Source organism: Strix aluco, chromosome 11 (assembly GCF_031877795.1).
Source record: "Strix aluco isolate bStrAlu1 chromosome 11, bStrAlu1.hap1, whole genome shotgun sequence".
In the NCBI taxonomy this organism is placed as follows: domain Eukaryota; kingdom Metazoa; phylum Chordata; class Aves; order Strigiformes; family Strigidae; genus Strix; species Strix aluco.
The window spans coordinates 14144439-14432796 of record NC_133941.1 but is presented as its reverse complement, the minus strand read 5'-3'; the positions used below and the strand labels follow the sequence as shown (position 1 = coordinate 14432796).

Genomic DNA, 288358 nt, shown 5'->3' with positions numbered 1-288358 from the left:
GTTCATTCATAGAAGAAAAATAATTTTAAAAAAAAAATATCAAACTGCTACCAACCACTCTAACCTGCTATTTTTTTCCTTCAGTTCCTCAATATGTCAAAAACAGTGAAGGAAATTCTGATCCCACTGAAGTTATTTGCAAATAACTAGGGCCAGAATTCCATACTTTATACAAACCAGAGTAAAAAAATCACTCACTTTATACATCTGTAATATCTCAGTCCTTGCTGGGATTACCTGTCAACCAATTTAAGCACAACTTTATGGTAAACTTTCCTTTAAGTCAAATGTCATTGCCAATGTAATACAAAAGGAGGGGAAGCAGGGGTCATTTTATGAGTTTGTCCATTGTGGCAAGAGGATAATAAATGTTTTAGTTCATATTTGTTAAAATAACTGATTACCTTTAATTCTAAGTTTTTTACATGATTCCTGTGTATTAAACATATAAAACATTTCTACCCATTTTACACTAAATGTTAATCAGACCTGTTGCATGCAATCCAGTTCTGAGTATTCTTCAAACTCTGTCACAGCACGTGTCAGCTTGTCTAATTCCACCACCAGTTTCTCATGTTTATTGGTTCTTGCTCTCTTTTATGTTTAGACTGTTCAATGAGCTACAAAACAATGGATTTTTTTTTTAATGGTAAAAAAAGCAATAAAAAAAGTGGTTGTAAGTCCTTCCAATGATTAACATACATAGTATCACCTAAATTAAACATTTAGGACAATACAGATTAGTTATTATCCTTACAATAATTGAAATGTCTTCAGGAGTTGCTTTCTATATGTCTCAAGTGTGTGCAACCTCTGTATGTTAACATGGAACACTTATCTCAATAATCATAGCAGTTAGGATTGCCTTAAAGGCCTCCTTCAGTGATCAGACAAAAGATAGTAAAGTATTACAGGAAAAAAATACAGAGATTCTCATCTTTGGGATTCAGTAGTTTACTCCCAAAAGAGGACATCTACAGTTGTTGAAAGCCAATGCTATCTCACACGTATCTACTGCTGTAGAAGGCAGAAATTCTAAAACGTAAGACCACTCTAAAGCACTGGGTCTGCACAGAGAGGCGTTATTTTTAAGGTATCAAACAAGAAATCAACCAAGGCAGAGGAGATCTCCTAAAACAAGGACACCTACTGTCATGCAAAACTTTTGAAGCAGACAAACAGAACTTCTCCAAAGGAGGAACCAGTCTTTTCCTGCTGCAGTAGAGTAAGAATTGACTCATATCTGAGAGTATAAAATCCTAAAAACTTGTAAAATTATTCTTGTCCTCAAGCTCTATCACAATGCAAGTTGATAGACAGTCAGCTACAGAGATATAGCCCTGAGGGATTACTAAGTCAGATTCACTCTGTACTACCATTTTCATTAAAAAGAATTTGAACAAGCATCATAGACTCTCTGCGTACAAGTAGCAAATTAATTTCACTCATTTAGTTTTTGGGATTTAAAGAATGATAACATGCAAACAAAATGTTTTACAGACATAGCAGCCTCCCAGCTGGGTATGTTTTAAGTCAGATGTATATTTACTACCCCTGGACATCCTCTTTAATATCTAGATAAGACTTAGTGAAAGAGAAATCCTCAACTGTGATATTTAAAAGATATTGATATTTTTATTTTTTAAATGCTAGTTGTTAATTCTTAAACATTTTTAGAAGACATTATTAAATCTATGCCGAATTTCGACAGAGGCAAGAGAACACCAAAAGTCTTGATTTACTGTATCATAGCCAGAAAGAATGCTAGCAAGATGAATATAGACAAGTAGAAGAAAAAAAAGTAATCTACAGTCACACAGAGAAAATTAGATGTTACATATTTTTCTATTAATGACTGCTACCTAAACCCCACAATTCCCACTGTTCTTTCATTGACAGAACAAAATATAATTTTAATTAAATGACTTCCTGTCCAGAGCACTAACTCTTATTAAGGGCCTGGCAGTTATATTTTCAGTACTAGTCAACTGCAGTGTAGTGAATTTTCACCCTCCTATGAATTACCTAGTACTGACCACAAACAAATTAAGATAATAAGACTTGCTGAAGGTTTTAAGTTACAGTGACAATTTTTAAATTACTCCACAAAAAGCCCTCTGTTGATATAAAAATTTGGATATATGTTATTTATGCATGTCTAATTTAGTATGTGCAATTATATGTGTAGAAACATTTAGCCTGCTGAGAAAATAAATAGCTCCAGTAAAGTGAAAAGTCTGACAAGTCAAAATATAGTATAAACTAAGAAAACGCTCTTACATCATCATGTTCATCAAAAATAGGGTTAATCATCTTTGGCCATAACAGAACTGTTGCATTCAGTGCAATGTCTTCAGGAGCAAATAAAAAAAATCTAAGAAGTAATTCATTTGCCAACAGCACTCCTATAAAAAGATATTTCACAAAACTTTAGAACTGTTTAAAATATAAGTAGGACAATATTATCTACAATGATAAAATTGAAGTCTACATTTCATGGACTTGTCAAAATTCAGAGCTACTTCAGCCAACTGAATATTAATATTCAAAATACATATAAAAAGTTATTCAAATCCCTGCTCCATTTATGAGCTTATTTCTCTAAATATTACTTCTGTGGCCTGTAAATCTACAGGCAGAAATCTTATTATTAAAAATATAAAAAAACCAAATTCTGCAGAATAAATGTGTTATATTTACAGACCTGTTACCATAACAGAAAATCTGATACACATCATCATAACATATAGCAAAGAGCTTCCTATCCAGTAATGGTTTTGGCTGACCCACACCTTACACAATTTTTCAATTTTGTTCTCTGAGCACACACAAAGTACTACTGCTAATGTAACAACACCTATATTTTGCTCAGAGAATAAATTGCTTCTTTTGTGTTCAAAGTCATGACTGTTTTACACATAAAATTATCTTTACACTTGTGTGTTACATTTGCACGAATAGCTTTTAAGCAGCCCTGAAGTAAGTCTCTAGGTAGAAACAATAAACTGAATGTCTTACCATCTGCCATGATTTCTTAAAAGCTGCATTTTCTCACTGACATGCAGAACACATGGGAATGGGGAATAAGAAGGAAAGGCATATGGCAAAGAATGAGCTGGCTGGACTTCCCACTTCTGTCTGAAGTAACACTGAGGATACAGTTTATTCATACATGCAACATAATCAGACAAAAGTCTCTGCACTCCAGAATGAATTCTGTATTTGTATAGGACAGCATATTTGGTAAAAGATGAAGAAATAAAGGATCCTCATTTACATTGATTCTTAACAACAGGTCCTGAATACCTTTCATTTTGACCTTCTTTATGTAAGCTATTGTTTCCGCCATTTCTTCTGTTGTCTCGGGAACTTTTAATGCACATTCCTTAATTGCTTCAAATTCCCTGCATATCCTATACATTTATTTTACATAAAATATCAAGATTTTAAGATTTTAGTTTGACTGCCTTCAAGCTCAGCTTTAATGGAATTAAATGTTCAAATTACTTCTTTAAGTATTACCCCTGCACAAACTCCAGTACTTTATGAAACTAAATAGGGAATATGACCAAGTCAGTCTAGAAAAATACTGTTTATTAACTTGCAATAATTGATTTGTTTGGATTTTGGGGTATTCTTTTGCAATAAATGCTTCAATTACTTTTGGTAAGTACATGAACTTAAGTACAGTATTGTTAGCATACACACAAATACTATCGTAGTAAATACTTTGTCATTTTGGTAATGTTGAATCACTATAAAACTTGACTATAATTGTTCGTTTTAACCAAACAATTTAATATGACTTCACTCATGATTTAATCCATATCTGCAAATTAACCTCCTGTTTAACTAATTTGATATCCTTCTATGATGAGGTCACCCATTTAGTGGATGAAGGGAAGGCAGTGGACATAGTTTTTCTGGATTTTAGTAAGGCTTTTGATACTGTCCCTCACAGCATCCTTCTGGACAACTTGTCCAGCTGTGGGGTGAGCAGGTTTACAGTGCACTGGGTGAAGAACTGGCTAAAGTGCAGAGCTCAAGGGGTTGTAGTGAATGTGCTACATCTGGCTGGCGACTGGTCACCAGTGATGTTCCTCAGGGTTCAATTCTAGGGCCAGAGCTGTTCAGTATATTTATCAACAATCTGGATGCAGGAGTGGAATGCACCATTAGCAAGTTTGCTGATGATACCAAACTGGGAGGAGCTGTTGACTCTCTTGAGGGACTGGAGGCCTTGCAGAGGGATCTAGATAGATTGGAGCATTGGGCTATGATCAATGGGATGAAATTTAACAAGTCAAAATGCTGGATTCTGCACCTTGGATGGAGTAATGCAGGGCACAAGTATAAACTGGGAGAGGAGTGGCTGGGGAGGGGCCCTGCAGAAGGGATCTGGGGGCGCTGGTCGCCAGCAGGCTCACCACGAGCCAGCAGTGTGCCCTGGCAGCCAAGAGAGCAAATCGCATCCGGGGTGCCTCACACACAGCATAACCAGCCGGTCAAAAGAGGTGATTATCTCGCTGTATTCAGCGTTGGTGTGGCCTCACCTGGAGTGCTGCGTGCAGTTCTGGGCCCCACAATTTAAGAACGTGTTCAGGTACTGGAACGCATCCAGACGAGGACAACAAAGGTGGTGAAAGGGCTGGAAGGAATGTCCTGTGAGGAGCAGCTGAGGACTTTGGACTTGTCTAGTTTGGAGAAAAAGAGGTTGAGGGATGACCTCATTGCTGTCTACAGCTTCCTGAGGAGGGGAGGAGGCGAGGGAGGTGCTGAGCTCTTCACCCAGGTATCCAGTGATAGGATGCGTGGGAATGGTTCAAAGCTGCACCAGGGAAGGCTTAGACTGGACATTAGGGAACTTTTCCTTACTGAGAGGGTGGTCAAACACTGGAACAGGCTTGCTAGAGAGGTGGTTGATGCCCCAAGCCTGTCAGTGTTGAAGAGGCATTTGGGTAATGCCCTTAACAACATGCTTTACCTTTTGGTCAGCCCTGAACTGGTCAAGCAGTTTCTGGTGGTTTAGCCCCTGCCGGGGTCTGAGACCACGCGGCCGCTACCCCTCCCCCACAAAGGGAGTGAAATACAAAGCCCCAAGACTGAAATAAAGAAAGGTTTAATACAACAATGCAATAGCAACACAACAAACAACAACAATAACAGTAACAGTAATAGTGATAGCAATGAACAGAGCAAAATAGCTACCAAATACAGCAGTTTGAAGCACGATGAACAAAACCACGAGTGCACCGCGCTCCCGCGCCAGGAAAAATGTGACCTGCCAGGATGTGACTTCCCCATGGTATCTGAATAACCCGGCTAGAGCTCCCCCCCCACTGCTGGGGAAACTTAACCCTATCCTGGTTAAACCAGGACACAGTTGGAGGTCCCTTCCAACTGAAATGGTCTAGTCTATTCTATTTTGTTTGATCACTGTTATTATCTGCCATTATCCATGAGAACCTAGAGGTTATCTATCATGTAATAAGAGAATCTAGATAGCCTTTCCTTTGACAGTGCAGTAGTACTGTATTTCACACTTTAAAAGCCAGAATGGTAATGAAGCCCTTTGATCTTTTAGCTCATCTGCTATCCAAGTCTATTAGTAAGTTCCCCTACTAGTTTTTGAGTCTAAAATGGAGGAAAAAAATACATTAGCTGGTGCAACTTGCATGACATCATTAGTTAGCCAAGAGTCTTCATTAAACAGGAGTATGGTATATTTGCATTTCTTCTACATGTTTCTACTATGCATTTAACACACACAGCACTCGAGCAGAAAATTCTACTTACTTTTTATTTTCCTCTCTGTGACTTGCAACTATTCTGTCCATTAGCCTTTCTGCAAAGGTGTTTGCGTTACTAGCCAAACCTTGCTTTAAATCCTCACAATTCAAACAGATCATGGGGAAATGAACCACCTGTGGTAAACTCAAGATTTCCTTCTTGTGGGTGAAGAATTCATCTATGAACTTCAGAAAAACGTTAGATTTTACACTTCAGAGATGTTATTTAAATACTTAGCTACATGAATAAGTATTACACATTGAAGAAAATAAATATTTTTTCTATTTACCATAGAATTTAGGGGAAAAAAACACTTATGTTGTGGATTTGTAGGTAAACATAATTTTTAGCTCAAGGCTAAGCACCCCTTATCCTCTGTTCTCTTTTTATTATTGCTGTATATATAGTAAAAATTATATATAAAATGTAAAATTAAAACTTACAGCAGTATATTCATCAAAACTGTGTTCTTCTGCTTCAAATCTTTCTATCCGTGCCTGTGCAGTTCCATCTACAAGCCAGCCATACCTTTCAACTACAATTCAAACATATTGTATTAATATCCATATAATGCATACACTGTACAGTAAGTTACTTATTACAAAGAAGTAACACAGTTATTTAAAGACTCTTCTATCACTCACCATAGTTTTCAAAATACTCCTTTGGACCTTCTAAGTTGTCCCTGACAGATTTTTTCAGTGTCGATGTGGCCCATCCTATGACATGATTAGGAAGCTCTGTGTCCAGAGTTGTAGTGCCTCCCATTAGACAAGAATGTACCGTTTGGATGTTCTAATAGAAGTGCAAGTTCTGATTATTCAAATTTTAAAAAGCAATACAAGGATACAAATATGTAAAGTTGCAATCTGTAGAATACACTGTATCAGAAAAGTATGAGACCCTAATCCGTGACCAAAGCCAGGTGCTTCATACACACCTAAAATGACTCTTCCTGAAGTTTAGCAGGAAACATATAAAACAGACAAAAAATAATTACCCAATCTTACATAAAATTAAACTCTATGCTATGTGCAAACACACAAAATGAAACCCAAAACACTCCTCTGAAAGTACCGTCATATATGATTAAAGGCCAATACTCAGTCCACAGGGATATATCTAAAACCCCCAAAATGCTGTATTCCCTGGAGTTGCAGATTAGTTCCTAAGACATAAATCTTTAGATATTGTATATATTAGTTGTTAGGGATTTGACACTTTTCTTTTTCTTAGAAAGAAAAGGAATATAAACTCCAATTTTCCTTGCCTTTCTCTGGGGATCTTAATTATTAATGCAAGTTTACTGTAAATCATCACACATATGACTAAGGTGCTAATTATATTTCTATGCAAAATGTTAGTTCACAGAAAGTATACACTGCAAAACTACTTGATTTTCAATGTTAAACATAAATACATAAATAAATTAGAATACATGGTTGCTTATACTTGAAGCACTCTCAGGTTTTCTAAACATACCAAAGAAGAAAACAAAAAGCTTATCTTCTGTCTAGTTTTCTTTCCTGGGTATGTTATGTCTACAATTAATTTGTAGACATACACACAAATTTGCAGATTAAAACAGCAGACTAAAACAATCAGTAGCAGGTGTACCAATTTTTTTATGAACAAGGAATAATAAAATGAGTTTCAGAGCCTGGAGTTCTGCTGGGCATCAAGATCCATGAAGTGACCTGCAGAATGCTCATGGAAAATAAATACCTCAAGTTGCATTCTGCTTCCCATTACCATGGTAGTTAGAGTCCTAAATTACTAATATTTTCATGTACTGAGCAACTTCGCAGTTACATATCTAAATAAAGATAAAAGCACACCTGGAGAGTCTGTCCTATACGATTTACTATAAACAGAATTCCTTCTTCTAGGTCTTGGAAGCTTGGATAAAACTCCATTTTCTTTTCATCAAGAGTCAATTCCATCTTAAATAAAGGTACACAATTTCTGTCTTCAGGATCAAAAAGTTTCACAAAAACTTCAACCGTTCTTCTCAATAATTCTTTCAGCTAGGTAATAACATACATCACCTATTAGTTGAAAGAACAGAAAACCCCATTCCACTTTCCCTTCATTCAGTAAGCCAGGATTCCCATTCATTTTAGTACTTTTGGTCTGATTCATGTCTAACTGAAGTAGCGTGAATTTTTCTAATTACTTCAGTGGGTATTAGTTCCAACCCTTAAAGAATGTAACCTAATGAACAAGTAAACAAACATTTCAGTAAAGCCCAGGCATTTATTTTTGATACAAAAGTAAGTCTGTTACTAACACATGCTTTAATTACAAATGAAGTATCTGGAATGCATTTTCCTCTTACTTTCTTTTAATATGACAATGGTTTGATTAGACTATTGTTCCATTATTTTTCTACAAAGTAAATAAAGGTTTAATCCTAAAAATGACTGCCTTCTCAAACTGCTGAACATATATATTCTCACTGATTATTATATTCTTAAATGCTTTAAGTTAATTGAAAGTTAAAGGATTTTTAATTTTCAGTAAACTAAGAACTGTGAAAAACAACTGTCTGAGTCTGAAATCAGTGATTTGAATGCTACTGTTTAATTATTATTAGGAAATAAAACAATTGGAAATTCCTTTAAAAAAATAAATTTGAGAAACACTTCATATAATTTCCATCTTGATATAAATAATCAGGGAGAAAAAAAATTAACTCACAAAGCACTGTGGTATCATTTTCCACAGAAAAAAATTGTGTTTGGAAATTTTGCAGAACTATAGCCACTTGTATATACATTGGCAGAGCTGGACTTTCAGTCTGTTTGTGTACGCATGTTTACTTTCAAGGGAGAGAGACCAGGTTTTGTTCGTTTTACTAATATATAACATGTAATTGAAATACCAAGATCGGTGATAGGAAGGGTCCTGAGAACACCAAGATATTTCTTTCTTTAAGCTAATTACATTATAGTTGGTAGAACAAATAAATTTTCTGCAGCTAAAAAGCTAGAAGAAAAAGAAGTAGACAAGACTATGTATTTATTTTAAATGAGGGAAGTTACAAATGTTTAAGACTTTGAATACTTTACTGGATTATATGCTACAGATGGCTAACAATGATTAATTAAACAGGCCCCCTATCATATAATGTCCTGACTCATTAAAATTACCTAAATTTCACATTAAGTTTATCACAAAGAGGAAAAATTTTTACCTGATTAGACATAAGCGTAGCCACACAGTTATAAAAAGAGTCAACCCGATCCAACTTTACACCATTCAGTGCCTCCTTCTGAGTAAAGAGACTGATAACTTTCTGATACCACGTACTCAGTATCTTCTCTTCTGCTTTAGAACAGCTTAGAGAGACATCAGTCTTTAAAGACTGACAGTCAACTGGCTCTTTCAATCTAGAAAAGAAAGTTACAGGCAACTGTATACACAAAAATTAAAAACCCATGGAGTAAAGTAACATTAAGCTATGCTGTAATACAAATCCATTATTTTTTACTAGAAAGCACAGTGGGAACCTAAGCATCACTTCTGTCGATTTAAGTGAGGAAAAAAATACCCCAAACCTCAGGAAATAAAGAACAGTTACCAGAAAAAGTAATGAGGAAAAAGATATTGAAAATTATCTTTTTGAAAATGAAAAGTTCCAAGAATAAAAATTCAACTGATGAAAACCAGCAAGAAATCTGATCTTCAGGGTTAGCACAGAATTCCCTACAGATAGTTCATACTAAGAGAAGTCAATTTTTCAAATGCTACTTCAACCAGACTTCTATGGGGATCACGGCCTTAAGATCAAATGATGGGGGTACCTTTACAGAATTAAAGACAAAACATAAATCAAAAGGGCTGATATTACCAGCAATTTAAGCACCAATAAAATATTTATATGTAACAGACAGAAGAAAAGTTTAATGTGTCATAACACAAAGTAACCTACTCAAAGACCATTAAATGACACTTTGAAAAAATCTTTTTTATAAAAAAAATTTATGATAAATAATAGAACTGAACAAACTCTTCTTTACCAGTTTCAAAAACTTATATGGGTTAATAATTCACCAAAACAGACTTTACCTTAAACTTGAGAAATCCACTATAAGAAAGGTAGAGAATGCTGCATAACCCAAATCCAGTAGAGCTTTCATTGTGGGGTGAAGAATGTGCAAGTTGGAAAGGATTTTATTTTTTGCTTGGACAAAACTGTTATGCCATGGTCTAGAAAAATCCAGACCTCTGAAAAAACAAAACAAAACAAAACAATCCAACAACCAAAACAAACAGACCAACATATAAAAGTGAAGAGCTCAAGCAATACTTGAATAAAACCTTAAGTATAAAAAGTAGCATTAAAAAGCTTATTCCCTAACATGATTAGTTATTTAAGTGCCATACGCACATCCTCAATATGTTGCCGTGGAAGCCATAAAGCTACTGTCTGATGAATCATGTTTATACTCCAGAGTATTTTCAGATCACCTGCTCTTCCTGAAGTTCTTCCAGTGTAAACTTCTAACTTCACCAACTGCTAACAGGAGGTATTTATCATCAATATTCAGGTGGCACACATTCTGATGCTTCAGCAAATTGTGCAATTCAGATAATTAGATTCTGTCTACCCAAATTCCTCTTCTATTTTGGCAGAGCACAATAGCCTTTCCCTCGGTCTTAAGGTTTCACCTCATAACACCAAAGTCATATGAAACCTTGGCGTTAGATGCAGTTTTGGCATGTTGAAGTACTGTACAACACTGCTGCCTGCCAGTAAACTGCCCTGTACACACACACTTCATTCCAGAGGTGGCTGCAATACGACTTCAGTGTCTGGGCACTGAGAGCCACAAGTCTCATTCGCAGTCACTAGTGCTACTCTATGTAACTATAACAGTAAAGAAACACTGTCAGTGCTAAAACTTTGTAAAGCATTCAGATATATGGTGTTTAAATGTAAGATCCTCTACAGACAGAGAAAAAAATCTCATTAAGGGACTCCAGAATTAATATTGTGCCATAACTCTGTTCATGCAGCTCAACGAGAATTTCAGTTATGCAACTATGTGTGTTATTTGCTCACGTTGTGGTCTGAGCCCAGAGGGCAACTGTGCACTGCACAGCTCACGTTTGCTCACCCCTTCCCCTGCAGCGCTGGGAAGGAGAAAAATGAATCAAAAGGCTCAGGAATGGAGATAAGGACAGAGAGGGGTGGCTCACCCTCTATGGTCACAGGCAAAAGACAGGTTCATTAGGGGAAGAAAAAGGACATCACTTTAATTCAAACACTAACAAAAACAACCCTTAACAGACAGAATGGGACAGTGAGAAGCGTTACCATATCTTAAAAATACCTCCCCTCACCCCTCCCTTCTTCCCAGGCTCAGTTTGTTCCTAGTATCTCTACCTCCTCCCTCTGTGGCACAGGGGCAGATGATGGGGGGTGCAGTCAGTCCACCATCTCCTCCTCCAAGGTGGGGGGAAGCACTCTTCTGCATCTTTCCCCCTGCCCCACGTGGTGTCTTTCTCACGGGAGACAGTCCTGAGTCCTCCCCACAGGATGCATTGTTCTCAAGATGCTCCAGCGTGGGGCACCTCCCCGTGTTGCACCTCCCAGCACTGAACTACAACAGTGGGGGCTTCTTCCCACAGAGCCCTGGGGGTCCTCCACAGTCTGCAGGCAAATCTCTGCTCCTCCAGTGACCTCCATGATGGTGGGGGGGGTGGCCCTGCCCTCTCACCACGGGATACAGGGGGGTCTCTGCTCCAGAGCACCTCCCCCTCTTTCTCCTCCTTCCTTCCACTGAGCTTGGTGTTCACACAGGTGTCCTTCTAGTAACGCCTCCTCAAAGCCCCCCACCCCCTCTCCCATTCCCCTTCTTAAATAAGTTATCACAGAGGTGCAGCTGCTGTCACTAATTGGCTAGGCCTTGGCCAGAGGTGGGTGAGACTTGGAGCTGGGGGAGCTTCGAGAAGCTTCTTACAGGGGCCACTGCTGTAGCCCCATCCCTCGCTACCAAAACCCCACCACACCAACCCAGCACAACTAATTTAGTCCACTCACAGAGGTAATAAAGCCAAAGGTGCTTCCTCTTCATCTTCAAGTCCTTCTATGTCTGGTTTAATAAGAACACTTCGCACTAGAGGAAAAAAAAAAATAAAAATATGAACATCAGAAGAAAGTTATGCCTTATTCAATAGGCACTGTACTTCCTCAACATTTCTCCAGGTTGAATCAAGCACATAGTAGGATGGAAGAGTAACTGTATCATCCAAGTCTTCAAAACACATTCTTCCAAAGGCAACTCAAAATCATAGCTTCTGCTAAATACATATACAGATTCAGGTGGCTTAATTCCAGTTCTGTCCCCTATTCATGAAGGTTTTCAGATCGACTAGTATTTAAGTATTTTCTTAAGTAATTTCTTCACTGAGAGGATGGTCAGTCACTGGAACAGGCTCCCCAGGGAAGTGGTCATGGCACCAAGCCTGTCAGAGTCAAGGAGCATCTGGACAACACTCTTAGTCACATGGCTTAGTGTTAGGTAGTCCTGTGAGGAGCAGGGAGTTGGACTCTATGATCCATATGGGTCCCTTCCAACTTGAGATATTCTATGATTCTAAGTAGTCATGGCAATTTTATTTAATATAATTATAGTGGGATACTATAATTATCCCACTGATGATATTATGAAGAAGTTAGTTCCACGCTAAATTGTGTAATTTTTTTAATCCGCATTTTTAAAAAGATCAGCCATCCACCAAAATATTGACAAAATTTGGCTCAATTTCAGATTTCAGATACTATAAATGTAAATAAAAAGGACATTAATACATTATTTCAAGGGAATGCACTTTCAAAATTCCAGTTCATGACTCTCCTAAAAAAGTTTAAAAATCAAAGTGAGTTGTATGAGTGATATCTGAAAATAGCTAATTATCTTTGCAGATTTTTATTGCAAGCCTCCTCTTCCTCATGCATAGAAAGCAGGATCAGAAAACTTATGGATGTACTTGTGGATGAAGAACTTAAAGAAAAGCTGCTGTCCCTGAAGAGGCAAAAAGAAGAATGACTAGTACATAAAAAGTTTCTACATTCTTTAGTAGAAAGCAGCAATACATTCTTGCATCAAATTAAATAAACAGGTTAAAGACATAATGAAATATGGTCATCAGCAATCCACCTTTTTCTCATTAAGTCTACAGTTGCCTTTGTCTTTCCTTGAACTATACCTTCGACTGGTTAACTTTTTACTAGTCCAAATAAAATCATCAAGTTTTGCCTTAAACATTACAGCCAATACACATTTGGTGAGGCAGAAAAAGAGAAATCAGTGGTTAATTACAAAGATCATGCCTGGCTGAAAGAACAATTTAGAAAAATTATTTTCAGTGGGAGAACACGGAACAGCTTATTTTATACATATACTCATTAATATATTACTATTAGTACTGTGTAGTTTCTGGTACTTACCCATATATCTTCTCATGCTTGTTTCATAATCCATTATTATCTCCTGTAAAAGCTTTTCAGCTAACAGCTGCCTATCTTTGCCTTCCATAAGCGACTGTGGCACCAATTTAAGCATGGACATTAGCCACTGCTGCTGAATGGGAACCACCGGATTCCTTCGCACACACTTTTTCATAAAGAGATAGTTTGTCTGAAAGGACAGTATTGTCAGAGGTCTAATAATGGACTATGTGAATATTTTTGTGTTAGGCTTGACAATGAAGTCTCTTTGTATTCACCATTTCTTATACTTAAGGGCAGGCAACATAATCTAATCTTTTTAGTATTCACTGACTAGTACACCAAAAGCTACACTATGGTTGGTAAGATGGTCTCCCTATCTCAACGCTTAAATACAAAATATTGTACTTTTTAGTATGGCATTTTCCTTGGTTCTCTGCTGAAGTTTATGACTGACAATAAAACAGTTCAAGGTTCCTGTTATTGTTCTTTGGACATACATTTATCTGGCAAAAAGTATGCACGAATAGGGGTTTTTTTTGGCCAAAGAAATAGGTATTTATGCTTTTGAGTGATAGCTTTGTTATAAAACAAAAAAGGATCTGAATCTCTATAGTCTTCAGAATGAGTTTACCTAACATCAGCTAGGAAAAACAGATGCTACCTTAAGCTACTTAATATAAACATTTCAATGCTAATTTGAGTTTAAAGTGGGTCTCAGAGATAAAGTCTTATTTTGAATGCTATACACACATTCTAGGATTTGTATATGTTCTTCAAACCAGGTGAACAATGTCAAAGACTACTTTTTGTACAGACTAAAGTATGATCTCTGACCCCAACTGAAAAAAATCCTGAAGGCTGTTATAATTTTTTCTAAGTAATGATCTTTAAGTAAGGTTTAGATCAAAACTTAAATTACTGATGGACATATTTTCTGTAACAGAAAAATACTTTCTTTCTATTGAACCACAAGAAAAGATTTCTATTTTGCTTCCTACTCCATTTTTCCCCAACAAGACTACTGAAAAAGCTTTTCCTGTTTAACCACCATCAATTCCACATAACATACTCAACCTCTCGAACAGAGACCATTCATTCTTCTACTCTAAAAAAGCAGAAGAAAGAATTTAACTCACTCCTCGTTGTTTTTGCTCACTATTCATCTGTATAAAAAGGAACAGAAAATCATAATGTATTAAGAAAATATAAACAGAAAAAATCAGAAATATAAAATTTAACAAATATTATTCCTAAATAAAGACTTTATTCTGTACATACACAGGTATCAATTTCAATGGGACTATTTGAGCATATAAACACATTTATGAATTACTAAGGATTGAGATAAGTATCTTTAAGAAAATACTAGGAAGAGGCATAAATGCCCCAATAACAAAGAAGAAAACAGGCAACAGTCAAAATATTCAAGAAATACTTTCTCACAGTGGAAGGCAGTTCCGGGATAGGAGGTACAGGATCTCTGTGATATTTTTCTTCGATGGACACGTGATAGACTTTTAAAGCTCGATCAATTCTAAAGTAAAACATAGTGTCAGAAGTTCAGAGAATCTACAAATGATGTTTACCAACTCTTTGATCACTAAAAGGTAAGGCTGCCTTTGCATACTCTGCCTTCTCTTATATAAAGAGCCACATTTATCTTGACCAAAATCACAATATATACATGCCTTAATTCACCTCATCCAATTGCCCAGTGTTCCTGTTAGGATTATATCTCACTTCTCAAACAACAACAACAGATCTTCTCCAACTGTATTATGGAAATAAAAAAAAGGAAAAGAAAAAAAAAAAAAAGCAGAACTAAACTCCTAAAGTTATTTATTTTATGACCAGCTCTCTTTTACTGCCTGTGGTTATAAACTGCTAAATAACTATCAGAAAACTTCAAATGGTTAATGCTGGCATGTCCTGCTGACATTACACATGAAAACATTTCAGTCCATCCTTTTGGAACACACTCTGTATGTATCTTGCAAAGAGTAATTCAGCCTTATCTCAATATAACTCAGTTAAAAACTCAAAAGTGGAAGTTAGACTGCCAATTTCAACTATACACTCAAATCACTATTTCATGGGGCTTTATTTAAAAGACCGTTCACTTCTTACAACAATGTACGAATTGTTACACTTAATGTAACTGCTGTTCCAGCAGAATATCCACCTTTTGTCAGATGGCTGGTCAGCAGTCATCCTACTGCACACTAAGTTACCACTACAGCATAGTTGACACTTTCAGCATACTGGACACCTGCATTCTGAAAACTGCACTCTGCTACTGCAGGTATCATTGAAAGGTCAGGATTTACTTTCCAAGAGCTAAAATTAAGACTTCTTGTTTGTTAGATTTCTATTATAACAGCCTTTAAACTATTAAAAGAAAGGAAACATCTTTCTTTACTTTTAACTTCTATATAGATCAACTGCTTTCTGTAACTGATTGTTGCTACCATTATTTAAAAGAAAAAAACAAAAGCAACCCCCCTCACTATCTGGGATAAATCAGATTCCCCTCTGTGATCAATTCTTCTCCGACTTTGATCCTGCAACTTAGTTTTATACCACTGTGTAGCTCCAATTAAGCCAACAATTTGGGACACATACAATTATCTTTGAAGAAAAAAACCCCTGTAATACCTGGCCACTTAAAAATCTGGCCATTAAAGTGGAACATCAATTGCATAGGAATTAGTTAAGTAACTCATTATCATCACCAAATCTAGCCACAGCAAATGGAATCACTCAAAAGCCACACCCCAAAAATGCAATTATTGATATCAGTGACAATATTTAAAATGGGTTAAATTAAGACTGTATGTAGGTCTTTAATTTCCATTTCTTCTGAAGGCAAAATAATTTTTTTCTGTGCTTTTTAATCCTATCAAATACCATTAGATGTCCTTACCTTTTTAATCTTCTACATGAAAATGCAAGTTGCTATATATTTCATAATACTACTATAAACAATGCAACCTTAGCACACATAATCCTGCTGTATTTATGCCAAAATAATCAATGTGTCTAGGGATTCTCCAGTAAGTTCCTGAAAATAATGAAGGTATTTCAGGAATAAATTTCTATCAAAATAATAAATTTTTTAAAAAATAACTTAATTTTCTATTAGACATACAACAATTACATGAAAGCAGCCTTTTCCTATTGTCTTTCCTCCTTTGCAAATGAAAATCTTGAAAAACAATTTTATGTGAATGTACCAATCATCTTGGCAGCTGTGCTCCTCTGGCAGTGACACAGATCACTAAGCTCAGCAGCAAATGCATGATGATAGTGACAAAGAAGCCCATTAGAAGCAGACCCATGTTTGAATCATTCATACAAAAGCAAGCAAGTAATCCAGACTTGGATTCTCTTTCAAAAAGGCTTTCATAAAGAGAAAGAGGTTTTTTTCAGTCTATGAATCACAAACAACATTCAAAATGTGAAGGTCACTTTCTCCTCACAACTCACCAAACATAACTCAACCAGAGTTTGGGTGCTGTAAAAGAAAAAAACATCAGAGATTCCATCAAATGACCTTCTATTATTAATGATTTTAGATGGAAAGTGTTCAGCACTGCAATACTGACATCAAAAACCTCTAAAATTAAAAAGACCATTATTATTTCTCAGATGTCAAATGTGCAATGTTTCTCTCATTTGAATTTCAACATTTCTTGAATTACATGAAACTCACAGTAGCTGATGAAGCATCTTTTGCTGTTCATTGCATCTTCGGTATGTCAATAGTTTATTCTGTAATGGTGACATATCAGATATGACTGACGAAGGTAAAACACGGGGAAGAAACAAAGTTCTCAAAGTCTTTTTATTGGAAGGTGCTCCAGCTGAGTGTGGCATCTACAACCAAAACAAAACCAAGATTCTAGGATACAACTAATCCTGTGCAGAAAGCAGTTTAACAGATGCATGTATTAAGTTGAATGTATGTAAGATGTAAAATGAGGTAGCCTTGGGGATTTCCACAATGTAGGTATGAAAGTTTAGCTTTCAGAAAACAGAAAAATACTGTATATGCTAAAATGGCAAAGTTCAACGGGAAATGCGTACAAACAAAGTCTGCAACGGTAAAAAATGATGGTACAGTTCTATTAACTCAAGATTAGCACATTGCATAAAAGTAAAGTTCTATTACAGATCTCTTTAAGTGCTAATCTACCAGCTTACACAGCACAGAAGACGCCTATGAACCCCCAGCAGACTGCCCCAGACTGGCCCTGATGTAGGCACGTTTCCTGTTCTGATGGGGCCTGTGGCTTCCGTAGGTGACTAACTACTCCCTTCTTGTCTGGTCACTAAAAAAAAAGGTTACTGCCTCATTAAATCCACCCATGCTAGATAACACGGAACAAATTCAGACAAGGGTGGCATCTAAAGTTCTGAGGAAAAAAAATGCCCAAAAGCATCCTTGATGTTTGCTATTAATGTGAAGGTAAAGCTGCAGCAAATTTTCAAATACAGGATCCTAGAATTCTACTGAAGTGAGAGACAGTCTTTAAAGGAAAAGAAACAATCATAATCACATCAACGTAGACTTATAGCTTCACCACAATGTCAAACAAATGGGAGCAAAACTATGAGCAAGTTATTCTTTAGACACTGTATCACTGTTGAAGTGAAACAAAGTACAGGAAATTATCAAGAAACCATTTACATAAAACCAGCACCCTATTTTTCTTTTTTTCGAGGAAAAATATAACTAAGCTTATTTTCTATGTGCAAAGTAGTCATTAAAAGTTCTATTCCATACATGGAAAGGGTAAGAAACTGCATGATCAACTTGTAAAAAGCCATGTAAAACTGAAGACTATTCAGAAATAATTCTGTGATGCTGAAAATCTTGTGGTAGACTTAGCAGGATGCTTGAGAACGCTACCTTGCATATAAGTATATATTCCATCAACACACCCCAGTGACAGTGTTTCATGCATCTACCTAACGCAGAGCAGTGCACAATTTCATTTCAACTGCCTGTCTGGAAATGTTTATCTGCGCTACCAGAACAAGTGCCTCTGTAAATACCAAGCAGGTGCTTGACAGTACTTTACTCTTTTAAGCTGCAGCAATTCTGGGTTCTCTAGAAATTATTCGCTTAGAGTATACCAAGGTGCACATCTTCAGAAGCAAGGCTAAATTGAACAAAGACTAAACTGAGATTACTAAAATGAAAGAGGCAAGCAAGGTGTTAATGAGGGGATGTGGCTAAATCCTGGCCTGTGGATGCAGATTCCCTATGAAAAGAGGGTTTATAAATTGGTGGGGTGGATATGGGATTGAAGCTAAGCAGGTGGCAGTTTTGGTTTTGACCACAGTTGTGAGTAGCTGGACTGTGCAACAGGGAAGTGGAGACAGGTATGGGTTTGAAAGGAGAACCCTACTCCGGGGGCAGGATGAAGATGTGGAGCAGATAACTGGGTAACCACGGTTAAAGATACCTGACAACCAAAGTCTGATAATCGCCTCGTTTAAAGACAGAAAAATAGAAAAAAAACAAAATAAAGGAAAAAAACTGTTGTATGACTAGGCTCAGTTTCACTAAAAGACTATCCTACAGCAGCTTAAGTCTTGCTTTGCAGCAGAGTATGGCTACCCCAGAAGACTGACGGTGGGGTTTCCCTGGAAACAGTGTACACAAACACATCACAAGTGCATCTCAGCGGTTCTCACAGCGGAGCAGAAAGTCGAAGCTACCTCCTAGATTAGCGGTGTGTGCTAGAAATGAATGAAACCGGGTGGTGGTGGAGGCATCAAAGGAAATAAAGCTCAGCTGAAGAGAACCGAGACGGTATCACCTGTTCCCGGCGCCCCACCAGCCCCGGGGACACAGGCCCGTCGGTGCGGAGGGAAGAGCCCCGCCAAGTCCTGACTCCGCCCCACAGAGAGCCCCCCCGCCGCCCTCACCTCTCCCGGGGCCGCTGGCCAGGGCGGTGGCGGCTCACGACTACAGCGCGGTGGTTGCCATGGGGCCGAGGGCGGGCGGCCGGCGGCGGAAGGGGCGAGGCCCCCGGCCCCCCGCCGCCGTTGCGAACGCCTCGGCACCCGCGGGCATCAACCGCCGCCTTCCCCCAGGGCTTGGTACAACACGGCGGCCTCTGGCCGCCTCCCGTGGAAATGAAGCAGCACGCTGCGCTTAGAAGGGAGTGGTCCTGCCGGCATCGCGGCTGCTGACGAGGTTCAGCTGCCCGCAACAGAATGCGCCTTCAACGCCGGAAAGGGTGTTTATTGCACTTTGTACAATAGCAGACTACTAATATACTGTTGTAATAAGAAAAAAAAAAAGGGAAAAGAAGCAGAGACTTGGGAAAATCTTACCTTAAATTTCCTAGTCTGCCACAGGGCTTAATACCGCCTAAGCAAGTCAGTCTCTTCCTACCAGCATTCTGCCTGCACAAAGCGGATAAAAACTTGCTTGTTCCAGCTCGCAGCAAGAATGCTTAGGAAATTGTAATATCCTCACGCATCAGATAGCTGTTGCTAAGCTCCTACCTTTTGTAAAACTATAAATGGAAACGCTAAGAAATTCCAGAGATTTACTACCCACTTGCCCGCGTGTGACAGAGAGACTTTAAAACCCTAACTCTGTACCTGCGTGGGCAGAGCGCCGTGAGCAGAGACTGCAAGAGCAGCTGCAGAGAATTTTTGATGGGTTTTGGAACGCCCTGGGCAGCTCCCTAACACCTTTCCGCAGCCCAGGACCATTCAGTTTGAAGTTTCAACCCAGACGTGGAATGTTTCCTCACAAACACAAACCCTTGATTTGCCCACGAGCATTGTGCGCTCACCCGCACATCCCGCGGGACACCAACCCGCTCCCCCGCCAGGCGGGCCGGGAGCTCTCCCGAGGAGGCGGGGCCTGGCTGCCGAGGGACCCGGCCCCGCCGTTTCTCCGGGCGGTCTCACTTACACCGCGCGGGCGGTGAGTCCCCGAGAAGGGGTCGAGCGCCCGCCAGGGAGCGGGAACCCGCCATCGCCGCCCTGAGGCGCCGCCGCGCGCGCTCCCCTACCCCGCCCCGCCCAGCCCCCGCGCTGGGCGCGAGCAGTGGCTGCCGGCAGCGGCGCTGCCCGGGCTGCGCGCGCGCGGCCTGTCGCTTCCGGGCGCGCCCCTCGGAAGCGCGCGGGCTGGCGCGCGCGGCGGCGGCGGCGGCTCCATGTGGCGCGGACTGCGCTCCGCCCTCAGCAGGCTCTGCGGGCCGCCCGCCGCCCCCCGCGCCCGCGGCGGCATGGAGCGGGCCGTGGTGCGGTGCGTGCCGTCCGAGCCCAAGCTGAGCCTGCGGCTCGTGCTCCCCGACGGCAGCGCCAGGCACATGCAGCGGGACCAGGCGGAGCCGCTGGGCCGGGCGCTGGCCCGCATCGCCACCAACGCCGCCAAGGGCCGCGCCAAGGCGGCGAAGAAGAGCAAGAAGGCGCGGGCGGAGGGCGGCCCGGCGGGGGAAGCGGCAGCGGCGCCGGCCGTGCGGCTCTTCTCCCGGGACGGGGAGGCGGTGGCTGAGGAGGTGCCCAACGCGGCGGCCTGGCAGGACGGCGCCGTGCTGCAGATCGGGGAGGCGCAGTACCGCGTGGAGCGCAACCCGCCGGCCCTCACCGAGCTCCGCCTGCCGCGCTCGCTCCTGGCCGGCTTCCCCGTGTGCCCCAAGGTGAGCGCCGAGTTCGCCGCGCCGCAGCACTGCCTCTTCCGCTGGTACCGCGAGCGGCGGCCCGCGGCCGGCGGCGGGGAGGAGGCGGCGGAGGGCGACGGCGGCCCGGCCTGGGTGGAGGCGGCGGCCGCCGAGCGCGTCTTCACGCCCTCCAACGCGCTGGTGGGGCTGCGGCTGAAGCTGCGCTGCACGCCCGGGGACGGAGCGCAGCGCTATGGGCCGCCCCGCGAGGTGGAGAGCAGCGGGCCCGTGGAGGCCGGCCCCGGCGCCTGCACCTTCGACTCCCGGCACCTCTACACCAGGAAGGTCTGCGGCGAGGGCGCCGTTCGCGCTGTCTCCTACAACATCCTGGCCGACACCTACGCCCAGACGGAGTTCTCCCGCACCGTGCTCTACCCGTACTGCGCTCCCTACGCCCTGGAGCTCGACTACCGGCAGAACCTCCTCAAGAAGGAGCTGGCGGGCTACAGCGCCGACCTCGTCTGCCTACAAGAGGTGGATAAGTCCGTCTTCGTGGACAGCTTGGCTCCAGCCCTGGATGCTTTTGGACTCGAAGGGCTCTTCAAGATCAAGGAGAAGCAGCACGAAGGCCTGGCCACTTTCTACCGCAGGGACAAGTTCAGCCTCCTTAGCCAGCACGACATAGCTTTCAGCGAAGCCCTGCTCTCGGACCCGCTGCACAAGGAGCTGTGTGATAAACTGGCCAAGTACCCCTTGGTGCAGGAGAAGGTGCTGCAGAGGTCCTCAGTGCTGCAGGTACCCGCCTTTACGTGCCTTCTTCCTCTTTCCCCTCTCCTCCCGCTGTCTCCAGGCAGGTGCAGCCAAGCTAGGTTTGTTGAGGGTCAAACCACAGGAGAATGGAGGTGAGGGACTAACAGTCTGAAGTGGTATGTTCTCTGTCAGCTAGGGTAATGAGTAGAGCAGAAGAGCAACTTAGGAACAAGAACAAAACGCTGGGACTTCACCGAACTGGATAGATGGAATTACTAAAACTTGGCAAAAAAGGCAATATTATTTTCTTTAAGACAGCTGTTGACATTCTGGGCCAGGTATCAATTCCTGGTTGGTGATATTGGCAGACAGGTTTTTCACTACATACTCCGTATGTCAGAACATGTATTTTATAAAACTTAAATCTTGTAAATCAGTTCTAAATGAGATTAAGTTAATTTAGCTGGCTTTAATAATGCTGCTTTAGAAAGTGACAGTAGGGACAGAACAGGTTTGTGAACTTGTTGATGCCAGTGGCTCTGTCAGCAGAGCTATTGTGTAAGTACAAATGTGTAAGACAGAGGTCTGTGTCAGGAATTTCAGAAACACTCGGTAAAACTTTCCTACTTGTGATCTGAGTAGGACTAAGAAGTTTTCCCCGATAACTGATATCGCCTCTAAATTTATGTTCAATTTAACAACTGTGCAATGCTACAGTTTGCTTGCTAAAGGCAGAGATAGAGCTCCAATTTATTGCAGAGGTGGGAGAATAGAAAATAAAAGTAGTTAAGAATGGTACAGCATTAGCAACAGCTTATGAAAAAATATGGAATGAAGGAAAAAAACACAGCCAAACCAGACACGGACAAAAGAACATTTGTCAAATACCTGGATGTAGTGGTAATATATTGGCTGATACCCAGACCGTACCTGGAAGATAAATTAATAAATTATAAGCATCAGATTCTTTGAACTGGATTGCCCTAAAGGCATAAGGTAACTATTGCATTTTTAAAAATATATAACCTCTCTGTTTAAGACTCATCAGACTGCTTTTTTCTCTTGAAGGTTTCAGTTCTTCAGTCTACAAGTGATCCTTCCAGGAAGATTTGTGTAGCTAATACCCACCTCTACTGGCACCCAAAAGGTAATTTTGTCATGTTCATGTATGTAGGATGACTGGGTTTGTAAAGGTTTTTGTCCTTCTTAGGGAGAATAGATTTCCCCCCATTCTTTTGCAGCTGTAATCTTTTCTTGTGGAACTGAGGGTTTCCTGCCTTGCTTCTTACCTAGATGAATCAAACCACGCTGCTAGGGCTGTTTGTTTATTTTCCTCAGAATAAGATTGTTCTAGTCTGCCTGGGAGTCAGTAGAATACAGCTGAAGGTAAGTCATGTTACACACAATTCACCCAAAGAGCAGACCATAAATATAGCTAGATTTGTGTGTGCTCATGGCTTCCCAATCCTACGGTACCTGCACAAGCTCTATTGGGATACTGCCCCGAGGGCAACCAGATTGGGCTACAGAAGGTTTTAGAAGAGATCCTCCTCTTTGAAATTAGTTGTCTTTTGATTCTGTGCCTTTCAAGAACGTTGTTAGAATGGATGCTATGAAACAAAAAGCTGCTGTAATATATGGGTGTTTGTGGGTGAGAGTTCTTGCATGTGCGAGTTTAATTTAAAACATTGTCTGCCTCTCTAAAACTTTCATAGTCACAAACTTCAAAGGCTTCCTTTATTTATGAAAACTATTCTGAAATGTAGTGCACAGAAAATATAAAATGACGTTGCTGTTTCAGAGCTAGACATGATACATGCTTAAATGAGCATAATTCCTCCAATGCTACTGTGAAATATTGAAAGTAAAATGTTTTTATATTCCTAGGTGGGAACATTCGTCTCATCCAAATCGCTGTAGCCTTGTCCCACATCAAGCATGTAACATGTGACTTGTATCCTGGTATACCAGTCATATTCTGTGGAGATTTTAATAGTACACCGTCGTCAGGAACTTACAGTTTTATTAGCAGTGGTGGCATTGCTGAAGATCATGAAGACTGGGTCTCAAATGGTGAAGAAGAAAGGTGCAACATGCCTCTAAGCCATCCTTTCAAACTGCTAAGTGCTTGCGGAGAACCTGCTTATACAAACTACGTTGGTGGGTTTCATGGATGCCTGGACTATATTTTCATTGACAAAAATGCTTTAGAGGTTGAACAGGTCATTCCATTGCCAAGTCATGAAGAAGTAACAACCCATCAGGCTTTGCCAAGTGTTTCACATCCTTCTGATCATATAGCACTAGTATGTGACTTAAAGTGGAAATAGATCAGCTCTTGCATGGTGCTTTTGGGGGTTTTCAAACAAGAAATTTAATTTACTGCTGTGGAACTGAGGTTACACCCTGGCTTGTATGCTCTTAAAAGGAAAGTCAGAATGATTACTGAAAAGTTCATGTGTTTAATGGTTCTACTGAATATTATCACACTGTTCAGAATATTTGCATGACAACATTTCCCTTTTTATATGCTAATGGGGAAAATATATTTAAGACAGGGGTTTTTGAAAATTGGATTATCATACACCTTTTTATTGGTGTTTTTAAAGGATTAACAATTATTTTGTTAAAAAATACGGATTTAATCAGATTTATAAGACAGTGTGCAAACTGAACCATGCTTAATTCAGAATCAAACACAGAACCTGAAAACAAATGGATTTAGTTGATTCAACCTCATTGTAATTACTGTCATGACAAGACAATTCAAAAAAAGTTCAGAAATTGTCTTGTTCACTTAATCATTACTGTGTCCCAATTTTTTAGTGAGTGGCATGAACAATGTACTTGTACCTACTGCCTTCTGAAAATATGTTCTTTATCAGTGAATAGATGTTCTGTCAACAATCAACCATGTTAAATTCAAGGTTGTTGATTTGGAAGCATTTTGCTTGCCTACTTAGTAGGGGTAATGAGGGTAACTTTAGCACCTGGTAAAATTGGACTACATTTATAGGTAGCACCTACTTTGAACCTGTTTCTTCTATTGTTTATAGTCATTGGCAATAAACGAAATACTAAAGTTCAGGAGAGCCAACTCTGGATGGGGGGGAGCTTTTTAACAATATAATCTGGTTTTAGGCAGGGGGAGATACAGAATAGTTTATGTGCATTAGTTACCTGTGCCTAAATCTTTAAAGAGAAACACAAGTGATGTGCAGACGTTTATCACAATTGTTCTGTTTTGTTCCTCTATTGCATACAAAGACAACGTAAACTTTTAAGTGCTTTTACCTTCATTTTTTCCTTCCAGAAACAGTCTAGTCTTCCCTGTTTTATAGGAGGTAATTCAGATTTGGGGAAATGTATTTTCTTGGTACCTTCATTAAATGGAGGAGTTTGAATCCTTTAACAAGCTGCATCAGTAGTCCATATGAAACAAAAAGGATTTGAAAACTATTTCACTAGATCTCCCTCTTTCACCTAATAAAGTTCCCTTTTCAATTGTCTGTCACTATTGTCAATTGAGTGTTTTTCTAGTTACTGCTGTCTTTTGTGGCAAAACAAGTCCGCCCATGTTGGTCAAAGCAGCGTGCCCTATACTTGCACAACCACTCACCTCCACTGCAGCCGGGCAGAAGGTAGCCTATAGCTGAGACTCACTAAAATGTTTATATACTACTGCAAATAGGCAGCTGCTTTCAAGTAGCATATTGCTGAGGGTTGTTGGTCCTGTCTGTTGCCGTAGTACCTGCTATACTGTGAAGGGTGATGCTTTGCAGAAGCTTGTTTGTATCTGCTCTTTAGCCTTTTCTATGTTATTTCCAATAAAATTACTACTGTTTTTTTTTACTGTAGTATCTGAGCATCTAATAAGTTGATGCTGATGAACACTTGCACTAGTAAAGCCAGCAGGGAGGTTTAGCCTCAGAGGTCATACAAGGCTAAAACGATGCAGGCCCATAAGTCTCAGAACATGTTTCAAACAACATGACGTGAGAAGACAAAACTCTCCAGAATTTTGTTACCAACTTGGCACATAAAAACACAGGTTCATGGAGAGTGACAAAAGGACTGTTCCACTAATATGCAAGTTTGTAGAAGCTTGTATTACTAAAGAACTTGTGTAAGTGTCCTTTGCAAGCAGCTTTTTTCAGCAATATAAGCAGTTAACCTTCCATCTTCCTGTCATCCCAGCCTCTCTCACCTGATCCTGCCCTACTGCTTCTGAATTCTGGCTACTTGTCCCTGCTCATGCCATACCAAGCCAGAAGAGGGAAGTGATCCTACTAAAAATATGGAGCCTTTCATTTTCTTGACTATTATCATTGCAGTGGGTCATTATATCCTGAGCTGATTCACCATAAAGCCTCTTGTGCCCAAAGAGCAAGATACAGGCTTGGGGTGGGAATAAGTGATCGAGGTCTGGAGCAAGGCATTCACCTGCTTAAGCAGATCTGCCACAAAAACAACACGAGACTTCATTGAAAGAGCACTCCTTTAGCATAATGGGCTTTGGCAGGCTTATATGTAAACCTTCAGATCTCAGTTTTTGCTAAGTCAGCATTTTAGCTAAGCCAAAGGGTAGCTAAGGGCCTTTGGATAAAACATGGAAGCAAAACAGAATGCAGCGATAAAAGTGGCAACAAATTGTGTTAGATCATTGCAACAGTGATGGACAGTACTCACCCTGTAAAACTGGACCCTCAATACTTGGGGTGGGTCCTTGATCAGTTACTGTTCTGTTACAAGTCTAATTAAAGTCTAAAGTCTAATTAAAAAGTAAAGTGTAATTCAATCTTGCATATGAGTTGAAGGTGATGCCTGTACTCTTCTGGACTACAAAGCTGATAATTGCAGTATCAGGATTTGTAACTAAATGTCAAGATACAGGAGCGAGGAAAAAAATCTTGCAAACAGAATGGAGGCTCTACACCTCATATGTGGGCAAAGAATATTTATTAATTTAGTAGATGAGGGAGAACTTACACCTGAAGATGTTTGCAAGCATATGCCATCTTAGAGGGCAGAAAAAATAATTGGAAGATCTGTTCAGGAAGAAAATCTAAGTATTAACACCTTGGAAAAACACTGAAAATTACTACATTACAGCTGAGTCAGAGGCCTTCTACAATTTGCCAGCTCTGAAAAATTTGAGGGGAAAAAAAACCCAAAAACCAAACTCCCCTGAGTACTGCAGGCTTGTAGACTGGCAAGAGCAATGTCTCGGTGTCAGTCACTTAGAATATGAAGATTGCAATTGCTAAATTTGGAAGTGAAATTGTATTACCTTATTACCCTTATAACTTTAAAAAAATTCTTTTTCTCCTTTTTAATACCTATCCATCACAACTGGGTTACTTCATCTTATTTTCCAAAACCAAAACATTAAAAATCTTCTCCATAGTACCAGAAGATGGAGCTGCTCAGAGAACAGACTTGCCTGGTATTCTGCCTCCCTTCCAAGAAAGAGCAGGTCTCTCATTCCCTGTGCTGATACTTGGGGGGCTGCTTCTGGCTCCTTGCAGACCAAGGAGAGGGAGAGCACAGGAAAGCTGGCATCTGCAGGAAGCAAGAGGCAAGGGAAAAACACGGCACTGGAACAGGGCCAGTAAAATTAGATGGTCCTTGCACATGGCAGATAAATCCTTTATCTTCAGGAGGAAAAATCTGTCCCACAAGCTAGTGCTGGGGATTCTCCAGTCCAAGTATCCCTCATTTAATTAGTAAAATGCAGCAGCCTAGACTGACTGCCAATAGCAGTGATGTGTCAGGAACCAGTTAGACACTTCTGGAGTGCGAATGCAGCAGAAGGGTCTCGGTTAGGAAAAAGTCGCAATGCAAAAGGATTGCCATTTTGGGGGGAATGAAAGCAACCCTTAGATACACACCTTTGGCCCATACCCCTCATGCTCCCAACTATATTTACCTCTATGTGAGGTAATACATGGTGCTTCCAACTTCACATAAGGTGATTTTTAGCTCCCATTTTAGCTCCCCCTACACATCTGGACCTTACACAGCAATTAATTCTTCCTCTCTACACCTCTAGAACAGATTTGTAGAAGTCCCACTAAGCTTGTCTCCATTTTATTTCATAAACCCAAACTCACCTGTGTTCCTCCTTCAGCACGTGGAATGCTCCATATCCTTCACATCAAAAAATTTGGCAAGATTCTTTTTGCATCTTTTCAAATGCGTGGGTTTGTTGGGGGTTTGCTTTTTGTTCCTCTACCCTCTACTTTCTCAGACCAGCCATTAAGGCAAAACGGAAAAAGGAACATCTCACTTTGCTTTCTAATCAACTTTTCCACCTCTGATGCAGTGAACTCCAGAGACAGCACTGCTCCAGCACCTGCTGTGGACAAACTTGTCACCCACACGAACATTACTAGAACTAAGGGCACTGAAAGACTGTCCTTCTGGAGGTGATAAGATACTTGGCTAGTTTTTAGGTGGTTCTGGTTACTGTGAAATGTAGTTTACCTGCATATCTGATACATACAAAAACCAATCAAGTTTTGCCAGATCCTTCAGACTGGTCTGGCAACTTGGAACTCGTATTATTTTTTTCCATTCCAGACAAAGGGGTCTTAGCCACCTGTGACAGTTAGTACTTGAGTTCTTACACATTAGTATTTCTTGTATCACTGCTAATCTTGAAGGGACTAATTCAAGCCTTCAGTAAAATGCCTTTATGTACCATGCTAAAGCAAACAATAATGCAAAGTATGATTAAGATAAAGAAGAAAAAGGATGGAGAAAAATGGTACAAGAAAGGAAGCATGATAAGGAGTCAGATCTTTCAACATCTTAAATTCTTTGTGTAGTTAACCTGTTTCTCACATTCCCAGCATCAAAATAATTGTTCCAAAACTTTCAACTCCCACCCAAGTAAGAGGAAGTGCCTGGAACATATCACAGTTTTCCTAGAATTTACATCAGATCCTTTAATAGAACTTGATGCTTTTAAATTTTTTTCTGCGCAACACATTTGGTAGCTAAGCTTTATTCATAGGTCCAAGAGCAGCATATCAAATGTAATTTCTCACTCAAGTCCCCTGTCAATACCATTCTTGACAAGGGCAGGAAAGACATACTGGGACAAGGTGATGTGCAAAGTTTCATCAACCTTGCACTCAAATTGCCTTTGTCCAGACCTTAATATAAATATTACTCAGATGAGAAAGGGACTGAAAATTGGGCTCTGAATTCTCATTACTGACAAAACCCTAAACCACTTTTTACACACAAGCTAGGCCATTGCTGTAAGTGCCCTTGTGTTCCATTGTCTCCAGTCCACTGTTTTACTGGTGGTTACTAAAAACACTGAGAGCAAACCAAGCAAGTAGAAATGCTTATAGCATTTGTTGCTAACTCCTGATGTGCTTAGAGTTGATTTTTGTTCTGCTTGTGAACAGTCAAACCAAAGTCTGCAGATAACCTAGAACTTGTTCTGAAGCTGTTTTGTAGATTATGTTGTTCATGAAGACTTTTTTTTTTTAAATAAACAAACAGATATCCACTATTATTTATGTTCTAGGATTCAGTGATCCAGTTAGTTACATATGAGAAAAACAAAACAAGCCTTTTGCACTGATCTGTACGTAAATCTAAATATTCATGCAAAACTGTTCTCCAAATGTTGGAAACAAATGAAAGGCCAATCAATGCATGTACTGAAAATACAAGGAATAAATTGTGTCAGCATGGCCAAATAAAAGAAAAACCACTCATTCTTCAGTGTTTTGCTCTCTATAGTTAAGATGGCCAGCTGATACACTGAAATAAAAGCTCTTGTATACAAGAAGTATTACTAGACTGACTCCCCAGTGCAACAGAACTTGCCCACCAAATACAAGAGTTGATGCTACACAATGAAAAATTTCAACTACTGGAACTCAGGATTTCCTGTCATTACAGTATAATAAGGAACAGTCTTGTGCCTGTCCAAGATTTTGAACTTCTGGGACAACAGCTCAGTTCAGGTATTTGACTTCTGATAGGGAAGTGACAAACAAAGTTAGTATTGGATCTGCATGGGAATTTCATCTGTCTCTGGAGAGCAGAGCTGTATTATATGTTGTTATTGACATACAACATATAAAGGTCACTGTTATAATTGCTTTAGCCAGAAAATAACAATTTAAAAGAATGCCAAAAAGCAAAAAAAGTATTTTTACCTACCCACAATGTCTTAAATGAGTCAGTGCCTTCACAGTAGCAGAGTTGTACTGTGTTCAGGTAAGAAGACTAGCACACAAATTATCCTTTTGGTCAGTTTAAGAAAGCGTCACTGCCCCAGCTAATTAATTTACTGACAGATAGCCATATTAATGGAATATGATACCAATTTCAACACTGCATGGGATCCTGGTACTAAAAGAGATAAGACAGCATAATAAAAAAACCCTCATCAGGACTGTTTGTTCTTGTACTAACAGACAAGCACTAGCTACAAAAGTAGCACTCACTCCCAAGGGAAAAGCAAGCCACCAAGATTTCAGCTCACAGCAATAGCCAGTAAGAACACACATAACAAACTATTTCACATTTCTCATCTGAAGACAAGGCAGCTTTCTAAGCACACACACCAAGCCCAGTTGCTGCTTAGAATCTAGAGTGTACCTTGAAAACCTTGAGAGAATTGAGAACGGTCGATGAGAATATAACAACCTGAGGGAAAGTTTATTTACTTCTATCAATTGTGACATTACTCCACAGCCCATCAAGTGTCTCGTCCCTTCCACAGCTTAATAGTAGTATGAATAAACTGTAACACAGACCTTGCTTCCAAGAGTAAAACCTTACAGAGTATCAAGAGGCAAATATCATTTTAGTAACAGAGGTCAAGTGTGATCTTATGTATTTACAGGAAGATTGAAGTACTTGCTTCAGTTCCTCTCTACACTCTGATTAACACTACGGTGACTACTCAATTACACCCAAGAATTACAAGTGCCTTACACTTCAGTGAAAGCTGTAGCCTTAACCCCTCATGCAGACTCTATCACTCTTCAATGAGGTTCAAGATCTTTACTACTTTCTGTCTTTGACTTTTGGAAATTACTCATTTTATAGCAGAATTACAACTACTGGTACACAAAGCCAAGCATGGTGACTCTTTGAAATATGAGCTTCTATACACATACTATAACTCAAAAGCATAGTGGCTAAACAGAGCTCACCTAAACTTGAGCGTTTAATTATTTAAAAGCATTTGAAATAATTAAAACAATGAAATCTTCCTCTCTACCAAACAGAATGTTTCCTTCAAGGTAACAGGCCTCATCTGTTTCTAAGTGTCTGCTTTTTTGTTTGAAGCCTACCTCTAGCTTCTTCCTGGGAAGAGGAGATGGCATTTCATTTGTCACAATCATTGTTTCATTTTAACCTATTGGGACTACCAATGCAATCCGTATTATGGACAAGCTGCCTCTTCTGAACAAGGTGTTCCTTTTAAGGTTTATTTCAAGGAACTGCATTGCTAGAAACATGCATATTAACAGCTACTGATCCAATGCGTGGATATATCAACTTTGGGTAATACGTAATCAGCAATTCATTAACGGTGCCAGCAAAACCCTATTCACCTTACACTGTCCCCTGGGTCTCTGTTACATATTAAAGACAGTTAATGACCATAATCAAAAGCTCTGGAATTTTCTCAGTTAGTTGTGTTCACAGTAACAGCACTTCCTAGAAACTTAAACCTCAGTTACAGCAGAAGTGCCTTGGAAGTTGCTCTTAATCTCAACTAGCTTGAGTTTACTAGGCCTTGTCACTGGGATTTCTTGTAGCAAGGATAGCAAGACCTGGGCTAAAAATAAGAGAGGAGCTTAGCCTGAGACAGCAATGAAATCATGCTTTGGGTTCCTAAAGTCATAAACCAGCAGACAGGCAATAGAAAAAGAGATTTTAAAATACTCATTAGTAACAGCCTCAAAAAACATGTTAAGTCTTTTGAACTACAGAGGTATAAGATGGCAGAAATAGCCAGAGAGTAGCAGCTGCATAGAGGTGATTTTTTGGGGGTGACTATCACCATTAATATTGATTAAATCCCTATACAAGTGTTCCAGCTAGCTTCCCAGCTAGCCACCAACAGAATTTCTGATTCTCCTGCTAGAACTCATGCTGTTTTTTAAAATGTAGATACAACTACAAAACGGACATGCATGCTTTTCAGGCAGTTCACATTTGTTTTATTACAACTTTTGTAACTGTTAGTATTTTTGTATTTGGACATCTTAAAAGGAATTTTAGACTTACAACTTCAGAAGACACTTACAGAATTATCTAAGTCTTGACAACAGCTACTCTACTGCACTGTACACAACTTTGTTGCCCACCTTCCAGGTCCCGCTCTGCATAGCTCCAAATAAGTGAAAATCTGAGACTGATGTTCACATTCAAGCTGCAGGAAAGCTCAGTATATGGAAAAAGAGTAAGTGATAACTTGCAGTTAAACTATTGCAGGAATCAAGAAGAGCCTACACAGAATTATACATTTTATCATTTTATTAGGAATAATTCCAAGTGGGTTATGAAGAAACTAATCCATTGAGTTTGATGAATTTTCCAAAATTTCTTTATGAAGATATGTTCACCAACAAACAGTAAAACTTCAGCGGAACTATTATACACTGGGCAAAAATAGTCAGGCTGATACCAAAAAGCAACATGCAACATAAAAAAAAGATACAATATAAAGGAAGACAATCTGCTGAATATTAAAAACAACCTCAACATGAGCTCTTCGCAACCAGCACAGAACTATTCTACCCATCAAATCCAATTCACACAAAGGCAAGTTGGGCTGACAGAACCCAAGGACTAATAAAATGTTCCTCAGTGCAGTAGATCTGTATAGTGTTTTAGAGCATTTCCTTGGCTGGAACAAGCAGTATTAGGAATTCTTTTTGGCAAGGGAAAGAAATAAATACATACGGAATGCTACATTTTTAAATCAGCAGACTGTCTGAGGAATGAAACAGGGCATCAGTAAACTAAAAGTAGCAGGGAGAAAAAAAAATTAAAACATTAATTTATTGGGGCTCAAAAGAGTATTCAAAACAGATCTTTAAGATGTCACAATAACTATATTCAGGCATTTAGGCTAACAAGGGGAATAAAATCAGAAGATACACTTTTTCCAAGTTAAGGAGATTTTTACCCAAGCATACTGCTACCTTTGCAACATGTAGCTCGGTAAACAATAATTGGCAACAAAATAAGTTGAAACGATGTAATATCCTGCCCAAATATCAGTTCCAGATACTGTAATAACCAAGATGCAAACTAATTTTGTTGTAACAAGCCTAGACCACTTATATCAAACATGTCCCTGGTGAAAGAGTCATCCAGTTTGAGTTAGCGTTTTGAGAGTTCATTTGACAGCCAGTCAAGTCCCTCATACAGACCAGTTCCTTGTGTAGCACAGGTAGCCTGGACATACCACTGTTAATGTAAAACACAAACAAAAATAAATTTTAAATACCAACAAAATGCAAACTAAATTATCACAGTATGTGACACTCAGATACACACTCAAATAGTGTTTTTTAAATAGTGCCATAAGTAGAGTCAATATTGAAGAGATGGTATTTTTAAAAATGTTGAAAAGTATAAATAGATGGGGTTCAGACATTATCCAGAAACTCATTGTTGGCCTACCAAATGCTAGAACACCATTTAGGGCATCAGGAAACAAATACAGAACTTACATTTGGTTTATATGCTGAAAACTAGCTTGTTTTTGAAAGACTGCTCTTCAGGAAATAGACACGGAATTATCTAAACTAACAGACCTCCAAAACATCTTCTATGGATATGATCTTAGTGTCAACATACAGACATTACTTTCCTTTCCTTTAAAGGAAAACTTATGTTTATGATATATAACAAAGGAAGACAAGAGTTCATCAACCAGGAAGTTCAGCACTTACAGTTCTGTTACGCAGAGACTGAAGACCTAGTTTATCTGTCATTTCACTGATTGCCATGGCATTTGGCAGATCTTGTTTGTTTGCAAACAAAAGCAGCACTGCATCTCGCAGCTCATCCTCTTGAAGCTAACAGAAAAAACGGTTGTGTTATTAAATTAGCTCACTTAAGTACTTCAATTACTTCAACAAGCACTAAAAAAAAATCTTAAACACTGATTTAAGGGTTATAAACATTTTAATTCTCGCTCCTGAAGTAACTAATAAGCACAGAGTGAAATTTCACTAGTATTCAACAGAACTTCTCCTGTAAGTAAGGAAATACTCTTCAACAGGCAGTTTAAATTTACGAGCACCTTGATGCTGAAATTCTTATCACCAATTTGCTTTTCCAAAATTCTTTATCTGCTGTGTTTCTATTAAGGCTTTATGAAGGAAAAAAAGGTCCTGATACATTAGTAGTTCTTGAGCTAAAGCTCTCGACAGAGTTGTAGTTACAACTCAGTGCACTACGTGACCCAGAATTACCAGGTGAATACAATATGCACTCTACAAACTCCCTAAAATTTTAAAACCCTAAATCTCTTAGGGAAGCTGACAAACATCCAAAAATATAACAGAGTAAGTATAACAATCATATTTCAGAAGGTATCGATATTTACCATTTTCTGCAGCTCTTCTGCTGCTTCCTGGATTCTCTCTCTGTCGTTGCTGTCTACCACAAAAATGAGGCCCTGTAAGAAGTCAAGCAGTTTTGAAAAACCAATGTAAACATGCAGTACTATTTTAAAAACCAAAAAACCTCATATTGAGTATTGTATCATCCTCTCTCTTAGGTAAGCAAATTTGACAGAAATGTCTGTTTAAGCAATGCAAGACATATGTCTGAGCAACTACATAGTAAGTTTCAACTGCAAAATAAAGTTAGGCCTTCTAAATCAAAAGTTAAACCACACAAATATTGGTTTACAGATTAGTGTGGGATTCATGTGGGGTGGGGGGAGCAGGGAGACAACAGCAAAATTTCAGAAGCTACCTCTCCTCCCTCTGTTTTCACTCATTATTATCATGTTAAATGCAGGAGGAAAATCACAAATGCTTCACCATCTCATGTTTCACCGAAAAAACCCACATGCTTAAAGTAAGGCCTGAATTTGTTTAAAAAAAGCTTGTACTAAATAGTATTTCTAATGGCATCTCTGTTATTCAAGTGTCCTCCCTACACACATACATACACACTATTTACTTTCAGTATGAAAAACCTTAAATTTTGTCACTCTCCAAGAAAAGAGAAGCGCCTTTTAAAAATATTTAGTAACGGGGCTGAATAAAGAACTGAAATTAAGTATTACTCTATTCACAACAGTACTTTGCTGGCTCCTTTTTGCCAACCCAAACTTCTCCATTTTTCTGCACCAATCACACACGTTATGCTGCACAAAAGTTTCTTGGAAACAATTCTATATTCAACACAGAAAAAAACCCCAAACCAACCACCACTCCCAAAGTTTCCTGGTACTAATAAGCAACTTACCTTACTACTTGTAAACCAAAGGAAAGAATCACATTGATGACACCAAAAATGACAGATATGAAGCTGACATTTTATAATCAATTGGTAACAAGATCTTTTACTATATACACTGATATAACACAGTACAAGCTGTGTATTTTAAGGATGATTATTAAATTTTAAGGATGATTATTAAAAAAAGAGTGTGTAGAAGGGAGTTTAAGCAATAATGGGTTTTATGTATAAGCCAACACCAGTTCGAACAGATCAAAGCATGGATACAGCAAATTTGAAGAGTTCCTCACAAACCAACCTGCTGCTCTGGCACATGACAGAACACTGGTAGATCCTGAAGGACTTTACCCTTGCCAGGCTACACTCACCACTAGACTGGAAGCCTTCAAGGTAACAAACTAGCATCAACTAGAATAAAATCTGGATATCCCTCAGAACTTGCAGGAAGTAGTAACGAGCCTTTTTGAAAGGAAGGGACAGAAGACAACTTTCCATATATACTCTACAGAATGTGAGACTTCACAAAAACTATGGCCATCTCGGAACTCTTACCTGTGTATTTTGGAAATAATGCCTCCAAAGAGGTCTGATTTTATCTTGACCACCAACATCCCAAACTGTGAAACAAATGTTTTTATATTCTACCGTTTCCACATTAAAACCTAAAAATAAAAAAGTAATTAGGAAAAGTTAATGGTAGTGTTAAAATGTAATTCTAGGCATGTTAAAGATAGCTACTTCTTAAGTTATACTTCTCCCAAATATATATATATAAAAACATGGCTTATCAGAATGAATTGCTAGGTCAAGAAGAAAATTAACTGAAAGGGGAAAAAAAATTAATCACTTAAATCCAAGTGCATGACCTTTGGTTCAGCAAATCTTTCAGCCACAAACTGCTAGAGGCTCATACTGTTTGGGGGAAGTACTGCTCCTGTACTCCTGAGCATCTGCTACTGGCCACTGTCAAACACAGGATTCTGGTCTAGACGTATCTTTGGTCTGACACAGTTATGATACAGCGGTACCAGAAAGCCCATGTTTGTCTTGACTCTTATACTAACTGCAAAGATAGTAAATCCCTACACTCTTCAGAGGCCAGTCTCTACAACACAGATTTAGAGTAACCAGAGTGAAGACACGAGAATTGCTTATCTTACCAATAGTTGGAATTGTGGTGACAATTTCTCCTAGTTTCAGTTTATACAGAATAGTTGTCTTACCAGCAGCATCCAAACCAACTAGAATGAACAGAAAATTTAATTTAGTTCACAGTATGAACTGCAACCTGCTAGTGTAAAAATATGACTTTTACATGCAGAGTATTAGGGTTTTTTTCCTGAGAAGAAACACTTGTTAAACACTCTTAAGTCATTGTTGATATACTACTGTATGTTTCTCCCCATCTCCTTTACCCAGCATTGAGAGAGAGAACAAGCAATGAAAAACCCCATCTCAATAACACACTTCCATCCACAGCCTACGGGCTCACAAGTTTCTAGTCATCTTCTTACTTGTGTTTCTTAATTAAGGTTTGTCATTCACTTTGAAAGTTTCTTCTGTGTAAGTCAGGATAGTTTTAAATGCCTAGCAACAATCTACAAGCACCACATAGTTTCTAACCGATCACGTGTGCTACTTTGCACTCAAGCTGGGGAAGGTCTCACTCACTCAACCTTCAGTTAAGGCCAGTTTCACATGCACCTGAACCACCAGGAGTTGGCACTATCAGTGGAAGACACTTCAAGCTCCCTCATTACAGTGTTCTGTCCCTTTGCTAAAATATTTCTTTTGCATTGACAAAAAACACATACATTAGGAAGCTCCTGTCATCCCTCTGGATATACCCTAAGGCTGTAACGCTTCAGGATATCACTTCTATTCATTGAGATCCACTAGAACACTGTCGCTAGGAGTCTCCACTTCTGCTCCTTATAGGCGGCCTTCTGCACTGAAATTTACTCTTCTGTTTCTGCAACAAAACTTACCCTTGCTGTTTTTCAATGTAACCTATGCAGTAAATATGTGATCCTTAAAAAAAACCAAAACAAAACACAAAAACCCAACAAAACTGGAGCTTCAAAGACTTTTTTTGAGAAGCATCACCAACATTGCAGGCATACACCGTCTAAAACTGTCTGTGCAACCTTATTGTTAGCATTTCAGAACACACAAGAGCAACTCAAAATACAGTTCTTTACATTAGAATCCAATGCCTAGTACATAAGCACCTAAATAAACAGTAGGTACTAAACACCACAGCTACAGTTTGAATGTCTATTTGTGAAACTTAAAATAGTCAATAAAATCTTGCACGAACAAAAATAAACCCCCAAAAGAATTAATTAAATAATACTTGCACAAGAAACCAAATGTTATCTTTGACTGTTAACATTAAGTGTTCCAAGTTAATTTCCTACTTGGTGACTGCGATATATTAAGCTTTAAGTGGTTTGATGACTTGACTATTAATAATACAACCGTTTCCTTAGCATTGCAATAAAATGGAATTCAAAATTACCTACTTATTCAGAATGAAACCCAACTCTTTAAAAATCTCCTCCTTCTCAAGACACAAACTGCTGTTACAGCAAACTAATTAAAAAACCTATCTATAATTGTCCTATATTCTGATACTGAGAACAGGATTATATATGCCAACGCAGTTTCGCTGGTATTGTCATTGCATGTTAAAAAAAAAAGTTGTTCTAACTGGTAATGTCATGAAAGAAGAGGGGGGAAAAAAAGTCTACCATCAAAACCAAAGCTCCTTGAGGGGTAATTAACTCCCTAAATGCTCAAATTAAAAGTCAACAGTTTTAAGTTTGCCAGTGTCTAAGTGTTGGTCTCTTTTAGAATCACACACAAGCATGAATAAAGACCTGCTGCAGTATAAGTTTCACAAGAGCCTGCAAGTCATGAAACCTGTAAATGTTAGCATTTTCCCTACAGCCACAAAGTGTCAGGTAGCCTCAGAATACCCTTTCAGTGAACTCTGAAACCTTCAAATACTCAATCTATGCTAAGAAACAATGCTTTTAACAGCACAATGCTTGAAGCTCAACACTATTCTCATGCAACTCAGCTTCAAGTGAGCATTTGTAAGATGCCTAGATCTTTGCAAGAAAACATAATGCAAGCACATGATATATATGCAATAGTTTTCCAGTAAATTAACATTAAGATAGCTTAGTGAACCACCAATTATAGCTACACATACTCACAAACTCTTCTCCCACCTGCCAACTTCCCCCCTCAACAACCCCAAACAGTTATCAGCACAACAAACACTGACAAGATTTGTTAAAATTAGCAACAAAAGAATGATGGCATTATCTACAGAAATGGTTTGTGTATTTAGGGGTTATACTAAAGATACAGGTAAAGGCAAAGAAAAAAAGCTAATGTAATTTCAAAAAATGTATATACACAAGGTACCAAGAACCATTTGAAGATATGGCTCAGTTAAGAAATTAGGAACTAGTCAAGAATTTTAAACTATTTGCTAAATTTAAGAACTTCTTGCCCCAGTGATCCACTCTATTCTTGTCCAAGGACCCACCAACACCTCAATGGCGCTGGCAGAAGGCTACATTAGCTATGTAAGCACAAAGCCCAGAGACTTTACTTAAATCCACTCTTATCCACAATTCTAATTAAGCTGTTGGACTTTGCACTGAGGCAAGTCCTGAGTTATGGATATGTGTTTTGTTGTGACTCCACACTTGAGAGAGCAGCTTTTAATCAAGGGAAGGCAACCTCTGCAAATCACCATGACCTGATTTGCAAGACCTGCCTCTTTTAGCCAAATTGCAAATGTTATGAGGTCCAAACAAACAATAACCATCAAGAGCATAGCCTCCGTTCATATTTCTTACTCCAATTTGCCATTTACCACCCCTTTCTAGAACAAGACATTTCAGAGTTCTGAATCATGTTTAATCTTTTGAGCTGCTAGGAAGTGTAACGATTGCTTTTAGTAGTCCAAGAATAAACACATGTTTACATTTGCACTGGAACACTCCATGCACATCTATGAGCTATTGCCATATCAAATTCAACTATCAAGATTAAAACCTAAGTCTTACATCCCCAAATAATGTGAAGTAAATTTGTGATTCTACATTTTCACTCTGATTCCACCAGAGCCCAGGGTGCAAGAATCTCAATGTAGGGTATGATGTTCAGCAGTTGTACCACAAAGCCCTAAGATGACAATAAAGTACAAATGGGAAGCACAGACTTGCACTTGCAACCATTTATCTTTAAACTGAGTCAAACATCCTCTTCCTCTAGCTGGAGAAAAAATATCTACAATGCTTTCAGTTGCTGTTAAACACACTGTGGTTCTGAGCCCTTTACTCCTTTTTAAGAGTGTTTTATGCACAGCCTGTCAGTCGTGTTTCTAAATCTCAAGCTTGTAGTTCGCTTGTCCCTGGGAACACCACGCCTGTGACCACATCACATTCCTCATTTACCAACTCTCTACTTTGATCACTGGTGGCTGAATATCAAGCTGCCTCAGTTACCGCAGCACAGAACTTCATATAAACTATAGATGCAGAAAAAATGAGAATTGACTTTTTAAATGGAGCATCCATCAAGACCAACAGATCTCGGTTGACTGAGAATTCCAAAATTTACTGTAGAATACAGTGTGTTGCTGCTTTCAACATGAGCATTTCCTATAATTAGAGAAGGAAAAAGGAAAAGCTTCTGCTGTATTTAACTGATCCATGACATTCATGTTACAATCAAAAGCAGCTTAAAAAAATAAAATTAACGAAACCCAATCTACTACAGGTTTGTATTCTTTTTCTTTTACCTTTATACCAGTTCTCTCAAAACTTTTCTTATTTATCTTTTACATACTATTCCTCTTCCAGGTTTCATTTCAATTGGGTAAATCTTTGGGGGACATGAAGGGGCAATTCTCAATACAATTTTCTCAAGAAAACACACACACACGAAAAAAACCACAACAGCATGCAAACGAACAGTGGTTAAAAAAAAACCCCAACAAATAAAAAGCAGCTAAATGGTTCTGTGCTGTACGGTGACACAATCCCAAAGAATCTGACAATTTTTTTCCCCAATCTATTTAATAATTACCTTTGTATTTGAAGCTCCTGAGTAGCTATTATCTCAGTTATCACTTGCACAGCTACACCAAGACACAGAATACTAAATGATGATATGGAAAGGTGCACAAGGAATCAGTAACTTTTATTTTTTAAGCACAAGGAACTATCCATGAAGAGTCTTACAGACAGGTACGTGTAGGGTTAGGGCAGTTTTTCCACTCTAATGCCCCAGTTGCCTAGTCTAACTTTAAGTCACTCAATCCCATCCTACAGTTATTTCTCTTCTCTCATGTTACTTCCATCTATAAAGAAGATGCAGGAATTTTTTTACATGCTTTTCCTCAGAACGATAATCTAATTTTTCAAAAAAATACTTAATTATATGAGTGCATTTTTTTTAAAAACAAGATTTCAGTAACAGTATACCATTAAATGTCCACCTTTTATCACAGATGTAGTTTGAGAATATAAAAAGATGGTGTGTCATGCTTGCTGTTGATAATAGTACCTGATAAGAAATACTCAAATTCTGCAGAACTCAGTAACACAAAGTCTGTCTTAAGAGATTAATTCTACTTCAGCTTGAATTCTGCAGAGACAGAAGAAAGCTGTGAAAGGGAAGCTTGAATTATAAATGAATCATCTGTTCATTATCAACTCACCATATAGTATTTTCCCCCTAAATATCTCTCCATAGACACCTTACCCCATAAAGTTACTTCCTTGGTATACTACATGCAAAAAACTTAAAGGTCTAGCCTTGTACAGGTCATTTTCAAACCATAAACTGAAAATTATCACCTTGAGGAAAGTTTAATTCAGTCCCAGTATTCATTCAGACATCTCTCCTCAAAGTGCTGATACATAATGTAGAATGCTATGAAGAGCTGCTTTTCCATGTTACAGGTACAAACAAATTAGGTCACATCCAATATAACATATTCTGCTTGTAAACATACCATTTCAGTCCTATGATTCACTCTCATCACAACATCGCCAAAATTTTACCCTATGCTATCTAACAAATATGGTGCAGTCTCATGCTCTGACCCAGTCCTGTATTTGAATATAATGCCTTCAAATAAAACTTTTTTCTTAAAAAAAGATGCATTTAAACCTACTGCTAGAAAGTGCCGCTCCCTAACTCATATCTAACCTAAATTTGAACTGATTACCTACCAATAAAGCCTTCCAAGCTGTTTTGATCTGCAAGACATTGCTTTCCTGTTTTCATTATTTCGCAGAATGCAACAGAACTACAAATACCACAGACACTATCTCATCCTACAGCCAAGCTCATTTGAAGATTTTACTTCATTCATTTAGAGTTCTCATATGAAGAGTCTGGCTGCTAGGGAGACAGTCAAATCACTTCCTTGAAACCAACAGATGTACCTAAGTTGTCTCAAAGACAAAAATTACTCAGGTTATTTTGAAATGGATGAGAGTCTCTAATTTCAAACAGAGAAGATACAGTAAAAATTACTGTGCATGCAATAAAGAACTCTGTCATCACAAAACGTATGAAGAACATGGAAAATAACAATTAAAAAAAAAAAAAAACCTGCATCACTGGGTCTGCTGTGCATACCCAGGCAGCGTTAAGGATGGGTAGTGTGCCAAGAAGTCGCACAGTTAGGACCCAGTCCCACTGCTGGCTGTATTGAAATGAGCACTTCATATAATTTCTCAGGACAAGTTACTTCAGTCAATGGCCACGAACCAAGTTCCATTCACTTTGGTAACAGAATTTGAAAAAAATTAGGGGGTTAAGATCTGTTTGTATAGAAAGCTTGTGGGGGTGGTTAGGTGGGTGGAAGAAGTCAGGCAAGAGATGGAGGAGGAAATACCCAATTCAGTGTGTGCTTGCTTTGACCTTTTGAACCATAATCTTCAAGTGAGAATCTTCAAGAGCCACTGGCTTCAACTCTTACACAGTCTGTGTCAAGAGAACCACAATCTAATTCCAAGTAAACAGTTATGGGCAGACAGTAAAACTAAGTAAGTACTGGAAGAGCAACCTACAGGTTTTTATGGTTTTGTGCATGAGGTAGAGGAGAATTAAAGTGCAGACGCTATACCGAAACGTCCTTTCACGAGAGTCGGAGATACGAACACCACAGTTAGCGAAAACCGGCCATTATACGGCAATTTCTTCAGGTCTTGGTGTTAAACACACCAGGCTTTGTCAGACATCCTGCTCGAACAGCCACGCTGCTCGGGCGGGATCGGCGTCTCCAGGCCGAGAGCACCTCGGCCCCGGCAGCGCGGGGGGAGCAGGGCGCAAACGTCCCTCGCCTCCTCGGTAAAGGGGGTCCCCCCTCGGCCCAAGGACACCCCCGTCGGCCCGACGGCCTCCGCCGAGCAGGCGGGCACCGGCTTCACCGACTGCAATTCGATCTTTGTTCTACATTTCGCTCGGGCTCAACGCAAGCGGAAACGCAGGTGCAAGGCGCAGGGCTGAAGCCTCTCCCTGCCCCGCTGCCAGCCCCGGGGGAAGCGGGGCGCTGCCTCTCCCTGCCCCGCGCAGCCGCGACCGCCGACAGCGGGAGTGGGGCGGGGGGGGGAAAGAGAAAAGAGAACGTGAACACGGCGGAGGAGAAGGAAGGGCAGGCATAGCCCGATCCCCACCCCTTCCCCCACCGCTCCTTCACTTCCCAACGACCCCACAAGCCCCGAAGAAAGGCGATAGAGAAGCGTCCCGTCCCCCACACCCCGGGACGGGGCAAGACCCCCCCGCCCGGAGCCCGCAGCCCGCTCCACCGGCCTCCCCTCCCCCACCGCCAGCGGGACGCGTCCGTGAGGGAGGGAGGGAGCGGGCGGACGGGCCTGGCGTCGGCCGCGGCCCGGGTAGGGCGCAACGGCTGCGGCGGCGCGGCTCGACGGGGGGGGGGGGGCGTAGTCGGGCGCCTCTGTCGCCCCTTACCCATGAGAATGCGCATCTGCTTCTTGCCGAAGAGGCGGGAGAAGAGCGAGGAGATGGTGAGGCCCATGGCGGCTCCGGCGCAGGGCTGGGCGGCGGCGCAGGCAGCGGGAGGAGAGCGGCGAGGCGGGCGGGAGCAAGGGCGGGCGGAGGAGCGCGGCCCGGCGCCCGTCTGCGCTCACGGATCCCTCCGCGGGAGGGGAGGCGGCTGCGGAGCGGCGGGGCTCGCCCGGCGGCGCCGACTTATAAAGCGCAGGCGGCGGCGGCTGCTCTGTGACCGGGGGAACCTCGCTCGCTCGCTCTCTGCCACGTCACGGCCGCCCCGGCTCCAACGCGGACAAAATCACGTCACTATCGCCACATCCCCCGGCCGCGGGCCCGCCCCCCGCCTCACGGCCCCAGCGCCCAACGGCGGCGCGGACTGCGCCTCCCGGCAGGCGCTGCGCCCGCCCCGCGCCTCGCGCCCGCGGCCCGCGGCCGCCAGCGCATGCCGGGGGATGGAGTTGGGGTTCGTCCCCGCCGCGGGCGGGGCAGAGCGCGGCACGCCGGGAAATGGAGGCCGCCGGCGCCGAGCAGCTGCCCAGGCCCAGGCCGAGGCCCAGCTGCTCGCCGGGGCCAGAGCGCCCCTGGCTCACCCTCAGGCGCGGAGTTCGGCTCCCTGCAGCTCCTGCTCCCGCCGCGCTGAGGCTGAGGCGCGACAGCCCCCAGGCTGCCTCCTCCGGCGCCGAAGGACAGCGGGGAGCAAGAGAGAGGCGGAGGGGTTTAAGGGAAAAACAAACCCGCACAGAGCCCTCACATGCACCCTGGTAGCAACAGGGCTAGGTCATTTATATATATATATATATAAAAAAAAGCCAAACCACCAAACCCAACCCTCTGTCCCAGGAACACTGATTACCGCAGGATCTCCTTCTTACATCGTTTCTATGACCTGGACCCTCCACAGCGTCCCGGAGGCTGCAGAGCCAAGGCACGACACAGCATGATCTTGGCCCTACAACAGCCTACTGCTGCTTGGCTGGGAAGCAGCTGACGGATACAGGGAAGTAATACGGGAATAAAACTGAAACAAACTGTGGGTTATTAGAAACATGCCATTTTTTGAGAAGTATGTTTAATTTCATGACCAACTGTGACAGCTTCTTTCGCAGCTACTGTAAAAAGGCCATAGTATGGTGATAATTGAATTTGAGGCAATGTAAGATGAGCTGCATTTAATGCTTAAGTGACTGAGCTCCTTACCCCAAGGAATCACTGGTTCTATCAAAAGCCCTACAACTTTTCAAGGGAGTTCTAACATATTACCTATGCTAATTAGAAACTGTGTCAGTTCAAAAGAGCTAACATTTTTTTTTCAAACAGAAGCTATTTACTTACCCTCCATTAAAGAAAAACATCGTTAATGGCCTTCACAAAGAGACCATCCTGAACCAGATCCTAACAATAGGCTACTGTGAGTGAGACTCAACTTAGGCGGTTTCTTACTTCATATTGGAAGTCTTACTCATTTGAAATTATCTTCTTCTGAACCAAAAATCTGTTTTAAGATTGAAAGTTATATTTTTATAAAATTTAAGTTTCAAGTAAGTAATATTTTAACCTAGTTAGTGCCTAAGATGTTAATATGATCCTGATCAACTGTTAGATTTCAATTTCCTGGTAGTTTAAAGGAGTCCAGTTCCAGGCTTCCAATACTTACCTGTTTTCTATTCAGAGCACTCAGTATTTACACTTTTTTTTGGCCAGGAAAGTTAAGCTTCCCTGAACTTAGGCGATGGTAAGCATATCACAAAATATCTGAAGGACTCTTTCTGAAATAAGTTACCTTCTAGACCTCCAAGCTGGCACATTCTTACTATAGCTAGGTCCTTAATAGATCCCTTTCATTATTTCAGTTATTGGAGTACAATCTAAGAAACATCTGCTTTAGAAGTCATTGTCAATAATCAGTTTTTCAACATTAAGTGGTTGCTCCGTATAATCACATAACTATTATTCACAACATACTTTTGATTCATTCTCCTCTATTCAGATCATGGATGTTAACACTGTTAAAGGATTAGCTGCACCTTTACTATATTTGACTGCACTTTATCTCATGTTTTGGTTATTGGCATTGTTTTTACATTGTTTAAAAGAAATCTGAGAAGTCACAAAGCTTATGCATGTCCAGTTTATTCTCCTGTTACACTGAGGCAGTCTTAACTTCTTCTGATGACCCAACTGCGGCTCTTTCGCATTTCTTTACTCAACAGCTGCTACCTCTTTTCTAGGACCCTTTCTAATCACCCAGGTATTCCCTCCTTCACATAAGGACTTTTTCCCATTCTGGTCCCAACAACACGTGTGTGTACATATATATATAATTTTTAAAAAATGTATTTTTTTTAAGTCAGATGAAGACAAAGGCAAAGTTACTGAAACTTAAAATAGTTTTTTGCACTGTCCTTCAACTGTCAAGCCTCAGATGAATGAGGGTTAGTACAAGCTCTTTACCTAGGTTTTAAGCATATCAAGTTAAAAACAAAACAGAAACAAAAAACTGGGGTGGGAAAGTTCCAGCTCGCCAAGCTGGCAACTACTTTCTGCAGCTGATACAATTCCTCTGCTGCAACACTATGAATAGCTGAAGCATCCCTAGTCAAACTATGCATGCTCAGTGTAAAAGGACTGCAGGGAGACAAGACCAGAAACCTGCAATGAGGAAAGACTGCTCCTGTTTCAGTGACTACATTTTCCCTAGACTTATAGGGTAAGGGCCTCTTGGAACTGCCATTAAAAGCATTACAAGTCACTGATGGAGATCCCAGAACAAATAGTCTTTTTGCCTCTCTTTTGAACAAGATTCTAAATCTGTTTAAGTATCTGGTTATTCAGGGATTTAAACTAATACCAACTCCATTAAAGAAACCTGAATTGACCTTTGCTTGCAGTCTACTTCCCACTACCATGTTTCTCAAGGGCCTCTCAAACATGTACAGGAAATAGACTGAAGATTGAGTAAGTTTTGCTTGGAAGCCAGTCCCTGCTATTTGCTTTCTTGAGGATCCTGAAGCGCTATCATATTACAACCATGATGCATCATCAAACTACAACACCACTCCGTCACATCAGGTCTTTCTGGTCACCTACGGGGTACAGCTTCATCAAGTCAGACTAAGCAGCAGTCTCTACAAGCTGCTCAACCTCTTTGCTTACACAGGAGAGGGGAAAAGCAAACAAATAGACCACACCCATCATCCAAGTGACATAACTTCCAAAGAAAAAAAAATAATTAAAAACCCTTTATTTTCTTTTACAAAAATACATATTTGCAGTCATGTGATAGTTATCATAGTAGTTACCAGTTTACATGGTTTTAAGAAACTATACAGTGCTCCAGGTTAAATATTTAAGATGATTTAGTATAAGAACAGCCACTTACTAACTTCTGGATCAGAAATGCTATTCATCAGGGTGTGCAAAAAAAAAAAATAATCGCAAGTTAGAAATTAATGCTGAAGTGGTGTAGTTTAAGTAACATAATGAGACATTAAACTTCTGGTCATGAGTAATTGTATACAAACCATAACAGTATTAAAATACATTATTTTCATAAAAATACCATTGTGACACTTTATATCTAAATAAGACATTTTTAGAAAGATGGTATGAAATATTTATCATAAAAAGCATATTCTTATAACAGGATTATGTTGTAAGTTTTTACAAATTCTATCCAAGCACTTAAAAGCAGAAGTTTTTTTTATAACTGTGATTCACTTGTCATATAAAAGCATATGCCGTGTGTACACTGTAGCATTAAGTTTATTCTACTTGAAATTCAAAGTACAACACTGCATGTGGAGCAGCCGAGTTCTTATATACCACTGAAACTTGTTCAAGAAGATAAACATCACATTCTTGTTGCTTAATACGCAAGAGGAAATTACTCTTTATGCATGTCTGCTATATGCATATACTGAGAATAATTTCATGCTACAATCTTTTCTTGCCACAGTTTGACCTTTCCATAGGCTTTTTTCAGCTGAAGACAACATCATCTTCCTCCAGCCCCATCACCTCCTCAAACACCCTACTGGTATAAGTAAAAAAAATAAAGTAAAAAAAATAATTATAACCGGAGCTAACTGCCATCATCTCCAACTGAAACAGATTGGTATCAGCTAACTCTACTGAAATCACTGATTTTAAAATCCGTATTAGAACACCAATGTGTTTATTTCCTGTGATGAATACTGCATGCTTACATTTACAGTAGTGATCCACTTTAAATCCTGAATGTCAGTAGTTTAAAACCACCAATTAGTATACCATTACTTTATATTTAAGGCATGTGAGTAAGAGCACCCTAATTAACTGACATTGAATGGAAGAGACTTCTCTTCAGGAAATTTTTGTCAGCTGCCTTCTCTTCTTTAAAGATGCTAAATTTATATGGTTTTGGAAAGATGGTAAGAAGGACAAAGGAAGAAAGTTAGGAACTGATCTGATTATTTCAGCTGTCCCTGAAACACTTTTGAAAGCAATGATTTAACAGTAAAATGCCTCAATTATAATGTATTCTGACCATGTCACATAATGTCAGTTGGACTTATCACTAGAAAAAAACTAAAAGAAAAATAAGAAGAAAAGCAATCAGATACTACATCAACAGGACAGTACAGGATCAATATTGCTTACCCCTGAGTTAACAGGATTGGGTATAGCAGCACCAATTGGAAAACATTCTGCAATGCCAGCACTGCACTGTGGTCCCATACCGTGTTATAGTTTCATATGCCCACAGATTTATTTTTTTTAAGAGCACTTATTTCAAACATCATTAGACACTGGAATTCCTTTAGTTGCATTGGTATTTAAGTGGAAAAAACAGTGAAAATAGTATAGTGGGCTATACTATTAGTACAATCCATTTGTAGTGTTAATATACTGTTTAGAGCTGTGTTCCCAACTTGGTAAGCCACTGTCTTCTGTGAAACTACATTTGCCTTTTTGTTTTCTGCACAAAAAAAGCCCAGTAGAAATCATGTTGTGCCAGTTTTGAGCAATATGTCCTGTAAGTCATCTGGAAGTGCTAGTATAATATCATTGATGTGTGTTTCCAGCTTTTTCAGTGTGTCAGTTTTCACAGGAAGATGTTCTCTGTCAGCCTGCAACTGCAAAGGTACAATAAAATACGATTTCTACTAAAATATGCAAGTAAAAAATGCAACACATTATTGAATCTGGAAAATGAATTCCTCATTTGCCAATTGAATAGGAATTTGGACAATAGCAGGTTTCCTCAATAACCACACAACAGCATGAGCTAACACTGATCTGGACTTTCAGTAATTACAAGAGAGTTTGGTTTTCTTTTTCACTGAGGATTCAGCCTTTCTACCCCTCAGGTCAGTCACAAAGTTCCAACTAATTTTTAAAAAACCAAGATCAGTGCAATGCTTCCAACATAGCTGGACGATGCTGGGAAGCTAGCTAACTTTTCAGTCATAGCTGAAATGAACTGGTTTTGTTTTAAAAATCTGAATGATTGAAAGAATATTTTCATTTATGTACTTGTAAACACAACTATATAATACTTTCATCTAGTTAAGTCACGCAAATTTGAGCCATGTTCAATTCAGTTACTTACCAGTTTATTCTTTAACTTTAAGACAAGATCCACCGTCTCTACTTCAGTATGCTTCTGACTCCAGAAAACCAAGTTCTAAAAGAATAAGATTAAGCATTGAAATATTTAGGGCAACATATATCATTTTCAGAAGTAATATTAATTTAACACCTACTGTTTATAATGGGTCTTCTTTTCCTTACTCTCATGCCATTTACTAAACTCATTTTACTCATGTACTGTCTCTACTGTGAACCGCAAAATCTGCTTTATTTGCATGTTTGCCCAGGACTTAACATAACAGGAGACTAACACACAAACTCAATACAGACAAATACAAAAAAAATTTTTAAAAAAATGCCAAACAGACTTAGTTTCAAAAATAGCATCTACAATGCAAAATGGCAGTGAATGTTTACCAAATCAGACCTGCCAGCACAATGAAATATTAAAATAGTGCCAGGCAACACTTCTTGTTTCTAGGGCATTAAAGGAGATTGCATAGTTGATAACTAGTAAAATATACTCATTAAGTGCATTTTCTTATGGAGGTTGTGTTCCTCTACCCCTTTCCTATTCACTTAAAGACATTTGCTCATGTACAGAAAGATGTTAACACTTGGATCAAAAGAAAAAGCTAATAAGGAGCAGAATCAGTAATAAATTTGTGACACATTTCCTTTTCTTTGCAATAAGCTAGTGTCAGATATAGTTGGATAGATTCTAGGTGACGTAATGACCTAGCTATTGCCCTGCAAATTATCTGGGCTGCTCTATTTGAACAATTTATCTGGGTTGCTACAACATGCTGTTTGGGAATTGACAAGGCAAGGAATAAAAATCAATGGCTTTTTTAAAATAACTAGTGCAATTTTTTGTTTGGTTTAAACCTGTGGTGTTGACTTACTTTTTTTTGTTCTTCCTATTCCCTCTTTAGCTGTACCATCTCTTCTCCTCTTGTGATACCTTTATCAGTTGTTTGGACTCAAATTACACTGATACTCACTTCAGCTTACAACGCAAGATCATTTATGTGGCATTTTGTTATATAGCAATAAACAGATTTCACTTCTCAGCTTCCAATTACTATGGATCAGTTGTAGGCTTATTTCCTATCCATATCTAATCAGTTGTCGATTTTCTATGGTACTCCCTGAGTATACCTTCAAAGCTACAAACTATATCACAACTAAAACTGTGTTGTCAAATGAAATGCCAAGGAAGGAAGCTGAATGAAATAACGTTATCAAATAAGAGAAAAAAAATATTTTTTGGGGTGTGTCTTATTCAATTTCAAAATACACAACAAAAAAGTACTAAAGATACATTTTACCAACAACAGTTGTTATAACAAGTTCTCTTTTGCTATTAGTTCTAGCTTTTAATTGGTTAACAAAATCATGTTTTGCTAGATCAGACTTGACAAAATTGTCAACATTTTTATGTTCAACCAATGAAAACAGCAGGAATAAAACTGACTTGAGGAAGAATATGTTTTTATTACAAGATGATAAGTATAATCATAAGCACACATTTTTCTAACCTCATTACAGAGTGCTTCTAAATGAAGGGCCTCCAACTTCTGTGTCATTTCTTTCTGCCGGCTCCTAAACCAACCATCGAAGTTTGGTGATTTTAAAAAATGCCTGGTAAAACACCAAAGCAAAATACATTTTGTATTTTAATTACAATTTTGATAAAACTGTTTTCTATGTCATCAAATGTAAAGTAATTATGTTTGAGGTTGAAGAAGATATTAGGACCCTTTCTCTGTTTACTTTCAAAAAAATGTTATATTCTTAAGCGGAGTATAACAGGTGCTTCTATTAATCAAGACAAAGATTGAGAAAATGATGTAAAGAAAAGGTGTCTGAAATAAAGTAAAGATCAGTAATTTTGTCAGGAAAAGAGCAAACCTCAGTTCATAATATCCTCATTTTTATCTTTGTGTTTGATTGGAAGGAGAAATCAAGTTAGAACCAGAAATAAACCTACAAATACTGGTATACAGAGACCTGTACTGTTAGTAGCATCTTATGAAAACCATTAACAGGTTACAGAGAAACAGATTTAAGTGAGTAAACTATACTAAGCACTATCAATTCCTATTAAAGCATATATTTAAGAAGTAAGTCTTATTCAAATCAATACTGGTAAGTCTGCTCAGGAAAAGAGCATTCGTATTACTGATCTGTCTTCATTTATATAATTTAATTTTTTATGCTGATGAAAGAAATGACCTGTAAAGTCCTATCCAGTCTCCTTTTAAACCTGATGTGAGCTGTGGTCCTGCTTTTTCCAGTGTCTTCATGAAGTCATCTTGGCTAAACTGCCTAAGCTGTGGTGGACTCTATGGAAAGAAAAAATATCATTAGCATGCCATAACTGTTTTCTCTAATCACCAATTTCCAGCCCATTTGAATTGTATTTCCTTACCTTCCATGGTGATATGCACTTTTGCAAAGGCATTAGGCTTGCCACATAACGTTCCTAGGGAAAGGAAAAAGAAACGTTGTTTGTATAACCAGTATTAAAGATATACAGTCCACGTGTATGTTTACTTATCACTTGTGACCACAGCATTTTCTCTTCTAAGTATTGGTATAGGGTGGGGTCATGCATATTTACCACATGAGAGCATAAGGAGCTTATCTAATACCATTTGTATTTCCCAACTACAGAACTTTATGTCAGCAAGGTTCAAGAAGGACAGGAGGGAAAGGAGGAGAGGAAACAAACATATACATGGAATATATATATCCTGAACTCCAGCCACTAACAAATAATCTCTCTTTCTTTGGTGATAGACCACAGGTACATCCGTATCATCGGTGATTCCAAACAGTAATCCCCCTTTGTATCAAGTATTTGGAAGTGACTTTCAGAGTCCCTCATACAAATATTAAATATAGAACCTACAAAATGCTGTGTCAGCTGTGAGCATCTCTGCAGTAGCAATTCTTGGCAAAGGCATAGCTAGAGCCCCCGCAGGCTATCTACTGTATGAGTAGTGGAGACATTTCTCAGCAAGGCCACTGCTGAAGCTTAAGGTCTGATGACAGGACGCAGCTCCGCCTTGCCAATTCACACAAGCACATCGATAAAGCTGCTATACATTTTGAACGTGTTTGTACACGAATGGCCACACATTTTGATCTGCCAACATAATCAGCTTTGATAACATTATGAAAAGTCTAGTTCTATCTTTTGAAGAAACAGATGACCTCCCCATATACTTCTCTTGTGGCAGAGAACGTAAAGGGTTATGTTACCCTGTAAACTAAGATACGTGACAGAAAACATACTAAGTTTTTCATTTGAAGTGAAAGTTTGAGCAAAAGAGGGGAGGAATGCCAGGGAAGGGTTTTAGGTTCACCTTACATGTCCATCCTATCTCAAGAGAACAGGAGAGAAGGACAAGTTTTGAGGAAAAACTCCTCTAATCATTAACACTGAAAGACAAATGAGTTTCTAGGGATGTTCCAGTTCTTGCAGACAGAAATTGGACCTGATCATGCATGCTCTAAAATGATGAAAAGTTCAGGTCATCCACAAAAGTATTCAGGGAGCTCAGAATGGGACAGCTGATATGTAAACATCCTATGCCTGAGGTAGCACTTCCCAATTTTAACCACTTGCCCAGAAATGACTTAACTTTGCCCAGAACTTTTTGGGTTGGTGAAGTTCATCATTACTTGGACTTCATACCTCCAAATGCTAGGTAAGAGTGTATGAGAACTATTTATCATTATCCTCATGTACAAGTTAGAAAGCAAATCCAGTAGCCCCTGCTACATGGTATTGGCCATTAGCATTTCCTGACAGGAAATGAGGCAGAGGTAAAGCTGAGTTTCATATTAATCCTTTTGCCAGTTCTAGACACTCTGCATCTAACTATAGAGACATTGCCCTTTTCTCAAAATCTCTTGTAACTTTTGTTTATACTTGACATAGGTGTCAGATTTGAAAATCCTGCAAATACTACAGTAATCTGAGGAAACAGCTGCCTTGAGGCCATAAAACAACTGCCCAGGGAGGTCTGAATGCTGAAATTTGTCTACTGCAGGTAATCCAATGGCAAAAACCTTCCAAAATCCACAAACAAAGAAAACCAGAACAAAACCCAAACAGTCTACCTTTGGAGAAACACATTGTTCTCTGAAAATCAGATAGAATATAGGTAAAAATGGAGTTGCAAAGATAAGTGAGTCTGCAAAGAAGTAAGAGAAGTAAATTAATTGCCTGGAGGACAAGCACTGAAATGCTCTGCCTGGACAAGGCAGATGAAAGGAACCGAGATGTGCTAGATACAGTTTCTCATGCCATGCATAACAGCAGTGAGTGCATAAATATGACCAGAAAAGGGAAAACTTCTCTAAACTTTAATGATTTGCATGGAAAAGCACTACCACTAGAAGACAGAATAAATATTTAAGGAAAAAAAATAAGCCAGTATAATTTACCAGTTGAATTGGTTGATCTTTCACATAATAATCAAAAATTACCTTGTAGTATCCACTCAGCTATCACAGCAAATACTAATTTGTATACACTTACAGAGCTCTTCTCATTACAAAGCACCTCCTTCCAACTCTACCTTTGCAATACTGACATTTCTCAAGGTCAAGGGAAACACCCTGACACTTAAAAGGGAAAACCAAACAAACTTCAACAGTGGACAGGGGTTCCAAGTGTTGAGGAAGGATTAAAGAAATTTCCTTCTTATTCCATGTTAAAATATAGCACACAGAGTTTTGCTTTGCACAAATGCTACACAATAAATTGCAAGTAAACATCTGAAAATGCTGTCTAGCAACACATGCAAAGAAGCATTCCTTTTTGAGATGTGAACATTTTGTCTAGGTATGTGTTTCATTTCTGACATTAAGCTACGGCCTTCATAATTTTTATGCTAATTAAAGAATTGTAAGACTATAGTATTTTAGAAAAGTCAAGACATAGCTTAATGGCTAATTTCTGTAGCTCAAATATTATTCACAGAATCACAAAATGGTTCAGGTTGGAAGGGACATCTGGAGGTCATCTGGTCCAACTCCGCTCCTTTCCCCACTGTTCAGTCATACCTGCAGGCTCCCCAGGACTATGCCCAGACAGTTTTTCTAATATCTTCAAGGATGGAGACTCCACAATCTCTCTGGGCAACCTGTGTGCCAGTGCTCAGTCATCCTCACAGTAAAGAAGTGTTTCCTGACGGCTGACAGACTCTCCTGTGTTTCAATTTGTGCCCATTGCCTCTCATTCCATCACTGGGCACCACTGAAAGGAGCCTGGATCCATCTTCTTTATATCCTCCCTTCAGATTTACATACATTGATGAGATCCCCCCAAACCTTCTCTTCCCTAGGCCAAACAGTCCCAGCTCTGTCAGCCTTTCCTCATATATGAAAGATGCCCCAGTCCCTCAATCACTTTAGTGGCCCCTCACTGGTTTCTCCAGTACTTCCATCTCCCTCTGGCACCGGGGAGCCCAGAACTGGACATGATACTCCAGGAGTGGCCTCACCAGTGCTGAACAGAGGGGAAGGATCACTTCCCTCAACCTGCTGGCAACACCCCTCCTAATGCAGCCCAGAACACTGTTGGCCTTCTGTGCTTCAAGGGCACATCACTGGCTGATGTTCAACTTCATGTCTATTAGGACCCCCAGATCGTTTTCTGCACAGCTGCCTTCCAGCCTGGTGCCTCCCAGTACATACCGCTGCATCGGTTTATTCCTCCCCAGGTGCAGGACTGCACTTCTCTTTGCTGAGCTGCATGAGGTTCCTGTCAGCCCATTTCTCCAGCCTGCTGAGGTCCCTCTGAAGAGCAGCATGACCCCCTGGTATATCAGCTGCTCTTCCCAGTTTTGCACCATTAGCAAACTTGCTGAGGCTACACACTGCCCAATCATTCAGATCAGTAATGAAGATGCGGAACAGTACTGGACCCAGTGTTGACCCCAGGGGTACACTGCTAGTTACTGGACTTACTCAGTCAGGCTAATGCCAAAAAAGCTACTCCATATTACATATGTAAAAAACCCATTAGTCTAAGAACTCACTAATGGAATAATGAAACTTTCTGTCAATTCCAAAAAATATCGCCGAAGAATCACACTCTGTGCTTCTGTAGGTCGTTTCTGTTGCACACCCTTAAAAAAAGAAATAAAATACCACAATAAGTCTGTTACCTCAAAGTATGTAAGTAGCTATGGGGGTTTTTTAATGAATATTTATTCCAGTGTTTCTGTATTCATTTGCCATAAGCCTACACGTAGCACCCCCTTCCCTGAACCATGAAAGCCATACCGTCAAGTCCTTTTGCACAGATATTCATCCCTTCAATTGCTGATTTTTTATTTTCATGTAAAGAAATTAAAGGGGAAAAAAATTCTATAAACAAACTTGTGCAAATCAGTTAAAGTTTGGAAACTGATTCTTACACAGGAGATTTCTAGACCGAAGGGTCTAGACTGGGATGGCAGAGGGTAGAAAACCTGAAACAGATGAACGGATCATCACTTCAATTCTCTAGATTCTTGAGCTACATTCTTCAGTTCTACCATTCATGTTACTAACAAATCAGCAGCCCTTCTACAATGAAGATGTATATCTATCTATGCAGTTATGAACTGGGGCAAAGGAATCAGAGTTCAGCTTCACTTCAGTTACGTAGACAGAGCTCAGCCTTAAATGAAAACACTGTACGACAGTACACAAAACATTTTCCATTAAGAAGAGATTTGCAGTATTACCTTTTGTAACTGTTTAACGATTTCTTCATCTTTGTTCAAGTATGGCTTGTAAGAGGTATAAACACCTAAAGAAAAAAAGCAGCATATAGCCAAAGGAAAAATGGGGTATGATTTTTAAAATTAAAATACCGTTAACTGAACTGTGAAGCAACTTATTACCAGGTTTGGAGTCCAAAGTTTTTAGGTTCTTCAGTTTTTTCACTTTCACCTGCTTTGGAACTTCACCTGGCAAAACATTTAAAGGAACCTTACTTGAAATCTCCCTCTCTATTATTAGATACTACAGTTGATGTGCTATACATTTCACTGATTTTTAGAAACAGATACTTTCATTTAGAAGACGGTCTAATATTGTAAGAAGCATTCGAAACATCAACAAGCATCCAACTATGTCCAGAAACATCCAGTAAGCATGAACAACAGCATACAGGCTTTTCATTTTATAAGGGTTCCCTGTTGAAAAGAAAAAACCCAACAAAACCAAACCAAAACAATGAAAAGATGACCTTCTGAATCAAAGCAGCCAAAGAAAAAAACTGACTATAAAGCAGTGAATGACTGTTTCATTAACTTCAAATTTTGTTCCTTCTTCCTTTGTTCCCCTTAGGGTAAATGTTTTCAAGAAAAAATCTTTAGTACCTTGGCCAAAATAAAAACTGTACACAAGAAATTAAAACAGTAGTCGTGGATTAAGTGTCGTAAGAAAATTAATTTAAGTCTCCTTTTTCCTTAGGCCAAGCTAAGTTTTTTCGTTTTGTTTTTCAAATATACCCTTCTCCAGCCAGAAGACCCTAAGCCCTGTTAACAGTCTTGCAGCCCCAGCAGAACCTTCCTCTTGAATCTAGTTGGATGCTCGACTTCAGAAAATAGTATAAACTGCTATTGAAGCTGCAGAATGAGGAAACAAGGGGAAAAACACCCCAGCACCCCCAAAAAACACCCCAAACCACAAGCCCTCTCTTTGTCCCTAAAAAAATAAAATTTAATTTTTTAAAGGCAGGTCAGACAGATATATCTTCAGAACTTCCTGACAAAGCATTTCACATAGCTGCATCAAAACTTGTAGAATTTCATGCTTAAAACTGTGTATCAAATTTGAAGGCAACCTGTATATATGCCTTTGCAGATGTTTAATAGTTTAAATAAGATTCTATTTTCCAAACGTTAACAACGCAGCAGCTAGCTAACTCCTCCCCACAGCCCCGCAAACCCCCACAGGTATTCTGAAGCATAGACAGGCATGATATGTTAAGTAAAGCAAAACCTTGCCTAATTATATTGAACACAGTACACAATCCTTAATTAACTCGGTGTATTTAGAAATTGAATGTAACTTATTCTACAAAAATGAATTCCATGGTGTATTATCCTAACTGGATATTTATGCATTCCTGCTTTCAGAACAGAACAGTGAACCTGTCACAGCAAACAGCTACATTCAGGAATTTCATATAATAATTAGAGTACTGCTGTACTTTATTACAGGCTAGCACTGACATGTTATTCAAAGATTACATTAAAACTCTACTCAATCATGTAAGGAAATCATCCAACTTGAACAATTAATAGTTACTGGAATATTGCTAGATTAGAAATATATTATCAAAATACTGTCTACAAACAACTTGTTATATTATTCTAACATTCAAAGTTAGCTTTCACATAGGCCTTATTATCTGTGCACTTGCTGTGATTGATTTACTACATTCTACTCATCCTAAAATTAATATCAGTAATAAATAATGTTTCACATTTTAATAATTTATTGGTAGAAATACAAAAACAGGGTTATGTGAAAGGTAAAACATTATTACTAACGAGCATTACCACCTTTTGCATTTAATATACTAGATTTGGCAGTACAAGACATACAGTACTCAAGAGCCTAATTTCACTTGACAGATTTACATCCATGAGGATCTGGTTAGTATTAAACTAGATCACACATGTTTGTAAATAAATAAGCACACAGTTAGATCTTGTCACACAGGATTGTAGAAAATATTTGTACTTTACCTGGAAGTTTAATATCTCCAATTCGGATAATGTGAGGCCAGTGCTGAAGTGTTTTAGCAAAAAAAGGATTTGTCACCCCTAGAATGACAGATGGTCTAGAAAAATAATAAAAGTGTTTAAAATATGACAGTAAGAGGTTCTGTCTTTATGAATACAAAAGGTCAACTTTAATTGCTAACTTGAAATTATTTTCCTTTTGTATTTAAGAGTTACATTTTAAGTTGCATGTAAGAGCACAGTATGTTTATCAAAGTTTTTACGTTTTAGAAAATAGCAAGACAGATGTATCTTAGAATCCAAATGGTAGTGGAGAATAAAAGTGACATCACCTGCTTAGACTCTTGGCTAAATTCTGCCCGTTTGCAATGAGAACAGGCTATTATCTGAATTATTATATGATTATTTTTCTTTAATGAGCAGGAATCTGACCCATATTTGAAAAACAAATTGCTACTTTTCAAGGTTTGATTATAACAAACGCCCAGTTCTTGGACGTGCACATCAATGTGACTGCTATTTGCATAAGACTTCTCAGTAGAGCTACTGCTCAGATGACATGATTAAGACACACGTAATATCCTACTTCCTTTTCAACACTTTAACGTTCTTTGTCAAAAAGCAGTTATCAAGTACAAGCACATTAATAGCATTGTGCCCAAGCTCACTAACTATCAGATTTTTCTGTCTACTCTGTGCTTAGACTCTGCCTTCAAGGATGCATAGGGGCACCCAGAGAACAAGAGGCAGTAAGAGCACAGGGCTGTTGCTACAGCATAGGCCTGGACAATCTGGGATTTACAGCACTAATATGATGAAATATCAACGTATTTTTCAGTATAGTGCCTGCCATCCATTGTACAGCCAAACGTTAGCTAAGGAGAGAGTATAACTGCAAGTCTCATTGGAACTGCCATATTAAAAAGAGGTTATCATCACTTCTTCCCATTAAACATCCCAAATTTTAACCCTTCCCTTAAGTTTCCTGTATCTCAAGGCAAGGTGGGGAGCAAAAACAACAAGCAATCTTTCTTTAAATTTTTATTCAATTCTTCCAGCTATATCATGATGGCAACTGGGCATCAATTCCTGTGTGAACCTACAAACATTTCTGACTTTCATTCCTCCCTCCACTTGCTAATTATAACTATATATATATATATAAAACCTCATTAGGCATTCACAGACAGGACAAGTATCACACAGCTCTGTAGCCTAGTATAATGTCTGGGCTATGGAAATAGCAATTTTCATCTCTGCATTCCATCTTATAGAATGAGCAGCACCAATTTCTCAGAAGTCTTTGCTTGCTTGTCACTGACTCAACCTTCACCAGAAAAATCACTTCTTCCTAGTCGTACTGCTGTTCAGGTATGCTCGCCTGAAAACATTTTATTCCAGGTATTATATATTCTTCCCCACTCATTTGAATTCAGTTTCATTATTTTTTGCTCTTTCTATAATCCTGTTAAAATTCATTTGCATTATTGATTTAAATTCCTTGTGATTTACAAATATTGTTCATGATTTTTCAGTGTTATCATACATGATTTACAATCTCTCTTCCAAAATGGTAAAGACCAGTGTCCATAAAAAGGTCTCAACAGATTCCTTTGTTGGACTCTGAAAAATCAATTTATGACATTTTCTCTTATGTTCTTTCCATGGTCATGTAATAAGACTCAATCTAAGGAACAAACTGAGGCTCAAAAGAACCCAAACAGGCATTCTCCTTCTCCTTAGGAATGGAACAAGTCTAACCTAACTTCACTCAAGTATTAAATCTTCTCATGCCTATTTTGTGAGAACCAAAAAGCAAGTTTCACACAGAATTGGTCTGGACCAATGTACATAAATTGACATTCTTGTACTAACTGGAGAGTTAAAGAGTCAGGGTTAAAGTCAAGTAAGGCTTCATTTATACACACGCACAAAAATAATAATTCTCCAAGTCAAGATAAAGTGGTAGTAAATCATGAGGAATCTTGTTTCACTGCTACTGGTGACATAACAGCAAGACTTGGTAAGCTACTTGGTCACTTTTAGGAGCCTTGATCTATCATATCTACCAGAACCAATCCTGATTTCAAACCACTGAAGTAATTTCTGAAAAGGCAGGATAAATCAGAACATCAAGATGAAAAATGGCCCCTTGCTCCCCTCTCACTAAAGATAATAAAATACACAGAATCTGCATCATCTGGATTCCTCCCCTTCTTAGAGCCACTGCTTTAAAATCCTAATTTCAATCTTCCCAATTTTTTTGTTTTCTGTAAGAAAGCCAGAGCAATTCTAGCTCTATTTCAAATACTAACGCACATACTGAATAACCTTTCTATTTTGCTACAGAGGAACAGATGCAATTTTTAAACATGGGTTATTAAAGTTTAACTGAATTCTTCCTGGAATTATTTTTAGAAAGTAAATTACATACTGCATAACCATTCCCACGGAATACAATCTGAAACACAGTGCTTATGTTTGTATGTTTTCCCACTGCTGTATCTCTGGCAATACTTTCGTTGAGAGGAAAAATACAGTAAAAAAAACAATGAAACAAACAAAAAACCCAAACCAACAAACACTCCCTGTTCAGACATTAGAAAAAATTTATTTACAACATCGGTGAATCTAACACAGGCACTCCATTCCCAAATCAAACTGCATTTAAATAACATATAACAAGAAATATTGGAGGTGTATGCTTTCAAAATAAAATTAGGATTTAAAAAAAAATAAGGAGAAAAGTGTGAAACTGCTTTAAGGACAAACAGAATTGTTTTTGTAGACTCATGCTCTTAAAAAAAGAATCTTCATTTCTACTAAATTTGTTAGAAAAATGTTGTAAATAATTCAAAGAGATATTTACTTTTTAAATTGTCTCAACTAGGACACAGACTGGATTAACTTTACAAAACAGCTGTATGGATGTTGAACTCTAGAAGTCACTTTGTTTATTAATTGCTTAAAAATAAAAACAATTACAGAACAATTTCCCAAGACTCTACCATGGAGCTGGTGTTGCACAGACAAACCCTTATAGAAAAGCAAAACTTACCTTGCTTCTATATTTGCAGTTTTACTTTTTCTACACACAAGTATTCTATCAAGTTCAAATGTAGTTTAATTATGACATTGTTTCATAACTTCTTTATCTTATCTAACTGGAAAGAAAACTTAAAACTGCTAATTACTGCACTCCGTAAGATAAATCTTATAAATAAGGAGTCTAAAAGTAATTCTCTAGTGATAGAAATTCAGAATAGTTAAGCAGTATCTTAAAACAAATTTATGGTTATGAGTGGTTTTGAGCAACACCTTCACAGCAAAGTTTGATCTACTTACGGTGCTTGTGTGCGAGTTGTATATTCTTTGAATTCACTGTCATGTATAGTAAAGTACGGCCTGAAATCACTGCAGTACTTCAGCGGTGAAATACAGCTGGAAGGTAGAAAGAAGAGAAGCTGCTTGTATGTGTACAGTGCAAAATCTCATTAAAGAAACAAGCAAATCTAAAATTTGTAATGCTTTGTTATATTCAGATCAAATGAAGTTGCACTCAACTGCAATCTACAATGACTCAGGTACTAGTCAGGAAGCTCCACTACATTTACCTAACAAGTGCCAACACGGTTTCTGAAGATTCTGATGGTGATGGTGCCATCACGACAAGTGGTTCTCCTAGCAGTACTAGTTCCCAAAGCATCTGAATGTGAAAGAACACTGGACAGAAACACCTAAAACCAGATTGAGGTATTTTAATACACTTAATATAACCAGAAGAAATACGTATTTGATCATTAAATATTACTGCAAACTTCCTTTTTATCTAGTTCTTAATAATTTGACAAATATAAAATACTCTTGTAAAAACGCAACATTTAATGAACTTCCCCATTTATAGCAGTTTCAGCCTGAATGTTGTGTGAATTGCCTTTTAGCCAGCTTTACAGAGAAAGAATATTAAAAACAACACTGATAAATCTTAGCTTGCAAGCTATGAGATATGTGTCATGGAACCATCATAAATCTTTGACTTGTGGAAATTCACAACTAGGAATAAGTCAGTCCAAACTCCTACCTGAAAAGATCTACTTCATGAACAGTTGGTAAAGCCATGGAGATCTGAGCATCTGCCTAAAAGACATCGCAATGCTTGGTTTTTTAGTCATCAGAATACCTAGGTATTAAATGAAATAGTTTCCCTTAAATGCTTACAGACAGTAGATGGTATATACCCTAATTATTTACCACTACTGTACTACTGCAGTATGTACTACATTATCTCCACAAGTAACTATTTTTGTGTGCTAAAAGCAAGATTTCCCCCAACATACACACCACTTTCAGGCATGCAACTTTCATCCAGAAAAGATATAAAATACTGAAGCAGTTTTAAACAACAGTCTTGCAGTACAGGAAGGTACAGATTTGTTTTATATCCATGCTCTATGGCTAAAGATTTTTTTATTAGGTTTTCATCCTCAAAAAAACGCTAGTTTAGTACAGTTTCACTGATTAAAAGGATGTTCAAGTTCAGTAATTTTGTCAGCCAATGATCTTCTTCCAGAAGCTGGACAACCCTCTTCTAAAGTACTTGGAGTTAATTGGGTTAGAATACCTCTAAGAAAGGACTCTAGTCTCCTCCACTCAAAGTTTCAAACACTGTGGGGATTTTATTATCATCAAAGTATATGAGAATTTGCTACCAATCTTTTACAAACAAGGTTAAAGTAAAAGAATGAAAGCAGGTATTTATCTTGGGGTCATATACAATAGAAGTATCTAATCTCTACCTGATGCATATTCTGTACTACTGGTGTTGTTCCAGGCTTGTCACGATATGTTGGAATCCGCAACTTTGAAAGAAAAAGAAAGATTTTTTTTTTTCCTGGTATTGAATTCAGCAGAGACTTAAAATGCTGACTTAGAGACAAGATTAACATTTAAAGAGGGTATACTACAGTATGATGCTTAATTTCCTCTACAGAACATGCACATAACAATGAATACGTAGCTGAAGACTACAAATCATTACTACAGGAATGAATATGCAATACTATGTAGTACTACATAGCAAATGGAGTATTAAAATATGAAAATTATACTTCAGTTAAAAAAGACTATTGATAACATTAGTCACAACTATTACAACAATTTCAAGAAAAATACGTTTAAATGTTGGAGAGAATGATCTGAAATAAGGTTATGGGGTTTTAAGGTGGTACAGGATTACTCTTAGAAAAAACCCTCTCAAAAAACATCAGACATAATAGTGAGTATTAGGTAGAATTCAAATAGACTGAACAACATAAACATATTTTTCTGACCTCACAGTCTGCATCTCTAAGTCCTGAGTACTACAAATTTAGTCATACTGGAAGCTGGTGTGCACAAATGGATGTAACTTATACACAATTAAAACTGACTGCCCAAGCAGTGTAAAAAAACCAGGGATAATATCACAGACGACAGTAATTATGGCTTTACTCAGCTTAGGACCACAATTTCAACCCTCACGGATAAGAATTACTGATGAGATAAATGCAGGCAATACCCAAACAAGACATATCTGACACTCGTCATTATCATCCAGCATCCAGAACACCGTTTTATTAAATTTGTGCTTTCAGAACAGCTTCAGAAACTTCTTCCTCTCCCTGGTGATGTAGATGCATCTAGCCATAAACTTGAGAGTATCTGCTATGAATGTCTTCTGACTGCAACCCCTGGATCCATCAAATCCATTTAACTGCATTTCATATGGAGATGCTATGGCTCCCAGAGGACCAGTTCTTAGCCACCTTTTAATCTCCAAAGTTCCTCCCCCTGCACTAGATACTACTTCTTCAATAGCTTTCTTCAGAAGCATTTCACTTTCATTGAAAATTATCAACAGACCAAGAAATTAATTTCTGGTGCATAGGCCAAAAATGATTCTTACTTGTCAAACTTCAGGAACAAGAATTATTTTCATCAATATATTTAATTTGCTTGACTGGAACTTAATTCTCAGTATTTTGAAGTGTTACTTAATGTTTGATTTGACAAATATATTTAGCATTAAAGTCTCCTAGAATGCATATTCCAGAAGGATAATATAGACACTGCAATTTGTAGCTGTATTAAAACATTGCTTTTTTAATATCTACAAAAATTACATGTTAACCTATGCACCATAAACGATCCTCCCCTCCTCAACCCAATCAAGGAACCTAAGAAAAGATCTCCCAGACCTCCACTGAGTGGAGTATACATCTATTCCTGTTCTGAAGTACGAGACAATGAAAACAGGGCAGAGTACAGTGAGTGCCTATACAGTAAATGGAGGGGAAAACACCCTCAGAGAAAAATAAGTGCAGGAGTATTTACCTTCATTATAATACCCATAATAGGCAAATGCAGTATTTTCCCTGGAATTGGTGGTGGCCAACGATCGACATCGTTACAAACTTAAAGAAAAAAAAGGTATAATTTATAACTAGTTCATATATGCTCTAACCCATGATACTGTAATCACCTTTGTGCACATGGCAATTTGACATTAGTGCTGATAGCCCACAACAGTTCTACTTACGTCTTGATCACTCTAAACTCTAAAGAAGTTTCACAGCCTTTTTGACATTCATGTATTATTTCATCAGAACTATAAAGTTTTTCCTTTAAAGAAAACAGTATCCTCGTCTTCCATTTTTGTAGCAACTAGACATGCAATTAGTTGAAGAAATGTTTTATGAGAAGCCATGAAACTACATATCAAGAAACTTTGAAAAGAACACAGACATTGATGTACATTAGCTACTGCAGAACAGATAAACACAAGTAGTTAGGGAAAAATCTAGCTTTCTAGTTTGGCTAGAAAGTTTTTCAGCATTTTGTTGTAAACAATTATGAATATCATTACTAACTCTAGTAGTCTCTGCAGAGCTTATTTTGTTCGTAATACAACCTGTCAAAAAATCTGTTCATCAACAGGTGATTAAAAAAATACAATTCCTTCATCAAGAATGATTTCCACAAATTGCTGCTCAAAGACATAAATGTATAGTGCAGACACAGTACAAAGAACACAGCACTTCTAAGCAAAGACCAAGTAACTTTCCCATTTGGCCCTCTCTGGCTGCTAAAGTTCTACAGTAAGGCAGACGCACCTGATATCAATGCTTTTTCCCTTTGGTCACCAAAAAAACCCCAACCAAATTTAAAAAAACCCAAAACAAACAAACAAACAAAAAAACCCACACAAAAACCCATCACGCAAGATGACATTTCTACAGTTCCCTATCAGAATCCCCAAAGGACTCAATGTGTGAAGAGTGCAAAGTAAAGATTGGCATCAGCTCTTTGTGCTGAACAGCTGGTCCTGAAACGTACAAAACCCTAAATGTTTTTTAGAGGGGATCTGCGACTCCCCCATGGAGGATCCAAAATTAGATTAGCTCTGTTCAATGATCTAGAAATCAAGCAAACCTGCTAACATTTCAACCCTCTACCATGCAAGAAGACAGAAACATAAACTAGAATGTGACAGTGTTGTTATTTCTCCAAAAGAAGTTTGTGGTACTATAAGAGCTCTTCCAAGACATAATAGTAACACTACCTGCTTCCAAGAAAGCTTCACTTTTTTCAAAATATTCTGGTGCTATTTGCTTAAGCATGGTGCGGAAGAGATGGACATAAGGTAGCTTGCTGATGAGGACCAGTGACTGAAATAAAGAGTAACAAAACAAAAACATAATTTTAAGTTAGCCCTTTCCCTCGGTTCTACTGCAGTTCTTCTGTTATCCTCAGAGAATGTCAAGCATGAGTTTTCTCAGACATGCAAGCCAACCACACATTTGACTACAGGCAACTGCAAACAAACTCCTCCCAAAAGTTTCCAACTTTTTGTTTTTAAACACAAAAAAAAAATTCTGCTCTAACAGAGCAGCTGGAACATAGCATAGCTGATGTAAAATTAGACCAATTTACTATAAATCAACAATTAATTTAGTTGAGAGATACTCTTCCTGCTCCTCTGAGGTCACTGAAAAATTTTTAATTTCCAAATTAATATTTTCCTAAAAGAACAGAAATTACCTTCTGGAAATACCCTCTTTTTAATGATTTGTCTCGAACTTGTCTGAAATATACATAGCCATAGTAATATGCTGTATCTTTCTGCAAAAGAAAGGAAAGAATTCAATACAGCAACCTGATACTGTCCTTCTTTCTGAAGCACTTGATATGCACTTTAAAAGCTTATTTCCCTGCAAGCTCAAAAGTTGATTAGATACAATAAACTAGAAGGATTACTCTGTTTATTTGCATTATTTTTTTAATAAGCACTTCAAAGAGAAAACACCAGTATTTGGAAACAGCTGTGCTTTCTGGCTTTACTATTTTTATATCTACATTCTCCTGACACAACATGAAAGCAAAAAATAGAATGAACTTCCCGAGGAATAAATCAATGCTCATAATTTTGCAAAGTAGCACTAAAAAGATTTTAGCAGTTAAAAACCTTAAAGCCCTGACTTGAAAAAGATAAAAAATAGTCTTTCAATGTATTAGTTTTAGAAAACATTCTTGGAATATTAAGGAAGCATGTTCTCGCATTTCAAAGATAAAGCATCATCTTCATCCTTCCTACAGAGAGGAATTCAAGTATTTGACACAATCAGATCTAAACTGAGTTTGAGAGTCAGATTCCCACTAACATAGTTAAAGGCCTCAATATTCCATAAGGACATGCTGATAAGCTTTCTGGCCACTATCTCTTTTATGTAACTGCTCCATCTTCAAGAAATGAAGAGTGGAAACAGAAAGAGACACCTCAACTTTTTTTTTTCTTTTTTAAGTTATAAAGCACTTCAGATTTCCAAAAAAGTAATGGCTTTCACAACTTGATCTACAGGTTTCTAGTCAGTGACAAAATAGGTCTGGTCTTCCATTTAATTGCTTACAGGCTAGAACCCATAGTAATAAAACTTAAAGAACAGTTAACAGAACTAATTATTAGTTAATTATTACGATAATGACATGCTATAGAAAACATTTACTGAGCTTTGTCTTCTAGGACATCCAATTCAGATTTCGTTTTTCAAGCATTAAATTTAAGCGTGAAGACCCATAAATTAACATTACCCAGAAGAAATTAACTTCATTTTTTCTTATTTCCAACCTTTAAGTAAACTGGTAGATCTCTATCCAATTGGTCCAGAAAACAACACAATGAGACTTTCCTTCCAGGAGACCGTCGAAATCTAAAACAAAACTGTGTGTCCCCAAGACAACCTACATAGGGGGAAAAGATAAACAACAAATAGACAGTAGTCTGAGTTTGAGCCTTGGTTAACATGAGGACTTGTCTACAGCCAAAGAGGTGTAATAGTTTTGATTCATTTATCTTGCACTGCTATTGTGACCATTTTTGTATTTATATTTTTATAAGTGAACAATTTGGCATCTTTGGCAACAATAAATACCCTACCTTCAAGAAGGAAAAAAAAGTCACTGCCTCACAGTGAGTTTATCAGACTGTCATGTCCTTAAACAGCTCTACTAATAGCTGTCCTCCTACTGCTCTTACACATTTTATTGGTTGGCCTGTATAGTTCTGATCATCTTAACCACATGACATTTCTCTGTTGAATGACTGCACTTAGTCTTTTTTTACCACCAAACAGTTCATACATAAGTCACACCGTAGGAGTGTATTATGCTGATCTCTTACAACTCCATGTGCAGGCCTAGGACTTAGTATTTTTGAAAGTCGCAAAACCAACTGCAGAAACCTATGTGAAACTGAGTACTCTCAAGAAGTGAAGCTTCCCTTCATTTGCATCAAAATTGATTTCTGAAATAAAAACGTACCTAAGTATATCGACTATCTGCAGTCTGAAAAAAAATTTGGGCTAATTTTGTATCAGATATCAAAGAAGCTTTCTCCAGGTGGAACATGAGAACTGCAGTATCAGAACTTGTATCACTGATACTCTTGTGGCTGTGCTGTTGCCATTACAAACATCTGCTGTTAAAACAGAAGCAGCTCCAAAAAACCTTTAGTTCAAGTAGAAGCTATATAAACTGAACAGAATGTGCTGCTCACGGGAACAGTGGTAACGGGGACTGCTAGAACCTTAAGAACATGCAGGTACATTACTCGTTCTAGTAAACCTGTAAAAAAGAGTCCCTTTGGAATGCAGTCAATTGAAAGACAACCTCCTGAGCATTGCCAACCCGTGGTAAGCAGACTGTCTTGACGCTTACAATGTAAACGTTCATGTAGGTGACTATAAAGACCAATCTACTACTAAACTTACAGCTACTGTTATAGCAATAAGCTTCTGGCTGGCAGAGGACACTTGCTTCTTCATATTGGATCTAACTGCTTCATTAGCACTTTGCTCTTACAGCTCTTGGACATAACTTGCAAAGACCTCCAGAAAAAAAAACACGAAGTCACTACTGATCATCTGAACTTTTCACAGCCGTCCTGTCTTACATCAGCCAGTGCTGAGTGACTAAACAGTACTGCAGAGCTCCATTCTTCAGACTTAAAAGCTCAGGATCATTTTCTTCTCTTTCAGTCCCATACATATTGCTACAGCAACCACAGACAGCGCAAAGCCTCAGTCAAATTCACTGGCTGTGCAACTGGCAGTGTGGACTAATACCGGCATGTTCAGAGATGCAGGTCTGAGTCTTGGAACCCCTTGACATTGCAGCAGGAAACCCACAATGCACCAAGACAAAGCCAAAAGTAGTGAAACACTGTATGACGGGATAACCATCCAGTTCAAACAGGTAACTAAAGCAAGTACTTAGCAATATGGATCCAACCGTAACAAGAAAAAACACAGCACATGCCAATAACACAGCACTAAATATTTGCTCCAAGGTTTCATAGCTAGTTCCCTTCATCCAAAGCAAAAACCCAAACTAATATAAAAAAGCTATACACAGAAGACCTAAAAGCAAATTACCCCTAATCATTAACATGTTGAAATATCATTCAGTATATGATGGCTTCTTATTTAACAAGCTCTTCCGGCATGTAGAATTTGACAGGATTGGTAAACATCTATTCTTTCTTCAACTGTCCATGCAGAAAAGACAAAAGCATTATTTTACAGATGACTCTATGAGGGAACATAGCTTGAAAACCCCAAAAAGTGTCATCTAGTACCTTATTAAATCCATTTTCCCCCCTAAATTCATAGCCACTAGAATCCCTAGAATATCTATTTGTAGTTGCAAAAGAAAAAAAAAGCTGAATTAGTCTTTTGAAGCATGAAAACCTAGGAAAGACTGACCTCAAATTTAGCTGCAAGCGAAAAGCTTCCTTCACTGCTATATTACACAAAGCTTTTCTTTTTATGTTACAGTCTACAACAAGAAAAATAAATTCTAACAGATAGCATACACTCCCAGCTAATTTCTAAAACGCAGGTTCTACGTAGGTAATCCCTCTACATCATTTGAAACTTCAGCCTACCAAGAACAATCACGAACCTAAAGGTTCTTAATATGGACATTCTAAAAAGCAAAAAGATGGGATTTTTCTTCCTGCTGAAAGTAAACCCTCCTTACATATACCTATTCTGCCTAAAATAACTTTACTACCACTCTTATTTGAAAAAAAACAAAAAACCCAAAAAATCTGCTTTTGTTCCTGACGTGTTATTTTGTACCTTCAACACATCTGAAGGTTGGACAGATTTATAACATTAATGAGAGTAATAAGAAGATACAGTTAACTCATCTTCTCTTTCAATAATAGAAAGCAGCTCCTCCTCTATTTACATACAGGCCATCAAGAACAGAGAAAATACCTTAATTTTAATGACATTAAGACAAAGGGGAAAAATTAGCCAAGATATTTTGTAAAATTACGTAAGAAAGAGCTCTCACACATACTAAAAGCACACACCTGCATCACCCCATACCAGAGCTGTTATGCTGCAGAGCAACCAACAGCACAAAGTAAGAGCAGTTATAGGGACAAGTCTGTTACTAAAGGTTTTGACTTCTGTAAAGAAATAAACGTGAAAGGAAGTGTCTGTACTTCTGCCATATCTTTTTTCCAGGTGGTCCAAGTCATCAGCCACATGCTTTCAATTTCTCTTTGGCAGCAGAACAGAAGTTTAGATTAAAGAAGAATTTAGCAAGCAGGACCACACACAGCAACACAATCATCAAGAATAGAGAAGATATAAGATAGCCTTGGTTTTCCCTTCACAACTGTTCTTTCTAAATGCTTTTGAATTTAAGTCAGCTTCACTGTTATGAATTTAGAACACATACATTCATTCCTTTATGAGAAGAGGGTTCCATATCCCTTTCATTTGCTTTATCAAACTCTTCAAATCCTGTGCCTACGCTCCTCTTTACAATGACAGTATTATTTTGTTTAAAAGCAAGATTAGCAAAGTATTCTGTAATGTCTGCATGTGTGTCATCTAGAAGGTCTTCCACATTCACAATCCCAATATTTCACTTACATAAAATAAAAAAGAATTCTCAGACCTTACTGCAATACAATTACAGTTTTATATTTAACCTTATTTGCAATTTTTCTGTACTGTAATATTAAGATATTCATATAAGTATTTAATCTAAACCCATTAATATATACTGTCAAATTTTATCTTAGTCCAACAACTTAGTCCAACAACAGACAACTACAGAGTGAAGGAAGCACTTACCTGAATTAGAATCTGGAAAAGACAAATAGCAAATATTGGTTTTCTAAAGGGTGGGGAAAAGAAAAGAGAGCCGTTATAGTTCCTGAAATTACTAAACTTAAAACAAATTATATACTTATACAGCAACCATGACTTACCTCTTTATCTGTGAGTTTTGAATGTGGAGGATATATTACCTACAGGAAAAGAGTATTATTTTATTTGAAATAAACTGGGTATAAGCAGTAAGCTTCTATTAAATATTTTTATGATACAACCCTCAAATACCTGCCTAGCTTTAGGCTATTTTCAACATTAAGCTAGTAATATTATGTCTCTGCTCTTAATTTTCATATGCTTTTAAGCTAACTTGATCATCCATCTTTACAAGGTATTTTGGATGCCAGTTGGGAGACCATACAGATACATTAAAAAATTCAGAGTACTTGAGATTTTTGGTGCAACAAGTCTCAAAGGAGACCAAGATTATATCCTTTAGATTTAACTTGTACATATGAAATGCAGTAGATGATTCCATAGAAAGCCAACATGTTACTGTCTGAAATCTCTTGCAATGGATAGTTAGGTGGGAATAATCAAAATTCAGTCACTAAAGACCCTCTACATTAATACTGACTCTTGGAGGATGAACATTGGCCCCAAATGAGAGCTGAGAACTGTGAAAGCTCAAGTAATACACTCACAAAGTCACGGCTTTTGTACTGACAGAAAAAAAAGTAAATTTATTTAATATGTTTTTACAATGCAGAAATCAAAACCAATGCAACACAATGTAAGATATGGAAGCACCATCATTTAAGAAAACTGGGATGTACAAAATCAGTGATCATGCAAGTGAGAATAGAATGTACAGGAAAGAGAACAAACCTGAGATACTTAAGTTTCAACGAAAAAGTTCCTGAAAAAAAAACCCCAAAACTACTGAAATGGGTGGTGAGCTTGTAAGCAAAGGAAATTAAACAGAAATTCAAAGATTATGTTCCAAAGACGGTTTCATGGCTTCAGTAGATGGGAACTTCTCCAAGAACAGAAGTTCAACGCAAGAACACTAACTTAGTCTAGTATCCTCCTGTCACCATACTGCCAACATCCAGTTACCTAATTTAATCTTGTTCAACAAAATGTAAGTAAATGCATTTCCTGATAATGTAACCCTATCCCACTCTATAGAAAACAACAAATATAACCACTGGTTGGTCTCTGACTAAGCAGGTTTTCTGTCCCCTGGCAACAAAGTCTCCATTTCTCTTTCCCTCAGTCTTCTATCCAATGATACTAATAGTACATTGCACAGCTGGACATAACTAAAGCTAAAAGGAGACATACGAGTGGAATACCTGCACACTGCACTTGGTAAACCTATCATCATCTTTTTTTAATCTCTTAACATTTTCCTATGCTATTTTATGCGAAGCGATACACTCAAATAGAACTCAGCAGCTGAATGATCCACATCTTGTCAGATGACTGGAGTAGACCAAACTTGAGTTCATATTCCTGTTCCTCACTTGTCAGTGTATCTTCCCAGAATTCTAATCAAAACTAAAAGTTAATTACTCTTCCTGCAGCAACGTAACTGAAAAAACTCAATCCTTAGTTATGTAGACATTTTAAGTTTCATTTTACACATCCATTCAACTAAAATTGATGGGACTGTTAACAGGGTTGTTAGCATACTGGACAGAGGCTACTCTGTGCTTCCCTCAGCCACCGAGCACATTAGCTGCTTAAATCAACAGATTATGCAGAAATACTTGTCTTTGTTGTTAACAACACCTTACAACATCAAGCGAATACAACTTAGATAATTAGCACAGTATGATGGGTTTTTATTTGCATTTTTCTTGCAGCCAAGAAAGCATATCAATTATGTTTTAAATACTGTAATAGCTACCTTGGTTGAATTGTATATGCTAGCACCAATTTAACAACAACAACAAAAAAAGAAGACACTTTGCCCTACACACCACTGTTTGCTGCACAGTCATATGGTGAATATGGTAAACCAGGATGTGAAACTGATCCAAATGATAATTCTTCTTTTCAGTTTATTTTTCAGCCCCATCAGTTCCCCAGTGCAGTTCCATATGCAAGTTCATACATCTTTGCCTGTTGCTCAAAATGGCAAAGAGCAACGGGGAGTTAAAAAAACCCGCAGTTTATGGCAGCACCACTAACGCATCATCACAGTCTGACATTCCTTTAATGGTGCAAGGAAAATGCTTCAAACGTTTAGAGATTTGCACACCTCAGCGATCTGGAGAAAACCGTTAATTACGAAGACTACTTGCGTCCTCATTATTACTAAACTCCTTAACATCTAGATGCCATGGAAATTAGTGCTATTCGTACATAAAGAAAGATGATGCATTTAACACAAATCTTGGCACGAGATGAAAACCGTTCACGAAGGCACACTGACATGACAACCAGCATAATGAAAACAGTTGCTTGAAAATAATTAAACTCACCTCAGGCTCCGTGACAGCTGTCGCTGTTTTGCCCACAGAGCTCTCCCTCCCGCTCGCTCCGCCAGACTCGCTGCAGCGCGCTCCCTCCCGCAGCGGGATTTTGCACAATCACATTTCTCTCACAACGCCGCCGAGCTTCCCCCGCCGCCGGGCAACACCGGCACCAGAGGAAGTGCCCGATTCCGGCGGGGCCCCGCGGCGGAGCCGCCCGCCGCCGGAGGGAGCGGTGCCCACAAACCCACCGAGGCGCGCCCCGCCGAAGCCCGGCGGCCACCGCGCGCCCGCCGCCTCACGTACCTCCACGGCCTGGCCCAGCTCCAGGTCGAAGCCCACCACACACACGCAGTGCAGCCAGGCCGAGAAACGGTCCCAGGGCAGCAGCGACAGGCACCGCTCCGGCCCATCCGGCTCCGCCAGCGCTGCCGCCGCCACCGCGTCCTCCCCGGCCTCGACGGCGCCGCTCGGGCTCCGCTCCCGCAGCGACATGGCGGTGCCGGCCCCGCGCCGCCCGGCCCCCGCCGCGGGGAGTCACGTGACCGCGGGGCCCCGCCCCCTCCGCGCTCCCTCGGGGAGCGGAGCCGCCCGAAGTGGGAGAGTCCACGCGGGCCCCAGCGGAGAGGGGCCGGGCAGCGCCGACCATCGCTGCGGGGCCGGGGGGGGGGGTGGTGTATGCGCAGAGCTCCCCCCGCGGCCCGCAAGGGGCGGGGCGGGCGGATCCGCGGCCCTCGGCGCGCCCGCCCGCGGGGAAGCGCCGCTCGTCCCTCTGCCGCGCCCGCGCACTGCGCGCTCCGCGCAGGGACCGCCCGCGCCCGCTGCGGGCCCGAGCTGTGCAGGCAAGGGCCGGGGCGAGCGCTGAGGGAACACGCGACGCTCCTTTGCGGGGGCTTGGGACAGAGCTGCCTTGGCCTGGGGACCGGGTGAGCCCCTGCACCGGGGCTCCACGGGCCGCCAGCGCGGGGGCTGCAGCGGGCAGCACACCCCAGACAAGTCATCGCAGGTCTGTCCCCCTGCTCGGCCTCTCGGTGAGCAGCGTCTGCACAAGGGTATCGCTAAGGAATTAACTGGCATGTCCTACATCATGTCCTGCACAGCACCGAGCATCACCCAGGAGTCAAAGGGAAATATCCCACAGGCTGGGGGTTGGACAACTGGACCCTGCACGGGAAAGGGGAATAATAAAAGTGAAAGCATCCAAATCCCTTAAAACCTATTTTAGTGCCTTAGCCAAAAGCCAAGCTCTTTATTTAACAATGTAAGAGCTTTCAAATACTCTTTTAGCCCAGTCCATTTCCCATTTATGTCTCAGCAGGAAGCATTCTGTGGAGTTCAAAGTGCTAAATAGCTACTTTATTAAAAAAAAAAAAAACAAAAAAACACACCCTTCCCCCCTGACCAGAAACTCTTATTACTGAGTTATTCTCACTAGACTTTTGGCTGACTGCTACTAGAACAGCTTCACCGTAGTAGATGCAGACAGGCCGGCTGCCTGAATTACTACATGCTGTTTTTTCCCCAATAGAACTTGCTAGAATTAAAACCAAGATACCACAACTTACATAACAGAAAATTTACAACTCTTTAGATGCACTGTTTCCTTAAGACCCATTAACAACATTTGTTTATCTATCAAAACTAGAATGGCTAGAAATTATGAGTATGCTTTGATCATTGCAGTAATTTCCTAGACAAAGGAGGAACAAACATATAACTCAGTCAAAATTGCAATACACAAAATTATCTTTGTAATAATTTAAGATATAGCAGCCTTCAGTTATCATAAACCATTAGTGGCAAAGTGAATTTTAGATACAAACTAAGATAGGAACAGCGTTACGCAGCGTGCAACAGGAGCAGCTGTACAGGAAAGCTCCTGCTGTCTCTAGTCGCTTCAGGTATTTTACCACAATGCCATGCAAGACGTGCAAACTTTTCCAATACTTAACTCCCGAGTTCTGTAAAAGATTACTATGCAAACTAAGACATGATTAAGACTTAGCTTCATCAGGTTAAACTCAGAGCAATGATTGTGGTATTTCTTTTGCTGTTTCCATTTACATGCTGAAACAGGGCCTGGCCAAAAGCTTTCATCTCTTGGTTTAAGAAAAGGTATCACCTCGCGGCTTCTTACAAGCCTTCCCATGCTTTATATTTTTATACCTTCCCTTGTTTACATTCTTGCTATCATGGGCAGAACAAAATGTTAAGCTATTATCATGCACTCCCTTCCAGCTTTTGTTGGCCTCTATTTGTAAGTTTTCATGTGAATAAAACGTACGAATATATACAAGTAAAATAAGAAGAATAAAGTACTTAGTAAGACTGATACTCTCTGCTCATTTTGTTAAACAAACAATAACCAGTAACTTAATTCCACTTGAAGCTTAACAGAAATATTCTTTTGGCAGAAGAAAGTTGAGAGAATAGATACATGATCTTTGAGAGTCACCAAAAAAAAAAAAAAAAGAGAAGATTCCCACCTACCAGAGATATTCCTAATTACTAGGGAAACATTAGTTCAGGAAGATTTTCACCTAGCCATTTCAAATACATTTTAGTTTTGGTAAAATCTGATGACCTTCCTCGGTTGAGAAAGGATGTCAACTGTTTAAGAAAATGAATATTTCTGCATGCATTTTACATATTGTAACATTTTGCACAACTGAGACCAACTGCCTTCTCCTTCAAGAAGCCTATCAGTGCAGGACAAAATACAGACTTCAAAGTTGGGAATCTATTAACTGAGAATGCTCTGCTACAATCTGCAATACAGTCTCATGAAACAGTAGGGCTCTGCATACGGAATTTGCCCTTACAAAGCTCTATGAACTTTGTCTTATTTTGCAGAAAGACAGCAACCTGTTCATATAAATATTTGGCAGGGTTTGGACAAGAGTATCTTCTAGAAAAAGCACCCCCTGTGATGTCAGTTGCTGGAATAAAAATGAGTATAGGCTATGTGGGACAGCTGGCTTCTAAAGAGCCAAAACCATTCAGCATTTGAGCCTACCTTGCTTTCTTCCCCCCTCTATCTTTCTCCTACAGCTGCTATCTCTACCGTTCCATCCCACCTCTCTCAGCAGGATGCTTTCTATCAGGTAGCAGCAAATGTTGTGTTGGCTGCTGGCTGGCCAATTTCCATCAGCTTCAGCAGTGACTGTGCAGACTGCTCCTATCCACTGAGTAACACCAAAGAACAGGATAAACATCTGCACATCTCACTTTCCTCCCTTTACCCCCCACACTGAGATTTCAGTTTAAAGCAATACATTATTTACATTTGAAAATTAGATCTGGTCTAATATATACATTTATTTAAAACAAACAAAAATCAGAAATGTCATATTTCTTTTTAAACCACTTCTCATTATTTTTCAAACAGCCACAGAAAACATCAAACATTTCAAAACATCAACCTCATATTAACAGAAAAGCAACTAAGAGCTGGTTACATGCTGACTACGTTCTACTAAAATCATAAAGCAGTGAAAATGCCAGATATGCCATCTTAGCTAATTTAATTAGAAATGAAAAAACATTCTATGTAAAATTAGCATAATACTGTTGTCCAGGTTTCAGCTGCAATAACTTTCTTCCTAGTAGCTGGTACAGTGTTGTGTTTTGGATTTAGTATGGGAATGATGTTGATAACACACTGACGTTTCAGGCTGTTGCTAAGTTGTGTTTATACTAAGTCAAGGATTTTTCAGCTTCTCATGCTGCCCTGCCGGCAAGAATGCTGGAGGGGCACAAGAAGCTTGGAGGAGACACAACCAGGACAGCTGACCCAAACTGGCCAAGGGAATATTCCATACCATATGACGTCGTTCTCAGTATCTAAATGGGGGTTGGGGGGGAGTTGGCTGGGAGGGGCAGACTGATGCTCAGGGACTGGCTGAGTATCGATCAGCGGGTGGTGAGCAAGTGCATTGTGCATCACTTGTCCTTCTTGGGTTTTATTTCACTCTCTTTTTGTTATCTTCCTTTTCATTATTATTATATTTTTATTTCAATTATTAAACTGTTTTTATCTCAACCCATGAGTTTTACTTGTTTTCAGTCCTCTTCCCCATCTCACCGGGGACAGGGAGGGCGGCAGGGGAGAAGTGAGTGAGTGGCTGCATGGTGCTTAGCTGCCAGCTGGGGTTAAACCATGACAACTGTATTAATGGTTTACAGGTTACATTATACTTATTTATACCTATACATATATTATCAACATACTATACAAAGCATATTGAATATATAGATAGGATAGAGTATATTTATAAATAATATATTTTTTTATAATATTATAAATATAACATGCATATATTGAATATATAATGTAAATTAAATAGTATATTCAATATATGCTTACTATTTCTATTACATGAATATAATTGTTATGTTAGTAAGATACTAATTTGTATACTGGGTATGGGTATCTTTTAATAAGCTCAATGCAAACTAGACAAAGGAGCAGGGAAGGGTCTGAACAAAAACGAGATCAATGGAAAACCTACCTCACAAGACAGGATTAAACCAGCTGAGTTCCTTCTTCTTTCAAAATTAATGCTGAAAGATAATGCAATTATTCTTTATATAATCAGAGACTGAAAAGATCAGGAGCAGAAAATAAATCTGAAACTAAAGAACAATGATAATGCCACAATAAAAAAAGTGTAACCACCCTTCAATAAATCCAGGCTGGTAATTAGAAAAAATTTTCTAATCACTGGAGAAATAAGGTTTTGAACAAAGTTTTCAGTGTGAACAAAGAAGAGTAGGAAGTAAAGTCCTAGTAAATTTTAAGGAGGAGCTTGGTGAGCTTATAAAAAGGATTTGGTGTAATCACTGCCAGCGGAAGCAGAGGGACTCAGTGGTCAGACACACACATATCTGTGTCTGTATCTGTGCAGAATCTTTTACAAAGTGGTTTACATACAGTGGTTCTAACACTGAGTACCAAAGTTCATAGCTAAAACTGAAGTGGAAGTCAGCTCTTAGATGTGCTTACAGGCTTTGTGTTATTTGTGATCTTTATTAATCTAGGATAATTTGGCTCTTTTTCAATGTGATCGTGAAACCAGCAAATAACCTATTAGCAAATACCTGTTGTTTTCCAGTAGTGATCATCATTCTGAGGACATGATCTTGCTCCATTTACTTCTCATGATACACCAGCATGGACAGAAACACACTGCTAGAGAACACATTTGTAGAATGTTTATGTATTCAGCAGCTGCTAAAACGAACAGGCATCCAAAAATTCAAATGGGATTGTTGCTGTCTTGGCATACAGTGCAGCTACACCATTTACCATTTACTCCTGTGACTGTCCAGCGATATGCACTATCGTGCATGCACTGAATATTGTGAATTTTATCAAGAATTGCAACCACAATATTTCAACAAATTGTAGAATCACCACAATGTCACAATAATCTTGCCACCCCTTGTTTAACTTACTTTGTGGGACCACTTTCCCTACTTATGAAAAAAGTGATTACATTTTCAGTCACTGCATCTCAAAAGCAACTATAGATCAGCAAATACTGGTCTGAGCTAGTCACTCTGACACGCCATGCAGCTAGTCCTCCCCCCAGTCCTCTGGTGGACACGAGGCGATTGCTGTGAACTACCTTTTTGTAGTGTTAACATTCGAACTGACACATCTCTAGATCCCGGAAAATGAACCTATTGCTCTGAAACAGTTCCTTACTTTTTGACAGTTGAGCTTGATTCTGAATGTCTCAGAAGCTACTTCTGAGGCAAGTTTGTTTTGCGAAAGATACATTAGGATGTAAGTAACAATTTCAACTTTGCTATATGTTTCCACATTGCTCTATGTAGCAGTAAATGGCTCTATAGAATGTCATATTTTAAAAGTCAGTATGGCTTAAAAGAGTGCATAGAATTTGCTGTATTACTGAAAATCAATGAGAAACTGATCTAGTAAATTGCTGATGAATGAGTTTCAGGGATGAGAACTCTGTAGAAAACTCTGCATCTCCAACTTTCTCCTTATCTATTCTGCTTTCATCATCAGTTGGCATCTTAATTTTTTATACTACAGATTGAACCTCTGCTATACATCATGTCTCATTCATTCCAAATGTACCAATCTCTCTTGAATCAGGATCTCTCACTAAGCAACTGGTTCAGAACACCTCTCCACTGACAATCTTAATCTGATGTACATTAATATTTTGGTAGCCTTTTAGATCATCATTGCACAATACTCAGAAATCTGGCACCAAGTTGCCTATAATGATGCTCAGTGTTTTTCTTCTCTAGTCAGTTACAGTTAACTTAAAATTCACAACAGGCTTCCTTCAGCAAAAGATCTTAGTTTTCATCAAGTCATCAAGACCAAAGAATCTCTCCTGCACTTTGACACACTCAAGCCACAATCCAGATATTTGGCAGGTATGCACATAAACTACCTCTGCTGCATTTCATCATCCCGAAACAGACATCAGCTCTTTAGGGGAGAAATGTGACAGTCACCTCCCTCCATTTCCCTTATCCAAGATGGCTGTAGAGCAGGCTGTTTCTGCCCTCAGCTATGATGGCTATCATAAAATTTTTATCAACTTCCTGCCCAGAAAAAGGATGGCCACCTAAGTGGCATCTTGCTGCCCTTACCTAACATGGCTGCTAAAGCTCACTGCCTCTTTTGGTTGTGTGGCAAGCAGTGGTTCGCAGAAACGGTGCACGAGCTTACACGTCCTCCTGTCTCCTGCCGAGCACAGCACAGTGGCAGAGCATTTCATACTGAACTCTCTTCATCCACCTGTTGCTTTTCACAGTTCCAAGGTGGACACTTTCTGGTACGCATCAAATACCTCATAAAATATCCATACAATTATTGTATCCTCATTTCAGAATGCAACCACTTTCTGTATTTTTAACTTGGTCTATGAGTCTACCTAATGAGTTCAAAAGTTATTGGGGCAATTTGAAACAGGAGTAAAAAAGTCTGAGAGATAACTAAACCCATCCAACTTCTCTGCAAGCGGGTACTCATGCAGAAAAGGAAGGCTCAAATTAATGCCCTCGCTGAAAAGTAGGTAGAACTGTTGTTATATAAGCCACTTGGCAGCGCCAAAAAATATTAGAAAGGCAGCTGGCACGTACCATTGCTTCCCCTGAGGGACTGTCAAAATGGGATTTCTCCAGGGGATGGAGAAGGGTTCAGGATACCATAATACGGCAGTGTCCTACACTTCAAGGGCACAGATACTTAAGAGTATTAGTTCATTCTACTGGTAGCAGAAGGACTTGAGATACTTTACAGACAATACAGTATGAAATTTGTTTGAATCTCATTAACAATATCTAAAAATTATAAATACTTACAGAAAAAATCAGAAAAAGATATCCACTGGTCAGTTTATCTTTACTTGATTCTCTTAGGTCCTATAGATGGTAAAGGGTCTTCTTCAATTTTACTTTCAGACTCCTTTTTCCATTAAACATGCATACAAAAATATAAAGAATGCTCTCATAATCATTCTTTTCATTCCAACACCTATAGTACTCTTCGTTCCCACTTTTTATGCCTTTGCAACTCCAAAATGTTCTCAATTATTTCCACTTTTGCACGTCTTTCTCTCAAATCTAACTCCTGATGGACTTAAATTTATTAATTTCCCCAATCTTTTTATACCCCTTTCCTTCCCCCTTTGGATTACTTATGGCACCTTGTGTGCTATAAGCAATAGCCATACTGAATTTCCATTTATTTAAAAAATGAGTAAATTAGGAATATATTTATCACAATAAATATGAGTATAATCTCATAAACATATATATGTGTACATATTTTTTTATATGTATATATATAATCGTAAATATATAGAAGTATAATCTCATAAACAAGCTGATGAAAGCCATCAAGTGATGTGCCAGATATTTCTTTGTTTTTCTCCTGTCAGGAAAACTGAAAACTATAGACGTATGGTCCTAAAGCTTCTTGCCTTCAGAAAAATCAGACTTGTCTCTCATGTCGGATTTCATTTCTTTGCTTGAAACACAGATGTTACAGCCTGGTTTTGCTTCTTCTCATTGGATAAAGGCAGAAGAAAACTAGGCTGTAATGAATCCCCCCCAACTCAAATCACAGTGCAGTCAGAAAAGGGAAAAATAACGAAGACAGCTCTGAGATTTTACTGTGCTGTAACTAATAACACAGCAAGCATGCTTTCTCTCATACACTGCACTGCCTTACCTCAATCGTTGCTTATTTCCATCACATATCGTTGGCCCCTGTCATTAAGTGCCTGGCCCAGCTCCACTTCTCCCCTCCACGGCTGCCCGGCCTTTCTGGCATCAGAGAACCCTCCCATATCCCTAATCCTAACACCTTGTCACAGGGTAATTATAGTGCTGGCACATCTCCAACATCTATCTTGTATCAAACAACCTCCACTTGTTTGCTTTATAGGGAATGACTTAAAAATGAATTTGGGCCGGAAAGACCTGTTCAGCCCTAGCTTACCGTATGACCTTGAAAAAGTCCACTTTTCCTTGGTTTCTAGAAAACGGGGATAAATATGTGCATGGATCATGCTTCAAGACCTACTGAGGGAATAGCCTGCAGCAGTGACCCCAGCTCTGTCCTGCCCTGGCCCTTCCCTGTCAGCTGCCCTGTGCCTGCGGTTCCCACTTCAGGGGTTCCCCCGCTCCAGCTGCCAACCTATAACTAGAGATGGCGAACACGGCCAGCATTTCTGCCTCCGCAAGACACGCCAAATGACACTGCGGCTCCCAAAATGTTCAACCTGGGATCATAAAACGACAAGCAGAGCACGGGGAAAGCAGGAGGGCGTCGGGGAGACTCCTGCGCTCTCTCCTGAGAGCTCTGCTGCTAACGGCGTGAGCCCCGTTTCTCCTCAGGGCTCCCCTACAGAACAGCGGGCGAGCCCCGCTCGCTTCTTCCCTCCCTCCCCGCCCAGGGCAGAGCCGAGGAGAACGGGTGAGGGGAAGGAGATGGCCCCGGGCCCCGGGAGCTCACTCACCTCGGAGACCTGCCCCCGCTCCCACCTGCTAACACGTCCCAGCTGTGCCCTTCCGCAGCAGCCCCTCTCCCCCTCCTCCCGCTTCACAGGAGGCCGCTCGCCCCCGCCGCACGCCCGCCCGACCCCGCGCCCCTCACAGCTCAGACCCTCACGGCTCAGACCCTCATCGGTCCCTCACCAGTCCCCCCACGCCCCTCAGCGCCCCCGGAAGAGGGCGGCAGCGGCACCGGGGCGGGGCCTCAGCCGCTGCCGCAGCTTCACCGGGCGCAGCGCGCAAGCGCAGCCGCCCCTTCCCGCGCCGGCGCAGCCGCCCGCGCGGAGGCTGGAGGCGGCCGCCGCGCTTTCCCTTTGGTCAGGCCCCGCCGAGAACGGCTCCTCCCTCCGCCACCGCCTGCCCTCCCCCCCGACCCCCGCCCCTCCCCGGCAGCGCCGCGGCTGCTACACCGGGTAGGTTTCCAGTCACTATGGCGGCCGCTGCGCTGAAGGTAAGGGAGGGAGCGCAGCCCTGGGGCGGCCCGCGCCTCGCCGGGGGCCGGGCAGCCCTAGGCCGGGGGGTGGCGCGGGGCCGCGCTGGGCGAGGGACGCGTCTGACCCGGTTTGTTTTCGGCTCTGCAGGTCGGAGGAAAGTTTTCGTGGTCGGCGGCTGCCTGAGAGGCAGAGCTACCGAGCGGGAGGCGTCCGGGCCCGGCCGCCAGGCCTCTCTCGCCGTCGCCGCCGCAGGGCCGGCCGCCGCCGGGCCAGCGGAGCCGCGCTCGGCGGGCGGAGAGCGCGGGGGGCTGAGGAGCGGGGCCCTCCTCATGCGCAGCCACCTGCGGAGGGGCTGAGCGGAGGGGACGCCGCCTCTCCCGGCCCGCCGGTCCCCGCGCCGGGGGCTTCTGGCGGAGACTTCCTGAAGCAGCCCCCCGCTCGCCGCCCTTCTCCGCCGGCCCCTCGCGCCCCCGCCCGCCCGCCGCCAGCAGACCCCGCCGCAGAGGGACGCTCGCCCGCTGCTCCGGCCAGGGCCATCGCGGGCACCGCCTGGGAGCAACCTGTCAGTGAACCTCGTAGGCCGTCCCCGAAGGACCCTTCCCACGCGTTAGTTTGTCCCCGAGAGAAGGAGAGTTTGAAGCCCTCTCCATGCCTTATCAAGTTCCTTATCTGAGTGGCTGCCTGAAACTGTAGAGCAGTTCAGCTTCATCTGGTGTAGGGGAGGAAAGCGGTATAGCTCTCGTACCTCATCCTCAATCAAGGACCACGTATTCGGGTTTAATGTAAGAAGATGGTGAGATGCGGATTGCCGTGGGAAGCGACTAGATCCCTGTTGCGGAGTGAGGGCTTCATATTCACCTTCCAACTCCTGATCTGTGCGCTCTGAGAGAGAACGCTAACCCTTCTCCCTCATCCCCCTTCCCTAAACCTTTCCTTGCTTCCATGTTGCATTGGTCAGAATTTTGGTCAGTGTTGTTTACGGAAGGGGGGGGGAAAGAAGGCAGTTGAGGTCACAAACAAAAGTACTTGTATGACTCATCTACTTGGATTTAAGACATTCTATCCTTCTTTCAAGGAGCCTTTGCATCTCTTTGAAGGAATCAGATGCTTGTTCCTATTCTTCCAGAGGAGGATGGATTGAGAGTTGTACATTTCAGACTTTTTTTTGGCCACTGCTGATATTATTAAAAGACATAATGGGGCTTTTTCACTGGATTATTGCCAGAATTAGTTTACACACTGAAACAATGAGTTTTTAGGCCTCTCTTACGATAATGTTTGTCCTGCTTTAATATAAAGTTGCTGTGGAGGTTTGGGTTAAAAATTGTGGAGGACAGTCAGCATCAGAAGAGGCTCTCTTCATCTCTGGTTGGTGTGGCAACCCCAATCTGTCCTCGATGCCTTCAGCCTTGGCCATCTTCACTTGCCGCCCGAACTCTCATCCATTTCAGGAGCGCCATGTCTACCTGGATGAGCCCGTCAAGATCGGCCGCTCAGTGGCTCGCTGCCGGCCAGCTCAGAATAATGCAACTTTTGACTGTAAGGTGCTGTCCAGGAACCATGCTCTTGTCTGGTTTGATCACAAGACAGGCAAGGTAAGCTGTTTTCTTTATTTAAAACCAGTGAACTGAATATTTGTTTTATCAAGTCCCTGTAGATTGCAGATCACTTTGGTTTTCCTGTAATGTGGTTGCATGTGGAAGGAGTAAGATCTGTGTTACAGTTAAAATTAACACTTCTCAGGTAAGTTGGTAATTTCTTACTAGGCAGAAACTTTAAATGTTATTAAAAGCACATAAAGCTGAACAGTTGAAAATGGTGAGAAGTACTGAAAAGTTTGCATGTGTATTATTCATTGCTGGAAGTAGGTGATTTTGAGGTGAGTAATACAAACCTGAAAGCACAGGCTTATATGAATATAATGGTGTAATAGTATTTTTTTCAAATGCTGAGAAATTATTTTACCTGAGCATGTAAATAAATCTCATTGCAAGGAGAGTCAAAAAACGGATTTAAAAAAAAACCTGCTGGATTTGTTTGGCCCTCTTCCTACTTGCTTTTTTGAAATTTTGTAAAGAGTATTTTGTTGTTAGGGTCTGATAGAAGGTTCATTACTGGCAGCAGGAGTGTAACAAATGGCATACAGGATATTTTCTTGTTGATGGTGAAAATGGTTTTAGAATATATCCTGTGTTGTCTAACTGTTGCTCTCAAAAGGTTAACTATCTTGTGAAGTGAAATTTAGGGGTCTGTAGTGCATGTTTTGTCCACTAGGGATTGAACTGGGACAAGTAAAGTTATTTTACTTAATGACTGTCAAGTTAATTTTAAATATCCAGCAAGAAATGAACAAAGTGCACACTGCAGTTGCTCAGCACTGTATTTTTTTAAATATATTGTTAAGCCCTTGAAGTTCATATGCTCTAAATCAGCTCTCTGTTTTAGCTCCACACCATGCCCTTCTACGAAATGTGGTTAGCGTAGCTCTTGATTTTAAGAATAATATGGTCTGTAATTAACGCAGCATTTTTTAGTAGTATGACACAGCATGAGGAACAGTACAATGCAGTCAAAGTTCTTAAACCTTCCATTGTTAGCTATCCTATGTTATGCAATACCTGGGCATGATGGGACAAGACAAGCGTTTAATTTCTTAAGGCTGGGTTATGGCATGGCTTTCAAGTTACCTGCACGTAATTGTGCAAACTGCTATCTGTATTAGTGTTTCATTAAGCATGTTGTTTGGACTCTGTGTATGTGATGTGCATTCTTGGACACTTTAGAAGACTCAAGTGCGTGAAATATTTTCTATTTAAGTTTAGTTTTTAACCTTTCTTGTTTGACTCAACTAAGTAAAATGTTCAATCTTCTGTACTGTTTTTAAAGTGCTCTGCATATGGCTTTTTATCAATATTTCTCATGATTTATGAAGATTTTAAGACCCCCATGTGCTCTTTTATGCTTACAAATAGTCTAGCCATATTAAAGATGTTTAATTTGACAAAACATTGAGTGTTGAGCAAGTCTGCTAGGTAATAGATGAGCTTAAAAGACAGTCAGTTGTGGGGTTTTTTGTTCATTTTTTGAATTTCAACTAGCTTTGGCTTTTCTAATACAGGTTAAAAAATTACATGCTTATTTGTTTCATCTAGCTGATCTAAAATAGGAACTTAGTAGTAGTAAATAAGTGGATAGTATGTGATAGTTCTTGAGATACTGTCATGTGAGGATTTGATGGGGGTCTTGATGAAAATTGCCCAGGTGTGGGTATCTGGATCAGGAGCCATAGTGATCAACTAAAGAGGGGGTTTAAGATCATGCATAGAAATACATGACTCTGAATTCTGCATCATGCTTCTCTGAATCAGGTGTTGTGGTACTGTAAAAGGTTTAAAGCAGTGATACAGCAGTATGGAGAATTTTGGATTGTGTTTGTTTCTTGGCAGTATGGTCTGGTTTTTCAGCTGGTTCAGTATCTGAATGGTAAATTGTGAGATGGAGGAGAGAGAAAAATGCATCGTTAGAGGTAATAGATATAAAATACTGTTTTGAAAAGGCACGTAGATGATGTTGATAAATACAGTCTTAATACTGAATCCCAAAAACTACTTTAAAGAATTCTGTGGTGTTTTCAAAGTACAAACAAAAATGTAAAACTATGCCAGAACATTTGCATGCAGGAACATTTATTATCACTGTTTACAGAACTTCTAATAAGTACATCTTATTCCGGAATGTCATTATCCTATCAATGACCTATATTTAAACCTGCACAATTTTTTTTTGCCATGGTATTTGTAAACATTTCTTAAAAGCTTATATATAGGACTTCTATAAATTCTGGGGTTTATGAAAGATAAAAGACCTTGAAATGTTCAGTAACAGAAAGAAGCCTTCAAATAATTCAGAATAGTTCATGAATGATCTGGGGCCACAGTTTCCTAAGTTGTGGACTTTGGCAATACCAGTTTCTGGTGTTCCCAGTCATTCAGTCCAGTCTCTGTGCTGTCTCTTGAGCTGCCTTTGAGTTATACTCTAATAATTTTTTTTTGTTGAGATTTTGGTGTTTATTTGTTTTGTTTTAGTGAACCCTGTGAGTGATCCTGTTTACTACATAGTCTGTAAACAATTGTATCAGCATAATCTGTAAAGAAGGGCAGAAACCAAAGGGAAGGAGCATCAGTAAACAGTGGCAAGGAAACTGGTATATAACTTTTTCTTGAGGCACAGGTAGGCTTAAGCTGAAGTATGTCACATAAATAGATCAAGTTGAAGACGACCTGTTACTTGCAGTTGAAAGATGTGAATGTTTGCTTTTTATAATGGCACTTTAATTATGCATGGAAGAAGTTATGTGCCCAAAGGAGATAATGGCTATGTCCCACCAGCATTATTAAGGATAAAAGTAGGATGAGTCTTCAAGATCACCAGTAAATAGCAATTAAAAGCAGATATTTAAAGTCAGATTTGCTTTTTAAAATATTTTTAACATAATACATAAGCCCACAAATGGGTAAGATAAAGGTGGAAGGTGATGGGGTGGGGGAATATCTGCACTCAGACTTTTTCTGTTCTTAATAATACTTCTACAAACAACCAGTGCAGTGCTTCCTTTTGCTTGTATTTGTAGAAACAGTGTAATACCACCTTGTGGATTTTTTGTATAGCGATAGCATTAGAAGCTTATGCTTAGAATTGATTTTGATTTCTTTTATGAGTAATTGCAAGTTAATGAATCTTTTTAAGAGATGCCTGAAAAAGTGAGTCACTAGTTATGTAGGAAGTGGATGTTGTGCTGAGCATGGAGTGTTCCAAAAAGTGTGAATCAAAGCAAAACAAAAAGTGGGCTATAGTTCAGAAAATCTAAATAAGTTTGTTCAGCTCCTATCACTGCATATGGGCAAAAAACTCTGTAAAAACTGCTTAACTAAAATAGTCTTAAACTTATTTTTGGTGGGTTGGGTTTTCTTTTGGTTTTTTTTATTGTTTTTCAAAATAAGCAAGTTGAAAACCCTTGAGAATTTGTATGTGACTTCTCCCAGGCTGAAATGCTTCTGGCAGATGTGGTGGAAGCTTTTAGTAGAAACCTGAAGTTTCCGACAGATATCCAGGCTTTCAAAAATGGGAATTATTCAGTGCCCTAGGTTGTTGTGAGTGGCTATTGTAAGTACCTTTTATAGAGAATCCATTGCCACAGTTTAGTAAAGGTGCTGAGGAATTGTGTGGAGACTGTAAGGGCTCCAAATAACTGGTCATTTTTAACAACTGAAAAAAAATGTGTAGGCACAAGTTTCTGCGTTAGGGTAGTAGCTAATGCTATTGCTTTTATGTAATTCAAAGAGGGTATGGATCGAATTGAGCACATTCATAGTATCTTGGTCACAGAAATGCTAACTAGTAAATTGAAAGCCAAATAGTCCACATGATGGCAAACGTAATTTATTGAGGCTGTGCTTTATGGCTTCTAGGCTTAAAATAATGTGATATGAAAATGTTACAGAACGCTTCCTGCAGGGAGTGCCTCCTTTAAAGAAAACAAACAAACCCTGCCCCCCTCCCCCCCCAACAAGTAAACAAATCCTGCTTCCCCCCCCCCCTTCCCCCCCCCCCGCCCTCAACACAAACCATCAAACAAATCAAAAAACAGCACCTTAAAAGGTACAACCAGGGAATTACTGACTGGGTAGTTTTGAGTCCCTGGGAAAATTGTGGAACAAGTTTTGGAACAGTTTTCTGGGCACATGAAGAAGGTGATTTGGTAATGGTCAGAATGGATTTAGCAGGGATAAATCGTGTCTGGTGAGTATGATTGCCTTGTATGATTAAATGACTAGATTTGTGGGCAAGGGAGAGCAGTGTGTGCTGTTTACCTCGCCTTTAGGAGGGCTTCTGACTGTTTCCCATGGTGGTCTTCTGTTTAAGTTGGGGCACTGCAGTCTGGATGTATGAACAACTAGATGAGTAGAACAAAACTGGTTTGAGGATCAAGCTCAGTGGTAGTGCTTAATAGGTGGTGCTCTGCCTGGATGCTGGTAACAAGCAGAATACTGCAGGAGTCTGTATTATGACCTGTCCCGTTTAACATTTGTATCAGTGACCTGAAGGACATGGAGAAGTACAGTCTAGTCAAGTTTGAAGATGACACCAAATCTGGGAGTGATGGTGTGGTAGGGGATGAGCTGATATGCTCAAGGGCAGGGCTGCCATCCAGAGGGACCTGACCATGCTGAACGTGTGGGCAGACGGGAACCTTGGGAGTCTGAACAAGGAGTCCTGCACTTGGAAAGGAAGAACCCCTTGCAGCTTGTTAGACTGTGTAGAGGATACTGCATCTAATTTTGGACCACCAATGCAAGAAATGCATTGATACACAGGAGTTGAAAGATTAGATGCTCTCTTTTCTTGCTGTGTTGTACTAGGGATAAAGTATGTTGACTGTGAAAGAAAGAAGAGAAAGAAATTGTAGTAAGGAAATATGTTGTTCACTTAATGTTAACGTAGAATGTTTTGTGGAGATCAATAATTTGGCAAGATTCAAGAAGTATAGGACATCTCTGGACATCCTGTTTGTTCAGAAGTATTTTTTAGTAAATCTATCTTTAAAAGTTTGGTGGGATATGAAAAATGGTATTTGGGGTTGCAAGATTTTAATGGGAGATTTTTTTTTTCTGCTGCTTCCTATAGACATTCCTGTATGATACTCTGGGCTATTTGGTGCTGATCTTTGTAAGAGACATTAAATATCTTATGTATCAGTAGCATTTCTTTCAGTAGCTATCGTGTCTGTTACTTATTTTTCCTCTATTTTATCTTTTCAGCTTTCTGTTATGATTGTTGTCTTTGAGAGCTGAACAAATGTTTTATTTTTCAGTACTTCTGATGTTGCTGTATGCTTACAGTCTGCAGTGTCTGTAGAGGAGACACTTTATCTTCCAAACACTGAATGTTTATTCCAAGTGCCCTGGGAGACTGACCTGGGATCTGCTATAATGCACTAAGGTGAAATTTCAGTGCTTAGATGCTTTTGGTAAGAGGCTGATGTCAGCCAGCCCTTACATACACCTGTTAATATTTTTATGTAAGTGCTTTTCACCCTGAATGAACTATCCAATTTTATGCTGCTATGGTCATAAGAGCAGTATGAGGTAGGGAACATTTGGTTTCAGCAAACTTTACCACCATACATTTAGAACCCAGTGTAGGAGTGCTGGCGGCCGTTTATAGTAGAGGTAAGTTACTGCTGACAAGGATTTCCCTGCAGAGATACCATCTAGAGCCACTGCTGCAGAGCTAATACTGTAATTCTTGGAGCTGATCCATTGCAGTCATGATGCATCTATCCTGAGCCAGGAACACCAACACGTTGATTCGGTTTTAAAAACAAACAAAAATCCCTCTTGTATTTGCAATGAAGTTTTACAAACCTCAAATGAATCCGGTTACTTAGCAGTAATGAAGGCCAGTAAATGTGTGTTTTCCTTAGGTCTCTAATGGGATGGTTTGGGTTTACTCCTGGTCCTGTGCTTATAAATCTAAAAGCTTCCTTCCCCAGTACACTTCCATTATTTAAAATTCTTTTTGACTTTCACTTTCTTTCACGTTAGTTGTGGCAAGCCATTGATCATTTGCAGGTGAATTTATGTTACACTGGAGAAATACTTTTGATTTGGCTTTGCCCTCTCATTTTCCTACTGAATTTGAACAGTTTTGGTTGCTTATATATCTAATTAATGTAATTGAATTTATATATGCTATAAAGGGCCATGTGAGTTAGTAGTGTCTAACTGTCAGCTACTTAAGTTGTGTTGATTTTTATCTGATCTAGCTAAAATTCTGCAGAGTGTGTAGACAAATACTCAGCTGATTTGTTGCATTTTGGTTTTTGTAACTTCTTTTAGTAGATAATATAAAGTGAAAATTATTATTTGTGGAACCTGGCAAGTGGAAGGGAGGGAACAATGCTGTCTCCATCCCTAAAACTAGAAATTTTACAGGCTATTGCTACTAAATTATATGATAGTTTGTTGTCTCTGGATTTTCTGTAGAATCACATCAATAATTGCTTCCTGTTAATGTTGCTCCCTTGCTGAGAGTTTGGATTATCTGGGCTCTGAGTTTTGTTAAATCTTGCTGTGACAATGCATTAATGTTCCCAACTTGTCCGTCTTTCCAGAAACATTTCTGTTTGTAGCAGAACTGTCGAAAGAAGGCTTACAGTATTGTCACATTTTTGTTGAATATAGACAAGCATTTTTTCAGTCTGCTTTAGGAATGAGAACTTCAGGCAGAGAGATGGATTGGACTGTACCATCTTAAGCCCCTGCAAGAAGACATATCTGTCTGCCAGAGGCCCAGAACAGTTTCCTTTTTGCAAAGGAAAATAATTGTGCTGGAGCCAAACACTTAATCAGATACAATTTTTGTGTTATGTTGTACTGGACACACATGTATGTGATTGAGCAATGTCTTAGAGTTTATTTCAGTCTTGAGAAAGTGTAAATAAATGATGAACTTCCAGCAAGCTTATAACAGAAAGTCCAAAATCCTGTAGTAACACTGTAGTTGAGTGGAAAAACACAGAAAATGGTAGCAGCAGTTTGACTTTTTTTTTCCACTTTTGTAAAAATGTAAAAAGTAAATGTAAAGTACTGGGATTAGTCAAGGGTAGTTAAGGGCATGAGGCATTTATAATACCTTTGCAAAGCTAAGGAACATTTCAGTATCGATAGATGAACTATTGTGCATACTGGAGGAAAATATGTGCTATTCTTAGACCTTTTAAGTTGTAAAATAACAGTAACCAACCATTGAAAAGACTGAAGAATTTATGGTGAGATGTGACTAAATACAAAAATACTGACCATTATTGTGCTACCGTTAAAGTAAGTTTGTCCCTGGTTGCAACTTCTTGTTCAGTTTTGGTTTTCATATGATAATTCAAATGTGTTGAAAATATCTATTGTCAGAAATACTTCAATATAGGAAACATTCAATGTCTGAGATAGATACAAAAGCTATATAAGAACAGATAAGTGACCTTTTGTTCTTGTGTTAAGAGACTATTGAAAATAAGAACAAGTTATTAAATGCTGTATATTCTCATAATTACAGTTGTAATAGTTCTTCCATAAAAATAAAACAAATGTAAGAGCTTAAGATACAGGAGTTGTGGATGCTTGTAACTGTGTATTGAGTAATAACCTTTTTAAAGGAAGGAATGGAAATGCTTATGTTTCAAATCAAAGAAGAAAAGCTCTGTTATGGGCCACATAGATATTTGTACAGCAGGTTCTTTTGAAGACATTTGGTACTGGCTGCTACTATTTGCATATGCCATTAGTCATATCAGATATAGCAGTTCTTGCTCTTACCTGGCACTTTTTCAGAGTTGTTCCTTTTCTGGATGTTGAGCAAGATTAAGTTCAAACATAGATTTTCTAAAACTTTGATGTCTTTAATGCAGTGTTATTAATGTTCTACAAGAGTTTTTTTCTTTTTTTAACCTCTCCAGCAGATTTTGATGACTCTGCATTGCTTTCTATTTTTTTAATTGCTTTTCTTGAAGTGTAATAGTTAACTGTATAGGGTAGAAGCCAGATGTCTTGATTTTTCAAAGCTGGACTTTTAGCCTGCCTACCTGCTTGCCTTTTAAATTCCTGCTGACCTTTCCTGGTAATTCCTGGCACAATTAACTGTCTTCTCTTTTTTTGGTTGTTAGCTATAATAGTTGAATAGATTTATGCGCAACAGCATTGCAAATCAGTTTTGGTGGTGTTACTTGTGATTTTATTCTGGAATTGCTGTTCTCTGCCCTTACACTTATTCAGGTGCTTGAAGAATCTGAAAGCTTTTGGGAGGCATAATGAATTATCTGTAATTCTTCATATTTTTAATTTTGTTATTAAAAGCTGTGTTGTTTTATATCTGGTTGTGAAAGAATCCATTCTGCAGCCAAATTATTTTTTCAGGTCTTTGATCTCTGAAGGTAATTGCAACTCCTTGTTTGCTTGCTATCATTACAGGGATTCCTCTTGGTGAATGCCAGAGGATTTTAAGGCTATGTGGAGTCAATATAATCACATATTATTAAGGGACAAAGAGTAAGTTTGATGAAGGTTCTTTTGTTTCTGTGGATTCCAGAACTCTTAAGTCATTATGTATACTTAGGGTGGTAGCTACTTCATGGGAAGATACAATACTATGGACAAGGACAGCCAAATTCTGTGATGTGGATGTACTGTCAGAGGGTAAGTTAGGTTGGTATGGACCTCTGGAGGTCATCCAGTCCAATCCTCTGCTCTGTAGCAGGTCTAATTAGTTTAGGTTGCTTGGGGACTTGGGATGTAGTTTTGGGTACCAAATCAATCCCTACCAACAAATAAGCTTCTGAGCACAGGGTCTGGCATATTTGCTGTGTCAACTAGCTTGTGTTGCTATGGTCTTAAGTTATGTTCGGAACTTTCAGCGTGCGTGTATATATATATATATAATTTAGTATTATGAAATACCTGGAGTACTTCTTTTATACTCTAACTTAAAATTACCACCAAAATTGGATAGAAATTCTCTTAAAATTTACCTTGAGGAAAAGAAACACTAAATGAAAGCCCTAAGAATGTTCATAGTTCCACCCCTAATTCCATAAGGGTGGAAATAATACAACACTTTCACTTAGAGCTCTCAACCACTACTTCCTTTTTAAGAACTCAAAGGGGAAATTAATTTTTTTTTTTTTCAGTGTTCCTCTTTGAGGACTTTTCCTAGACTGCATATTCCAGCAGTTGTAAGAGAAAGCCAGGAATACAAATCATCATAAAAAGGGCATATTTGTTTTTGCTATCTGTGTAACTAGTTGACATTAGGTGAAGCTATCGGTTGTGCTGTTCAAGCAGGCTTTTGGTAGGTATATAAGTATTGTCTGTGTCATTGAAGGCCAGTGATTTGGTCTATGAACAGGGGCCTTCCTATGTAACTAAAGGAAGAACAGATAGACTGCTACTATATTAATAATACGTTACCTATAACATAGAAAAGCATGTGGGTATTCTAAGTCTATTTGAATGCTTTTTACTCATGGTATCTTCCTGATTTTTAGTTAAATTTATGAATATGTTAATTAGAAAGTTAAGAGTATGTATCCTGTGTTTGGATGACTTAACTTTCATGTAAACAGAAGGGAAGATGTTTTTGGTGGTTTCTGCACTTGAACAAATGTATTGCATTGACACACATGGACTACTTTCTCTCAAAACTTGCTTTTTGTTTTGGAATCTGTGTACACATGCTACCTCACCTACTGAAATCAGAACAGGTTATACATACATCCTATTGCAGAATATTGCCTCCTGATAAATTTAATGCAGATCTATGTTTTGGCTGCAGGTTGACTTGCTCTGACCCCATGTTCCAGAAATTGGCTTGTGAAGGATTAGTTTGGCAAAACACTGCACCACCACAGCTGTCCTGCTTTCTTTGAGCCACTCTGGGACATCCAGGTTGTATTCCTGTGGGCTCTCTAGGTCATCCCGTTCTGGGATTTTGCCTGCTTCACAGCCTGGTGTCTGCAGTTGAAAATTTTATATGCTGATATGTAGATAGGTGGGTTTCTTTGGTCTCCCCTGGTTGATCAAATTAAAATGTGCTTAGTTTTCTTCTTCCCTTTCCACATTGCTTTACGTTGAGTCTTTCCAGCATATGTGTCGCTGGATGAATTTTAGATGATGGCGTAAGTTTTATAAACTAATATTAAAGGATGTTGATGACTAGTCTTTCTTTTGAGATCTGTAACTTGTACTCTTTGATGTGTTTTATAGTTTAAACTTGCTGTATACATCTTCTTTTATAATTGACATTTTGTATTTCCAAAAGATTCACAAAAATAATTCCCTTGTAGTATCCTTTAAAAACCTTTAATGAAGATGTAGTTTTGAGTCTAATGTTAGGGTACCTGTAATCTCATAACATTTTTTTAGTGACTGGATCTGCTTGATGGTGTCGTGCCTCAAATTAAGTCTAGTTCTACTTTAAATATTGCTTTAGACAGTTTTTATGCAGGTGAGCAAAGCTGAGTGGAAACTGTGCAGTCCTATCCAGAGCAAAAGTTTTCAGACAATCGAAGGATTTAAGAAATAGTAAGTGTTCACTTATACTTGTGGACACCTGAGAAAGGTAATAATTTTATTTGACAGCTGCACTCATGCTGAGGTGACTCAAGTATTGTTTTTCATGGAACAGTTGTAGTTGTGGACCCAGTCCTAGTTGTGCTACATGAAAGTGCTGTTTAATCATTGGCAGTGCTCAGAGTTGTAACTTGTATAGTATTTTAGTGGTCTAAAATTGAGAGGTCTGTTATCTGCATCCAAAAGGGAGCTCTTGCCTGGTGATGTTTAATGAGACCATTGTTGTTAGTACTAAGGATACTTTTCTGATACTATCAGGAATAAAGCTGTTTGCTGAGACACGGTGCAACTGTGACTTCTCCATTTGTGCTAAAACTACAAGTTACTTTGCAATTATGGAAAAAATATCTGGTGATGTGAATCTCTTTTGCCTTTTCTTGAGCTGGAATAAAACCTGAGAAATTGTATCATGAACATCTGCTTAATGGCATATTAAAAAGAAAAAAGAGTAACAGAAAATCGAACAACTGACCTTCCAGAATTGAGTCATTTGCATCTGATGCTTTTTTTTGATGAAAAAACTGTTGAACTTTTTCATTTGAAATTTCTGTTCCTGGACTGTGCAGGAACTAAGCGTTCTTAGAGCTCGTAAGGATTCAGTGGCTTAACAAGTGACTTGGAGCAACAGTGGCTGCCTATGTCTGAATGTTCATGTCCATGGCAAACACCAAGTACTTTGGTTTAGTCTGTAACTGAAGTGAAGGATGCATGTACAAGTATCTGTTATGTATCTGAGTCCCAAGTTGTTGATTAGAATTAGTAATATGACAGGACAGCCCATTTGGGGGCTGTACTATTAGTATTTACCAACAAAACAGTAAATGCTGTTTTAGTGGGGAATTGTATCAGAGTAAGGTGCTTTTATGGCAGGATCTGTTTTAGAACTAATCCTTTATTATATACGGACAGAAAATGTTTTTTATCTTAAAACTTAATAATTGCTTTTACAGACACAGTCAACTTGCATTTTTATTTTAAAACTGGTTATATTTAATGGATGAAAGAGTGGAAATATGAGTAAGAAGCCAAAAAAAAAGAGGCAAATCAGTTTTCTAGGAATAGTCTCTTCAATCTGAAGAGAGGTTGCAACTTTTGGAAAGTTCTGATTGAAGCCTGAACGAACAAATAAAATGGTGAAAAGAACACACAAGCAAAACAAATGTTTTGAAACATAGGAAGGGGTCAGCTTTTTGCAGTTTTAATATTACCAGTGGCTGTGTAATTGCTATGACATTAAAAAGGATTTTAGTGAGTGTACTGAGTCAAATATGAAAAATGGGCCAATCCAGTCTTTGATCTTACGATTTGTGGCCCTTATAATTCATGCTCTGGGGTTTCCTTTCCATGAAGCTGGAGATGCAGCAGTGGATGGAGGGGACCAACCTGCTACTGGTCTTTCGGTTGTTTTTTGTTTCCCATCATTGTTCCTTTCATGGTCTTTTAACTTCATTGTGCTTGTTAAATACTAGAATAGTTATTAACAAAACTTCTCATTCCAGTAGAATTTCTCACTGTTAGTACTTCTTATAATTTTTGATGAAATGTCCCATTTCAGTGGAAGAAAAGAACACCAGTAATAAATTACCGCAAAATCAGATAGGTGTTAGATGCACTGCATTGGCTTATACAACTGGCCAGGAGTGCAGATTTTTTTAGTTGTGTCCAGAAGTAGGTCTGAGAGCCTTTTTAAAAACTTAACGAGGTTTATGCATATGCTGTGTGGATTTAGGCTGGTGGACATTAGCTCCTTATTTTCCTGATGCATTGTATTTTTGAGCAACTGAAAGAGTATGAGCTGTACTAGAGCTTACCTTTTTAATGCAGCCTTTGAAGTATGAGCTTTGTTTGCTGGCATCTTACAAGAGGGAGGAGAAAGTTTATCTGCTTTGATGAACAAGCTTTTAGAAAGAACTCCATGACCTCTCTTGAAGAATTGTGATGGGAGGAATGTCTTGTATATTTATTTTATATAATCAGAAGTGGTAAATTCAGTTAAATGCAGCTTGTTTAAAGTGTAAGGCACTTTGATACCTGCCTACACTTGAGGCATAGTAAGGGTATTATCATTTAAATGTATGAATTAAAATTATTAGCATGTTAGATATGTTAATTGTGTATTAAGCCAAAGTTACAAGTTTTGAAAACATTCTAATTTAAATACTTGAGTTTTTCTGAAGTATTACAGCTTCAAGTTCTGGAAAATAGACATGGATGACTGTTCTTTGTAAAATAAAGTGTTAACAATTTTTTTCAGATGTGTTGCTATTACACTGGGGTAAAACTGTTAAAATGTCTCATAGCAGGAAGCTTGTACATCTTGTGTCTTCCCACAATGCTGATGAGAAATTGCCTTATGAACACTGTGGTAGAATATGTAGTCTTTGTTACTTTCTGCCAAACTCAGTGCTGCAATTCAGAGAGCAATCATGCTTGTTAGTTTCCAGTTCTACTCTCCTACAGGATTTCATCCCAACTCAAAAGGTACTTTTTTAATATCGATTTTCATGTTCCTCTGTGCTTTCTAGCTCCCTTGACAAAACAAAGCAAATAGCATGAAACAAAATCTTGTCAACTTGTTCTGCATTGTCCAGTGAAAATGTCTTTTAGAAAATCCAAGGTCACTGAACCCACACATTTCTGAAAATGTGGGTTATAAGGCTTATTTAGAAAATGCTCTTGCCAGTGTTAGGGCAGTAATCTAGTAAGTTAACAGGAAGAGTGAAATGGAGTAGGCAGCAAAAAAGCACAATGAACCACAGCATGAGAGTAGAGTGTTCCTTGTTTCATTTATCTAATCCTCTTGAGACCTAATGCCTATGTAGCAGCTAGTGCCTCTCTGTGTTGTGTTTCTTTGTGGATTTTTGGGTAGGAACTTCCTTTTATTCGTAATGTGTATATATTACCATTAGAAAATATGGTATGTCAAGTTCTGGGTAAGTTACCGTATATTCTATCGAGAAGGTAAAAAACAAAATGTTCTGTAAAATACTGATTCTTAGCAAGGTATATGACAAAACTGAAGAAGTGAGAACAAATCTGTGGCAGAAAAGGTGAGTGTACAGAATTTTCCCAAACCAGTTCTTAAACGTCAGATGAGCCCTTCTGCATAACTGGTCTTTCATCCATCCTATCCTCCACATGCTAACTCTCACACTTGGGCCACTCTTAAAACAGCTAGACCTTAGACTTCAGCTCCCTTGTCTGTGCTTTATATTGTTGGTCCTGTCTTCTTTCCACTCACTGAGAGAAAAAGAATTCCAAGGTTTCATAAGGAGAGCTACCTTATTTACCCTCTCTGGTTTTGAGCGCTGCTTCCCCATTGGAGTCCATAAGGCTATCTTCCTGAAAGTCATTGTTATTCTAGCTGCCACCTTCCTCTTACTACTTTCTGCAAAGTAAGAAAGGTTCCCAACAATCTGTGGTAGCATCCCATCTCAGCTGCATCTTTGATTCCTCTCCTTTTTTGTCCAGGTGAGTTCAAGGTTAGTGTCACATAGGGGCTGGAGAGAAAACAGCACTGAGTGGTGAAGACACCAGGGAGTTTGATTGCACTGGAAATTCTACGAGGATGGGATAGAGACAAGATGATTGATCTTGCAAGTAGATAAAGTGATGCAAAAAGCAATATTGAAACTTAAGAACAATTGAAGTCATGATTACACACTTTAGATTGCAAGTTGCTCTTTTTTAAAAAAAAAGAAAAACCAACAGGAAGCATGTATTACCACTTCTCCTTTTTAAATTTACTTATACCATTAAGCATAGGTGCTTGAAGAGCAGAGTTCTGTGCTGTTGAAAAAAATCATCGTAAAGTTTAAAATTATCATTTAAGGTAACAAAAGTTTTTCTTGAACATTTCTATGTTAAGTCTGCTGTTTGAATGTTTCATTTTTGAAAACGTGTATTTTTCTCAGCTTAATTTCTTAAGTTCTATCAAAATATTCTTAACATGTTAAAAATAAATTATGTTTTTAAACATGTCTAAAAGTTGAGCAATGCAGAAATGGTGGTTGTGATGAACTTCACTTATAGCAAAATAAATACTCCTTGATCAGACAGATGTTTTTTTTCATTGAATTACTCATACTGTTGGAAGATAGGTCATCTTCCATGAAAGATTTCAGGGAAAATAGTTTAATCTCTTGATTTGCTAATGAGAGCATTGAATGTTAAGAGTTCACTTCAGTTGTTTTGGTTTGTTTTAAATAGCAGCATGGAACTACTTATGTTCATTTCCATGTTCTGACACATCTGAAATAGTTGGTTTTTTTCATACTTAATGTTGTTTTGAATGTGTTGCTTTATGAAAAAAAAATCTAGTAATTCAGTTTGTGTTGTAGTTGATACTAAGTAGAGATTAATGTTTGTATCCTTGAACTGACACAGTGGTTACTCTTCATATCTGCAGCATGTAAAAGTTCTAGCAGTTTTCTTTAAAAATCCATGGTAATTGTTTTTTTTTCTGAGACTATCACAGTAAATCATCATTTCTATCAGCTAACAATTTGAACTTCTCTATAATGCAGTATATTAAGTGAATGAAAAATTTCATGTGAAGTGTGAGGAGTAAAATACGGTCACTTAAGTGAAATGTCTTTATTTGCTCTGATAGTCATGTATTTGCAGAGTGATTCTTAACATAATGTAAGGAGGATTAAGTATTGCTTGAGAAGAAATTTTGTGTTTACCAAAATGAGCAGTCTTAGAAGGTCTTTATTGAATTCATTATTTGGTTGAATCAAGTTGGTGGGTTTATCTTTGTGGGTTTTTTATTGTTTGGGGCTTTTTTTGGTGTTTATTTCTGGGGGTTTTTTGTGTTGTTTTTTTTTCTCTTGGAATAGTTTAGGGACTGAATTCTTCTGATATGCATTGAATTTTCAATTGAAATTATGTCTGCACATAAATCTGAGAGAAGATAAACAGTAATCTATTGCAGTTTAAGTGGTATTGAGGTTCCAGCTGATTGGCTCACCGTGAGCACACTTCTTTCTGGGTTGCAGAGCAAGATGTTTGTAAATCATGCACAGTTGGTAAACCTTTAAGAGGGGAATGAAGGAATAAAAGGTGATACTTGTTGACTGAAGTTCTAGCATGATTATTGTCTAACTGGAAAAGTAAATGTGTTGCATTCTATCATAAAGCCCAGTGCAAGAATAATTCTATTGTAACTTACCATAGAATATTACTGTTGAGTGACTTGCTTTGTGTAGATGATTATAGTCTTCTCTTAAAGTCATAAGTGAAAACTGGATTAACAATTTGCGAATTGGTTATTGTATGTATCAATGACTGATAAAATCTGGAGGGACTTTCTGAAATGACAGCAATTTATGTATGTAAATTATTTTATACAAAATTGGTATTGGTAGGCTAGTTAGGGATAAAGGGTTAAGTTCAGCTGTTTTGAAATGCCTGCCATTTTTCTTTCAAAGTAATATCTGTCTGAGTTGTCTTGGGATTTTTCTCCTCTGTTACTCTGAACTATTGACATGGCTTACACATTTTTGTTTACTAGTTTACTGTTTCTGGTATTTAAGTTTTCAAGCTAAACCTTTCAAAGGGAAGTGAAGAAAACATCAACGTTCCTGATGTGCCTATTAAGAAACACTGAGGTTATAAAACTGTTGAGAAACAGAGAAGGCGAACGCTGCTGGGTGGTGCTTGCTTTGTGTCATGTGTCATGCTTTCAATTAGTTCTTGTTGGTGTTGCTTGAGTGGATGCTATTAGAAGTCTAGAGACATTCAGCTGCTGAGTCTGGAAGTTGTCAGGCCATCCATTTTGTGCAGTCAGTAGATAGATAAGCTGCTCAAGTTGTCCAGCTTTGAATTAAGTTTGAAAAGTGCAAATTAACAAGCTAAGTCAGGGACCTTGGTTAACAGAACATATTTATTGTATCTGACTTGAACCTAATTTTAAGAGACGGAAAAGCAAGCCATGGAATAAACAAATAATAGTAAAAATACAGTTTTTGTCCTATGAGAACTTACTAAGAATTAAGGATGTATTTGTGTTTCTCCAGAAGTGCAGCACCCCTTTGTTTTTAAGGTAACTTCTCTTGAATGTTGAAACTATAGTACAGGATATTCTGTGGTGTGCTTCTAGTCGCATATGTGCTTTGCACATGTTGCTGTTGCATGACAGGAGGGAACCAGTCTACAGTTAATTCCTCCACGTGGCCAGTTCTTTTTTCTTTTCCAAAGCTGGAGAAGTGCTTGGTGCAACTCTTAAAGCAGATGTTTGGAAGAGTAGAACATCTGTGTGTACTGCATAGTATGTCTTCCCTGCAGTTGGGTGTGCTGTGAAATGTTACTGCTCCACAGCACTGAGCTGGTGCAAAAGAAGGAACTTGCTAGGATAAAAAAATAGTTAAAATACATAGAGAAACAAGCAGGGAGCTGACTCCTGACACTTTCCTGAGAACTTAGATGGGACATACTGAGTGCTGTTGAGGAACGTGCTATCCAGTAAATCCAAGAGATATGTAAAGACTGAGGCTGTGTGTACATTACTTTGCAGGAACTGCCAGGGAGTCTCTTGTTTAAGAATATCTAAAATACAGCTAGTTCTTCAGCCCCTAGGAGCTACTGTCATGTGGCAACAGAGGAAGGAGGTAATTTTAAGATCAAGTAGGAGGACGTGCTTCCTTCTTTTGAAGTCCATGGTAGACAGACTAATTCCTGTCTACTAAGAGGAGCAGTGTGAAAAGGTGCTTTCATGTAAGAGGGTCTTACCTTTTACTTGTTACCTGTATCTGCTAGATTATGTAGCTTCAGTGGATATTCACATGGATCTGTGTATAAGCAATCAGGAGAACTGTTACTGATCTATATAAGTTCAAGGTCCTGCACAGGAGTTGGGGCAATCCCAAGCACAAATCCAGGCTGGGCGAAGAGTGAATTGAGAGCAGCCCTGTGGAGAAGGACTTGGGAGTAGTAGTGGATGGAAAACTGACTATGAGTCAGTAACGTGCAGAAAGTCAACTGTGTCCTGGGCTGCATCAAGAGAAGCGTGGCCAGCAGGTTGAGGGAGGGGATTCTCCCCCACTACTCTGCTCTCATGAGACCCCCCCTGCAGTGCTGTGGCGAGCTCTGGGGGCACCAACATCAGAAGGACACGGACCTGCTTGAGTGGGTCCAGAGGAGGCCACGAAGATGATGGGGGTGCTGGAGCACCTCCCCTGTGAGGACAGGCTGAGAGAGTTGGGGGTGTTCAGCCTGGAGAAGAAAAGGTTCCAGGGAGACCTTAGAGCAACCTCCCAGTACTTAAAGGGGCTACAGGAAAGGGAGGAGGGACTCTTTATCGGGAGGGTAGGGATAAGGAAAGGGGTAATGCTTTTAAAGTGAAAGAGGGTAAATTTAGATTAGATACAAGGAAGAAATTCTTCCCTGTGAGGGTGGTGAGACACTGGCACAGGTTGCCCAGAGAAGCTGTGGCTGCCCCCTCCCTGGAAGGGTTCAAGGCCAGGTTGGACGGGGCTTTGGGCAACCTGGGCTAGTGGAGGGTGTCCCTGCCTGTGGCAGGGGGCTGGGACTAGATGATCTTTAAGGTCCCTTCCAACCCAAACCATTCTCTGATTCTATGATACAAATTTTGTGTTCTGTTTTTATTGTATCAGTAACAACTTAATTAAGACTGGCTGGGCAGACTTTGAAGTGTTTTTCCTGGTTTTGAGTGGTCAACACTACTTTAAAATTGTTCTATAGCAAAAGACACAAACTTTGGGGTTTGTTTTCTTTTTTTTTTTTAATGACAGTGTTGAAATAATGCAAAGCTGTAATAATCAAATGAAACATTCTGTCAGCCTGTGTCATCCATAGGGCTTGATATGCCTGGTATTTGCATAGGACCTCAGTATACTATTTGGCTGCAGAAGAAACCTACTTTCCAAAGAAGGTTAGAAGAAAGAAGCAATGGGGACACACACATGTTTCTCTTGAATTTGTATGTAACCATGTTGTTCTTAATGCTGCCAATTCCCAGTGGCCCAACCTATTTTCCTTTGAAACAAGCTATGGATAGCATCTAATCCTAATTAAAGTTTATTAAAACTTCATACTAATACTAGACTAATTATAGGTAGTGTAAAAGTCTCACTGATTTTTCTTTAATCAAAGTATAGTCTTGTCTACAGCCATATTAAATTTAAGCTTGGATGACAAATCTCTTGGTATGTCAAAGCTTATTACTTAACAGCAAACATGTTTTTTGTGGGAAGGCTGTGTTTGTACTGGGAGTGCAGTTTGAATTTTATGTGAACTTAATTTGAGGGTTCATCTGTTTTGGTGACATACAGTACAGATTTTGTTCTCATACAGTAGATGGGCCAGTGTGGACGGGCCTGATTTGATGCACAGTACCAGTGCATTGCCACTCTTATTAAATGTCATTATAATTTTTAATGACTAGAGAAACCAAACTTGCTGAGCTTTCTTCTGTGTTTTATTGGGACCGTAGATTTTGAAATAATTCTTTAAATGTTTTTGTTTTGAGTTACCAGTGCATATCCTTCTGCCAGTTGTTTTTGTTCTTGTTCTTTTAGTAAATGACTCATTCTCCTGGTTTGCTTTAGTTTCTGGGCTTTCTCCTTTGCTCTTCTAAGAGCCTAGATAATGAATTGTAGCAGAACTTGGTATGTTAAATGTCAAGAATACATTTCAAGAAAATTCAACCTTTATAAAGAAAAAGCGTAACTGTTCTCAGAACAGAAATATTTTTGAACTTCTGATCAGACATGGAAGATGTTTGTATGTTAGTTCCAGTTCTTTTGCAGCATATGGCAAATTTCTAGCTAGATATTCTTTACCATTGATTAGGAAGTTCAATTTCTAGATTTAATGGGAAAATGCTTTGACAGCATTCTGATTTTTACACGTGCTTGCTTATTCTGGGTAGAATTTCAGTAACTTGCATAATTTCAGTAGCAGGAACACTGAAGTTGAGAAATCTAATTTTAAAATCTGAGAAGTAGGAGAATTGTTAATGTGGATATTGTAGCTTAAAAGTAGCTTGCGTTTGAGGGTCTAGACTGTAAACACAGAATTAATAGTTTAGACAACCCACAGTATATGTGCTATAATTAATGGAAACTTCAGTATTAAAAAAACCCCACCTTCATAACATAAACAATCTTCAACTTCAGTTACTCATAAGTACTTTTTTACCAAATCTGGGTGAGAGTGTGTATAATTACGTTGCCCTCTAGTGGTTGCAACTCAGGTTTAAATAGTGAAAAGAAAAGACATTTTCACGCTTAGGGAAGGATTCAGTGATTCTTGCTTGCAAATGATTAGATCTGTTGTGTTTTCTACAGTAGCAATGTGTTCACTTGTCTGTGGAACGGCATGCTACTTCCATGACAACTGAATAGCACCAGGATTGTACAAAGAAAACATAATACACTGTTATATAATTTGATAGCAGGGAATACCACCCATAATTATTATGATGGAAATTTTAAAAAATCTTGATGGATTTATTGTATAATTTGGCGTTTTTAATTTTATGAGATTACTATTAGTGCCAACTGCTGGTTGCAGTGTTTGGGGATGTGCCTTTTGCTACTGCATGGAAAAAGTATAGTGGCACTTGTAACCTTTTGAGGCTTTGGATTCAAATTTTAGGTGAGTGAATGTATTAAAGTCCTTCAGGCCACCTACATCAATTTGCTCTTTTGTGATTCTTGGTAGGCAGAATGATTTTTTTCTTCATATTTTCTCTGTAACTACCCATTTTTTTGTCTAGTTCAAAGCATCACAACTGAGTTAATGAGAAAAATCACTTGATGATCCTTCATTATTGGGTGAACAATATACCAGCTTTCTACTTGGAGTGGGACAAGTTCCCTGAATTGGTAGCTGCGTGGAAAAGCTTGGTAGTCAGAGGGAATAGTCATCTTTCTATGATTTCCATATGCTTTTCAGGATTGAAACTATCTTTACTTGGGTCATCTTTCCCTCTCATACTCCCTCCTTTTTGTTAATTAAATCAGCTTGGAATAAAAACTATCATGCTTATCCTAACTGCTTTGATTTTTTTTTAAAAAAAAAAAGGCGGGAGGAAATGGAAATAACTTTTCTGATGATGATACCGAAGTAGGAAGAATAACCTAATTAATTCAATGTACACAGTATCAGCAACTTAATATTGCTGCTTTTAGTAGGAAAACTCTGAAAAATTTCACTGTGTGTTTCTAGCCGTTAAAAATGCATATCATCTTGGTAAGAAGAATGTTATATTGTGTCTTGTCAGTTGGACAGTGTGATCTGAAATCTGCATATAGATAGTTGGAGGTGTCTCTGGCTTTCTTACCTGGAAGGATCTGCCATTTGGAAAATGACTTGATAGCTGTTTAAAGAATTAAAGCATTGATGGAGAATATTTATTCTTAGACTGACAATATAGAACTGCTGGTGCTAGAAAGAGATTCTTTTTGTACTTTAAAAAAATGTTTTCCATGTTTTAGAGGGAAATATGGCACATTTAGTCCAAAAAAATTGCAAGGCTTGATAATGTGTTTGAGAGGTGTGGATGACTACTCTCAGGCTTTACAGCTGAACGTCTGTGAGATTGCAAGCAGTATTTTGCAATTCCTTTGCCCCTGCTCCTCTTGGCCACTGGCAGATTGGTCATGGGCACTCATCATGTGTTTCAAGTACTTTTTTATCAACAAAGAGATTTTTAAAGGCATTCAGGTAGGTTTGGGTTTTTCTAGCTTGTATGACAACTAAAATTCATGGGCACAGTGTTATCAGCGTAATTCACCTGATGACTTAGTGGGTATGATGGAAAATAGCTAGAAAAAAGACATCAAAATACTTTTGTCTGTGTAGAAAGCTGTACTGGAAGAATTACCCTGGCAAGTTTTGCCATGTTAGCAAACCATTTAATCTGCAAATCCAAGGTACTGTGTAGGTGATTTTTGCCCTCGACTAAGACCGGTATGAATCATGAGTCATTGTGTTTGAAACTGTGATTACCATGTCCTTGAACATCTTATCTGTGCTCTGCCCATTCCTCTGTGTCTGCTGGGGTGGTTCTGATGTTCCAAACCTGTGAGAAGCCTGCAGCACCTGCCCCTTGTTCTGAAGCCAGTAGGACACAGGTAAAGAAACAGCTGACTAATACTCTCTGAGATTGCCTATCAAAAATCAGCTCATACAATCTCTTGCATTGCTGGCAGACTTGTCTCAGTATGTGGATGCATGCTATAGATATTTCTTTCCTTAAGTTTAAAAAAAAAAAATCTTTTTAAATTGTGAAGTAGTTGATCTCAGAGGAACACCAGAATAATCTGCCTTTGTTCACGAATACCAGCATTCAGTTATTGCTTGCTTTGAAAGTCTTGACCCAGGAATGAGTTGCAAATAAATACAGCCTCGTCCGAGACTATTTTCACTCTCACTTTGTTGGAGGTATGGTTCGGCAGTGCCTTGAGTACAAATATTAAATTCCCAATTGTCAAATTTCTCCTCTGTGCTGGAAAACGACTTTTCCATCTTTGGATGGAGCCGCACCCTTCTCTGGCTGTGTTTGGTTTCCAGTTAATTGCATTTGCTCTCTGTTTGGAATGCTGAAGTTCAAAACACAGAATGAAAATAAATAAAATGTAGTATTTTTTTTAAAAAAAAGCTTTGATCGTTACTTGATATAGAGAAGTCATCAGGAAAACATGGAGAACATATTGCTCTGGTGACCCCTTGTTTTCAGTATGAGGAAGTGTGCAGTGAACTCTCACTACACTATATTTTGGTAGTGTGTGGTTTGGACCTGTTACAAAAATATCTAGTTTGACATGATTAAAATTAGTACAGTGTCATTTGTACTTAGGGGAGATCTTTTGAGTTAGAACTTGTACTTCTGCATCTCTGTTGGCTGCATTGAATTTATGTGATCTCCTCAGTACGGTCATTTTTAGCTGTAGTTTAGGAATGTGATGTACATTATTCTCCTTGTGACACCTGTTTGTTAATAAATAGTTCAGGAGCAGATGATGTCAGAAAGCAAGAAATCTTTGCCTTGTGCAAAATAGAGATGAATTAACTAGGCCTGCTGCAGATGTTTGTTTTTTAAAAAAAATAAACACTGTAGTTGCATTAGAAAAGTCTGTTCAGATGAAATATCTTCCTTGTTAAAAAGGGAGACAATTTCTTAATAAAATTTTCAGAATATTTTTAGAGTTTTTATGTAGTGTTGTGACGATATCAAACCACTACTGCAATTTAAGGTGTTTGAAATCTGATTTTTTCTTTTTTCTTCATCTGAATGTGTGATCACTGGGGAGTTTTCTCTGTTGTAAAACAGCAGTAGTATGGAACTAATGATAGTAGGTAAACACAGAAATGAGGAAAGGTTGAAATAGTTTCAACAACTTGTCCCTTTAGTCTCTATACAGTTGAAGAGTGAACATGTGAGAAAAGATCCTTCTTTGAAAGGAGTAGAGGAGCTTTGATGTAATGATTAACTAATTGGAGAAACTTAGCAGTGTGTAACAAGATAGTTAAGCAGCTTTTGCACTATTGCACCTGCTTTGAAATGTCTGGGATTAAGGTTGAGAGTTGGAGTTTCCTGATAAATTAAGGAGCTGCCTCATACTTTTTGCTTTCATATAAATAGATCTTCTCTTCTGGCTCTTCATCTGGTGGAGTATCTGGTAATCTTGTCTTGAATTTGCTTGCAAATGAAAAATGTAATTGCTGATACAAGTTTAATAATGCAAACTTCTGAAGGAAAACTTCAATTTCAATTAACTTTTTGCTAATCACTTAGGTATCTCATTAATTCAAGGCTTTTGAGGAAACGGAAGCAATAGATAATGTTAGTATTGGATTTCTGTGCTAGATCCTGATAGTATTCAAAGATATCTTTTTTTAAAAAAACATTTTTCATTTGTCTTCTGCTTTTTCTGTCAATTCTGTCTATTCTCCAGTTTTTCCCACTAAAATGATTTAGTGTTTATTTTAGTAGGTGCTGTAGATCTTTGATTTTAATTTTTCTTTATGCAAGGTTTAAATAAGATCAGTCTCTTAAAATTTAAAGACCAGGAGAGATTTATTCCTTCCCTTTGGTCTTAAATTAGGACAAAGCTATGTCCAAACATGACAAATCTCCCTTTTTATGTCATACTTTTCATTGCAGTAGGCGGAGACAAGACCACAGCTTATTTTGATCTTGCACTTTATGAAGGTGGCCAAAGAATGTAACTGTCAAATTTAACCACTTCTTGATCATGAAGTTAATAAAAATTTTAGTGTTTTTCCCTAGTGCAGAGTATCAGTACAGGTGCTTTTGCCACTTGAAGGTAAGAGCAAATAGCAATGATAAATTGCAAACCTTTAGAAACATATATCTGAAAAGAAATTAAGAGTTATGTATGGAAACCTGCTCTTTGCAGAGCTCAATTCTTTATTTTATCTGGATACATGCACAAATACAGTCTTTGGGACTTTACACTTCAAAGTAATGGTTACTTCCATTATTGCAAAGTTTGAGTATGTCATGTTGCCAAACTCATTAAATTATAGTAAACAACAGTATTTAGCTTTCAGTCTAGTTTTGGAGGAAAGTATTCATGTAAGGGCATCAAGATTGAGTATTTCAGCAGTATTTTACAGTTATCTTAAATTATTATCCTGAAGAAGTCTGGATTTCTGGGTGATGGCCTATTAAGGCATTTTCTTTATTTTAAGGCCATATTAAGTTGCAGTATATTTCCATAATTGATTAATATAGAGAACACAGTAACATTAAGCAAAACCTCAGAAAGTCACCTTGTCCCTTTGTTTTCCCCAGGGTAAATGTTTGATGTGGTGATAGAAGTTGATGTAAATTATACAAAGTAATCACTGGTATCACAGTGATACATGATACATAGCTGTATAAATACCTTGTGTAACAAGAGGCTGAGCTTCCTTAATGAAATAGAGCAGGACAACTTTGCAACAAGTACAATATCCTTGTAGAAACCTGTTTTTTATCTAGTTTTATGAGTCCATTCCACTAGCCAGGTTTTTAATATGGAGCAGGAAAGGGTTTTTTTGAAGTCTCTGTATGTTGTGTAAGATAGTATCATCTATGACAGCAGTAATACAAAATAAGTATCTTCATTATATTACTTTTTGTATTCTAATGAGTCAGTTTGAGCATCTTAGGACCATATGTGAGTAATCATTTCTTAGGAATCTTTCCCTTGATTGCACTTCATTGTTAATATATTTTAGCTTAGCGCTTAAAGCAGCAATTTACCTTAAAAATCTCTCAGCATTTTCTGGATGAGAATTTCACATAGAATTAAAATTGTACTTGAGAATTTTCACATAGGCTGAAAATTCAAATAATTGTTTGTTTTCCTCAAGAAAATTGTATGTAATTAGTACTGAGTTGGGGAATATTTTGTAGGAAACTTTTCTGCTTTGTCTATATTCAGAATTAAGTTGTTTCTCCTTTTCTGAGGCTGTTAATGTCTGTAATGTATTTTGTGTTTTACTTACGAAAAGGAAGTTTTAAAGCATAGCATATGTGAAGGGGGACAGACTTTGAATCAGCTGTGAAGAGAATATATGTAAAATTTTTTTAGTTGTCCTGAAACCATTCAGTATTTGTAGCAGAAGGCTGATTTTCAGGAATTCTTGTGAACTGTGAGGACAAAAATTAAGTAAAAAAGGTGTTCTAAAGAGTAGTAATTAGTAACTATGGTGACAGATGTCTTGCTGTAGCAAGTCAGTCAGCTATATATAAACCAAATTACTTGTAAATTAGAACTCTTCTTCTAGATAGCCTTTTAAAAATAGCCTTTTGCATGAAAACTAGTGACATTGATGTGGAGAGAGATCTATTTTTATATAGTGCTGTCACATTTTGTGGTAAAACATTTTATCTTGAGATTTTTTTTGGTGAGTATCTTGTCATCCTGCTCCTTTTGACAGTGAATGCATTTCTGGATTATTTGAATAATCTGCGCATAGATCAGTGCTCATGAGTAATTTTTACCTTTTTTAACTACTCTGATCCACACCTGTTTACCACAAAAAAACTTTGTTCAGTAAGAGAAAGGAGTATTGCAGACCGTGCTAGGATTGCTTCAGGTCACATCCTTCAGCATGTATCTTCTACATGAATGTATTTATTACAGAGTTGAGGGATGAGGTGTTACATTCAAGTCAGGACTTGTTTTTCTATGACTAGGCATATTGCTGCATTTTGCAGTTACAGAATATGATTATTGGGAGGAGTTAACTCCACAAGTGTCAAGTTCTGTGCGAATTGTTGTTTCTAGAAAACAGAGTTTGAGGTTACTTGAATGCCACCAGATCTTCCAGAAGGAGGGATGGTGGGGACAAACAGGTTAGCAAGGGGAACCATCCTTTCTGATAATGTTAGTTGGTCCCAGGTTTGGTGGGTTTTTGTTTTAAAAAAGAGAGGTGTCTTGGGCACCTTTTGTGCAAATTTTTGGATGGGCGTACAATCATAAAAGTACTGTTTTCAGTATAAGCTATTACTTTAATATTGGTATCCTATGACGATTATCTCATATGAAAGAATTTTTTTAATAAAAATTACCATCACCATAATACTACTGCGTTTTTTCCAGAAGTTTTGCTGTTCTAGATGTTTGGAGTGTTGATAGTTCCTTTTAGAGCTAAAGTAAGTAAAAGAAATCTGAAAGTGAGTTAGTGATGTTCGTACAGTTCTGTACTGACCATTGGGATGTTGGGGGTTTCAGAAATTGCAATGCCGTTTATTTATATTTTATGAAAGCAAAGGTGATGCAGGTCATTGTGGTTTTCTTAATTTATTTCAACTTCAGACAGCTATCTCCTAACACAGAGGAGTCAGAATTCTGGTTTTGAAATGTACTTCAAGGTCTTAAGATTTTGACATATAGCAGTTGATAGAAATCAGGTGGTTGACATTGTAAATAAAACCTGTGCTCAGCTGTTCTCTCCCTGAATGCTGCTGCTGCTGTGGGAGGTGTGAGTATATGGTTTAGGAACCAGCTTCTAAAGTATGCTCATTTTTAGCCCGGGTCATTGTTATATACCAACCAAATTAAGCAAACAGAAAATGATAGGAGTTCTGAAACCATGCTGAGTTGTTCAGCTGTCCCTGCCATGGAGCCAACTTTGCTTCCTGTGATGGGTAAGGGCAGATAACTAGGATGGTGGTGTGCTTAGCTGCCTCACTTCTTTCATCCATTACCACATCTGAGTTGAAGACCTCAGTCTTGAACGGTGCAGTAATTGTGAAAGATGTGTGAACTATGGTTTGAAGTTGAAGGCAGCAATGAATAATTACAGGAAACTTTTGGAGACAAGTGGTAGAGATCTTCATCCTCATTCTTTTATATATATGCACAAGCTTTAAATTGTGGGCATGGGTTTTTGCTTTTGTTTTAAACTAGAGAACTTGGATTGTGATATAGTTTGAGTTCCTAAACTTAAACCTTTAGCCATTCTCTGCCAATCTCTTTAATATGCATGGCTTTGAAAAATGCGACAATACTGCTCAAGAATTTTATGTGATAATAGCCCAAACCATTTAAATCGGATGTTTTTAAGCTCCACATAGCTAGTTCTAAAACTGATTAAAAAGTATTGCTTAATCTTTTTAGTAGCCTTTCTGTTAATAATGAGCCCTTCCTACTATAAATCAGAAAATCATTGTAAAGTAAACGTCTGACATCCTGTTTCTGAATTTTCCTGATGTAGATTATGTGGATAACCGCAAATACTGAAAAATAGTATAGAGCTACTGACTAATAGTAACCTTGAGTCCTGAGCTTTTCACCTTGAGACCAGTAAGTTCAGTTACTGGGTGGGGTTTGAATAGTGGTTTAGAAAGTAAATGCTTTTGCCTAATGGGCACAACAGGTAGGAGATGGTATTAACTCTGCAAACATGCTTTCATGTTTTTCTTTTTTGTGAATGCTTTTAATATGCCATAATTTAAAATTCTGATAGGTGTTAAATGTATCTGTAGAACTCACCAGTTAAATAAGCATTGCAATGTTGAATGTCAAAAGAAAGGTCTGTGCAGAAATGTTTGCAGGTACAGCACACCTGGAAATGTTTGCTCTGTTTTATTGAGGAAGGTGGCATTTTGCTACCGAGGACACAGTAAAGCAACTTAAGGCTGTAGACAAATGTAAGCTCTGTGCACAGTTTAAGCTGTTAGAGCCTCTTGATGTTTGGCATTGCCCCTTTACCTAAGGTGGTTCCTCCTCCTCCCCAGAAATCCCACCCGTCTTCCCATCCCTGTCATAGCCCCTGTGTCCTCTTCAGGCAAAATCTGCTGATTTAGTTTAGGCAAAAATGAAGCTGAATGAGAGGGCCTGTAGGGAACTTCAAAGCACTTGAACTATCAGGATGTGGCAAGCAGCAAAAGGATTAATACTTTACAGCACTTCAGATACATCCAAAAAAGGCAGAACTCTGTTTATACCCAGACTCAGTTATGCTGGCACAAAACTGCTTATACTGACACAGTTTATTTTGCTTGACAACAGGTATGAGCAACCAGCAGGGTTGTCCTGGCAGTACAGTCAACAAAACTTCAAGGTGTAAACAGACACAGAACAACTTGGTCAGCAGAAGAGCATATTCCCTGCTGTCCTCTTCCTCTGCCCCTTGGAGCTACTGTGAGGTTTGGAAGGATAGCACTGAATTCCTGGGGGTAGCTGAGGATTTTAACATTTTTCATCAGGAGTAGCTGGATTTACATTAGGCTTACACTTTCAGTTGAAAACTTAGGGTGAATGTTTTTTGTTTAGTGTTATATCAAAGAAGGTTAATTTTTTCTCTTTTGCTTTTCTTCTTTTCTTTACTGCATATAAAGAGTGATTAAGTTTATTATTTTCCAAAGAAGTTACTGAAAACTACTAGCAAGTTGTTCTTCTCTCTGGGGACCTTCAGTACTTAAAATCCCTGAATAGCCAGCTGCCACTCCTTCAGTCTGTTCAATCTGACTGTGGAAAATCCCTTTCTTCCCAGCTGGTCACTTTTAGTTTCATAGTGTGTGCCTGCTTTAGGTAGCTAGAATAAATTTTAAAAGGAGATATGCTAAGAACTCAAAAGTTAATGGACTAGTTGTGTTTCTGAGTTGAAGGAGCTGGAGTTTAGTAAGCGAAGAGCTACTAGATCCATGTGTAAAACTAAATAGAAAAGCAATTTTGCTTGATGTACCCCACCCTGTGAATTATGCTTGCTTATGGAGACAAATACTTCTACTTCCTTGATAGGTGGGTGGAGTTAGGCAAGTGAGAGGAAAGGAATTTAGGATGTGTCTAAGCAGACCAGAATGAGGAACTCAATCAATTGGATCTGGAAGTAATTTAGCATTTGAACTTCTTTGTCTTACAGCCAAAGGACCGACCTGGAATTCAAGATGGTTTGCACAGTGTACTCTGCTAGCAGAAGTGCTGCTCCCAAAATGAGAAAACTGTGTTAACACTTCAAGGAAGAAAAAACGATCTTTTAATTGTATGGGAGAAAAAGCTTTCTGCTTGCAGTGTGATAAATGTTGGCCATATTGGTTTGACCCCATTATGTATTGTTTTAAAATCTTTGTGCTCAATTCAGATTGTGCAAAGTCAATGTATTTTGCCTCCCAGTAGAATACTCAGCGTGAAACAAGTAAATGAACACAGTTGTACTACTACTCAGTCCAGTTTTGAACTGAAGTATTACTCCAGGGCAAGTACTCCAGTTTCTAGATCCCTATTTACATGCGCTATTTGAGTATTAACTTTAGAACTCAGGGGGTGCATTTGTAATGCCAGCATTAATTTTCAGTGATTGATCATGTAGTTTGTATCATGAGTAGGGGAAGAATCTGCAGCATTTTATGGCTTAACTCCTCTGACAGACAGCCTTGCTGCCTGTTTGTGGTCGTGAACATGGCAAAAATGAAGCTGTCACCTCCTTAGTGGCTATAGTTCAGAATTTGAAAAATTAATTTAAATTTTTCTGGTTTAAACTAATGCCTCAGAGTCTGTATAATAGCGCTCTGAAGTACATGGGAGTTGTGTATACTTCTTTAACGCAGGAAATAAGAGATGAGGAAAAGAAAGGTAAACTAGGAGGTCCTGAAATTGGGGTTCTCTTTCTACATCAGGTGTCTAGTCAGTGAAAATACATTCACTGAATAAAATATATTAATGATTGACTTTCAGTAAAGGCAATGGCCTACATTTTGGTGCCTATTATTTACTTAATTCAACAATAGAATAAGGCTGAAATATGTTTAATTACATGCTGTGGTCAATGTCTGCATTTTTAGATGTAGAATTTGTTCCTCTTTATGAAGTGACTCTCACATTTCTTCAGACAAACTTAGTTCTCCAGTAATTCTCCTCACTGTGATTCTCAGCATAATTGTCCTGAACTGCAGTTTCAAGCTGGGTTAGATGGAGTAGCAGTAATGTGCTCTTAAAATGGAAAAGGATGGCTATACATAGTGATAGCAAATGTTATGTAAGTCTGTCTTGATCACTGTTCTTGATTTACTGCCTTACTGCAGTACTGCTACAGTTCTACTCTAGAAGAGACTTGAAGTGCTTTTGTTCATTGTATTGTACTTAGGGTAGTAAAGTCATAAAGAGTTTTTGAAAAAACACTATTTAAATGGTCAACAACTCATTTAGAGCACTTATTCTTTAAACATTGATTTTTCTGTTGTCCTGTGTGCGGAGCACTTATTCTCCATCTTTACCTTGTACCTTGTAATGAACAGTTATACAACAAAAAGATCTCTGATATCTTTGAGTTTTAAGTGTGTGATAGATTAGTATGCGCTGCTGTTGAGATTAACATTTTAGCTTTCTCAGAACAAAATTTAAAACTAGCAAGTTAATTAAAAGTTAATTTTCAGTGATGCATTTGTCTACGCTTTAGGCTAATTCTAGAACTTCATGTTAAATTTCTAGTTTGATCCTCAGTGAAAAAAGGCAGTGCTAAAAGTGAGTCTTGTAGTAAGATATTAAAACAAAAGCTCATCCGTTGTTCTAGCATTGTGTTGTACTGTAATTAAATCCAGATAATTAAATACACTGAAAGTATGCTACTTTCTTGTTGAGATTTTCTGTGCATCTCTGAACCCATACTTTGTCTTCTTTGAGATCCTTCAGAAGTGTCTCATCCTATATCAGGACTGCATATGGCTTGGGAAACAAAACACTTCATGACTTTCTCACTTGTCAGGCTAAGTAAGGAGTTCTCTTCAGCCTACCTCTTGGAAGATATTACAGTAGTAATTGTTAAGCAGAATGGTTTTTGTTACTGTTACTGGTTTTTATTCTTTGAAGGAAACAGTCTACCTATATTTCATAGGTAAAGTTAAAATCTGTCCTCTGGAGCACAGCAATTTTGTAACTTCCTAATATCAGATAGGATTCATATATTTTATGTGCATAAGTTTTTAATGTATTATGGTTTGGGATCTCTATGGAAGAATTTTTTCTATTTCACTAATCAGGAAATATTAGAAATTTGTTATGGGGGGGAAATTGTAGTGGTATCTAACTGCATGAAAATAAAATGCGGACCGTGATTTAGCAAGTTGTTGGTACTCTTCCGAGTCATTGACCTAGAAAGCAATGGAACTTAAATGGAATAAGATTTTTATACACCAGAGCATGGTGTAGAGCAGAGGAGGTACTTTGGTTTGCAAAACTGAATAGTAACTTGAGATATGATAAATACTAAATTTGTAAAATAAGTATGTAATTCATTGCAAAGCATGGAAACAAAAATCTCTAGTTTTTTTAAACTTCCTGGATGCATTTTCTAAAGAAGAAGGACTCTACTGGAGAAGTTTGAGTGTACTGATGAACTGCAAGTTTTACTTTAGAATAAAGTCTCCATGAATTTTGTGGAAGCAGCATGGTAGGGTGTTCGCAGTTAACTGAGTTTTACTGATGGTGTATAAATGAGAGGGTGCAAACAGTCATGAGAACATAAACTATTAAGGAAGAGATGTGGGCTAGGATTTCTTTTTCTGTCTGAGGTGTTACAATACTGGAAGGGTAAGTTTCTTAAATATTTGTATGTTACCTTGTATTTTAAGGAGGGGAAGCTACGACTTGAAACATATATATAGTTTTTATCTGTATTTAAGTATGTGATAATTCTTTAACAGTCCTCAAAAGCTGAGTTTTGGATGTGCATGAGCTACCATCTCTGCTCTAAATTGGAATAGTTGTTAGTATGAGGCACAAAAGGGCTGGGACTTAAGTTTGATCTGAAGAGAGGTGTGAATTATAAAAGCAAGTATAATTAGGTCAGTATATGCTGCCCTTTTTTCTGGCAATACTGGCTTAAGCACCTCCTCATATAACTTGCGTCAGCTCTCAAAACTGGTTTGCGGTGACTAAACAAATGCCTCAGCCAGTATAACTGAAGAGGTGGTGCTGCAGCTCAGCAATGAGCGTTGGGAAAGGGAAAGATTTATAGTTACTCTTTAAGCTGGCACTGCTGCTGAAGTTAGTTGGTTTGCACTAGAAGGCAGAAACAACAAATGGTGCTGGTTTCACAGAAGGTGCTGTGTTATGTAGCTGCTGTTTTGGGAATTTGAGAACCCACCAAAGATTCTTCATAATTAATAGTATATTAAATACCAGTATACTACTATAAATACTAGTTAACATATACACGTTGGTTTCAGGGCTGGTGCTTGATTTTGTTTTCTGAAGGTAACTTTTAGTCATGATACAAAAGTGATGGAGGGATTGACCTTTGAAAAAGATCATCTGAACTAGTGAAAACGAGTATGGAAGTAACATTTGAATTTGCTGTGTGAAAGGGACCAGCTCTGTGAGTTCCTGATCAACTCCTACATTGAAGATAACTGAATCTTTTTTACTGAGTCTTGAAGTCAGTGCATTTCTCCTTAGACATCAGCTTATTAACATGCTGCTGGTATTACTTATATCTTTACTAGATGCAGGAAGAAGAGTTTTTTTCTTGTTTGTAAAGACTTCAAGAGCATCACTTTTCTAAAATTTATGTAATGAAATACAGTAGCGTGCAGTTAAACGGACATCAGTGTAATAATATTAAATTTAATGTGTATTTTCTGTGGCCATTTGTTTACAATTTTTTTTTTTCGGTTTGAATTTTGTGTCTGGTACTTTGTAAGTTTTGTGTTGCTGATGCTCTGTTGCACTTCCTTTCCTGTGGTCACTCTCCTGTATTTCCTTGCGCTATCTCATCTGTGCCCTATCTGCAGATTCTGCAGAGGTGTGCTTACAAGGGGCAGTGATTAATCAAAAAGTTGGAGGGATAAAAGGCAGATGATATGCATGGGAAAGAAAAGGGTGGGGAAAAAAATTAAGCACAAGCGTGTTTGTTTCTCATTGCTTGTGACTCACTTTTTCATAACAGGATTTTCAAATGGAGCAGGAGGCTAATTGAGAACAAACAGGAAGTAAAAAAATAATTATCTCTGCACTGGACCGTGAGAGGGCTCAGTACTTTCAGATTCATAAATTAACAAGCTAATTAATTTGACTGGGTTTTTAACTTCTGTTATAAAAGCTGTACTATATATGACGATATTAATATATAATAATATATAGTAATTAATAATATATAGAGTATTATTTAGAGTAGGGTGGGTCTGATAATGCGGTGAATGCAGCCATAATTTTCTTGATCTATCTGTAATTTGTATTTATGTTCATGTTTATGAAAATATGTCTGATTATTATTTTCTTTTTCTTCAATTTAAGATCAAAGCCATATCTGTTGGGGCAAAAAAACCCCCAAACCTTTCATGTGCTGCTTTTCATTCTGTCACTACATACGCCCAGCTGAACTTTCCTGTGCTGATATTCCCCCTGATTATTGTATTGAGTCCCATCTTCTGGACACAGTGGCATTTAAGCTCTCAGGTTAGGGCCACTGCTTTGTGCTACTTGGGATGAGCACGTAAGATATGTATGGTGTCATTTTCCAGTATGAGACCTGAAGAGCCCTAGTGCTGGTGTCTCGCTCCATAGTAAACCCACCTTTTCCTTCAACACTGATTTTGAGCTATATATCACTTTTTTTGAGGAGTGTGATAATAAAGGCAAAGCATGGAAAATTTTGCATGGAGTCCTGAAAAAATTCGTCAATTGCTTTTATAGGGAAAAACACGGGAATATACTCATTCCTCTGAAGGCACCATCTCTTCCCCAGCCTTATGCTTGCTTTGGGACTTGATGAGATTCCTATGAGCGCAGGAAGCCAGGGATTTCTACCATCCCATCAGGTTCCTGCAATAACTACTGTCATCTTGAACTACTGAAAGTGACTCAGTTACACCTGGCTGGTTAGTAACATTCCAGTCCCCTCTTTCATGCTGTCTGCTGATCAGGTCTTAGCCAGTGACTCTGGTCTTCTGTCAGGTGACTCACTCATAACCTCTTCTCAGATGCAGCAATTTTGACTAGAAGTTGTGTGTCATAAGCACCTTCAGATTCAATAAGTTGCTATTAAAATTTAATTAACTCTACAAATGGATATTTACAAAGGTACTTGGTGATGCAGCAATCTTGAGATTAACAATGCTGTGAACTAGTATTGCTGAGAGGTAAAAGCATCCTAATTTTTTTTTTTTTTTCCTTAGTTTCACCATGGTCTTACATTACAATTCCTGAATTCTGTCTTCTGGCAAAGCTTTTCCTTGAGCCCTCAGTGCTAGTCTTCCCTACAGTGTGTTTCTATCATGGAACATCGGCACCTTAAATGTATGAGCAGTTAGAGTTTTTGTGTGTTGACCAACATAAATATAAATTCTTATATATGTGTGGCAAAAGGTGTTGTTGCTAACAATGTCTGATCCTTTCCATGCAAGCAGTAGGTTAAGTACAGTTTGTAGAAAGTACTTGTGTAGTGTATGTGCTAGAATTCAATCGTATGTTAAACAACTAGAAATCAAATACAAATATTTCTTGATAATGTCAAGGTGTTGCATCCTGAGGAGGGTGTTTTGAGTTTGATACATTTGTTCTCTACGTTGGGAGGTCAAGCTATATTTTATGGCAAATAAAATTTTACTGGAGCTTGTTTCATCATACTTGGTTTTTTTCCAGATACTTTACTATATTTTTTGTTTTGTTTTTACAGTTCTATCTTCAAGACACTAAAAGTAGTAATGGTACCTTTATTAATAGTCAGAGACTGAGTAGAGGATCTGAAGAAAGCCCACCATGTGAAATTATGTCAGGTGATATCATCCAGTTTGGTGTAGATGTGACGGAGAACACGCGGAAAGGTAAGGGTATGGATCATTTTTTGATTCTTTCAAGTATATTTATTTAGAACATCTTATTACAATCCAATTTTTAAGAGTGAAAGATATTCTTGTTGTAAGAAAAGAGTTTTGGTTTTTTTTTCCTGACTACCTCTTCCCTCCCTTGTGCTGGCAGTGAGTCTTCTGGCCACACAGTAAACTGGATCAAGAAAGAGCTGCTGAAAACACGGACTCTATTTCCCCTGCGTCCCCCCACCTCCCTTTTTCTGTCTGTGACTGCTACTGGTTTTGGTTTCTGCAGGTACTTTAAAAGGAGGATAGAAGAAAGTTGGTAGCTGAAAAATGAGATGATGAGATTTGTGTTTGGTTTGGTTGTCTTGCAGTCCTCTTCCCAGTATGCATGCTCAGGAGATCTTGTATTATGGTCATAGCTATATATATGTGTTAATCAGTGAAAATGCAGCCTCAATCTCTTACGCATTTATGTACAGTTTTTCAGGAGCCATTTCTTTCTCTTTCTGAAGACTGGTCTGTATGTGAATTATTAGATTGTAAACAATACTGTCAATACTTTTAAAGTTACGTAATGGGTCTGTTACTTTCTGTAAGCATTGAACTTCTGGCTGTCTCCTGAAGAATCCTAATCCAGTAACACATAGATTGGGCCATAAAACAGCAGAACTGTCATCACTGCTTTTCCACTTTAGTGCTTTTCTGAACAAGACCTTCATAGAGCTTATCCTTAGAGGGGTATATTAAGAAATAATGAAATGAAGGAATAATATTAAATTTAAATGCTGATGGTAAAGTTATTAAAAGACCCCGAAACAAAAAAAAACCCAAACAAAACCGCACAAACACACCCCATCCCCTCAAAACCAACACCCCCACCCCAAACCTAACAAACCAACCCCTAGTACAGCACTAGAATTTTTAAAGGGCATTAAGTGAATAAAACAAAAAGATGAAGCCTGCTCGGTATCTTAATTGTGAATGCTAATCTTCTTTAGCCAGGTAGGTTATAGTTCTCAAAGTCTGAAGTGTCAGAGGAAGGTTAATGAATACATCTTCAAAGAAAACATTGTTAAGCAATGGCAGTGGTTAAGTATTTTATCATGGAGAGCCTCTGGAGCTATATTATTTTTGGGTGATTCATTGTAACGAAGATCACATCACATTGTTTCAATTTTCTAAAAAATTATGTTGCAAAGATTTAACTCCCATATGTCTAGTTGGAGTTGTCAGGGAGTTACTTAGAATGTTAGTTCATGTGAAATTGTTGCAAATACTTATGAATACTGGCAGTATACATGGAATAAGTCAAAGAAATACATTGCATCTAATGAACCTGGAACTGTTCATTTGTCGGGATGCTGTACTAAAAAGAAGCTGAATTTCTTCATGTGTGTTTAGACCTAAAACAATTTTTATTTTAATATTGAGTTGGGAGAAAAATTGGAGTTAATTTTTTTTTATCAGCAATTATCTGCAATTAATTTATGTGAAAGTTTGTGAAAAGTTCATTGTAAGCAAATTCTTGCCAGGAATTCTCACCAGTAGTAGTTCTTCCCAATAGTTTTATAAAACACGATTCCAGCAACCTGGCATTTGTGTAATGAGTGATTAAGTTGTACAGCCTTCCTTTTCCTCTTCTCTAGCTTTAAACAGAGTTACTCATGAATGTGTTGAGGTAGCTAATGAGGAAGAGCATAAAAGTTTGCTTTCCTGGTTCTCCATGCTCCCCCAAGCAATGAATGAAGATTGTATCGCCATGCTGGGGCATGAAGCAGCTGCAGCACAGTTAAAGTGTTTACCTGTGAATGCGACTGGAATGCATATAAATACACCAGGGGTTTTTTACCAGTCATTTCAGTAGTCTTAGATGTTACTGTTAACCTAATCTAGTAGTGAAAGAGACATGAAAGTAGTTTTTAAATTAGTGATTCCCTTTAAAACTATTTTGCATTCGGGTATTTACATAATGCCTTACTTGCACAAGATATTTCAGCATTTTGCTGTGTGGAATTACAAGGTGATGACAGGATAGGCAGAGTTCACTTGCCTATGTAAATTCTAAATTGTTTAAATATTGCTCGAATACATCTATTTTTATTTTATTGTTCAGGCAGTGTCTTAGTCATTTCCTTGCAAATTTGATCTTGATTTGGTTCATTAAAGCAGTGGCAGGTTCAGTATGTGAATTTTCAGGACGTCTTAGATGAGCACCGATTCCTCCTCTGTCTGCTGCTGAGCTGAAGTCATTAACAGGCCCCAGAGAAGTATTTCCAACCCTTGCGCTTCCTTACTTGTCCACTTGTATTACTAACAAGCACACAGGCCTGCTCATTTCTCTCTCTTTAATACAGTACTTACCTATTAATCATCTTATTGTGCTTTTCTCTGTGTTAGTGTGATTTATATTCTTTTAGCACTTCCTAAGTTTCCCAGTCAGTGCCTGAGCATTCCACCAGTTAACTGGGGGGGACTGCACAGCCTGGAAAGAAGCAGCAGACTTTCAAGTAGGGTCAGAGAATACCAGATGATTTAGTTCAAATAGAGTTTATGCACTTTTTTCTAGTCGGGTTTGGACTCTTCTTTTTAATACTTCTTTTCTCTTGTGTGGTGTTTGAAGGCTGTGTGGCTGAGGAAACCCGGTGGGTGCTGCTTGTCAAGTAGCTAGAGATCTCGGCGGGAGTAAGGGAGGCAGTTCCCTAGCGCTGTTTTCATTATTGTCACAACTGCTGTTCTCACATTAACAAGTGGAAATGAAAATGAGAGCATAATTTGCAAACTGTCTCTCTATGAAGCAAAATTTTTGGGACAAACAAAAATTATTTATTCCCGTTTTTATACTCCTTTGCAGCATAATCCCCTTTGTCAGAGTTCAGGGCAGCTCTGGCTGTTTTTTTGGAGTTGGGCAGTGAAGCGTGTGACAGTTACGTGTTCCAGAATGATGCAGCAAGCTTGTGACTAAAGTTTCGCAGAGCAAATCGAGCAGGAATATTTTTTTTTTTCCCTTGTGGTTAGCGGGGAGCCGGGGCCCGGGGCCCCTCTCCTGTAGCACGGCCGTGCCCCCTCAGCGGCTGCGGCCTGGGGCGCCCTCTGGCGGCGCCGCAAATGGCTCCGGCCGCGCGCCTGCCCGTGCTGCGGGGCGGGGGCGGGGAGGGAGGATGTTTCTCTGGGAGGAGGATTTCCTCAGTCCGCTCTGGCAACCAGAGGTTGCTCTGCTGCTTTGTTGTTTCGCTGGGGGTTTTTTGTTTGGGTTGTTTTGTTTTGTTTTTTTTTTTTTTTTTTTTTTGATTCCCCTAAAGGAATAATATAGACCAGGATTTAAAAAATTACTACTATCCCGTCCAGTCATCACTCTAATAATGTTTTATATATTGCTTTACCTTTCCCTTACGCTTTCTCATTATTCTTCCAATTAGAATGAACTGACAGCTAAAGGACAGAGTGCAGGAGTTTTTTTCTTTTTTTTAATTATTTTTATTTTATGAACCTATCAAAATGCTTCGTATCCTTTCACAGTCACTGTTGATTTGAGACCCTCTGCTAAATTCCCTGTATTGCTAAATTTTTTACACAAATAAAGCTCCTGCAGCCCTTAGGAGATTTTTTTTTTTTTCAGTCTGAGTGTTGATGGAAAAACTTCAGAATTATATAATCTCACAGCAGACCTGCCTGATATATGACCCAAAGGTAGAGCTGTCTGCTGGTCTTTAATTTCACATACCCTAACACATTCTTCTTGAAATCACTTCCTCTTTATGCCTTAAAGGAAAGATTCTTCATTATGAAAGCTGTGGGAGTATTACATGCTACAGCTAATATTACTAATATATTCTCTTTTTTTATGTCTTTGCAAGAACAGATTTGTGAATTCTGGGAACCTAAGTCTAAAGCCAAAAAAGACCACAAAACCCGTGGCTTAATCAGTTTTGAGAATGAGGTCTTGTCTGTTCTTCCCTGGCATGTAAATTTAATACTTTGCCAGGTGACCTTTAAAAAGCAAGGTGCTGTAGCCAAGAGGATACTTCTCCAAAGTGTTAGCTTTTAGCGATGAATAAAAGTTAAGAACAACTCTGTTTACTTGGATCATTTCTCCTGTATTTTTAGATTCTATTGAGGTAGCTTGCTCAAAGACCCATCTTGTTTCCCTGGAGTATTACTGATGTCTTAAAACACCCGTCGCCCTTTTTTTTTTTTTTTTTTTTCAAAGCCAGATAAACTGTTTTGCTGATATTAATAACCATGAAAGTAGAGCAACTATTTGTCTTTGTATGTTGGTGGGTGCTTTAGATATAGTGGTAGATGATAGATGACCGTATACTTATGCGTATCTAGCTTGTGGTAGTATTTTGGGAACAATGTCTGTCTGTCTTTCCATGTAACTGGAAAGAATTTCTACTTCCCAATTCATAGAACCATACAAGAAAAAACACTGAACAAGCAAACAGACATAATTTGACTGTTTGTAATGTCATTGAAAATGGTATCGGTAACATTTTCGGGAAACGTTGTGAAGAGAGGTTGAACTTGATGTAAGAATCAAACATTGCATTTCCTCCTCTTATTCCTTAGGATATTTCTTGAGCTCAAAGAATCTTGAGTTTAGTCCTGGAGAAGCAAGCTTTCTCCTTCTGAAATGACAGGCCACTTGTCTAGGGTTGTGCATTAGATCTGTACTACAGACATAGCAAAATAGAGATGTATTGTCTTGAATGATGCTGCTCATAGTGTTCAGGAGGATGTACTTCTCAGTGGTTCCTATACTCGTCCTCTATGTTCCCTTTTTGATCCTTTGTTCATAAATAACAATCATTTGGCAAGTTCCAGATGTTGAAGTGTGTGTCTGGCAACACAGATTGAATGTGTTACCTTTTAAGTCCCTGGATATGCTCATAGGAATACTGTTAAAAAGGTAGCTCATTATTTTGTTTATACTTCTGTATTCTTACTTAGTGCAGGTAAGATGCATTCATTTTCCCTCGTTTTATGATCAAAACATACAGTTAACTTTTTAAACTTGATGCGGTAAAGACAACTTGCAGGTATGGCTGCACGTGGAAGAATTGGAACTGGAACTGCTTCACAGCCAGGATTAAGTACTCAGCATAACCTCTTCAAGTTTCTAATGATAAAATTTCCTGTCTCCAGAGGAGGTACGAGAAGCAGACCCAGGCACTGGTGCTTGAAAGCAATCATGCCTTTTCTTGTTTGCCTGCCTCAGAGTTTCTTACAACAGTTTGCTCAGTTACTATAACATTAGCCATTGAATTTATAATTAAATAGTAATGAATCATGATGACTTAGTGTTTGTTTCTTTTCAGTTACCCATGGATGTATAGTCTCCACAATCAAACTATTTCTTCCAGATGGAATGGAAGCTCGATTGCGATCAGAGTAAGAATAACTATCTATTTATGTGTAGCAAAATTAAGCTACTGTATGATGGGAACTTGATGGATATTATGTTTAAAATCAGCGTAGGAACAGTTTATTTTCCTGTGATAGTGGAAAGAAAGTTACTAAAGCATGGTTGCTTTTCGGACATTGTGAAAAAGAAATATCATTTCCGTGTCACTTTTAGAAATTAAGACATCTATGAAAGAACAAAAAAGGTCTTATGAAGTTGGGCTTTTCTGACTGGCTACGGTTTAGTGTACTGGAATGGGTATTATAAACACAAGAATATAGGAAGAAAAGCAAATGAGCAAATTCTCCTTTGCTGTTTTTTTTTATTTCGGATTATTATTTTTGCTTCTTGAAATGCATGTAGACTCTACTAAAGTGGGGTTAATGGTGTCTCTGTACATGTGTACACAGAATACTGCTTGTATTCTTCAGATAAGTAATACAGTAATGTGTCCTTGTCTTGCTGTTATTTGGTGTCACAATGAAATAAAGCTTTGCCTGGCAGGAGGGGGAAAAAATATCATAAAATATGTTGAACGGAATAATGTTTGAAAACTCAAATGAATATTGATAGGGTCTTCTGTGTATATGTGCACATTTTGGAGAAAATTTCATAGTAGTAGAAACAAAAAATTTAAACATTTTGTTTGCAGTAACTGAGTGTTAATTACAGATGACATAATTTTAATCATCTTTCATTCTCAGCAGTTGTATGGTTTTGATTGCGTATTTAAATATCCTTTTATCATTAGTATCCAAAAATATTTGCATGAAACTTTAGGGTGTCTTTGCTTCTGGGAAGATAAGTCAAAATAAATTATTATGGGAAATTTTCCATGTAATTGCATGTCTTAATAAGAAATAGTAGAAATGTATGGGATTAAATTTTTAGTTCTGATGAATTTGTGCAAGTATGACATTTGTTCTAGTGGAGTGTACAAAATTCTATAAGTTAACAAATATTTTACTGTTTGTTTGAATTTGTAAATGAGTATATCCACTGCCTTTTCATATAATTTTGTGCATGCAAGTTGGTTTAAATCTTAATAAATCAGTTTTAAAAGAATCAAATTATTGCGTGACTACTGAAATATAAGTTGGTAAAGAGAGTTTTTAGAATGAACCTTGGATTTATAATTTGAAAATGGTTCAGATATTTCAATTAGATTTCAGATTCAATAGAAAACATTGCTCAATGTAGTATTAACTGATTTTGCACATTTGTATATTAACTCTTCGTTTTTATCTGAGGAATAAACTTACACAAAGCATCTTGATTAAATGCACAGTACTAGAGATCTTCTGGATTTTTGAATTGCTGTTCTGCACTTTACATTAACCTCCTTTTTAATTTTTTTTAGCGTTATCCATGCTCCATTACCAAGTCCTGTTGACAAGGTAATTCAGTAATTTGCCATTTTCTGCCTTATTCAGCCACATGCTGTTTTCTGACTTGTTGTAAAGATGAAGAAATGGTGAAGTCCAGTTACATTAGACGTTTTCCACTGCCTGTTTTTACGTAGTTTAATATTCTGAGTGACATTTAAGGGAGAGAAGGCAATGCAGTATTGCACTGTATATTTTTAAGGTAGCTTGACTTCTTATAGTACGGCACCTGAAACATGGCTTTGAAAAAATAAAAAATAAAAATTGATGTTAAGATGGTTAAATTTCCAGGTACAGGTTGACTGACTAACAGGTCACGAGTATTGCATAATTTGATACTTGATCTGTTCTGTGACACCCAAGAGTAGCTTGTGATTTGGTGTTTGGGTGAGGTCTGTTGTCCTTGTATCTTTTTTTTTTTTTTGTGGAGGAGAAGCTGCACTGCACAGGCTGGAAAGCGCTCTGGCATGTACCAGAGGAAGACTGAGACCAGATCTCTCTGATCCTCTTGTATAGCTTGAGTCACTCACTGTAGAGTCATGGAGTCAGTAATGTCCAGTGTAATTTTTAAACTTAATTTTGAAAATACAGGGAACTTGTAGAAAAGCTGTTAATAGATACGTGTTTGAGAGAAGTGATCAGAAATTGATTGTGTCTCTAGCCTCTAAAAAGAAGGATTAATTTAAAGGGGTTTGAATCAGAGTTTTAAACGTGAAGAACAAAATTTTGAGAAACTAAGGAAACTTATTTGTGAAGTCAGCAGCCCGTGGAGTTCATAGACTTTGCATTTCAGTTGAGGTTTCGAAACAGCTTCTGGAACTTGAATCCAGGGCAAGGGCAGAAATTCTGAGGAGGGACTGCAGGTATAACTGTGTGAAAAACAGCTTCAAAATTATGTCAGTGTAGGAAGAGCCTACAAGAATTAGTAAATAAATAAATATTCCAAAAAACCCCCACAGAACAACCCCTTTCTTCCTTCCAAGTCCAGAACATTTTCAGTTATGATTAAAGATAATATAGGTATTCCCCAGATCTGAGATAGATACTTATAAAGGGGAATGATGAAGTTAATGGCTACTAGGTCAACAGGAAGTGTGTGATTGAACTGTGTGTGAGATGATGACATTGAGTTGGAATATGAGAGACTTTATTTTCAATTCCAGAAGTCCCCAATTTCTGTTTGTCCTTAGGTTGAATGGTGGCTTCACCTTTGTGCACCTTGTTTCTTTTTTGTCAGTTTAATCTCAACTGAAACAAAAGCCTTACACTCTTTGGTGCGTTGGTGGTTCAAGAACTTGTGAGGACGTTAACACAGGGGGGCCTTGGGAAGCTCTGTGATAAAACAAAGAATAAATAGTAGCAGAACAATAAATGATTAAAAATGCCATTATTAGATTAATCTTAAGTTTACATTCATGACTAGATTTAAATGATGAATTCTGCATTGTTTGAGTTTAATGACAAATCAAAAAACATTTTGCTTCTTAAATTCTCTCATTTTTCAGGTTGCTGCTAACACTCCCAGTATGTATTCTCAGGAATTGTTTCAGCTTTCACAGTATCTACAGGTAGGTTTTCACTAGTTTGGCTAAATACTTAATATTTATTCAAAACACAAATCTTATGCTCCGTATGTCTTTGGCTTGCATTTTGTATACCGGAACATGATAAGCATTTAACTATGTTTTCTGTAGTAAAATAATGTAAAACATGTTGTAATTGGACGTAGTATAATACTATGTAAACTTTTGGTGGTTTGCGTGAGTAGTATTTTATTAAGAAAACATGAAAGCGCCCTGTTTTATAGAAGGTTCCCTGAATGCTATATACCTGCTTTTCCTGGCCTTTCTTCGCTCCTACCTCGCTGTCCCCAATTTTCTTCTCACAATATTTTTTGTCGTCCTCCGTTGCTGTGGATGTACTGTGTATGTGTATAAAAGTTTTGGTAGAACAAAAGAAAGGCAAAACAAGAGATCATTTCACGTGTCAAGAACTAGTTTGTTGCTGTGAATATAATTTCTTAGTGTGAATATTTCTGTCCCTGTGTCTATTGGAAAGTAGAAAGAAGAGGACAGTGCTGGCAGCTCTTCTTCCTCATTGGCATCACCAGCCTTTCTGTGCCTGCTTCGGTGTCAGTTTTAATAGGTGTGGTTTTTCCTAAGATACTGTGTCACAAAAGGGTTAGACTGCAAAATGGCAGCACATTAAAGTGTGTGCTAACATATATAAATAAACTCTTTAGAAAGGATCATAAAATCAGCTTTCTGGAAAAGATATGAAAACATTCTTAGTGGTAAATTCTATCTAGGTTTAATTTATGTGTAGTTCTACTGATTTATTTTGCCTGCTTTTGTTTGGTAATGGCAATTTTTATTCACATCAATGATGAGGCTTTTGAGACAGATACTAATTTTATATTTATTTGCTGACATAGCAGGAAGCAGCTCAGGCAGATGCTCTTTCTTGGAAGGCCAAATATGTACTCGCTCACCAATCTGTTCACTCCCTGTATCCTGGAATTGTTAATAGAGATACTTTTCTATCTTGCTGTCAAACAAAAATAGTAGGTCTTGCTTGGCATTTTTCTTTTGTGACCTGATTTGAGAATGAACAGGTCATTGCATGGGAGCTGCCAAGCTGCCTTTTGGTGTTCACAGTTTTGTTACTTGAATAATTGACAAATGTCAAAGAGTCTTTATGTCTTGGAAAGAATAACTAGTTACAATGTGTATTCAGCATGTGCAACATATGCATGAAGAACTAAGGTTTTCAGGAACCTGAGGTTATAGGATAACATTTTTCTAAATAAAATATCCATATTTTACTCATACTTCCTTTTTCTTCTTGTCTTTTGGTATCTATTATGTTACCTCTTCTTTTTCTGAGTTCTAGCTGAAGTGACTGGTGCTCTTCTCTCTTCATAGGAAGCCTTACATCGGGAACAAATGTTGGAACAGAAGCTGGCAACCCTTCAGCGACTACTTGCTGTCACGCAAGAGGCTTCAGATACTAGTTGGCAGGTATCTGCAGGCATCCTTTTCCTTTATGGACTGAAATATGCAGTGGCATATAAATTTTAGCTATTAATTTACCAACAATAGGGGAGAAAGCAGCAGAAGGAATAAAAAGCTTATGGTGGTTCTCTTATACTGTACAAAAGATAACATTTAATAAATTTAATGATTATGTACCAGTTTGAAGTAACTATTAGTAATAAGTACTCCAACAAAATTGAAGTCTTTAAAGCAGCACTCTACTGGAACTGCATAAAGCACATGTTAATACTGAGGTGATACTTCTTTTCTGCTAGGCTTTAATAGATGAAGACAGGCTGCTATCAAGATTAGAGGTTATGGGAAATCAATTACAGGCATGTTCAAAGGTAAGTAGTTCACTTAAAGTTGAATGCTAGGAATGCTGAAAGATATCTCTTTTGAAGTGCTTTGAAATTAGCTAGTTATAGGAAAGCAGTTGGAACATAAACATTCCGAAATGAGCCAGTGAATTTTGATAATCTGAATAGCATGAAAACGGTAGATCTATTCTGTATTTCATGGTATTACTTTAAATCTAGATACATGGGTATTTTTCAGCATTTTTTCAGTAAACTGATTTGTTTTGTATATGCATATAAACATATATGTAGTGAAATGGAGAAAAGGAATTTTTGTCGTCGGTGAGAAGCAACCATCCTGTCCTGTTTCCTATGCATGCTACTTACCAAATAGGGATTTGAAAAAAGATGTTATCAATGTGCTGTCTGACATTCAGAGACAGACTAACATGTATGCCCTGCCCTGATTGTTGTTTAGGCCACCTGTGCCTGCTTTAAATTTTTTAAAAATGTTATTTTATTTTTAATTCCTCTCAACTACCTACATTATAAGAACTGTTTTTGCAGGTCCTGTTCCTCTTGGAGGTCTTTCAGATAGGATCTCATAGGTTTCTGGTTTGTCAAATTGTAGGTCTCCTAGGCTTGACGTCTTAGCAGCATCCAAAAAAAACCCCATAGTTACTCCTATAATCAGAACTGATCATTGAATGTGTGCTGTCATACATAGACTTCAAAAAATAACTGGTTTACATCCAGTCATGTCAAGAACCTTTGATCGCTGATCTGTCCATAACATTTTCCCATTTACAAGAAATTGCTAAAAGTTTTGGAATAAAACAGGTCTTATCACAATCTAATATTTTACTCAGCAAAACATTAATTTATATTCTGTCTTTGTATCTGAATTATCTTATATGTACAGAATCAAACAGAAGACAGTATACGGAAAGAGCTTATAGCATTACAAGAAGATAAACACAACTATGAGACAACAGCCAAAGAGTCCCTGAGGCGGGTCCTTCAGGAGAAAATTGAAGTGGTCAGAAAGCTGTCTGAAGTGGAGGTATTGAAGTTTCATGCCTAGTCTTCTAGAAATGCTGAAATAGTTGAAACTGCTGCTACTTAAGACTCCTGTTTTGTTGCCTGTAATACACCAGTATTTGTTGTATTGTGGCACTTGCAGTATAATAAGTAGTAGTAGTGTGTATTTCTCCTATTGAACAATACTTAGGTTGTTACACAGTTAGTGAGAAACTATTCTTTAAACTCCTTTTTCTGCCAGATTTCAAAATTCATAAAGCTGTCTTACAGAAGTTACTATGTGTGGGAAATAAGTGAGTGGGAAATGACATGCATGCATTAGTAAAAATGCTGTTAGACCTTGTTTAAACTGTAAAATTTATGGAAGCATAAGCTTAACTACTCATACAGATTGCACTTCAGAATGAGCTTTTAAGATTACAGAGTTTTGGATACCTTCTTCAAATAAAATATCTCTTATTACAGTATTTTCCTTTATTTTCTCTTTCCATTATCATTGTTTGCTATGTTCCCTTAGGCCAAGAAATATTGTGAGACGAAATTAAGTGTACAAAGTCTCTATCCTCTTCATGCTTTTTAAAGAATGCAGTGCATATAGTGCTCTAAGAAATAACCTTATGAGATTAAGTTAAATACATCTCTTTATATTGTAATAGTTCTTGACAGGTTTGTTAAGGCTTAGACTTTTAAGTTTACTTCTGGCTTTCTTCTCCTTTCCAATCCTGTACTAAGAGAAGAATGTTCTGACCTATTTATTCTACTTTTTCTCTTTACTTGACTCTTGGGGGGGGGAAATATTAATTTAACTTCACTAAGATTTGTTTGAGTGCTTGCTGCCATATAGTTTTCTCTCCACACAGAACAATCATTGGCTCCTGGTTGAAAGTTGTCTTTTAATAATTATTATATAATGCAGTTTTGAATGCACTTTTGTTTAAAAGTGTTTTGGTCTGTTACGGTGGTGAAGTCAAACAGAACTTGTTACCGGTAAAAAGAAAAAAGTATGACTGTAGAAACAAATCTTGAGCTATGAGGAGGAAACTCTATAACCGTTTATTATTTTATATCACTAGCTGATGTAAACTTCTGGAGCATTCCTTGCTTCCTGAAGACCCAGCTGCCTCTTGAGTCAGGGGATCTTAGTTTAGATGCCTTTCCACATTACAGAGTACAGAAAAAGATTTAGAATGCTTCCTTGGAGCCATTTGGCTTCTATAATGTGTTAAATCTTCTTTGCGGTGAAAGGTATGGTGAAATCTGTATGTTACATGGAGTTACAAAATACAAAATTTTCCCAGTTTAGCATAAACCAGAAGAGAATGGGAGAGATGGACCACATGTTTATTCCTATTAATCACAATTAATTATATAACCTCTTGTGGGTTTTTTGGTTTGGGGTTTTTTTACACATGCCTGAAGCCAATATATTATCACATAATCTGTTCTTGAAGCAGAACATTTACAACAGCTTGTATAGATAGTGTTTTTACCAGGACTTGATTTGTTTGGTTAGCATTAATGTTTAGGGTCAAAGCAGTTAAATATGAGTTACATACCCTGTTTTGAAAAAACAGATCAACGTCAGTGTTTGGTGGATTATTGGTCTCTGGTTTTTATTTATTGTATAACAATACTACCTTACAGCGGAGTTTAAGTAATACAGAAGATGAATGTACTCACCTGAAAGAAATGAATGAGCGGACTCAGGAAGAATTAAGAGAATTAGCTAATAAGTACAATGGAGCTGTAAATGAAATTAAAGATCTTTCTGACAAGCTGAAGGTAATGACAGAACTTCATCTGACTTAAAATGATATTATAATGCATGGAACAAATACAATTTACTTTCTAATGTAGCAATCAAAGATTAAGAAACTTTTTAAACAAGAGGTTAATGAAAGATGCATATCATCTTTTACATATTCTTTTGGTTTACGTTTAATGTGCTTGAAACTGTCATCATGAAGTTGCTAAAAAGGTTCCCTTTTTACTTTGAAAGTTACCATGTTTTTAGAGCTGTGATGTATTTCTGTATAAAATTATGGTATAAAACTTTATATTCAGCTGCTTTTATCTAGACAAATAACTTTCAATCTAAACATCTTAGAGTTAATGGGAATGAAAACTAGAAATAGAAATAAATTTGCATTTCATGTTGCCTCTTTGTGTAGTTACAAACATAACTAGTCTACCATGTAGTAATAATATGGCTCAGCTTCCAGGGCGAAGGAGTGTGCTATGAGGTTTGTTATTAAACTAAACGTCTAAGTATATTCATATTTAAAGGTACTTTATGCTGGACAACAGAATAATCACTGTATGATAAAGCCTCTTCCCAAAGAGACTTCAATCTAGAAAAGCAGAAGATATGGAAGAGGAAGGTGGTAGTGTTCTCCTTGTAGACCTGAGATAGTTGTTGCATTTGTCTTGGATGAATACTAGAGTTTGAACTTTGGTTCTTCAAGTCCCAGTTCAGCTCCTCAGACCAGAGACTTTTCCTTCCAAATTAAAATGTTAAATTGATGGTCTTAAGGCAATTGGTTTCCCAGTTATGAGTTAATCACTGATAATGGTGAGTATATACAGAAGGATCAAAATTGAAACTTATTACTTAGCTTTGGGAGAGGAGAGTCTTTGATTATCATGAAATCCATCAAGGAAAAAAATGTGACTTTCAATCAAGTTGATCTGTACAATGTACATTCAGTTCAGAAGGACTCTTGGGTTTTCATTGATTTGAGATGTTGGGAGGCTTTGGGTGTTTCTTAGTTCTTGGGCCCTGGTACTGTTCCTGTAAAATTTAGGTTATTAAGATACTATTTGTATATATTTATTATTTAAGATATTTTGAGACTCTTTCTCTTTGTTACTGTGCTTGAAGAGAAATTTATAGAAAAATAACAATATAAAAATTTTGCATTGTTTCCATTTTCTTTATCTGACTAGCAAAGAAAGCTACTTATGTACATTTAGTTATACAAAAATCAAGGAAATATATTTCTTTACATGTTAATTTTGATTTGTTTGGGGATTTTTTTTTGATCTTTTTGAGCAGGTAGCAGAAGGAAGACAAGAAGAAATCCAACAGAAAGGACTGGCCGAGAAAAAAGAATTGCAGCATAAAATAGATGAAATGGAAGAGAGAGAGCAAGAGCTTCAAGCAAAAATAGAAGCATTGCAGGCTGATAATGACTTCACCAATGAGCGGCTAACTGCTTTACAAGGTTAGTCACTAGTGGGGAAGAAACTTGGATTATTTGTTTTTCTTTTAATCTGTGAAATATCTTTTTCTTGGACTTCTGTTTACAGTACGGTTAGAACATCTTCAGGAGAAAACTCTTAAAGAACACAACAGCTTAGGTAGGTGTGATCAGTTTCTTGTTTCAAGCTAGTTTCCAGATTTTCTAGTCAAATACTTTTATTATAATAATTTTGTAGTCTAGGCGTCTGGCAAAAGAATAATACTTATCCCAGTAATGCATTCTTCTTGGTATCACTTGTTAACATTGACAGACATGTGGCCCCAACAGAATGCCAGCAGAGGGCACTGCTGTTTTGAGTGTTCAGGCAGTGAGGGTTCATTGCGCAATTTAGAGCTCTGTTTGTGCCCCCGCAGCTCCAAGATTTTGAAGGTTTTTGTATGCATATATATATATATATAATGATTTTTTATATATATATATGTAACTGGCAGTAGCTCTTTGGATGCTAGTAACCTGTTATACATGATCAACATGATCTGTAGCATAGGAAAGTACATTAAATTTTGCCTATTTTGTTTCATTAGATTAGGTACTTAGAAGGAGGAGGTAGTATGAAAAGTCAGATGCATTCCACAATGCTGTATTTATAAAGAAACAAAACCCCAAACATGTTGCTTGGTTCCAGAAATAATACCCTTTCTTAATCCTAGGCATACAAGTTGATGACTTCATACCTAAAATTAATGGGAGCACAGAGAAAGGTAGTGTATCTTAAGGCTACCTTTTGTCTTATGGTTGATGTTTGAACAAATTCAAAATGTTATCTAAAGTTTTACTTTGAATAATATTCTCTTTTAAAATGAAATTGAATTTGACCACTCCTGACCAGCATTTTTGCTTAGACTTTCAGTCTAGGTGTTCTTACAAAGTTCTGTAGACCGTATTTGAACCAACTTGGAAGTCGTCTTTTTTGGCTTGTGTTTTGATGGGCTCTCACTGGAATCAGTAGGAGTCTACTGAATGATGTCAGGCTTGTGACACAAGAAAGTGGAAAACTCATTGACTTTTTTCCTCTTAATTTTGTTTTCCCTTGCAACACAGACATAAACCATTTTTCTAGTAAATTGGGTATGGTAAGTAAAGTCAGCAAAACATTTTTTTTCTAACTATAACGTATGAAAAATGTGAGTATATGAAGTATATAAATAGTGGAAACTAACTTCTTAAAACTCAGGAGTGTCTTTATGTAAAACAGGAATGAGTACAGATTGAACTAATGGATGGGCTTTTTTAAAGACCAATTCATTAAAGCTAAGTATTTTAGCTAATTAGTCAACATACACTTGAAGTTTTTTGAATAAAATTCTCTGGTAAGAATATGCCTAATATCACACATAGCAAAGGTTATTCCATTTATGATACTAAATTGTTCAATTGGCTAAGATATATTTGTCCTCTTATGTTAATTTTAAATTTTTCCTTGATGTAGCTTTCTTCAGCATTTGCTGTGTCTTGCTGGATAGCAAAAGCTCTGAGGAATGGTGGTAACATTACTTGGAAGTTTAGGCCATCTATATAGAGAACTTGCGATTTTAGTTAATATTTAGAGTGGTTAAGGATTACTGTATATATTTTTGAAACAAAGCTTTAAAACTTTCTATGCTCTTACTCTTAGCTTGTTACCTTTTTTTTGTGTGTTACAAATGAAGAGCTTCTTAACTAGGGAGACCAATAGCAAAGTAAAAGAAGTTAATCATGGCATAACCTCACATCTAGCTCTTATTTGGAGCAGGAGGACAGATCCGTTAAACGCTGACAGGAACTGTACAAAAACCTCCCCTTAATCTAATTACTAGTTATCCCTTAATGTCTTAGCATTTTAGGCACTTAGCTGTGATGCATGCTGAGATTAGCAAGCAGGGGATTTAATGCCTGTTCCCAGTTCTCTGGACTGCCATACTTTGTTTTTAGATAGATTGATCCATCTTGCTGATGCATAATTTTTGGTTGGTAATAATCTTAATGCTTGATAGAATGGTTAAAAAATAAATTTCCTTTAAATTGTTTAAAAGTCTTCCACCCCACAAAATAGTTATTTTCTTTACAAAGCAAAACTGAGGTACTATGTAGGGATTGTGATTATTCATTCTAATCATGTAAACTGTAAAAAGACTGAAAGTTAGGTTGTTGGAGATTATTAGAAAAACATGGAATACTGTGAACAAAAGTAGCCTAGAGCTAAACTGAAACATTTAGTAAAAGCTTTCAAGCTTTGAGTGCAAATACATACTGTTTTATAGAGAAATGGTTGATAACATCACACTAAATATGATTCTTTCTTAATCAAACACTTTTTTGTTTTAAAATTGTTGGTAGGAATGTCTTGTTTTTAAAATACTGCTACTTCTTATTAGTCTGACTTTAAAAATTGTCTCAAGTATTATTTCAAAATTGAATTCATTATTATGTAATAATAACATATCATTGTGTCATTGATATTCACCTTTTGTCAAAGTTGAAGAAGCAATCCCTTTTTGACTTATTTTGGATTGCATAAGAGTCAAAATGTCATCTGGATGGGTGCATGAGAATATGGATTCCTCCATCCTATGAGTAGCAGTAGAACTTGTGCTTAAACCTGGGAGTTCAGGAAGCTGTCTGCCAATTTCTTTATGAATATAGACAACATACAACTGCTCATTCAAGTTGTCTTTCTGTGTGTTTATACAGTCTATCACCTTTTTTTTCATGTACCTACCATGCTATTTTATTATTCTGTATTTTAGCGTAGTTTTCCGTTATTCTCTGTGTTGTACCACATTCTTCTGCATCTCTGCTATACCAGGTCCATCCACATTTCTCTGGCATTTTACAGTTTGCTGGCCTGTGTTCTCTTCATGACAGTCTGTGCCTTTCTGTATCTTCCTGTCCTTTATCTAGCCCTCCTATGATGACAGATGGCTGGTAATTTTCTCTGCCAGATTTTGGATTTTGTTCTCTTGAAAGCAGCAGGAGGCAGTTACTGGGTTTTTTTGCTGAGTAGTCTTGCATAATTTTAGAAGAGCTAAGAATTTAGGGTTTAATGTAGATTCAGCAGCTTTGGCAGTGAAAGAGGTTGTAGATACTTTGCATAAGGAAAAGACTTCACAGTTGAAGGCAGAAGATGGAAATTAATATTTTTTTTTGGTGCTAAATAAATAGCCTATAAGGGAATAAAAAATTGTTTCCTCTGTATACCAACGTATACATACCTTCCCCCTCCCTTGCCCTGTCAGAAGAAAGTGGTAAACCCATGTAAAATGAGTATGCTTTTTAAGGTTCCTTTTGTGTGTGTGTCTCAAGACTTCAGGTCAAGTCCTCAAGGGTATGTTTATAGGCATACTACTTAGCTGTTGCAAGAATAAGGATTTAACGTTACTTTTTCTGTGGTTGTCCATAACATTAAAAGAACTGTACTCTGAGTAGAGGAACTAAGAACTCATGTTATAGTCTCTCTAGAGGCTTTTTATAATAAAGTGTATTAAAATGATGATGGTTAGGCATTCATTTTCTCTCCTTGCACATATGAAAATTCTGGTGCAGAAGAGAGTAACTTCCTTATACATCAAGCCACTGATAAAGGTTGTGTACAACTGAGTTACTGAAATAAGTGGTATGTTTCTTGGTGAGTTGTACCACACCTGGCTTTCATATTTAAGTTTTGTGAGCCATATATTATTTAAAGAAGCACAAGAGAAATTTGCATAGTTACTTACAGGATCATGTAAAAAAGCTCAAAAAAAATAAAGTTTAAATATGGAAAATCAATGTTATAGCCATGGTGCTGTCTTTTAAAAGCCCTGTCCTTGTGGGTTAGAAAAAAGTTTACTTTTTAGAGTAACTTTGAGATGTAGTAAAGCTTAGTATTAAATACTGTATCTTAACAGCTAAGCTGCTGCTATCAGAAGCTAAGGGTGGAATAATTTTGTTAAAATGTGACACATTTTGCTGGTTTGTGTACTTAAAAACCAGCCTTTTCAGGTTGCTAGACTCTTAAGGTCAAAGGATTTTTGAGGTTCTTTAGAAAGGAAGTGTTAGCACCTTTTAACTTGAAGAGATGCAAGATTTTAGTGGGGTTGGGAGCTGAACATGGTCAGATAGAAGGACTTGGGTAAACCTGGGAATTGAGCCCAGTTTTAGGATCTCTGCTGTAGAACTGTCCTTTCAAAAATTGTTTCTGTGCAGTGAAACTTTATTTAAAAACTAAAGGGAGATATTCAGCAACAGTTTTAAAATAAATGTTTTTCATTTCAAGAGGGTATTAGATATGAAGAATAAACATGAAGACTAAAGAAAAACTTACTAAATGACCTTTTAAAGCTAATAAAGTGCTGAAGAATATAGGTTAAGTACATGTGTTTTAATTCTTCAGTGCTGGGATTTGGAATGTCCACTAATCCATGTCTTATTATGAATTAACAAATGGGAGGGACTAGAGGCATCAGTGCTATGGAATTGCATGTTTCAGTAGTGTATCATCTTATGTATTCTAAATTTATTGTGATTTTAAATATCACTTATGTGTATTAATTTTTTTACCAAAAATATGAAGCTCTCAGTGGAAATTTAGTGGAAGTCATTTGTCACCACCTAACCTGAAAGAGCAATACAGCAAATGCCAAATGCAGAATGTTTGGCCTTTTAATGATTGGTTCTTGCTAAATTTTGTTAAATAAAGGTGTTTTTTTAAAATAGTTTCTATTGAGGTAAGGGGCTTTTTATTATGCTTAAGAACTGCTATTAGATTTTAATATTTAAAAGTACCCTTTGAGAATGCAGTTAAAGTACTTCTTTCTTCTGATCAGTTCAAAAGAGTAATCTATTTTCTAATACCACTCAGACATCATTTCAATTACGTCTTGTCTAAATGCATATTAACTCAGATCTCAAAAGTTCACTGTAAATACACAATTACAAATATTGTTAATATACTTTTCAAATTCTTTGTTGCATCAATTTGAAAATGATAAGAAGATGTAAACTTAAGTGTTTCTTTCTTTACTAGAGCACTTTCTTTCAAAGAGTGGAGGGGACTGCACTTTTATTCATCAGTTCATAGAATGTCAGAGTGAGTACAAGAGTGTTCATCACATTTGCTTTAAAAACAACAAAAAAAACCCAGAAAAGGTGGATAAAAAACAGAATTTGTCACTACTATTTAAGAGTTCTGTAGTAGCAGAAATTTTCTAAGCATAGAATTGTGGCATTGTGATATTAAGCAGATGCCTGTAGTAGTAAGAGGATATCTTTGCTCTTGCAAAGCGATGATCACATTGTCTCTTCTTAGCAGTTAATTCGTTATTGTCCTCTGACCAGTAAAAGGGTGGTAATGTTGCCACATGATATCTAAAACTGAGTGTAATTTTTCAAGAAGTTGGAAGCCTAACACTGTCAGTTTGAGCAAACATCACAGGCAGCACTAGGACAGAGATAAGGTAGTGATGCCTTTCTTCATTTCACATATCTAGAATTTATCTGATAATTAAAGGTCTTACACATTCTTCAAATTAGTTATTACAAAGAACAAAAAGGAAAACAAAACCCTAATTTTTATGTGGAAATCTATGAGATTTTTTAAGAAAAATCAAACATAGATATGCAGTACCAATCTTTAGAAAGATGTGTTCTTCTTGAATGAGAAACATCTTCTTCAAAGCAAATGGCTTTTGAAAATGAGTAATGAAATGGTGCAGTCTGCATATCTATGATGAAAGAAAAACTGAAAATATTAATACTTTTTGTCCAGTGAAACAAATATCATTAGGATGAAGAGAGAAAAATGCTATTAAGCTTCAATGAGCACTCCTTAGTAGCATAAAGAATTATTTTTTGACTTAAGAGTTAACAGAAATTATGTATCTAAAGTTGAGCAGAAGAAATATTTATAAGCAGAAATAATACAGTGTCTTTTTTTGACATTATGCCCATTGCACTCTTCTTTTCCCTTTTAAATTTCAATAGGGAAGTGTAACAGACTTGTTTGACTTAACTCCTTGGGTTATGGACTGCAGTGCTGAAAACTGAATGACAAGATACTGCCAATATTTGTCTAAGAAAATTTAAACTATTTACTTGAAAAATGTTTATTTTTAAAAGTGAATGACTGATAGCTGTCTTCTGTCAGGCTGAAGTTTAATTTTAAATTTTGCGAAGATCTTGTATGAATCCTCTTTATTCAGTACATTAAAATGAACTGAGGTTAAATGTTTGAGTAAAATACTTTTTGTCAAGTGAAAATGAAGAGCACACTGAGTGATGTTCAAATACAAATTGGTTGCCTGTTTGCACTGTTTAGATATTAGCTTAACCTGTTTTAACAATGTGTATTAGTATCACTTCTGCAAGCTAAATGTGACCAGTCTTGTCACTACTGAGAACTAAAAGTGACCATCAGGATCTAGTAAAAAATTCTAACTGAAGTAGTGATAAGAGAGTAAAATAAAGATCAATTTACTTATGCCTCCCCTTTCTTGAGAGAATGAAAGCTATAGATGCTGTAAGACCTCGATTGTCTCATTTTTAAAAGAATGACTATGAGTTCAAAGGGTTCAGTATTCTGCATTTTTTTGCAGTAGTGTTTACTCTCTGATCAAGAACAAAAAAGATTCCAAGTCAGCAGCTCATGTATTTATCCCTGGACTGAAAGTTTGCCTTTCCCAAATTCAAATATGTTTAGTCAGGCCCCACAAAATCATGAGGTTAAACTGTAAAATGCAGGATCTATTATTTTAACTTTGGATGTAAGTTCTACCCTCCAGTCCTACTCCTGCTCTTTGCTCTCTGCAGTGGTGAGGGTTGGGAACTAGTGGGGGGAAAAATTATGGTTCCAGAGATCGCCAAGAACTAGAGTTTTGAGACATGCAGCAAATACTGAAGTGTATCATAAATATCGTAAAGATTGGCAATAATGAGAAAGTTCATCATATGATACTATGCTTTTTTTGCCCAGAGGTTTAGATACTAGGAATGGAGCAGGTTCATTATTTTAAGAAATAATAATACAGTAAAAATCCCAGAAATAGGAGTCACTCATTGAAATTGTGCTACGTAGGGTTTGCTGTTTTGTAATAGAAGCAGAGGAGTTCAAACTATAGGATCTGCAAACCATATCACAAATCTAAAAGGAATGGGGAATTGAAACAACTGTACAGTTTGTCTAGAAGAGGAGGTTCTGAATTGTGTTGGTGGAGTGGGGACAGTGTGCATCTCCATGGTTCTGGGGAAGAAGCACTTAAATTGGGAATGCAGAAGCAGAGAAGTGAGGAAAACCAGCCTGAGTCAAGGAAGTGGAGTATGTAAGATAGCACAAGAAGGAAAATTAGATGATTAAACAATGTAGTATTTTATACAAACAGTGGCTGCAGAGGTATAAGGCAATTGAAAGTGCTTATTAGTTAAGAGCAATCAAGACCTCTCAAGGTACTAAAGGTAGAATTTTTTTGGTGGGGGAGAAGCAACAGGACACTAAAATCTTAGGTGCAATGCAGCTTGAATGCTTAACTTAGGTAGCATTGTTTGTAAGGTCTGGCTTCTGTAGGTTCATAAACATATTTCTTATTTTTATTTTTTTAAGCAGAATATGGCTCACAATATCATCCAGTAACCTGTCCTGATCTACAACATCTGTAGAATGTTATGAAATCTTACTCTGAATGATCTGGGAAGTCTGTTACTTTCTGATCATTGCATTCAGTTCACTTGTTGCTCATTTCATAACCTTTTTTTAGTAATCACTGGTGAAAACCAGTGACACCAACAGCAAAAGTCATGTTGCTTCTTTTTGATTACTACATTATATGAGTTATTACCAAAAATGGTGATGATGTATAGACGAAAGAGAGATTTGGTGCCCTGCTAGCTTCCTATCTTTTGCTCCAATCTAACTCTTCTTTATTTGCGTCCTTATTTTTTTCCTCATTTTGTGATTTTTGCATTTAAAATTTTAAATGCAAATAATTTTTTTGCCTTTTTACTAAGTTTTTGATTTTTTAAAAACTTACCTTACCTAAAATTGATTAGTTTTTGGATGGATCAAATGGCTATTTTGAACTTTTCCATGAATTTATGACCTGCAGGTGACAAGTAAAGTTAAAACTGCTTAGTATCACTTTTTTTCAGATGGCTTGAAATTTGTATGTTGAGAGCCAAGTTTACGTTCATCAGAAAAAAAAAAAATTGTCTTAAAGATGAACCAAAATCTTAACTTCAGAGCAGATTGTGTCAGTAAAAATAATTTAAGATATGTATCAGTAACTCTGCTTTCTGTTAAGTAGTGACTGGATAGCATGAAAGATAAAAATTATTTGTGCCAGAAATTAAAGCTAGGATCCTCACCCTAATTTATATTTTGGTAGCCAGAAATTCACATCTTGATTCAGGGAAAATGTGGATTGACTTATTAAAAAACAAAAAATCAAGTTTATGAAGTTTTCTGAAATAGTAATATGGAAAGATGCAGAGATCTGAAAAGGGAATTTTTAAAGATACAGGTATTTCTGCTTCTACTTTCTGATTGTTGTCTGATTTCTGCTATTTTTGGTGACTAGAGTGGTAACAGTGCAGAATAAGATTCTATGTAGTTTAATGCCATCTACATCTAATTTTCTGTTTCTTATTGAAATATACAGAGGCATGCTGAAATAAACTGGGTTTTGTTGGCTTTAAAATATACTAATGCTAGCATTTTTAAAATATGGAATGCTTGTTTTGTAAGTTAGAGTTGTCAGCCACCAAGTGACAAGTACTGGCTGTACCAGCTTTGGGTCACACTGGGCAAGGGGACTTGGATGTTACTACTGAAGTTCTTTGCTGAAGAAATAGCATCAGGAAGAAAACTTTTGTACAAATGTTGAAATCTTTAATGGATGTTAGAAAACAGTAAGCCACCATGGAAAAGAAAAAAAAAATGCAGGTTTTTTTAGCCATAGGAATTGAGAATTCTTAAAAGTGTAGAAGAGCTGCTGCAAAAGTTTCAGTTTGGAAAAACATCTGGGTCCAGAAGACTAGTTTCTTTTTGTACTATAATTATTCTGGTTTTAACAGCTACTGAACTGTGAAAACTCCCAAGATCCATCAATTCGCAGGGCTAAGTTTTCTTCTGTAAACTGATTATAGAAGCCTATTTTCAGCTAACAGTCCAGCATAGTTGAGGTGTTACCCCTTCAGATCAAGCAGTTGATAGCTACTTTGAGCGTATGGTTTTTGCATTCAGCTAATTTTTTCAGACACAGGCAGAATTTCTCAGCTGCTTTCTTGCTGCCTTCCTCCCCACTCCACTTTCAGCCTCAACTGAGTCCTGCAATAATCACATATGAAGACTTTTGTTTAGGTTTTTTTTTTTTTTAATGGAAGAGGCCTCATAATATCACTCAGTAACTCTTCACTTGTGGCTGCAGTAACTTGATTCCCTCCGCAGTGCCTTCCCCAGTCTAGGCGCAGTGACTCTCCAGCTCTGAGGAACTCGAGACTGATCTGAACTTGGATGATGAGTGATCTCCTACAGTTGCTTAAGTCCTGAAGCCAATCCTGAAAATCCAGTGTGCTGTTCAGTGTATTTCTGAAGCGATATTTATAAAATGTTATAGCAATGCATGACAATATTTGTAGATAAAAGTATAGATAGAGGGATTATCTCTTTAGACTGGTTTGTCTGTCTGTGGGGGAGGGAGGGGGACAGGGTAAGCTTTTGGCCATGCACACCCTTCTTCAGACCTCGGGGATTTTTTGTCTCAAAGCTTGTCTATTATCTAAGGTTGAGAAAGATACCTCCCCACAAATGTTGTCCTGCCTCTGTCCTTAGATTGTCATGGTTACAGCAACATGCCATCAGAGGAGTACAGAGACTTCTTAATCTTCAGAGCTACTTGAAGCTGGAAATGCTGACTGAAGCTTGCTATTTTTTTAATTAAAAATTTGAAAAGTATTTACTGTCATTCAGCTTCCTTAATCTGAACTCCCCTGTATGTGCTGTTCATCAGTCTTCTCTGTCTCAGTAACTTGTTAATAGCACATGGGGTAACGAGCAAACTCAGTTCCCTGCCTGACTGTCAGGGATCCAGCAGAGTAGAGGCAGAGGCAGCTTCAAGCCTGGTGTTTCAGTGGGTGTTAATAGCTTTCAACATTGTCTAAATTGCAAGATCCACTGCATAGAAATTGATGATGTGATCTGTAAGATATGTGACCCTCAATAATTTTGCATGTTGGCATCACTAGCCGGTTCTTAAGGAATTTGAAACAATAAAATCTCCTCAAAAAAGGAAATTAATTAATTAATGGTTCAATAGTTCTTTTAGTGTCTGATTAATCCAGACCTGTTCTTCCCTTGGTCTTACTGTTTGGCTTTGTGTGTCCTAGCTGGAGTTAGGACGAAGTTAGCAATCTAGTCTCAAATTCCGTGTTTTAGGTTTTTATGACCTGATGTATATGAATAGACTTCCCTGTCAATGCTATATGTAACCTTTTGTTTTTGTGAACCTGAATGTGATGCATGCACAATTTTTTGGAATTCTGTGCAGCTCTCTGAAAGTTTTAAGCTAAGAAAGGCTATTTATGTGTACCTTTTGTAGGCACTGTTAAAGCAGTTGTGATGTGGAGGTGGCTTCTCAATTGCTGGTTTACTGTGGTGTATTTCTAGATTTCTGCTGTAACAAGTTCATGTCTATTTCAGGCAACCAGCTCTTAGAATTCCTTTTTTGAGAACTATAACTTGAGAAATGTATTAATTATTTATTGCTCCCAGTTAGATTTTAAAAAGTTCATAAAAATTTTCCTAACTTCTCATTAGTGAACTGAAGCATTAATAATGCAAGCTACTAAATTGCAGAAGAAAGAATTATGCATTTTATCACAAAGTTCCAGTAGGCTTGTGTGCTCTGTTTCATTATTCCATGCCAGAATAAAGTTTTTGTTCAAGCCTGAGTAGGAAGTAATATTATCAGCTTTTAATTTGGTCATGGAATGTAGTCTACGTAGATGCGTGCAGGGAAAAGCTTGCTTAATTTGAGCTTGGAAAGTAACACTTATTTTGTTTGGCAGACAAGATCATAGATGAAGGACATCTAACCAAAGTGGAAGAAACAAAGCTTTTGAAAGGTTAGACTTCTGGATTATTTAACTGTTTTTGAAGCATGTTTTTTATGTCACTTCAGTGCATGTTCTGTCTTAAACTAGCAGTTTTTGTTGAATACTCACTCAAGAAAAAAAAATCAATAAAGGGAAGGTATATTGTTTACTGAACTCTGCTCCAAATACTATTGTAGGGTAAAAAGATTTAAAAGAAACAATTTTTGAAGATGCTAGTCTCAGTTTTGATGGAATTCTTACTTGAATGTACACTTTTGGAAAAAATTAAAATATTAAATCAATTTACAAAAATTATTAATCTTTAGTGCATAAATTTCAAACAGGTTTTTCTTTTTATTATAGGACTAAATAGAAATAATGTTTGGTCTCATTTTAAGTTTTAAATAAAAGTGTATCTTAATTTGACTTTTTTCTAACTTACACCCTTATAACTTTAAAATAGCTGTTAACCTCCTAAATGTGCCTTTTCCAAGTAAAATATATCTGTTTATCTCTAACTCTTTTCTCTTCTGTATAAAACACGTAAAATACAAGAAGCTAATTAGAAAATATTTATCTTGTCAAGGAACAGTCATCCTTATCTTGCAGTGCCAAAATCAGGAATGTTATAAAGTGTGTATATAAATATTTCCTATGTGTCTAATAATGTAAGATTGTTTGGACTTGTAGACTGACTCTACTTCTGTAGCTTTTTGTTAATGTCTAGGCATACTAACTCATTTCTTTACCCTCTGTCCTTCTGCAGAGTGTTATGTTGAATGAATGTTAGCCTGTTAAAAGTTCTGGTATTTTAGAGACTTTTCAGTTTATCTTGTCTTACTCTAATGTATGAAATTGCACCTTTAATTTGTTTCTGTATGTAAGCTATAGACAACATGCCATATTTGGCAAAAGAATGCATACAATAACTGTAATGTAACACTTGCATGTCAGTTATCTTGCAAAGCCGTAAGCTATTTTTAGTGTTTGTTAATATATTCTAACTCATCAAGTAAGTATGATGTCAACACATTTTAATATACTTCATCATTTTGGCTATATTTATTCAGCTCAGTTCCATTATGGGAAATAGGGACAACTGCTGTGAAATAATATAGTACAGGAAAGAGTTTTGTGCTTATGACTCTGATTCCAGAATAGGAAGCAGCTTTCTAAATCATTGCTCTTTTTGACTTCTGCTGTTCCAGATGTAGACACTAATGCATCTTTCCTCTGGTGCCTAATATTGTTCCTTGTTTCAGGGGGAGGAGGATAGGAGGGAGGAAGTAGCTGGTGTACCCGAGAGTGGGTGGGAGGGAGTATGAGAGGGAGGTGGAGGAAGAGAGAATGAATTTGGCGGTTGAAACTTGCATTGTTCGTCCCATTTTGCACAGAGCGAGAAAGCTGTGTTTCCATGTATGACCAGATACGGTAAAGTTAGTTGGATACAGCTATTGCTCAGCTTAGTGCTTCTGGATTGGCCACTAATACAAACAACATGGGTGAGGCTTTTAGGATATACTTTTCTCAATACTTTAAAAAGAATGTATTACTTGGTTAAGTAGTTATTACAGTTTTAATAGCAATCTTGTGAGCTTGATTCCATATGATCCATGTAAAATGCTTTGTGTCATAACATCTTTAGATATTAATTAAAAACCTTATTCCTAAAAATGGGGAAATACCCTTTTTCTTTTAGCAAAGAACCACCCCCAAACATCAAGTTTATAACTACTCCAGTTATTTATGAGCTTTGAAGTCTGCTGAAGTCATGAGAGAGATGTTTGGAATAGCTGCCAGGTGCAAACCCCTAATGTGCTTTAAGTTTGTGGGTGCTTCCCCCTTCTCCAGTGATTTCAGTTGCATTAGGCTAGGAAGAGCCTGGCATTTGATCAGCTGCTTTGTTTGTACTTGCTGCCCTCTGTTTCATGTATGGATGTTATTCTGGCACAGAGAAATAGAAAACTTTTCATGTTAGATGAAGAAAAAAATTTTTTCCTATTAACGTGTCTGTGTTTTGTCATCTTGCTAATTTCCCCATGTAGGTGCACAGGCTGTCTTCAGTTTCCACTTCTTTTGTTTTGGGGGTGTTTAGTTCTGTTTGTTCTTACTATTTGAAAAAACAATTACTCCTTTGTTTTTTTACATATTTTCATATACTAGCCCTATTGCTATAACACGATTTATTTATTGCTGTGCATATTTCTTGCCGTGTCTTGGTACGTTTTTGTTGCATCTAGAGTATCTATATGTGAAGAAATTATTTGTTTGCTGTGCTTTTCTGCCTGAATGGAAAAAGTAAAGTCTGTATACTGGGAATGTTGTAATGATGCCTTTTTATATGTATCTCTCTACCTGGGACTTGAGACTTGGAGGAAACCTCTATTAATCTGTGGGTGGGCAGCGATGCTGTCAAACCAAGGCTCTGCATAGTCAGCCAAGAAAGACTTCATTATGTGTAACCTCACCTGCGTGTTGGTGACATAGTTTCTTGCTGACAGACTTAACTGGGTTTGCCCACACCAGTGATGATGTACTTTTCTTTAACAGACCCATCAGAACTAAATTAAAATGGTTAGGTTTAAAAAAAAACCCAAGATAAGCCTCATAAAGTGTTTAGACTCTGAGTCAGGGATAATTCTGTGTGGGAACAGGATGCACTAGTATAATTATGTCCCCTCACCTTTTGAAAGTATCTGGTCTTCATTAAAAATCTAGAACTGGTAAAAAACCAACAATTGAAAAAAACCCAAACAAACAACTGTGTGGCTTTAAGCTACATGTATAATGTAATAATGTGGTGAATTGTGTATGAACAGATATTTCATACAGGTATTTTTTGGTGGAAAGGACATAGACTGCCTTCTCTTTATACAATTTGAATGGAAACATTCTAGAAAATAGTTTATTAATTTATATTGCTGTCATCCTTTACTAGTTCATACCATGCTTCTTTTTAACAGTACAATATATACAAGACTTGTTGCTGCTATTTTATTTGTCCAAAATACTGAAGCACAGTTTTATTCTTAACAGCAGTTTCTTTCTGACTTGTTACAGTGTCTGCATTGTTCTAGTTTTGTTTTCTTATTTGTTCCCTCATTGAATCGGCTTTTGCACAGAGTTCCAACTGGCAAGAATACAGCTTTAACAAAAGTTCAAGCTGTGCATGAGGCAGTTGCATCCCCTGTTAGATGCTAGGCTAGATTAATGACTTTAGTGATGCTGAATCCATTTTAGCCCAGACTTAAAAAGAAATAAGCAACCACCAGGTTTTTAAGTGTTTTTTCAAATAAGCTGTTTTCTATTGGCAGTAGTTAAATAGATGTATAGAAGAAATTATGATTAAGAGATTGAACAAAGCATTTACTGATTGTCGTTGATTTTCCTTGTCTCTAACAGAGAATCAAGCAAGAGTTAAAGAATCTGATTTGTCGGATACTCTTAGTCCAAGCAAGGAGAAAAGCAGCGACGACACTACAGGTAAGCGTTTAACTGAGGTTTCTGTAACATCTATTTAACTTGAATTACGTAATTAGCATTTTCTAAAAGAGCAGAGAAGGTGTGTGTTATGCAGAGCCAGATACGAGCTTAGAGCAGTATTGCCTATTTGTGATATCTTAATTAACTGTTGTAAAGCTGGAAGAACTTAAAAGCTTGTCTTCACTTAAAGAATGCATATATGAAAACCATCTGCAGTCTGCCTGCTTTCTGAAAGGTGTTGGGTGTTTTTTTTAGATGCCCAAATGGATGACCAAGATCTAAATGAACCTATTGCTAAAGTAGCTCTTCTAAAAGGTAAACAAATTAACTTTTGCAACTTTAGATGCATAAACTCTGTGTGTGTGTGTATATATGTATCTTTTTGTCTGCTTGGTTTTTATCAAATGTGCATTCAAGTGGAGTGCTGAAATTGAAATGTTTTAGTCATGGTAGTATGGAAGAGTTGCATTTAAATATCAATAATGATTCCTTTGGGCAATGTGATATAAAAATATACTTCTGAATGTTAGTATGGAAATAATTTGTGCATAAAGCTAGTTTCTGAACTCACCAACACTGTTCTAGGAATTTACATGTTATAACTTCAAATAGAGTTGAGAAATAGTTTCAGCATACACTTAAGTTAGGGCTAATAGCTGTGGGAAGGAGGGATTCTTTCATCACTGACATGTTTTTAGCATTACAAAAATTTACTTGTATAGTTTCCACCACTGTCAGAAATGCTTCTGTTAGTTTGCACCAGCTGGGTTAAAAAGAAAACCTAAAATATGTTTTTGATTAACACAACCAAGATCTGACTTTCCTGTTGTAACTGTATTTAGATGATTGCTGAGCTTTAGCTTTGAGCTTCATAGCTATAAATTAAGTTTTTTACTGCTATTTGCACTGAAGGCATGTACTTAAAACTTGATTAGCAAGCTGAAAAATTTGTGGGGTATTAATAATTACATTTAGTGTACTGAAAATTATTTTATGCTTTATGTACAACTAGACATTTGGTAAGATCTGTAAAATGATGCTTATGTTGGGATCACAAGTAAAAAGAATGTCAGTTCTGCATAGTTCAGGAAGACATGAAACTATAATAATATGTAGGAGACCTGTAAAAGAACTTTTTTCTGTAATTGTTTACACTTCTCTAATTCTATGACAGCAGGATTTCCAAGAATTATATATATTATATGTTTCTAAACAGTGAAACTAAACTTGAATTTGATATTTTCCAGTGAATATCAGTTTAAAAAGGAGTGTTTGAGATACTGAGCATGTTCCATTTGGGTTTTGATCTGCAATTTGTAACAAGTATATTCAGTGACTTCTTATGTTAGAAGGTAGAATCTGTTAATGTTGTTTGTAGTGATTATGGTTGTCTTATTTTTGGTAATAAATTTGGGGTTGGCAGCAAGTTTTATTTGAAAAAAAAAAAAAAAATTCAGTTGAAAAGCATGATGTTCATTAAGTATCAGAACTTTTAAGTCCAGAATGGGATACACATTAAGGAGTTTGTTTCCTGTGAGCATTGTCACATGCCAGAATTCATAGACAGAGCAACCCTTTGTATTTAAACAGTACAACAGAGAAACTTAATTCAGCTCATGTCAAAATTATTTTAATTATAATTCTTATAATTTTAAGATAGCCAACTGAAGACTACTCCTAATTGGCTGGATTTCTTAGTTATCTTCTGCAGACCCATTAAAAGTAGTCCATGGACCCCTCAGGCTGAAAACCTCTGATTCCTGAATTCTCCTTACATGCAAGTGAAGTCTTCCTAAGTTCTTTCAGAAAGGTTTGTTTAACAGCCCAAGGCCAAGATAAGGCTGCTGTGAGCATGCTGCTTCCTGGATTAGAACAGTCTCGTGTCATGGCAAGGGTCAGGTGTAGTTATACTTTCTCTGTCTAGGGTATATTAAACTAACAGGAAGGGTTTAGTGAACTCTAAAAGGACTAAAATCAAGTTTTCTGTAGTAACATGGAAGCAGTCTTTTCCTAATGTGGATGTTTTCATTGCTTCATCTGTCTTTACTCAGTTGAAGATTTAAACCATAACTGTTACTGAACTTTTAAGGGAATAAGTAAAAAAATACCTATTTACATAGACTGCTTTGCTATTGAATTGCATATTGCAATTAACCGAAATAATTGGAATAATTTTCTTTCTCTTGAGGCTATCTATGGGCATTCCTATTTTGTTCTCATGAAGCCATTAAAAAAATATCTGTACAATGAATCATTTGCCCTTGTAATTTTTATGAAGAGCCTATAAACCCGCAGTTTTGTTTGAGGTTTTGTCAGAGAGCTACTTCATATGCTTGACTTTGCCCTAAAAAGGATCTTATTTGCCACAGAAAGACTTTCAAGTGGATTTGTCATATAATTAAGGAAGAGTGAGAACATTTCTGATCTGGCCGCTGTTTGGAATGCGGAAATGACTGCTGGAAAAGGCAGTGTTCCTTTTTGTTTAACTGTTGGAATTTACAAAACAAATTAATGGAACAAGAAAATGATGAGACTTTTAACTGCTGTAGTTTCCTCCAAGTGTATTTTCCATCAGTAAATTCTGAGTGCATTCAGGATTTGTTTCAACTTTCTACAAGTCAGAATCTGGCAGAGAGGGGAAGGGGAAAAGCTGTAACAGATCAGAACTGCTTTTTTTTCCCCATGAGGTAAACGACTTCATTAGCCACTAATAACAATTCCCTGGACAATTGTATTTAGACAGGCTGTTTGTGACTACTTATTGCAAAGTTAAAAATGGATAAATGTTAAACAGATGGAAAGAAGCAATAAATGTCATTGGAAGGTTAGTAATCTTGTTCTTATCAACTTCATTATATTTTCATAGTAACTACAAGACTGATTCATGGAATCTTAATGAGGGTTTTCAGTTGAGGGTTTGCTGAATAGTGGTAGTTTACATAAGAAATTGTTAAAATCAGCAATGTCTACTGATTCAGAAAGTTTAGGAACCATTGCTTTATGTTGCAATAGCCAGACACTTTATTTCAAATAAATGATACAGTTTCCTTTACGTGGATGTTATGAAGCTGAAGAAAATCTGAAGTTTTAATTGTTTATCTGACTTCACCTGAGTACTCTGAAAATAGTCATCTGTGTAACCTGAGAAATCCTGCAAAATTCTGCAAGTGAACTACTATGAGACTTGGAGAAATACCAGCCTGCTCATGAAGTTGCTTCCACAGGCCAGGCACATACAGATAAGGGATCAGTTAAGACCGTAGCCTATGTGTTGTTCTATATCATCTCTTGTTATCAAAACAGAAGTGTAAAGGCAAACATGTAAGCAGAGCTCTGTTAATATCTTTTTGTTTGTAAATGTTAATTTAATCTGAGCTTTGTTTTTATTCTGGTTTTATTGAAATTTTATTTTATAGATCCCGAAATTCCAAAATATTCCTTCACACACCATCATATTCTTAATGATTTGGAAATGGTCATTTTTCCCCAAAACTGACCCATGGGTTAGACTCCTTTTCTTGAGCTAGATTGAAGGAGGAGAAATTTTCATGTGCTTTGAGAATGATTTGTACAGGTCATGCTACTTTTTTTAACAATTTAAAATCTACCAGTGGAGTTGATGTTAAGGGAAGCCTCATTGTGTGTGTGGGAGACAGAGTGGTGTTAATTAAGAACAGTTCTTGTACCATGGCAAACAATCTGATCACAGATTAAAATTTTCTGTGAGCTAGAATAAATGCATGAGGGTTTTCAAACTGTTGTATTTGACTTGTTTGAGGTGGGGGTTTTTTGGCATCTTTTTAATTAATGGTAGAATTGCTTAGACTTCTCTGTGAACAGTTAGTCTAATGCTGAATACTTCTGGAAATTGCTCAAATACTTTTTTGATTACAGCCTTTTACATTGGTTCTCAAACCAGGTTATTGTGATGTGAATTTGCTTCTTGAGGGAACTAATTCTAAGCCTGATGATATTTAGTAGTTTTATTATTTATAAATAGAGCAATCCTACTTACTACAGAATTTTTTTCAAAACTAGTTAGCACAAGAATTATATTTGCTTTGAACTAAAAGACATTAAAGAAATTTTCAGTTTGGATAAGACTTGAAAAGCTGTTACATTCTCATGCTTGTATTTCTTGGCTTTTGATTTAGAAGCGTGTCAGGCATATGGAAATTCCCCTATTGCATTTGAGTAGGAAAGAGTGTTTACCTTGATTGTGCTTTTGCTAAACTGATTACGTTGTCCCATGAGTTGCATTCCTCATCTCCTTTGAAGCAGTATTATCTCTTATGATGCCTGCTTTCATTGACTGGAAAATACTGTCCACCAGAAAGTTCATTTAAGGTGTCTATTGTTGGATTCGGGACACTGCTGCTTTATCAGGCATGGTTTGAGCATAATTTGTCAACTTCCTCATCCATTTCTTCTGAACTGTCTCATTAAGGAGGGTTGGAAGACTAATTGCCTCAAGTCTTTATCCATGAGAAGCTAAGAACAAAACATGTTCAGTAAAGAGAAACTTGGATTTGGAACTCTAATAAATGATAAAATAAAGTGTTTGGATGAAATAGGTAGTCCTCTTTGTTCTTTCTGCTCTCATAATTTTGTTCTGAAAAGCAGACGTGTGTCCTCAGCTCTACTCGATCCCACCAATTCATTACTGTGAGAATAGAAAAAACATAGCCTCTTTTCTTAGAGAGATGCAGTATGAATACTTTAGCATTTTTTTAATGAAGAAACAATTTTTTAATGAAGAAAACAGAAAAAAATCTGTAGTTACTTTATTGGTGACATACAGTCAAATATGAATCTCAAAAGTATAATGACAAACTAAACTATAGCTTGTATTTATTTTTTTTTTAGTAATGAAAGGTCCGGACAACCAAAATAATTTGTCTTTTGGGGTTGTCTAAGCAGGGTGCCTTTATCTTAAATCCCTATGGTCTATAGTGATAGCTGTTCATTAACCAGTTAGCTGTGTAACACCATCTACCTTTTTGTTCTCCCTCTCCCATGATGCACAGCTGGACTTCTTTCACTGATTTCCCTCCTTTACCTTTCTCACCTAACAGACTTTATATAAAGTTTTCGCCTTCTACCTATACAGGTTATTGGTGCTGTTTGTGTGCCTATTGAAACATCTGTTTTCTCACGGATGCTACTTAAGGAAAATTTAGCCGATGAGTTTCCTGGATCCAGTTCCTGGCATTGCAGATGCCTGCAGGCTAGACTGTTGTCTTCCTCTTCATTACTGCATCTAGTTTCTAGTGCGTGTCCCTGAGAGGACACTACTATTAGTAACAAATATTTATTTTTCTCTTTTAAATGTCCCCCAAAACCTCAGTTTTAGAAGTATTTGATTTGTCTGTGACTTCAAGTCATCTCTTATAAGCCCAAGAGGTATTTAACATGCATTTTAGCTAATACAAAACTTGTGGGGAAAAGCAACTGTTTTGGGGTATTTTTTTAGAGTTTAAATAACACATGTAGATATCTGATTGTGTTAAAGACATACCTAATATTTTAAGACATAGTGAAAAGAATTTTAAGGGCAGAATTTAGCTTAGTATTTACTAGGCCACTGAATGAAATAAGGAGGATGGACTTTTCATTTTCTTGATTTTGTTTTATAAAATTTCCCTAGATTTTTCCTTTCCTTGTAGTTGCAGTCCACAGAGGAAGAGGGGGAGGCTAAGCCTAGCATAGTAACAAGCCGATTGGCAGTAGCAAACCACTTAATAGCAATTCTTTGCATAATCTCTTGCAGCTGACTGGCATTAACCAGCCTCAGTACAAGGCTGGGTCTGTACGTGTGCTGGTATGCTGCCTGCCAGGGCTGGTACGTGCTGCTAGGAGCAGGGCAGTGGGAGGGTGGGCTTGGGATGTGGGGGATGCAGGGTCATTGCTGATAAGTGTGTGCTAGGAGAGAGGGTTAGAGTACCTTCCTTTTAAAAATAGACCAGTTGTAAACACAGTCAAGGATTGTCTTACGCGTGTTGTTCCTTCATGTTTGTCAGTGCAGGAATCCTTGCCAGTCTATACGGTGTTTTTAAAAGCTCTCTAATTCTTGTTTGTTATTTTGTTTTATACTGCATGTTATATGTAATGAATGTTTCAGTTTGCCTATGTTTTCCTCCTTTAAAAAGTATATTAATATTTTTGCTAATATTTACCTAATCCAATTTTGAGTTTAACTAACTTTGGATGATTTGAATAAAAATTCATCAGTCATCACATGGCAGTGCAAATTAAACTGTTGTACAGGTTTATGATTTAAAGAAAATGTTCTTTTATCAGATGAATTGCAGGGTGCACAATCAGAGACTGAGGCTAAGCAAGAAATTCAGCAGCTGCACAAGGAGCTGATTGAAGCCCAAGAGCTAGCTAGGACAAGTAAACAAAAATGCTTTGAACTTCAAGGTGAGACCCAGATCAACTTGGTTGTGTAGGGTATCCATTAAAATTGTATTTATCAGGTAGTCTTAAAAGGGGGTCCAGTTTTGCTGACTGTCTCTTAGATAAATGTATTTCATACCATTTATATCTGCACAGAATGTCTGAAAGTTTTGATTCTTTTCTAAACTATATATAGTGCAACTGAGCTCTGACTTCTTGGTTCAAGATAAATGAACATCTTTTCATAGTACTGAAGACATACTTGAACTCCATATATTTCATCCTTATAGAATATATTAATCTACAGATATTGATTAATCTATATTTCAGTGAGATAATGCACATAATGTGTTCAGTGGTGGTTCTTTGTTTAGATCATCCTATCGGATACGTAGCTGTATCATTATCTTCAGCAACCGTGGGTTGTTTTTGGCAGGTAATAGTATAGTCCAGTTTAACTGCATATTGTTCAGTGTTCTTTATGGGGTATATTTACAGCTTTTTTTCTTTTTTCCTTCCACACCAGTTTGCATTTAGCACACATGGAGTTTTTGGATCAGGCAACAGATTATATTGATTTTGAATTAATTGTGATACTACCAGAATAATGGAATGGTGTCTTAATATTAACTTTTTATTAAACTACTTACACAGTTACTAGCTCTGATAACTTACTGAAATATGATTGTTTTAAACTTTTCAGTTAAGGGGAAGTTGTGACTAAAATTAATTACACAGCTGAAATACATCTTACTAACAAACATTTGGGCACACTTTCACTTTCATTTATAGCGCTATTGGAAGAAGAGAGAAAAGCATATCGAGTGCAAGTTGAAGAATCTAACAAGCAAATAAATGTTCTGCAAGGTAGGAATTTTTTTTTCACCCTACTCTTTAGGGAAAAAAATACAGCTTTGGATGTTTCCATGGCATCATAAGCACACTCAATTAACATTTTCCTTTGTTAGTATGTTTTAAATCTGATTTCTTTCACCATATCTTTGAATTTTATTGTGAAATATTTCCTGTCAATTCCTACGGTTCTACTCATAACTTGGAAAATGCAAAAGATATGATCTGCAACAGATACCTCTTCTCCTTCCTCTCTCTTCTGTCTTTCTCAGCTTTGAATCATCCAGGGATTCTTACTGTGACTATTTTATCTTCAGAGCATTCAGAAGGTTTAGTCTCTTTTGTGCTCATTGGTCACTTCATTGGTAGGATCCTCTTAAAGAAATTTTTAATCCGGATCTACATCCAACCTCAGAGCATGCAGTAAAATTTCAGCAACAGACGTACAGTCTGTGATTTTTGGAAAAAACAGTATGACCAGTCATGCTCTTTTCAGCCCAAAATAATTATAGCAGAATGGAATCCCATGATTTACATAACTTCTGTGTCATGTAATCTGTATCATGTTAACTTGTTAGCCTGTGCATGCGAGTGAGCTCGCTGGTCAAGAGGCTGTCTAGCCTTAAAATCAGTAAGTTATACTATGACTTCCTTAGAGGAAGCATTAGTTTGAACATTTACTCAGCCATTGATTGTTATGAAACTTGCAGGAGCTCCTTATGTTGGGATCTTTGTCAACATATCATTTGGTTTAGACCAAAAAATGGTTGGAAGGCAGATGAGCAGACAGGCAGATGGACTGACAGTCCTCGCATTCTTAGGAAATCAAAATAGCTTTAGCAGATTATAGGCAGTAGTTTGTGGAATGTGGTACTTGACATACACCAATTACACTGAGAAGCTTATATAATAGCACTGTTTTATGTGAATGTCAGCAAAAAATATTTACGTTTTCTGCCATTGCTTCTGTAAGAAAGAGGATCTTACATAATACTCTTCCGAACAAGAGGAGCAATTTAATTTTGAATCTTATCCTGCTAATGAAAATTCTCCAAGTAAAAAATGCTGTAGCAAAAGTTAGAAATTAGTTGATAGTTACTTCTATGCAGAAGAAAGATATCTCTCTTTTTCCCTCTCAGAAAAAAAGAATCAGAAGCTTGACAGAGCCAAACTCAACTGCAAGGTGCCTCTTGTCAGTTCAGTACTTTTTTGTTTCCTGAACCGTTCTCAAGTGAGGTCTTGCTAACGTTTCCTCCTCTTCTCTCTCAATTGTAGTTCAGAAGATTCTGATGTTTGTTGTATGCTTGCTGCTTCCCAGACTTTTAGGGTGTGTCCCCAGCCTCAACTTGGGGAAGAGTTGTCAGGATGTCAGGATTCTCGCTTGGCAGCCTCTGTCAACTGTAGTGGAGAAAAAAATCCTGGCAGCTTCATGCAGTAACATTTCGTGAAGTATTTCCATGGAATCAATGTTTTAGGCCAGCCAGTGCTACATGGTTTTGTATGTTTGCCATAGAGAAGAGAAGGTGCCACAGAAACAACTGAGAATCCTGTCTCTACGTGTGAAGTTCTTTAGATGAACAGATAGGTGAAGCAAGGAAATAAATGTAACTTGTTATTACTTATTAAAAAAAAACAGTTAAGTGTTCAGTTTAGATGAGGTAATGGCTTAAATAAGAGATGTTAGAAAGAAAACTTCCATTACTGCACTTTCAAATTATATCCAGTGCTTCAGAAACCATTCTAATATCCTTGGTAGTAATTATCCTGTGTAAGTTATTTCTATAACTCCACCAAACTTTATGTGGCTTGTATGTGTTTGGATTTTCAGTTATACCATGCTTGTTTTCACACCTGAACATTTAATAGGAGAATTGTTCATCAACAATGCAGGCATAAGCAAAAAACAAATTTCTTTGACATACTGCCATTACCGAGAAGCAGGAATTTAGCTTGGCTTGATAAAGAAAATATCAGAGGGATATGGTTTGAAAAGAATCATTCATTTGCTCATTAATGGACACCTGCTGTGTTAGCAATTGTGTGATTCCTGGTGTAACATGCGGTTTCCTAGCATATGGGGTTTGGTAGGTTCAAGGCTCCTAATGTAAGGCAATTGTTAATGTGTAGTGTGTTGTGTTGTATTACTGTCAGGTTGTTCTCATCTACTACTTTGTTTGTTATTCTGTTAGTGTAAGCCTGTAGAAACTATTACCAAGCACGTGAGGTTTAGTAAACTTCATGTTGCTCACATATTTAAAACCCTGTCATGCTGCAAATGTCTTTGTTCTGGAACAGATACACTGTTTCATTTATACAGAATTGCTGTGAAATCTTACTGTTGTCTATAATTTTTTTCCCATACTGTCTTTTTCTTACAGAGTGTGGAATTGGCTAACTCATAGGTTGTTTAGTTTATCTCACGAGCTAAATGTCTTGCTGGAGCCTGTTTAGAGGAGGGGAAGAAAAAATTGCATTTTTCTTCACTGTACATCAGCTAACAGGAGAGTTTCTAGATTGTACCTATATATGAATTCTACCTATATTACTGTATATGTAGCTACTGAAAAACATCATGTGTAGTTGTCATGAAAGTGCAGGTGTCTCTTGAGTAGTTTTATGCTGTATCAGTTTACAGCAATACTCACTCACATTCTCCGTATCATCTTCGGTAATGGTTTGAGAGAACAAAAATAAATACAAGTAATCTATGAAGGTTACTCAGCCTCGGTCACTTTCCCCATGCTTTCTGATGTCTGCTTTTTTCCCTTTGCTTCTGAACCATGTAACTTTAAATGTGTAATTCTGATCCTCTACAATATCTTATGTTAGGTTTTCAAGTGATGTTAAGAACTTAGCACTTTTCTTCTCAGAGCAATTCAGTTGCTTTTTTCCAAGTTAAAAATAAATTAAATACATGTGAATTCTGATATGTGTTCTTTAAAAAGCAAAACAAAAACACTGAGCAAATTAAACACTTCCATCATTCAGGGTTTTAACTGTAATTTTGCACTTCTTTCTTTCATACTTCCCTTTTCTCTGTGCTTTTTTTCTTTCAATTGTTTGCACTGGATTCTGTTTGCATGTGTGCTTATGAAAAATAGTTGTGCTCAGAGAAGGGATGAGTTTAATAATGAAAGAGTTTTGAATGGGAGTAATTTATAAGGTTAGCTTCATGCAGAAATATAAAATAGCCTAGTGTGCATGTGACTGCTGCATATTTACAGTAAACTGTAAATGCTAAAGGACTTCTTACACTTCAGTATATTCGGTGCAACTGTCCCTTTCAACTCAAAATTAATTCTGCACTTGGAAAAATGCTTTTTGCAAAGAAATAATTTTTATTTCCTTTACTACATGTTGAGACTGGAGTAGAAATTAGACTCTGTGCCTCGAATATTTATAGACATTGCACGTTAACCGCTGAACAAGCAAACGTTTCCAATGTAGCTTTACAAATGTGTGGCTTATCACAGAAGCTTTCTTGCTTTTCCTCTTGTCCCTGAACCCTCCAATGTCCTTGTTCTATAATACCTGGTTTACTTACAGTGATGTTGGATCTAAATCTTGGTTTCAGATTTTGGAGTGTTGCTTTAGTATCACACATATAACACAATCCTGTCTAACAAAGTGTTGTCCAACCACAATTCTTGTTTCTTTTGACTCTGTAATACATGACCCCAGATACTTGTCTCTTTAAGGGTACAGCATTTGACAAGATTAATATCTTTTTCAATTGCATTAGGATTCTTTACTTCTATAAAACATCAAGTTGAGAAAGGGAGTTGTGTTTTTTTAGATTTTCTGTAAATACAGTTTTTAAAAGTATTAACATTAGTGTATGCTTTCCAGCTCAGTTGCGAAGGTTACAGGAAGATATTGAGAATCTTCGGGAGGAAAAGGAGAATGAAATTTCAAGCACTCGAAATGAACTAGTCAGTGCTCAAAATGAGATTCTGTCACTTCAACAAGTAGCAGAAAAGGCAGCATCAGAACGAGATACAGATATTTCTGCATTGCAAGATGAGCTGCAAACAGTGCGAGTGGAACTTGAACGGTGGCGGAAAGATGCCTCAGATTATGAAAAAGAAATTGTCAGTCTGCAAGCCAGTTTTCAGCTGAGATGCCAGCAGTGTGAGGATCAGCAGAGGGAAGAGGCTACTCGCTTAAAAGGTACTTGTTTAAAAGGATGTCACAGACCAATGCTAACAGCAGCATCTTTCTCACTCTGATGAATGTCAGTTACTCAAATCACTATTTGTCTGTGTGTCTGTAGTCATTTACTATGTCTGCATATACACACAATGTGTGTATTTATATATGTGTATTAAGGCTTGTAGTGTTACAAAAGCTGTTTTCTATACTGCATTAAGCCTATTTTGGCAAAATTGACAACTACTATTTAGATACCCTTTGATATCAAGAGTAGACCAAGTATAATTCCACTTAGAAAAGATGGAAAACTTGTACTGTTTGAGGGAATTTGACACTGCCACAGATTTCCAGAAGGGCTTATGTTACTTCTGTATAAGTTAAGTCCATAAATGGGTAGCTTCTGACCTTTTAATTTTTTTAACAAAGCTTCACTCGAGACAAATAACTGTATCTTATGGCTTAAAACTGTTGATACCATCTCATTTTTAACATAAAAATGTTGAAACAAATTTAAAATTAAAGCTTTATTCTAGATGCATGATGTAGAGATATAAAAATATGTTGTGCTGAGCCAGTATAGGGCTTGCTTTAGGCTTGTTTGTGTTTCACTTTACCTGTAATGCACCCATGTCTCGTGAAGACTGGTTGAGAGCCACTACTCCAGGCCTATAGCTTCAGGGCTTGATGAACCTGCTAATAGAGTTCAAAAGCTTATGCTGAAACTTTGTACATGCCACAGAGAAACTGGCGTATGTAAAATATGCTTTAAATTCTGAATCAGTTAATCTTTGTGAAGTTGTCAGAGAAGTCTTTTTCCTGTTCATACTCCAGTCTCTGTATTATTAAGACTTGTGTAACATTAATTTTTGTCTATTTTACCAGAGGCTGACTTATTTCAAAGGTCTCATTTTCACCATTAGTTACTGCTTTAAACATTCTGTTCCTTGTAGCAGAGGCATGGTATCTAGTGATTCTAGTTGTTTGCTATTTTGAAGTCTGGGAAATTCTTCAAATACTTTTCTGTCACTGTTTCTAAAATACTAGAGTAGACCTCTAAACAGGCTGTTTTCTCCTTTGTGCCTTAGAAAAAGCTTGCATAAAAAAAGAGCCAACACTAGCTTGTTGTTGACTCACAAACTTCATAACAGTAAAAGGTATTGTAATGTTTTATAGGTGCTTGTGAGAGAATTCATGTGACATGATTATAATCAAGTATATTTCAGATTTATGACTAATACCAGCTTTTCTTCCATTTATTAGCTGGTGATACTTGAAGCAGTCATGAAATAATTTTACTCAATTCAATTAAATTTTATTAATTGCAGGTGAACTTGAAAAGTTGAAGGCAGAGTGGAGTGCTCTGGAAGCTGAATGTGTTACACTAAGAAAGGAAAATACTTTGCTTACGTCTGAACTTCAGCGACAAGAGAAGGAGCTTTCTAGGTAAAGGCACAATAGATTTGTCTAGAGAGGTATCACAGTACCTGAAGAGGGGGGTTTTTGTTGTGTTTTCTTCCCAAAAGTGGTGCTAAATATGTGATGGCGTTTCAATAAATGTATTGAAATTTTATTTGTATCGTAGTATTGGGCTGAACACACTTCATGCCAAATTGTTACACCAAGCTATTTTTTTCTGTTTTACAAATGCTTCTGTATTACTTAGCAGTCATCTTATATTGTCATGAGGTAACCTGACTTATTTTGCTGCTTTTAATAAGGACTTGGAAGTGTGTTTTGTGGAAGTATTTAGACTTCTACTTAAAAGATAATAAACCACATAGATTTCCTAACCTAAAATTTTCTTAGCGTTTGGGCTTGGCAAATGGTTCTCAGATAGTATGGTGTCTCATGGAAGCCTGTGACATTATGGATAGTAGTGATGGGCAGAAACAATATTCTATATCATGTTTTGCTTAACAGAAAAATATGAATCTTTTTCTCATAAGTGCCATAATATCTTTTGGGAGGGATTTTAGAGTGCTGCAGGAGTGTTTGTATTTTACTGCATTTCATTTGCTATTCAAGCACATGACATTGCTAAAGGATATCTAAATCTTCTGCTTGGAAGTAACTTCCCCTCTTACCCTTTCATCTGCCATTATTATGCTGGTTTTCAGATTCAGATATTGGAATTTAATTCACAAAGTAAATATGGGACAGCAACTTTGTTTTAATATGGATCTGAATTTTACCATCATGCTTAGATATGTTTTTTCTTCTGACTTCCTTACTGTTGTAAGATATAATGGAAAAAAATGAAACTTCCAACAGTAAAACGTTTCTAGAAAAGTAATGTATTACTTTACAGGCCTCAAACCTTCCTTTTTCATTCCCTCATGCCCTGATTTTCACTCGTCCTTTTTTTTTTTCATATGGAAGGTCACATGAGCAAATACAGGATTTGCATAATAGTGATATGCAAGATTTCATCCTTTTTTTTCTTCTGTCTTGCACAGGCACAAATTAACACTACTTGGTTATTACACTGAAGTTTGTAATGGCTTAAGTTAGAGCTTTCTATGGCTGTTACACAATTGTACTAAACGGTGGAAGAATATACTAGCTGTTAGCTCATACAACTGGAGCAAGCAGAAGTGTGTATGCAAATATGTGAAATACTTCTAACAACCTTGGACAGACTTCTCGTTACAAATTTGTTTCCAAATACTTTGGAGTGTATAATAAGTACTTAGTGAATAATAAAAAGTAAAATAAACTAAAAATTATGAATGATAAATTGTTTAAATTATAGGTCATGATTAATTATACATGCTAAACTGTGCAGAAATATTTAAAAGCAAGACTATGGCCAGCCTTTTGTGTCAGTACTTTGTATAGAGAGACAGTGATGATCTGTGCTTCTATGTGCTGATACATCCATATTAAGTAGAAGTAATGTGTGAAGCTTTGGAGGATGAAAAGTGTTTTAAAACAGTCTTGTTTGTTTAAATTTAAAACACATGAAGAATCAATTGGATTTTGTTTTTCAGCTCTCAGAAACAGAGTTTAGCGCTAACCAGTGATATAAGTGTTCTTGAAATGTCTCGGAAGGAACTTGAAAATCAGATGGGATCTTTGAGAGAAAAGCATCAACAAGATGCAGCTACTTTAAAAAGCCAACTCAGTGAAGCTGAGAGTCAAGCAAAAGATGTTCAGAAAGAGGTAACATGAGACATTATTTCTGTTTTGAGAGAATATAATGCCCAATGACTTTGACTTTTAAGCTAAAGGAAAAGTAAAAATATAAGATTTCTAGTAATGAAAACTTTTCATACTTTTATTGCAAGTACTTTTATGTTAGCTAACAATATATAAACTGGGGGTTAAATCTAAAAAGGAAGATTTCAGATAAAATGACTTGCATGTGTTCTGGGAATTTCCTAAAGTTTACTTCCACGTGTGACCTTAGTAAATTTACTTCTAAGCTACTCAGATGGGTAAACTCTTATTCAAAGTATTCCGAATATCGTGGTTTAGAGTTTCATTAGCTGTTACGAGTCAAAACTAGTTCTTCTAAGTCAGTATGATCTTCCTAGCTAGATGTAAGCTCTTTTACTTAACAATGAGACTACACATTCTTTATAAAGGTCTCCTTTCATCTTACTGGGTCACTAGGCTGCTGAACATGATTAGCAAGTGCATAGGGAAAAGCTGTTATTCTGAGCATATATTTCATCTGCCTAGCCTCTAAAGATTGTGTCTGAAGGAAGGCCATAGTATCCAACAGTTACTTGCTTTCTCTCATGAGTGTTTTGAGTGAAGTTTTCCCCAGTCACTGCTTCTAGTTTCTTTTGCAGTCCTTTGCTTTGTCATTTACTCATCCATGTTGCATCCCTTGCCGCTTTCAGAATTAGGAAAACCCAGTCTTGTTAGTCTACGTTTTTGTAATCAGATGTATTTTAAAGATCCTTAATATTTAAAATTTATGGTAAACACCAGTACTGAAAGTCACTGTTTCTGTCCTTACTAATCCCTGTCACGAGGAGTACTAGAAAGCTTGTGATCTGTAGAAAAAACAGAATGTGAGTTTGAAAAAGAAGCTGCCCATACTGTAGGAACACAAGACATACTCAGCCAGTATTGTTTGTACTTGACCCACACTGAGGATATGGCAAAATAGTAATAAGGCATAACATTTTTAAATGCCTTTCTCACTCTTACGTTTGAGTTTGCTATGTGGGAAGAGGGTTTGATTTACTTCAAAACAGGGTGTACTGATCCAAGGCAAGTTACTCTAAGCAGATGACAGGAACAGAAGCTGTGCGCTAAGCAAATGTAAGCATGTGTTGGGTGTCCAGGGGTCTGCAGACTGTTTTTTCTTTGTCTTTAGTATGAAAGAACACAGACTGTGCTCTCAGAGCTGAAGGCAAAGTATGAGATTGCTGAACAAGAAAATCAGTCACTCGCAGAAGAGCTCAAACAGTGTAAAGAAAATCTGAAGCTGCTACAAGAAAAAGGAAACAACGTAAGTCTGTACAAAATATGTGGGGAAGTTGGGTTATGACACTGACAGTTCTGTTGATTGAGGGAATATGTAAGTGTCAAACAGAAAAGGACGGACTTTTTTTTTTTTAAAAAAAAGCTGTGTACCGTATTATATGCAAAATTCAATTCTGGTACTACCTGTGCAAATTTGCAGGTCATTACACTGTTTAAATTCAACTTGCATGTGTAATTGTCAGTTGTGTGACAATTTAAAATATGACCTTAGATACCTGCTCTCTTGAAACATCTGGCTTCAATACTAGTGAACCAGAACTAAGTAAAACTTTAATTTCAGAGAGTGATACATGGATGAAAATTGAGAAACCTGTATCTAAATGAACTAAGCAGTCTTTTTCAAGATGCTTTCATTTTATTAGTATTTATTACAACAGATGTTCCCTCCTTACTCTTGCTCATGCTTCTTAACAGTGGTTATCCCTGATCGGCTCATGCTTTAAATGGTGCAGTTGAACTGTCCTTTCTATTCACTAATGAAAATATTCCTTTCTGTTGCAATTAATTTGAGAGGTTGTATCATTAGAATTAGTTCACAGCTAGGGACAACTTTTTTTTATACTGAGACTTCTGAAATCCTCCAAACATTAAGGGTGTGGCGGACACATTATAAGGTGGTCATAGCCTTATTTTAGATGCCTTACTACCCTGGGATGGCTGGTTTGTTGTCGTCTTGTACTGCCTCTGTGATCAGTGCAGGGTGAGCAACTCCTGTAGTGGACAATACAAAACAGGAGAATAATGGATTGATGCTCTGTTAATATCCTTTTAGAAAACTGTTTTTCAGACTACAAAGAAAGTTTCACAGGTCCCATCCTCTAAAAGAAGCTGACTGCTAGGTGCCCAAAGTTCATATGAATACTCTTGCCATAGCCAATTACTGAATGTAAACCTCTAACATAGTAGGGCTGTCAAAGATGTAAAGAATTCAAGGCCCTTCTCACTTTTTTCAGCCATTTTTTCAGGAATATGATGTTACAATTCTCTTGGAACCTGCTTCTTGCTTAGAATTCTTCTGCAGTGCTCAGATAATATTCAGTTACTAAAGTAGGCAGAAGTCAAAACCAACCAACTGAAAAAACCCCATTCTAATAGAAGAGATCACACTGAATAAATAATTGTGAATGTGAGACTTTCTGCTCTGTTAAAAATATTAACCTTAGGATTAAAATGATCAGTGGAAAAAGGGGGATAGTAGAGGGAAGAAGTGCTGTGAAGGGAATCGGAGCACCCGATGAAAGTGGAAAAACTTGCAAGGTAAGGGAAATTTTAGGAAGAATTTGAGGTGAGTATTTAAATGAAATCAGGAACCACAGCAGCTGCCAAAATCTGCTTCCACAGGAGGAGGTATGACAGTTGAAATGTGGAGGTCAGGGTGTGATGAAGAGCATCTAACCATATAAGGACTTGCAGGACAAGCTTGCTGTTCAAGCAAGCATAACTCGTAATCAGTGATGTAAAACACGTCCATCTTGTGGATTATTTGAAGCATCATGCATACTGGGCTGAGTTCCAAGTACCGTTGTCCCCTTATGCTGGAATCATTATCTGCTACTTCATTTCCGAGGACAGTGTCCCACAGAAAGCGACTGTGGGATTTCTTCCTTTTTGTGTCCCATCTGTATCTGAGTTTGTATATCTTCATATTCTAATACAAGATGCACATTTCTGATGAAGCACCTAGTTAAATGCTCCTCGACAATAACGAGATTTTGTAAGGGGGAAAACTTAATTGTTTGGAGGCAATTTCATTTAATGTGGTGGATATTTATTGTCTATTATATTTGCCAAGATGCAACAGCCATGGATGTGTATAGCTTTTTAAAAAAACCAAATCCATAAAATTGTTCAGGGAACTAACAAATGTTAGAAAAGACAAGGCTTCTGTATTCCATTTGGGATATCATTTAAATATTGAGTTTTTATACTTAAGTTTTACTTTAAAAAAAAAATTGCAGTGTTGTGTTCTGAAACGCTTAGCAGTGTGGTGTACTACTTGTGCTTGCATGCTTGTGGTCACTGATTATTTCCTGATGTGCTTTATATGACAGATTTATTTATGTGAATGGTTTGAGAACATTAGCTGCTCTGGTTGACTTAAATTTCTGGCACTTTTTTGAACACTGCTGTGATTATTTCTACCAACATGCTTTCTGTGGGAAGGTGGCACTCTGATTTGTGGCACCAATGACACAAAAATAATCCTGCATGAAAATTACTTCAGTAGTTACACATAATTTTTCTATTAAATATTTGCCTTGATTAAAACAAATTTGAATTGAATGGCAGAGATTAGAATTCTAAGATTCCTGCGTTTTGAACCATATTGGAGGTTCTACGATTGAGTGACTTCTACAAATTCATAACAGGATGAGATTTTATTTATGAATCACAATGTTTTAGAAGGTCTTCAAACATTAATTTATTATTTGAACAAAATCAAGGTGGCTTCAGCACAAAAAAGTTCTTAAAATACTTAGCATGGTTTTAACTTAACCTCTGTGTGTCTTTCTGTGTGCACGAATATATAGACTAGGATACAGAGAAATCGGATATCTTCCAAGGACAGCTTAGAAAGAATTTAAGTCCATTTTTGCTTTTAATTTATCATATTAAGGATAGAGGCTCTCCATCCAGAATGTGAAGTAGTTTATAGATAATTGAATGTAGCTGAGAAAACGTGTAGATGGTTCTAATGAGGCCATAAGCTAAGTGAACCCTGCAATCTTGCCAGCTGGCCCAGCTGCAACATTTGATTGATTTTCAGAATTGCATTTGGTCACAAGGCTGCTGACCTGCCAGAGATGCTGATCTTTGTGATATCTCTAGTTGAAATGTACTTCCCTGCTTTATAGTAAACTTAGTGTTGATTTGTACAGTCATGTTACAATCTCACAGAAACATCTGAACTAGTGGGTTTGCCTGTACATAGTTGTAATTGATTCACTAACGGAGGAAAATGATTGTTTATCCTGGAGGCCAGTCTTGGAAAACGGGGAAGGATAACTAGCAAGGAATGCAGAAGTAGCTGAAAAAATCAGTATCTGGCGTGAGTCTTTCTACCTTAAGAAATCCAGGTGGGATTTCCTATCACTTAGAAAAACTAAAACCAACTATAAATAAGATACAGGCAAATCAGTTTAAGATTTGTATTATTTTAAAGTGCTAAATTCCAAGTTGTGACAAGAGGTATCTTAGAACATTTTCTGCTTACTTCCCTTTATTTTTAAACATCCCTGTTCATTTGAGTAGAATGGTGTACTAACTTTGTATACCAGATTAGATAATGCTGTATTGTGTTAGATGTCTTTAATACATTTCAATTAAAACAAAACTCACTGACTTATTTTCCCCCCTCTCTAAATCATCTTTACTTGATTGATTTATAGCACAAAGTGATTTTTAATATCCCTTCCCTTCTTTAGCCTTCCATATTACAACCCGTCCCAGCCGTATTCATCGGCCTAATCCTGGCTTTCCTGTATTGGTGTTACGGCCCATTGTGGTAGCGAAAGGTACAAGCACTACTGTTCAGTCAATGTATGTTTGTCCCTCTCACCTGTTTGTGCCATTTCTGTATAAAATAGTGCATGGTGAAATGCTCACAGGTATTTCTTTACCTGAAGCAAACCCTTCATTTAATATGCCATTCTGTTGATACTGATGAGCTGAGCAGTCAACTAATCATTTAACATCTGTGTGATTTCTTTAATTCTAACAATGATTTTCGTTCTAACTGGTTCTGAATGTGCCTCTTCTAACTCGGTCTCAGTTTGTCTTTAGCAAATGGGCTACCTTTTGCACAATGCTGCGATGCTAGGGCCTGTAAGAAAACTTAATTGCTTAATTAACTATGAAAAATGAAGAGTTTGCCTCTAAATAATAAAAATCAACAAGCTTTGGTTCCTATTCACGGACTAAGAAATTTCTCTCTGGCTCTAAACACTATTTTTTCTCACTATTGCATTGAAGAAGATGGAAAAAAAGACAAGATGCGAAATAGGTGGTTGGTTTGTATTCTGAACTCTCAGCTTGCATTTTTCTCTAACGTCTCTCAGTGTGTCCTCCTCTTAAAATGCTATTGTTGTCATGAAATGTTGTGACAGTCCATTAGAAATGATGTTGTTAGGATCTGCTACAAAGTAACTTCATAGATCTGGATTTAAACATTCAAAAGCGAAGTTAAAGATTTCAGTACTGCATAAACGTGTGTCTAGCGATTACTTGGCACAAGTGATGTTTTAAACATATTAAGCCCTCACGTATTTAATAGCACATTTATTTGAGGTGCGTACAGTAATGAAGCTGGAAATATGGAACTGCCAAAAGTTCTTCTGATGATCCTCAGTCGTGAAGAGTTGTGGAGTTCCCTTTGCTAGAGAAACACGGTTTACTGTGGTGCTCTAAGTCAGGACTAGCCTGCAGTAGGCTCATGGGTAACATTTTAGTGATGCCTATCAACAGGTACTCAAGACTTTCAGGAACCACGGGGTGAACTGATTAGTATGAATTAGAACAAATATGATATTGATTTTTTTTTTCTCTCCACACAGAGACAATGGCCTTGGATGCCTGTGATGGCAGCTTTGGTTGCTGTAACAGCCGTGGTGCTGTACCCAGGCCTAACCAGAGCTTCTCCATGAGAACTGTTGTTGAATCCATACACCGTCCTCCCTTTAGAAGCTGGCAACATTCATATACTGAGGGAAAACAGATTAATTCTCTTCCTTTTTACCTCTTAATACAGCACAGCTCTGCGTGAGAACAGCAGTAGGGTCATTTGCTTTAAACTGTATAAAATGTATCTGTCTATAAAGAGGGAATAAAATTGTGATTCATCATACTGTGAGCAATATTTTTGCTTACAATTTCATGCAAGTTTTAAATTAGTATGTTGGGATTCTGAATACTATAATGGTGGCCTAAAGTAGGCTTCTTGGTACCAAATTATTTATAATGGCTAGGGTTGTGGACATTTGCTTTAGAATCTGATTGCCGGATTTAAAAGGAAAAACACACTTCTGATTTGGACACCCAAACCAAGTAACCTTGCAGATAATTGGAAAACAGATGCAGTGTGCTCAGTGCCTTTCAGTATGATTTTTTTTTTTTTTAAAAAAAAAACAACTAGTATACCATTTTACTTGCTGTTAGTCACTGAGCTGTTGGGAACAAGACTTAAGAAAACTTCTCTTACCACGCCTTTTGAAGGAAACATGTTTTTCTTTGATAAGGATTGCTTTATTAATGATTTTTGGGAATAAACACAATTCATGTCCAGCCTTAAAGAGATAGAGAGATTGATGGTGAAGACCAGCCTAAAGTATTTAGTGTGTGCGAGTGTAAGCATGTGTGTGTTCTTGAGTGAACTAAGGTATTTCTGGGAGCAAGTACTCGGTCATTTGATGGACATAGTGCAGTGATTCAACTTAACGTTAACTTTAGTTTGAATGTAATTTATTAAATTTCATATATTTAAAGAGATACATTCTTTAAAAGTATGAATACTTTCTCACATGTCATGTATCAATTTTTTCAGTCATTTGATACTTTCTGACTTGAGCTGGAGAAGCTCTTTAGATAAGCTTTTGTTGACGTAAATTTATTAAGAGAACAGCTACAGTACGTCTGATCAGCTGAAAAAAAATCTAAGATACATAAAATACTACAAAATTGGAATCATATACCTGATGAAGTATTGTCAGGTGAAGATGATTTCAATTTGGTAGTAAAATTTTGTGCATCCTCATCACATGGCTGTAAGTATGATGCAGTGGTCCCCATTACAAAGTTTCTTTTCCTTATCAAAGTACTATAACTATTGCTATTTGCTGACTTTTGGTGGGAATCACTGTAGTTAGTGCTGAATTAAATGTAGACTGTAGTTGTCTCGTTCAGCTCAACAGTTCTGTCAAAAAAGTTTATTAAAGACTTAATACGCTAAAGAATGGTAAAATAAAATGGCTCTGCTAAAGGAAACGTCAAAATAGGGAGGTAATCTCAGCAATTCAATTGGCTTTAAGGAATGTTATGGCAATCAACAGATAGTTTAAATACTTAAATAGAAATTTAGCATATAATTTACTTTGTGAGGTTTTAAGGGTCATTGTCCTTTAATTAAAGGTTCTATCTTACGTTACATGGGATTTGCTAATGGGAGGATTATTAGTTGAAAAAATAGTCCACAAGTGACTTGTAGAAAATATATATTGTCATTTAGTTCATTCATTTCATCCTTTTCAGTTGCAGGAAGCCACCCAACCACAGAACACTCGTATGCCAGTGGTACTTAGTACCTCTTGTATATAGGTTATTGCAAATATTGTTCTGAAATGCTTAACTTCAGAATTACATTTTTTAAAGTAAATAATTGTTTTAAATCTATTTTGTAAAGATATAAAAATACAATAGAATTTCTGGAGTACAGATTAAACTATTTGCACTAACACACGTGATGTGCATGATTTAATAAAATAACTTTACTCTCCCTATGCATGTTTGAGTTGAATGTCATTTGAAAACAAAAGATTAATGCTAAGTTTCTTTTGTGCTAGATATTGCCACAGTTACTAGGCACAATATCTGCAGCATGTCCAGTAATAGCAAAAGACTTTTTTCCCCTTGTATTTCACATCTGCACCAGTTTAAGTATTTTGTCGAGCTGATCTCTCTCCTGTCTGTGGTTTTCAAAGAAGGTGGGGAGGAGAGAGCCATGGAAGGCTTGGGGACATATTGCCATGGGGGGGGAAAAAAGTGTTCCCAGCTGAAGGGTGGTGTGCCTGTGGCAGGGGTTGTGAGATTGGAGGAGCAGTGCCTGCAGATAGCAGGGCAGTAGTAGAAAGCCCTTCTAGGGGAAGGGAGCCTGATGCTGCCTCCTCTCTTCATTAGCATCTTGAACTACCTATCTGCCCCTCTTTCAGCTACTGCTTCTTTTCCAATGGATTCTGTTCCCTCCTCCCTGCTGGTAGCATGTAGATGTGGTGTGAGGAGGTGGAGTGGAGCCTGGTGGAGCAGTGGTCCCTCCTGGCTGGCAGCGGGAAGGTGCCAAGTTCCCTGGGACCAACCTCGGAGCGGGCCTGCACTGCCAGTTGCTGCCCCATGCTGAGCAACACTGCTGGTGACAAAAGTTTGTTCCTGTATGAAAGACAATGTTGTGTTTTCAGAAATGTTTAGAGCATCAGAGAGCTGAAATTTGAGACCCAACATGGGTGTATGGAAGGAGAAAGTTTTCTAATTTAATTATGTGCATGTGTGCATATTTGTATTATATACACAGGTGCATAGTACACATTGCATGGGGGTTTGTGCTTACAAGTGTACCTGTGGTTCCCTAATATAGTGCCTTTCCCAGGAGTTCCTGACATTTGCATGTTCAAAACGATTAGGAATGAGCTAAAATGCACAGTTCACTCTTTGATTGTGAGAATCCTCGGAGAAGGGTTGGATAACTGGGAAACTGCTGTTCTTCAGTGCTTTGATACTAAAGCAGCAAGTGGAGTTATTTTGCAAGCACTCTATGCACAAACCTTTTTGGCTTTTTGTTGCATTTATGGTAAATGCGTGTGCTCTTTTACATTCATATTTAGGTTCTTTTTAGTTGTGAGGCTTGATTAGCTAAGCCTTGGAGTTACTGTAACAAGAGCAGCTTTTCACAAATGTGTAAGATTCTCTACTTGTAAAATAAGTGCTCTGAGCGTGCACTGACGTTTGAGGTTTTAAAAAGGTTCCTCATACTAGAAGAAGTAGTTTTGCGAGTTGTGTTATCAGTTGCTAGTTCAATTTGGAAGGCTTAATATAATAAAATATCTGAACACTTTTTCAGTTTTGTCCTGGTGTCCTGACTGAGGCACCTTTTTTAAATTCTAAAAGAATTCTACCTACATGAGGACTACAATAGCAGCCTTTTACTTAAAAATATAAAACATTCAATATATAAAAACCATAGTGTAATTTACCTGTTCTTTGTAGCTGAATTAAATGCATTCTTCCAGAGTCTTAGCCTGATCCTTCTTGCAGAATCTCTGGATTTATTTGGTGCTAAATGGAGAATTGTGAGCGTGCACAATATATTGCAAAGTTTTCTCATAAAATAGTATTAGTGAGACTTAGTATCAAATGACTGATAACTGAAGCAAAGGTGGTCATCTGAGCATGTATTTTTGGGGTGTATTCCTAAGTTACTTTTTCTAATCAAGTCTTCTGAAGTATATTACCTGTTCAAATCTTCCATGTGCTTTATGTAAGATTTTGAATGTCTTCTGCCTTAATCTGTAGGGTTCTGCCACTTGCAAGAATCATTTCTTCAGCTTGAATCTTCTCCATGACAAATCCACTGTCGAGATTCATTCCACCAGCAGCATCAGAGTGCTTTAAAATACCAGGTCCCCACAAGGGCTTTTGGGAAGCCACTGTAGTTTGCATTAGCTCTACAACTGGGGCTGGCCTGTTTTCACCAATGGCCTTTTTTCCCCTCTGGCTTTTCATCCACCATTAGTGTTTCATTAGCAACTTTCTCAAGGTTTTGAGTCTCCACTAATGTAGCAATTGATTGTATGAAAGAATTAGAAGCCATATTCTCTCCCTCTCTGGCACACACATATACCTCTGGATCAGTTTGAAGGGTGATTGCTTCCAACAAACAGCTGCATTGAATTCCCCAGATCCAGCTGATTTACTCATCCCAGTCCCTCTTTGCATGTGCTTCTGGACGCAGAATTCCTTTCTCCTCTGATGGGGAACTGGGCTGCAGTATGGGTCTCCCAGTCCTTCCTGCCTTCCTGGTTTTTAGTTTGTTCCAACTGTTTCAAATTAATGACCAAATTCTGCTTGGGGAGAGGGTTGCACCCATTACTGCTTTAAAAACAGTATGTGCTACCAGTACTTGACTAAAGGCTCCCAGAGATAGAAAGCAAATCAGCAACTGAAACCGGTACCACCCAGCCCCGTGGTATCTGACTTCGCAATATTGTTCGGTAAAAACCACTGTAGGCAAGCAGTCCAAGGCAACAACCTGTTCTGGTTACTGTTCAGCACTTCATCGATGTTTGGTTTTTTTCCCCTTCAGGTTTTAACAGGCATGACTACTGAAGCTTTTCTAGATTATTGATCATACACTGTTGAACTGTAGTGAGCTGAAACCTGATCACTGCAGGACAGTAGGGAAAACATTCGTAGAATAATTTCTTCACTTAGTTTTTGTAATCTGTCAAATGGTTTTTCATCCGGAGTGTTAGTTCCAGTGATAGTAGTGATCACTTTTATTGGCATGTCACATGATTTACAGAAGCTTTGATAAGTGTAAATTACATTCTTGAATTTTGTACTGATTGCTTCCCATAGATTACTTTGGGATTTGCTTAGATCTTAAGGTGAAGCAAAACCAGTCCTTTTCCCAAGATTGTACATTTTATTCTCTTCCCTCAGCCCCATCATGTTGTTGCCTGTTATTGCTGCTTCCCTCTATAAGGTGTTTCTGATTCTAAATTATTCACTCTTTCAATTTTTCAGTCTACTCGGTTTGGTTCGGCATTATTCCCAGTGCTGGAAGTGTAACAGTTCTAATGCACCGAGGGGGTGTGTGCATGTGTATACATTGTTGTTCTGCGATTGCGCTTGCTTGTGGTAAAATAGATCATGATTACTTGCGCTTAGCAACCAAGAGACTGGAGATGTAATTGCGATTCTCAGTTAAATAATTTTCAACTGTGGGAATGGAGACGTTAGTATGGCGATGTAGTTCTTTTATTATGTCAGGTAATATATTTAAAATGCAGATGTTCTTCCAAGCTTGTCATCTCTTCGTTGTATCTGATGAACAAATCCAAAGCTTGGGTTAAACTAAAAGTAACTTTTCTTACCTGATCATATTAATCAGTAATTTGAGAGAAAAGGATCAAGTGATCAATTAATTCTGTTCTATTGGAATAAAATTTATCCAAAAGCTAGCCCGTATTTGTTTCGGTACCCTCTGTTAGGAAATTGGTTTTGTGTTTTTTAGAAGCACCACACACATACTATGAGTGGTGAAGTACTGCCTTCAGTATGGAATGGATTTACTATTTTAATTTTTTCATGCTAGATAATTTATGGAGTTTATATTCTATTAAGATTTCTTGTAAGGAGTTCTTGCTCTGGAAAATACTTTTATTGGGTATGTCATTAGTTTTGATGTGACAAAACTACTTGTCTTGAATAATACAGTGTCTCTTATTTAAAAATGTTCAAAATATGCAATATGTCTTTTGGGATGAATAAATGGTAAAAATGACAAGAATAAATTTACAACACAACAGAAAGCTGATTTGTATTGTACATAGTCTTTCATTCAGTCGAGCTCCAAATTTCAGCACTCCACAACTTCCGAATAACCAGCTGCACTCTGCTTTACTGCAATAGAAAGCAAGTTACTAGTTAATTAAATCAGTTAAAACTTATTTTAAAATTGGAATCTATTTACCTATTTACTTTGTACAAATGGGCTTCACAGCCCTCACAGCCCTGTGACCTTTCCTCCTCTGTGTAACGTGGTAAAGCAGCGCTCCAGCAGGTCTGCATGCAACCCCAGGGAGAGATGGGCTGGAACACAGTGTACGAGTGCAACCTCGGTTTCTGCAAGGCTCCCGTGTTTTTTATAGTGACCAGACACCCTCGGGGTATCATTCACAGATCATCCTTTAAGAAAACCAACAATCCTACAGTCTTTAACCTGCACTGTAAATCAGATGCAATTCCAGAGCTCTGTTTCAGTGCTGACTCAGGAGAAGGACATTTACAGAGTCATTTATGTAGTTTTCAGCAAGTTTGAACAGTTTGAGGAAGGGAACTCTCCTCCCTGTTTACTGTGCAGTTTGGATCCACCCCAGGGTGAAGTTTAAGCAAGCATGGTTCCGTTCCAGGCTGTGGTTAAGTCCTGGTGTAAGAGTCTACGTAACTTGCCCCTCTATTCTATTTATCTGTTTAAAAAGTTAAAATCAGAGTTAACATTAAAACATTCTACCAGATGCATTAGATGTTTGGGGGTTTTGGAGGGGGGGAAAAAAAAAAGGTGTTAAATATGTATGTCTAGCTGCCCTTCATGGAATTCTGTTGGTAGCACCTAACATCTACCAGTAACTTCATCTCAGATTGCTATCTCCCAAACACGGTGCAGAGCACTCTTCCTTAGACTGAGGAGACAAACACTGAATTAGTTTAGTTCCGAGTAATGCTAGAGGTGAAAAGTGGTGATAAGGTTTGCTCATTTTTAAAGATTCAGTATCAATATTACAGGCTTGTTAGGTGTGATATTAAAGGCGTTTGGTTTTTCTATTGTATGTGTAGCAGTCGCAGTTGATTGACAGTTTTTCTGTTGCAGAACTTGTCTGTAATCCACCTGTGGCTGGGCATTGTAATAGACATTTATTGCTCAGTTTTTTCTACTTCATAATTATTGTAATGGCATGTAAGTGAAAACGTAGCCTGCAGCAACTTCACAGTGAATTTTAAATTGCACTTAGGTGCAGTCTTGGGTTGGCCAGGTGTTGGTGTCTCTGTGCTACATGTTGCAGCAATAGTAGGTCCTTCTTCTGCAGACTTCTCTGAACTGTAATTTTTCCTTAGTTTTCAATACTTTTAAATGTAAAGGGCCCTCATCCATCTGTTTAAACACTAAATTTGAAGTTCATGGTGCACCTGCAGGGTAGTATCATGTTTATACATTCCTTAATTATGACCCAGCCAATAGCAAATTATTAACAATCTCCCTTATTATTACTTTACGTGGAAGACTGCTTTTGCAGTGAGTGAAGGTGTTCCTCAGCACATCCATGCCTCTGTTCAGGAGGAGACTTATTAGACAAGTAGCAAAAAAATCACTAGTGACTTACGTGGTGTTTCTCATTTCAAATCTAGAGAGGGTGGTAAAAAGTGATTTCCCCCAAACTGATGCTTCCCCCAGTAATTAAGAAACAAATACTGGAATAATTCCAGCAGAATGGGATATTTCTTTGAATTGCTTTGTCAGATGTGTAGGATGTTGCATCTGCTTGGAATGTGAGTCTGCTGGGCGTCTGTGCTACTGACTGCCCTTAGATGGGCAAGGAAATTCATCAGTGAAGCCTTTGATGCAATGTATATCAAGATGGAAGATGAGACTACTGTACTGGCAAAGATCTTTCTCAACTGAGGCATCTCAGTTCTACTCATGCACACGGACTCATGTAACAGCGGTGTTCATTTAATGTAAATGGTTTCTAGTTCCCATGAAATACATTTCACTGGAGAATATTAAAACATGGTAAGTTTTTTATTCTGAAATAAAGAATAATTGGGTGCTTAGTAATATTCTGCAGCTGTATGGGTTAACTTTTTAATTTCTTGAACTGTAAGTAGGGCTTTAACCAGATCCTCCTGGCTGAGATACTTAAGCAGAAAACTGCTCTTTTACTCTTCAGATTTTGAGCACATATTGGAGGTCTTCAGTCCTTTTGCTTGTCCCTTTGGTTGTGAAGATACTGTGAAAATACAAAGTTATAACTGTTTAATGTGAAGGTTGTTACCTGCAGCCTCTGAAGAGCAAGCTTGGAAAGCAGTCTGTCTTGATGAGTATTACTGTAGGTGTCCAGGGATCCAGGCAGGAACAGCCATCTCCAGTTGAGGAGAAAGAGGATGACGACTCATGGTAGAGTCACATCCTGTTAACGCTGGTTAAGGACACCACCACTTCACCCTTCCTGGTTCTGACTAGTGAAGCTGAAAAAAAGTAAAAAGAGGTCCCTTGAAATGTGAAAAAGGGAAAGCCAGTCCTTCAGAGGTCTGTGGCTATCCAGATCGTGTACACAGGTAGCTTACCTGTTCAAACGCAGCTCAAGCTAAGCGCTGCATTTGTGGAGGTCTTGGAGTCTTGGACTGCTGTCCCCAGGTTGTAGCTGTTGCTGCCCTGTCACTGTGTGGCGGCTGTCTACAGACTCAGGCAGACATGATGGCTTTGCTTGCATCTAGCTTATAACCCTGTGGTTTTCTCTGCAATCACACAGGCTGAGATGATTTTCTGTGATGTGTGTTCTGGTGGGTTTGGTGGGATCTATGATTGATTTCATTAAATTTGATCACACCTGCTCCAGAGTGTACAAGTGTCCAGAGTGGGAGAACTGAACCTCAGTAGTTAGCAGTACCCACGTCATCACGCTTTGAGCACTTGCCCGTCAGTGAAAAGTGCTGTCTTGCTCTTGCATCTCAATATACTATAGTCTACTTTGTGGGGCTGGCTTTCAGCTGGAGTCCAGCATTTATGTTAAGTGTATTTATGCAACTTCTATTTTACAGGTACATGTTCAGTGAGCCAGCAAAGCTGTGTGTTTGCCTGGCTTCTTGAATCAAGTGAGCACTAGCAGAAACAACTTGGTGTAGCAGAGCATTGCATAAAGCTCACCTATGCACTCTCTTAGCGGAATGAAGCTTTGTGCTTCTCAATACAGTTTTAATGGGGTAGGTTCAGGTAGAACTAAAACTATTTCAAGCTTTTAAAATTCAGCATGTTGAAAAGGTGAAGTTGAGATATGTGGCATTTGCTGTGCACACAGGTCTCCATTGAGGCATCTCTTAGTTTACAAGAGGGAGTTTAAAAAGCTTCCCCAAATATAATGGCTGCCTCCCAATAACTTTCAAACTGGCATTGAAGCTGGAAGGGATTTTTTTTTCTTTTGTATCTGTGCTGCCTTCCTTATTGCATGTGAAACTGACTCTTAAGCAAGGATCTTCTACTAACAGTTTGAGATGTCAAAAGACAAATTTCAAATACATTTCACCACACCTTTCATGACGGAAAATACTTCCCCTACAGCTTTCTGGAATGAGTCTTTGCTGGTAGTTGCTGCTTCTGTTTTTCCTCAGATATGTCAGGCTATTTTTTCTGAAATAAGTTACTTGTCATCTTCAGTATGTAAAAGCCTTTGTATCTGTAGTTGTGTTGTCTCTGAATGTGTCACCCCAGCGGCCCTGTGCTGTATGTGTGATTGTTTTGGTTTCATAGACAATAAGCCACTGCCCTGGGAAGTGTGGCCTGGCCCCTGTCACAGTGAGGGATGGCAGGAGCCTGCAGGAGGAAGTTCCAGGTGTCTTGAGAGGAAGGAAATGAGGGGAAAACCGTATTTTGGGGAAAGTTCCCACACAATGCAAAGGAGAGGCATGGGGTGGGGGGGCATCAGGAAGGGAAGGGCAAAGTGAGCAGATCTGGGAAGGATGGGGGTGTTCCTGGGTTTTACCTCAGAGGAGAAAAGTATTTTTCAGGCCCTGAGAAAACATCCCCATCTCCTCTGTACCTTTATCCTGCCCTGCTGCCTCTCACCCTCAGCCAGCATGGAGGTGGTAGCCTCTGTGCAGGGAGGAGCTGGTCCTGCATGGCTTGGGATACAGCGAGGTGGAAGGTGCTGTTTAATGCCCTGTGCAAGAGAGGGGCCTTAGAGACAATATCTGCCTTCCTGCCCTGTGCCTGAACCTTGTGGGAAGCCTGCTCCATTCTTTTCCCCTTCCTGGCATTGACCTGTGGGTTTGCTGTGACCCGAGGCTTCCTCTTGCCAGTGTGAGGCCGGCACCTTCCACCACTGCGTGAGAGCTGGGCCTGTGGGCTTCCCTCTCCCCCAGTGCAGACTTCTGCTTTTTGCAGGAACATGGAGATGATGTGGAGCTTTGCTTGCAGCATTAAGCAGATGAACAGTCAAGTAGCTGCCAGTTATGTCCAGGTTTACTTAGAGACACCCTTCTGAGGTCTCCAGGAAGCAAAGACTTTTGTCGTGGCAATCAGTGCTGCAGGAAATTATGGGGTGAGATTTGGTGGAGATCATCTTGCAGAGTACAGATGTATATGCTGCCGTGGTGGCACAGTGCCATTGCAGGTGTGAGCACAGCCCTTGGTAACAGCAGCTCTACTGGTCAAAGTGCCAGAACTTGTCATAGGGCACAATGAAGGATGGATCTGTGCCTGACTACGTCAGGAGAAGGTAAGATCTGTGGACCTCTTCTGCAGTAGGAAGAATGATGTTGGTGTCAGCACGTCCTCTGCGTGGTCTTAGTATTGCTTTGGCTAAATTGTGTATTATGAGTGAGATGCCTTTGACGCATCTGTCGTTTCATTCATTGCCTCATCCGTGGAGCTTTGCTTAAGCCATCCCTATGGCTAAGATAGACAAAGATTCTTTTGAAAATTCAAAGAATCTTTGTTCTAGTTTTGTTTTGTCTAATTCTCTCGTATATAACAATGTACGTAATATATATGGAAAAAATTATCTTCACTTAAATGTTTTCTTCTCTATACATATCCAAGTGGAAAATGCTTCACAGATACTTCCTACGATCCCACAGATTCAGACAATGCAGTTCACAGTACTGTTTTAATCTACGTTTAATGTTAAATAAAATGAGAGAGTTTGTTAATTTTACCAGAAGCAGATGTCAAGTATAGCAGCCTCAAAGCAAAAAAAACCCACAAACCAACAAAGCCCCCCGAAACAAAAGAGAAAAAACTTGAGGCAACCCTTGGTGTGTGGCCTAAATGCAGCAGTCCGTTTGACTGTGCAGCCCCCAGCTGCACTGCTAATTGGGCCCTGCTTTTCACCCTCCTAGCCCTTGGGATTGTGTACACTGCTCAGAAGGAACCCCCCATTACAAGGCACTATAATACTTAGTTGTTAGGACGATGTATCTCTGTGGGAAGAAAAATTCAATTCACACCCTGTAAGTCCAAACTATAAGGTAAAAATAATCCCTTTCTATTCTCTCCTAAACAGAACTGCTCCTGGAAAGCAGAAACAAACCCTAGTAATTGCTCTATGTCCCTGGAGTCCTTAACAGAGCATCTGCAGACATGACAGGAACAAGACCTGCTACGGGATCCCTGCAGTTTTCAGCAATGGCAGAGATCAGTTCATGCATTACTCTTTAAGTGCTGTGTGTGTGCTCAGTGCTGTGGCATTACAAAGAAGATGACTTTATTTTCCTGCTGCAAGGAGGTTGAAATCTTAACATCCTGAACATATGGAAGGAGAGTTTTCTCTGACTGTCCAAAATCTCATAAAATGTAAGCTGGGGGGGAGAGGGGAGGCCACGTGCATGCTCGGTGTTCAAGAAAAAACTATTTGTGCTTAGTATAATGGCAATACTCTTCAGTTGCAGCTCTCCTATGCAGAAGTTTAATCTCCCTAATATGGACAGAGTGAGAGCAATGAGAACTACATCACTTTTAACTTAGCCGGTTTTCTAAGAACAAAAGAAATGTGTCAACTATGTGTTTTGGGTCATTTCTGCACCTTTTTGCTCTTTCTCTGTTTCTATTTATACCGTGGCCAGTTCTTACACTCTCCGACCTGGTAAGAAAGTTAACGTGGTTACTAAACTTTAAGAGGGAAGAGACTGGTTTCCTGGGTTTGATTTGAGTACTATTACCTTTATTAATTTAAATAATGACATCATCTTCTATTGCAGAATGGGAACCTTAAACAGTTATGGGAGAGCCAATTTTAGGAACAGTGTCCTTACGAGTCATATGTGATTCATCTTCAAGTGTGCATATTTAAGAAAGATGCTGTATACTGAGCCAAATCAGCTCTGTGAATCTGACTTTACTCCATCTCAAACTGTTATTTATTAGCAAAAATTAATAACTTTTTTTTTTCTTTTAAACTATGTGAAAATTGGTGCTTGCAGCCTGCTGGGGAGTGCTAGGTGAAGCACAAGCAGCTCTTTTGTCCTCTTCCAGCTTCCTCCAGAAATCTGCTTTTTCACTCCTCTAAAAGCCTTTTGTAAATGATGCCTGAACCATAAAGTAACAGTAATCGCTGTCTCATTTCTGGGATTCAATGTGTTAGTCATTCAGAGTGGTGGTGTTCATGGCACTGATGAACTGCCAGTAAAGCGCTTGGTTTCCTACCAGAGAAGTTTGCTGATGTCTATTAGAAAAATATCACCACATTCAAGTTCAGTCTCTTCTACATAACACAGTGTGGAGGAAATGTGCATCCTTTTTGGCCAGAGCTGAAAAAGCAAAACGATACGCCACAGTATGGCTGTAGTTGCTGCCAAGGGTGAACATCTGCTCTACAGCTTGTCATTCAGCTTTATTCAGCTTTTAAAGACATCCTGCAAGCAGCCAAGAGCACTGGCCTGGCGGGGTTCTTGCATCAGTTTTGTACCTGAATGGGAGATAACTCTCTCCGAAGGGGAAAGCCGCAGACTGGCAGGCTCTGCCTCTGTGCCAGTTGCACATTGGCAGCAACACACCGATCTGTACTGCTTGCTGGAGAGAGAAAACCCTGTTTTCTCCTCACCTGGATTTTCTATGCTATATTCACTGAAAAGAATTGGTCCTGTAGTGAACTGCCATGAGGAAAATAGACGTATGCTCCCCATTTCCTAGCACCTGCCTTTGTGCAAGGACATGGTCTCAGTGTGCCTCTCTTCTCGTGGTCAGTAAGCAACTTCATCTGTGCTAGCCATGCAAGGACAGAAGACTGAAAGTTGTTTGGGTTTGTTTAAAAAAAAAAAAAAAAAGGAAAAGTGTTTAGCAAGCATTAGTGATTGTTTTCAGTGAGTTTGTTTTCAAACCTGTGCTCATGCCATGTGAATGGCCAGTGTTACAGTGCTCCTGGGGAGGACAGAGCCAGGACTGCCTGGATGAGGCTCATTCATCCTTGAGCCCCTGCCTTTATCTTTCTCCTTTCCTGAAGCCTGGGATAAAGCTCTTCTGCCACCTTCTCTGCCCCAGCCTCAGGGCCCTTCCCTCCTCAACACAGGACTTTGCTCGATGCTGTTAATGAGGAGCAGGAGCCCTGCCTGCTAGCTAACTGTGCTAGCACACAAATGGGGGTGCTGTGGTCCTGATATCCTCCAGCTGTGTCCTAAGCCTGGGTACCTGGTGTCCTCTCTGAATTGTTTCTTCGCTAAAAGACGACAAATGTTGCATTATTCCAGGGGCAGAACAGGTTTTCCCAAACTTTTCTTGTGTAGTGGCTGTTGCCACTTCTCCCTGGCTTTAAGCCAGGGCTGGGTCAGCAAACTTCTGGGTCAGATTCCTGATTTCTCTCATCTGGTTGTTGCCTTTTCCCACTGCCGCTTGCAGTGCTGCCAAGCTGTCAGCCAGAGCAGGGGAAGTGCCCGTGAACTGACCCATCAGCCTGGTGCTTGGCCCTGTGAAGGGCTCCGGTGCTGCTGAGATGGTTTGGAGGAGGCCACCAACTTGCTTTTTATGGCTCCTGCCATATTTCACTTGCTCTAATGCCTGAGTCTCACACTAAAATCTGAGGGAGCCTACATCTGAAGATGTTATGTCTTTTCAGCTCCCTGTGGGAGGAGTAGCTCCCTGATGGCACTTCATGCCTTATTTTGAGCTTATCAAGTGTCTTCACCCTCATCCCAAAACATCAGTTTTTATGAAAGCAGATGAGCCCAGCTGGCATGGGGGCAGATGTGAGATATTTTGGGGCATCTCACAAACATACATCAGCTCCTCACTGGGTCCAGGATTGTCAGCAGTGCCCCAAAACAAATCCTCCCCAAAGGGCTCAGAGTGCTCCTCCTTTGGCATGGGTCTGCCCAGGGCTATGGGCTGGTGTCCTGGATGACATATAGGGCAAGAAGCAGTTTTCATTCCTCCTGCTTCCAGGAAGGTGAGGAGATTTTGACCAGTTTTGGAGAGGCTGGCCCTCATTTGGAGAAGATTATGGGTGCCACCTTAACATGACAATTCTCAGGAGTACCCTTGAGATACCATTTATCTAGAAGATTTGATGTGCCTGGTAACTTTAGGGATGTGTGTTTCTTCTGTGGTCTTACTAAGATCCTGGTTAGCCATCTGGAAATCTCATCCTGTGATTACTCCCGAATCTGGAAGACCTTTTGTAACTACTAATCCCAGAAACAGATTTTCCCTTCATCCTGTCTGTCAACACAGCCTTTAACTTATTTTTATGGGCTTCAGCACATGTTTGAAGCATCACTGCCTTAGGATATGGTGTATGTTTTCCGGACTACTTCAGTGGTCCTTCTATCTACATATAGCACTCTCTGAAGAAGGGCTATTTAGTGGGTATTTAGTAGGATCTTCTGTGTCCTTCAAAACTCAACACATCCCCATTTGCATATCTAGAACAGGAATCAGTGTGACTCAATGTGCCATAAGCATGAAATCCTAGGAAATACTTTGCAATGCAATCTGTTTTATTTCAATAGAATTGAGTAATATTTTCATTAATAAGATGTGATAAAGATTGTATTAAAAAGTACTGATCCAATTGAAGCAAGGGGGTTAAAGCAAAAAGAATATTCTAAGCTAACTGGTGCCATACTAGACTCTTAATTTTTTGCCTTTTTTTTTTTTTTTGGTCTCTTGTCCACTAGTTGTTGTTTACCTACCAAAAAAACCTGTGTATGAAGTTTGCTGTATGTATCTGAACTGCTTTATGGAGGCAGCAGGATATGGCAGGTAGGAATTGATCCCAAGTGGAGCGAAAGCTGTCTGATAGTGCCATCTGCACTGGGGTAGTTTAGGAGGGTCTGTGTTGTGATCTTGCCTTGAATCATGGCCCCATGTTCCTGCAAGAACATAAGGTCCCAGGCAGAGGTTCAGAGAAACTTTCTGGCTGAGATCTGTAGGACATCTTCCCTGTGGCTGGAGCATGCCTGCATGGTGGAGAGGGCAGGAAGATGTTTTGTGTGTATGCAGTCCGCAGCAGCACGCTCACTTCAAGTCCACAATGATTCCAGGCTCGTTGGCGTGTGCTCCTTTGTAGGAGTGGGCCCTGGACTACATGTGCTTCTTGAGCCCATCCTTGTGCATTTGCAGAGCATCATGCAAAGTCATCCTCTACAAGTCAGGAGCCTTTTTCTCTCTTGTTAAGGAAGAATTCTCAAGAAATGTAGAAACATTTCTTGAGAACAACAGAAGAGCTTGACCTAATTGCTGCTCTAAATATATGCCTATGGCCCCTGAAAGGCCCAGCAGGATATAAAGCCACCAGTTCCAGTTCTCATTTTTGCCAGAACTTCAAAGTGTTTCCTTTTATGCAGTAATCTTAAAACTAGTCCAAGAAAACACTCACACAATTACTTAGATATTCCAGTTATGCCACCAATATGGAAACTTAAATGATGATATTTTCCACAGGCAAAGCTTCCATCGTTATTAAACGCAATGGTCTTCTGCTTGCTTGTAGGGAAGATACAACCTCCTTTCCATGGTCCGAGAAATGGTTGCTGCTCATAAGCTGAGCCAAGAGTGATGGCTGATGGACTAAGAAAATGGGACCATAACAGAGTCCTTTTTAGGCTTTAAATGTTTTAAAATCATAGTCATAACCTTCTCTGGAAGAGAAGCTTTGTATAGACTAGTACTTTATTAAATATAAACACTTTGCTATTTTAGTATTTGAGATTACAGTTACCGTCTTTATCAGTTGTGCATCATGTCCAAACTTCAAGTAGAGATAAAAGCTCATGTACCTCCATTGATTAAAAGCAAAATTAATCGGGCAGGACCCAATCCTATCCCCCAAATCTTAGTCTGTTCTTGAAAATGTAAGCAGTAGTTCACCTACTTGTGCCAGTGTGGCCACATGTAGTCTGGCAATGCATTTATTTTGTTTGCAAGGCCATTGTGTAGGTTTCATCCGTGCATACTCTGAGCCACAGCTGGTCTGTTCCAGAGGTTATAACTATATAATATAAATATATTATAAAATTGAGAGGGACATGGGTGTTTTTTGGTTGGGTTGTTTTGGGGGTTTCTTGGTAAATGCAGTTATGCAGCCACGTTCTGAGACTTTTTCTGCTAGAATGACCTCGCGGTAGCACTTGACCTTGCCGTCAAGCTGAGGTAGATTCATCCCTTGGCTTCTGAGCCCAGGAGAGCTGCAGCAGATGCTCCAGGTTCTGATCAGGAAGAATTCCTGGAACACCAACCAGGCAGCCACCAGGGTCAGCAGAGACCCGTCGTACTTGAAGTGGTTTCAAGGACTACAGGAAGTGTGGTCAAAAATGAAGAGATCGTTTAGATGTAGAGAGTTCCTCCTGGTCAAGCAAATATCCTGCTGACTTTCTCCTGGAAGAGAATTCATTCTGTAAGGCTGTATCTTTTCCAGATTATGAGGGATGGGATGCAAGAGAGAGAAACTTCTATTTCTACAAACTTAGAAAGCCTGTGGGCCTCAAACTCTTTTCCCAGTTGGAAAGTTTGCTGTTAAGAAAGGGAAATAGATTTTTATAAGCAATATTTAATTCAAGTATTTGGCTAATTCTCCTGCTGTAAAGGTTTTAGGTCAAAGTCTGATTCACTGATGTGGAACTTGAATGAAAGGGAGTAGGAGAGGAAGTAGGCTCTGAAGTTAGGAAGACTCTCTGGTTTCTTGCTCACTAACCATTTTTTCCTACCCATCAAATGTATATTTGACCTATGTTTCTAATTTAAGTGTTGCAGAGAAACTTATTCCTACATGCCTTCCTTTGCTCTTTTTCTGTCCATTGTCATCGGTTCTGCTATGGGTGTGTTTGATTTTGCTCTTTCAGGAAGGGATCCTGATCTTTCCATATTTGGGGAAGTTTCTGGACATGACATTGTTGTACAGATGCTGTGAATTTATACGTTTATTCCATTAGGTTAGAGAATGGAAAATGGGTTGTTTATTATTCTTATAACTCATTAAAAATATTTGTTAAAATAGTGCCCTGTTCACAGTGGGATATTCTGCAGTAACGCAGGCGCTGGGGGAAGCCGTAGCCAGTACCTTCCTTTTGTTGCTACGTGTACGTGTATTTGCATAGGTGCGTGTGTTTCCTTCAGGATTCCTACAGGGATCACTTTGGGAATCCATCTGAAAACCTTTTTTCTGGCAGTAAGGTCAGTCTCCCTCTGTGTCTGTCCTTGCAAACTCCCTATTGTGTGTGGCCCCCCGACTCCTGGCAGGTCCTGCTATCCACCACCCCACTCTCTCCCAGCCTCCAAAACCTCCCTTTTTCTCCTTGTTGGTACTCTCATTGCTAGGTCTTAGAGACCTGGCAGTTATCAATCTAACATCACTTACAATGTCCTGTAGTATCATGAATGGTGGTTGTGAGTGCTTTTCCTAGCTGTGTTCATAAAGCAGCTACAAAAAGAGACTATCAGAGACGACAGGTCTGCATCCTGCCCTGGCTCTGTTACTGTGGAGCTGTGATGGATTTACTGCTTTCATAAATGCAGCAAACAGCATTGCCAAACCCAGCAGTTTATCTCGGGCCACCCATGTGCTATGCAAAAAATAGCTCATCCTCGGAGAAAAGAATGAGGTGGGGTTTTTTCCCTGAGTTTGCAGTAATTACTTTGGGAATAATTACGTTGCTCAAAAGGAAGAGAGCTGCTTTTTGTTTTGTGAAAAAATGGAGATAAGAACAAGGGGAGGTTAAATGCGACAAGTCCTCAGGCTGGTTGCAGGGTTGGGCAGTGAGGGCGGGCAGGCGGCAGTGGGGCTCCAGCCCTGCCCGTGCTCTGGAGAGGAGGGGAGTGCATTGGTGGTGAGCCAAGTTCACCTTGGGACCAGTGATTAGTCAGGTGGGAGTTTCCCAGTAGATTGAGGGTGTCCTGGGAGGTCACCAAATAGGGAGAAAACAAGGGGCTTGGCAGTGCAGAGGACCTCATTGTTTTTCTCCTATTTTTTACCATGTAATTCATGCTTTGCTCTGTAAAGCACTGTGATATAGTTTGTATACATTATGTAAAATAAGTTGTATTCTATTATATTGAAGAAATACGAATATAAAATAAAGTCAAAGGATGGAGTAAAGTAGCTGTGTGGTAACTGGACCCCCAGTCCCTGGTTGCACTGGTTGTCCCATTCCCCAAGGCTGCAAAGCCTCTGGGGCAAAGAGTGCAGTTGCAGATCTTTGCCATCCTTGGAATGATTTAGGAATTTTCAACATGAATATATGATGTTAAATACAGTCTGCCCTGGATGAAAATGGAAGCACAGATCAAATTCTGTTGCACATTGCTCACCAGTAGAGCCTGTCTCCAAGATCTCAGGTTTTCCTACTGTTTGTGGCACTGTGCAGCTCTTGTGTCTCAGGAGTTTTAAGAAACAATTTTTAACTATGCTTCAGTTCTTTTGAGGCTGGAAAAGCTCTGTTATTGCTCCAGGCACAACAGATATGTGGGCCCTTTAGGGGTAGTACATGTTGGTAATGGGACAGCATGTGGCAATTTAATGTAGGGAAAGCAAAACCCCAAATCTCCAGGGTTTGTATGTGGGTGAGGCTGGGAGGGGGGTGAGGATGGCTACAAGCACTTCAGGTAGGCAACTTGCTATTGCAGAAGGTGGAGTCTGCCAAAAAATGCCAAGGTGAATCTTTTATGGGAGCAAAGATGTCATTGTGAGCTGCTGGACACCAGGATGAGACCCTGCTTCTGAATTTCATCCCTGAGATGTGAGTTGCAGCCCAAACCCTCATCACCCAGCATGTGTTGCAGGAGACCTGGCCTCCCAGGGCAGTCAGGAGGAAGAGCCATAAATCCCAGCGGCTCCCGAGCACGGCTGCGGGGTCGGAGGAGTCGGATGTTTGGCTCTGCAACAGCTGCCAAGGAGGTCGGTGCAGAGGGGCTTCCAGCACAAATCCTTCTGCTCTGTGGGAATTTCCCCCTTGAGCGACTGCTGCGCTTTTTAACCAGAAGATTAATGGAAGGGGGCCGTGGAAAGGGCCAGAGTGCCGGGTATTAGTTCATTAGTCTCCGAGCAAGCATGCAGCCGGTGAGTCACCAGCACCGCTTCCTGCACGCTGACGCCGTGCCTGGAGCTCTCCCAGCGCCCGGGCGACCCGGCCCAGCCCTGGGAAGGCTGGGAACTCGCAGGACCAGATCACTGCAGGCTGTTAATGCTATAAAATAAAAACTAATCTAGATTAATTACACTGCACATGTTATTCATCTATAGTCCTGCTCCTTGGCCTCTTTCCTTCCCAGCACAGCTCCATGTTGGTTTCTGTTCCTCTCTTAAGGGGTCCTTGACTCCTTCTGGGTTTCTCCATTTCTTCCAAGGGTTGGGAAGAAGGTGCCTGCTGCTGGTAGCAGTGTGCCTCCTCTGCCCATTCTGCTGGGGCAGACCTCTATCAGTGTACGTGGAGACATAAATAGCTGGTCAGAGCTGTCAGTTGGCTTTGATGTGTCACCAGCCACAGCAAGGGCCTGTGAGGCCAGTGAAGTGCTGTAGTACAGCAGGACGGGTGGCTGGAAGGGCTTCTGCTGTCTTGACACCAGAAGTGATAGTCGTGCGTGGGGATGCATGCAGGGTGTGTCTGCTTCCATGGTTTTACAAAAATTCACTACTCCATCCTACAGAAACCGGTTGAAAACTAAATTCCACCATGCAGGGAACCAGCCTGTAGCTGCCAGTGTTTCTTACTCAGAAACAGTGTGTTGTGTCAAACCAGTTGTCTGCCTCCCATAAAAGCAGTGGTGCTTATGTGCAAGCTCAGGTGTTGTCATGGGCCTTCTCAGTCCCAGCTGCAGCACTTTGGGGTGAGCCAGCCCTTCACTGCGCTGCCAGGGCTGGGAGGGAGAGTGGGAGAGCTGGAGCAAAACACATATTTACACCTACGGTGCTGCCCTATGGCCAGTGAAGAGAAACCCCAACCTCAGGTCCAGAGCTGGAGGGCTGGGGGCATCCCAGGTGGCCCCTCCAGCTCAGCCCCAATCCCGGGGGGGTCCCAGCACACTGTTTAGCAGCGGGTTGGGGGGGGGGCGGGTTGTGCTCAGAGGGACCCACAGCAGCTGTGACTGAGCATTATCACCTGCCTGTGCTGCAGCAGAAAGCTGCTGTCTGTCCTGCTTTACTTGCAAGCAACACTCAGCTCTGGCAAATTTATTGTTACGATAGGCACTAGGAAATGAAAAGGTGTCAGCTCAACAGATAAGCGTGTAGGATAAGGTCTGGCTGCTGTCTGGAGCTTGTGGCAACATTCCCAGTGATTGAGTGGGGGAAGCACCAAGACCCTGATCTCCTGAGATGATGAAGAGCCAAGACTTGCTAAATCTGGACAAAATAAGCCGTACTTTTGTTTAGCTGTGAGTTGTTTCAGGCAAGAAGAGATTTTGAAAGGATTTTTGTACCTCACAGAGGATTGTTGCGCTTTCATGTGATGCCAGGGGATCAGCGGAGGCTCTGGTGGGGTCCCAGGGTGAAGTGCCCGGAGGCCCCCAGCCCCCGCAGGAGCAGCGGTGGGTTATGGGCATCATCCATGTATTTTCTAAAATGCTCTGTACTATTTTTGGCTGAGGTCACTTCCAGCAGGTGTTTTTAAATGTGGCCCATTCATTCTTTTTCCAGCCCTTGTTTTTCTGAGCTCTTCACCTGTTTGAGCATTGCTGCCGCAGGGGAGCGGACCAGCAAGGTTGAACCACTGGGCTGGAATTTTTTTTCTTTTTCTGATACTTTTTCAAACAACTGCAGTTTTAAATGACATGTTTATAAATATGGACCTTATTTTCAAAACAAAGCACACCACTAACTTTGCAAACAGCTGTTAAAGGAAGCCCAGACTAGAGACCTTTCACATCTGTAACTCTGACTGCATCCCTGCAAAAGCAGCAGTTGGTGCAGAGGACTTTGTTCTTGGGGTATGTACAGGAGAGGCTCATGAGCTTGAGCAGTCACTTGACCTGAAATTGGTGAAAATGTTGAACCCCTGGGGAGGGAAGAACCCCCTCGGGAGAAGCCCCCAGGGACCCCTTTAGCAGGGAAGGGGGTCCCCAGGAGAGGAGCTGACAGTGCTGGTGGTGGTTGGGGTGGCGAGGGCCAGCATGGGATGGCCACATGGTGCTGGGTCTCTTGGCATAACCGGGTGCTGGGGATGTTCCCTGGCACCAGTTGCAGAGGAGGTCTCCACTCCTGGTCCCTGCATGGAGTCAAGCACTTCCACCAACTCAGTCATTCCCAGCACCACTCTTCCTCGAGAAAGCATGCAATTTCTTAAATGGTTTAAATACTGTAATTTGGGGAATCTGCATGTTGTCTTGATGAAACAGACCCTGTCAGCACCTGAACCCCTTCACACTGTGCCTGTTCTCCAGCAAAAACCAGCCTTGCCTGCCCGTGCTGGGAGGTCACAGATGCGCCTGGCGTTTACCAGCAAAAATAACAACACGTGCGCAGGTATGTTTTCAGTGTCGCTTTGTGCGTCTGCTTTAAATTGCTTTAAATTATAGCAAGGGGTCAGCTATGTTCAAGTGGACTCAGAGGTGAGACTGAAGAAATAAGCTTAAAATTCAAAGCAGTCCAACCTGCCCCACTATGGCGTAACTGTCTGAGTAACTTGCTGGCGTCGAGCCATCGCCCTGACTCCTGGGAGAGATGCTTTAAAAGCTCCTCACATGGGCAGTTCAAATGATGTGCACATGGGGGAAAAGAAAATAGTGTTTAATTGAAGTGCTGCACATGTATATATGTTTTTAGGATAAACAAAACAGATTGGGCAAATATTTATTTCTGCCCCTACTGCTACAAAGCAAACTTTCCCACAGCTTTTGACTGAGATAATCTGTTTTTTAGCCACAATGGTGAATTTGTAATGACAAGTTTTCATTTTGAATGTTTCAGGATTTCCTGATTGGTTCTCATGCAATTATTTTGATTAACAACGAGGTTTTCAGACCAACTTGAAAGGGTCTCAGAGGCTTAGGAAGAACCTGGCTCTCTGTCACTCCTCTCTCACTGGGATTATTTTCCACAGCTTTCTAGCACTTGAATCAAATTCTTTGGAAATCAAAGAAAACTGCATCTTAGAAATAGTTCATATCTCCACCCCTTCTGAGAAGGGTTTCCTTAAATTTAGAAAAATGTTTGTTCCCGTATATTAAAAAAAGAAAAACGTATGGCTGTAATAAGAATGGAAAAACAACATACCTTTTTTTAATGAAAAGGTGTATTTTTAACAAAAAGATGAATGCTTTAGATGGTCATTTTTTGTGAGAAGGCAACATCTGAAAACAGAGACTGAGAAATGTTCAGGGTGTTTCTGATTAACAAGCAAATGAGATCTCAAACTAGGAACCTGGATGTTTCTCTTTCAGTTATGAACATAGGAGGTGGCTTAAGAAATGAGAAAAAAAATCCATTAATGTTGTTTGCTCAGATTTCATTGTTCTATTCTTATAATTTATATTTTTTACCCTTTTTTTAAGATGATGCGGAAATCTCAGACTAGTTTTAGAATGTGCACACCAGCAAATCCCCACTGCACCGCTTGTCTCTGTACCCCAGCCGATGGCATCTTTCTGCAGATGGGAACAGTCCTCTGGAGCTCCCGTTCCCCCCAGAAAATGCCATCAAAGGCAGGTAGCTGTAAGCAAAAGCAATGTATAATGTGCTTGGACCTAGCGTACCCTGGGCAGGGTCCAAATCAGCTGGGACCACACCTCCTTGAACTGCCCCCCCAAACACCCACTGCTCACTGGGCTCCTCCTCGTGGGGAGCTTCTGCTCACAAGATATGCACGTGGAGGTAACCCAATCTCTCTATTTTCAGCTGAGCAGTCACCAGCATTTAATGCAACTGCTTAATTAACATCAGCAAGGGCTAAGGCTGGGGTGGGGGCGCTGGAGCTGCCTTGTGCGGGTGCCTGGCGGAGGGCAGGGTCCCACAGGGTGGCTGGCGCGGCTCCACACTGCCCACCCCGACACCCTTCCTGGCCACTGGCATCTCCATCCCTCACCTAACTGTGGGGGAAGGTGGAAGGTCGCTCTGAACCATGTGAGCCTAAACGTTTGTGCTCTAACGCTGTGAGGTGACTGCTGGGACAGGTCCTGCGTTCACTATTCATGTCCTAGATTAATTTGTCACCTTATAATAGTTTAAATATAATAGCGGATTTAAGCATCATAGTGGCAGAACCCAGTAAGGACTGAGAAGGGTGGTTTTGATACAAGCTGAGAAGTCTATAAATGAAAAAAAAAAAAACAGTTTTAGCTTTCTGTGAAAGTGAAGCTTTCTGAGTTCAAGCAATTACACAACCAAACTATCCAAGTTTAGCAAACATATTAACTAAAGGTAAGTACGTTTAGCAGCGTATTTTCTTTCACACCGCGGGAAGTGGAAACATAAGCTGTGCGTCTGATGTGATCTCTGTACAGATGGGTTTGAAATGCTGGCTCCGTTCTGAAACATCGTTACTTTTACAGTGGACTTTTTAAAAGTATATTATTGTGCTAATATTATGTGTATGTATTTTAAAAGTAATTTCCCTGGACTCCAATAAAATGTTCTAACAGAGTTTTGTTCTCTAAACAATTTTAAGTCGTGTTTCGCCTTTTGGGGAGTACTTTTGGCCCCCAGGCAACGCAGAAGAAAAATTGCTGGCTAAGTAACACCAGATGCAGGAGAGACTGCTGGCCACTAGAGAGCTCCCAGATGAGAAGGCTTTTCAGGCTGAAATACAAATATGTTTTGTAATGAAAGCAGAAACCCTCTTTTGCTTTAGGACACAGGGACCAGCCATGAAACACAGAAAGGTTTCTTGTTTGCGCTGCAGCAAGAGGCATCATTATCTGTAATTACATTTTTCATACTTGAAATCAAAAGCCCCAAAGCTGCCCTCTCTCCAGAGCAAGGTTTGAAAAATTCTCTTAAATATTGTCCTTTGAGTCAAGTCACATAGTAGGGCTTGATCTCAGGGATGAATGAAAAGCTGCTGCAGCCCTTTGATAAGGGTGTCTGCACAGGGATTACATGTTGGCTGTCATCTCATGCACTGTCGACAGCGAAGCTCTGGGGATGCCGTGTGTCACCTGGAATTACAGTGCTGCAGTCGGAGCCTCCTGCTCTGCGGAAAAAGGACAGGGGAAGACCTTTCCCCTCCCTTGCTCAGGCTCCTCTTTCATCAAGGCTCCTATTTATTGGGGACAAAAGTCACCATTTGAGTAACTGGGTGCTCAAGGGGACTGGCCATGGCATGCACTGATGGTCCTTTGGGAATCACCTGGGCAGGAAGAGATGCTGATGGGTGTGTCCACCCTGTGGGGGCTGGCTGAGGCTCGTGTTATTTATATGAGGCTAAAATGCACTGGATTCACTCAAGGGTCCAGGCAAAGCCTGTGCCCCAGGGAGTTCGCGAGTGAAACCCAGACACAGGGTGTGGGGTGGGATGGGCTGGTGTTGGAGCCGTGAGTTGCAGGAGCCCCGTGTTTGTCGTTTTGTCTGAGCACTTCATCAGCAGCGAGGAGAACCCACACGAACTCCTGCAGATGCGTGGGCTGATGCACTGGAAAGGATGTGGCGGTTTAACAGGGGCGGGCAGCAGCTGGGCTCAGCACAGCAAGTGCTAGTGTGCCCAGGACAGTGTCCATCATGCCCACGGGGCACTGCAACACCCCAGGGTGCGTCGGGTCTATAAGAAAACCTCCACTGCAGCTTGGCCCTGTTACCTTCCTGCCGGCCCCATGAAATGCTCCTGTCCCTGCCACAGGTGGCCTTCCCTGTGCTGACCTGGAGTCTGCTCACCCAGCGCATCCTCCTGTGGCGGAGGCTGGTAAGGGTTCACCCCTGTTCCTTTACTCTGACTGCCACCACAGCCAGGCAAGAGGGCAGCCCATGTTTGAGAGCAACTCTAAGAGCAGGGTTTCATACCGAGCTATGATTTCATGCCTAACAAGTGGCATTTGAAGAACCCTTCACCAAGGCGAGACTTAGCTTAGTTTCCTGGGGGGCAGAAGCCTAAAAATTCCCATCTGGCAACTCTAAACAGTCTGTGTGGCACACATGTGGTGGCTAAAGGTGAGCACGAGCCCACAGCAGGGGACCAGGGACAGAACGCAGCACCTTGAAATACAGAAAGTGTTTCCATCTCTCAACAGTTGTACAGCAGAGAAGATGTCAGCCTTGACCTCCATGTTCCTCTTGCACGTCATGTAACTTCTATCCATCTTGCTGCAAATAGCAGTATTTTCAGTTCCTGGTGACTGACCCTACCCTGTCCTATGCATTATGGTAGTACCACGTGCAGAGGCTGGTGCTGGCACACAGGGAGCTGGAAATCCAGTGGGCTGCGAGTTCCCTCTGCTCTTGCACGAGCAAACACCCTTTCATCCTGGCCCCAGAAACCCTCTCTGATCAAAGCAGGAGGGAGGTGGGTCCCCAGGAATGAGCACAGCCAGGCTGGGTCTGGCTGGGGGCTCCTGACAGCAGGTCTGGGGCTGGGATGTTTTAGGGCCACGTCCCAGCGTGCCCTCACAGATCTGGGTTTCTCCTCTGCCAGAAGTGATTTCCAGCCCCTGGAATTTCCCAGGGGCTTGGTGAGAAAGGGAAAAAAGTGCTGTCAAAGGTTTTCCCCTTCGCTTCCCAAGTGTAAGCCCCCGGGGTCTCCGGCAGGGATCTGGCAGCCACAAGAATGCATGGGAATGTGGGAGCCTTTGGGACGGGGCTTTGGGGGGTGTAAGTTGTTGAGAGGAAGATCTCACCATCGGCTTCTCTGCAGCAAACTCACCCTCAAGTCTCAGAGCAAAACTGCCCGTGCTGATCCCCCACGTCCTGGTTCCGCTCAGGTGTGTGTCCTCATTTTTGGCAGCCTGGTGCAAGGGTCTGCTCAGAGTCCCCGGCGAGGGACGAGCATGGTGGTGCAGCCAGCCCTGCTGATACTTTGCCTTCCAGGGCATGAAGGAGTTAAACTTTTCAGATGGAAAATGAACTGAAGATCAAACCAGCAGCCTGGTGACCTCCCGCTGCTGGGACAGCAGCAGCTCCCCAGCCCGAGCCTGGCAGTTTCATCCATCGCTCGAGGGGCCGGCGGGGAGCGGCAGCCGGTAGGTGCGAGGGGCAGCGTGGATGGTGGGGCATCGTGCGGGGCCTGCCCTCGGCTCTGGCGGGACCCCCGGGGTGGAGGGCGATGGCGGGTGTGATGGTCCGAGGGATGGAGGGAGTGCCGGGAGGGTTGTCCCTGATCCACTTTCAGAAGAGGGATTGCTCAAAGCGAGCTTGTCCTAACAACTGAGGAAGTGTGATTTCTTGCCTTTTGGGACACCCGGCCAGCGGATCCTGAGGCTTTGGGAACAACATGGTTTGTAATTGAACTCCTTGCATGCAGCAAGAGAGGATGTTGTGGGTTTATTTCTCTCTGATGAGGAAGGAATGATGGCCATATTCTTTAATCCTGTCCTCTGATGATGGGCATCTATTTACCAATAAATGCAAAAAGCATGGGATGTCAGTTTGCAGTTTCTGAACAATGAAAGATCTTCTTGGTATAAATGGAAATTTTGGGGTTTTTTTCCTTGAGCTGAAAACATCATGGTCTGATTCTAAGTAATATCAGGCACAGCCTGTTGTGCTAAGTCTGTGTTGTCTCCCTGGCTCTTTGGTTTACTCAATAATAGCAAACACTGGTTCAAAGACACCATCATTAATTTGGATCTTTATTTTGCAGTAATGAAGTGGTGTAGTTTTACCTAAGGATTTGCTTAAACATTTATCATATCATTTACACTGTAAAATGTAATCATTTTACATAATAGTAATAATTCCTTTTGCTCAGAAATCAAGGCTGAAACAAAAGTCACAATCATTTCTGGTGAAGGAACAAGGATTACACTTTGTTCAAAGAAAAACGAGTAGAACCACATCCCTATAAAATTAAAACCAAAGTAGTATATCTTTACCCTTGCCCCAAGAATAGCCTCAAGGACCCTTATGGTGTTCCCTGTTTTTCCTTAGAAAGAAACCAGAAAATATATTTCCCTAAAATCTGAGACTTTTTTTTTTTAATTGAAATGATCTTGGGGTGGTGTCCAAAGGAGGTTGCCAGGAGGATGGCTGCGAAGTGGTAGTTTCTGACCAGGCGAATGGAACTGCAGTCACTGTGTTTCAGAGTCGGAAAAGCTCAAATTGTTCTTTACTGGCCTCCCAGTTGCTACAATCCAATTACCACAAGGTACTTTCTGGCCAGAGATGAGGCTCTTGATTAAAGAAATACAGATCTCCTGGTAACTGTGCTTGATTTATTCTTCCATATCACAGTGAACAAGTCAGTGTTATTCTTTGGAAGCATGAACTCTTCCAAATGCTAACGTGTAGGGAGAAAGAAAATAGCAATTTTTATTATCTTCTTCACAACAGCCTGCAGGAACGTGCTTTGCAGGGAATGCAGCCTGCGAGTCCTCCTGCCTTAGCCCCAGCACCTTTCCCAGGGGCTGCTGGCACAGTCCAGGACCCCTTCGCCAACCGGCTGAAAACGAATCAGGGAAAGCAATAATTCAAGCAGGGGGAAAGGAGGCTGTGAGATATGTTAAAAGAGGAGCTCTGAAAAGTCATTAGTAGAAATGCAGTGGGGAGCCTTGTTCCTGAGGGCACCCCAGAAACAGCCTGTGGCTGCTCAGCAAGGCTGACAGGGGACTTGGGGGCATCTCCTGGGACCAAGCAGCATCTGATGTGGGTTACATCAGATGGGTCCCTCATGTTTTGTCTCTTAGGACAGCTGGGAAGGGATGCTGGATGCTACAGCTTTTACCAAGCAGCTTGTTGGCTCAACGGCTTTCCGCAACAGTGGGGTTTGCCCTGCAGACATCCCTGTCTGCCCTCAGTGTCCATAACTGAAGTCACAGGGGAAAATGCCTGTAGGTATTGCAGATGGTAATGCGTCCAAGGGGAGCAGAACCTGCCCAGGTTGGTGGGCCTTATTCTGTAGGGACTTGATGCTACTCCCATTCAAGTGGATAATAAAACTCCCATTGATGTTTTTTATCTACTTATGACTTTCTATGGACTCTCAATTACCACTGCAACTGTGCCTGGAGTGTGCGAGTGTGCGGGGGGTGCACAGTGCTGCAGTGCAGAGGAGTCTGCTGTATCCTGTTTTTGTAAAGGGCTTTTCCTCTTGGTAGTTGTAGTGAAAACAAACATGTGAGAGAACAATGGGAATTTTTTTTTCTGTTTTCCTCTACACTTTTAAATACCAAAAAAAAAAAAAAAAGTCTATTAAAATTAAATAAAGCATGTTAACAAAAAAGGGATACCTATATGTTAATGAGGAAAATATGCATAACTATGTGAACATGCAATCACAAGCACAAAGGTCATTTGCCTTCCTGATCTCAGCCTGTATTTTTGCAGTTGAAAGCCTATTCATTAAATACCTTGTGAAAACAGGGCACTGGCAAAGCAGAACAATGCCTGTGCCATAAAGCTGTTATCTGTAATAAAGGAGGGTCAGCTTCACACCCCAGAGAAACACCCTCGCACGCTGCTGCAGGACTTTGCAGTCTTCTGAGTCGTCATCTCAGCAGGGAGCAAAGGGGAGTCCGCAGAAAGGATTTCCTTTCTTCAGATAAACCTGGAGGTATTTTATTTGTTGTGTCTAAAATATTTTGCAATAAGCAAATAAGAATAATCATAGTTCCTTTAAAAATTGAAGTAATAGTAAGATATTAATTCTTTCTAGGAGTAAAACTTAGGATCGCTGTTCATAGGACAAATTACCCCCAGGGAAACAGGGACTGTGAAATCAGAGATGAGATACAATATAATAGATGGGACAGCCACCTTAAATTGTTCCTATTTAAATTATGTGTGTTTTAGAGAAACATCTGATGTTTATTTTTCCATATAAGAGGTGGAAGATCTACTGTAATAGGTGGATAAGGGTACAATTAGTTGTTCACATGGTCAAGTTGCTCCTGTTTGAAAATGTATTTCCCTGGTACAGCTTTCTGCCAGTGAATCCTTTTCCCTCTGGGGAGAGAGGACCTCTTGCCTCCGACATTGCTTTTCCCTCTGCAGGTGCTGCAGATTGTGACCACGTCTGGCTTCGACCTTCTCAGCAGCTGATCAGGCTCCTGAAGACCTTCGCTGCAAGGTGGGTTTCCCGTGCTGTAGCCATCCTCCTCGCTGCTCTCCCTTTTCTCATCTTTTCTGAGTGGCAAATACCACACCTGGATGCAGGTTTCCCGTATGTTTATATGGGATGAAGTTACTCATGCCGAAGTCCAATATTCTTCTGACAGAGAAATTTGCACTAAACCCAGAAAAGTATGAGATAAATTTTACTTTTAAAAGAGGTCACATCCAGGGCTCTCCAGATATTACAGACTTAGGTTTGCTTTGTGTTTGGGTGTCACCCGTTTATTAAATAGCGTCTGCTTGTCACTGCTGCTGCCAGCGTGGCTGTGTGTGGGCACCAAGGTGGGGACACCTTCCTGGCCCCATCTGTCAACGGGCAGCTGAGAAAGGCTGAGGACATACTGGTGGGACCAGACTTCGTCCCAGCCTGTTTCGTTTCTGTTGAGATCAAAGTGCTTTGTGAAATCAGTATGAATTTGAAGAGATTATTTTAAGGGTGGGAAAAAGGAATAAGGTGCAATAATGTCAAAATACTGCATTCAACATTATTTGGGGTGTAACATTTTGGATTTATTTTGAAACAATGTATCCTTTCAAGAATTTGTTTGCTTTTATTCTGTCTAACACATAATACAAAGTCGAAAAGAACAGTTCTGAAGTGCCTGGAACTGAGGGGAGCAGCTTTTTACCATCCTCCTCCTGAGAACCGTATGCATCAGGTTTTTGGCTCCGACTTCTAGCAATGCTAAATTTAAAAATCCTTTCAAAATAGGGCTCAACCTTTCTCACAGCTCTCTTCATAAAAAGCTGAATGTTGAAGTGATAATGTTCACAACAAAGAACACTTATTATAAACATTTAGTTTGTACTATATAAATTACACTTGGTCTTACAGTCACGTTATTGGTGACAGCTGATACAGCCTGCACCCTTCCCCTGTAATGCACCAGAACGAAGCAAATATACATCGTTGGGAAAAATTCCTTGTCTTTTGTCAAAGAGCCCAACTGCTGTCAGCAAACATATTGTGGGAATATGAATCTGGAAACAAACAGATCATTAGAGGGTGAGTTAAGGTTTTGTGATTTAATTCTAAACATGTTGAGTGAGGGAACCAGAGATGTGCAATGCCAGGAAAACTGTGCACCAGAAGGGTTTTTTTTCTCTAATGAAAGCTGGTATTTTTATTGAATACAAAGTGCTTTGGGTGACAAAGATGGTTACATATGGAAAATATGAAGTTACGTTTGTTCTGGGGAATTATGAAGATCACTTGATTAGAAGTAACATTGTGCCGATGCAAGTTTTACATTCTTTCCTTTGTGGAAATTATTCATCCATTTACAGAACTTTATTAACAAGGTACAATAATTTTCTCATGTTAAAAAGAGAATGTATACGGAGGACCTCTGCCTGCACAGAAAGCAGCGACCTGGGCTTCAGCACTCACATCTCTGGTTGGATTACATCTGTGCTTTGCCCTGTTGCAACTATAATGGGGTTGTGAAAATAAAATTCCTTCCCCGTTCAGAGCATCCTTGGTGTGAAGAGCCTGCACCAGGGTCGCAGTGCTGCCCAGCCCATTCTGACTGCCGCAGCCACTTGGGCTGAGGACCATTGGGAAGCCAGGGAGCCAGAGGAGCTCTTTGGAGATCTCCTGAGGGGACTTGGAAATCATCTGTGGAGTCTTGAGAGGGCCCTGCTGTTCCCAGCATTTTAGAGAAAAGCAGTCTGAAGTGGTGGGGCAGTGGGAATGTCCCGGAGGGAGGGAGGGATGGAGCCAGGCCCTGTCTCCCAGTGCAAGGCACAGCATCCCCTGGGGTGGACTGAGTGCCTGTGACCAGGCTTGTGCCTCTTCTGGGATTTCATTCTTCTGCTGCATGTCAAAGGTCATCCCCCCCTCCGTGTCTAGACACATTACTGTAGAACGGATATCCCGATCTGCCCCAGCCCCTGCTCTGCAGGGACTGTCACAAGGCAGTCTGTGTCCTTGTGTATTTTGGCAGATGCTGGAGCTTTGCTCTCTTAGGAAAAAGCTGCTTTGGTCTCTCCCCTTCCTATAGCCAGACAGCTACTGTCTTGGCCCTACAGCTATTCTCATGGCGGCCAGAGCTGCTCCATTGTGCTGAAGAGGAGAAGGCTAGGGTGCGGGAGCAGCAGGACATCTCCACCTCAGAGTGCACCACCGAGCCCACAGAGACCTGGAAGTCTTCTAAGGCTGCTCCTCTGTCTGGCACCTATCCCCAGAGCCCTTTCTTCAGGCAGTAGCAACTCTGGATGCCTCTGCCTTTAATGGTTTCCTGCATGGTGCCACACTGATGAAAACTGAAAATCCCCTGAGATGGTCAACCTTGCTCACCTATGGCTTCCCCTCCAACACTGCCCAAGCACATCCTGGGTTTCTCTAAAATCCAAGGATCTGCTTTCTGTGATGCTCTGAGGATGAGTATTCTGCCTGCAACGTTAACCTGAACACAAATAGGATATGAGAAGAGGAGGGAGAAAAAAATTCATTTCCCAAAGTCTTTGACAAGATAGCAAAACACTTCCCCAGGAACAGAAAGATGATTTTATTGGAGTAAATGCCCCCACAAAGCTGGCCACAGCCCCCCGAGCTGCTTGTGGCTGGGGAGACCCTCCCTGGCGGGACGATGGAGCTCAGACTTGAAGGTGGCTTCAGCTGCCCCCGCTGCTCATGGTCCCTTCTCTGCCATGTGCCGCAATCTTTCCCTGTGCCGAGAGCTTCTCTTGCCCGTCCTTTCCACTGTGCTGTCTGCAGTGCGGTCAGGCTTCCAGTTATTTCAATACTGAGTTTTATATGCTGTTAATTTTATAGTGAGGCAGAGGTTGATCAATACTTTCTGCTCTTTCCTGCCTTCTCTCACAATGCTGGTTCAAATTGTTATTAACAAACCAACTCCTGCCTCCAAAAAACCCCAGCCAGCTCTGTGAATCCAGCCCAGCACTCAGGGTAGTGGTTATGGGGGATGCACGGGATGCACGATGCTCATTGCAGGGTGAAGGAGCAGCTTTTTGCTGCCCTTCTTTTCTGCCTAGGAGAGAGCACCAATGCAGGAGTGGGCTGCAAGAGCACAGGAGCACTGCCTGGAGATGTTGGGCTGCAGCGAGAAGACACCAGATGATAGTTTCAGAAAATCTGCCTGTCAGGATCTGAGGCTGCGTTCAGAAGTGGTAATGGCTGGGATAATGTGTTGTTTATTGTAACCAGGCATCTGCAGTGACCTTGAAGGTCTAGCTGTCCGACCGCCCTGCTACATGCATCAAAACTCCTGTTAAGAGTTTCAGCCCCAAATTCAGCCTCCAAAGCCAAACGGTGATGGTATCACATTCGCTTTTCATTTCTGCGTGGGCACTGTGCCCATGCAGTTATAACACAGCTGATTCTGATTTTCATATAGTTCATTGTTTACTTATGACTTACTATAAAGTTGAGCCTGTCTTATTTATGAGCAGCCATGAAGATATGGGATTTCATCCACTGGGTGATGACTCATTCACTGGGTTGGACTCTTTAGCTCCTAATACGTGACATATTTTGGACTATTGGATGAACAGCATTTCTGCATGAGCCCAAATTAAATGCAGTGAATGGAAATAATTCTTTATTTGTTTTTAAAATCATGTTTGTAGCTGGTTTTGTGCTGGTTCAGCTCCCAGCTTGTTCCATCAATGTGCACAAGGGCAGGATGAGTGGCCGCACGGCTACGGTGGAGAGGTGATGAACAGCATTTCAGGGTCAGACGTCTAAACATGTCAGGGGTGACTTTGCTTTGTTTCTGTTGCACAAGGAAAAGGTTTGCAGCGTAGGAGCATTCAATACTTTCTATGAGCTTTAATGACTGTAACATTTCTCATGCTGCTGCAAACAATTTGAAAAACTAATTTGTAAAATCTCTCATAAAAATCTCATGTTCTTTCTGTAATAATAAAGCTCCTCGCCTGGAAAAAGAAATACAAATCTTCAGAAAGAGCAGCTCAGCGGGAGAGTACTTTAGCTGCTCTTGTCTCGGGCATGCTTTCCCCTCCCGTGGGTGCGTCATGCCCAGAACGTTCAGCAGGAAGGATTCACGCACAGAAATATCGCCCCCGGTAACGCTCAGCTACGTAAGGAAAATGTAAAGTTTTTCAAAACCTCTTCCCCCTCCTCCTGCCCACAGCTCTCTCGGGTGGGACAGGTACCATGGGAAATGTCGGGGTGACTTTGTCGCAGGGAGCGGTTGTTAGGGCTTACAAGTTTTGGCGGCCAGGAGCCCTGCCAGCAGAAATTTATGCCTCCATTTCAGCGGTAACGGCGCTTCCCAGCGCGTTCGGCCGGCGGATGGCTGGGAGGCAGTGGCAGGGCGTGTGGGGGACTCGCCATGACATAACCGCATTCCTGCGGCATTAGCAGCTATTCCCAGGCCGCGGCAGGGGCTGCACATCCCCTTCCCTGCCTCCCACCCCACTGCGCGGGGCTCGGGGCGAGCCAGCCCGCCCCGCGCCTGCCGCCGGGCTTGGGTGACCTCCCCGCTGCGGGTTCGCGGGGATTTTTATCCAATTACACGAAGAACTCGTTTCGCCGGGGGCTGTGCGTGCTGCGGGCGAGCGGGCGAGCGGGCCGCTGGCCTGCGCCGAGCGGGGCGAGCAGCGGCCGTGGGGCCGGTTGGGTGCCCGCGGTGGCGGGGCCAGCCGGGGTCCCGCGGGGAGCGGCCCCCGCCGCGGGTGGGGCCGCGGGGCCGGCGGCGGTAGGTGGCAGCATTGTAAAATGTTGGCGGGGGGGCGCGGGGCGGGGGGGCCGCGCTGCCCCTGCCGGTCCCGGGCACCGGCCCCCGGCCAGCGCCCTGCCCAGCCCGGCCTCTGCAGGCTCGGCCCTGCGTGGGGCACCCACTCGTGGGGGCCATCGCCTCGCCCTGTCCCGCCCGGCCGTGGCGGAGCGGCGGCGCGGGGGTTGGTTTCCAACCCTCAGATCGTTTACAGGCCTTCATCCAGCCCTGCGGTGAGGCGCCCTTCGCAGGGCCCGCCGGGGCAGTGACTGCCGTTACCTACCCCTTCGTCCTCCCAGGCCGGCAGCTAAACGGGCTTTGTGCTAATTAGCGTTTCTAAGAGCTGTCAGAGGGGTTGGGATTTGCCGGGAAGGGAAACAGAACTGCGCCAGCCGCTGCTCTCTTGCCTTGAGCCTTCGAGGCTGGAGTACAACTGACGAAGCCATTTTCCAGTTGCACTTCACCAGTTTGCAACCACCTCATCACCCCCCCCCCCACACACACACACTTTGCTACTGGAAACTTGCTGCTGTCAAGGAACCAGGGACAGGAGTTTTGCTTTGCAGAAGGAAAATTTGCTGTTGCTGTGAGGACTACAGAAAACACAGCGGGCCAGGGCCTCCCCGGGTCTGCATGTGGCCAGGCACAGCACCACCGAGGCTGGTGAGGGAGCAGGAGGAAGGCTCCTGTGGGGCTGAACCGGCCTGTCACAGGGCAGGGCACAGCTCATCTGTCCGTACAGAGCTCCCAGGCTGCGGGCTGCGGCTGCACCGCGGCAGTACCCCTGCCAGCCGGGCACCGGCAGCACCACTGTGTTAACAGCCAGATTTGTGCTTTTCTTACAGGAGCAAAGGCTCTCGCTGCAGAGTCTTCCCAGCTACTGCTCCCAGAGAGACGTAGATAACACAGGTGTGCTGGTGTGTGCCCCGCTCAGCCCAATGGTTTAAGACAGAGTCATACCAGGAGCTTGCCAGGCAGCAATAGCTGGTGCCAAAAGGACCAAAGTCCGTGCAGAACGAGGGAAAAGTTTTACATATACAGTTCAACAAAAAGGAGATATATATCCAGAAGACCATTGCTGGAAGTGTGGAAAGTAGGAGAAGGGGGTTTCTTGTGGCTACGCCTGGCCCTGCTGAAGTGTGTTGCAAACCGGTGGGGGGCAGTGGTGTGGGGGTGTGTGTTTTGGTCCCCAGAGGAGCTGCTGCCACCTCCCTCCCCAGAGAGGCCAAAAGCAAACAAAGGCCATCAGAGGCACCTGGGCGGCCACTGGGGCAGCAGTGATAACCCAGAGCTTTGCAAGGCTCCTGCAGCCCTGCCCAGGCACCGGTGGGATCCCCACTGCCAGCCCCTGCAGGAGTCCCACATAGCACAACTGGCCCCAGCTGGATTGCCTCCATCCTGCTGCAACCCACGTTATCACCATGGCTCGGAAGATAAAACCACTTACCTGAGGCTGTATCTATATCTCACTATTCCCCCTCTCGTCTCTAACAAAACCATTGCAGCAATGGGGCAGCTGGGACTAAGGCACAGTGACCACCCTCAAAAAAGGGTCTCAGGCCATGCCCCAACCCTGCTCCCCTGTTACATTTTGCTCTTGTTCACTCAGATTAGCAGGACTGGGCTTGGTAGGGCTCCTTTTCCCCCCTCTGTGTCACACCAGCCTCTCTGTTGGTGTTTTAACCTGTAGGGAAGCCACAATGCGTACAGCTTACAAAGACAAGGTTCCTCGCTGGGAGCACTGTACCAGATGGTTGATGTGAAGTGCAGTGCCAGCTACTGCAGTATGGCTGAATTGCCCTTTGAAATACACCGTTCTTTGATTGAAAAGGATCTATTTTTACTTTTTGGTCCTTTTCAATCAGACAGTGTGTGACCGGGCTCATTCTTGATGTTATCTCCTGTTTCAGGTATCTGACAGGCACACAAGGAGCAAGAGGCGCCAGCTGCCTGGCTAGCGCCACCAGTACACCTTTCTGATGCCATCTTCTCCCGGTAGCATACCTTTTATTGCCTTTTTTTTTTAGCCGGTGATTTTGGAGCTCCTTCACAAAATCCAGGAATCACCATTGCAAGACAAGCAGGAACATGGGAATTGCAGGTTTTGCCCTGCAAGACAAGAGCAGAGCCAGTGTAGAACAGGGGTCCCCACAAGCAAATCTCACAGTTTTTAGGAAAAGTTTACACCCAGAAAAGCTCCTGGGAATAGGTGAGGCACAGACTGTGCTATGGGGATGGATCTGCTCACATTCTTCCTGCTCTGTTTTCTTCTGTCTGGGGGCTCTGGTTTCTCTGGACAAAGCCCATGGAGCCGTCCCTGGACACCCAGCTCCCCAGTTCCTGCTGGGGGCTGTGCCAGCATGCACAGCCCAGGGTTTCCCGAGCTGCCGCCTTCCTCCCACCCACCCCCGGGGTGGCGTCGCCCATTATTTCCTGGGACAGAGGCAACACCCTGCCCTTTTCCCCCGACTGGTGCTTCTTTACACCCGCGCACCCGCCTCCACCTTTCCTCCTTGCAGGGTGTTGCTGGGCAGAGCTCAGCCGCGGGACATTGTTATGCTGCAATATATTAACGGCAGAACTGACTAACAACTGCACAAGGGGAACAGTGGCTTGAGGCTGATGACTGCTGGCCAGGTCCAAGCACTTTTCTTCCACCCTTTTTTGTTCCTAATTCTCACCCAAACCAATGTGATGCTGCCCACAGAGGCCTCTGCCATTCCTTCTGGTTCTGCAACATGTTTAAAAGGTTAGCTCCCTTTCGAGCAGAGAAATGCCCCCAAATATATGGCCTCACACATGCAACTGTTTATGGAGGAAGTTAAATACTCTAATGGCTTGTCTGGATCAAGACTAGGCTGCTAGCACTGCACCGGGCTGAGCAGTAGAACAGTGCACGGCCCTTGTGTCCTTATGCGCCAGCCAAGGCTTATCAGCCTGTGTAGGGGCTAATAAAGTAGCTTTCAAAATGAGTCAGTAGGCTTAAGGCTTCTTATGCAAGATTTCTGTCTGGGAACAGTTTTGTGAGAAATGTTTAAAAAAAAGAAAGAGGAATGACTTCAGCCTTTTGCAGAAAGCATATCCACTTAAAGCATTTTTTTGGTTGATTATTCACCATCATGAGAACACTGCAATGGGGACGGTAGATATGAGCACGGCGCAGCATCGTGCCTTTCTTCTGAAATAGCTGGGATGTGTGTGTTCTCACTCACTCAGTGCACTGGCATTCTCATCCGTGTGGCTGCCACAGCCCGGGGCGTGCACCAGGAGAGCCGAACGACCTCCCTCTTTGGCTGCACGTACGTCAACAGTTTTGTTTATGTCACATAGAAGGGCTTTGGTTTGTTTGAAAAATATACACTGTTCCCCTGGAAAGCGTTCCTTCCTACGCTTCATCCAGCTGTCCCAAGGAGGAGCTTGGCCGCTCCTCCACAGTCAAACACAACTATTCATCTGTACCCCAGGTTAAAATAACTCCCAAAGAGTAACTGGGGAACACCTGAAATTCTGTGCAGTCCATAAACTCCAGCAGATGTGAGATGCTTTATTCTGATTTTACACCGTCACTCCTGAGAACTCCAACTCATGGAGTAAAAGCACAAGAAAAGAAGCTGAAACCCTGAGAAAAATGGGCATACCATCTCAGGAAGAGAGCCCTGGTTACTCTGAATGCAAACAAGCAGTAGGTAAAGCTGGGAGTAAGCACAGAAAATGTCTAATGAGGACTGTGCCTGCGGTATCTGATACGGGCAGGAAGCTGTGATTAGCTGCACACTGGAGCATTGTGTGGTTTTGTATAGGGTCTGACTTCCCAGGTCATGAAATCAGATCCTGAGTTATTTTAAAAATGAGTTGCTATTTCAAATTATTTTTCAACTTTGTGTTTGATATGTCAAGTCACATTTATTTGGGTAAGCTGTGTTTCGCTCGGACACCCACAGCGCGGCCAGCGCAGCATTCCTGGTGCTCGGTGGGGGTTCTGGCTGACAGCAGGCGCTGCCGTGGGGATGTTTGCACTGCCAGGCATCGTCCTCAGGTACCAGCACAACTTTTATTTGGTTTTTGCAAAGAAAGAGATGCCTATCAATGGCTGTGAGTATACATTTTTTCACTTAAAACCATCTTCACAAATCAGAAGTAAAATCAAACACCCTGCGGCAGTTTAGCAATTAGAAAAATAGATGAACCTAGAAAAAAACACATGAACTTTGCAGCACTTCCATAGGAACAAGCAGCAAGGGTATTTTGGACAAAGAAATGAGGTGAATTCCTGCATGAGACACACTCCCAGGGAATGCCCTGTCCTTGCTCTTCCAGTATGTGCTAAATGGATCCCAGTTTGGTTGCCTCCCCTGATTTCAGCTGCCACAGGATAGCAAAAAGCACGAGCAGCCTTGCTCTTTGGCCATTTACAGCCCGTGTCAAAACCAGAACTTTTATTTCCAGCTGTGAGTCTCCCTGGTATCCAAAGCAAGAGCAGCACTGTAAGTTCTGTCAAAGCACCGTGTTTGCCAGATGGATGGCTGCTTTTGGCACTGGTTTCAGCTTCTGGATACATATATAATGCAGCAGGACCTCTATGTACAGACGAAAAATCATATTCTTCCACACACAGAGAGATGAAAATAATGCCCCAGACACAACCGCTACTACAAGCAACTGTTGCCTAAATAGACTTTCAAATTATAAATTTCAATACAAATTCCATGATGACTCTTATATTTTTCAGCATATTTCTAGACATTTCTCTGCCTAAAGACTTCCCTCTGTCCAATTTGGACTGAACTGCTGCTGCATGCTTTCATATTGCTGTCTCCCCTGGATAGCAGCAGTAGGAGGAGAAATAAGATGGAAAAACTCAGAACAAGTTGTATCAAATGTCCTAGCCAATATTTGTATAATGCAGAACTTCTTTGCCTTCCATAGAGCTGCTGAATAAGGAAAATGCAATCCATGATGCAATCCATTTAATTCATGCTTTGACTTGAACAACTTGTCTCGGTTTTGCTTCGCTTGGTAGAGATCATGGTAACGAAAGGAGAGGCTTAATGACTACTTCATCAATTGAGAAGAAACACTTCTATTGTCTTTTAAAACCCAGTAAATGGCATACCGGCTGAATAAAATGTGCGGTGTGTTCAGAAACCTTTGATGCAGGAGGCTGGGTGCTGCTCCCGGGGACCTGGCTGTGATTGCTGAGCCAGGATCAGTGCTGCTGGCTGTGCGGCAGTGCCATTTATGGTCACTTAGTCATGAAATCCCATCAAGTTACGGTGTCTGTGGCTTCTGAAAAACCAAACCTTTAACTGCTTTGAGCCTCTGCTTCTCTATCTTTAACATTACTGGCTGAGTGCTGGATTAGCGGATGAGTCTCCCAGCGGCGCTGCAAGGATTAGCAGCATCTGCACAGTGTTTTGGATGTTATTTTGTAGCATTTGTTGCCCATGGCTTTTATTGCAACGCACAATGCTGTCCTATGTTTGGGTAAGGCTATTATGTGCCAAAAACTTATGAATATTTAAAATTTCCCAATAAATTTCTAAAGCTACCTGGGTGCTATAGCCCATGGCCCAGTTACTCCTTTTCCAAGCCACTGCCCTGACAACTCCCAGGCTTCAACCACCCTGGGGGTACAAACCCTCAGGGTGTTGCAGATTTGACAGAAGCCTTTGGAAAGGATAGAGGCATCTTGCTGTCTTTTCATCACATGTTTCTGCTGAGATGTGATGCATCTTCAAAGTCATTTGTGTAGGGTTAGTTGTAGTGTGGGAAAAAAAATCAGTGCTCCTCATGTATTAGCAGCACCACTGAAATCTTTAAAAGATGATGTTTCTAGTTGCACAGATCCTCAGAGAGGCGATAACTGAACCACAGTCTGCCAGTGGTAGAGAAAAGCCCTTCCACCTGCAAAGACGCAGCCCTGAATGCTTGGCCATGGCCAATTCCTGCTCTAAGCAAATATTAATATAATCGGAATATTAATTCCGATTCTTGTCCTCTTACAATCAAAGCAAGCTGTTCCTGAATAATGTGTCAAGCAGAGAGCACATACAGTGTCCCAGATGGCTGGGGTCCCTCATAAATAGCCCATGATTCGGAGGAATCCAAGAACATATCATCACATGAGACCATGATAAAGTTGATTACCCTGAAGGAGACCTCAGACTTCATTAGTCACCCCATCATGCGCTGCCTGTCCACTGATGTCAGCGAGGGCCTGCGCCACTGCTCCCCACACCCTTCTGCTTTTGCAAGCCAGGCTTAAACAGACCTTTCCTAAATGAAGCAGTCAGTGGTTAGAGCTGCTATTTCCCCCTGCTATTAGGATGCTCCAAAATACTAATGGCAAGTGTCCACCATGGAGTCCCACTGCATGCTTCCAGGGCCCCCAAAGATGTGATAAATAATCTGTGCTGAGATTAAAGTTCCATTAAGGATTATCACTGATCCCAGCAAGAGCAGCAGCAGAGCTGTAAAGGCCAGCCAACTTTTGTTTACCTTCACAGTTTAAACTATGCTCCTAATTTTTTTATTCCTGTCTATTCCCTGTAAATTCACAGAGCCTAATGCCATATTCTGATTTGAGAGACATTCTTCAATGTCATTTTGCTAAAAATAGAGAAACCAAATGCCATTACAATTCATTCCATTTGTCAAGGCTGCATTTTCAAATGCAAAATATTCTATGATAAAACAGTAAGTACGTGGCAGTGGAAGACCTCTGCTGCTGAATAAAGAGGGTCTTTTTAAGTCCAGCCTTGCAGTGAATTATCATAAAGAAGGAAGAAGAGTGTTTTTAAAACAGTGGAAAAAATTCAAAGCTGTGTTTTTGCAAGTGCTTAAAGAGAACCAAAAAAGCAATGACAGTGTTCTTCCTTCCTTATATTTGCATCTAGTGAGCAAAGGAAGAGCCAGGATGGAAAGATCCTCGTCATACAGGACAAAGCAAAAGAAAAAATTATCTGCCCCAGAGCATAGTGTTGAAATCTCCCTCCCGCTCCGCATATATACATACGTCCTCACAAACGTCTACCCATATAAATATACACATAAGATATTTCTGCAAGGCATACATTAGTTCATTTGTAATAATATACAGTACCAAGACGGTATTCCGGCAAGTATGGATTCCTGAGTTAGCTTGTTTTTATTTCTCTGCCTCCTCATGAAACTTGAAACGTGTGTTCATTTGTGTTAGTGTCTTCCAACTTTGTTTCAAAAGAAATCTTGTTTTTCAGGCCAAACATGACTCCAAGAACAACCCGATCACGGAGCAGCACAGGGCAACTCTCTCACTGGTAGAGGAGGACAAAGCATTGGTGCCAGAGGAGCTGCCGGCACAGCAGTCACTGCCACAGCTGGTGCCACGCTTGTGGCCAGGCAGTTCCCAGCCATAGTGCCTCTCCTGATCTCAAGCACGCAGGGGCTGCCCCCCTCCGCTGCAACGTTGCTCAGACCATGGCTGGGAGGGTCATCTGTGAATGGGAAGGAAGGAAGGAAGGAAGGAAGGAAGGAAGGAAACAAGATCTGTTCCTCAGAGCAGGAATTATTTTGCCTTTTTTCATTCTCTTCCCATAAAGCAGTCTTTGTTTCCCAATAGTCGTGAAAGCAATCAGGATGCAAAAGGCTGAATTCTGTTCAAAAGCCCTGTGATGTGCAGGGAAGGGCAGCTGTGACATGGGCTGCTGCAGCCAGACCACCGGCATCCCACCAACGCCACGCGGTCCCGAGCAGCAACAGCCCTGCCTGTGCTGCTGCCCTTCTCCCCGGGCTGATGGGGTGAGCTGGGCTTACAGCTCCATGACAGCGGTTTGCTGAGCTCTTTATATCTGTTTTTGTGCCTCAATGCTGCTGGTGGCATCGATGGATGGATGGATGGATGGATGGATGGATGGATGGATGGATGGATGGAGTGGTGCAAAACCACTCGAAGAAACTGCTGTACTTCTGCGTGCAGAACATGTTGTTGCACAATGTCATTGGGATGAAAATTTTCTGTGCAGGGTCTATGGAAAAAATTATCTTTATTGAAAATTTTAGCTAAATATTTAAGTTAGAAATTAAGGTCCTGATACTGATTCTGCCTTTTCCCTGTCTAATTTTTATTCACTTCGTTATAGAAAAAAATGGCTGAAGCTTAAACTTTGACTGTGGCAGGAGCACAAAACGGTATTAAAGAGAGTGTGCATTACTAGGTGTGGGAGTAGAAGGGAACTGAAATTAAAATGTTATAAGCAATCAGCTAATCCAGATGTGGAATGGTTGCTAAGGAGTCCCAACCCAGGCCAAAGTGAATAAGCAATTAGCATCTGTTAAAAGATGAAGTATAGGATGATGGGAGAAAAGCCCTTGCCAAAAGGCTCAGCTCTGTCTTCCCAGCCTGCTTTTCCCTGGGCTGGACCAGTCTGTGCTGATGGCAGAGCTGCTCACAGAGGCACAACCTGCCCTGGCTGGGGCACCTCTATGGCCTGTTGCTGCTTTGGCTCTGTAAATAAAATCCCTCAGTTAAAGTCAGTTTTTATTCAAATTCTTCTTGCTGCTTGGCTCAATAATTTGAGGAAAGGGCAGTGGCTGCTGTGCCATGAGATGCACCTCATCATTTCAGCGTATTAAATCTGATCTCTGATTTCTTTGATAGCTTTAAAACAGGAGGTGATGGTGGTTGGGGAGCAATGGAAGTTTAGGCATAACTCCCACTTCCCCTCACCTTCATCTTTGCTTCCTTCTTACTTGTGAACAAATTTATGTAATATAATTCAGATAGTCTGGGGGAAGGAGCTGTTAGGTCACTGGAGAGAAACTACAGTGCCACAGTTTAGTAAAGGCATTAGGATAAAACCTTTGAAAGAAAATAATTGGAAACCTGTACTCTAATTTTAGCAGAGAGTAGCTATGGTCATTTAATTAAATTAGACTTTACTGGTTCACAGATTCACACAGAATCGTGTTTTAATGGGTTTGTTTTCTCTGACAGACTCCCGCATCTGACACAGCCCTGGTGTAAATAGGCGTGCACGCATACACTGTGCTTGGAATCGGTGGAGCAGCTCCCGGTAGCAAAGCCAAGACTGTAAGTGTGTGCGGGATCAGCCCCCGAGCGGAGGGCGAGCGGGTGGGCACGGGCTTCCCTCGGGGCAGGGACACGCAGGGACGCCTCGCTCCAGCTTTCACTGACCCGGTGTCATGAGAGGTCCCGGCACCGGCACAGAGGCAGCAGGTAGCCACTGCAGATGGGGTAGTTCTGTTGACTCTGCTGTCATCAAATGAGTCAGCGGCACGTCACGGTCTTGTCTGTCGGCAGGGAGTGGCATGCCAGGAAATCAGTCACAAAAGTGGGGAAAAAAAGGAGAGGAACCCCCCGAGAATTCAAGCCTTGATTGCTTTCTGCAGTTTCTATTTTCTTTCAATGGTCGATAAAGCCGTGTGTACCCGCAGTGAGGAGCCCCTAGCAGCGTGCTGCACCTTGTGCGAGCTCTCGCCCCTCCTGCCTCGGGCTGTCCCCGCACAGCCCGCCCGCGGCCTGCAGAGCCCCACGGGCTCCCCGGACCGCAGGTCAGGCTCTGCGGGCCCCCGCCACGCAGGTCGGGTCGCTGCTCGCCCACCCGTGTCTGCGCTCGCCCCCAGCCGCCGCCCGCCCGGCGGCGTTACCTCAGCGGCACCGCGGGCGCGGCGCTGGCGGAACGGGGGCTGCGCTCCCGCTTGTGCCGCGGATTTCGGGCGTGTTTGTGCTGCGAGGGGGCCAGCACGCCGGGCGGGGGGCTAGCAGGCCGGGCGGGGGGGCTGGCGCCAGGTGAGCTGCACGCCCGCGTGTGCCCCGGTGCCCACCCCCGGGCGCCAAGGCCAGGGAAGGGCCGGCCCAGCGGGGGCCCCCTGGGGGAGGGAGAGCCCCCCCGCTCCCGGCCCGGCCCGGCCCCCAACACCCCGGTGCGGCGGGGCGCGGGAGGCTGATGCGGCCGAGGGCGGGCCGCTCCCGGCGGATAAAGGCCGGGCGGCGGCGCGGGGCCCGCGCAGAGCCGGGGAGCGGAGGAGCAGCGCGGAGCGGGCGGGTCGGGACGAGGGGGCGGCGGGACCAGGCGCAGGAGCGGGGCCGCCGCTGATCGCCGCGCTCTCTCCCCTCAGGCGAGCGGGCGCGGGCGGGCGCGGCCGGGCGGGGCGCGGGCGGAGCGGAGCGGATTGAGGAGGAGGAGGAGGCGGCGGAGGCGGAGCCGTGCCGCGCCATGAGCACGCAGGCGCGGGGCCAGGGCGGGCGCAGAGCGGCCGATCCCGACGGCGAGATGCCGGCTACCGAGAAGGACCTGGCGGAGGACGCGCCCTGGAAGCGGATCCAGCAGAACACCTTCACCCGCTGGTGCAACGAGCACCTGCGCTGCGTCAACAAGCGCATCGGCAACCTGCAGCACGACCTGAGCGACGGGCTGCGCCTCATCGCCCTCCTGGAGGTGCTCAGCCAGAAGCGCATGTACCGCAAGTACCACCAGCGGCCCACCTTCCGCCAGATGCAGCTGGAGAACGTCTCGGTGGCCCTCGAGTTCCTGGAGCGGGAGAGCATCAAGCTGGTCTCCATCGGTAAGTGCATCCCCAGCGGGTGATGGGTTTTGTTGTTTGTTTGCCTTTTTTTTTTTTTTTTTTCCTCATTTTATTGTGTGTGTTTTGTTTTTCCTGCGCCGGACCTTTGCCTCGCAGAGCGTGAATGGGCTCGGGGCAGTGGGTGGCCGTAGGGTGCTGCCGGCCGGGCTCCCTGGGGCTGCAGGGTCGGAGGCTGAGGCATTGCTGCTTTTTCTGTCTTTAAAGAGCACACTCTGGGGGTGCAGCGTAGTGTTGGTCTAAAGTTGGGTGTGCAGCGTGTCCTACAGCCCGGCTGTCGGCGCTGGCAATGCTCTCTCCTCCTGAGCTTCTCTCTTAGTCGCGATTTCATAGGTGAGGTTTTGCTTTCAAGTCTTTTCCTGAAGCAACCCGGTGCCAGAGCATGATCTCTCCCGGTGCAACCCTTTTCCCCAGGCGCTGACCCTTCCGACAGCCCTGGCAGGAGATGCAGCCGGGACGATGCTTGGCCGGGGGTACCGGGGCTCTGGCAGGGTGCTGGAGCCTGGCTCCCGTGGGGCGGGGGAGCCGTGCGAAGATCAGTGCTGCCGTAGGTGGTACAGGAGAGTGAGGAGGCTTTTCTTGCTCTCCGGAGCCCAGTAGACGATGCCAGTGTTCAGATGAACATGGATGCTTGCCGAAGTGCAGTTGCAGCTTTTGAACAGGATTGCACTTTCTGCTTAATCTTTCTTCTGTGGTAGGTCATGGGTGGAAAATGTATAAGGACCTCTGCTAGTTCCAGGAGAAGTGGTTTGAGCTAATGCCTGCCCTGGCTGGCACTAGTTTTGACTGTCCATGCCATAGTGGAGGGTGCAATTGCTAGATAACTGGTGGGCTGCTCAGGAAATGAAAGTTGTTGCTATGCATGTTAAATTCCAGATGATCCCTCAGGAATGCATGTGGTGACCATTCTGGGAATAGCTCAGGTGTGGCCACAACACAGTCTGTAAAGCAATAGTTTGAATGCCTGGGAGATCTCTGGGAAGGAATGCGAATGCCTTTTCTAGCTCTTTGCCAGATAACTCTTAATTACTGCCTCCTGATGATTCTGGCCTCAGTGAATTGCACAGCTGAATATGGGTGAGTGAAGCTCTGCTCAGTTGTCTAAAACTCTTGGCCAAGGTGAAAGCTGTTTCCCTTCAGAGGCTTTAGCTACAATAGCAAGAAAATATAAACTTCTCCAGTTTGGGAGAGACCTGGCCCTCTCTGGAAACCTGTGGCTGGGTGCAGAGGAGTTATTCCTCTCTACTAATGTGTAAAAGCAGCTTTGGACAAATGGGGACTCTTGGGTCCCAAATGGCTGATTATCCTCTTGGGGGAAAACAGCTATTGTGCTTGCAGCTGGGAACAGAGCTGGTGCTAATTATTTACTTGGAGATGCATTCCCTTTGCACGCAGTGGGGTTCAAGTTGCAGCTGCTGACTCCTGGGCTGAGCTTGCTTTTGCTAATGTCGGAGCTCACCTTTTCTCTTCAGCCACTGGAATAGCTTCTTACCAGCCACGAGGCTAACAACAGGCCAGTACTCCCCTCCTATTGTATTGTTTGCCCTGGAAAAACGTTGTTTGTGGGACTTCCTGAGGGCTGTGGGTTTGGGAGATCAAGGTTAGTCTGGTCAGGCCTGGCTTCCAGCGACTTCCTTTCTAGAAGTGCTGCTGCAGCAGTACAGCTCCCTTACAGGATTAGACTGAGCTGCAGGGTGGCCATAATCAGTTAAGACATGACTGTTTTGCAGCTTACTTCCATTGTGTTGGCTATTAAAAAAAAAAAAAAAATCAAAGAAACCAAAAACCCTGAAAAAACTTGTAGTTGAAGCTCTAGGAGAATGGAATGGCTGTGGCTGGTAGTGCCTTTGCCATATCCGAGCCTCTGCACGAAGGGGGTTACAGCTCCATCCGTGCTGCGCCACTGGAGCTGGAGACAGGTGGTAGCACAGGAGCCCTAATGTACAGTGCTGGTCAACTGAGCCACTCCTGAAAAAACACCCTGAACTCGCTTTCCAGAAAAGATGTCCAAAGCAAGCCTTGTGGTGCCCCACTCGGTTGGAGGGGCTGAAGCCCACACTACCTCTCCTGCAGATGCAGCGTCCGCTGGGATCGCTCCCTGCCCCTACTGTGTTTTTCCATGCAGGTTCTGAAGAACCTGGGGCTTTCTTTTTGTTTCTAGTCTTTTCCTTTGTGTTGCTGAACAAAAACAGGGCCATTACGGGGCCTGGAGCTATGTACCAGTAAAGGCTTTTAGGTGGAGAACTTTTATGACCAGGTTGCTCTTTAGGGCCTGGGGTGTTTAGGGCCAGCTCTGAGCCAAATCAGCTGGCAAAACCTGACAGCTGCAGCTGCTGAGTTTCTGGCATTAATAATGCCATCAGATCTCTGCTAAGTGGATGCAGTGCCTGTTCCAGTTATTATTTAACTTCCAGGAATGTTTTGGAAGCCATGTATTATGGCTCAGCTACTGCTGCTATACTACAACCACACTTTCAAAATTTTTCAGTAGCAAGCTTTTGGCATTCAAATTTTGTCCATTTAAAATAAGTCTGCCTATACAGAGAATCAGTTACATTTACAGTGTTTGGCCACAACCCTTTTTGGATGCACAGTTAGGAGTCCAACCTCTCCTGCTGTTGTTACATCTTGTTTAGCTCAGAGCCTTTTGGTAGTTTCAGGATGATTTTCTTCTAGGCATGAAGTGCCTTCACTTCAGTGCAGATTTGACTGCATGTGTGGTCTACTGTAAAACCAGCCATAAAGCACATAGGTGCTTTGTGCCATCCAGCAAAGGTTGGATTGAAAGCTCTGAGAAAGCTGCCGTGAGGGTGGGTGACTTCATGGAGTCTTCTGCTCAATGCGAGGTAGCTGCTGTGTTACTCAAGTGTTAACAAGTGTTAAGTCTAGCTTTCTTTATGTCTGCTAGACTGAGATAATTGTAGATTCCTGGGTGCTGAGTGGCGTGTGGCGTGACAGGCGCAGGGGAGTAGGATGCCAGGAATGCAGAGCATAAGGGCTTTGCTCTTGGCTGAAGGAGCTGATCGACTCTGCAGATTACTTTGTACGGGAGCCACATTGTGCCTTGGTAACAGCCGTAGCAAGTGGCAGAGAAAGGGGGGTTGAAGCTTATTTGGCACTGAGCTTGTCCTTAGAAACCCTGATACCTGGCAATAGGAGTCAACTGATTTAGCTTAGAAACAGAGGAGTTGTGTCTGAAGCCTGGCAGGTGGTTTTGGGCTGTGGCCTCCCAAGTTGCCCCCAAGCTTGCAGCCAGCAGGTTCTAGGTGTGTCCTCTGGTGCTGTTTGGTGCCCCTTGGCCATGTCCTTGTGGCCAGTGCTCCCAGGGCAGCCCTGTGTCGCTGACAGAGGCAAGATGGGTGCTGAGCCACTGGCTAACTTTTTTGGTAAAACTGCAGCCTTAGACTGCTGCTGTCAGATTGATCAGACTGAAAAATGTGTGGTTTCTCTTTGCGGGGTTGTGCTTTCACCAGGTAAATGAGCTGATCTGTCTTGCCTCGCAACTGCAGGGTGTCAAGTGCCAATGCAAGTAAATGGATGGGCAGGGGCAGCTGGGGCTGTGTGGCAGCTCTGCTGCCATGCCACTGGGATCCAGTGCCAGCCTGGGCTACAGTTGTGTGGCTGGTTTTCAGGTTTGCCTTTGTGGTGGTCCTGTGTCCCTCTGCAGTGCCTGGAGGGAGTTGAGCCATGCCAGGAGGGAAGTGGGTGAGGAGATGATGGGGTTATAATCATGGTCTGTTGGTACTTGCCTTGTGGACACTTTGGAGGTCTTGGGATGTCCCAGCACAGTACTTCAGGAAGGGCCATCAGGTGGGTTTTTTGGTTAATGACAAAGTACTTGATGCATGCACCTCCAGCATGCTCTAAAGATGAAAGTATCTTGACCTGTGAGTCTGAGTACCTCATGGAAATTTCATTTTAGGAAAATAATTAAAAATCAACTTTCTTCCCTAGGCTGTTGATACACTGAAAAAGAAAAGCAAAACTTAAATGCCTAGAGGAAGACTCATCTCTTCTAAAACTTGATAAATGTGTTGTCCTGTAATGCCTAGAGCTAGGTGCTTGAAAACTGAAAAAAGAAAAATGTATTTTCAGCCTGTATACAGTTATCGTGTCTCACTGTCTCGCTTCAGGTGCTATTAACACATCATAAGGAGGTAGTCAAAATACACTTGCATTTTGTCTACCACTTACCTGTGACTTCCCTGAAGACTATTTTCTGAAAAATATAGTGTGTCTTGGAAGCAGGTTTCTGCTTCTTGGAAATGTGACACTTAATCCTTCCCCTCAAATTATTTTTGATAGGCTGGCAGTGGGCCTCACTGCTGGAGACTGGAGGTGGCTTCAGTTTCTGAAGGTGGTTGGTCGCCGGACCTTCTGTTTCGATAGTTGGACTGCTGGTCTAAAGAAAAAGTGGCTTTGTATGAGCTATTTTCTCCAAGTTACAGGAAACTTTAAGGTAGCTTACACAGACTGTTCTTGCATTCTTTTACATATGAGCGGAAACTTGTAAAGTGATCAAACTTCAGTAAAATTACTTGGGACCAGTTAGACTAATGTGCTAAACAGCTTTTTCATTTCAGGCACTGAACACTATGCCAGCTATTCAAGAAGGACTGAAGTCTTAACTGCTCCATATTCTAATGTTATGTCCTGTATTGACTTACAGTGGGGATGTTTAAATCTAAATGGGTTAGGATAACTCTTTTCCTGGCCTGCAACTGTAATCTAAGAACATGGTTAGCCTTGTGTGTGGCCATGCTTCTGCGTTGCCAGTATTGTTCCACATCTGCTCCAAGCGATGGGAAGTAAAACAATGATCTCTGAATCCCCAGGCTGCAGAGGAATTCTGTTTTCTCTCCACCCCTGAGAAACAGACTTTGATGTGCAGTTAGTCTGGGACCTGAACAAGGACATGCCAAGTTTAGACCACGAATACACGCTAAGCAAGCAAAACAGTGCATTGCAGGTGATGCTGGTGTGAATAGACCTCTGCTGTACTGTGATACTTGCCAGGTCTGCCACCAGCATCAGTCAGACCTGCCTGTGGACCTGTATTCCTTTACTGCCTGGCATGGTACACAGCTCACGAATATGGCACCTGACCTGTAAGTCATTACAATAGCAAAGCTCAGTGACCCAGGGTTTGGCTCTCTTAGCACTTGGTACCAGTGTACCTGAAGAGCTTGTCCCAGCAGCTGTTGCTTACAAAGCATCAAGCCTGACTTTGGCTCTTGATCAGGTAGCCAGGCCTTCTGCACAGAAACCTGTAGGTTCCTGTGAGGTTTTCCTGCTCTTTGAGTGTGTACTCTGATAGTACTGTGGGTCCTGTTCCAGAGCACCCACCCATGGGGAGGGGGAGTCATCTCCGTGCAGGTGCACCAAGGTTGTGATGGGCATGCATGATAGGTGGAAGTAGGTGAGGATGTGTTGCTGCAGTCTGCTTGGACTTGGCAAGAAAAACAGAATCAGATGTTCCAAGTGTGTCTGTGCTGGAGGAAGGAAATGCTGTGTAGCTGAGTATTAACTGTTGAGGGAAGAATCCAAAACAAAATATACGTAGAAAAGGCTAAGCGAAGGCACTGCCCATCCTTGTAAGGAGACCTGAGCGGTCTTTGCTACAGCCTTCATGGTATGGCACTGCTCACAAGGCTTAGTTTGTTCTGGCTGAATTCATGCTAATGGTGGGAGGGAGCAGATATGTACCTTCATGTTGTGTTTGGAGAAGTAAGAGTAGCAGTTTTCACAAAAATACTGTGTCAGTGAAACCTGTGCTAGCTGCTCCTGTATCTTTTCTTGATTGCTCTAGTAGTGTGTGTGTGGCAGAGGTGGATACTCACCCACCCTTCTTGCAACCACCTCTTGGGTGGGGTGGGCAGAGCTACCCTTGCTCTTCCTGGGAGCTTGACCTTGGGTTCAGAGTTGAGTCAACTGAGATTTGAGGTTATCTCTTCAATGGGCTGAGTGCTGCCTGTTGATTTGGATTAATACAATGAAGCTTGAGTGAGGTTTTTTCCCCTAGGTCTTGCTTCTGGGGACTTGGTGCAGATTTTTTTTCCCCTCACAAGACAGGCTTCTGTAGCTCACACTCCTGCCTGTGTTCCTCCTGAGGAAGGACCAGTGTTCTAATCTAATAGGGAAAACATTTTCTTAGCAGGTCATCATTAGGAGATAAATCCTAGTTCCTGTATTTGAAAGCCTTGCAGTGAGTGTATGTTGTATCATAACCAGATGGTTCTTCGGGCTCTGACATGGTCTCTAATCTGTGAGCCTCCCTCAGCTTTTTGTCCCTCCTACAACTAATCTTGACTTTTGGAGGTGTCTACATAATATCTGGTACATCTTAGTGAGGACTGGATCTACTGCAGTGGGCTTTGGGTTCAGTTAATGGATTCCAATTCCTTGTGCACCATTCTGCTGTAAGCAGTTGAAGTTGAACATCCGTAGTGAGATGTATGCAATGTCTAGTTCCTACTGTGCTGGTACATGGCAACTGCAATACTCACAACCACTGCAAGAATAAACCGGATTTTTGTGTTAGCGAAAACAAGCTAGGCCACTTCAAACAACAGCCAAATGAAGCTTTGCCCAAGTTCCTGGGGAAGCAAGGGTTGCCTTGCACGTACTCCCTTGTGCTGAGTAACACAGCAGGCACTGCCCTGGAGCTGCCTGGGGGTGGGCAGAGGATGGAGCAGCTGAATCCTGTCTCCCCTGGTGTGATGGGTTGGGGCAGTTTGGACCTTCTCCTGATGCTGCCCTTGTAAGAAAGCAGCCATGGCTCTCTAATAAACTGAGTGGCCACACAGCTGCACTGTCTGGTTGCTAATGGAATGTTTCTGAGTCAGATAGGTTATGGTACTCTGCTGTTCCTTGCAATTTACAGAAGTAGATACCAAATCTAATGGGAAGGAACCAATGAATACTGAAGGCAATCTCTGAAGCATAAATTCAGCTGATAATTCAGTTATGTTCTCTGGGTCACTGAAATAAGGCAAATTTTACTGATCACACTGCTAAGTTGGTAGTGGCAGAGCTTTGAAGATCCAGGCTGGAATCTTTCTTACAAAGGGGCAAGCTGTTTTCATCTAACAGCAGCAACAGGTTGCATGAACTCTTCTGCTAACGTTACCCAGCAATAGCACAAAACTGTGGGCTGCAGTGACATCATGGGCTGTGGCTCCTTCTCCCTTGCTTCAGGGTATGCCGTAAATCATGACGCATTTATTTGTCAGAGCACTAAATTATTCCAGCATGAGCTGGCCGGGCTGCGTGGCAGCACAGCTCCCAAACCCTGGGTCCTCTGAGGGTGAGGTGGGCACAGACAGACAGACTGCTGTGCTGACCTGCCTGCCTGCTGTGAGGGAAAAACTGGGCAAGGGCTGTCGCAGCAGCACATCCCGGTGTCACCCAGGTGCACGCTAGCAGGCGGTGCATTGCTGCGGATGGTGCTTGCATGGTGTGGGTGCTGTGCTGAGCAGCTGGCCAGAGGCTGTGAGTAACCCTCTGCTCTCGCCGTGCTGTTGGGGAGGCTCTTGCTGTCTTCTGCAGGCCTGGGTGGGGTGCAAGTGTTTGCAACACTGGCTACAGGCACTCTGTGCTGCTGCCCTGCTGCAGAGCAGTAACTGAAAGCGAGGGAGACACCCTTCCTGCTAGCCCATGGCTGGGACATTTCCACCCGCTTTTTGTGCTGAAATCTGGGGGGCGCTTCAGACTGCCTGCAAGATGAGCTCTGGGATAAGCTCTTGGATGCTGCTTTGAAATGCCAACTCCTCCTGTGCCTTGCGTATATGCTGTGAGCACATCTGGACCCGGGGACTGCTCCACCCTGACTTGGGGGTGGGATGCTGGTGGCCAGCTCTCCATGGCTCGCAGCCTGTGGCAATTTTGGGCTATGGGCGCTTGTGGCTGCCCACTGGTTTTGATTAGTCTGTGGCCAGTCTTGTGAGGAGACAATGTATGTGTCTGTGTTTCTGAGCCTACATTAAAGGGCACTGTCGTGGTTGGTGGGCCTAAAACGAGCTGTAGGTGGCAACTGGTGAGCTATGTTACGTAAACAAGCGTTGAAAGGTCTCCTCTGGAGCGCTGCTGCAGAAGACGCAGTGTACGGAGCTGCTCTGAGCAAACACCCATGATATGTGCCTCTGAAGGTTATTCAAACAGAAGAGGAAATTCTGTTCCCCTTGGCTAGATACTAAGTGCGCTATCTCTGCCTCCTCTAATTGCTATAATTAACTGGTTTACATTCCCTTTCTCACAACAGCCTTGCAGCAGTAGGTGCAGCATGGTTTTAGTGGACTTCCCACAGGCAAATACTGGCAAGCCAGGTCTCTTCAGCTCTCAAGGCTAAAACACTGACGAGTGTCTTGAAGGTGACCTTTACTTTTGTGCAGATACTTTCTTTATTATAAGGTGAGTGGTAACAGAAGGTCCCTTTGGGCTTGAACCTCAGGAGCGAAGAGCCTGAGTTGTGGGACATTTGTCCTGTGTTTGTCTCTGATACGTCTCCCCGGCTGGGATAATGAATGTGCAGTATAACAAATCCCTGGGCAGTATAACAAATACACCTAGTATCTGTCCTGGTGTGAGACGCAAATCTTGGATTAACCTGGCTGCTTTTGATCTTTGCTACAGAATGGGGAACACTGCCTTGCTAAACAAAGTTGGTGTTAAACTGTCGCTTTGATGGTGCAAGATATCATGTGTTGCTTCACCTTCATAGCTAGACAGTGAATTTCTGCAGGGTTTCCTTCTCTCTGTGAGGCTCAGGTAATTCTGCTTGTTGGTCTCCCAAATAATCTAAAGCCTGGGCACCTTTGAGCCTGCTCCAACACCTGGATGCTCCTGCAGAGCTGCTATTTCCTGGAGCCCCTGCTAGTTGCTGTGGCTCTCTGAGCAGTTGTCACTTGCTCGGACGTTGCTTGTTATCAAATTCCCCTGTGGGGGAAGAGTTGGTGTCTGAGCAGATTTAACATACCAGCTGTGGGAAGACTTAGGATGCTAATCGTATTGTTTCAGCTTTGTTCCGGCTGTTGATTAGCAGTGTGGCTGCATGCAAATATCTGATAGCTTATGTAACTGCTTGAACAAGATCAATGATCTAATTAAAAGTCAAATAGAAACAGCTTTAGTTGTCTCTGAGGATTATTTCTTTTGGTAACTTGTTTAGGCTTGTGGTAAAAATGCTGCTATGAAGAAATAGAAAAACTAGGCTGGTGACTGCTAGGAAAACTTGTGGTGACTCTTGAAAGATTGGTGACCTCCAGTGCTGCAGCCTGAGCTCAGCAGTGCTGGATGTTGGCTGTCAGGTGTCAGGGCAAAGACATGGGTGCTTTTAAACTGGAACCACAGGACTGTCTGTAATGGTGCTATCTTAATGCTCTCTTAATGCTTTGTGGTTAGGTAGCCCCACCATATCTAGTGCTGGCTGAAGTGGGTTTGACACTCTTAACAGCAGATGCAGCATGTGTGCTGGACAACTGAACTGCTACATCAAATACAGATGGCCAAAGGGAGGAGGGTAACTCTTACCACAAACCCAGTATAGCTACTGTTAGAGAAGACCCTGGCTGGCAGAGGTTGGCTATGTGTTGATAAACCAGCTCCTGTATTAATAGTACTTTTCTGACCTAACCTGAGTAGTGAGCAAGAGTGAGGATTGCCAGCTCAGTCAAGTTGCCAAAGACCAAGTGAAATGTCTAGAGGGGCTGCAAAATCAGGCTATCAAGGAGTGCCTGCAGATCCCCCCAGCACAGAGCTGCAGCGTGCCCTGGCGCTCCTCAGAGCTGTTTAGAAGCAGGCACAGCTCACAGGTAGCCAGTTATATTTTTTGCATCGAAAAAAGTTAGAAAAGCCTGAGAGAATCTTCCAGTGGTGCAGATTCTCCCTCCAAATGTAAGAGTGAAGAAGCACTAACTGCATTCAGCTCACTGCCAATGTAAAGCAGAGCTGGCTCAGCCCTGCCCTTGGTGCTGTCCCACGGATGGTTGGTGGCTGCTAAGGGAGCGTTACTGAGTATGCTAATGACTTGTGGGCATCTGCAGTTACAGAGATAGAAGCTTGTGGGACTCTTGGACAAGGGTATCGCAAAGACCTTGTCCCAGAGAATTAACTGTATCGCCACCAGGATCCTCACTTGAGTATATCCCAATATACTGCTTTCTGGGAGGAAACCATTGGAGCTACTCTCTGAGGGTCAGCTCATGGAGATGGCTTGATCTACCATGAAAGCACCGGCAGCAGCAGCCTCCAGTGAGGAGCTGCTAGTTCAGGCCCTGGAAACAGCAGAGATGTCTGGTGTTTCCTCAACCAGGGAAGCCCCCTGAAGTTAGTGGCATAAAACCCTACTTCAACAAATCTCCTTCAAATTTTGCTGTGGTTTTGTAGCCTAGCTCTGAGTCCAGTGTTTAAAACTAAAGCAATACCTATTCTGACATAACTGAAGAAAACTATGTACCTTTCACAGGTTTTTAATTGCAAGGAGGAAAAATGGACTGCTTGACGCAAAGTGTTGCAGCTATTTGTTGAAAACACTGCCTAAGGCAGAGGAAGCCTAAATATTTTAATTAACCAGGTTTATTACTTAAACATAGGCTTTAACAAGCTGCAGAATACTTCATACTCTACCTGTAAGAAATGTAGCTCAGGCTTCTGGAGCAGTACCTGGACAGCAGAAGTATTTAAGCTCAAATGTAGAAGCTAAAAGGAGCAGCCCAATCTTCATCTAGGAGTAGGACAAACACTGTATGGCTTTTTGTTCAGTCTGAATGGAGGTAATGGCATGTTACTAAACATTTTTCATGGTGAAATGGAGGACTTGATAAGAAATGGGATGGCCTAATACTGTACCTAACCTGTTAGGTAACTGGAATGTGTATGAGAGATCAGGCAGAGCAGAGTAGCTTGCAATGTTGCTGTGACTATTCCAGCTCTAGCAAAATTGACCCTCTATAAAATACAATTGACTTGCAAATGTGAACAGTGTGAGACTGCAGATTAAAAATGAGATCTTCCATCTGGTGAGGATTTGGGTAATTGCCTGCACCCTGCTCAGTCAGCTTGTGTGTGGTGGAGTACTGTCCCTGAAGACTAGGGAGAGAGCTGTGAGCTTGTGAAGTTTGGAAAGACTTGTATGAAGCCTTTAGTTTGAAGACTTTAAGTCCAGCCTCTGGACAGGAAAGGTGGTATCCCTCTGAGCACTGGCTAGCTCAGAAACGCTGTTAGCAGCCAGAGCCTGTTATGATTGAGCAACTCCTGACAAAGTTGGATTAGGCTGATGGTATCAACTGAGAAGTTATCTCCTACCTCTTATAGAAGCAGCCTGCCAGAAGAAGAGTGGGAGGATGGCCCCCGAGCAGAGCCCAGGCATCGCACAGGACCCATGGTGTGGGAGAGCAGCTCTGGGGGCTGGGGCCAGCCAGCTCATGGCAGCTGGTGTGAGCTGGGGGTGTTCCTCGGGCTGCTTGAAGTGATGCAAAACTCACACATCTGAAGCAAAGCTTCACTGTGCAGTGACTGAGTTTGGGTGGGAGGTGCAGGTATGTGGTCTGCACAAGCGTGTGTCACACAGCTGTGGCTAATATGTGCTCAAGCTGTACCATTAATCCCATATGGTCCTCTTTAAGGTGCTCAAGACCACCCGTGCAGACTGTGCCTCTGCAGATCCGCCACCATGCTCCTGTTGGTGAAGGCTCTTCTCAAAAGAGGTCTGTCTGATAGTTGCTGCCACTGTCAGATGAATTACCTGGGCCTCAAGCCAAGCGTCTATTCCTTATGTTAGCAGCTTGTAGCTGAAACTGTATAAACACAGTGCTGTCCTATGTGGGATGTTAAACACACAGGGCTTAGATCTCGACTGTGCAGGGGTGAGCCTTGCGCTATGTCCAGATGGAAGCGTGTTTGCTGCTGGGTTGCACAAATATACAAAAATATGTTCAAACAACTTCACTGCTTTCTTCAGAGAGAAAGGAAAGCTGCTTCCTTCAAGAAGCAGCTGCACAACACAGAATATTTTTTATTTAAGAATTGATGTTCCAGGAAGAAAGTGGCCTTCTTCCTTTTTGGACAGGGATGGTCATGGTTTCCAGTGGAGGGGAAGATAAGTGTCTGTACGTGAAAGTTCATGAAGAATTAACATCTAGCTGGCTTACACACAAAAGCATTAAGACATCTTCATAGTGGTCATGGAAAAGCAGCAGTGCCTGCTGGGATGTGCAGTGGATGCATGTGTTTGTAGTGACTGTGCAACTGCCCCAAGCATCCTCACGTGGTGCACAGCTGCAGGGAGCACCCTGGCTTGTGCAGCTGTGTCATCCCCCTCCTGACGGGCACTCGCGTGGCAATGCTGTGGCTGTGGCCAGAGCTCGGAGGCAGGACCACAGCTGATTTCAGGCAGTTTGCACCATTACAGCAGCACTGAACTGCAGTGGTGTGGCAAGACGTGTGTGGGTGTAGGGCTGCTTTTGGTGCTGTGTGTTTGTTAAGAGTGCATACTTATGTCTGAATGTCAAAATAAATTGTTGAGATGGCTCAGATGTTGGAGGGAGATTTTCAAAGCGGCTGTTCCTATCTGCAGTGGAGGTACAATTGCATGTTAGACATTAATTACCTTTCCTATTGCTTCTCAGGGAAATGGTAGGACAGAGATAGCTGACCTGCTGATAAATTCGGGAATAACTTTGTCACAAAGCTATGGAGGGTTACAGAGCATTGGTAGCAGGGTATCTGTACTTAAATGCTTCAGAACAAACCTGTGTGGAGCTGTTAGGTGATTAGAATCAGAGACTATCAAAACTGAGACAAACCACAAATCTTTTGCATAGCTAAAGTAACTTGGCAGGGTATTTTCTGATGTGTCAGCACTCCTGGACCACAACGTATGCTCCAATCCTGAGCTCTTTGGTGCTGCAGCATGGGGTGGAGATGGGTTGAGCCATGCAGGGCTGCATGAATGGGGATTTCCTTCAAACAGCCTTATGCACAGTGAATCACAGTCACTACAGCAATTCGGGTTTCGGATGGAAAAATTGAATCTTGGTGTATGTTGTGGCCAAGGATTTCCCCAAACAGTAATCACTTCTGATAATTTCCTATGTGTTGGTTTTGGCTTCAGAAACTCCATCTATTGCAGCTTTCGTGCCTGGCGTCTGCTGCACAGAAGATGTTAGACAGCCCGATCTGAATGGGCTCATTTATCTCAGCAGAATTTTACATGCTGTTTCTTGTAACTGTCTTGACCTACCCCCAGTGTGAGTAAACATGCTCTTCAGTAATCCAGAGGTCACTCTGGCGTCTGGAAACCTCTGGATTACTCGTAGCTCTTTGGCCTTGCCAAGGCATCTTTTTTCCAGCTGCATCTTTTGCACCTTTTCCATCTCCAGTGCATGCTGGTGCCTGAGGATGGACCTTCCTGTTGGTCCCCTGCACTGAAGCTTGGTAACCTTCCTTCATTAATGTAAGATGCAACACAGTGCTTATGACTTGTCACCTAATGCCTCTACCAGTCCTGGGAGGTTTTTGCAAGAACTAGACAGGTTTTTAACCTTGATGCAACCTGCAGTGACCTGATGAGATTTAGGATTACTTTAATCCTGCAGACATGGTTACAGCAGACATGTTTCAGAGACAATTCTTAGATTTGTTGTTACACTTGCAGAAATCTTACTCTACAGCCGTGTTTATCAGTTCAGCCTTGCTGATTAAGGCTCGGCTTTCTAGTTGTGTAAACAAGCAATGTGTTGCAAGGAGGTGCTTTTTTGTTTGCACGTGTGCATGAAATAACAATCTCCAGTTTATTAGACTCCTAGACAAGTATTTCTTGCTAAGGTTAGACAATTTTGCATTTGACTAAAATTTTCATGTCTTAAAGTGGAACTTGTTTCCTGTGAATTGGGTAGTGGTGTTGCTGACTCGGGTGTAGCAGCCTGCTCTGGTGGGATGGCAAAACCCTGCACTGCTGTGGCAATAAATGTACTGACCCCTGGGAGTAGAGACCTGGCACAGGATCATTCATTCCCCTGTCACTCCTGTCCCATGCCCAGAGGAAGGAGGTGTAGTTTGGGTTGTGTCACTTGGTTTCAAAAGCTGAGCCAAACACTTATCAGTAGAGCGTGGCAAAGGCAGGAGGACTCCTTTCTTCCCCTCCCCTTCCATCATTTAGCAGAAATCCACTTTCTGGCATGTTCACTCCCCACTGCAGGGACTTTCCTTCCCAAGTCATTCCCGAATGATTAATCAGTACTCGGGCAGCTTGCGTTGCCCTGTCCCCATGACTGCCTGGTGCTTCCCTCCTCTGGCGTCTGACCCTGGGGCAGTGGGGGTGAGCAGCGGTGTGGGTGCAATCCTGCGTCCCTTCCCACGGCCCGGTCCCACGCTGTCTGGCCCTTTCTGGGGGCTTTCCCAAGCTGCCTGTTGCCCATGGGGTCAATGCAGCCAGTCTTCGGGGTGCTGCTGGCCATGCTGTCCTGGGGGATGGGGGGCTGCTGCGTCACCCCAAACTGAGCGGACCTGGGTGCTCCATGCATGGTGAGGCACCGAGGGGGGGTTGCAGGCCTGTTCCTGCCCCGGCCACCCAGCTGTTGCTCATTCCTCCCCTGAAATGTAGCGTTTTGCAGTCGAGGGTCCTGAATTTCAACCGTTGTGTTCAGCAGCGGCATGGGCCGCTTCTACGGTCTCCGGCAGAGGCAACCGGGAGCCACGGTGTCCCGGCCGCTCCCGGGGCCAGCACCGGAGGGGCGGTGGGATGAGCTCAGCAGCGGGGAATGCGCTTTGCTGGGCGCGAGGGGGGCCGCGCTCACAGGGCCCATTGTCGGGCGGTTTTGGCAATGATGTCATGGACGGCGGCGTGTCGCAGCAGGCCCCACGCGCTCGGGAGGGCGGCCAGAGCCCGCTTCCCCATCAGCAGGACACGAGGAGCCGCAGGTGGGGCGCAGGGGGTTTATGAGAGCGGGGAGCATTATGGTGCCCCCCACCCCATGGCCGCTGGGCACTCGGCCGCGCCGGTTAACGAGCCGAGCTGGGGTTTTGGGGTCGGAGCGCGGCAGTGGCATGCTGGCGGGCTGCCCCGCGGAGCTGGCGAGGGGCTCGCTTGCTGCGAACAAAGCAGCACTCATGGAAACTTGCTGCTGTACAAAGGCTGAACATTTGGACTCCTTTTTTTTTTTTTCTCCCCCCACCCCCAAAAAAAAAAAATCTTGAATTATTAACACAGCATTCCTGTATGCGGCTTGGCTGGGTATCTGCGCTGCTGTCCTGCAGCTGCATGTGGGGACCTGCTTGGCGGTGAGCAACTGAGTCTGAAATAGCCGGTGTGAAGGGCAGCTCTTACTCTTCTGTGTTGCATCCTTGCTTGCTGCTAATCCTGTCCCAGCAGCGTGCAGGCAGCGTGGAGCCCTCCGTGTGCTGGTGGTGGAGATGCTCCCCAGGAGCACTCGCGGCAAGAGTCGGACGTGCACTAACACCCCCTGCCTGGGGTTTTTCCTGAACATAAGATCAACACACTTACCTTCTCATATCCATAACTTGGTATATGGCTCTTAAGGCAACAAAAATCCTAGGTGTATTCAGACTGAAAATAATAAAGAATTTGATCATCAGCCACCCGCAGTTTGACTTTTTTCCCCACCCACCCGAACAATTCCTAATTTTGAAATTCTTGACTTCTTCCAGCCCCCTTAGGCGTTTTCAGTTTCTCTTGGAGAAGCTGGGTTGGTTGCTGTTGCTGTTATACTGCTGGCTTAAACTTGCTTCATGCTATGCCTTTCTCATCTAGATGTGAGATGTAAGTGGTCTCTGGGTGCCCATTAAGAAGTTGGGCAGAGCTATTTTAATCTGTATTTCACTCCTGTGAGCTCCACTAGTTTGATTCTTTTTATTCTTTTGGTATTAAAAGTCTGTTCTGTTTTTTTTTTTTCTCCTTGCCAAACCTACACTGAAAGGGCTGGATTTGAACTTGTTTTTACAGTTGCCTATTCTCTCTCATGGGAGATCCTTTCCAGAGGCCCAATGCACCAGTAGACGGTACAGGGTGATGGATTGATGGATGCAATAGTGGCCTGAAATTCTTTGACTGATCTGAATGGTTTCAAATCCAGTTAAAGTAAAAACTATTGAAAACCTCTGAATTGTAATGTTTAATCTCAAATACCAAGATGAGTCTTACAAAGGAATCTTACTTTTTTTAATAACCAGACACCCTGGTAAGCATAGAGGAAAATGGTTTCTGTCCCTTTGGGGGGGGGGGAACAAAACAACAAACCAAACCAGCATTTTTTTTCCATCCTCCTGTCTGTGCCCAGATCAGCACTCAGTTACTGTTCTTACAACCCTCCAGGGAAATGGCATTCCTCCTCTGAAAAACTCACCTTGTAAAAAGGTTAGTGGATCTGCTGTGTACATGGAGTATCACTTACACTTCCTGAAGATACACTTCCTCAGGTAACAAATGCCCTGAGGCTCCATAGTGAAGCTGACCACTGGCTCTGCCTTGGCAGGGTGCAGGAGCTCAGCTGGGAGCAGGTGACCCAAAAGCCAGCTGGTATTTGGCTAAGCTGGATGCTGAGGAACCGCTCTCCTCAGGTCACAGCATGGACTGCAAACGCTGCTGAGAAGCAGAGGTGCAATGGGGCCAGAGCACGTTGCCGTTGGAGGCTAGTGGGTCACAGCTAGGAATCCACGAACCTGGCTGGCGTTCCGCTGCCCCGGTGCCCGCCCTGCGCAATGGGCGCAGCCTGTGCTCTCGCGGGGTGTGCCAGCTGCACACCGCCGGACGGCAAGCTGTGAGGTGGACCTGGGCTTAAGGGTCACTGGAGGAAATGGTTGCAGTATGTTCTCAAAGCACAGAGGAACCCCTGTAATTGATTTAAAGACATATTATCCTTACAGAGGATGTTGCTAATGTCTTTAGCAGACACAGTAAGCCTGTGAACACATACTGTATGCTTCAGCAAAGAATTTCCCTAGCTTGCTCAGCTCCATCTCATCTGCATACTTCTGTTTGGCATGCATGCAGTGCAGAGAAGGGCTTTGGAAGAGCTCGGTTCAATGTGGAGTTTTCACTGTTGCAGAAGATCAAGCCCTAATGAATGCTTAATTTTGCTGTTCCCCAATTGCTGTAACTGTTTAACAATAGGTGAGAATAATTAGAGGTGGGAAGGTACTCAGACTTCAAGATCTAAAATTCCTACAGTCTCTACATAAATGATCCATAACTGAGATGAACTTTGTGTGTTATGCAAAGTTTCTTCTGTGTCTGGAAATAGGGAGTAAGGGCTGTTGAGACAGCTCCTTTGTTTTGTATTAAGGACCATGCTTTTTGGGTTCTTCCTCCATACAATGCATAAAACAAAATTGTAAATGGGGAAGATGTCAGGATTGGACAGGGTGACCACTTTTTAGAGAAGCTGGATGCAGAAATCAGTGCTGGTTGTGGCAGAACTTCCACATGTGAAAATCAAAATTTCTGAGATGACTTTGTTCAGAGCATGAACAAGCAGTGTTGACTGTAGCCTCAGCCAAGAAACTGTTTTTTAAAAAATAAATTCACGACTCAAAAGCTGATTTTTTTTTTTCAGTCCTTCATTCGTTTCACAAGACTGCACAGTCTGTATTGCTAGCTCAATTTAGTAAGGAAGCTGTCTGCTGTTGTAGCTTATCTTGTTTCCACTAATTGTCCAACAGAAAATGACTTGCAGCTCTGCTGTAGGGCAGAGTTCAGAGAGCATTGCCACAGTTTGGGTAATACTTGTGCTTAGTCTGAATGCAAAGCAGGCTTGCACATAAGCAAAAGATACCAGTCCCGAAGATGTTTGTAACAGTGCATTTTTTTAAATTGTAGAATAATTTAGTTTTGCAGAGACCTAATGAAGGTCATGTAGTTGAATCTATGTACTCAGAGCAGACCCAACTTGATCAGGTTACTCAAGGGTGTGTCCAGTTAAATTTGAGTATCTTGGAGGATGGAGACCTTATGGGCTTTCTGGGCTTCTGTTCCTGTATGTGACAGCCCTCATGGAGAAGCCTTTTTCCCTTTTTCCCAAAAATCTGCTTGGAATTTTCCATGTTGCAACTTGGAAACCCTTTTGAGCAGACGAATGACAGGACTCCCAACTCCCAGTCTGCAAAATCTTATTTTGATTTTTTTTTTTCCCTTTGGAAACAGTGCTTTTTCCAGTATAGAGCTGACTGAAATAAAGGGTGTACACTGGGCTGGGAAGAAGCCCAAGAAGGACAAGTGAAGCAGTTTTGAAAGATGCATGAGGTCACAGGGATTTCTTTTGCAGTGCCAGCTCTTGAAATCAAGTGATGATGGATTGTAAGTCTAATAAATATTCTTACAGCTCTGAAGATGCCTCAAACTAAATTGTAACGTGCCCTAGGTGCTAGATTAAAGGCAAAAGATGCTGAATTTACTTAGTCATAGGCACTAAGACAGCTCTATTTAAAGAGCCAACATCAAGCGAGATCTTACCATGCTGCTGGCTATGGCACAACACTCCAAGTAGAGTTTAGGGATCTCTTCTGGAGTAGATGAATTGGCAAGCTTCAAATCAATGCCAGGTTTCAGTTCTGGCACTTGCCCCTGGGGCAGCTGCAAGCACAAATACAGAAGACCAAGCTCTGCAGCATTGGCAGTTTTCCACTCAGTAGGTTGGGTTGGGAAGTTTTTTGTGGCTCAAGCTGTAAAAATGACATGTTTGTCTCGAGATGGTCACATTGCTGGCTCAGGCTAGTCACACTCCAGCCTAAAGGCTAGGCACTGTAATGTCTGTCTTTGTGCTTTGAGTGTGATATTAACAGTCCAAGTGTAACATATCATATTAATATTTAGTATAGAGCAACAATTATAAATCAGCTTGAGCAGTTAAAACTTGGTTCCTTTTCAAGCCTGAGACTGGTGGTGTGTACTGCCGGGCTATGGAATTGCCATAATCCATTTTTTGGGCTGGTTGCCACTTAGTTAATAGGATAATAAAAGGGTAAGAATTATAATCTAGACTCAGAGGTGTGATGGGGGAAGCAAATGAGCTCTGGTTCAGTCTGTTTTCCTCTTCACCCTACCAAGCAGCCACTTAAATCCTAATAACTGACTAAGAAGCAGGATACTCCTACATAAAACTTAATGTTGTAGGCTATATATAGGCACTTTTTATTTTACAGAAGAGGGAGTGCTCGCTTGTTCAATGCTGGTGTTGATTCTGCAGAACAGCTTAAGTCTCGTTGGCAGGTTTTCCCCAGCAGTCAGCGTGCGGGTCCTGTCGAGCTGCATCCTGACGCCAGGACCTCTCGGCGGCAGGCTGACTGCAGTGCAGCTGAACGAGGGCTGCATCTTGCTTCACAGCCGTTGCTACTTTGTCGACATTGAATTGCCTTTTAGAGGAGGAAAGCAAGTTAGAGTGGAGTAACTGAAGTTAAAATACACATTAAGCAGTGTAGGTGGGAATGAAGGTTACTGTTAAAGCCAAACTTAAGTGTTTCTGCTTCTTGCTGGTTCTGGACCATTTGTCTAGCCATGATAACTTGCAGACTGTCTAAAAGTGGTAATCTAACAGCATTCACAAATTTGGAGTCTGCAGCTGAGTATCAGTAAGACTTGCATTTAACAGCCAACAACCTCTGAGCTCTAATGAGGAGGGGAAAAAAACCCAAACCCTTCACCCTTTGGCTGTTCTAGGTGGTGCTTCTGAAGTTGGTTGCCTGTGTTTCCAGCTGAGCTGAAGTCCTCCTAAGTACTGGTGTGGGGCAGGCGAGAGATCCTGTGGCACTCCAGCCATGGATTCCTGCTTCACGCCTGGGCTCCCCATAAAAATGTGTCCTTTGAAAGTACAAGTCAAATGGCTGTCAGAAGGTATCCTGCTCTGCTGTTGGTGTGGTGGCATGACTCAGCTGTGCAGGAACTTTGATCTTCAAAGCACACATCTACCAGGTACAACGAAACAGTGAGCAAGTGTGCTGTGGCATATGTGTAAGCACATCTGCAGGTGTTAACACAAGCATTGTATATGAATAAAGCAAATTATGCAGATGACCACGCTTTCTCCAAATAAAGGTTACATTAAAGCTGTCTACAATGGTGCTGTAAAGAATTTGTTTCAGCCCTGCTAACTTATCTTGGCGGATGAGATGCCACAGCTAGCTTCCTCCAAGCTGCGGGAAGGCGGGGACTGGTGACTGTCGCCTATGTGGAGAGGGCTCCTTTAATCTGCGGAAACTCACCTAGTGCCATGGAGTAAACACACACTCTTTGTTTCAGCTGAAAGCAGACAATTTGTTCCCATCTACCTAATTCATCAAAGCTGAAAGCCAAATGCTGCTGCTCACACTGCTGGCGGTGGAGGTGCATCCTTGAGGGGCCAGACCTTTGCACTGTGGTTCTGAAGCCCTGACCACAAGTGTGCATCTCCATGCTGTACATTTACTATAAGCTCCAGAGGAGTAATTGAAACATGTAACTTGAAAGGCTCTGTAAAGCTTCAGAGCATAGATTGTGTGAGTAATAACTATGTCTACAAGTAATGTTCATAGTAAGAAGGCAATGTTGCAAGATCTGCTGTTCATATAAGCTGTTTCCCAGCCTGGGGTGGCCAGAAAATGTGTCTTGAAGCAGACCAGGGAAAGGGAGGAATCCAGTGGAATAGCTATCTGAGCTGGGGTACATGACAGTGCCTGCAGTAAGGATTGTCGGTGCTTAAATGTCGTTGGAAACACATCTTTCTTCACTGTTCCTAAACCTTGTCAGTATTACATTGGCAGTGTGCACTTGGAGCTGGGGGGATGCCTGTGCATTTGGTTGTACTAAGAGGGTTTCAGGGTTCTCTGGGCCAGCTCTGTGCTCCTTGTGCAGGACCTGTTAATGGATGCTGGTCTTGCTGCTTGCATCTTAGTGCCTGAGAGACCTCAAGGAGAACACACTGAGTGTCTTTATGCGGTTAATTAAAAAGGCAGCACTAAAGCAGAGGCTTTTCTGGAGAGTCTGGATGCTCACGTGGAGCTGAGTCTTACACCGGCACTTGGAAACTGAGCCTGCTTTGGCCTGGACTCTGGTTTCTTCTTGAACGTGAAGGGTCCTTTTATATTGTGATAGAGATTGTGAGCCAGGGCTGAGCTGCTGGTGGGATTCCTGTAGCTGGGAGCGGGGTGCCTGTGGGAAGGGCATGTGGGTGGCTCTGCTGGGTGCTGATAAGGTCTCCTGTCCTGCCCAGGAGTTCTTCTACCTCCCTCTTCCCCACCCCAAATGAAAGCAGACAAACCCTCCTACAAGCAGGCTTGGAAAAAATTGCGTCATGAGATCCCTATGCCTGTCAGGAAGTCGTGAGGCTGTAAGAGCTTGCTGACTTCGCTAACGAAGTGCAGTCGTGGGGATGGCACCAGCCCTGGGGAGGAAGAGCCATCCTGTTCCTGCGGTGACCTCTTCCTGTCACTGGGGCAGCAGCCCCATGCCTGGCCTCTCTGGATGAGGCTCATGAGACAGGATATTCTTGCCTTTGAGGTGAAGCTGTCTTTTTCCCCAGGTCAAGGACCACTGCAGCCATGCCCCAGGGATGGCGATGGGGTGCTGGAGGAAGCTCTGAGCACACGGCCAGTTGCTGCAGTAACTGCAGCACATCTACATACAGACATTATTTATCTACTGTAAATATGAAATGGGCTATTCTTTATCTTGAGTAACGTGTGTGGAGCAGTGTGCTCGAGGTGACGCTGTCCCACTGGCTTTCCTCCCTGGGAATACTGGATGGCTTTCTAAAGTGAGTTTACTTGTAGCATACTAAATCATCACTGTGTCCACTCTAGTAAAAATGTCGATGTCAGTATAATCTGAAACTGAAGCTCGGAGGCATTTCTGGTGCAGGGACACGATGGCCAGCAATATGCTCCAGCGCCGCGGTGTGATCGGGTGGTCCTGCTATGGGGCACAGGATGGAGGTGCTGCAGGCAGTGGGGGCTTGCACCGATGGTCTGGGTTTTGCACACTGCAGACCTTAATTCCAGCTTGTGGAGCTCAGGCACTGTGATGAGCCTGCCAGCAGGGCTTTGGGTCTCTTGTGTAAAATCCATCTCTTCCTTGTGCTCCGCTATGATTCTTTCAAGAAAACTTCCTCTAATAGGTTTTAAGGGAGCATCTTCCCTCCACTGACCAGTTTGCAGCAAAACTGGAAAGAGGGGGGAAATGAGTAACAGCCGGGACTGTTTATTTGTCGCTAGGAGACACACTGCTTATGTGATGCAGACTTTTACCTTGGAACCTGTAATTAAAACCCAGTGGGGCTTAATCACCTCATAGCTATTTATTGTATATCTCAGACTGGAGGTGACATCAGCAGTGAGCAGTCAAGTGGCAGACATTTATCATAATCCTGTAAGATTAGTCAAAACTGATATTAAAATAATCCAATACAAATAAAATCTGAGTAGAAACTAGACATTAACTATCCAGAAAGTCCAACACCACTCAAGATCTGAAGTTACAGTGTTATCTGTTCAGGACATACCGCCCTATTGTGAAACCATGTAAATATTAACCGCTTTGCCTGAGCATTGGGTTAAAGGGAACACCCTGGTGCTTACTTTTCTTGGTTGCTATTTTGTATAATCACTTGTTTTGAAAGTCAGGAGGTCTTTTTGTATTGATAAGGTGGTATTGGGTTGCTGCTGCAGTCTCTGTAGCTGAAGAGGAGCAAGGAAGGCATGCCCAGTGAATGTTGGGCATGGCTTGGAGGACTCTACATGTTAACACTCTGAATTTGAACTGGAGAAGGCAATTGAAGTACTGAACGCTTTCCCTTTGCTAGGTAGGACTCAGTGAGATCCCTGTACAATTATTCTGGGACTGTGAAAGTGAGTTTATACTGCTCTAGTTGTCTTTACTCCACCATCTGCTCTGGGAGCTAGAGAGGAGACACAAGCTGCCAGGTCACTTGTAACTTCTGTTGACTAAAAAGGAATTTGTGTAACAGTTTTCACTGAAATGGAGGAAAGAACAGAAAAATGCTCTGCTGTAACATGCTGCTGTGAATGAAAGGATCAGTCAGGCTGAGGGCATCCTGCAGCATTGCTGGTTTGGGTGAGCTTGGACAAGCTGGAGCTGTTACAAGTGTAATACAACCTGAGTAGCAGCTACAAGCTTAGAGGGAGTGCATCCAACCTGTGACTCACTAAAATCAAAGTAAATTGTGAGAGTATTCGCAAAACTGTAGAGGTCTCTTCATAAGGCCAAACTGATACCCAGCAGCCTTAAACTTAGCTGCATGGTGTGTCTTAAAGTAGAGCTGCAGCATGGCCACTATGATAAACGTTCACTAGGCTAGAGCGTGACATGGAAAAGCCAGAGCTGGCTTTTCCTTTTCTTTTAAGTCTGAATTTGTAGTGTGAAGGGATTTGTGCAGGCAGGAGTGTGTTGGTGCCAAAGATGCCCAATGGACCCCCACTCCCCGCTTTGCCATTTGTACCCAGGTTGTGATATATCTGGATGTTGTTCTAATTTCAAACTCTGGCTTTGCTGGACTTCATCATATAGCACTTTTTTTTTGCTGCCATTTTTAATGCAAATTATTGCTGTGTGTGGAGGCATGTTTCTGTATATAAATGCAGTTTTCTAAATGATGCGTTTAGGTATGCCCTAGGGTATTTGACCCCTGTTGGGATGCTGTTCTTGTGAACGCCATCAGATGCTGTTTGGCCTCTTCCATAAGATACAAATGCTATTAAAAATCGCAGGTGGCCCTTATCATCCAAATGCAAAATAGCAGAGATCTTAAGCTGCCAGTTCTCCTAAGCTTAACACTGTAAAGCTTCAAGGGCAAGTCACAGCACCCTTGGAGAGCATGGAGCTCTCAAGGCAGCTGGCAAGCACTGAGTCCTTGGACTCTTCTTTCCTCCCATCTAATGCCAGGCATGAAGAATGGTGTCTCTGCCTGAGAACTGCCTGCAGTGACCTGGGTTGCTTCTCTTGTCCTTGGTTACCTGGGCATGAGGGCAGGCACAGTATTTTAAAAACATGCCTCTTTCCTTTAGGGTGGAAAATAATCAGTTGTATGTCTTTTGTCTTCCAGATAGTAAAGCCATAGTTGATGGAAACTTGAAGTTGATCCTTGGTCTGATATGGACCCTTATCCTCCACTACTCCATTTCCATGCCAGTGTGGGAGGATGAAGGTGATGATGATGCAAAGAAGCAGACCCCTAAGCAGAGGCTGCTGGGCTGGATCCAGAACAAAATTCCTTACTTGCCGATCACGAACTTCAATCAAAACTGGCAGGATGGCAAAGCGCTGGGGGCTCTTGTTGACAGCTGTGCTCCAGGTTAGTCCTTTGCTCTGATGGTCAGTGTTTTCCTTGCTTGCTGTCCTCGTGGCTGCTCTGCTGTTCCTATGGGAGCAGGTTTTCACTGCTGAGCTGGAGATGGGAATGAGGCTTTCAAGAAAACCTGAGTCCAAAGAGGCCAGCTGTGGGAAACAGCAAGTTGTAAACGACTTGGCCAAGAGAAATACTGGCCTAAAGCAGAATTTGTGATTGCATTATTGGAGGCGCCACGTCTAAGCTTTGTATGGGATGCAAGGGACAAAGGCGCAAATGCTGGCTCCTAAATGCAAGAAAGACTTGTTCCCACAGCAAGTGCCAACAACCTTTCAACTTCAGGGCGCAGCAGGAGGCTTCATGTGTTCTCCTGAAATAGGACTAGGGAGAGAGCACAGAGCAGCCAGAAGCTGCACTTCACCTGAAACTTCAGCGTTTAGCAAGCTGAGGCTGTGCTACTTAAAGCAAGTAATGTGATGAAGTGTGAAAAAGGCGCAGTTTCCTCACAGTCTTGTAAAATAGCCTTGCTAGTGCGATTGCTGGTGTTCATCTAATGCAGTCTGGGATGCTGTGGCAAGCAGTTGAAATTTTCTTTTCCAAATTTGCTGCAGGAGAGCCAGTGAAACATAAAGGATGGCTAGATGGATTCATGCTGAATTTGGAGGGTGTCTTGCCCAGCTTAAATTTAAAGCAGTGCAGTTGCATGGCTGACTGAAAAGCTATACATCTTTTTTGTTGACAGGCAAGGTGGGTGGGGAGTCTCTCTGAAATGGCTGTTAGGGCCATAAAGGCCCGTGGAGGTGCTGGTGGTTGTCTCAGAAGCCTTTCAGTGAGCAGCACATGCTCATCTTGTTTTGGTTACTTCTGCAAAGCTCTGAATGTCTTTCTGTATAGAAGCATAAAACAAGTGGCTGTGGAGTTTTTACTTGGTTTCTTTGGCTGGGGAAGCTCCTTTGCAGGTAACACCTAACAACTGAAACGTACTTGCAGGCCTGTGCCCTGACTGGGAGACCTGGGACCCGAAGAAACCCGTTGACAACGCTCGGGAAGCCATGCAGCAGGCGGACGACTGGCTGGGTGTGCCGCAGGTGAGGCTGTGCAGGCTGCCTGCGGGAAGCACAGCGGTTAGCTTTGTACTTGCAACCAGCTTGAATTTAGATCGAGGAAAGCAGATGAGGTTGCTTGGACACTTCAAAAGTTACAGTTTACTCATGAAATTGCCTGAGAAAAGGCAAATTGTAGTGAAATGCACTATTACATATCAGAACTTTGGTTGTAAGATTTTTTGTAGGTGTCTCTGCTGAAGACAGCTGGTGTTACAGCGTGTAGGTGGGGTAGGGGAAAAAGTGCTCATGTAATGGTGCCTGCTTTGTTAGGCCATGGAGTGAGCTTGTTTTACTGCATTGAATTCCACAGAAGAAAAACTCACTGGCTTAGGAGATCACCTGCAAAGATGACTTTCAAATAGAGAAGAATGTATTTGCAAACCAGATTGTTTTCGTGCTGATAAAGCTGGACAGAATTACTGAAGTCTCCAAAGCTGGTTGGAGCAGCTCATATTGTGGGAGCAGGAGAAGAGACTGGTCACAAGTTTCACTTTGCAAGTGCTGCAGTTCAGAGCTGTAGCACACAGGATTATGAATTACTAATTCTTTCAGTTATCCCCACATTGCCTTTCAAGGGGAACATAGCTACCGTTGTGCCTTCCTACCGTTTAATTTGTCACAGTCTCCTGAGAACCCTTAATAATCAAATCACAAAAAACCCGCAAACCACACTGGGACCACAATGAGCTTCTTGATTTTCTTGCCATGAGATAACAAATGATGTTGTGTGTATCAAAGGGAAAATAAATGTAAGAAATCACATTAGCATGCGGGAGTTTTGAAATGTAAGACTCTGTGTCATAGCTCTGTTTCTGTGTTGACATGCAGTAACCAAGCACTGGTACAATATACTTAATTGTGCTGTCTTTCAGGTTATTACCCCTGAAGAAATTATCCACCCTGATGTGGATGAGCACTCTGTAATGACTTACCTGTCCCAGTTCCCCAAAGCCAAGCTGAAACCAGGAGCTCCTTTAAAACCCAAACTGAATCCAAAGAAAGCAAGAGCTTATGGCAGAGGTAAGGACTCGGTGAGCTTAAGCTGCACAGAGCATTTAACTCTTGAGAAAGCTGGGTGGGGTTTTTCGCTTATGTTGAACTCCAGACCTACTGTAACTGACTTCAAAGTTTCACTTGTGTACTCTTGGTGTGGTGCCTAGTTTCAGAAATACATGGATATAGTCCAGAAGACACTCCTAGTTCTAACATGTAAATTCCCCAAAGTCTCTGAACCTGTTCTGCAAGCTGCCAGCCTTGCAGTCCACAACTGGAAGAAGTAGCATGATATGGGGCTCAAACAACCTTGGTGTGAAAAAACTAGCAGTATTGCTGCTGATGGTCGTTGATCTAGCAGTGAATGCTTCTTATGATAAAGCCCTTCTTTAAAGAGGAAAAACCTCTTTACATCTGTTGTGTCTCTCTGAGCAGGCTCTCTGTAGAGGCAGAGTCTCCAGTTTCCCAGACTTGATGGCATATGTGTATTAGGGTAGGTTAATTCTAAATAAATTATTTGAATTGATCAGTAGGTGTGAATACTTTGTTTGCACATGCACAAAGGTGGGTTGGTAACCCTTCAAACACTAAATAGTGCCAAGCCTTTGTTGTAAAGGCTGTATCTGATAATTGGAAAGACTTGTCCATAGATGTTTATGCAACTGTAGATCTACATAGGCATTCTTATTTTTAACTTATCTTTTAAATGGATAATTTCCTGTAACTTCTGATGTGGTTCTACTCTAGATTGGAATAGTCATAACTAAATGAATAACAGTTTTTTATTTTTAATATGCTTGGGATGTAGGAAGACATCACTTAAGCATTACACTTTGTTCTCCGTTCCTTTTTTTTTTTTGTAGATCTGGGGGCTGCTGTTGGTCCTTCAAGATTTTTAGAATCAGTGGTTGTACAAGAGTGATATGGAAAGAAACAAAACTTTCCTTATTTTTTTCTGGTTTTCTTGTGCTTTTTTTTTTCCTTAACTTGATTTTCCAGTGAAACTTAAATAGTGGAATGAATGAACATGGACACTATCTGAAGAGCAGTCACTATAGTCAGAAGTGGGTTTAGCACTTACCCTACTTGGGGTTTATGTCCTGTGTTGGTGCCTTCCACAGCAAACCACGATACACAGACACATTTCTCAGACCCCAAATGTATAGACTGTACTCCACTTACTGTCTAAATGACTGATCAACCTGCCTCAATCTGTCAAGTCTGGCTTTAGTCATGTACTTATTCTTTCAAAAACTGGAATTATTTTATTGTCTGCTTTCATGCGTACAGTGCTCTGGAGCCATTGTAATGGAAATTATAAAGGGTGAGCAGCTCTTCTTGAAAGATTGATGTTTTCCTGAAGTTAATTGCCAAAACAGAGTCACTAAATATAATTGACAATTCTGACTGCTGATGTATGTCAGAACTGAAAGGTGACTCCAGCAGCAAGGGCCTCACTACCAACTGGGCAGGTCTTTTAGACAAATGAGTAACAGGTCTTCATGCTTCCAAAAAAAAAAGGCAACTGTGAAGTGGGTCAGTCTGAGCTTTTTTTTTTTATTATTGTTTTTCCATGTAAGTTGCTCATGACCTCACAATGTGAGTCTTAGTTGTAGTACACCACCGTGGACACTGTGGGTTTTGCTCCAAGGGCAGCTGTGTGTAGACCTGGTGTGAAATGAGCCTGCAGAGGTGCTGTACAGAATCGTGCAGATCATGGGTGATATACTATGAGATCTTGTTTAACCAGCCAAAGCAGATCTCTGATAAGAGAGTAAAATCTAGAAGATGAAATGTGAGAAAGTGCTGTGACTAATGCTGTCCTGGCTGAAGCTGTCTTCTGAAGATAAGCAGTCCTTCTTGTTGTGCTTGCAGGAGGGAATCTTAACTCAAATACCAAATCCTAATGCTTGTGTGGTGGACTGAAGATCCGTGGAACACATGTATAGCTGTTTAAACTACAGAGGATAATCTGAGGCTTAGTTGAAAGAATGAATATGTCAATTGTTAACACCTTATCAGAATGCTCAGATTTCCTAGTAAAAACATGATCTTCCTTACATTGCTCTCAAGTTATTGTTTTCTGAAGATAAACAAGTTCAGGAATTCTGTTGTTCACAACCACTTCCTTTATAATCTGTCAGACGTTGCACTTTCCACTAATTGTGCTATGGAGCAGTAGTGCCCACGGTTTTATGAATAAGCCGAGGAGTAATTCCTTTGGACGGAAGGGTATATATGTTTGGGCTAGTCTGGAACCAGCAACTTTGGGAAGTTCTTCCACCCACTCAGTCTGACACCACCATGACAGGTGTCATGACCTGGAGCTATGTGTAGGGAGATGATGAAACCCTGCTGGTAAATGCGTGCTGTAGCAGGCCCTGTGCTGAGGAATAAGGAAACTGATTAAAAGTTAAATGGAAGTGGCACTGAATTGTAGGATTTGCATGGTTTAAAGAGGTTCCTGCATGCCATTTGTACAATGTTCACTCTGGCAAAGCAGTTTGAGCAACTTTCAAAGAATAATAAATCTGAGCAGTGTCTGTCCAGATGAGTTCTGAAAATGGAGTAAAATGGAACAGTTTAGGTAAGAACTGTGTTGCTTAAATAAGTCTTTGACCCTTGGCTCTAGGGTAGTGCCTTTACCAAAAGGCTTCCCCAGGATTTCTCTCCTGCCTCCCTGGTTGCCCTTCCTGCATGATTGCAGCATTTAGCTGTGTGAAGCAGAGCAGCTCCTAAAGAGCAACTAATGCACATACCCCGCTCACTGCCAGCATCGGCTGGGCACTCGCCGGCTGTGGGGGTGACCCTCAGTACACTGCGCAGGCAAACACTGTAACTTGCTTTCACCTTAAACCAGATGCCAGCTGGATTCCTGACTCAGCCAGAGATCCTGAGATGAGTTGAGTGCCAATTTTTAAAAATGGTTGTATTGTAAGAGTAGGGGTTATTGTGAGCATGGTGCTCTGGGCAGCTGGTGAAGAGGTGTCATGCAGTGGCCTGGAGAAGCTGGTGCTGGGGGCCTGTGTGGGAGAACGGCTTGGATAGCTTGTGGGTAGCTCCAGACTACCTTTTGGGGTTTGTAGCAACAGCTAATGTGCTGCTCTGCCTCACAGGGATTGAGCCTCATGGGAACATGGTGAAGCAGCCTGCCATCTTCACAGTAGACACCATCAGTGCTGGACAGGGAGACCTCATGGTCTTCATAGAGGATCCAGAAGGAAACAGAGAGGAGGTATGTCTGTCAAATATATTGTGTGGAAAAGTAAAGCTGATCTGAAAACTGAAGTTTTTGCAGTAACCCTCATCTTTCACAAGTGAGGTCTTAACAGATAAATAATCTAAAAAGAAGTTGCAAAATAGCATCTGTCAGAAGTGCAAGCCTCAAGCTTTTCCTCATAGTTGCCTTACTGGATGAACTTGAAAAAAATGTCACTATCTGCAACTAAGCAACACGGTTCCAATGTCCAGTAGTTACAGTGCTTTAGCTTGACTGGCCAAGTACATTCTGACACGCTTTTAGATAACACACATCACTAAATCACTGTCTGCCCTTACTCATTCTGCAAGAATGGCTAAAGCAGCTATTTAGATGCCATGAATCATTTTGAGTTAAAATGCTGGTTTTAATGTTTATAGAAACTTCTCATCCAAGTGCTCCACTTGATCATGTTACAACATTCCAGAAAAATACAGCTGTACGTTGGACTTAATGTCTCCTCAGTTTTGGCCTGGCTTAGTAGAGCAATTAACAACAAGGGAAAGGGCTTGGGTGGGGAGAAGGTAGCTTGCTTCGTCTCGTGTAAAGACAAAACCAATGGGGCTTTTTCCATACGAGAAGAGGAGGTAGCAAGGACCCCTGCTCCCACAGCAACATGTCTCTGGCATTGCTGATTCTGGAAATAGCTCGCAGTATCAAGCGCTACCCAGAAAAGTTTTAGGCAGCCGTGCGTAGGCACAGCTCAACGTTGGATGTGTTTTCTCTCCCAGGCAAAGATAACGCCATCCAGTGACAAAAACAAGACCTATTCAGTTCAGTATATGCCAAGGGTTACTGGACCTCACAAGGTATGTTTTGTGTCAATAGCCAGTATTCTCTTGCTAAATGCACTGCTCTGCTGGTCGTTAAGTTGAGCCCCTGAGGGCTGCCTGTTTACAGACCATGTAATAGCCACTCTGGGCATCCTGAAGGACAGGCAACCTGATCTGGCCTTAATTCTCCATCTGGGGTATTTATTGGGCTGCTCCCTTCTCAAGGGGCAAGGGGGTGTGTGTTGGGAGAAAGTGTGTGGGTGTTTGGGTATCAAGTGCTAACAGCTGGCTCTCCTCTCACGTGGGGCCACTTCTTACAGCTCATGAAGCCAGTTTTGTGGGTTGTCACAGGGACACAGAGGAAAGTACCAGGTTATTTCTGTAAGGCATTTCTTTGCTGATATGGTACACAGTAGGGTTTTTGCAGAGAATGTTCTCCACCCAGCCCTGTCCCCAGACACCTGCAGAAGCAGGTTTATGATGGGTGATCCCATTGCTTGGCACTTGCCTGAGTTGCTGGTCCCCACAGCCAGCCTGAAAAGATAAAGACAACTTCTGTGGCCGCTTCGTTGCTGGATGGTGATCTGCTTCATATTGGCGCATCCAGATTCAAGCATCCCCACTGGTGTGGCTGACCCCGTGATAAGTAGCACTTTAAGGAGGTGGCCAGAAGTTACGCTGCATGGACAAGATGAACGTTGTGGGATGGATGGCCTCTCTCATCTCTGAGACGTAGGCTCTCTGTGCTAGGAACGCAGGCGCCTACCCCATGCTTGGCTACGTGGCGGTGACGCTGAGCTCTGCCTCTGCCCGGTGGGTTGGAGCTGACACTGTCTGTCTCTAGGTTTCAGTGCTGTTTGCCGGGCAGCACATCTCAAAGAGCCCATTTGAAGTGAACGTTGACAAAGCCCAGGGAGATGCGAGCAAAGTAACAGCAAAGGGACCGGGACTGGAGGCGACAGGCAACATTGCCAATAAGCCTACTTACTTTGACCTCTACACAGCAGGTAAGTGGGATGAATGAGTGTTGAAATCCTGTAGCTTCCCCAAGTGTGAGGAGAACCTAAGCCTTGGAGGAACAAGCAAACTGAAAAATGAATGAGGATTTGCAGCCCCATCAACTTCAGAGGTGAAATAATAGCCAGGGTGCTCTGGAGGCTTCAGCTATGTGTGAAACATTTGAAGCATGAAGCTGAGCTGGGGAAGGAAGGTATTAAGCATTACCCAGAAATTTGCCATGAACTTGCTGAACGGCAGCAGGCAAGTTCCTGGCTGGTTTCTTTTCCCAGCTCATTTTAAAAAGGAATGTGAAATGCCCACCTCTGAAGGATGAACTGTGAGTAAACTGTAAATGCTTAATGTGTTCTGTATTTAGCTTTACAGAAAGAGTTTGTTGCAGTGCTACTTTGGTTCATACTTCAATGATGAACTGGTTTCAACCTCTATTGTAATTATTAGAGGGCTACTATCTTCATTAGGGCATCTCCATCATGTGACTTGTTGCCTATTAGGCCAATGCTGTAGCCTAGAGGAATGAGTCAATAAGATGCTACAAATGCTAATTCATTTAGAACAATGCGAAACTACTTAGGGCAGTTACTTGAAGTATTTAAACACCAAAATATGCTGAGTAGCATATATTAAATTGCCTTCTGCCTGAGGGCGCTTAGAAATAAAATTAAATGTGGTTATAGTGAGGGGAAGTGTTACGTTCAGCCTCTAATTGGGAGAGGGAGTAGTCTGAATCATGTAAAGACATGTCTGGCCCCTGAAAGTGTCTGGAAAACTGTTTTTGTTGCATGATGAGTTGAATAAAATGTGAGAAGAGCAGGTGTCTGAACAAAAGTGAATACGTGTAGTCCGGCAGAGAAGGATCCCTGTCCAGACCAGCATGCACATTGACCAAGCTTTTAATCTAAACCTCTTCAAAGCCTGAGAGATTGAACGGACTGATAAAGTTGTGGGCTAGTCTGTGATAGAGGTGCTGCAGAGTGGTAGCAGTAGGGTAACCAGGCTGTATGTGTGTTCAATACTGTAATACCCTGTGGCTGGAGCAGCAGAGCCCTGTCAGTTTGATGGCTTCATGGAGTCGCCACCATCCTGTCTTGCCCTTTCCCCCCTTGAATGTCTGGTTGCTGTCAGCAGAAGCTGAACATTTAGGCTGTGCCTAGAAATGGTAGCAGAGGATGTCTGGCTGAGATCCAAAATGTAGTGCATGTTGCTGTGGGGAAGCCAAGGTTTAGCTGGGCTTGTTTCCTTTGCAGGTGCCGGTGTGGGTGACGTGAATGTGGAAGTGGAGGATCCTCAGGGGAGAAGCCTTGCTGAAGTTGCAGTAGAAGACAAAGGCAACCAAGTCTACCGTTGCACCTACAAACCTGTTCAAGCTGGTCCTCACATTGTCAAAGTGACTTTTGCTGGGGAGACAATTCCCAAAACTCCTTGCACTGTTCTTGTTGGAGAGGGTATGCTTTTTAAAAATGTACCTAAATGTAGATAGCCACTTTTCTCCTTGATATGATCACAGAATATGCTTGGATCTTGCCTTGGGCATTCTCTGTACCTTTCAACATCTTGGACCTGATTCAGTGGGTCACTTGGGTATTCACAGGGTAAACCAGTGCTCTCTAACAGTAATATGGCTTTTGTTGCTAGAGTTTCCTTTCTGCCTAGACCTCTGAATGTTAAGCTTTCCTTTGTATTTTTTTGAAGTGTTTTATGCAGCTATGCAGTGTCTTGCAGTTTTCCACCTTTGTTCCTCAAATGACTATATTTACTGTTTTCCTCCTTAACTGACACCTAACTTGCTTTCTGTTCCATCCTTACGTGCTCCTATGCTTTTAGATCTCTGCTCATCTCTCCTGAGCTACCCTCCATTTGTGGAATTTTGGACTTCACTGCTAATGGCTTCATAGTTGGTAAGAGGTGTGCAGGATGCTCCGTCATGTTTGCTTTTCGTAAGCTTCTAGCCTGCAGCTTGTCCCGGCCGAAAGGGTTTTTGGTTTTGTTGGGGTTGGGGAAGAAAGTTGCAAGCAAACTGAAGCGGTGTCTCACCCAGTCAGTGAAACTGGCTTAACCACAAGCTGCCTGACTCAGTTGTGTAAGGGCTCTGCGAGCCATTCCCACCCCACGTTGGGCACGCTCCTGTACGCTGCCACCGAGTTTTCGGAGCTAGCAGATGGCACGCAATCTTTGCTTACACCCTGCGGTGTAGGATGCGGAGCAATGCTGGCTGCTGCAGGGGTGAGGGTAAAACTTTTAAGCTATTGAAATGAGTTAAAACCTAATGAGCTGCTTGGCAGACTTGTGCTCCTGCTGTCAGCACAGCGTGTTTTGGGGAAACGCATGTTGGGTTTATGCTGCCGGGAAGCTGTGATTATTTGTAAGTCTCTTCAAACCCTTCAGGTCTCTGGAGTTGAAGACCACGTGATCACTGGGATTGTGTAACGAAAACTGTTCATAAGTGCACGTTACTTATGTATGTAGCCACTCTGCAGGCCTGGAGAAGCACTTTGAGTAAAAGGGTCATATGTAACCTACTGCCCCTACCCGTGGCTGCTTTGGTCTGCAGAGGAGTTGATGGCTTTGCTTCTGAAAATGTGAACTGTGACAAGCAGGGGGGTTTTGATGTGACATCTCTTAGCAAAGCACGTGCGGAACTCTGCTTTGCTAATATCGTTATTTCAGTCATGTGCTTCTGAAAGAACAGCTAAATAATACCGTTCACTGGGGCTTATGTGCAAAGGGAAACTTCACCCCATGCTGCAGTGTGCCTTTCAATGTGAAGATTGTGCCCAGTACGGTGAATATCTGTACATGATAGCCGTGTAGAAGTTTTCTGTTGATAACTGGCATCAAATTGGAAAGCAACAGGGCTTCAGCATTTGCTTTAATTCTAAAAGATGGCCCTTGTAGGGGGTCAGCATTGCCAGGCTGCACCAAATACTACTGCCCAAAAGCCATGGGACATAGACAACAGCTGGGCAGACGCCTGTCTGTCTGCCTTAACGCTATAACATTAAACTTGTGCTGAAAGCTAAGCTGTGGTCGCCCTGAGTCAACATTAAACTAAAGGTTGTTCCAGGCTGGCTAGGCTATGTGTATGTTGAGAATCAAAGACGGTATTGATGTCTGAAATTCCCTTGCAGCCTGCAATCCGAATGCGTGTCGTGCCACTGGAAGAGGTCTGCAGCCCAAGGGCGTCCGCATGAGGGAAACGGCTGACTTCAAGGTTGATACGAGAGCAGCAGGGAGTGGAGATCTTGGAGTGACTATAAAGGGACCAAGTAAGTGTTTGGGTGAATTTGTGCTGTGGATGTATTTTGGAGAAGAGAGAGAAGTGAAGACTGTGAAAAAGAAGACTGGTAAGGAGATGGTGGCCTGATGGAACTGCTGAGATTTGTATCACCATAAAAAGCCAAATTTCAGAAGGATTTTCTAATACTTTGTATCTAGTGAGAAGGTTTCAATCTGCAGGGTGGAGTAAGATTACACCTGGTTTTAGGTCTCTCCATTTTAATGCATATCGGTTAGCAAACCAGAAAATCTGTCTGCCTGCCATGGCCTCCAAGCTTTATGGGTTTGCACTGCATCTTCATCTGATCTGTGGCAGCAAGTCACGCTCCAGTCTCTGGCAGGGTGGAAATCCTGTTCTTGTAAAGCTAGAAATGGCTCAGTGCAGCCCTCCTGGCGGTACTAGATGCTTGGGCACATGAGCAGGGGAGAAGATGATTGAGGGGACCTGTAGGCTGACATGGAGACCTTCTGCCAGGAGCTGTCCCCAGGTCCTTTGCTGTGTCCTGAGCCCTGGATGTGGCCCCTGGTCTGGACCATGGCAGGCTGGGGTGATGGGAGGGCCGGCAGCCGCTGGCCCTTGTGGCAGGCTCCTGAGGCTGCCAGCAGCAGTGGCTGGGCTGCTGCTCTCGGGGAGCTGCTGTGCTGGTGTTGTACTTGTGATCCAGTCACCTCCCCCCTGGCTGGGACAGTATTAAAAGGTGCATTGTATTGCCTTCACCTCCTCCACACACACAGTGCTCTGACTGTGTGGCTTAATGCAGTTAGGGGGGGGAAAAAAAGCAACAGACGTATCGATGTAAATTTTAGCGTATTAAGCTTTTCTCCCTAAATTCTTCATCTTGAAGAAAATGAAAAGTAGGCATTCCCTGCATACTTGTGGTTGCAAAGTCTGACAAATGTTAAGCTTTTTTGTTTTAACATATGACATGCATCATAGTGCAGACTAAGAAAATAAAACACAAGGGAACCTATTAAGTCTGGTAACTTAAAATACTTTCTGCTGTATTTCTTCTGGAAGTGTTTGCTGTCTTTGTCCTAGAGGGCAACTAGAACTAACTTCCCTTATAATGTGACCTTTTTTTTTTTTTTCTGGTGGAAGAAATTTATTCTTGCAAGCTAAAATAAATACTAGAAAACATGAACTTGTCTTGAGTAATTAACGGCAGGATGGAAGCTGTTAAGTTTAATGCTGAACTGATCTTTCAACAGAGGGCTTGGAGGAGCTGGTGAAACAAAAAGGCTTTATGGATGGTGTATATGCATTTGAATATTATCCAGCTACCCCAGGGAAGTATGTTGTCACGATTACATGGGGTGGGCACAACATCCCAAAAAGGTGAGTTAGAAGTAGCTTTTTTGGAGTTTTTATGCCCTTCAGTGGGTTGCGTAGCTGGTGGACTTTTAAAGTAATGCTGAGCTTTGAAGAAACTCTGTGGGGGACAAAGTTAGTGGCAAGCAGTTGCTGTGACAGTTTATCTACAGCCTGGTTTAGGGCTGCAGTGGCTTATATTGAGAAAGCTTTGAAGGGTGATTTGCATCACTCTTGCTAAACCTGAAATGATGAGTACAAAACCCAATAAAACTTGGTGGATCGTGCAGCCTAGCCTCTGTGAGTTTTTGAAGGGATCTGTTATTTTAGTGTCCAGGGCTACAGCAAGCAGCGCAGGCCAAGTATTTGACACTGGGGATTTGTGGTGCAAGATGTAAGCACGTGATGGGTTGGATGACCTCTCTGCTAGAAAGACAGGCTGCTGGGCACTGTGCCACCACATGATAGCATCTATTAATTTGGGAAACCCGATGTAAAGCCTCATTAAAATGCCTGGGGAAAAACATGGATGCTGTATTTATCCTCATTTCTAATCCCATGCTTTGTTTTTCTCTCGTAGCCCTTTTGAAGTTCAAGTGGGTCATGAAGCAGGTCCTCAGAAAGTGCGAGCCTGGGGGCCAGGACTGCATGAGGGGATTGTGGGCAAATCGGCTGACTTTGTGGTAGAGTCCATTGGCACAGAAGTTGGCTCTCTTGGTATGTTACTTTGCTTAGTTTGCCTGAAATATTTATATGTTTCAATGGTAGCAACAAACTCATGAGAAACAATAGCTTTCCCAGCAGTATAAAAACATGTCTGTAAGATGTTTTTGGTCTAAACACAAACTTGTATCAAAGGCAATTCCTAGAGACAAGAATGTGTGTGATGGGGAGTGTTAATCTGTGGCTTTGTGGGATGAGATCCAGAAGAGAATGGTAGATTTTCTCCTATATTGCTGGAGAAGGGTGATAGAGAGCATCAGACATAGCTATGGCTAATAAAAAGCAGTTTGGGGAAGTGATGTTGAATTAGCAGCCACCACAAACCTAACATGAGGAACCTACTTGTTCCTTTTTCAGGCTTTGCCATAGAAGGCCCTTCTCAGGCCAAAATTGAGTGTGATGACAAGAACGATGGCTCATGTGATGTGAAGTATTGGCCCAAAGAGCCTGGTGAATATGCTGTGCACATCATGTGTGATGATGAGGACATAAAAGACAGCCCTTACATGGCCTTCATCCGACCGGCTTCAGGAGACTTCAACGCGGATAAGGTAGGGTATAAGAGTTCACCCATGTAACTACAATAGAAATGTTTCTGAAGGCTTCTGGTAACCGACTTGACTCTTCAACTGCCTCTACTTGAAGCTCTCAATTTGCCATGCTCCAGTCAGGTATTACTCAGCTTTTTCTAATAACACTGTTGTGGTTTTGATTTAATGTAATGAAAACTTGCTGAATTAGTCCAAATTCTCAGCTTTCACACTAGCCTCTGCTTGTATTCCATGCTTCATGGGTTTTGTGGGAAGGGGAAGGTCTTTAGAAATAAATCACTCAGTTTTACTTCTCTTTCTGAACTGCAAGCTAAGACTCTTGGGATGGTTTTTTTAGGTGAAGGCTTATGGCCCGGGCTTGGAGAGGACTGGCTGTATAGTGAACAATCCTGCTGAGTTCACAGTTGAAACCAAGGACGCTGGGAAAGCACCTCTGAAGATGTATGCACAGGTAAAAAGCCAAAGGCAGCTATGTGAAACTTCAGCAAAAGGGCTTTAATACTGATGAGAAAAATGCCTTAAGTATTTCTACTCGCTTACACACCACTTAATTCTGGGCATGTGTAATTCTCTCAAAGCTCTGTGCTTTGATCTGTGTAATGTAGTCAGGCAACAAACCTAACTCAAGAGAAGGTGACTTCTCCCTGCCGTGTGAAATACATGGCTTTGCTTCCTTACTTGGAGTCTCCTCAGCAAAGCAAGCTGTAATTTCCTGGAGTTGTTGTTTGGAAGCACCTCAAGTGTCTCTGACTGTGAATTTCAGGCAAGCTTGTTAAAGTATGTTGTAGGATGGTGTTAGGATGAACAAGTGTTAGATGAGGAGGACTTGCAGGAGTGTAATTTGCATATTTCTTCAGTATTTCTGAGCTGCAGTTTCTGGGGGGGAAAAACCCTCACATTTTGGAACAGTCTTGAGCTGTTCAAACTATACAAACATTTTTAAAGTATCTGAACCTTCTGCTTGTATTACTGCTTTTTAGGATGGAGAAGGAAACCCTATCGATATCCAGATGAAAAGCAAGCCTGATGGTGTGTTTGCTTGTTCCTATGTGCCAGTTAAACCAATCAAACATACAATTTCTGTTGTCTGGGGAGGAGCCAATGTACCCCATAGCCCATTTAGGGTAAGTACAGAGACAGCTATTACTAGTTCTAGCCAAGTAGGACATTTGTGCTCACAACTACTTGTCATTACAACTAGGATGATAAAACCCTTCTGTGAGCTTCAAGGATGTGCCCTTCTCCTCCCTTTTTTTAAGAATCTATCCACTTGAAAAAAGCTTTCTGTTTTTACAAGCTCACATGTCGGAGGTCTTCTATCAGTCCAGCTGCAGCCGGGGGAGTCGGGGCAGTTCACTCTTACCTTGGTACCGTTTTCCTGTAGCCTCTGTCCAAGCAATACACTGACTCAACTGTGATCTTGAGCGTGACGTACATGTGTGATTCTGACCCTTGTGAATCTGTGCAGGTCCTTATAGGTCAAGGGAGTCATCCTCAGAAAGTGAAAGTGTTTGGACCTGGCGTTGAGAGAACTGGCCTGAAAGCGAACGAGCCGACCCACTTCACTGTTGACTGCACGGATGCAGGAGAAGGTAAAGGCAGGCTGGGCTGTTGCTGTGGTATCAGAACCACAGGTCATGCAAGGGTGGGGATTCTGTACGGTTTCATGCTGGTTTTCCTTGTTTCATTGAAAAACCTTGGAAGCAGAACATTGCAAGGAATTGCAATGTGATCTGTTACATCAATTAACGTGGTGACCTGAACAACTACTGGAAATAGGAATGTGCTGGCTGTTTGGCTAGCAATGTCTGTACTGTCCAGTAGCAAAACCTCCATTTGCTTTTCTTAGGTGATGTCAGTGTTGGAATTAAATGTGATGCTCGTGTGGTCAGTGACGAGGAAGAAGACATAGATTTTGACATCATCCACAATGCTAATGATACGTTCACAGTGAAATACGCACCACCTGCTGCTGGGCGCTACACTATTAAAGTGCTTTTTGCAGGAGAGGTTTGTAATCTCTGTTTTACAGCCTGATGTTTCTAGAGTCTGTTTCTGCTCTTTGATCACTGAACACGTGCCAGTTGACAGCTGGTTGTGGCAGTTTACGCTGGCTCCTTTCATTTCAGCTCACATGCACTGTGTCTGGTCACTGTTTCTAAAAACACTTTTGTAGTACTTGAAGGTACACAAATGAGAGGGGTTGGCTGGAGACATTGAAGTTCAAGCATGTGATGTGTTGAGCTGGCATAAAGAGTGTGGTCTCAGTGAGGGACCAAAGCTGCTTTCTAAAGGATAGAAAACCTAAGTGATTCTCCAAGGAAAATGGGAATAAAAATAAATTTTCCTTAAAAAAATAAAAGGGAGAGAGGCCCCTGCAAAATGTCCAACTCTTAACTTTGCCCTAGACTTTGAGTGATACTATTCAGTAAGACAGAGCAGAGTGTTTGAGGTGAAATTTTACTTCAAGATGGTGCTGGAGTTAAAGCAGAAGTATCTTAAAATGATTATCTGTCTAGTTTTGGCTAGTGACAAGTGACCTGGTTATGTTTAGAGCTGTGTTTCTGTTGCAGGAAATTCCTGCCAGCCCGTTCAGAGTTAAAGTGGACCCCTCACATGATGCCAGCAAAGTGAAAGCTGAGGGACCTGGGCTGAACAAAACTGGTGAGAGCTGGGTTGAGATGGTGTGGACAGTGCTGGACCATGAGGAGCTGTTGTGGGGTAGCCACTGCCTGGCTGAGCATTGCTGGGATGCAGCGATCCAGTCCTGGATACAGTGGGGTGGGATGCCAGGCTATTGGAAACGACTCTTTTCCCTTGGCATTTTGCTTGACTGGGTTTCATAGGTACTGAATGATTCTTGGGAAGAGTTTCTGTGTGCGAGCTCTGCATAAATTAGAATTAACATTTTTCTTCAGGTGTGGAAAATGGCAAGCCAACACACTTCACGGTGTTCACCAAGGGAGCTGGAAAAGCGCCGCTGGATGTGCAGTTCACCAGCCCGGTGCCAGGAGAGGTGGTGGCAGATCTGGATATCATTGACAACTATGACTATTCCCACACTGTTAGGTACACTCCAATACAGCAGGTAGGTCCGACTGCTGTAGGAGTACAAGGGTGAATGGCTTGTGTTGCTGTAGTGCCATGACCTCCCTCCCTGGTACCCGTGCACAGAGGAATGAGCAGATAAAACTTGCCAGGGTGTCCTCTTCCCCAGGATCCCTAAAGCCTGCAGGACAGTTGGGATTGGAAAGCAGTAATGCAGTTTTCTGGTGTAGTTTTTGATTGCTTGTCACTGTTTTCTGGGAACAAGTGAGATACCGAAACAGTAATGCACAGCTCATGTTGTTATTCCACACCTTACCAGTTGAAGAGAAAAGGTGATGAACCTTCCCAGGGTCTGAAATGGAGCTGGCGGCTGCCACGGACCTGCAAAGTCCGGGCTGTGGTCTGCCACCTCTCAGCAAGCTGCTGTTGTCAAAGGAGCTGTAGTGCAAACCAGAGCAGGGACAGAAAGCACAGCGTTTGGGTGGTGGTGCAGCAGCTCCCCAGTAGGAAGGTGAGCGAGTTGGTGCTGAGGAGGGAAGCTGAGCTGAGATTAAACGTCAGAGTGTTTTTCTGTATTTGAAGTTTGCCCTTGGGTTGGGAAAAAATTCAGTCTAACTCGTTTTGGTTCACAGACGGATGCTTCTTAGCAACACCATTAAAGAGCTGAATGTGGAAGCTGCTAATAACCAGAAGTATTTTTCCTTATGCTGTGCTTGCATGTTTGTAAAGGGCCATTAAACACCAGAATGCACAAATCTCCTGTATTTCTGAATACATAGGTGCTGTAGTGCTCAGATGAAAGTGTGTTGCTGCTATTGTCCTGCTAAACAAACACATGAACTACTCAATCATCTGCACCAGCTTCCTTGAATGTAGCTCTATAAAAGCAAGACTGATACGGAGGACTGCAGCATTATTTATCTGATAATGCTGGATTAGTGTTCTTGGAAGCACCACAGAGCTAGCATTTGGTTTTGGGTAAGGCAGTTGCATGATCTCAGGATGTGACTGGCATGCCTGTTTGGAGAAGCTTTTGCTTGTTCAGTCAAGGTTGGTATGCAGGAAGGAGCAAAGTCATCTGAACTCCATGCATGTGCGTGTGAGCAGTACCAGATTGCTGTGTTTCACGTGAAAAGCAGTGATGAAGCAAGCCAGGATGCCCAAACCAGGTTTTCCCCTTGGATCTCCCATCTGGAGGACTACCTTGGATCATGGAGGAGCTGTGGACTTACAGGAGATGCTCACAGATAGCAGTGGCAGGAAAGCAATGGTTAAAAAGAGGGGATAAAAATCGACTGCTCAATAATTAGAGTACCCTTGTTGTCCCTTCAGGCTGTGAGCGATTAGGTCGTTCCTGGACCCTGTCATTCTTGGGTTTGTAAGCAGTAGCGTACGAATGAGACTCTGGACTCTTGAGAGCAGGGGGAGGATGGACTAGGTAGTTAAATTCTTGAGGGGCCGCGTCAGCAGCAGAGGAGCCTTGGTTTAACGCTGTTTACTCAGCCTTATCTATCTCACGGTGTTGCTACAGCTACCCATGTATGTGTTTTCTAAAAACAACCAAGAATAATCATGGAAGCTATTCACTAGCTTGTGTGAAACATCCATGATTATTTCACTTGGGAGCTGAACTGGCCAAGAATGAAAAGTAAGCAAACAGTGAATATAGCTAAAATATGGACTGCGGTAGGAGAGAATAAAAGGAGCACACATCGTGGGCTGGAACTTGCCATGGCTATGCAGTATTCCAGCCAAAATACACAAGAGCATTAATCTTTCTGACTTGTAGAGCTTAAAACCCTGGTATTTCAGATGCTGTAATAATACTGCCTCTTTGCAGGCTTGGCTTTGGCCTGGCCTCTCTGTGCAGTGGAAGGGGATACCTGGTCTGGAGCACTGGGACATTCATTCAGCTGTCAGGTTTGAGCACCGGGAGGGTGGGAGCCAGCCTGAGCCGGAGGTTTTGCCAGGCAGCTTGAATATAGTCTAATTAAATTCTGGAAAGAACTGTCTTTTTCTCTCTTCCTGCGTTAAATAAAAACCATTTAATACTTAGAAGGGCTGCAGTGGGATGAGAGCTTGAGAGTCCATAAACCAGTAAGTTTGGCTGTGGTCAGCTAAAATGGATTAGGTGAAGTGGTTATGTACTGCTCGGATGTTAGTGCGTCTGTATGAAGTGAGGAACTGAGCTAACTTGTAAATTCTCCAACTAGGGTCCAATGAAGGTTTTGGTAACTTACGGTGGTGATCCTATCCCTAAAAGCCCTTTCACTGTGGGAGTTGCTGCTCCGCTAGACCTAAGCAAAGTTAAAGTCAATGGACTTGAAAACAGTAAGTACCTCTGGGCTGGAAGGCCCATAGCCTGCCTCTAAAGTGTCTCTTGAATCTACAGAAGTGGGCAAAACAGTCTTCTTTTTAACTTGCTACAGTTGCAGATCAACCGGTGCCAACTTTGTAGCTTGACCACTCTGACTTAGCTGGTCTTCTTGAGGACTAAATTTCAATTTAGATTTTTTTTTTAATGCAAAATTACATAACAATTTGGACAAAGTATATGTTGGGGTTTAGTCCCTTGTGGTGAACAGAGCTGGACTCTTCACCAGACTGGGTACCTGCTGATGAAATCTGGCTTCCTTGGGACTAGATGGCTGTCTGTTCAAATACACGTAACTGCTACAGTGCAGAACATCATTCACAGTCTCTTTTGTTTTCTAAAAGCGGAAGAACTTAGGGCTGTGAAATATTGTTGCGTTCCTGAAATGAGCCACTGATACTGTCAGGCCATGTCTTACAGGCTTGTTTAGCACTGTAACTTTGTAGCTCCAATTAACCAAAGCACTTGTTTATTGTTTGGTTTGGCAGGTTGTTTTGCATGCAGAGGGATGCAGACTGAGCAGGGTCTGCCAGTGCTTGCTCCCTTGGTGGTATGTGCCTGAGAGATTCTTGGAGCAATGTCTGATGTTGAGTACTTAATGTAGTAATATGAGTTTTGTCCTTTTTTTTAGGAGTGGAAGTAGGGAAGGATCAGGAATTTATAATTGACACCAAAGGAGCTGGTGGGCAAGGTAAACTAGATGTTAATATTTCCAGTCCTATGAGGAAAGCTGTGCCATGTCTGGTGGAACCAGTTCTGGGTAAGGAGTGCAGCACTGCAAAATACATCCCAAGGGAAGAAGGACTGTATGTGGTGGATGTGAGTTATGATGGCAACCCAATCCCAGGGAGCCCCTATACTGTGGAGGCCACGCTACCTCCAGACCCCTCCAAGGTAAGTGAATGGTTTAGGGCTATAACAGCAACTGATACCTGAAAACTGACTTGTGGGCTATTGCATGAGACTTGGCTTAGTTTTGGCCAAACCAGACCCAGGAACATCCTTACTCAGAGCTCTGAGTCATTCCTGTTGGAAGCCCCATGACTCATGGAAGTCATTCCTATAACACTGTATTTGAAAAAACAGTGAACTAATTAAGAATACTGCAGGCATCCTGCATAGTGTGGCAAATACAAGTATTGCTCCTAATTTAATAGAAGTTGGCCTCATGAGCATCTCAACTGTATTAATTGAGATGCTTCTTTCTAAGGAAATAGATTTCAAGAAAAATGTGTGTACAGCCATCGAATATTTTAGCGTTTCTATCTTTTCTATCCCATGGCTATATAAAAACAGCTATGGTGAGAGTATGAATATCCTTGCCTAGAAACCTCTTTGGAGGAGATATACCAACTTTAAGTAAAACTGGGAGGAGTGGCAAAGGAGACATTGCTTTCTGTGTATTTTTAAGAGCTTGTTATTTGAGTCCCACATACAAACAAGTCTAGGCATTCTGTGCTGGCAATAACATGAAAAAATGAGTTTAGTTCAACTGCATATCCTCTTCTAGGTAAAAGCTCACGGTCCAGGTCTTCGAGGGGGTCTTGTTGGAAAACCAGCCCAATTCACAATAGATACCAAAGGGGCAGGAACTGGAGGTTTGGGTTTGACAGTAGAAGGCCCGTGTGAAGCTAAAATTGAATGCTCGGACAACGGCGATGGAACCTGCTCCGTCTCCTACCTGCCTACAAAGCCTGGAGAGTATTTTGTAAACATCCTCTTCGAAGAAGTTCACATTCCTGGTTCACCATTTAAGGCAGACATAGAAATGCCGTTTGATGTCTCTAAAGTCATTGCCACTGGCCCAGGTCTGGAACGTGGAAAAGTAGGTGAGGCAGGGCTGCTGAACGTCGACTGCACGGAAGCAGGTCCTGGGGACCTGCGGGTGGACATGGTGTCGGATGCTGGTTCCAAAGCTGAGGTCCAGATCGATGATAACAAAGATGGTACTTATGTTGTAACGTACATGCCGCTCTCGGCTGGCATGTACACGATCAAGATGAGATATGGAGGAGAGCAAGTGCCTAAATTCCCAGCCCGAGTCAAAGTGGAGCCAGCTGTGGACACAAGCAGAGTTAAAGTGTTTGGGCCAGGAGTGGAAGGGAAAGGTGAGAATAACTGTTGTTATCAGAGTTTGTAAGACCTGTGGTCCTTTATCCTGCACACAGTATTCTGAGCATTAAAAGCTGTAATGGCCTTGCGTGTTCCCCTGGTGACCCTTAGACGGGGGTGTTTCATTATGTTCCCAAATGAGTTGTTTATCATGCTGGTTCACAAAATGTTTTGTCGTTGGAAATACATGCGGTTGTTGAAGTGACTCTTCAAAATGTATCCTGCAGATGTCTTCCGAGAAGCTACAACTGAGTTCACTGTGGATGCTCGACCTCTAACGAAGGCTGGTGGTGACCACATCAGGACGCAGGTCACAAGCCCATCTGGCTCCCCCACAGACTGTCTCATCCAAGACAATGCCGATGGAACATATTCTGTAGAGTACACCCCATTTGAAAAGGGTAACCCCTGGGTTTGGATTTTTTTTTTTTTCTTACTTGAGAGGGGAAAACCAAGATTAAGCAACTCTTCTGACACTTTCATTTGGCAAACTGCTGAGTTCTGCCAGTAACTTGTTGGCATCTTAGCAAGATTTTTGCCAGTGGAGGAGCTAATTCTGCAGGAAGTAAGCTCTATTTTAACTTGAAGAACTGACTTTTATGGTAACTTGGCTTCAGAAGAACAATGTGTAGATGGTGTCTCAGTTGTGAAACACTGGTGAAGTCCTGTGAAATGCAGGCGGAAGCTCTTACCCATATAGTGACATTTAAGTCTGTAGCATCTTGTAGAAGTGATGTTAAGTGATGAGAATATTTAGGGAATTCGGGACATGTTTTCCTCCTCAGGTCCACACACAGTCAGCGTAACGTATGATGGTGTACCTGTGCCAAACAGTCCCTTCAGAGTGAACGTGACAGAGGGCTGCCATCCATCACGTGTGAAGGCACAAGGACCCGGACTCAAAGAAGCTTTCACAAATCAGCCAAATGCCTTTTCAGTTGTCACCAGGTAACTGGGCCTATTTTATCTTGAAGGAATATCTGAGGGAGGGAGGGAGGAAGGAGTGTAGTGGGCTGTGTGATGCAGAATGCTAAACCCAGTACAAATATTTATAAAAAGGCTAGACTGCGTCCTAATTACTGTGTGTGCTACCTCATCACATACTGAGTACTCTGCTGAGATTAGGGGTTGATAGTGACTGAGGATAAAATTCTAGGAAAACGCAAGTGAGATTATGCTGAACAGTTTTGCGTGGCAGAGCATGCTGAAGGCTGGACGTCAGAAGTCAGATTCCTCCATTTCCAGCAAGGGTAAAATTGCAGCCAGAGCATGTGAAGGCTACAAACCTGCTGTTAGAAGTAGGTAATTCTAACAATGTGCATTTCTGTCTTGCAGAGGAGCAGGAATTGGTGGCCTTGGAATAACTGTTGAAGGACCTTCAGAGTCTAAAATCAGCTGTAAAGATAACAAGGATGGGAGCTGCAGTGCCGAGTATGTTCCTTATGTTCCAGGAGACTACGATGTTAACATCACATACGGGGGAGAACATATTCCTGGTAAGAGCTCTTGCTCAGTGGCTTTCAGAAGAGGAAAGTGCCATGGCTGCATTTCGCTTGTGCTGGGGGATGTTGAGGTTTTGACTCTCTACTTTTCCTGGGAATTCAGGCAGAAACAGTGATGGTGATTATTCTTCTCACCTGGCAGAGAAGTGTGGAGTGCTTTGTGCTGTGGTGCGGTAGTTTTGAGGAAGGGCTGCAGTCTCTTCTCATTTCTGAAACAGCCTTTGTGGGGATGTTGAGGAGCCTCATCAAGACTGTAGCACCCACAGCAGGGAGCAAAGAGCGGGTACAGATGGGTGGGGCAGGGAAAGGGACGCTAGTCCTTGCATAATAACTGGTATTAATAACTGGTATGCACAAGTGGTGCGTAATACGTTAGGTCAAGAAAACAGCTCTTTGTCTGTGGATGCTTTCAAGACTGTTCTACAGTAAGATGGTCTAATGGGTGAGCTTGTCATGGAGATTATATTAAACACTGCAAGTTTTGGTCACTGCAGAAAGCATAGTAACTGTTTCCTAAACCAGATGTTTACCTGTGTATGCATTTGCACTGGATGTTAAGCTGAGATGAAGTAGGTTTAAGGAATGTTCTAGGTACATCTGACATCCAATTAAAAGAAGGATATTTTGCTTGAAACCAAGAATTAAATGCCCCTAAATGCCAGACACACTTTACTGCAATGTTTGAGTTCTTAAGTGCTGTCATACAGCGTACATCTAGGTATTGATTCTTAGACATGGTGACTGAGTCAGTTCTTTCCCACTGGTTCCATTTTATTTCTCAACATACTGAACTTGGTAAAATATGAAGCAAACAAGTGCCTGCATGACACTTCATTTGCACTTCGGGTTTCTTTCATGCATTTTTTTCCTCTGAGGTGTGAGAAGCACATGGATCGCAATTGAATTGAGTAGACAGTGAAAATATAGAAACATCATCATGATACTTCTGGCTTTTGCAGGAGCAGAGGAGTATGGATGCTGTGGGATTGTCATTCCTGCCTGAGGTTGAGGGATAGTAGTAAAAAAGTAAAAAAGCCCAAGGAAATGTAGGGAAAAAGACCTTTAGTTTCCTGTAACTGTTAACTTTGTGGTGTTTAACACTTGCTCCATGAACTTCCAGGCAGTCCTTTCAAGGTTCCTGTGAAGGATGTTGTGGATCCCAGCAAGGTGAAGATAGCAGGACCAGGTCTGGGAACAGCTGTTCGAGCCAAAATCCCACAGTCCTTCACTGTAGACACCAGCAAGGCAGGAGTAGCACCCCTCGAGGTGGTGGTGGCAGGACCCAGAGGTAAGAACCAAAGTACTCCATCCAGCTGTGCCCCCATCTCTACTTTTGGGTGGGTAACGTGGTCCTGGCCCTGCTTGCAAAGGTGGTGATACCACTTGAATATACATTTCCCTCTGTTCCTCTTCATCTGGCATGTGCACCTTGACAGCTGACCCATGTGTGTCATGCTGTATAAGGATGAGAACTGTCCTAGGTAGTGCTGCTTTGGGCTGTGTCTTTATCCTGATCTTCAGAGCTGGGAGAAGTGACATCAGTAACCATCACTGGTGAACAATTGTGGCTTAGATTTAGCCATCAAAAAGTAAATGCAAATGTCACATGTGAATGGTGACTTGGGAAACCTGTGTCACTGGGCTGCAGGAGACTCTGAAACATGGTGGAACCCCTGAGCGGTTCCCAGAGAGTGGCAAGGCCCTCAAGCGATAGTGTTAATGGTGTTTGCATTAACCTAGGAAGCTATGTCTCAGTGGCACAGTATCTCAGCAGCAAGTCTCACCTTGCTAGGAGGTGAGAGCTGCTTCCCCACTTGAGTGTCAGGTCACACTGCTGCAGGTGCCCCTCAGGTAACCCTTCTTTAATTTTAGTGGATGAGACGGATTCCCAGGGATGGCGCTCCCCATTGAAAGCAATTTCGGATTTCTTTAAAGGTGATCCAAAGGGTGGCACTGAGACAGGTTTGAACTCTCACTAACTACTGGCAATTTTGGCTCTTGGAAATCCAATTGGCAATAGCAATAATCATCTGGAGGAGGGAGTGGGAACCAACAGTGTTGCTTTTAAGCTTTGCATGGCAACTATACGTTTCTTTTGTGCTTGCTTTACTGCTAATCCTTCCTGTGTTTTAAAGCCAACTTGTAATTGTAGGCTGCTTTGTGTGTTGATCTGAACCGATATGTCATGTAATCTGCTGTAGATTTAGCTTAATGCAAATTGAAATAATTGATCCTGCTTTCTTAGGACTTTGGCAGCTTGCAGGGCTCTCCTGCCTAGGCAGCGAGCCTGCCTTTCCAAGTACCTGATTGTGAAAGAGTCGGTTGGTGAACGCTACGCACCAACTGGCTTTAGGGCTCAATTTTGTGCAGTGAATCTCAGTAACAGTATGTAATCTTATAAATGACAGTTCAGGCAGTTATAACCATTACTCATTTTCTTTCTCGAAAGATCTTCAGTGTATTTTGAGCAATTGCTTTTGACCTGTACTGTACAGAAAGGCAGATTTTTTTCCAGTATTTTCATGCTAGCTTTTGTTTACAGTGAGAAGATGGGAGTCCGGGGAGTGGCTATCTCAAGTCGATGGCCCTTGAATACAAAATAAGGGAAACTAATCACTGATCCATGCCCATTGCCTTCATTCCAAAAAAAAAAAAAAAAAAAAAAAAAAAAAAAGAAATTTAGCTTGTTGCAAACTGTAAATAAGCAGTGCATCTTGGAGCTTTGTGCAGCAAATGCCTGGTGAGGAAATAAGTTTTAATAGCACAGCTGAGAAAATGTTCTGTTGCTTTTTTAGGAGTTGTGGAGCCTGTTAATGTGGTAGACAATGGAGATGGCACCCACACGGTGGTGTACACCCCTACGCAGGAGGGACCCTATATGATCTCTGTCAAATATGCTGATGAAGAGATTCCTCGCAGGTAAGATGATGAAGATAAGTTTAAATGAACTATAGATTTAATGACTCGATTGTGCTCTCCCAGCACATGAGCACCACTTAAGGGCTATCTGTGGTCTTTTCTACCTAACCAGTGCAGCTCCCGGTACGTCTTCAGGGTTCAGCAGTGGTTTGAGCCTGCTGCACCTACAGCAGAGACGCTGTAGGGGAGGTGTAACCACACCTCAGCGTGTACTGCAGTAACTATCAGCCATTGACTTAGGGGGAGGGGACAATAACAGGTTTCCCTTTAAGTCCCTTCAAGGTGAAGGTGCTTCCTACGTATGATGCCAGTAAAGTGACGGCGAGCGGACCAGGCCTCAGTTCCTATGGCATACCAGCCAGCCTACCTGTGGAGTTTGCTGTGGATGCTAAGGATGCTGGGCAGGGACTTCTGGCTGTACAGATCACTGTAAGTAACTATAAAACCAAACAGGAGTGGAAACACATTGTTCTAGGTGAGCACAAGTCGCTCCTATTGGAAGTGTCTACAGCTGTACCCTGACATACCCAGTGTCCTGGAGACTGGGCGGCTAGCTGGACCTTAAGCTCTGGTACAGGCAAGTCTTGCACTCTGCATTTGTGAAGCTCCTGAGGCTGCTTTTATGAGACTTCTGTCTTAAAGTCATCACCCATGCTATATTTGGTTCTTGGTTAACCTCACATTCTGCAAATGCTCAAAATGAGATAAACAGTTTATTGTAAGATTATGAAACTGCTGGAATTTGAAATGGAGACAGCCTTCAGGCAGTGTAGTGCAGCAAGGCCATGAGATAACATCCGCACTGAGCATTGTGTGATGATAAATTAACAAACAAGTCTCCTTCAAGGTTGCCAAAAGTCATAAGCTGCTTAAGAAGATACTACAGGAATGTTTTTATTTGACTTTGTTATTGCTCTTCCTGAAGTTTCTGGTGCCTGGACTCTGTGGCTGCAGCAAAAAGGTCTCCGGTTAGTGGGCCATAAAGTGCATTTCTCAGCTCTGGCATGCCTAGGTCATGGCATGGCTGGTTGTACTTGCCATTCTGCATTCTTGCTCCCTTGCTATCCCGCTGTCTTCTCAGGTGCAGCAAAGCAGTTGCCTTTATTCTGGCATGCAAGTGTGCTCTTAAAGGATCCAAAATGCTTATTAGAGCTCCCAGCCTGGCCATGGCTTTGAAGTTCAAGTTCCACAAGTCCTGCATGGTGGGAGTGCATAGGTGATCCTCCTCACAGCATTTGTGTAAGCAGGCCTGGAAGACTTTCTAAAATGCTTCATGCTTTGAAGCTGATGAGTTGCCCTGAAAGCTGAGGCTGGGAGTAGCTCTGTTGGGAACATTATGCACAGTGCTGTTCTTGGTGGTAGGTATGAAAGCTCGATGCTGAAGCTCAGATCTGTGTTGTTTATGCATCTCTTTAATTCTTGTTTTCAGTGTAGAAATGGTAGTTGAAGGGACTACATAGACCTGCTCTTAACTGTAGACCTTGCAGTGTGTCAGGAGCTGGGTGCCTCATGCAGGAGGGTTGGCGGCAGACTCCAGTAATGCTTCCCTCTGAAATAAAATCCTTTCAGGGAGCCGCTGGCTACCCAGTGCTTTGTCGGGACAGAGCTGCACAGTCTGACTCCTGATCTGTGCCTCAGGGACCTGGGAAGTGTTCTTCATTTCCAGCAGTGATATGACAATGAAGCCTAAAGCTTCTTACAATTAGTATAAAGTTCATTAAAATGGCTTGCTGCATCTCATAAACATTCATGTATCAAAGGGTAGTTAATGATAGTACTGATTGTTTTATAGTGGTCTGGTACCTTTTTTCTCCTAATAGTCTATTTCTGGTACTAGTCCTTGAGTGAAATATATTTAACCCTCAAAAAGCTGCAGTTCTGTATCTGTTTGAGACTGTCTGAATATGGTTGTGAACAGATTTGTTGCTCTGCTAAAGGAATTCATAACTAACTTCATAGTGCCTAAATCTTCTGGTTTGCATTCCTCAGGACCAAGAGGGCAAACCCAAGAGAGTAGACATTCATGACAACAAGGATGGCACTTACACAGTCACCTATGTCCCCGACAAAACGGGCCGCTATACGATTGGTGTGAAGTATGGTGGAGATGATATCCCATCCTCTCCCTATCGGATCCGGGCATCTCCAGCTGGAGATGCCAGCAAGTGTTTGGCCACAGGTGAGTGTTGGCTCTTCTCTGTTGCTGTAGTTTGTACTTGGTGTAAAGCTACCTTCTGAGCATGGGCCAGTTGATGTAATGGGTGTAGAAGACACTAGAGACTTGTGTAATCTGGCTGCTCTTACAAGAGAGGTTTTCCTAAAGGTAACGAAGTGTCCACCCTGTGGGTGAGCAGGAATCTCTTGTAGTCTCTAGCAGAATCTTTCAGACTGCCTGGGTTGTTATAAACAGCCAGATGCAACCAAAGTCTGATGCTTATTTTGGCCTAGATAAATCCTGCTGAGAACTGCAGTGAGGTTGATTTAAAAATAACACATCTGCACACATTGACTGCATCATGCTCCTTGCCCTGCGAGTGTTGCAAGAAGCTTTTTGTTCCAAGCAAGAACAGAATTAATTCTGAGGATGTAAATAGCTGGCCATGTGCTTCTGCATTAGCAAAGCTTGTTTAGCTGGGTGTTATTAGTGGAGGTCTCTGCTGCTTTTCTGTCTGGTCAAGGTTGGCCAGGGCCTGAACAGACTTTTGGAAGGCGTGGGTGGAAGGAGAGAGAACCTAAAGATAAGATGTTACTACAACTCAAAAAAATCATTGCCTCAAAAATCAGTGCCTTGGTGTAGAGAAGGGACTCCAAATTTGTTGCTGTAGGAGCACATTTACAGCTTCAGCCCTTACCTGTTTTCAGGATGGGTGGTCATCATGCAGCTTTGGGCTGGCCACCATGGCACTCTGCCATTTCCCAGCCAGCCGGAGGCTGTGGCAGGGAGCAGAAATGACAGGAACTAGTTACAAGAACGCCACTGAATGTTAAATCCCCTGATTTTAAAACAAATAAATAAATCAGACAAGACCAGATTGAACAGGGAAACAATCTGCAGTCGTAGACCTGTAAGAGTGTCTGGGTATTGTGCTGACCTGCATGGTACAGTTAGAGCATATCTAGTGCTCATCTGGCAGCTGGCTGCTTTGAAGCCTGCTTAAACAGAAATAGATTCCTGACACAATGGAAAACACAGAGTGGCAGGTATGCTCTTTGCTTCAAAATTTGTTTAAAAGAGGCCTTAATGGCTGAATCTGATACTCTTCCAAGTAACTCAAATCGCTAACTATTCAAAATAACTGTGATGGAGATTACTCTCAGATGCCAGCTTAAATTTCCCTTTTCCATGAAGCGCCTCTGACTCTCCACTGTAAAGCTGAAATACAATCGCCGTAGGAGTAGATGCTGGAATACCATCAAGGTATTAAAATGGCAGGTTTGTTGCCACTTGAAAACAAGCCATTTACCTGGTAAGAAGTGCTGGTCAAAAGCAAGAGTAATGAATATGTACTGCAAATAAGATTTAATAGTTCCCATTTAAACACTGTTCTTCAGGCTGGATCTGATTGCTACAATTTGGGCATTGTTTCATGATTTTCTTTTTTTTTTTTGGGATGTGTGGCAGAACAGTGGAAAATAGTTTGTGGGTAATGTAGGAGGAAACAGCCATGGCTGCTACTGTGCCCTTTTATAGCTGCTTACACAGGGAAGTTTATGTTAAAGTAGTGACAACAGAGTTGCTGGCCAGGGCAGAAGATAGTGCCTTTGGCTCTGCATAAAGGAGTATGACGATAAGAGTATGGGTTAAGGCATTTCTTTCTTCCAACTTAGGATTTTTTTTTCCCCTCTGTTCTCATCCAGCCTCTGATTGCAGAGGAGAAGGAAAGCTGGTGGCCAGCTCTTGCGTGCCACTGTGCTGACCAGCGTGATGAACATCCCTTGTACATCTGCTCCTAAAACCACCTCTGTGGGTCCCTGGGACCGACGTTTTGGTGCTGTGCTTCCCAGGTGCCTCGTGGGCGGCCTGCCTGGGAAAACTGTCCTCTGAACGCTTTCTGTAATGAAAATTGCCTTGTAGGTCCTGGAATTGCACCCACTGTGAAGACTGGTGAGGAGGTTGGTTTTGTGGTAGATGCCAAATCAGCAGGGAAGGGAAAAGTGACGTGCACCGTGCTGACGCCAGATGGGACAGAAGCTGAAGCAGATGTTGTTGAAAATGAGGATGGGACTTATGATATCTTCTATACCGCTGCCAAACCAGGAACCTATGTGATTTATGTCCGCTTTGGTGGGGTGGACATTCCCAACAGTCCTTTCACCGTCATGGTAAGCCAGCTCTGCTCCGAAAATACCTCCCACTCAGATTCCTGCTGCCACGTTTTATTTAGTGATAGGTTAACTCTGTGTATAAATGTTTGTTTAGGCATTTATTAGACTAGGAGGAGCTAATGAATCCTTGTTACTTGCAGAGCTCTTTTTGAGCAGGCAATACAGTTAAGTGAAGAGGGATAGAAGCCATCAGAAGATGAAGACTTGGCTTCTCTGAACAAATTCATTTTTAATTTTCTGACCGTGTAGTTCTTTTTCTAAATTATGTAAGAGTGGTTGTAATCAGTTTCTACAACTAATTACTTCAGCCGTTGTCAGATACGGTGCTCTGATTTGTCCGTCTCTCTCACTTTATAATGTCGACCCCAAAATAAGGAATGGTCTGCTGACAGATCCCAGGGAAGCAGGCTGTTAGCTCACACTTAAAAATGATTTGCAAGTGCTAGTTAAACTGTTACAGCCAAATCCCCCTCCTTCTGATTACGTTCCTTCCAACATGCAGTACTTTGGCATGTTTAGGTTTAAAAAGCAAACAAAAACCCCAGCTTCCCAGAGGAGCAGACTAGGTGCCTTTCAGGGCTCACACAAGCCCTTCACGTGAAGAACAGCTCTCAGCGTTGGCAAAATGAACCTTGGTCTTGTAATCTCAGCTGAGGCGGCCTCCAGCGCATCTTGGTCCATGAAACTACACGGCCATACCTGTGCTGAGTCTGGCCAGAGTCCGTTGGTCAGGCACGCTGGCTCTTCCTACCTGCCACCCTGGCAGATCACGACCAATGTCTCTGAAGATTTCCATGAGAAAAATGACTCCCTTGGTCACCGCTCAAAGCTCACTGCAGGAAATGCCTCTCAGGGTCAGGGAGCCTGCTCCCAGCCAGCCAAAATTCCCACTTCCTAGCTGACTGATACAGTACATGTTTGACTTGGATGTCTCAGCTGGGGACAGAGGACAGTAAAAGAGCAGTAGTTCTGTTTTGCATTGGGTTTCTTAGTGGAGTCTTTCCATGCATAAGTTTCCAGCGGGTTATTTTGTTAGGGTAGTTTGCAGTGGTGTAAATGGGCAGGAGGAGTTGGCATGGCTGAGCCCGGTGGAGCTGCGTGTGTGGGTGTCAGCCCCGGCCATTCTTGTTGGGTTAAGTGGGGGAGATGGGAATTTGCAAGTCATCCTCTTGGCATGCCTGGTGGGAAGGGAGGCTGTGCTGGGGGAAAACACATTCGGTGTCTTGACAACGCTATCCCAGCTATGAATCAGAATAATAGCTTTGCAGCTATGACTGGTCGTGGGCTGGGTCATTCACCCAAGTGCATGAGCCGGGAGCAGCCTTCCCGCAGCAGCAGGCTCCCCTGCCTCCCAGCTTGCACACCGTGCTGCACAGTATGTGGGGACTTGCATCTTAGGTTTAAACCTTTCACCTCCCTCCCTGCACCAGTCCCATAAAAAAGCAACTCTGAAATTCAGTTCCACCAGTGTTTAAGCACTGCTTTCCAGCTTCGCTCCCAACAATGGCACGTACAGGCTTTGTCCCTTTGCTGCGCTGCTGGTGGCTTCCCCCAGTGTCCAGTGCCTGTGGATACAGGCAGTTTCCCAGCTCCCCTGGCTGGATCCAGGCCTTTGCAATGGCAAGAGGACTGGGAGGGCTCCACAGTGGGAGGAAGATGTCGAGGAGCTGGAAGGAGCAATGCGTCTGTACTGTGAAAGGTGGGAATACCTCCATGCCAGAATAACACCTAACCTGCCTCTACCCCTGCCCAGGCTGTAGATGCAGATGATGTTGCCGTGCAGTCGCAGGAGCCAGTGGGCGCCTCCCCCCCCGGATTCCGCCCTTGGGTACACAATTTTTACATTTCTCAGCTGGTTTTCCCCCATCTGTGTTCCATTTCAGAAGACAGCCTGCTTCTTGGGACTGCTTGAATCTCTCTGGTCATTGTGTTCATTCTTTCTGTTTGATCAATTGTTCTTGGGATCCAGACCTTGTTTTTTCTTTGCTGCTTGAAGGGAGTCTCCAAATAAATTCTCATTTAAACACAAAGAGGATCATTACACCTACAGCTTCTACTTCTGCAATGTCTCCTGTTGGCAAAAGCTTTTGTTTTCTCGGTAAAACAGCACAGTGTCTTGAGTCCAGAGCTGCATTGTGAAACTTGTTTCTTTTGTCCATTTTGTGTTGCAATCACTCTGCCCCATTCAAAATCACTTTCTCTTCCAGGCCTTAAGCAACTAAATCCTTTCAGATGGAGCCACTTTGGGTCTTGCGTGCGCTACATTGTCTTCCATCCCTTTGTGTTCCATTTTTATCTCTAACTTTTTTCCAGCATGTCTTCCATGCACACCATGTTTGATTCGCTGTGCTCTGCAGTGTGGTGGTGTCACGAAGGAGAGCTTGGCTGGACGCTGCTCTGGTTGAGCCCAGTCCCGTGGCTGGCTGTGATAATCACCACATGCTCTCTTCTGCTTGTGCTCACAGTGGAGTTGCTCAGTGCTCGTTTGGGTCTACCATCCTTTTTGAAGTGTCCCATCCTTTTGCTTCCTTTAGGTCACGGAAGAAGCTTACGTCCCAGTTGGAGACATGAACGGCATGGGATTCAGGCCCTTTGATATGGTTATCCCTTTTGCTGTAAGGAAAGGAGAAATAACAGGTACCTGGAGTATGTGTAGTCTCTCGGGGAGGTTTTGCTTTTTGTTAGCATGTTTATCCATTTGCTGCTAACAGTCTGGGTGGTCTAGACCACAGTGTGTGGGGGAGGGTTGTATCCTGCCAGCAACTTAATTGTTTAATTTCACATCAAGTGGCACCCGCTGAGGGTGAGCAGGATACGCCCCGTCGATGGTTTTGAGTTAAATGAGGGGATTCTTGGTGCTGCTGTGGTCATTGGTGCTAGACTGTGAGCTACTGCACTGTAGGACCTGTTGCTGCTTTTTCCCCTCTAGAGCAGCTACATGCATCCTTGATAAGCTCCATTACTTTGTGCAGATGCTGCAAAACAGTCTAATCCTGCATTCCTGTCACACACCTTCTCCAAAGCAGGCAACCCCTCTTCCCCAGGTCTGGCAGCTGAGAGCATCACCCCAGTAATATCCTGGTTGCACTAAGCTCCTGCACACAGGGGCTGTGTCCCCTCCTGCCCTCTAGCCCAGCAATTCCACCCCAAGCCCTGGTCTGTCCCTGCTGAAGAGTCAGTTGATCTTTCCTTTTCAGAAGAGCTGCAGGAGAGGGAGCATCTTGGAGTGAGGTAGATCGGTGCCTTTCCTGGAGCTTGCCGTGGAAATTTTAGTGGCTGAGGCCCTGCCTCTGTAGAGTTTGTAAGGTCACAGGACTGTTTGCCAGATGTCTGCTGCTGCATTGTATTCATGTAGCTTAAGTAGAAAACATGTCTGGTTAGTGTTCCCATTAGTTTCCTATTTGTGCCTGTGGGTAAGGGGTTTAACAATTTAAAATGCTTGTTTAAAATGGCTAGACAATTCTTTGTGGGTGGGAGAGGGTAAGCAGGCAGCTTCTCCTTCTGTAACTCCCACGGTGGCTTTTTGCAGGTGAAGTACACATGCCCTCTGGAAAGACAGATACGCCTGATATTGTGGATAACAAAGACGGCACAGTAACAGTGAGATATGCTCCTACTGAGGTTGGGCTGCATGAAATGCACATAAAATACATGGGAAAGCACATCCCAGGTGAGTCTGACAAAGCAGGTGACACAAATCCGAGTGCAGTGTCCTGCTGATGCATCTGCTCTGTGTTCAGATTTCTATAGCTTAGTTGTGTGTGCTGCAGTAAGAACTGCCCAGGATGTCTTACTGTTCGGCAGCAGTTCATCTGCAAGCAGTCCAGAGAGCAGCTAAAGCAAAGGAGTAAGTGCTGGCACATGTGAGCTTCCATTGTGGTTTAATAGTACCAGCCAGGCTTAAAATGGATTTTGGTTTGGGAAACCGGCTTTTGTGGCATTTTATTACGAAGAAGAAACATACAATTTTCAAACTACCATTTTTTTCAGGTTGAAATTCACTGCTGTGGTGCTTGACAAAACTAGTGGTTACAGTATATGTTTATCCTTAAAACTGCATTGGCATAAAATCTCCAATCTGTGGGGAAGACTAAGTGGCTAAAACACTATAGTTACTCTTTCCATCTCATTGCAATAAAATAAAACACATATGCACACTATGCTGTAATCTTTCTTTCTTCTTGGCTGCTTCTTAACAAACAGAAACCACTGATTTTCATTCTTTTTCTCTCCTCTTCTTTGACCTTACTTCACCAGCTCCTGCATCTCCCCAGCCAAAGCTCTGCCTCACCTGGGGGCTGGGGCTGCCCCACGGTTCTCCGAGCATGCCGGCTGCCTGGGGCTGGGGCGAAAAGGGGCGGATCTGTAGAATGACGTGTAGACGTGAAACAAATACCTTCAGCACTGCCTGGACTGGGCTGCTGGTTCTAATGTTGCACAGAAACACAGGATAACTTTGGTTGAAGTAGGGAGCTCAATAATGTGATGGATGGTGCTACTTCAATATCTTCAGCACTTTGTATGGATATAGCACCTCCGTAAGTGCCAAACTGTCAGATCTGTCAGTTCACTAAGAGCATTACCTGGTGCCTGGGCAGAAGGATGATGTGCCATAATGTTCCCTTCTTGAAGGCTATCATGAATCAAACTTGCTACTGTCTTGGCTGCAAAATCTATCTTTGGACTTAAGAGCTATCAGTGCATTTTTTTGAAACCATTAATGGCTGTTGGTGACTGTACTTTTTGTTCTTGTGCACCAGCTTAGCTAATCTGAGGCTGGCAAATATGTTTTTGGATACCCTTCAAATTTGCTAGTTCAGGTCCATTGAGTCAGACAATGTGCTGTGCTAGTTCCTAATTCTGAGCTACCAAAATTCAGGATCTGTGCCTGAACTGAAAGCCTGCTTCTGAGTCATGTTCTGATTTAATGTGCTAAAAATAAACTTGTAATGAATACGATCCTTTACAACAACATTGAAGCTTATCTCTGGTACTTTGAGTAACACTTACTTTGTCACAACCGAACGTGAAACAAATAGTGGAGAAGTATCTTTTGAAGATGAAAGGGGAGGCTTATTCATTTTAAGTGCATTACAGTCCCGTAAAGGTTCTTGAAATATCTAGTGAGAATGTCACTGAAGAACACACGTATCAGTAAGCATAAGATCCCGTTGGGTTGGAGCAGCTTGATGTCTGTTTTGTTCTCATAGTCCAGGCCCACTCATCCTTAAAAGTGCTTATTTTGATTTTATTTTTCCTTTAGAGAGCCCTCTGCAGTTCTATGTGAATTATCCAAACAGCGGCAGTGTGTCTGCTTATGGGCCTGGCCTCATTTATGGGGTTGCCAATAAACCAGCAACTTTCACCATTGTCACGGAAGACGCAGGAGAGGGTAAGTATGTTCTTTAAACCCATCCTACCCTAAACTAGGAAATTTCTGGAAGTATAATGCGCATCATCATTAATTTGCCTTCATCTATCCAACTATGAATCTCTGGTGTGATACAAATGACTTGTGCAAATATCAGGCTGTAACTTGCAATAAAAACTATTTTATTACCTCTTCCCGAGAGCAGTAGATGGACCCTGTGGTACAGGGTGCAAATGATTCATTTAATTAAAAATAGACTGAAGGTAGCTTAGATCCAGTGGATGGTGACTGGATGTGAAATCACTGTTAGCTAAAAGGCTGAATAGAGTTGTGGTCTTAGTGGATTGGCCTGAGCTGGTTTTGCTGCTGTCCTTTGAAAATATATATCTAAGCTGCGTTTTCAGTACCAAGTACTGGCTATTTCTCTCTGGACCAAGTCTTTGGACTTGGTGTACACGAAGATTTACAGAAGTGCTGTTCTCCTTGTTTCTTAGGTGGGCTGGACTTGGCTATTGAAGGACCTTCAAAAGCAGAGATCAGCTGCATTGATAACAAAGATGGAACATGCACAGTCACATACCTGCCTACTCTACCTGGGAACTACAGCATCCTGGTCAAGTACAACGACAAGCACATCCCGGGCAGTCCGTTCACGGCCAAGATCACAGGTATAAAGTTTAGACTTCTGGAAGCACTTCATAATGAAAACTAACCTCTGATAGCATGGGGGACCTGATTTGTGGCCGGAACATGAAGTCCTCCAACTTGTTCTGCACTTAACCTTGTAATATTTTCTGACTTGTTTCTCTTTATATATTCAGATGATAACAGAAGACGGTCCCAGGTTAAGCTTGGTTCTGCTGCTGACTTTCTGTTGGACATCAATGAGACTGATCTCAGTCTCCTAACAGCCAGCATTAAAGCCCCATCAGGTCGTGATGAGCCTTGTCTTCTGAAAAGGCTACCCAATAACCACATTGGTAAGCTCTGACAGTCTTGACCTGAGAGAGTAGTGTAGTGGCCTCTACTCCAGTTTGCTTTGCTATGTAAAATGACTGGCTTCTCTGCTCCTTTCCAGAAGAGTGTTGTCAAACCAGGTGGTTGATACTGTTTGGTACAGTTGGCCAAAGACAGAAGAGTATGAAGAATGACTTCTTGTGTTAGCTTGTGTGTGATGTGCCAGGTTGTGATTGAAGTGCTGTTTGTCAACATTTGTGAATGGCTTTGTGGCCCATTTGAGAGCAACGCTTAACATGTGTAAAGAGAGTACTCCTTCAGTGTTCCATTTCTTGGTGTAATTAAGGCATTTAAATCAAGTATAACATGCATGAAAATTGAATAAGTTTGTCACATTTCTCTGCTTTGTAGGCATCTCATTCATTCCACGGGAAGTGGGAGAACATCTGGTTAGCATTAAGAAAAATGGGAGCCATGTACCAAACAGCCCTGTAACAATCATGGTGGTCCAGTCTGAGATAGGAGATGCCAGACGAGCGAGAGTTTTTGGACGTGGCTTGGTAGAAGGACGAACCTTTGAAATGTGTGACTTCATTGTAGACACAAGAGACGCAGGTTAGTTCCATTGCAAAAGGACTGTGGGATGGTGTGAGATATGTATCCTCCGTAAATGAGTGTTGTCTACCTCAGTGTGACCACCAAGCAGCAGATGCACATAGTGTATTAAGCATGCATGGTCATTATTGTCAGTTATTAACTACAGACAATGCTATTAACTTCTAAAATGCTTTGCATTGCCTTGGCTGATGTCTTCCATTACAGCCAACAAGGACTGTCAGTGAGGCACTGATGAAGCTTTTCTTTCATTTGATGGTGCTGGTTCTAGCATTGTTGTGTACAGCAAGAAGGAAATGAGGAAGATATTTCCCTGTTGGTTTAATGTGGAGCCTTGGCCACAGTCTTTGAAGCTGACTTTTGAACTTCAGTGAAATAAAAGGGATATGGTCAGAGCATTTTAGGAGCTGAATGCATGCTGTGCCTTCAATATCTGACTGAGGATTACAAAAATGTCATTAAGGCATCGTGCAACTCCCATGTGCCCGTTATGGTACAAACCTACTGACTAGCTACTGCTATGGGTTTGGACTATTTTACATCAAATTTATAATAGCGCTATGGAAATCTATGGCTAACTTAGCTATATTGTAGGTTATGGTGGGATCTCACTGGCAGTTGAAGGACCCAGCAAGGTAGATATCCAAACTGAAGACCTAGAAGATGGAACTTGCAAAGTGTCCTATTTTCCAACTGTACCTGGCGTGTACATTGTGTCCACTAAATTTGCAGATGAACATATTCCAGGTAAGCAGAAGTGTTGAGCAACTTTTTGGTTAGTACGACAGAAGTCTTACTGTGGATGGGCAGTGTGATCTCGTTTGGACTGCAAGTCCCAAAGATTCAAGGAGGTCCTACCAGTACCCTCCACAAGCAGCAAGCATCCAAAACTGTTCTGGTTACATGGGTGTATTTCACTTGGACCTGACTGTTAGCTGACTCTAAAACTTCCCCTATGATCCACTACAAGTGAGAGGAAGCTTTCACTCCTCCCCTCAATGCAGTGTGTAATGAGTGGAGGAGGAATGACTTACTGTGGTACTTACAGGCAGCCCATTTACTGTGAAGATAAGTGGGGAAGGAAGAGTTAAGGAGAGCATCACACGAACAAGACGGGCTCCCTCTGTTGCAACAGTAGGAAGTATATGTGATCTGAACCTAAAAATTCCAGGTAAGTACTGTCCTTATCCCCATAACCATAACTTGCATTGGTATAGCATGGGTGTACCTGAAGCAGAGTAAATAGAAACTTCAGTGTTGTTAAGGCATCCTCATATTAAGATAGTTAAAGGAAGAAATGCTGGTAGTGTGGTCTCTTTGAACGGTTAAAAATAGGCATAACCATGGTCAACGTATGGATAAATAAATACCAGGGAGGCCTTAATCTATCCTGTATACAGCAGGCTGGAGAATGGGCTGCACAGCTCATCCTGTCTCCAGGGTTTTAAGACTGTCATGTTGTCTGTTAAGTGTTTGTACTGCTGTCTGGCATGTGTGGATCACATAGGCCAGTCTTAGCTGGCTGCGCTTATCCAGCCTCTTCATCTGCCTTCCATAGTACCTGGTAAGCTGTAGTTGGCTGGGCTTGCTGCTTGGCAGCACGCATCTAGCTGAGCCTACAAACTGGCACCTACATGCCTCTTCTGTCATTTGTACGGTGTAATCACTTGAGCTTAGGTCCTAATTCCAAAAGCAAAATACCAAAACCCTTTGTCACTTTCTAATCTGCTTTTTTTTAATTCTCTTCTTGTTAGAAATTGATTGTGGGGATATGACAGCCCAGGTAACTAGTCCCTCTGGAAGAAACTTTGATGCTGAAATCGTAGAGGCTGACAAAAACACCTATTGCGTCCGCTTTGTGCCACAAGAAATGGGGGTCCACACTGTGGATGTCAAATACAGAGGGCAGCCGGTGCCAGGCAGCCCCTTCCAGTTCACCGTGGGGCCGTTGGGTGAGGGAGGAGCCCATAAAGTGAGAGCTGGAGGCCCAGGGCTGGAGCGTGGAGAGACGGGTGTCCCAGGTGAGTCCTCTGCTCTCGCTAGGCTCCAGTGCCTGCCATGCACAGCAGGTCTGCAGCGCAGTGCTTTGGTTTCTGTTGCCCTCTCCTCTGAGAGCTTGAGCAGAGCTTGGTGTAACACCATAGGTTGCCCCAAGCCAAGGGTGATCAGTGGAAGAACAAGGAGAAATGATATTGCTGCATCATGCAGATGGAGAAGTCTGGAAATACGTGTTTTGGAAACTGACTGCTCTCACAGGATGAGCTTGAGGTTGTAAGGTGTGTTATATGGGGCTGATAGGCTAATTCAAGGCTAATAGGAGCCTCTTGAAGAAACTGCTAAGTGTTATCACCCAGGGTGATGGGACGAGGTACCATTCCTCATACACATAAGTATGGGATGCTGCATGGTCTGTTAGGAAGAAGCTGAAACCTAGCAGCACCAAACTTACTCTTATGTGTGCTCTCATGTTCTTCACAGCCGAGTTCAGTATATGGACACGGGAAGCCGGAGCTGGAGGACTGTCTATTGCTGTAGAAGGCCCAAGTAAAGCAGAAATTGCCTTTGAGGACCATAAAGATGGATCTTGTGGTGTATCATACATAGTTCAAGAGCCAGGTGTGTACCAAGACCAAATCATACTGAAATAACACTGAATGCTACTCTCAAAGAAATTGAGGATGCTCACTGCTTCTTTTCTCCCTGCAGGCAACTATGAGGTGTCCATAAAGTTCAATGACGAGCACATTCCTGAAAGCCCCTACCTGGTTCCCGTCATCGCCCCATCCGATGATGCTCGCAGGCTCACTGTCACTAGCCTTCAGGTGAGACATAAGGAAACATCTCCACAACTTGCCACACAGACTGATTTCGTCCTTGTTCTCCAAGACCCAAATGGTTGCCCTTCCTTCTTAGTAACAGCCTTGCCTTGTTTGGTGCGTGTTTCCAAGCTCAGCTTGCAGCCAGAGAGGTTTTTGGCAGCTGGCCCCTTGGTAACTTGGGCCAGTAGAGCTGGCCCAGCTCTGCCTAGCCAGAATTTGAAGGCAGAAGGCTCAACTGAGTGTATTACGGGTGGTAACACTTGGGAATTAAGAATAAGAGGCTATAGAAATAGCATTGAAGGAGCTAAAACTTGCTTTTCATCCCATTAGCGAGGGGAGTGCCAGAGAGAACTGAAACATGAACATGAACCACTGGTGACTGTGCTGGTACCAAGTTACTCAGTTGGTATGTGGGCTGAAGAGCTGGGTTTCCACAGGCGAGGCAGCGTAGGGCCACGCGGTTGGGACACTGCTGCAGCCTTGCTGGAGCATTTGCATGGGCAGATGGAGGGGGCCCCACCATGAGGTCAGGGCGCAGATTTACTCTGGCTGACATCACGAAACCACACAGTTGCAGCTCAGATGATTCACGAACAGTAGCCAATCTCAGAGTGAATCACAGCTTTGTACTTGGTCTGGGCTCATCCGTTAACCTCACCATATCATTTTTGTGTGTGTGTGGTTACGTGCATTAAAATACAAACAACATTAAAGGCCTGACTTAAATCTCCAAAACCAGAAACTTGGAATATGAGACTGAGAATCTGTGTCTAAATATACTGTACCTCAGTCTTCATCAAGTAGTGATAAGCAATTAGTACTTCAGTTGAGGCTTTTTTTTGGATATGTCCCAGCTGTGGTCCCCAGGAATTTGCCTGGGCTGCAGGACTCCTCTACCTTGGCTGTGTAAATGAATCGTGACAGCCTGATCCGATAGTATCTCTTCTAACCAGGAGTTACAAGGGCGTTAATTAGTCGCTGTGGTATTGATGTTTCTCTTGTGTTTCATTTAAAGACTCTTTGACAGGAATACTCGCTTCAGTTAAGTCCTGCAGAGGCAGATAAAGCTGAGTATTCTATAACGGAGCGCAGTGTGCAACATCAGCCTCCGCTAAACCTGCATCAGGGACTTTCTTTATACATTGTATCTCAGTTCTACTCAGTTGCATTTATTTCCCTCTTCAGGATTTAATTGAAAACAAGATCAGGTAAAGTATGTTCAGCATAAAATATTACTGCTGGATAGCTGCGTGGGCTTCTCTGGTTGAGGACCATGGATGCTGAGCTGCCTCGCCTTCCACCGATGGCTTGACAGCACAGCAACATCTGGTTTCATGTTTTAAATTACTTTCTCATGTTAAGACATCTTGTGGTGGCGTTCTAAATGCAGCCTCTTGTGGCAAATATAAACATGCATATTGCTCTTTCAGAAAACTGGATTATCAGAGGGAGGCTTTTCCCCTGAATGAATCTGGAATCAATGAACATGCTGAAAATGGAGCTATAGCTTAAACATCCTTTAAATCAAGTGCCTGAATACTGGGGACTGACCTGAGTGATAACAAGTGACTAGTCTCTTAAACCTGCCTCTGCCTGATTTGGCAGAGTCGTCTGACTTCCAAAAACAATCGGTTACCATGGGAAGAATCAGCCTAGCCAGTGTGGGTGACTGCTAAATCAGCCACCCCCCTAAGAGGGAGAGAGCTTCTAATTTGACAGTTAATGCAAGTCACAACTTTATGCCTTTTGTTGAAATCTTTAAAAAAAGAAAATTTGCTGAAGTGGTTATTTCCCTGCCAGAAATCTTGTGCTGTCTGAAACAAGAAGTTTAAATTTGATAATCTGACTGTTGCATTCTCAGGAGTCTGGATTAAAAGTTAATCAGCCGGCATCCTTTGCTATAAGGCTAAATGGGGCAAAGGGCAAGATCGATGCTAAAGTCCACAGCCCCTCCGGAGCTGTAGAAGAGTGTCACGTGTCTGAGCTGGAGCCAGGTGAGCACGGCTTTATGTTGGTCAAAACAAACAGGGTGACCACCAAAGCACACTCACTGACACCTAGCGGGGGGCTTTTGTCCCTTTGGCTTGTGAGCAGTGTACCCGAGGGACAAGCACCTTGCTTGGAGAATGACTTCCTGGTGTCAGGAGTCCATGCTCTTCCTAGATAGCTCTTGAAATGACTGAGCCTGAACTTGTGTAAGATACAGATATTTAAGTCTTGGCTTGCTGGTGGAGGTACAGTGAAACTAGTCATAAATGAAATATGCTGTGGTTGTTGAATTTAGCAAGAGAAGAAGTTTATTTTTCAAAGCTATGCTTCCATCTTTGACTAATAGTTTATTTTTAACTCGCAGTCAGTCCTTCATACAAAACGTCAAGGAAGCTGAATATAAGCAAACACTACAGAAAGCTCAACACCTGTTTCAGCAATGAGCTTTTCTTTTTCACTTGAAGTCTGAATGAGTTATAGTCTGTACTGTGGACAGACAGCAGCTGTCCGGCTGGGGAAGATCGGTCCCTCCTCTGGGTTAACATGCAATCAAAAACGTTAAATACCAGCAAATTATTAAATGACTTTCTTAAACAGAGGTGCGGTGTCTGTGGTGTCAGAGCAGCACACTCAGCCCACTGGTAAGATTTGGCTTGCTCTTACCAGCTGCTTTTCTTCTCTGCGCTGCTCCCTCGACCGCTGACGGGTTGAGCTGTGATTAAGCTGTCACGTTTAGTGCATGTGTGAGGCAAATAACCCTAAAACTCACCCTGCAGACTAGATGACAGCTGAGATCGGATCCTGGTAGACAAGGTGAAAATGCAACCCGTGACACCTCCTGTGATAAGTACAGTGTTTTCCTACTTAAATATGAGTCCAGCAGCTTGTGTAGCTGAGTTTGCTGAAGCTGGGACCAAAATATGTCAAAGCGTTACAGAAGCCTTGCTTGGGTTGCTAACCAGCCCTGCGCTGGGTTTAATTGCTATTTTATTGTTCTACTGTTATCTCTGATGTATCAGAAAAGTCACTTCTCTCTTGCAGATAAGTATGCCGTTCGGTTCATCCCCCATGAAAATGGCATCCACTCAATTGACGTGAAGTTCAACGGAAGCCATGTCGTGGGCAGCCCTTTCAAAGTGCGTGTTGGTGAGCCCGGGCAGGCGGGCAATCCCGCGCTCGTCACAGCGTACGGATCCGGCCTGGAGAGCGGTACCACGGGTAACCCTTCTTTTACAGCTCTGATACGGATGTGTTTGCACTTTGGCTTTCTGACAGAGACAGAAGCTGTTCTTAGGCATATTTTTACGTGACTTTCCCTGCTAAGGCAGCTGAACTAACCCACATACTCTGCCGACCTGGGTGCAGGCTAATTTTGCATTCTCGCATGCTCCTCAAGTCTTGTAACCATTGATTAGCAAGTCGCCAGGCTATACTGAGCCTTAACAAACGTAAAACCTCTGCAAAGCAGCAACTGCAGTACGAGTTCACTTGAACTGGTTAGCAGCTGAGCTGTGACTCTGCTGGTTAGCTTATCTCTGCATCGGTGGTCCCTCAGATCTCTGGAATGCTCTGGCTCCCTTCCACATGTGAACACAATGTCTGCAAAGGCCAGAGGCTTTTGTGAATGCACATATTGAGTTGGCTGTCTGGTTGAAGGAGTCTTGTTTAACTTGCATACCCCTGTTAGTTAAATGGGTACGAGGGTGTACCCAGTAACCTTCTCCTCAGTGCTTGCACCTCTAAGAAATTTCAAGTTAAATGTAATACGATGTGTAAACTTTAGGGAGTACAGCGGCTGGTTCTGTTTGTAGTGTGCTGTATGTGCTTCAGATGCAGTGTGAATGCTGACTCTTCTTGGGAATCCGACACTCAGTTATTGGCTGTGACTGCCCCATCTGATAGTTCTTATCTCAAGCATGTAGGGTTTAAGTTTTTATTTTTTATTTCTATTGATTTATGGCCTTAGAAAGTATGGAAACATTCCAGGATATGTGCTTTGATTTATTTAATTGTGTGCTTTCTTGGGCCACACACACAGGTGAATAGCAGAGAAACAGGATTTATTTTTTTTCCCTTTTGATAATGCAAGGTGATAGCTAGGTTCTCTTATCCTACCTACTGCTGTCTCTTGTGAATTCCATTTCATACCTTTTTTCTCCCTGGAAAAAAAAAGTACTGCAGTTTTTCAGTCAAAGCTTCTGCTGTTCTGGAGAAACCAAGCAGTTGGTTTTGGAAACATGTGGATACACCATGTAAAATAAAGATATTATAGCCAGTGCTGCTTTAATAGGTGGAAACAAAAGCAGTCATTAATACTAGCCACTGATGCATCAGGGACAGGGGAGTTTTTCTCCATCTATAAAGGTGCTTGGGGTTGTTTTTAATCTAAATAGACTGTTTAACTTCAGCAAAGTTCCTCTGTGCCCCCTTGTTGAATCCTGGCAGTTGCCAAAAGCTCAGTGCCCTGGGAGCTGCTGAGCAGCGTTTCTGAACAATGATCTAGTGTAGAGGTTTCAATAGCCAGTGGCTGAGCACCTGAAATGTCCCCCCAGGAGATGTGCCTGTCTGCAGCCTCCAACAATGCGAGCCTTCATTTTGGTCACAGGGAAAAAGCAGTGACTTCGGAGCAAGAAGTCTTCAGTGAGAAGCTGTGAAGCTTGCTGGCTTTGGAAATTAATTTTCCTCTGGTTGAGTGGTGCATATTGCAGGCTGCCTGCCTTACCTCCCAGGCAGGCGGTGCCAGTGAGATTTACTGCTAAAGCACTGGAAGATGGTACAGTCCTCTGTGGGAGCTGGGTTCTTCAGCATTGCAACACAGCAGCCTCTTGTGTGGAGAGGTTAGAAACTCCCTAGTTCATCACCACGCTTGCATGCTTCAGTTGCAGCTGTAGTAATCTTTCCCACAACCGTCCTGGTTTTGATTGAGCTCTAGCACTTTATTCCTCCTCATCAGTGTCTGATACAACAACCCAAAGATCATAAATGTTTGAAGCCAGAGTTTGACAGTAAATTATTTGGGGGCTGAAAGCCTTGCTTAATGTTTTTCTTGTGTTGCTGGCATTGTGTCATTGGCTTAGTATTAGCAGCAATAATCCAGTTGTGTTAACCAGATGCTGCAATTAAACAAGCTTTTGTTTCCACAAACTGCTTGGAGTGCTGTTGCTGAGCAGTTCAAACACCCTCCAGATCTCCTGCCCCTCATCTCTTGCTTTCTTGTGGGCTCTTTGCTCCTGATCTACAGTCCAGGCAGTGAGATGGCGCTGAGCTTTCCTGAGCTTAGCCATGCAGGAGGCTGGGCCGTCACAGGCTCCGACGCCGGGTAGAAAGGCTCTCGTTCTAAGAGTTTTCTCTCTAAGCCAGTCTTTTGATGCCAGGATCCTTCCATTTTGGTCCTAAAGAGCTCTCATGACCCATTTTCCTGCCCTCCTCGCAGTCACACAACATGAGCAGAGGAGGGAGCAAGGGTGCCGGCGGGGAGACTGCTGGGGTGCAGAGCCCCTGGTCAGGGTTGGCCTGTGCAAGGATGTTGGCAGGAGGCATGCTGTCCCTCCCTGCCTGCAGCCTTGTGTGGCCTCATCTTGCACCAGATTACCTGTTCCTATTTGATAACAGGCTGCTTTTGTAACATCGGGTGTGAGGAAGAGTGTGTCTTACTGTGCTACGTCTTTCTAGGATTGCAGTCGGAGTTTTTCATTAACACGACCAAGGCTGGTCCAGGTACCCTCTCTGTTACAATTGAAGGGCCATCAAAGGTGAAAATGGACTGCCAGGAAACTCCAGAAGGTTACAAAGTCATGTACACACCCATGGCTCCAGGAAACTATTTAATTGGAGTTAAATATGGTGGACCTAACCACATAGTGGGCAGCCCCTTCAAGGCAAAGGTTACAGGTAAAAAGCTAACCAGTATTTACTGTGTGCCTGAAGTAGTTTGTGTCATTCAGCAAATATGTCCCTCCGAGATAGTGTGGCATTCAAGTCTAGATGCCCCAAAACATGAGAAGCAAAACTTTTCTCCCCATCGTCTTCAAAGCCTAGATGAGGGATCTCAGAAGAGCCTGCAGGAGCATTAGTCACAGAGCTTGCCGGGTTGACTCAGTGGAGGGATGTAAAACAGCTTCATGGGGGAATATTAAATCCTGACCTAGCACTAGGGTGTTGCATTAGCAGTAGGGAAATGTGACTGAAGTACCCGTTTTGCATCCCACCCCCCCCACCACCCCCCAAGCCTGAAACCTGGTCGCCTTTAGCATAAGTGATGCCCCTCTTGGTCTCATTTTGGTGCAGGTGTCACCTAACCAAAGGTCAGCAATGTCTGGGAGGCTTTTAGGTGATGTGAGGAAGGTTGGTTTAGGAAGCTCTTTCTCTCTTCAGTGCTGTGTTTAAGCACAGACTGGAGTTCATCTCTACTGCTGCCCCCGAGCTAGTGAACCCTCTCCTGGTGCCCGTGGCGCGGTGATGTTCTTGGGAGTCGACGGCAGGGACTGCACTCCCCCAGGCTGGGACATGCTCTGCTTTCAAAATGGGTTATTGCAAAATTGCACCTGCTTTTCTGCCAACTCGGGTAATTTTTGGCATTTGGTGATTGGAGCACAATTAACTCTTCTTAAGCGGCCAGCTTTGCTTAATGAATCCTGAAGTTCCTGTGGTCTTTTAACCACTCAAGGGCTCTGGGATGGGATTGTTGCCAGCGTTGCTGGAAGATGTCAGCTTAAAAACTGAAGTAGGAAATGGCTCCTCTCCAAAAATGCATTTTGGATGCAGAATGCATGCTAGTCATTAGGAGGGTTTTGACACCTCCTTGTAAATGCCTTTCAGATGGGGTGAATCTGAATGTCAGAAATCTCTTCTGTTTCCAGGACAGCGACTGGTTAGCCCAGGCAGCGCCAACGAAACTTCTTCCATCCTGGTAGAGTCAGTGACAAGGTCGTCAACTGAAACTTGCTATAGCGCCATTCCCAAATCCACCTCGGATGCTAGCAAAGTGGTTTCCCGGGGAGCAGGACTCTCAAAGGCGTTTGTGGGTCAGAAAAGCTCCTTCTCCGTGGACTGCAGCAAAGCAGGTATGGGTACAGGAACCAGCTGGATGTCAGGGTGGTTTAGCTGGACGTTTTTACTCTAAACCAACTTGCAAAGTTAAAATTCAGAGCTTGAGGTGATGATCTGGTTCTGAAGAAAAACTAAATGGTACACAGTGCTCACCAAATCAGTCCTAATACAGAGGCTGTAAAGATGCCAGTTCCTCTCCAAATGGATTTATCTGAGCCAGGTGCACCTGAAAGAAACCACAGGGTTATGGCATGAGAACAAACAGGTTGCTGAACTTAAGCAACCCTCATGGTGCATTGTAGCATGTAATGCAAGGTGTTCCCATAAGCCGTGAGCGCTGGTTGTCATAATCCGGGAGCTTTGTGGTGGGTGGATTACAGGCCAGCCATGTTCACTGATCTTTGCTATCAACTTCTAACGAAGTACTTGAAAGGCCGTGCCTGCTCCCTTTCACGAGCAGTGTTAATGTCTCCTGTGCTCTAGTTAGATAGTGGTAGCCTGTCAGGTCCAGCAAAACGCACATATAAACCCTTGCCTCTATGAGGTTGAAGGCTTTTTCAAATAAAATTCCTTCTTAAATTAGCCTAGTCATACCTCAGACTACCCTTCTGTGAACTAAAATAACAAAATCCTTGTGTTATGGAGCTAATATATTATGGTACAGCCATGCTTGTTTATTTAAGCTTAGGAATGCTAACAGTCTGTTATTTTGCTGTAGGTTCAAATATGTTGTTAGTTGGTGTCCATGGACCTACAATACCATGCGAAGAGGTATCCATCAAGCATTTGGGCAGTCATCAGTACAACGTAACTTATGTCGTCAAGGAAAGGGGTGACTATATTCTGGCGGTGAAATGGGGTGATGAGCACATCCCTGGGAGTCCCTTCCATGTCACCGTTCCCTAAGCTCGCCAAGTGTCAGAGTCGATCTTTGTGTTTGTAATTCAGATGCAGAGTTATACTGGTGCAGTCCTGTTGCAAAACGCAGTATCTAGATACACACGGCTCACATTTCAATACAGTCAGAAGTAAACTCTAACTTTATTTTTTACAAGCATTTCACTTCTATCCTACTTACCAACCTAATGTCAATCTATTTAATATCCTTCTCAAATTGTACCTTTGCAGTACTGTCCGAGTCACTGTTAATGTTTGGAGAATCATGTGGATAACTAGACACTAATTTCCCTTGCGGATGTTAAAGACTTTAGATATTAATCGAAAACTGGAATTTGTCTTTGTAATTGGGTATCTTAACTACTGATTTTATTTGACTGGAGACTTTACATTTTAGTTATGGAATATGACTTGGGCTGTCCCCAGTTCAAATTCTTTTCTGTAAAGAAATGAGGTAAAACTGGTACTATAATAGGTGCCTTTGTATACTTGATCAATTTTAACGCTTAACACTATAAAAAGCTACTAAAAGTGGCTTTACCACTCAAATTTAAAATGTTTCTGAAAATGCTTTGCTAATGGTTTACATTTAGGAAAAGTTTATCTTTTATAGCAAACCAAAAGCAGACTGAAAATGACTTCCTGGGAGCTTTCAGCCTTTCTATGTTAACGCTTTGTGAATCTAGACAGGTAGCTTTTTGGCCATGATGCTAGCAATGTGGTTTTTAATTAGCTTGGGATTCCGGTGAAATTTCTGTAACTTTACAGGTAACTCCCCACACTCTTTTTGATTTTTTTTTTTTTTTTTTTTTTTAAGAACAACCCCTGGTTTGGCTGTGTTAAATAAAGCCCCTAAATTTGCCGAGCCAGGTGTAGCTCTCACCTGCATGACCCAAAATTGATGCAGGTCAGAGCACAGTGGTGTATTGTGAAGATGATCAGTGGTTTCCCTGGAGGGTGCAGGCCAGGCGAGTAGCTGAGATGGTGCAAAGAAGCCAGCCTGGGGCTGGGACCCCACATCTGTAGTTGGGTACAGGGTGGGAGGGAGGGCGGGTGTGTGAATTTACCCGTAATAGCAATACCAATCAACAAACCCATCTTTGCAAGTTGTTTTATTATATCTCAGTCCAAGGACATGCCTGAAGCATGCTCATCTCTCCTGAAATCCCCTTCGTGCTGCAAAAGGCGTTCCTGCTGAGGGTCAGGGAGTGAAAACTTCCATTATAACTTGTCTGTTTGTCCCGGATTACTCTGTGCTACTTCCCAAGTGCATATCTGAATTGCTGTCAGCTGCTGGGGCTTTAGTAAACTCTCCAAATGAGCTTTAACTCTGTGATTAGGAGAAGGTAGGATTTGTTGAAAACCTGTTGAAATATCGCTGTCTGTCCCTATGGAGAAGTTCATGCTTACGGTTCTGTAGTTACGTGTGGATGCACTACTCTCCAGCACAGTTATTGGGGAAATAAAGGAAGGTTGGGGTTTTTTTACTGTGCTTTTTTTTGTGCCTTAATGTGAAATGCTCACTACATTGTAAACTAGGAAGTAAAAACAAAATAAACTGGAATAAAATGCAGGATTGTAAAATTGTATCTTATAACTTATTAAATAGAACTGTTTGCTTCATTAAAATGTGCATGTTAAAAACAACATTGGATTCTTTTCATATAGTTCAAACTAAAACTACAGCATGCAGCAGTTTCAGGCAGACTGAATAACCTCCAGCCCATGAACCGTGCAGGTAGATGGGAAAAACTTGGGTGTAATCTCAGTGCCATTCAGTTTTTCTTTTCTTTAAAACATTTTTTCCTAAACCAAAATGTCTGGCAAAAGTTATGTCATGGCATAAACACACTGGACATCAGCGGGCAGAGTGCGAATGGGCCATGACAGGGCCGTGCTGGTTTTCCCCTGTGTAGACCCCGGGTACTGGGGCAGCGGAGCCGGGGAGCGGCATGTCCCAGGCAGGGTCATTGGTCTGATCCCGGGGCACTGCCAGGGGCACCCGCTGGCTCCTCTGGGCTCCCTGGGGCTCTTTGCAGAGGGTGGTTCCCGGCATGGTGCTGCACCTGGGGCTGGCTGGCTTGGTGTAAGACCATGGAAACCAGCAGATGTTTTCCCAAACACGGCTCGTGCTGGAAGCCTTGGTGAAACCTGAGATGCAGCAGCTGCCAAGGACTTTCCTGCCCCAGGTTTATCAGATTATTTCCTTTTTATAGTTAACTGTGTTTCATTAGCTTTGTGCTACGTCAGCCTGAACCTCCTATTTAATGTTTTTAAACAAAACAAACCAAAAAAACCTGGATACAGCTGTTGGGTTGGGTAAACCTTGAGAGCTTCATGCCTGTGTAACTCCTATTTCCCAGTAACCCTGTCTAGCTTTCTCTTGCCTGTTGCCGCTTGGCGTCTTGCTCTAATCATACTAGCTGAAATTAATGGGAGTTGTCTGTGAAGTTGATGGACCATGATTGTTACCTTGTCTGAGGTTACCTCCAGCAAAAGCTGAGCTCTGCTTCAAGCAAGCAATTCTGCCTTGCCTGGGCACTGACAGCTGTGGGGTGGCCACAAAAGTTAACTTGCTAAGGACAGCAAGGACCCGGTGATGTTGATGAGAAGAGCTTTTGGTGCAACTTGACTGTGTTGATCTTCTTTAGCAAAAACATTCAGCCAACTCCACTAGCTCTGGCAGCTGAGGACTGACTTTGGGTTGGGCACAAAGCAGCGCTTTTGGTGGCAATGTGCTCTACTTATGGTCTTTGGCACCTTGACAAAGGTTTCCATTTGCAGTGCCTACCTTAGCAGGCAGCTGTGGGGCTGGGGTGTTGGTGTACTGGGTTACTGACATCCCAGTGCCTTTCGCTGGGTAGACTTGCAATGGTATGAGATGCACTTTTTCAGTTATTTATGGAGGACTGGCATGGGGTTTTTTGCCTCTAGCTGTGGAAGTGTTTTTTTCTGCCAGTTTGGTTGAACTTAAATTCTTTTTCTTTGTTTATAATCTCTTTCCTTGGTGGTGGTTTGCAGTGAGATTTGGCCACCTGGTACCTGTGAGTCCCACTGGGAACTCATCCATCCATCCCCAGCTGGCAGAGACTGTCCTGCGAGTACTTGGTGAGATCTGGCAGTGCCCTTGGTAGCAAGCTGGACCCTTGCCTGCTGGTGGCCAGTGACCAAGGGCAGCCCATAAGTCAGGGCACCACCACATAAGAAAGCCTGCTGGGACCCATTGCACCTCCAGGAGGTTTACTGGACGGTTTGGTGGGTGGTGGAAGGTAAGTCCCTGCAGCACACCAGTTACCTAGGGATGGTAACTCTCAAGAGGATCCCATCCCCCTGTCTGGTATTGGTGGGCTTTGATGCTAGAAGCATTTGTTCATCTCAATGGGCAAAGTAAAGGGGTCCTTGGAGATGATGTCCTGGAGCTGGAGCTCCTCACATCCTGCACACTCAGCCTGTCCTACATTCCACACTGTTCAAGTCTGTCCTGTAGCGGTCCTGTTCCTGTGCTGTGCTTGTTCCTGCCGTGCCCTGGCGTCTCACCTGCATTTGCTGCCCACTGGCCTTCTCCTTTGATGTGGGGAGCTGTTGGGAGTTCCCTCTTCAGACCCCTCTGGGTGTCCCTGGCCTTGACTCTGTTTCTGATGGCCATCACTGCAGCCAGCATGGTAAAGATCTCACGTACTTGGGGGTTGCTCAAAGCTGAGAATTGCATTTCATTGTGTGCAGCTCTATTACAGAAATGCGATCAGGAGAGCATCCACCACTTCTCTTCTGATCAACGCCTTAGAGGCTGCTCCTGGAGGGAGGCGAGGTAGTTGATGATCCCTCCACGCACACATAGTGTACTTAAACCTGCTGACAGCAGGGCTCTTGCTTTCTGCAGCACTCACAAATGTGAATGGATGCCTTTTGTTTTATTGTGTCTGATACAAAAGATGCAAGAGGTCTCGTGTTGGCTGGGGGAGGTAGCCTGTTACAGACCCAGCTCTGTCAGGCACTCTCTGACAGCAGTAAATGTCCTGGTTTGCTGTGGGTGACCTTCGTGCTGGGCACAAAGCTGCCTTCTGCAGAGCTCCAGTGCCTGGCTGTGCATCATTTTGGGGGGAAAACCCTGGGTATGGGTACTTCCAGCAGGTGGCTGGTCTGAGGCTGCAGCACACACTTTAAACTTTGCCAGCTCTATCATTTGCCCCAGCATTACCCTGGCAGCATAGGGATTTGCTTTTCAAATTAGCTTCAGCCTTTTTGAAATAAAGCATTAAGGTGCAGCTCCTTCCAAAAGCTGTAAGGAGCTGTTTCTGCTCAGTGCCTTGCCTCGGGCAAGGGAGAAGGTGATCCATCCAGGGCCAGCCAAGGGCTGGTCATCTCCTGCAGTGTTTACATGCCTGTAAAGTAGCTCTCAGGCCATTTTTCACCTGGTATATTCTTCTTACTGCAATATAATAAACCTTGGATGGTATTGTTTGGTGTGTAGCACCAAGTGCCTTGCTTTATTAATGGGCTAAATTGTGTGACTTGTGTGCTGAGATGTGCTTCTGA

General features: G+C 41.3%; 6 protein-coding genes and 1 long non-coding RNA gene across 45 annotated transcripts; 3 read left to right on the top strand and 4 right to left on the bottom strand.

Annotated features, from left to right (window-relative positions):
* Positions 1 to 5306: 5306 nt before the first annotated feature.
* On the bottom strand, positions 5307 to 20256 carry DNAH12 (dynein axonemal heavy chain 12). Its single transcript, XM_074835747.1, has 11 exons — positions 20189 to 20256; positions 19190 to 19486; positions 14696 to 14786; positions 13250 to 13439; positions 11840 to 11915; positions 9862 to 10020; positions 8987 to 9182; positions 7629 to 7817; positions 6435 to 6585; positions 6234 to 6325; positions 5307 to 5975 (listed from the first exon to the last, which is right to left on the bottom strand). Exons 1-11 carry the CDS (start codon positions 20254 to 20256, stop codon positions 5793 to 5795), a joined length of 1692 nt encoding a protein of 563 aa, XP_074691848.1. The 3' UTR covers positions 5307 to 5792.
* A 175-nt stretch (positions 20257 to 20431) lies between these two features.
* On the top strand, positions 20432 to 25147 carry PDE12 (phosphodiesterase 12). Its single transcript, XM_074836190.1, has 3 exons — positions 20432 to 21678; positions 22702 to 22780; positions 23521 to 25147. Exons 1-3 carry the CDS (start codon positions 20437 to 20439, stop codon positions 23961 to 23963), a joined length of 1764 nt encoding a protein of 587 aa, XP_074692291.1. The 5' UTR covers positions 20432 to 20436; the 3' UTR covers positions 23964 to 25147.
* Positions 25148 to 32136: 6989 nt separating this feature from the next.
* ARF4 (ARF GTPase 4) lies at positions 32137 to 43497 on the bottom strand. The gene is made up of 6 exons (XM_074836189.1): positions 43117 to 43497; positions 36267 to 36347; positions 35659 to 35768; positions 34241 to 34312; positions 33582 to 33707; positions 32137 to 33093 (listed from the first exon to the last, which is right to left on the bottom strand). Exons 1-6 carry the CDS (start codon positions 43181 to 43183, stop codon positions 33007 to 33009), a joined length of 543 nt encoding a protein of 180 aa, XP_074692290.1. The 5' UTR covers positions 43184 to 43497; the 3' UTR covers positions 32137 to 33006.
* A 2887-nt stretch (positions 43498 to 46384) lies between these two features.
* DENND6A (DENN domain containing 6A) lies at positions 46385 to 73155 on the bottom strand. Its single transcript, XM_074836188.1, has 20 exons — positions 72952 to 73155; positions 70321 to 70359; positions 70184 to 70226; positions 66658 to 66770; positions 65574 to 65654; positions 65095 to 65200; positions 63867 to 63946; positions 62291 to 62353; positions 61576 to 61631; positions 61109 to 61231; positions 60840 to 60935; positions 57498 to 57592; positions 55641 to 55706; positions 55482 to 55546; positions 54789 to 54878; positions 51164 to 51217; positions 50968 to 51077; positions 50271 to 50373; positions 48749 to 48823; positions 46385 to 48272 (listed from the first exon to the last, which is right to left on the bottom strand). Exons 1-20 carry the CDS (start codon positions 73138 to 73140, stop codon positions 48141 to 48143), a joined length of 1779 nt encoding a protein of 592 aa, XP_074692289.1. The 5' UTR covers positions 73141 to 73155; the 3' UTR covers positions 46385 to 48140.
* A 1052-nt stretch (positions 73156 to 74207) lies between these two features.
* On the bottom strand, positions 74208 to 81646 carry LOC141928258 (uncharacterized). Its single transcript, XR_012624707.1, has 4 exons — positions 79996 to 81646; positions 77746 to 77836; positions 77157 to 77208; positions 74208 to 74335 (listed from the first exon to the last, which is right to left on the bottom strand). It is a non-coding gene; the product is annotated as an uncharacterized LOC141928258 (long non-coding RNA).
* Positions 81647 to 81997: 351 nt separating this feature from the next.
* SLMAP (sarcolemma associated protein) lies at positions 81998 to 173697 on the top strand. 33 transcript variants are annotated; one of them, XM_074836156.1, is made up of 25 exons: positions 81998 to 82141; positions 82272 to 83719; positions 118406 to 118553; positions 123863 to 123935; positions 125309 to 125345; positions 126839 to 126901; positions 128258 to 128353; positions 128644 to 128715; positions 129590 to 129730; positions 131353 to 131490; positions 132764 to 132932; positions 133018 to 133068; positions 133622 to 133672; positions 137956 to 138018; positions 143985 to 144041; positions 147414 to 147494; positions 147750 to 147809; positions 153795 to 153917; positions 154686 to 154760; positions 158595 to 158915; positions 160223 to 160340; positions 161888 to 162059; positions 163228 to 163362; positions 166823 to 166912; positions 167951 to 173697. In XM_074836156.1, the coding sequence occupies exons 2-24, from the start codon at positions 83522 to 83524 to the stop codon at positions 166904 to 166906; spliced, it is 2526 nt and encodes an 841-aa protein (XP_074692257.1). In that variant the 5' UTR covers positions 81998 to 82141; positions 82272 to 83521; the 3' UTR covers positions 166907 to 166912; positions 167951 to 173697. The 33 variants fall into 33 exon arrangements, with proteins under 33 accessions (XP_074692257.1, XP_074692255.1, XP_074692261.1 ...); XM_074836154.1 differs by having other exon boundaries at positions 118406 to 118559; XM_074836160.1 differs by lacking the exon at positions 133018 to 133068.
* A 38468-nt stretch (positions 173698 to 212165) lies between these two features.
* Positions 212166 to 285469, top strand: FLNB (filamin B). 7 transcript variants are annotated; one of them, XM_074836147.1, is made up of 47 exons: positions 212166 to 212535; positions 236595 to 236843; positions 237828 to 237925; positions 238816 to 238963; positions 242053 to 242171; positions 242927 to 243004; positions 243813 to 243975; positions 245233 to 245430; positions 247114 to 247251; positions 248471 to 248597; positions 249151 to 249287; positions 249651 to 249844; positions 250182 to 250295; positions 250825 to 250968; positions 251313 to 251436; positions 251694 to 251854; positions 252418 to 252508; positions 252763 to 252932; positions 255106 to 255223; positions 255898 to 256160; positions 256777 to 257374; positions 257606 to 257779; positions 258164 to 258326; positions 258714 to 258874; positions 260001 to 260168; positions 260816 to 260842; positions 261676 to 261799; positions 262072 to 262228; positions 263789 to 263978; positions 265875 to 266122; positions 267879 to 267953; positions 268660 to 268762; positions 269655 to 269795; positions 271389 to 271517; positions 271991 to 272164; positions 272318 to 272476; positions 272865 to 273068; positions 273663 to 273815; positions 274117 to 274239; positions 274823 to 275089; positions 275547 to 275684; positions 275775 to 275890; positions 277749 to 277881; positions 278918 to 279094; positions 281549 to 281767; positions 282736 to 282939; positions 283644 to 285469. In XM_074836147.1, exons 1-47 carry the CDS (start codon positions 212187 to 212189, stop codon positions 283829 to 283831), a joined length of 7896 nt encoding a protein of 2631 aa, XP_074692248.1. In that variant the 5' UTR covers positions 212166 to 212186; the 3' UTR covers positions 283832 to 285469. The 7 variants fall into 7 exon arrangements, with proteins under 7 accessions (XP_074692248.1, XP_074692247.1, XP_074692246.1 ...); XM_074836146.1 differs by lacking the exon at positions 260816 to 260842 and adding an exon at positions 260753 to 260815; XM_074836145.1 differs by having other exon boundaries at positions 260753 to 260842.
* The last annotated feature ends 2889 nt before the right edge of the window (positions 285470 to 288358 follow it).

Coding starts and splice junctions, on each gene's coding strand:
- DNAH12 (XM_074835747.1), bottom strand. CDS start 20,256: ATGGCGGGTTCCCGCTCCCTGGCGGGCGCTCGACCCCTTCTCGGGGAC. Junction 13,440..14,695: donor TCCCGGAACTGCCTTCCACT/GTGAGAAAGTAT, acceptor CTGTCCTTTCAG/ACAAACTATCTCTTTATGAA. Junction 6,326..6,434: donor GGAGTATTTTGAAAACTATG/GTGAGTGATAGA, acceptor TTTGAATTGTAG/TTGAAAGGTATGGCTGGCTT.
- PDE12 (XM_074836190.1), top strand. CDS start 20,437: ATGTGGCGCGGACTGCGCTCCGCCCTCAGCAGGCTCTGCGGGCCGCCC. Junction 21,679..22,701: donor AGAGGTCCTCAGTGCTGCAG/GTACCCGCCTTT, acceptor TTTCTCTTGAAG/GTTTCAGTTCTTCAGTCTAC. Junction 22,781..23,520: donor CCTCTACTGGCACCCAAAAG/GTAATTTTGTCA, acceptor TTATATTCCTAG/GTGGGAACATTCGTCTCATC.
- ARF4 (XM_074836189.1), bottom strand. CDS start 43,183: ATGGGCCTCACCATCTCCTCGCTCTTCTCCCGCCTCTTCGGCAAGAAG. Junction 34,313..35,658: donor ATTATTTCCAAAATACACAG/GTAAGAGTTCCG, acceptor GACTTCTTACAG/GGCCTCATTTTTGTGGTAGA. Junction 33,094..33,581: donor AGTCTCTGCGTAACAGAACT/GTAAGTGCTGAA, acceptor TTACATTAACAG/TGGTATGTCCAGGCTACCTG.
- DENND6A (XM_074836188.1), bottom strand. CDS start 73,140: ATGTCGCTGCGGGAGCGGAGCCCGAGCGGCGCCGTCGAGGCCGGGGAG. Junction 50,374..50,967: donor GACTGGATAGGACTTTACAG/GTCATTTCTTTC, acceptor GTGTTTTACCAG/GCATTTTTTAAAATCACCAA. Junction 48,273..48,748: donor TAAAGTTAAAGAATAAACTG/GTAAGTAACTGA, acceptor GTACCTTTGCAG/TTGCAGGCTGACAGAGAACA.
- SLMAP (XM_074836153.1), top strand. CDS start 83,522: ATGCCTTCAGCCTTGGCCATCTTCACTTGCCGCCCGAACTCTCATCCA. Junction 138,019..143,984: donor TCAGTTCATAGAATGTCAGA/GTGAGTACAAGA, acceptor TTTGTTTGGCAG/ACAAGATCATAGATGAAGGA. Junction 144,042..147,413: donor AGAAACAAAGCTTTTGAAAG/GTTAGACTTCTG, acceptor TGTCTCTAACAG/AGAATCAAGCAAGAGTTAAA.
- FLNB (XM_074836145.1), top strand. CDS start 212,187: ATGAGCACGCAGGCGCGGGGCCAGGGCGGGCGCAGAGCGGCCGATCCC. Junction 212,536..236,594: donor CATCAAGCTGGTCTCCATCG/GTAAGTGCATCC, acceptor TTTGTCTTCCAG/ATAGTAAAGCCATAGTTGAT. Junction 263,979..265,874: donor CAGCAAGTGTTTGGCCACAG/GTGAGTGTTGGC, acceptor ATTGCCTTGTAG/GTCCTGGAATTGCACCCACT.